The 288,358-nt window shown below is 45.5% G+C and overlaps 1 protein-coding gene across 1 annotated transcript; it reads left to right on the top strand.

Annotated features, from left to right (window-relative positions):
* The first annotated feature begins 54,415 nt into the window (after positions 1-54,415).
* Positions 54,416-258,974, top strand: CTH (cystathionine gamma-lyase). The gene is made up of 12 exons (XM_078668721.1): positions 54,416-54,661; positions 133,190-133,271; positions 145,894-145,989; positions 172,746-172,855; positions 178,909-179,040; positions 201,883-201,940; positions 215,380-215,457; positions 226,238-226,390; positions 226,940-227,061; positions 231,416-231,468; positions 245,836-245,974; positions 258,209-258,974. Exons 1-12 carry the CDS (start codon positions 54,506-54,508, stop codon positions 258,233-258,235), a joined length of 1,206 nt encoding a protein of 401 aa, XP_078524847.1. The 5' UTR covers positions 54,416-54,505; the 3' UTR covers positions 258,236-258,974.
* Positions 258,975-288,358: the final 29,384 nt, after the last annotated feature.

Raw genomic sequence — 288,358 nt, 5'->3', positions numbered from 1 at the left:
CCACAATAGCAGAACATCCGAACCCAGCCAGTAGTCTATGCGCGACCAGCTGCTATGTGCTGCTGATGTGTGTGTCGCTTCTTTGTCTCCCGGGTGACGGGCCCTCCATATGTCTGTGATACGCAGATCTAGCATCATATATAGTAGTTTGGTGCGAGCCTGTGTGTGGTGTTCCGTCGTGTTGCCTGATCTATCCAGCCCATCATTGAGGGCTAGGTTAAGATCACCACCCCAAAGTATTGTTTGATCATCCTCGGAGTGCAGTTTCTGCCAGATCTCATGATAAAAATCGGGTGCATCAGTATTTGGGCCGTATGTGTTAACCAGTGTCGTTGGACGCCCCCGTAGTCTACCCTTGAGGATAATATAGCGGCCATATGTGTCTAATACCGCTGTGTCAATTCTGAAATTTGTACATTTCTTTACTAGGATGGAAACCCCTCTAGAGTATGATGAGTATTTTGAGCAATGAATGGATTCCGCCCACCTTCTTCCCACCTGGGCAGTCGAGTGCGGAGCTTCATGTGTCTCCTGAAACATAACAATGCCAATGTGCCACCTATCCAGACATGCGAATATCTGACGTGTTTTTTTGGGGTTGGTGTAGCCTCTAATATTCCAGGTGAGGAAATTCAAAGTTTGTGCAGCTAACGAAGCCTCAGCCATCTGGACTCACACTGTGAATTGTGAACGTTATCATTTCTATCTAGAAAAGTTCCCCCTATGCCAAATAAGGTAGAGCGTATGTAGGCACCCTCTGATTACCAACAATCATTTATCGGTTGGGCGTAGGCAGTGCATCTCAAGTAGTCAGATTCATGAACTAGAACAATAACCCCAATGTCCCTCCCCACCCACAACAGCAACCCAATCCTGCTGATGCCATACCCCAGTTAAACATTCCAACATCATAAACATTTCGTGGGGATCTCCCATAGGGGGGTCTGCCTGGGCTGCACATCTCCATCCGAAATATCGGATGTGGACGGACTGCGTTATTTATTAACAACCTTCGCATAACATCTTAGTAGGTCAGAGCAGTAAATAACAGTGCAATATATAGAGATCAGGTACAGTCTAGCAGTCAATAGGGCTGATGGTTCTGAACTCCATGGAGGACATAGCATATCAGTACAATGTACTATCAATATTGATCTAAACTGGATTGACAGCTGTGAGGGGCACTGTGGCGTCGGATTGAGTCCCGGCGGCATACAAATAGGGAAAGGAAATAGGGAAATAGGGCAAATAATGTCTGTTGGGGATTACCAGAAAGATGTGTGTAGGGACCTAGAGACAGGCAGTACTCCGGTTAAGTGCGTTTCACCACCTAGTGGTCTTTCACCACATCCCTGCAGACAATGCCATGGAGATCATAGTTTCTACGCAGTTAGGACTCATGTGCAAGTGCAATTACACAAGTGGGCAGTTGTACCTGCGTCATATCGCAGTGGTGGCTTCTGATCCGCAGCACTCCCATCGATTCAGCATTAGAGCATAGATATGTATTTTCGTGTAGTCACTTCTGCAGCAGGTGATAGAGAGGCATCAGGGTTAGTGTTTTACATCAATCAACAGTTGTGCTCAGATCATAGTGTAAGTTAGGGATGGGAGCAAGCAAAAACAGACCTGAGTTCCAGTGCTGTGCCATAATTCAGATCCCAACTACATTATTCAGGAAGTGTAGTAGCAGCCAGTCCAGCCACACTCTCCCATCTCCCTTAGTGTTCTGCCTGAGCCCAGTCCTGCACTTCAGCAAAGTCTTATGATCAGGGGGACCCATCTCCACATATTATAGTGCAGTTATGTGTTGAATCTTCGCTTCCTTCAGACCTGGCAGTACTCCCAGTGTGCCAAGACAGCTCATACCCTGAGGACCGTATAAAGACGTGCGTATCATTGTAGAATAGAAGTACACAGTATGGACTTACCGCCCAGGGGGTGCTCATCATAGCTTAGGTCAGTGTTCACATCATCCAAGGTAGGTCTTACCAGGTCGGCCCGGGACAGCCGCGAGCCTCTGCATCCTCGCCAGAGTTCAAGTCGCAGTAGCTCGTCATTCCTCGCCGTGGTCTTGTCCCTGTCTCTCTCTGGTCTTCCGGGATGCCACAATGGTCTTAAAGAAGTCGTTCGCAGCCTTGGGTGTGGAGAGCACCGTCGACTTGCCATCCCAGGTCACCTTCAGTCGCGCTGGGTACAACATGGCGTAGTCCACTTTCAGGTCATGTAGTTTTGCTTTAGCTGTATTGAATTCTCTGCGGGCCAGGGTGCGATGAGCTCTTTCCACTATAAACACTGGCGACAACGCTTCCTTACCAAAGAGCGCCAGGCAGAGTTCCTCCACGTATGATTCCATCTTGCCTGTGTTTGTGGATTCTGGCACACCTGCGATGCGTACATTATTGAGACGTGATCTAGCTTCCAAATCCTCCGCCTTGGATCTTATGACTTTCAGTACCTTTTCGAAACCAGTGCACTTAGACGTGCTCGTACGCACTTCATCCTCCACCGCCGATATTCTAGTTTCCGCCTCATCCAGCCTTTCGCCATGCTTATCCATCTTCGCCGCCATATTATCCACTCGGGAAGTAAGGTGGTCCAGCTTCCTGGAGACTGGATTGGATGGCTTTCAGGATAGTTTCCATCCCTTGCGACGCGCCAACTTCTGCATCTGTCTCGGTGTCCGAATGCGACGTAGGCGCCCGTGTTGTCCTGCGTTGTTCAAAGTTGAGCTTCGGTTGTTGCCTGTCCGGTTTCCCCGTGCGTTCACTAGTATCGCCACCAGGGTCTTCGGGTGTGCAGTGTGTAGTCTCTCGTTGTTAGGTAGACTTAGTGCTCAGGTTGGGCCGGCGCAGGTCGCAGATGGCAAGGTCACTCCCCACTCGGCCGCTTCACATCCACAGGGCTCCCAACAGCAGTGATTCCCCCTCTACAGTTGGCACAGGGGTACTCTCCGGCTGTGTAAGGTTGGGAGAGTGCAGTTGCAGCACAGCCCTTAGCGCCAAGTGTTCTCTCGCTCGATACGCACAGTCATGCGCAGCACGTTATACAGAAGGGCATGTGAGAGTGCTCACCGCGTCATTCTGTGTCCGAATCGGGCCATGATGCAGTGCCAGTGCTAGATATATCCATCTGAGCGCGATCCAGCTTAGGGTGAAGGGAGCCTCGAGAGGGATGGTAATGGGCGCAGCATCGACCAACCTGCGTCACCGGCGTAGCCTCTACTGCGACTTCGTGGAGTAGCGTGGGTCGTTAGCAATGCTCTGGTGTGTGGCTAGAAGTCATGTAGAGGTCCCCTGCTTGCCATATAGTCCACACTGCACTCCTGATGCGCGCAGTTTCCCAGCACTAGGTCCGCATGATTATCGGCATTTGCGAGGTATTTCATATGGGCGCCGCCATCATGTCTTTCGTTTTCGCGCCGTTTTCGCGTCTCGGGTGGAGACGATCTGTATCGCCTTTTGCGCCCCAACACCTAATCAATCCGCTTGTCATGCATTTTCTATAGTGGGCAGTCAAGTCGATCGCATGGAGTGGCTGCCCGTGCCTTACCATACGCTGGGGCTGCTGAGGTATAGTTCGGTAGCCTCGCCGGGGGTCGCCATCTTGGCCGGTTATTCGTGAGGAAGTCTTCCAAGCTTGCAAGTAAAATTTTGTGCCATGCGGAAGTGCTATCGGCGAGTCTCGCTATAATCGCAGGCACCGATATCAGTGACTGCAAATTACACTTGGGGGCTCCGGCGTTGTGATGCGGGTTGAGCGGTCAAGTGGAGAGTTGCGGGCGCCATTCTACCCGAAGTATGCAGGCTCACGCTCCGGTCCCCCGAGCCGATTTACTCCACTTGTGCCATCATTTTCCTGTCTCAAAGAACATCCTTCAGGTGCTACGCATCTTCAGCTATTAGGTAGTGGTCTGCACCGATGAATTCAGTTGCTATAAACGGGAAAAAGGACATGATGCAGTGTCCGTCCGGCGGAGCTGTCTGTTCAGCCAGCCATCCCGCAGTGCGCCCTCTAGCGCCCTCCCACTTTTTGATAATTAGGCAGTGTGCGCTTAAGCCTTTTTAACTTAATTCCCACAAACGATGCCCAGACCAAATCTGCATCCTTTATTTTCTCAAAATAATAGGAAAAAGTGATGTGTGTGTGTTTTTTTTCTATAAATGCCAACAACATAGGTTTTACTGTGTTGAGATCACCCTCTTTCCAGCTTTCAGCAAAAGGGAAAGTAGTACAGCAACTCCTTTTTTTCATCACAGAGTTTGCAATTTTCTAAGTGGTAGTCAATGTTTGCTATTTTTGTGGTTCCTAACTACTTGCAGTTTGTCGAGGAAACAGGTGTGAAACCCACAAGTGAACACAAACAGCTATATATTTCTGAAAAATAGATACAATTCTGAATTCAGCAAGGGGATATTTGTGTAGATCACTAATGGTTTTCAACAATAAGCCAATTGTTGAAATGTAAACAATAATGAAAGTAAGTTGGAAAAACAGAAATAGGTGACAATGTTTTCATCTGCCATTTTTGTCTCCATTACATAATTACAAAAGCAATATACTGTTATGTCTGTCAGATTATTTCAGTTCTAGAGCTATATAGTTTTTGGTTTCGTCCAAAAACAACCAATACCTAGAGTCATCAACTGAGCTGCAACTTCGAATGATTTTTTATTATAGGCTGACTGTGCATCCATTCATGTGGTATAAACGAATAGTGAACAAGCTTTGGCATAGCAAGTGGGTCTCGACTTTGAGACCTTATACGTTTTTAGCCAAGCAGCACATTATCCTGGGTGCTTAACATTGACACCTTTTACTGGCTATGTGGGCGGTGTTAGGGAGATTGCAAGCAAAACAAATTTACGCCTGTAGGCTACCTTTATTAGCATTGCAGGTTTTCAACTGCTCAGGTATGTTAATTGATGTGGCGACAGGAACCTGCTTCTCTAGATTTAAAGTCGGCAGCAGTAGTTTCGAAACCGCGCCTGCTGTTGCTAACATATATGTTCTTAAATGGCAAAGAACGTGATAAATAATGTTGAAATCGTTAATATGTTTGCATTCTAATATCCACGTTTTAGCACCAAGGCATCATGCTGCTCTAAATCGTTTTTCTAGGTTATATAGGAGCATATTTAATAAGCAGTGAATGTGTTTGGATTGTAACTAAAAGATTGCGCTCGTTTGCTTATAGCCCCAATTTGATATTTTGCCTGAATAGCTGCATAATTGAACATTATATTGTATTACATTTGCACATTTAAATTAGTTTATAGCCATTTTTTTAACCCAAAAAGTTTTAGTGTTTGAAGCTAGCATGTTATTTTTATTGGATTGTTTAGTTTGTACATTTGAAATGTTACCTAAGAAATAGGCCTAATACTGATTGCAGTTCAAAACCGCAATCTGTTAAAAGTAAAATATGGAGAAAACATTTGTTTCCGTGTTTTACAGTCACTGTAGTGTGCCTTTCATCCTTTCAACAACCTTCAGTGCTTTTGAAGAATGTTGCTGCCTCACACTTTTTCTATCAAAGCAGCCCCATGATGGGTTCACACGTGGTGTAGGAAGCAGATAACTTACTGGATTTGTTTTCAAAGGAGCCTACTTGAAACAGGGGAGGCTCCTCCATGTGGGCGGAGGTGCGTCACCCCACTGCTTTCTTGCAGTGTGAGAAACATAAACACAAAATGGTATTATAAATACCATTTTATGTTTCTGTTCTCACACAGCGGGGAAGCAGAAGGATTTGGTTGGGGTGGGCGGGTCTGCTCGAAGGGAGGGGAGGAGTGGCTAGCCCAATGTTGTGGGCCCTGACATTTTGGTCAGCCCTCTGGGGCCGACCAAACCAGTCATGCGCACACTCCCTTTTCTCCATATGCCTACTTGAAGAAAATGGCCTTCCTATAGACGCCTGTGCGGTCGACGTCCCAACCAATCACACCGCTACCATTGCAGCGTTGTGATTGGCTTTGGGGAGGGGAGGGAGGCTGCCTGCTTCCTGTTCCTGCAGAGGCAGGAAAGCAGGAGCAGACCCAGCAATGAAGATGCAGGACCTGGGAAATGTAAGTTTTATTTAACTTTTTTTCATTTTGATTTTTTATTTATTTTCAAAGTATCTTTCACATCATGCAGTAACTTTTAAAAATTATTTAAACCACTCCCCATGTGACCCCCTCCCTTCCCTCATGACCACTCGCCCGTCCCTCCCCATCCCACGCGACCACATGCCTGCCCCCCACCCATGAGTTATGCCGGCGGCGACTGACTTGAAATATATACGGCACTACATTAGCATACCAGTAAAGATTGTTATCGCGGTTAGATGCTGCAATTGTGCTGTTCTTAGGCACAAAGCCACAAAGTAAAGTACCATAACTCACAGGATGATAAACAGCCAACAGATCCAATACCCTGGCTCTCAAGAATGAAGGTCGATCTTAGTAGCAATAAAAGGCTCATCCGCTGTTTCTTGTTGTTATTTTACCTTTCAAATAAGTAAAGGAAAAGTTCCCAAAAGTGAACATTGGTAAGTTAGCATGTTGAGTAATTAAAGAGCTATTTGTTTATATCTTTAAAAGAAATAAGCACAATGCACCTCACTTCCAAAGAACCCAAAAATATTAAAAAAATTATAATTACACCTAAAATCTTAGAGAAGTTTTTAAAAGAACAGACTCCAATACAAGGGAATTTAAATTGAGTCTATGCGCGTTGTAAATATAATTGTAGCTTTGCTTGTAATTATAATTACAACTTGAGCAATGGAATCGGTATAGCAAGAGCACATTAACTGTCAAATTGCAAATAAAAGTAAATAGCAGTGTTTTCTGCAACAACAAAAAAGTAAATGAAACACGTTTTTAACTGAATGTGCATCAACAGAACGATCTGTGTGGCTGTTTTTCGGAGGCATTCAACACTTTCATCTAGTGCAGGTTCTTGACTTTGGAACTGGGAGACTTAGCATATGGTGCCTAAATCCTGTCTGCTTTGCCGCTGCCGTGAAGCGGGTGCCACGCTGCATGGAAAGTGTTCAGAATTTCAGCCAAAAAAGCATTGTTTTAAATTAAGGGCAGCAGCCGGGGAGCGTGTGCCGCGCTTAACGATTCTAATTTTGGAGCGTAAGAGTCGGTATGTCGAGAGAACAGTGGCTGAGTGTAATAATAATCCAAGCTTAAGGTAGGAAAGAACTTCTTTATTTGTAGTAACAATAAACTGTACCCTCAGCTTACCAGTGCCCAAGTCGTCTCATAAAGCCGCAAAGTTCTACAGCAGCCTTCACCTGAAGGTTCTAAGGGTAGACCAAGGGGCCACCTGGCAGCTGGGGGGTAGTGGAGTGTACCAAGTAGGGAGATTATAACACAGAGCTTTATAAAATTCACAGTCCATTTTGAAGGAGTTAAATATTGGTGTTTTCTGCAAAACAAAACAATTGTTTGTTTAAAATAAATATATACAGTGGCGGCTCCCCCATTGGGGCATGGAGGCGTCGCCCCACTGCTTTCTCGCAGTGCGAGAAGGCAGAAACATAAATGGTAAAAATACCATTTTATGTTTCTGCCTTCTCGCAAGACGAGAAAGCAGAAGTGCCTGGTTGGGGGTGGGCGGTCCTGCTCGAGGGGCAGACCAAACAGTCAATATGCACAACAGTGGTTGAGCCACTCCCCCCCTGCCCTCGAGCAGGACCGCCCACTCCCCCTTTTTAGGTCTCGGCTAGCATAGGCTGCGCTTGTGCAGTCTCGCTCGCGAGATCGTATGTCTCTAGTAGTGGGGCTTGAACCCGCCCCTCTTCTCCATTGGCTGGCCTCCTAAACGGCGGCCAGCCATTGGAGAAGAGGTCTCTCTGACATTGTGTTTTCACTGTAAGCCCCGTCCTTTTCGGATTGAGGGGCGTGTTTTTTTCGTTTCTATCTCTCCTCGAAAAACACGCCCCTCAATCCGAAAAGGACAGGGCTTACAGAGCACGGCGAGCGCTTGTATCAGAGCTGACGTGTTGCCCGCACTGAACAATTATTTTAGTGAAAGCTACAAAACATCGGGGCTGGCTGTAATCATGCTGCGTTTTTCAGCTCTTGCGCGCGGTTCAAAATGTGAAGTCTGCGGGGACACGTGGCTTGGTTTGTGTACATTCGTGTACTGAAGAGTTATGGAGCTCTGTGTCTTCTGTCTCCCCCGCTGCCCCCTCCTCAGCCGCTTCCTCTGCAGTCTCAGCCAGACCCGCCTTCCCTAGGCATTGGTATGCCTTCCTGATCAGACCCTGGACTTTCGCCGTCGGAACCATAGTGGGATTGGCGTGCTACGGCAGACACCTAGCGCCCACTCGGCCTGAGAAGCGCTGGTGGCATGCTGCGGCGTGGGCAGGAGCACACTGCTTGTTACAGGCATTCTGAGGTGCGCATTCTAGAGTGCTGGCAGCGGCATAGGGCGAGCTCGCTGCCCGTGGAGAGGGAAGCGACGGCGGGCGGCAGACAATGCTTCCGCGTGGTTTCTCATGACTTTAAATGGCATCTCAGGTATCATTTCTCTCCAAGACTGCAGTGAGGAAAAAGTCCTCCCAATGTTCTGCGTTCACGACTTTCACGGTAAGCCCATTTATGACCGTTCATGATTTTGCCTTCCCCTGCGTTGGTATTGCCCGCAACCCTGAGAGTTCCCTGTCTTTTTTCATGAACACCGTGAAACTGAGTCTATTTGCCACTGCCTTTGCTAGCTTGTGGACATGTAATTGTTTGGGCTTGTGTGTCATTGAAACATAGTAGGGTTTAATGTTTACTTTTGCCTTGTCCGTGCAGTGATATTGTAGCATTAAACGTGAATCTATTTGTCTTTTTATTACTCCCTTATCGTAGTTTCGTAACCTTGTCTTTTGTGCGAACGTTTTTTTTTACTCTTTCACTGGTTCAAAGGTTACTCCTTATTTAGACGTCACACTTCATGGGTTTAATCTCTGTGAAGAGCGGGATATTGCCCCTCCTCCAGTTTGGTTTTTAGAAAGGCAATACCCATGCTGGACATTACCGGGAACCCCTAATGTAAACAAAGGCAAAGCACTAATAAACAGCTGCTCTACCGGACCTACAAGTGATTCCTCCTTTCTCCTTATGCAGCACCACCCTGCCGAGGCAAACGCCAAGCACAACTACAGCAGCCGCGGTGTGCACAGAGGCCTTCCGGTGCCTAACTCAGAGGCGGTACAAAAGGGGGTGGTGATGGACGGAGCATCTGAACCAATCAAACACTCACACCCAGTCAACAGATCTGGATTTAATCCATCACCGTTCTTTAGCCCACTCTGCCACCCCAGTTCAGACATGGCCATATGCAAATCAGTCTGACCCTGTGCCTCATGGGAACAGTCCAGCCTGAACTGCCAAGCCATGCCTTCCCTGGACCGGACTCAAGCTTCCTAGGACCGATTTCTGGCATTCCAGCCGTCTTCAGCCAGGATTGCTTGAATCCAGTGGCAAAGTGAGCAAGGGACTCAATGTCTGAGTATACCCTGCCAACTTATGGCGACAAATATATTTTGGATGTTTGTAGAGTAAGAATCCATACTGGGATCCACACAGGTCCTACCACATGGATTCCCCAGGATCTCTCGTTTTCAGATATTTCTAGTGTTGGGTTGGATCCAGCGGCCGAATTTTGACTTTTGGGCTGGCGGGGAGAGACTAAACCCAGTTCTGCTTTCCCCTGTAGGCAGAAATATTGTCTGGTACCCAGGGGTAGGGCCTGATAACTAAAATGAGGAATTTACCTACTCTATCCCATTTTCAAGGGGTCAGAAAATCTACCAGGCCACCACGAACAAAAATTGAGACACAGAACAGGGTGCAGGACTTGCATATCCTGGCACTTAACTTCATGCCCAGCCCCGGGCTTCAGACAATCTTTTTGCTCTCTTGGGGGAAGATTGAAGGGTCCATCTCCTATCACCCTGCTCACCAGACCCCAGAGATAAGTTTGAAAAAAGAAATGGAGTGGTATATTGGCCGGTGTCTACAACTCAGGGAGGCAAAATGGTGGTTTTACCCCCTCTCTGCCTGGCCATATGTCAAACTTATGATCAAAGGAATCCACATTTCCTCTTTTTTGCCATGGAGTTGACTGCAGTATTGTGGCTCAAGGCACCTGTGGGGCAGAAAGACAGCTCGGGCTGTTTGGGTTGAAACTGTGACTCCATCTTCACTGGCGACCTACCTGTCTCATTTTCAAAAGGGGGATACTCGTGGGTCCCTGGGACCGTCGTGCTCCTCTCAGGCGAGTGCTGGTTCCATCCTAGGCGGGTTATCGTTTGCAATCCTTTACAGACGAAGCTTCACACAACCTTAGCTAATGAATGACTCGTAACCTGCACAAAGGTCATGCTATGCTGTAAAAGAAAGCTGGCTGCTTCTTCGAGTATTGGAGCGTCTCCACGAGTGATCTATTAAACCTGAAAACTACTGCTGTACCTTTAACTTCGACTAAGTAAACCATGACCAGGCAGTGTCCTCCGCATCGGAGGTCTTGGCTTCTCACACCTTTCAGACAAATGCAAGTTTTTTGTCAATCAAGTCCTGCGCCTCTCAGCTATTATTCACCCATGTAAGAGGCAGTACCAGTGCCATCTTAAAGGTGTAGGGGGCTTGGGCTAAAGGATGGCCTTCAATTTAATAAACTGAGTAAATTATAGTTCTCCATTGCACAGCACACCATATGCAGATTCTGGGGCATGGGCTTAGGAGCTTCAGTTGGCAAGAGCCCTTTGACATAAAAGTCTTAAAAGTAGGTGAACAGACATTGAACAAGAAATTCAAGTTTCTTGACAGAAAAACATCAGAATAAAAACTAGAATGGCAAAAATGTAGAAGCTTTTTTAAGCATGTCAGCAACATCGGGAGGAGATGTGGTCTAAAGGCCAGGGTTGCTGACCCTTGGACGGGGGGAACCAGGTTCGTAATCTCTCGTCCTTCAACCAAAAAAAACAAAAAAATCAGGCTTTGTGTAATATAGTCTGATGCTCACGTAAAGCGCTCTCAAGCCCGTGAGCCCACTCTGCGCTACATAAAATAAAAATAAAACAATATGAATGGCGTGCCTTAGGAACGTTTTACGTGAAAAGTATGTATTCCATAAACATACTGGATATTATCAACCCGTTTCAGTTTTCAATCATAACTAAAGTCGTTGCAACACGTCACATGCTTGGATCTTAGTAGAAAATAGAGCTATCTCGTATGTCTCATACATATGAAAACACTAATCGGCATCTCAAACCTTTCAGGTTACACAGATCTTAGCTCAGACTCCATCTTGACTTAGTAAATTTATCCTACTGAGTTTACAGACTCATCCCACAATCACCCAGGTGACAGATCTTTCAGGGTCAGGCCTGGAGAGGTGCCCCAGGTTACAGAGATAGTATATGATTGTACTTCAAAGCAAGCCTTATACGAATTTCTGAACCTTTAGGTTGCACATACATCACTATAGTTACTGGTCTCAGTCTCAGGCTTCAGACAAGAGACCACTGCTGTGTTTTCACAGACCTTATAGTCTGAGGGCTGCAATATCTTAAATTCTGTCCAGGTTACACAGATCTGACAGGTCTCCTTCTGAAAAGGTTTTCATCTGAAATCTTAGAGGCTCAGACAGTGGACAGCAGATCTTTCAGTTCACAGAGCTCCAATAGGCACAACCCTCTGACAGTCGAGCAAACTTCCCAGTGACACATATTTTACAGGCTCAAGCTACTGATAGCAAATCTGCTCAGAAGTATACAGCGATGTAATCGGATGGCTGTCTGACAGAGAGCTGTTATGCAGGTTGTACAGAATTACAGACCCAGACCTCAAGTTACAGACTTCTTACATTCTCGGACAGCAGAGCTAATGCAAAAGTTGCAGAGATCTTCTAGTGCTAAACTTCATAGAAAACAGCTACTCAACAAATTATATATGGGATAAATTACTACCTGCGGTACACTATAAGGATCCTGCAACTCCTCAAGGAGTTCCATAACCATATTGAGGAATGAGGCCGAAGGCCAAGTTCCTTTTTAAGGTTATGGAACTTTGAGATGACTGCAATATCCTTATCATGTACAGCAAGGGGTACTTCATCCCATATAATACATATAATACATGTTCACACCAACACCTTTCCCACAAACCACTTAAAACCTTGGTGCGTAGCTCTTTCCTATGGAGGAGAGAGGATGTTTCCAAACATGAAGAATAAAAAAGACCATGTAGTTCAAAAGCAAACAAATAAAAACCTGTTAGATATTTGCTGCAAAAAGATATTGGAAACAGTTCAATACTAATCAGTTTAAAAAAGCTGCAGTAGCTCGAAATGTATAGAAACATGCAGAAAGGTTCTAGCTTTTCTATAACTATCTAAGGAGTGCAAAAAATAAACATGTTGTTTCTGCTTGTCACTGTAAGCTAGAAAAATAGAGCAGAAGACAGAAAAACAATGTTAAAATATTGTTGCTTTAAACAGCTGCTTCATTACATGACCTTCCTTTCACCTCAGCTGCTGGCTCTGGCACAAGGAAATGCAGCATCAGAACTTGATTGTGATATTATGGCAGTTGACTTCGGATGTCTTTTCTTTATAATCAGTGAGTGGGTATGTCACAGCTCAATAGAGTTATCCCTAAAGAAATGTTATGGCTTTAGGCTTCAAACAAGTTTCTCAAGTCTCAGTCTCAGTCTCAGTCAGCAAATCTATACCCCAGGCTACAGAGATGTTTCATTCTAAGATCTAATGTGACACAAGAACTATCATTTGGTTACAAAGATTATAGAAACTCAGGTTTTGTAAACAAAGCTAGCATATAAACATCTATACAATCTGTATCATTTGACATCCCATCAATCCCTTGAGTGCAGAGAACTCGCAGGCTCATGCACCTGCCAGCAAATTTACACTCAAAGTTAAAGAGAATTGTCAAACAATTGCAATGACTAGTGCAGTATGGTATTAACGCCTTTACAGGCGTTCTAAAGGTTGGGCGGAGCTGCGTCGGCCGTTGGCCGACGGCAGCACTGGGGAGGGAGCATGGGGTTAGAGATAAAACTAAAGGTGGTGATGGACGGAGCGTTGACAATACAAACACTCACCCCCAGTCAACTGATCTGGGTTTAATCCATCACCGTTCTTTAGCTCACTCCGCCACCCCAGTTCAGACATGGCCATATGCAAATCAGTCTGACCCTGTGCCTCACGGATCCAGTTGAGGTCGGAGATGATGTGGGTTCATCTAGGGAGAGTCAGAATGAGTCTGGCTCCAATGTTCGGAATAGTCTATAGTCGTCGGAGGAGGTGGGCTGCGATCCATGCATAGAGAGTATTGCCGTAGTCCAGTTGACTGGAGATGAGGGCCTAGATGAAGGTCCTAGAATGCTTGATTCTGGTCCAGGAAAGACATGGCTTGGCAGATCGGGCTGGACTGTTCCCATGAGGCACAGGGTCAAGGCTGATTTGCATATGGCCATGTCTGAACTGGGGTGGTGTGGAGTGCAAAAAAACGATGGATTTAGGCCCAGATCTCTGTACTGGGGTGAATGTATAACATTGTTCTGCATTCTGTCCATCAACTGTTGTTTTTGTTAGAGATAAAAACTAACATTGCTATTCCAACTTCTTATAAGTTTGTTTGCAACCATACCAGATTAACTTATATATGAACGGGGAGGAACACAGTAAGCAGAAGTACAAGCTGATGGACAGTGCAAATCTCCCTAGCACAGATCATACATTGACAAGACAATAGTAGTGCAAGATGTATGAACTTGTCTCATAGAAAAGGAACAATGCATGCATGCGGCAGATCAAGTTAACCCACACACTAGGCAGACAAAAAAAGACCATGTTCTGCCAAATAACAGATCTGGCAGCTGTGAAGCATTATCTTACACACACACAAATATCTATATAGCTGCAACATTGTAAGCTTATCTTAAATACAGATTTGATAAACAATACAGGCAATAATAATGCACACTTCCCTTCCACACACAGCAAGTTATGATTAGGTACAGCAGTGAAAGCATCTCTCACACACATATGCAGAGACATTCTATAAGCAAACACAGCAGCAGGGCTGTGTAAAGCATAGGTACATAGACTAAGAATTTCTGTACAGGGATCCAGTTGAGGTCGGAGATGATGTGGGTTCATCTAGGGAGAGTCAGAATGAGTCTGGCTCCAATGTTCGGTATAGTCTGTAGTCGTCGGAGGAGGTGGGCTGTGATCCATGCATAGAGAGTATTGCCGTAGTCCAGTTGACTGGAGATGAGGGCCTAGATGATGATGCATCTTGAGCTTTGGAGTAGCCATTCGAATTTCTTACGAGGCATGTGGTGGATGAAGAAGCAGGAGAAGGAGATGGAGTTCACCTGAGTCACCATTGTTAACTTTTGGTTCAGAATTATGCATAGGTTCCTAGCGTGGTCAGTGAGGGTCAGAGTAGGTTCGAGTTCTGAGGGCCACCAGGATGCGCCCCATGGAAAGCTTTTGTTACAGAAGATCAGTACCTCTGTCTTATCCTTATTAAGCTTCAGGCAGTTGTCCTTCATCCAGTTGGGGACGTCTGTCATGCAGTTGTGGAAGTTGGTCTTGATGGTGTCTTCGGAGAGGGAGAGGATGAGTTGTGTGTCGTCAGCGTAGGATATGATGTTAGGTGTCATATAAGTGTTGAAGAGGGTAGGGCTGAGTGAGGAACCTTGGTACTCCACAGATGATTTCCTTGGGTTCGGAGGTGAAGGCGGAAGGCAGACGTTTTACATTCTTCCAGTGAGGAAAGAGGAGATCCATCTGAGAGCGTCTCCTTGGATGAGTATGTTGTGCAGCCTCGTGATGAGTCTGTGGTGGGAGACCGTATCAAGTCGGCCGACAAAGGTGGAGCAATAGTCATTTGGTCAAAGGACTCCTATTTGATGGAAGGAAGGAGGCAGGTGAACAATCAGACTTGGTATCAACAAATTACTAATGATCCAATCAGAGAGTTCCAAGAAGACATAGCCAAGATCCTTATGGAAGGATTGCAATCAGGAATACTTGGCCCAAAGCAATTTGAATACATGACAAAAGAAATCTGAGGATTCCAGTTATCTACTTCCTGCCTAAATCCCATAAAAAAGCACAAAACCACTGGGACGGCCAATTGTGTCAGGATGTGATTCACTCATGAAACCAATTTCTCAGTATGTGGATACTTTTCTGAAACCTTTTCTCAAAGAAGCTGGGTTGTACTTACAGGACACTATGGATTTTATTAACAAAGTAATTCAATTTTTCCCAACATTGGTTAGTAACCATGGATGTGGTCATGCTCTACACACAGATTCCAAAGGATGAAGTAATACAAGCAACTGAATAGTACCTGGAAGCAAGAGTGCACCCACATCGCGTTCCTACTCATTTAATTCTACAACTAGCATCAATACCATTGAGAAATACTTTTTTCAAATTTAACGATACATTCTTCTTCCAAATAAAAGGGACTGCTTTGGGGTGTGCCTGTGCGCCAGAATTGGCGATACTTTTCATGGCCAGATTTGAAGATATATTTATTCACAACGATAACCCATTTGCAGAACACCTAGTTCAGTGGTACTGTTACATCAATAACATCTGGTGCATATGGAACAGGCCTGAAGAAGACTTAGTTACATCTCACAAATGGTTAAACAACAGACACCCCGACATTCAATTCAGCTTAATAGAAAGTAAAACGAACCTCATGTTTCTAGATGTTGAAGTTAGACCCACTGAAAAAGAACTGGCTACCACACTGTACAAAAAGCCCATAGAGAAGAACAATATACTCCACTATAAGAGTTTTCATCCTCGGAATATAAAGGATAATCTGCCCTATCGACAATTTTTAAAAGTGGGGCGCAATTGTTCTAGTAAAGAATACTATGAGCTGCATGCTGGGTCATAGCGAAACAAATCAAAAGAGAGAGGTTACCCCCCCAAAAAATTGAAACATTCTATGAAAATGGCCTGGTATACACCCAGGGAACATCTCAATAACAAAAAAAGAAAAACAACCTATGGTTAAATTGGTGTGTGTTTCCATCTACTGTCCACATACCAACAAGTTCCGGCAAATCATCTGAAAAAACTGGCACCCTATAAACAACTCAGAATGCTCTCTAGAAGCACCGTTATTTGCATTAAAGAAAAATGCCAGCATTGGTCAACAAATAGTAAAGGCAGACATCCTCCAAGAAAACAAACCTATCAATTTAAGGTCACAATGGAATCTTAAAACGATAGGACACTATAAGTGTGGTAACTGTTCCGAATGCATCTCCATGACAGAAGGCTCTGAATGTATTCACAACAATGTTTATGGAAACACAAGGAACTCTCCAATTGCAAAACAAAAAATGTTGTCTATGCTATCATGTGCCTGTGCCAAAAACTATACATCGGAATAAACTAACCAAGAGGTACAACAAAGTATAGCTCAAAAACAAAGATCGCAACTGCACCTATGGTGAGCCACTACATGGAAAGGAACCATAGTGAAAAAGATTTGGAATGGACTGTAATGAGCGTCATTAAATCCAATCCGAGAGCAGGTGACCCTAAGGCAGCCCTCGTACAGAGAGAAGCCTATTTAATCCTCAAATTCAACAGCACTGTAAGCGGGTTGAACGAGATGTCATGCATAGGTAGATTTTAATCATATAGGAATTCTGTAAGCTGTGTGAGTCTGACTAGGTAGGGACTACAATATACAGAATGCAAAGGAAAATTTGACATTCGGCAGACTCACACTATATGAGAAGCGGAAGACGCGCAAATGATTTAGCCGTTGGAGACGAGTACTCGGGTATGCAGTGTTGGCACCAGCAACGCCAGCAAGTAAGTTGCATGATCATCCGAGACCCATGATTGAATGTTATTACCATCTTGACTGCAGTAAGGATGTAAGCAGCAAACAAGACAAAGAGGCTTGTGATACATATTTTAGGAGAGATAAAAATGCCGCTTAAGGTCCCAATGGTTAACATTAGCCTGAAGTTAAAGAGTTACATAGTGTTCCAGTACGGAACAGTCTGCAACAAAGTATCAAGTATAATTTCATAAAACAAACCTCCGCTGATTTATTGTTACAGACCATTTGAAAAATGAAGAATCAGTGACTCTTAGTGATTAAATATCTAACCGAACTCTGCATAAACCGCATCATACCATCTATTGGAAGAGTTCAAGCATAAAGAAGGTATCGTTATTTACCCAGCAGTAACACATTTAAGTGGAGTTAGAGGGTTAGTGAAAGAAACTAATCACAATCCCTTTGTCATTATTTGCAGAATAAATCCAGTCATTGTCCTGAAGAGAACCCCAAGAATGACAATAGGGACCGAAAGCGTCGGCACATTTAGATCTCTTCGGGAACACAACCATACGATTAGGATCATCTAGGGGAATGGTTAAGAACCCTCAACCCTAAGAACCGAGACATTCGTTCCCAAGAGCTAGAAGAAGCATAATAGAGTCATCTTTGATAAAATGAATTATGGCAACTGCTGCTTGATTACGCAAACAGATGACTGTTTCATACCTGTGACAAATTTTATACATGTTTTGTTGTTTTTCATGTCTTGTTCATTGTCCCATGTTTGTTTATTATTACTGTTTAGAAAGTCTGTTATACCATTGGTTGATTTGAAACACCACAAATGAGTATGTTTATATTGAAAGAAAGATTGTGGCCACTCTTTTTCTCTGACAAAAAAGAGAATGTGAATTTATCGAAAGTGTAAACTAACTAGGGTTAATAAATAGAAGAGCCAGGAAAATGACTAATTGGTCAGAGTATGGTTAAGCGGATAATAGTGTAAAAAGACAGCTAGAACAACCACCTCATTTTCTAAAAGTGGCATTTCTAATATAGTAATGTAAACTCCAACTATACCAGTAAGCAAGATTTCTCACTACCATTCTAAACATACCAAACATGGCACAGCCACTCATCCTAGATCAGGAATTACCACTTTCGCATTTATAAGAGAATTCCCAATGCTAGCCTATGAGAGGAGTAGGCCTCATATCAGTGAGAAACAAAAATAGGCTGTTTATTACTACCAGCACATGCCACACATAAAGGCATGAGTCATACCTTTTACTTACACAGTATCCTGCCCATAGGGTTATCGAGGACGTACACTACGGGTGAACTGTGTGTAATAAAAGGGGAGATTAAGGCTTGGCAAGTAGTTTTAATTGGCAAGTATAAACGGCAGTAAACTGTGCCCACGGGCCCTGCAGAGGCAGGCCTGAGACAGGTTTTACGGGCTGTGTCTGTGTACGGCACAAGCAGTGCTAGAGTCCAACTAGTAGCATTGAATTTACAGGCCCTGGGTAAATGGGATATGACTTTACAAGAGACTAGCAAGTAAATTAAATATCGCAAACAGGTGTAAAGCAATCATACCATGTTTAGCAGAGAAAGTACATGCACTTCAGAACTGGTTAGCAGTAGTAAGGTACCGAGTCCTAAAGCAAACAAAAAAGTTAGACAAATAGGCAGAGGCAGGCAAAATGTTTGGTGATAACCTTCCAGAAAGTGCCAAGTCCACTTGGCATGGATCAGAATATGCAGGAAATCACATAATTTCCTAAATCTGCTGATGTTAGACGACATCTTTTGTAGTGTAGTTCCTATTATCCCAATAGGCTCTGCGCATTGGAATAATACCTCCAATAGTATAGACCTAGACCAGACATTAACTAGGTCTTCTACTGTCGATATTAGACTTAAAGTTTTGGGTTTGCCAGCTAGCTCAGAGTTCACTAGAAACTTTCTCGAATAGACAAGGAGGAGCTGAACCTCCCTGGATAGACAAGAAGGGATTTAGTTTCTGACAACCATAGAACATGACAACTTTGCTCTCCCCTAATCAAGAGTGTATCTCTAGAGTCGTGTGAAAAAAAAAGACAACTTATTTTACTCAGTCAGTACGTGCATTCTTAGTTTCACCAGATTGTAGATAAAAGGAAGAGACGGGCGTGTTCAATAAAAGATGTTATTTATTGATCAGTCTCTTTTCTCGTACATGAGAAATGAATCGATATTATTGCAATACTTATGGTTAAGTAAAGTGCATACAATAAAAGCAGAATTATAAAATAATACTGTAAAAACATTGATATGGTTTCTAAGCCATATGTTATTTAAAATGGATAAAATAGATACATACATATAAACATTTGACTAATCGTACTCAACTGGTGCTTCTAACCACGCCTACCCCGATGTACCTGACCTAAGCCTAATACGTGGGTGGGGATAGAAAGTAGCAGTTTAAGTTAAGTTTGTTTTGCCAAGTGACTGACTCAAGAATTCTCTGCAAGGGGTTATTCAGCTCTGTACCTGTTATCTAGGATGGTTGAGGGATAGTATCTCTCATCTGAGGTCTCGATATTCCAAGCTGCCTGCGAGGGCTGCTCGGAAGCGCCGGAGCTGGATTTCTCGGCAGGAGAAAGCAGCGTCTCGTTCTCAGCGCGTCAGGAAGGCGGGGCAGCGCCAGTGGGCTTCGCTCTCTGCTGGGCTTCGGCAAGTCTCGCTGCTCCGATCTCGTCACCACCGCGTGTGTTTGCTTAAGGCAATATCGGTAATATTTATACCTGTAAGGTGCCGAGATTGACGTAAGGATGGACATAGATACGTCAATAAGGATGTCATACGAGCTGGTCGTTAGCACATTCTTTTACTGAAGTTCTCGGGGAAATCAAAACAATGGCCGCAGGGTTTTTGCCAGGTTGTCATAGGTTTGATTTGTTTTGAGAACTCCGTATGCCTTATCAGGGGCTGGAGGAATATTTGCTTTGCCTAATTAGATGGCAAGCGTTATGACCTAATCAGATAACGCGCTCCTGAGCCGTGGTCTGGCGTAATCAGATAACGGTTTCTGCATCATGGGATGGCTGCTAGTTAGCTTGTTAACCAGAATAGGGTCAGGAATAGGGGGATCGATACAGAACCTATAGGAATACATCACACCCACTCCACGCTAACTATGGCCATATTTACGAATCTAGGCATAGTAAAACATACTGTAGAGTATCGTGTATACCTAACCACCCCAAAATACATATAATGCATTTCGAAATTATGTAATATACGGGAAAAAAAAATAGTCACATGTACTATATGCACTCAAGCAGTAGAATAATGCTAAATTAATCACGCATATGTATACATTATTAGTAATCGAATATGAGAATTACACATGAAATGGCTCTTAATACAGAAGAAAAGTTCGAGACCATTTCATCACAGTTCAAGAAAAAAATATATATTTATGAACATACCAGCGGGCAGCTAATGTCTATGAAGTTTCTAAAAACTGAAATTAGTTCTCTAAGAATAGTTTTTACTTTAAGCAGAAGATAAGTGTTCCGAAAAAAAAATTCTTTTTGGGGCTTTTAAAAAAATTGCTGTCCGTGGACTGGAGGAAAAGTCGATCTTGCTACTTTATTTTTAAAGTTGAAGGCCAAATTCAAGGTGTCGGGAACGCAGTGTGCTAGCCTGTTCAAGAGTCATTAGTTCTGCTCTGGTGAGAACATCATATCGTTGAGACTGCTGAAAAAGCTGTCAACAGCTTCCTGTGAGAGTTCTACTAACTCGGAAAAAGATGTAACCATGCATTCATGTGCATGATTGTCTCCATTGACGTTTTGTGTAGTATTGCTGACAGAAGGTTGTACCTGATCGATGCTGCTTTCATCTTGATCTTCACTACCCCTTAATCGTAGTGGTGAAGTTTCCACGAATGCCGTCATCAGGATTGGCAGCCGTTGAGGGCAGCACAATGCATGAGCCTTTACCGGACCCAACAATGTTTCTGCATCCATTGGCGCATCCGATTGTAGCGTCAGACAGGTGTCCAACACGCATTCTTCTCCGCACAGCAAGCACCTTAATACTGGTAAAACACATCTTTGCCATATCGGTCGAAATGAAAGAAACCAAGTCATGTTCAGGTCTCTAAGCCGGGTTAGTCCCAGGATTTTTGATATCCGGTCCCGGTATCCAATGGCTCGGATTGTTTCTTCCCTTGTCGCGGGTGTTTTGTCTGTGACATGGCTTGCCATAACGAAATATAAGGACTAAGAATAGGATTCCTGCAATTAGTCCCAAAATGAGGGGAACTCCTCCAAAAATGGAATGGACGAAATCTGGAAAAATACCCAGTATGGCTTTGAATGGTGTTAATGCCATCGAAAATACAGTCTTAAATATATTTGAGACTCCACTGGTATCAGAAATATTTAAGATTTCATTCAGGATTTCTGCGAAATGTATGGGGGAATTAGTTGATAACAATGAGTGAATCTCTGCAGTCGTCCTTGCGACTAGGAGATCATACGTTTCTTTTGATGACGTGAGCCTGGTCGGCGTCTGAAGAAGCACTGTTTTCATTCTGCTTAAAGTATCAACTCGAATAGAAGTAATTTTCAAGTTAGGCCATGCCCTTGCCTCCCTGTCTGGAAAGGAGCTGGGGAACAATAAGCGTCCACAGCACATGACCTTCGCAGTCGTACTAACGAGATAAGGAACCCCGGGCAGTAGACTACAACATGTGCGATCCACAATTAGAATGTAACTCCCGTTATAGAGTCTTTTAAAGAATTGTTCTATCTCTGTTGCAGGTGTGCCTAGCTGGTGACATGAAAGGTTATTTGAGTTCCCTTCACAGGCTCCATGCAAACTAATTCCATTACACAGAAGTGTACCGCTTAGTGACATTGCACAATTATTGCCACTAAGAAACACTTTCTGTCCTTTATTACTGACACATGCATGTGAATAGGGCAAGTTCCATGTTGTCTTAATGTACCCTTTTCCCAATTTTTCATACATGCCAGCCTGTATATATTTTTGGCAGTATTGAAACCTGAAAGTAGATATCGGAATATTAATTATCCCATGTATTATCCATTCAATGACAGGTCGTTCTGACATTGTCAATGGTAATCTCTCGAGTTTCTCAATGCTCAGGATTGTATAATCAGCACCCTTTTGTGCCATACTGATTTGTTTATCAGTAAGGTTAAAGATATGGAATAGTGACGTTGTGTTGATTAAACGCCAAGGCACATAGCCAGAACGCAGATTTTGTAACGTCCAGCCAAGCTGTACAATAGAACGCAATTGAGACTGACCGTGTTGTAACAACAGTAAGTCTTGCGATATAATGTCGATTGCTGATGACACAATGCTGTCCAATGAAAAGATTCTGGAGGACAGAGTCATTAACCCATTGTCCACTACAGAAAGCGATTTTTCCAAATTAATACGGTCAATTTCCCGTATACTTTCTGCTGTCTCAATTTGAGTTATCTTCCAGGCCTCGTTGTAAGCTGCATATATAGAGGCTGCTATGAAGCGTTTTTGACGCTGTTTGCGCGGTCCCATAATGAAATCACGCAAGTCAGCACCATCAGTAAGTAAAGTTAGGTGTTGCTTAATTTCTGTCAGTGTGGAAGTTTTTAGCCATTGAAGGCAGAGTTTGCCCACACTGTAGGTGGTGATTATCCCTGGGTGTTGTCTTTGGGAATATCTAGGGTCTGGCCTGGTCAATGTGAACCCCTGTGTTTTGTTCAGGAATCTGTCTTGACAGTTATTAGTATCTGTGGGCCAGATTAACCATTGTTTCCAATCAGGATTTGTTCTGTTTTGGTTTAATACATAGTTTACGTCTATCTCTTCATCCGCAGAGTTATTGCTGTTCATTGTTGGTTTTGGGATAGACGGTTTATTTAAGTCTTTGATTTTGGCTAGGCCAAGACAGGTAGTTTGTTGAATAGTTTCATTCAAGAATATAATTTGTTCTGGGATCATACAGGCTCTAAACAATGATTCTATACCTTGTACTTGCCATTCTTTTGTACCCCAAACACTTTTTACTTCCACATTTTTATCCCAATAATCAAAACCAAATGTATTCATTTGTTCAAAAAATGAGACCGAATATATCAATTTCGTGTTTGTAAGCATGGTTTTTGTTCCTGTCTTATTTGACAATTTGAAATAAAATGTTTCAGCATTACTTGTGTTGAACCCTGAAAAGTATGAATATTTGTCATAAAAGGTTCTTGAGCTTCCTTTGGGAGGGGTTGCACAATGTTCCCATTGATTATAATTTAAAACATTTCTAGGTTGTGCTCATTTATGTAAAAAATGGTTACCATAGTGGTTGTAGCAGTACATACTATCATAATTAGATGAACCCTGCAAATAATCATGTTTGGTAAATTTGGCAGACATCACTAGATCAGACATCATGTCATTAATACTTTCAAAGTCCCAATCATCAGCAAATGAGTTTGGTTTTACAAAGTCACTCAACGAGATCTTAATTTGGTGTGGATATTTGAGGATCTCCACCGGACCATAAATTTCATAGTCAGTATTGTCCCATGCTACCCCACCCGGTATAGGATTGGCTGTGAAGTTGACTGAGGAAAGTTCTCTTCTCTTGATGTGTGAAGACGTGTGTGGCTTGAGGATCAAGTTGATTTTCTGGCTTGCTGTGTCCATTTTTGCATATTTTCCCTCAATGAAGCGTCCCAAGCATAGTATCATGATGAGCCAAAGTATGAGGATAAATACACCAAAGGACACCCAAAATTCAATCCATGGAGAAATCAGATAGGTTTCTTTCAGCGCTTTCAAGAGTTCCTTAGCTTTATCTTTAAAAGTTTTTGTTGATGGCTGTGTCTTTGATTCACTTAGATCTTCAGAAGAATCATCAAAGTTGATGAAGTAGCCGGATGCCGTTCTGTCTATTGTTCCAATAGCTTCAGGATTACTGTTTCAGCAGCTTCAGCATATTCATTTGTTACTTCATTGTAGGTTGGTGTGTCTCTACTAAATGTTTTTATTTGGGTTTTCAGAGGTGTGAGTTCCATTGCAGTGTTGCATAGTCCTTGTTGTTCTGTAGGTGTTTCGAATGCAATTAGCCTTTTAGTTAGCACCTCTGTACTTGTAGCAAACCTTGGTGTTCTACTACTTATCGGGAGTCCACTTGGCCTACTGTTTGTTATCGGCCACATGATTGTGGTTTTACCAGGTCGATGGACACAACTCGGTTCTCCTTTTTACCAGCAAGTGGCGGTAGTACAACTGATCTTGTCCCGTTGATGGACAAGACAGGAACTGCTTTTCTGTAAGAAGGCCCAAATTCCTTCTTTACCGCGATCTTTTCTCTGACTAGATCCCCGACTTTTGGAATCCAGACAGGTCTTGCTGGGACAGGTGGTGGTTCTTCAGTGGTTGTTGGCTGCTGTTTCAACTTTATGTTGCTCAGGTCTTTTCTTGTTTCGTTTAAGTCCTGTAAAATAGCCAAACGATCTTTGATATCAAAGCTTTTCTCTTTTACCACTGAAGTCTGACTGTCGAGATCTAAGACTAGCATCCTAGTCCCAAACAGTAATTCGTACGGACTGAATCCCCTCAGAGAATTTCTTGGCAAGTTGTTTAGACTACGTTGGACACTTATTAGATGTTTGACCCACCCAGCTCCCGAACCTAATACCTTTGCTGTTATAGATTGCTTTATGCCTTGGTTTTTTCTTTACACCATCCCGTATCCCTCAGGAAGGAAGTGAGAAGAATCCCGCTTCGCTATGCTCATTTGGCCATGCTTTCCCACAAGCTTGAGGGCTAAAGTGAAAACATTGGTCAAACGTAGCATGCTCCTAGCGTATATGCCATTTAGACTTGCAAATCTTTGTATAACAGTCCCGACGTCAGCCGAGTGCTGGGGTCTACATTTATAAGTGGAAACTTAGTCTTTATTTGTTAATGGGACGCATTATTTACACTTGTTTCACTGATTATTGTTTAACCCTTATTGAGTGAAACGCCATGGTATTACCCCGTTCCTCTCGCCGCTGCGATCTCTGTTGCAGCCTGGGCATTTTTTTACAAAAATGTGATGATGCAGGCTCATGCCTGGCCACCAGTACACTGATTGTAGTTCTTCCAGAGAATCTTTTAGTTTGAGGTATCTGAGACCCTCGCCCATATGTGCGTCTGCTATTAACAAATTTCTCCTGTCCTTGTTTGGAATTACTCTATCCCCCACTCCAGGGATTCGAGCAAAAGGAACAGAGTTCGCATCGATTATGTATGTATATTTGAGTGGGTAACTGATCGGTAACGCTTAGCAGTCGCCTTTTGATGACGTTTTCACCGCAAGCATTGTTTCACCGTCAATGTATTTTACTGCACGCTTTTTTCTAGCTACGGAAGCCGATTCAGTTGCTACCGCTGTGGCTTTCTCAGCCAATGAATTCCCTGCAACGTGAACGCCATCACGCTGATGACTCAGTGAGTGTATCACGTGAGTCTTTGGTAGTTCCTTTTGTAAAAGAACTATTTGTTCCCAAAGCAGTTTTTGCTTTATTGTTGCACCTGTGTCATCTTTGTAACCGTTTTGAATCAATTTCTGTAAATCGCTGTTATATGATTTGACGCAGTAATACGAATCGGACACTATGAATGTCGGGAATTCGCGATCTGCATTATCTAGCGCCATTTTCAATGCTATTATTTCAGTCTGTTGTTCTGAATTAGTTTCTACTGAGTGTGTTTTTGTTAATAGAGGTCTTAGTATACCTCCGCGCCACACTTCTTTTGTAATCCCACATGTGGGGTTGTACGCTTGTTCTCCCCAAACGGATGGTTGAGCATGTCCGTCTGTATAGATTACACAAGCGTACTGTCGCAATGGCAGAATGTCGATCGGCAGAGGGAATATTCTTTCATATTCTAGATATTTTAGTTCCTCTAGTTCTGGATCAAAGTAGTATTTTACTTTGTCCATTGTAATGGAATTTACCCATTGTATCCATTCCGGATTCAATGCTGTTGTTGGTAAATTACACGGGGTTGTTAATGCCTCAAAGGCTGATTCTGCTGTTCTGACTGTGATGTGTCTACCGTCAGCTTTATCTTTTTCTCTAGCTATTGCGGTTTGAACTGCATGAACAATGTTTTCTTTAATGCTGAATTTCTTTTCAGCTTCTGTGTACAAGTGTGATTTGAATGCAATTGGTACCTTTTCTCCCTCGTTAGAGGTCAGGTATGTGAATCCGCATTTTCCTGGGATGACTCGAATCACAAGGTTGCGTGTGTTATCACGTGTTTCTAATTTTGTTTTAATTAACATATCTGTTTGTAAGGATCTCAGAATTTCTGTGTGTTTTTGAGTCCAATTGGTTTTTTTAAAATCTGGTTTTATTAGATCATAAAGGGGTTTGACCCTTTCTGCGTAGTTTGCAATGTATGTTCTTCCTAAATTTAGGAAGCCTAGAATTGACTGTAGGTTTTTTAGTGTTCTAGGTGCTTGGAGTACGGCACGTTTCTCTAGGAAATTGTCAGCCAGGCTTTTACCTTCACTTGATAATTCATATCCTAAGAACAGGACTGTTAGATGGGCAATTCTAGATTTTTTAAAGTTGAATTTGTAACCCTCTGCTGCGAACCCAAGTATTATGGTGTTCACTCTCTTCAAGTGAGTATCCAAGTCATCATCTGTTAGGTATATGTCATCGACATAAGATAATGCTTCGTCATCATATGTTTGTAGTAACTCTGTTACTCTCGCTGAGAATACTCCTGGGCTGTTTTTGTACCCCTGGGGTAACCGACAGAATTCTTTTTGAGCGCCATTTATTGAGAACGCAGACAAGTATCTGCTCTCTGGTGCTATATTTTGACAAAAGAATCCATTAGAGATGTCTAATGTTGTTTTATATTTTTTGCGCACTATGTTATTCATTAGTGCAGCACTATGCGAGTTTTGTACTGCAAAGGTTTTGCAACATGAGTTAAGGTGTCTGTAATCCAAAACTAGACGATATGAATTGTCTGGTTTGGAGACAGGAAACAAAGGGTTGTTCATTTGTGAGGTGCAAGTTTCAATCACCCCCTGGTATTCTAGTTGATCTAGAATTTCTTTTACCTGTTTTTTAGCTTCTTGCTTGATTGGATACTGCCTTTGTGCAGTAGGTTGTGATTTTAACTGGATTTTGTGAGGAGCAGAGTCCTCATCCCATCCTACATGATTTTTATATAAAGCAGGAGCTTGAGCTACTGCCCACTTTCTTGCAAGTGTATATTTTTTATGAATTGGAATATGATTTGAGAAGGCAGGCATAATTATTTCTTCGCCATGTGGGCACTCCCTGACGAACTCTGGTGGCCAATCTTTTTCAGCTAGAAGGATGTCATAGCCCTTGGAGAGATTATCCCAAAAAAGGCCCCTTATTTTCCTAGTCTTATCCCCTTCTATACGTAATGTTATTTCATATATTTTGTGAGGTTTGCTAACTCTGGTGTCTGCAGTTTCCACCTGAATGTATTCATTCGTGTCCACTGTCTCCAGATGATTCATAAGGACTTTGCGTGCTATGCTCACTTCTGCTGCGCTGTCTAGCATTGTCTGAGCCCACTCTCCGTTTTTCAGCTGTGTCCTCAGTATTCTCGGCATTGTTGAATACTTTAATACTGGCTACCTTCTTCTTTGGAAACTGTAATTTTTTATTTGGACGAGCAGGTTCCTTGTCTTTGGACTTGACGTGCCCTTCCCTGGGTTCCGATCGTCCTCTTCTTTCCGATTTCTGCGAGGAAGTCTGAAAAGATTGAGAGGGACGTGTATCAAAATCTTGATATCTATCCGGTTTCTTTATGTTATCCCTATTTCTAAGGTTGTATTTTTTCACAGAGGGCTCCCTTTGGGGAGACTTGGGTCCTTGGTCTGGAGATCTTTCTCTCCTCCGAGGAGACCTTCCTCTGGACTGGAATCTCTTTTCTTTTGGATTGGATTGTTTGTTTCCATCCCAGTTCTTCTTTTGACTGGTTAGATTATTTTTAATAAATATTTTTTCAGGACTTTCAATTAGTTGGGGCTTCACTGGTATTCCACCCAAACTATCTCTACCTAGTTCTTCATAGGATTTTTCTATAATTCTGGCAATTTCAGCTGGTTGGTCTGCTATATCTGTCTCTTTTAACCTCTGGCGGATCGCCACATTCGCTGCTTCCCCTTTTATGTTGGCTAGTAATATTGCCGAGACCTGCTTGAAGTCTTTTAGTAATTTCATACCGAGAGTTAAAGCGGGTTCTGGACTGTATTCGTCTTGAATTTGTTTTAGCACATCTGGTATTACTGACATGGATGGAACTCCATGTGTTTTTGTGTAAATGGAAGCAAAGACTGTACCCCAAGTGTCACAGTCCTCCACGTGTGGTGCGATTCCCATTGGAAGACAGATAGTCAGAATCCTGTGTTTTTCTACCGGGGTGGTATCTGGAAATACCGCCTCTATTTGGGTGATTTTTTGTGCTAACCAGAATGGTATTTGTTCCCGTTTAGCTGGTACTTTACCTAGGCAGGATTGTATGTTCTGTGGTGTAATTTTATTTGTGTTCCCATGATGTGGGGTCAGCTGTGGAATTTTAACTACAGGTTGGATGGTTGAAGTCCGCATTACATATTGGACTAATTGTCTATATATTTTAATTAATTGTTTTAGTTGTACTAAAACATCTGCTGCAGACATCCTTTCGATGTCTGGATGTGGTGTGTATCCGGCTAGGACCGGCCACGTTGCTCCTGGTCTACCTAGTGGACCGAGCCTGGTGATGTGATTATTATGTTTTAGGGCGCCATTAAACAAGAGCAGGTGCTCTTGGAATTTGAGTGGTACTTCCACTTCCTCGAAAGGAGTGTAGGTATCAGGAGGTTCCTCTATTTTATAAAAGTGGAACTCCTTTGTTACAGCATTTGCTGCTGGAAAGTTTATCCATGAATAGAATACCTCTGTCTGCCGATATTCGTGTGCCTCAATTACGAATATGACTGTACCACCTCTTGGTGTCAGTCCATTGTTTATAAGTTTTAACGTTATAGATCTTCTTATGTTGACCGGGATGAGTATTATATCCGGGTCTGCTTCTTGCATAGTATTATCAGCTTCTATTATTTCAGCTGCTAATCTAGCTCTCTCTCTTTCATCATCACTGTCTGGCATTTTACTGTCAGGATGGTTATTCTGTTTGTTTGCAGATCAGGTTTCTTGTGGAAACAAAGATGAGATGCACAATATTTTGGAACAGTGTATCCTTCAACGTTGATTGAACCAAGAACCATACATAGGAGTTCCCTCCTGCGAGGTTTGGCGGATTTTACCTCTCACCCACTCCAGACGTCTTTGGAGTATTATGGGAAAAAGGGGTCTGAGTGAAAGAGCACGACTGAGTTACTCTAAAGTCTTGCGTTAGTTTTATCGCCTATCCAAACACGTTGGGCGCCATGTAGTGTAGTTCCTATTATCCCAATAGGCTCTGCGCATTGGAATAATACCTCCAATAGTATAGACCTAGACCAGACGTTAACTAGGTCTTCTACTGTCGATATTAGACTTAAAGTTTTGGGTTTGCCAGCTAGCTCAGAGTTCACTAGAAACTTTCTCGAATAGACAAGGAGGAGCTGAACCTCCCTGGATAGACAAGAAGGGATTTAGTTTCTGACAACCATAGAACATGACAACTTTGCTCTCCCCTAATCAAGAGTGTATCTCTAGAGTCGTGTGAAAACAAAAGACAACTTATTTTACTCAGTCAGTACGTGCAGTCTAAGTTTCACCAGATTGTAGAGAAAAGGAAGAGACAGGCGTGTTCAATAAAAGATGTTATTTATTGATCAGTCTCTTTTCTCGTACAAGAGAAATGAATCGATATTATTGCAATACTTATGGTTAAGTAAAGTGCATACAATAAAAGCAGAATTATAAAATAATACTGTAAAAACATTGATATGGTTTCTAAGCCATATGTTATTTAAAATGGATAAAATAGATACATACATATAAACATTTGACTAATCGTACTCAACTGGTGCTTCTAACCACACCTACCTGACCTAAGCCTAATACGTGGGTGGGGATAGAAAGTAGCAGTTTAAGTTAAGTTTGTTTTGCCAAGTGACTGACTCAAGAATTCTCTGCAAGGGGTTATTCAGCTCTGTACCTGTTATCTAGGATGGTTGAGGGATAGTATCTCTCATCTGAGGTCTCGATATTCCAAGCTGCCTGCGAGGGCTGCTCGGAAGCGCCGGAGCTGGATTTCTCGGCAGGAGAAAGCAGCGTCTCGTTCTCAGCGCGTCAGGAAGGCGGGGCAGCGCCAGTGGGCTTCGCTCTCTGCTGGGCTTCGGCAAGTCTCGCTGCTCCGATGTCGTCACCACCGCGTGTGTTTGCTTAAGGCAATATCGGTAATATTTATACCTGTAAGGTGCCGAGATTGACGTAAGGATGGACATAGATACGTCAATAAGGATGTCATACGAGCTGGTCGTTAGCACATTCTTTTACTGAAGTTCTCGGGGAAATCAAAACAATGGCCGCAGGGTTTTTCCCAGGTTGTCATAGGTTTGATTTGTTTTGAGAACTCCGTATGCCTTATCAGGGGCTGGAGGAATATTTGCTTTGCCTAATTAGATGGCAAGCGTTATGACCTAATCAGATAACGCGCTCCTGAGCCGTGGTCTGGCGTAATCAGATAACGGTTTCTGCATCATGGGATGGCTGCTAGTTAGCTTGTTAACCAGAATAGGGTCAGGAATAGGGGGATCGATACAGAACCTATAGGAATACATCACACTTTAGGCATGATGTATTTTTGCTTTCTGACCTCCTGGTTTTAACTTTGTTTTTTACTGGTTTAGTGTCTCTGTGCACTTTCTCACTGCTGTTCAGTGGAAAAGTGCAAGTGCTCCTGTTCTAAATTGTGTTATGGATTGGTATTTCCATGATTGGCATATTGGATTTACTGGTAGGTCCGTAGTAAAGTGCACTGAGAGTGCCAGGGCCTGTAAATCCAATGCTACTGTGGGCTTGCAGGTCGGGTTGTAGCTGGTAAAAAGGTAACTTAGATCTGCCACCGCAGAGTCTGCGCACACTTTGTCACTGGCATGTCGACCTGGCAAGTGCACCCACTTCATCTATGGTGGTTCAAGACACAGTATCTTGAAACAACCGTGCCCACAGCTGTGAATGTTTATTCTGACTACTAACAAATTAAATCCAAGCTCTATCTAATGTCCTGCAGTGTCACACAAATTACCTATGGTCTCAATGATGTCTCAATTGATTATCGTTTACTTCAAATGCGATGCATTTTGACACATCGTTAAATGCGATAATATTCAGTTTGCCATTGTTTCATGATGATCAATACATTGAAATCAATTCATAAACAAAACGTAACAATGTCAACAAGAAAAGTATGGCGATTGATGACCTTCGGCCCAATGCATTTCGGGAACTCTGGTCCCTTCCTCAGGGGCCACTGTAAATAAAGGTAAAACCAGATGTCATAATCATTGAACAAACGTACAGAACATTCTTCATAGGATACAAAGCCATCCATTCCCAGAGAATTGATCAGGTGCTATCTGACCACAGAGAGAACATAAAGAAATTTCTAGCTTTGTGAACCAGTGTCGAAATACACTTAAAAGTGAACAGATGTGATCACAGTGATGACAATTAAAATAAAAAGGAGACCTCTCCCAATAGTTACGTAAGGTGCACATAGCAATAGAAACTGTGAGTACATGCGGGTGCTACAAACTGAAACTGAACCTTATAGCTGGAGATAGTAGATACAGCTGGACTACTAAATGCCAATGGTGTCGAAGACAATACTGGGGCTGCTGCTAAAAACAACGGTGCAAATAAACACTAGTTCGAGGAAAGTGCAGAGGTAGAAGTAAAGAGAAGAAGTGAGCGAGTACCTGCCACTGCAACGTCTTGAGGCGATACCATAGTGCAATGCGTGCCATCTGTAATACAAGGGTGACACTGTGGATATAGAGCGTGTAAAGATACTAGAACAACAGGTGGGCATACCCCTGAGCTGTAAACTGACTTTGTGATACACCAACGTTTCAAAATACACTGTCATGGAGACTGCTCAAAGCTGATGCGCGAGCATTAGGTGAAGGAAACTGTTAGAATTGGGGGTTTCTAGTTGGCACAGGTAGGTATTTGTGACAAATAGGGACCCCCTCCTCTAGTCAGGATAAGGGAATTACACTCCTAAAATAAATGTAAATGTAAATGTATGTGTCTTGTAAAGCGCACTGCTGCCCTGAGGCGTCGTGGCGCTGTAGACTGCTGGGGAACCCGTCCTGGCTATCCTTGTGAGATGGTCCCTACTGGGTATCTCCAAGGTGAAACCAGGCATCCCCGGCGAATGTGGGGGGGCCGTTGTAGAGATGAAGCAAGCTAATGCCCAGAGTTGCCGAGTGTGATCCCTGGTTAGAGTAGGCACCGAGGCGAGAATTATCAAGTCCGCTGACCCTGGTCCACGACCCTGCCGCGTCGGGAATTGAACCCTGGTCACGGGCCGTTCTCTGCTTCCGGGTCTGCCGCCTCTAACCAGTGAGCCACACCACTCCACTAACCCTTGCTCATCCCCTTGGTAGCTTGGCACGAGCAGCAATGCTTTATCTCAGAGGCGTTGTAAGTTAAGCATTTGTAACCACATACAGTAACCCAGTGACAACACTACAAATGGACACCACAAAAGGTGTTATATAAAAAATAAGTATATTTTATATAGAGTTACCACAAGACCAATAAACGACAAAAAGAATCCACAGTACTATCAGATTTCAAGAGTCCTTTTTTTTTTTTTTATAGGTCCTCATTCGCCAATAGATAGAACAGAGCTGCTGGAATCACTCCTGTTGCCTCCCTCACAATAGCACCAACAGGAGCGCTCTATAGCTAATTGGAGATGCTTTACACAAAACCTCCCTGTGAAAAAGTTCTGAAACCTAGGCACCTTACTGAACCAGGGAGGTAAAGTATAATAAGTGTAAAGGCTTAATCATTGGACCAAGTTGTTAATTAATCACGAGAGGTAAACCAAGCCTCACACGGACACCAGAACTCTAATCTATTTTCCCTGCTATCTTTAAAAAATATTCACCAATTTCACTCTATCTAATTTCATTTTGTATTTAATGGAAATATTCCACTCTGAAAAAGGAGGGGGGAATTTCCTGCATCCACTTTTTACAGATTTCTCTTATTGCCAATAGGACCAAATATAAGCATAACTTGTTTTTTCATCTGGGGAGCATCTCATATTCTGGTGACAGGTCAAAAAACACTAAAAGTTGACTTACCTGGATGTTCAGACCCAACATACCTTCAATACCTTTTATTACCTCCGCCCAGAAAAGTTGGAGCATGGGACAATTTATGAACATGTGAATATCATCTGCTCCGGCAACATGGCACTTCGGGCATTTTGGTATGGGACCTTTTGAGAACTTCGCGAGTTTATGAGGAGACCATTACACCCTGTGAGCGCAGAATATATGGTTCCTTTTCAGATACGCAGGCTGAACCGTAGTATACAAGATGTCAAGAGATACTTGCCATATATCTTTAAGTTGGACGCCAGGCAAGCTCTCTCCCAAAACACCTCCATCGGTAGATTAAATTCTCCTTCCTCCAGGTCCAGCATTAACCAATAAATGGTCGATAGCTCCATCTTCTTCCTGGGTTTTTTCCAGAGAGCATTTTCTAATATATTTACTATGCCCACCTCTGTCCCAGTGTTCTGATGCCAGCTTCTTAATTGCCAGTATTTAAATTTTGAAAGCCTATTATCGGTAAGGAAAGTCAGCTCTTCCCATGATAACAAAGACTCATGAAACTGATTGTAACCAGCACCGAAAACCAGCATCTATCAGCGGAGTAGACATGGAATCTCTAGTCCATCCAGGGCCGGGGTCTCCAATCGGTCGATCGAGAGCTACCGGTAGCTCGCGGAGACCCCGGGAGTAGCTCGTGTAGCCCTTCAGCCTTTCCGGCTCCATTTGCCCGCCCTCACCCAAACCTGCCGCTTGGATTGGAGCTAAGCTGGGGTGGGGGTGGGCGTAGAGGATGACGCTCCTGCAGACTCCTCGCGTGTGAGTCTGACTCTTGTGACGTCATTGTCTACTGAAAACGCGCTGGCATCGCACTGTCTGCCATTGTGCGACGGGTGCGAGCGCGGAGCAGTAGGAGACGTGACTTCCACCACCAGAAGCAGCCAGGAGACGTGCCTTCCACTGCAGGTAAGCAGATAGATAGTTTAGTGACGTTGGATTCTGTTTTTTTTATGAATGTGCACAAAAAGCGAGTGGAACTGAGGGCAGAAAGGCACATAAAATGAGTGGAACAGAGGGCAGAAGGACACAAAAAATGAAGCAAAAATGTGTGGAACAGAGGGCAGAAAGGCACAAAAAATGAAGCAAAAATGAGTGGAACAGAGGGCAGAAAGGCACAAAAAGCGAGTGGAACAGAGGGCAGAAAGGCACAAAAAACGAGTGGAACAGAGGGCAGAAGGGCACAAAAAACTAAGCAAAAACGAGTGGAACAGGGCAGAAAGGCACAAAAAATGAGTGGAACAGAGGGCAGAAAGGCACAAAAAACTAGTGGAACAGAGGGCAGGAGGGCACAAAAAACGAAGCAAAAACGAGTGGAACAGAGGGCAGAAGGGCACAAAAAACAAGGGGAAAACTAGTGTAACAGAGGACAGAAGGGCACAAAAAACGAAGCAAAAACGAGTGGAACAGAGGGCAGAAAGGCACAAAAAACGAGTCGAACAGAGGGCAGAAAGGCACAAAAAACGAAGCAAAAATGAGTGGAACAGAGGGCAGAAAGGCACAAAAAACAAGGGAAAAACGAGTGGAACAGAGGGCAGAAAGGCACAAAAAACGAGTGGAACAGAAGGCAGAAAGGCACAAAAAACAAGTGGAACAGAGGGCAGAAGGGCACAAAAAATGAGTGGAACAGAGGGCAGAATGGCACAAAAACAAGTGGAACAGAGGGAAGAAGGGCACAAAAAACAAAGCAAAAACGAGTGGAACAGAGGGCAGAAGGGCACAAAAAACAAGGGGAAAACAAGTGGAACAGAGGGCAGAAAGGCACAAAAAACGAAGCAAAAATGAGTGGAACAGAGGGCAGAAAGGCACAAAAAACAAGGGAAAAACGAGTGGAACAGAGGGCAGAAAGGCACAAAAAACGAGTCGAACAGAAGGCAGAAAGGCACAAAAAACAAGTGGAACAGAGGGCAGAAGGGCACAAAAAATGAGTGGAACAGAGGGCAGAAAGGCACAAAAACGAGTGGAACAGAGGGAAGAAGGGCACAAAAAACAAAGCAAAAACGAGTGGAACAGAGGGCATAAGGGCACAAAAAACAAGGGGAAAACAAGTGGAACAGAGGGCAGAAAGGCACAAAAAACGAAGCAAAAACGAGTGGAACAGAGGGCAGAAAGGCACAAAAAACGAGGGAAAAACGAGTGGAACAGAGGACAGAAAGGCACAAAAAATGAGGGAAAAACGAGTGGAACAGAAGGCAAAAGGGGCACAAAAACAAGGGAAAACCGAGTGGCACAGAGGGCAGACGGGCACAAAAAACGAATGGCACAGAGGCAAAATACAGAATACAGAAATATGGGGGCAGCGAGGGGAACAGAAGGGAAAATGGGGCAGAGACACAGGGCAGCGAGGGGTACAGAAGGAAAGACGGGGCAGAGAGAGCACGGGGACAGCGAGGGGAACAGAGGGGAAAAAAGGGGCACGGGCCATGTACAGGCAGCGGGGGAAGACAGACAACAGCAGTCACAGACACAACAATGATTATACAGGCAATACAATAAAACGTTGAAAGGCACATGTGTATAGGTTACCGTTACTTGGCAGGCAGGTAAAAATAGATGCAGCCAGGATCAGCAGTAGGATTTTCGTGCTGCTGTCTGATTGCTCACTTTCCACAAGCCCTTGGGTACCACTGCCTCTTACAACTCTGCAGTTGTCTGTGTCCAGTAGTCAAGGCCAAGCTCATGAAGCGGCAGGGGGGAGTAGAGGGGTATAGGGGGCATGGGATTGAGGGGGCATGACTGGTAAGTCATTGTTCAGGGCCACTGGTATTATGTGGCACTGTTGAACCAAATTATGCAGCTGCATTACAATGATTATTTCAATGACAACTATTACTGAAAGGTCTTAATTTTGGACCTTAATTTTGGACCTATTAATTAAAATGTCTTGAAGCGTCCAAATCCAAAGTCATTGCTTTTGGTGTTCTAGGGAACTCTTAAGTCAGGCATGTCTTGGGTATTTTGTTCAAACCACAGTATGGACTCTGATGAAATTAGGCTTAAAGTCAATGAAACTGGGCGTGGGGGGTTTCTCGGAAAAACACGCGAGTTGCTTCGGGTTCAGTAGCTCACGACGATTTTCAATGGCCAGAAGTAGCTCTGACTACACAAAAGGATGGAGACCCCTGATCCAGGTGATACTGGAGCATTCAAGATGGGAGCAAGAGCACTGAAATAACTGATCTTCAAAGCTTTTCTGACCTTTGCCCAGGTACCGGCAAGTTCGCATAGTATTTTTAATTACACTTTTTTTAAAAATCTCGGATCCCCGTATTTATATAAAAAACCTTGATTTCCATTTTCAACATCTACAAGCATGGCCTTAAACATTACTCCTACATTCGAATCATCGGGGATACCAAGAAGAAGTTTCCCTACCCTCAAAGAGAAAGCTCTAGCATATAGAACTAAGTCTGGTAGGCACCGCCCCCCTTGTTCTTCTTCCTACGTAATTTCTTCCACGATATTCTAATCGCTTTAGAGGCCCAGATAAAGGTGTTAAATTTGACTGAGGAACCTTAAACTTTTTTCGTTAAATGCCAGGGGGATAATCTGTAATACAAAACTTAACTTAGGCAAAAGCATAATTTTTATTAGATTAACTCTGCCAACCAGAGTTAAAGGCAAGTAAGCCCAAGCCGTCAGGGAAGATTGTATTTCCTTAGCAATCCTTTGGAAATGTAATTCTGGAATCTCAACGATATTTTGGGTAATCTGTATACCTAGATATCTAATCACCCTCTTTATTGGATGGGCACAAGTACTCAGGTTCCATACCATACATTCAGTTTTTGTGGCGTTAATTTCATATCCTGAAATGTTAACAAACCCGTTTGCTTCATCATATATCAGTGGGATTGAGACATCAGGGTCTGGGGTAAAAACCATTAAACCATCAGCATATAACGCCACCATTTTGTCCCAATCCTTGAATCTGAAAGATTGTATACCTGAGTTTGATCTAATTTTTTCAGCAAGAGACTCGATATATAAATTAAAAAGCATCGGGGATAGAGGACACCCCTGTCTAGTGCCTCTCTGGATTTTGACCGGAGCGGAAAGATTCCCATTCACTAAAATTCTTGCCGTAGGTGATTGGTATAACAACGAAACTGACCTACAAAAGTTTTTTCCTAAGTTGTACTCTTTTAATATATATTCTAGATAGACCCAATTGACTCTATCAAAAGCTTTTGTAGTGTCTAACGTTATTATGGCTAATGGGAGTTTGTATACAGTAGCTATATCTATTGCCCCTATCAAATTATTTATAAGTTCAGCTATACCTCTACCCTTAATAAATCCCTTTTGGTCTCTATGCAAAAGATTCTCCGCAACCCCATTTAACCTCTCTGCCAATATGTATGCGTAGATCTTATAATCAATATTAAGCAGAGAGATGGATCGGTATGAGTCACAAGATCTTGGTGATTTAGAGGGTTTAAGGATTAGGGAGACCGTGGCTTCATTCCATGATGGAGGAATATCTCCTCCTTTTTCAAAAATATGGGCAAATAGTGTAGTCAAAACTGCAGTAAGAACATCCCTTAAAGCTTTATAAAGTTCCGCAGGTAGCTCATCCGGACCTGCGGCCTTCCCAGTTTTGCCCAAATCAATGGCTTTCACTACCTCTGATCTAGAAATCGGGAGATCCATATTCTGTGCCTTATCATCGGGGATCCTTTTAATGGGGGTATAGCCCAGCCATTCTTTTATCTCACCTGATTGAACATTCAGGTCCTCACGGTATACTCCCTCAAAATGAAGCTGGAAGGCCTTATTGAGTTTGTCTGGGGTCTCAAGTGTGACTCCTGGAACGGAAGAATTTAGCTCACTGATAATACCTCTGGCCAGATCTTGCTTAGTCCTTCATGCCAGGAGCTTCCCACAACTCTCTCCATATTCAACATGAACTAGTTAGCTAGCTTGCCATTTTCTTTTCAGCCTTAGATCCAGGACTACTGCTAAGTCTGATCTTAGAGATTGTAACCTTTCTAACCTACTAGTGTCTGAGTGAACACTCTGTTGTGTATGAATAATGTTCTCAATTGTTTGAATTTCTTTTTCTATTACCTCAACTTCCATTTTATATTTTTATTATCTAGCAAACTGAATGGCAGTAATTAGACCCCTTAAGAAACACTTATATGCATCCCAAACCATATGTATTGGGGCACTACCCAAATTGATTTCTGTTGTTAGCTTTTCAATTATGTCTTCCTCCAAAAAGATGGCACGCTCCACCATCCACCTTCTGGAGATTGGCCCAACTGGTATGATAATAGTTAGAGAAACAGCTGAATGATCAGAAAGATGTTCCCCTACATGACTAACGTACTGAACCCATTCCTTTAGCATAGTACTCAAGAGAAAATAATATATTCTTGACTTATGATTATATTTCTTATTATGAAATGTATATACTCTTTTCTTGCCCATTTTGTTTCTCCACACATCATACCAGGCAAGTTGTTTCATTGTGTTCAAAACCGTCATTTTATGATTACAGATAGCCCTACTTCTCTGTGATTTATCAAGAGACTGATCCAGGACCACATTAAAATCTCCAGCCAATATTAATGGATCAGTGTAATTTACAAGCTCAGATAACAAACCGCAGAAGGGTCCTGAGTCATCTATATTCGGGCCATAATACCCCGCCACTGTAAACTTGAGTGTATGGCATTTGATCCTGGCAATAACCCATCTCCCCATTTTATCCACTGAGGTAGATTCAAGAGAAATGGCTGAGTTTTTCTTTAAAATTATAGCAACTCCCTTAGTTGAGTGTTGATGTGAAGTACAAACAACACTTTGAATCCATCTTCTGGATTTGCTAATGGACTTTAACTCACTCTCCAACAAGTGCGTCTCCTGCAGGATAAGGATCTGCTCTGGTATATCTCTTAAATATTGGAATATTTTTTCCATCCTATATTTTGTCCTTAAACCGTTGAGATTCCAGGAGAGCACCTTTAGCCTGAAACTCTGATCAACCATAGGGCAGGCTATTCCTTTAAAAAACTTCTATTACGATGAATTGGCGATTTGGACCTAACCTTTTTATTTTTTATTTTCTCCCAATGCTCCACTACTCAGTGCTCCCCCCCTCCACCCCTCTGGTGAAACCCCCCCCACCCCCCGAAGAACCCCCCTTTACCTCCTCCATGGCCACTACCTAGGCCTTTGGGGCACCTCTTCTTAGGTCAGGAGCTTATTTATTTAAACTTTTACAAACACCTTTTTCCATTCCTTGCTCTCCTCCTGAAATGGACTGCAAAAAAGACTCAGCCTCTTCGACTCTCCTAAAAACCCTCATGCTGTTATTATGCATTACTTTCAAAGAGGCTGGGAATTTTAGTTGTACGGTAGCCCCCAATTTTTTTCACGGTTCCAATAATTTGCCCAGTTCCCATTGCCTTGAAGCCGTAATAGCAGAAACATCTGATCTGATACGTTATTTTTTCTACTGTCAGAGAGTTTAATTCAGCGCTTTATTAAGTATTTCCTCTTTCAGGGTATACGTCAAAAAATGCACAAAATTTTTCCTTGGCCTTGTTTTGTTGGGGTTAAGCCTAAATGGATCCCTATGTACTCTCTGCATGTCTGCTATTAGAGCCTCCTTCGAGCACTCGACTTGAGTGGCCTGCTTTATTAGTTTCGCTACGTACTCTTTTATTTTAGTCCCTTCTACTCCTTCTGCTACTTTCAGCAAACGTATATTATTCCTCCTCTGAGAATTTTCTAATGACTCCAGCTTATCTTTTGTTTCTAGATCTCTCACTTTCAATGCCGCTATGTTTTTTTTATTTTCTTCCATCTGGCTAGTTAGTTCAGTTACAGAGAGTTCTAACGCCATTGTCCTCGTAGCAAGCAAATCAATTTTAGTTTCTAATTTTTCACATGATTTTTTAATGTCCACTTGATTGCTTTCTGAAGTAGAGAATCTCTCTTTCATTTCCTTAACAAGAGTTTGTAGCATATCACACATGGAGCTTTGCTGGTCTCCATTCCCAAGATTGTCTATTGAAGAAGCCTGTATACAAGCACTGTCCTGTATTTCCATATTGAATTGGGACTGCTCTTTATCCGCAAAAGCCTTTTCGGCTACATTGCCAGACCCCCCTCTGTTTCAACCACAGTATTGTTGGGCTCGTCTACCATCTCTAATATTGAGAGGTCGACCTCATCCATAAGGGGGAGAAATCTATTACACATAGGAAATTTAGACAGCAGGCCACTATGATCCAATCTATCAGACCGGTCAGGTGGTTTTAAAACCAGCGTACTGGGGGTTATTTTGAAGTAACTCCTTAATGAGGGGGTTAACTTGTGGGGGTTTTTAACCGCAGAGGCACTCTTTTTTTTATTGGTAGATCTAACTTTCACTACATTTAGATCTTTTGCATTTTTATTCTTCAATACTGTTTTTTGACTGAGTTTGGAATGCTGCTTGCCCGATTTTTCTGTGTCCTCACCTCCTTGAGAATCAACCATCAGTGGATTTAACTTAGTGCTCCTAAGAGAGTACCTGGTTTGCCCCCAACCTGAGATGCTGACATGCAGCCTCTCTGCTGCTCAGTCTTACCCCTAATACCAATCCGAGGCACTTGAGGCACTCCAGAAACTCTACACTGCTTCTCAACCTCCCACACCCCCTCAGTGTCTCTCCTTACTTGCCCCCCCGCTCTGCTGGGGGGCTGTATCTGCATCAGCTTTTCGGCGAATGTACTGCCCCTTCCTCTCCCACCAAGGAAGGGAAGTACTGCTACGACCTTCCTCTCCAGATCCAATTCCTGGGAGGCGCACGCCCAGAGCGGCTTCCACACCGCACACGGGCTCGGCAGACCCCCCGCAACTCCGTCCGCGGGAACCCCACCAGCCCGATATCTTGGAACAGCCGGAGCCGCCACAGTCTCAGCCGCCACCTCTAACTCCACCTGAGCACTCCGGGACCCCCCCCCCACCGCGGCTCCCACTCTCCGTACCGCACCATGGAAAACAAAGGCAAAAGGCAGACCCGAGACCGTGAACCACAGAGCTGCTCAGCCGAACTCGGCAGGACCCGCGGTGAAACACGTCTTCTCAGCCCAGCCCGGGAATGAACCCCCACAGCTTTGTCGGAGTCTCAAATCAATATCAGTGAGTAAGCTTTACAAAATGCATATTTAGTTCCAAGCTTAGGTCTCCGGTAAAATCGGCATTTAGGTGCTCAGTCTCATTAGGTTTCGCTCCTGACCTTCAGACGCCTCCCCAAATTGCCAGGTGCCAGCTGCCATATTCTTCCCCATTCAGATTTCAAGGCTTCTTGTTAAAAAGGCTTAAATCAAGGTTCTGTGCGAGTCAGTAGCCCAGACGGGCTACACCGTTGTTGAAAATAACAAAGAGTCTAGCAAATCCAGCAGACCGAGTCGGTAAGGGCCCACTCAAATGTCGACAGACTCAGTCACAGTACCTTTTACTTGGGGCGGCCGGCACGGATGGGCAAGCCGGTTCCGGTGATCGTCACGGTGCAGAAAGGAAGCGTTGCAGGATGCGCGGTCCCTCAATGCGGTGCAGGCAGCGGCCCATGACAGAGTCGTTGGATCCAAGGCTTGCATTGCAGGGCGAGACAGTGCTTCGATGCGGTGCTTGCAGCTTGCGGTGCAGTGACAGAGCCAGAGTTCAGGAGCTGGCGTCGATCAGTCCGGACAGCGGTGCCAGTCAGGCGGTGCGTTGCAAAGCGTGCGAGGCGGTGCCCATCTCCGGTGCGTTCACAGGACTCGAAGTCAGCAGCAGTGACCGCGTCGGTCAGACCAGTAAGATTCGGTGTAGCGAGGCGTTGCACGTCGCGGTGCAGGCTACGGCTCGCTGACGGCGTCAGGATGGAGTCGGTGAGCGCAGAGCTTGCTTTGTTCGAGGCAAACGTTGCTTGATGTGGTGCCTACACGACACCGGGCCAGTCGTGAGAGTCGGTCACAGCTCCCTGCTTCTGTAGCCACTTGTTTCCAGCAGCAATTCACAAAGGCTGGTGAAGTCCACTGGTCCTGGGACTTCGGCCAGGGGGCAAGCTCTCGTCCAAGCCCTTGGAGATCTTTTCACAAGTTGAAAGAAAAGTCCACACATTTCTTTCTCCTCTCTTTGGCAGTCAGGCAACCACTGCAGGCCAATCCCCCAAGCAGCACTTCAGCTTGGGAATAGTCTCTCCTCAGTTTCTTCAGGTTCCTTCGCCTCAGCAGAGGTTTCGTCTTGTAAGACCATAAGTGATCTAATTTCTTGGGATCAGGGTCCCAATACTTATACACCAAAATCCTTTGTTCACTGAGGGGGGAGGGGCCTGGGCCCAGTTCAAGCCAGTTCTGAAGCACTCTGTTTACCAGACTTCTCCTTTCCTTTCACAGCGCAGGGCAGGCACATCAGAAGCCCCACAGGAGGTGGAGCCAGCATTGTGGAAGGCAAGTACAGTCCTGGAGCACTTTGTTGACAGTCTTCCTTCTCTTCTTTAAGTGTGCAGGGCAGTGACATCAGACGCATCACAGGAGGTGGAGCCAGCATTGTAGAGGGAAAGCCCAGCCCTATTCAGGTCCCAGGTGCAACTTCTCCCTCCCATCTAGATGCAGATCTCTCCATTAACCACTGGGCTGCCCCAGCCTGTCCCTTGGAATCCCCCAGCCCTGTCACTCACAAAACCAGACAAAGGAATACACAACCTCGCAGAGGTGGGCTCAAATGGTTAGGTAAGCAAAAACCTACTTTCTAAAAGTGGTATTTGCAAACACAGAATATTAAAATAAACTTCACTAAAACATGTATTTTCTTATTCTGAGTCCAGGCATAATAAACTCGAATTTCTACCATGCTTTCTGAGTCTGCTAGGATTATAAACATGTAACAATCCAGCAGCCCATTCTGGCCTGCAGGGAACAGGTAGCCTTGCATTAGTGAAAAACGAAAATGGCTGTAATTCACTATTAGGACATGCCACAGACATCAGGCTTGTCCTACCTTGTACTTACAATGCACCCTGCCCGTGGGCCTACCATAGGGGTGACTAATATGAAGTCAAGGAAAGGTTTAGGGACTGGCAAGTGGGTGCACTTGCCCAGTCAGCATGATAGTACCAGACTGCACGCAGGCTCTGCAATGGCAGACCGTAGACACATTTTACAAGGCTGCTTCTGTGGGTGGCAGAACCAGTGCTGCAAGCCCACTAGCATTAAACAATACAACTGCCAATACTGGACAACACTTTCCTCTTTTTATCTACAACCTTTATGAAGAAAACATACCTGTCCGTTTTATAGATTACGTCACTAATTGGTTTATTTGTTTTACCAATAGTTAATACTTTTTTTCAAAGACTTACAAATTTTTTGTGCATCAAGAAAACATTTAGATACAAAACATTACAATTTTTCTACAAAACATATAATTATTTACAATTTTACCACACACCCATTCATAATTTTGGCCAATGCACACATTTCTCACTCATACTCATACACACAACACAATAAGTGGCCTTCTTGTCAAAAAGTCATTAACTAAACCAAGGTTGTCAGTAATTTGTCTTAGTGGACTCCTTCTTTTTTAGAATTATATGAATCTCCCATACAATTACGAGTTCATCACCCTAAACTTTATATACATTCTGTTTGACAATAGGCCAGGTCGACGCGTTTCGAACCCGATGGTTTGAGGGTTCTCCTCAGGACCAATAATTTCTTATAAATCAGGAATTGAAGTATTCTTTGATGTATGGAGTGTGTTGCAACACTTAACCCTCTTTAGTAAAAACATCGATGGACTCCCGTTTTGTGCTGCAGGGCAGAGGCAAGCATCTTTACAGAGCCCTGTATGGTTCAACGATTGCTAAAGGGTAAAACAGATGCTGCACATCAGTGTAAAGTGTGCTGTGCCAAAGTCCTGTGGGGTTCCACGATTAGTAGATGGTTCAACTTGCTCTGCAGATGTATGTGAAATATCCACAGAGTCTGCTGTTGGCAGCGCATAAAGCAGGGGCTGAAGATCCAGGCTAAAGTGCTTGCCTAAGGTAAGATGAGTGCGGTCAGCAGGGTACAATATGCTGTAGGTCACCATGAAGTGTTTGACAGAGCTCTGTCTGGCTGAGTTTTGAGACTGCAGGGTCAGTGCTATAAATTGGCAGATATTCTCCGGTACTGAGTACCTGCAGTTCTTGGCACTGCTGCAATACATTTAATGGGAGAGAACAGACACTGTAACTCACAGTTAAGTACGTGTTGAGACTCCATAGAGACTCCATCGAGAAAGCAAGCACCGCATCGCGGTGGGGGACCCTTGAACATACCCAGTGGCTTGAGGGTGGATATTACTTACTCTTTGAGAAGAACAACAGTAAACCTACCACACACGCAACCATTGAGAGGGGTATATTTGGTTTACAAACCCGTTCCTCTTTTTAAATCCACCCCGGTGAACCTACAGAATAAAGTAATTTTGGCCCCCTGGAAGTAGTTGTAATAACACACTACACACTATATTTTCACTAGCACTCTGTCCCTCACTGATCTCATTTCCATTGCTCATCAAAACACCTCTGCTCCTCCCAACTAGTAGAGTTGTAGCCCACACCATGGACCTCACAGTCCAGGTGTGAGGAGGGGACCCAGTGATGAAGCATATCACCTTCGGGTGAGTGAGGGTTCTTGCCCTAAGAAGCATCTCTTCCAGCAGAGCAATTTGATCACAATCACATTTATTTTTATAGGTAATAGTTCCAGGCTATGAACTAGTCTCTAGTCCTCTATGGCTGACAACACCAAACATACTTAAGTGTGAGTTACATGTAATAGTGGGATTAGTACACATCTGGTGGGGCCAATTCCTAAATCACCAGCGTGAATATTACAGAGTACAGACACTTCTCAGGAACAAATGAATACTCTAAAGAGTACGTTCCGCGGGCGTGGCCAGGGTGGTGGAGTGAGCAGATGTGTTGCTCTGGTGCTTCCGCCAACGGCCCGTTTTAGCACCGGCCTTCGGCCATTTTCAAGATTGCTGACCTGAGCACTGGGGCTGTCCTTGCTGCCAGACTTGCTGGGCACTCTCCTGGTGCGGTGGCGGAGCTTCTGAGAGTGTAATCTGATGGCGCAGGGTGAGCTGCTCCGAGACGCGCTCTTCCAGCGAGGCCGTGTGGCCCTATGATCCTCGGAGGTGCGGGGAGCTGACCGGATGGCAGAGAGGTGCATCCAGGGTGCCCGATTGGAACGGCGTCTGGCGTGGGTGGCTCCATGCCACCGGGAAAGAGATATCGGGCAACCGAGGCCAGGTGAGGCATTGACGGGAGCCCCGCTGCAGTGGAGGGAGGAGGCGGGCTGCATCCCGCCCGCCATTTTGAAGGTGTCTCTGCCGGGCCCAGCAGCTCGCAGGGAAGGTAGAGGGCCCAGCGGCGTATCCGGTGCCCTCCCGCAACGCACTCACCGAGGGGGGTTGCCCGTCCCATCACTTGCAGCCCACAGTTGCACGCCGGCAGGACGTGTGGCCGGGAGGCCATTCATTGCCAGAGTGGAGGAGTCGGGGGGCCCCAGGACGTAAGGGAGACACCAATCGGAGCTTGCTCCTCGGGGACCAGCCTGCGGTAAGCCTGCATTTGGATAACCCATGTATCGGCGGGAGCGTAGAGGCTGATTATTTTCGCCAGCACTGCTTGATTAGACGCGGCCGCCATTTAAGCCAGCTGGAGGCGATGATACGGCCTACTGGAAACCCTGTGGCCTGACCCAGACATCACGGCTGGGCGAGTCCTGAGGGCGAGCAGAGGCCAGCCCGTTTTGGCGGGCCTACCGGAACATTTGGTTTCTGGGACCCCGGTGGTGGCGTGAGGAGCACCATACACCGGCCGCAGAGAAGCAAGCCAGGAAAAAGCGAACAGGCCCGGTGTTGGTGGAGAGTCCTGTAGGCCCAGTAGAACTCTCCCACGCTGAAATCGGCTGTCGCTAGGCCCAGCTGCGGGAAGACCGGCCTCATAGATCTTCATAGGGAATAACGACAAAAAGGGACTGGTTAAGCCAAGTGCCTCTTTTCAAACGCGTCGTTGTGGTGGGGAGGAGCAGCAAGGAAGATAGCCATTGGGAGCCACGGGCCGGCCACGGTCCAGGAGGCTTGATAGCGTGGGGCCGCGGCGTTGACCCTCCTGGAAGCTGCTTGGGGGATGGACGCCGAGCCCCCCGCTGGTGTCGATACAGCTCGTGCATCACCCCGACCCGCTTGCCTATGTATTAGGACATTCGTAAGCGCCAAGTGTGGAGGAGAAATCGGACATTGCAGCACCCGGTGTCCCCAAATGTAGTAGGGTTGGTGTGGGGACTGGAGCATGGTGAGCTCAGGGGCTCTTTGAACTTGGTTGTGGCACGATATGTCCTCCCCCCAGGGACGCAAGGACAAGATCCTGAAGGACTTATTTGCGAAAGCGCAGGCTGGTCAATAAAATACCGACATGGCGGCGGGCGCTGCCTGACCAGCACTGGAGCGGGAAGATGGCATGGAACCAATCACCAAGGCATTTCTGAAGTCTATGTTTGTTGCACTGAGGGAGGATATCCAAACACTCAAACGGGAGTTCACGGCGGAAAATTTAGGAGGTTAGCAGAGACATGGATGGCATCGGCGAACGAGTCGCCGAGCTGGAAGACAAGAGTGACGGTAGGGACCCGGAGCTAGCGACACAGCAGCAGGAGGTCCTCAGGAATCATGATCTGCAGGTTGATCTCCAGACTCACCTTGCCTTGAAGATCTGGAAAACCGCTCCCGGCGCCACAATATCCGAATCCGAGGAGTGAAGATGGACGACGACTCGAAGGACCCCTTCAGGTGTACGAGGGAGCTCTTCAATCTCATCCTGGGCAGACCTCTCAAGGCGGAACTGCGTTCAGACCGAGGGCACAGTGTGGGCCCTCCGGGAGCCCCGTCGGCTCCACCGTCGGACATCCGGTCTGTGTGCAGGACTACCGCACCAAAGAAGATATCCTCCAAAAAGCGCGCCAGGTGCACCCCCTAATGTTTTGCGACCAGACGCAGGTTCTCAGCAGTCAGCTCTTGAGACTGTTTCCGCGGAACTGACCAAATCCCAACCTGGCTGACTTTTTTGGCTACAATTGGCCGGCTAACTGATTTGTTTGTGCTCGGGCTGCTGGTGGGAGGAGGGCTTTCTAATTGTTGATGGATTACCCCAACTTGCCTTATTTCCAATCGTCGAGGGATGATGGACAATATGTTCCTGTCTACTTTCTTCAATTGTTATTATTTCTTTTTGGGGATTTTTTTGGAAGGGATCCAGTATTCCATGTCCACTTTCCTTTCCAGGTTAGCATTGCCCTACATAACCATGGTACCCTGAGTCAACTGACCACTTTGCGTTTCTGTAGCACCAGATTCTGCACTTTACCTATGCCTTTGGTCTTCTCAGCTACCGTGAATGCCTGCCAATACGCTTAAGATACTAACCTTAAATGTGCGGCTCTTAACAACTCGGTGAAGCGCAGAGCTCTTCTGTCATGCCTGGAAATGCCCAAGCAGATCTCTGTCTACTGCAGGAAACACACCTTTTACCAGGGATTGCCACCACCACTGGTATCGGAAATTTCCAACCCAATTTTTTTCCTCAGGCCCTACTAAATCAGCGGGGGTGGCTCAGCAGTTTAAGGGGGAGGTCCTACATAAGGAAGCCAAAATTAGGGGCATGCTACTGGCCTATAGATTTGCCCTAGGTAACTTCACATTCATTATTGGCTCCCTATACGCCCCGAATGATGGGCAAGAACAATTTCTGCACTCCGCCCTCACCGAAGCTACAGCCACGACAGACCGCAACATCCTTCTGGGGGGAGACTTGAATCTAGTTTTTGATAACAATATGGATAGATCTTGTCTACGCACAGATCAATCGGGCGCCCCTTCCGCAGAAGAGCTGGCCCGTCTGTGCAATCGGGGTTTAAGCAACTTGTGGGGCAACTTCTACCCTCAAAGCCGAGAATACTCTTATTACTCCAATGCACATAAGACCTACGGTAGGCTAGATTACCTCTTGGCATCAACACCAGTACATGCGCTCACGGCAGGGGTTGAAATAGGAGTTGCACACTCTCAGACCACGCACCGCCACTCTCACCCTCCCACCCCTATCACGGCCCTCCAGGGTATGGCATCTTAGAGACACTCTCCTGCACCGCGAGGAAGTGGTTAAGCTTATACAGCGATCCATCACGGATTACCTCTCACATAATTCCAACACCGATACAGCCTTTGCAACACAGTGGGAAGCACTAAAGGTGGTTGTTCGGGGGGAGTTCATAGCCATTTCAGCCGCAGATAATGTTGAGTGCAGGCGTAAGCTGGAAGAACTCACCCAACAAACTAGAGAGCTGGAGCAGATGCACCAAAGTACGGGAACCCCTCGGGTGTGGCGTCAGCTTAAAGCCGTGCGCCAGCAACTCGCGGCACTCGACAAGGATAGAGCGGAATTTTCAGCCTTGCGTTTGAGGCAAGCCTACTATACAGGGGAAGACAGGTGCGGGTGCCTTCTCACCCACGAGTTATGCGAGACCCGACAAAAACAGGGAGTCCAGGAGATTTGCCGAGGGGATGGTCAGCGCGTCTCGGAGGATGGAGACATCGCCGAGGCATTTCGCATTTTTTATGCCAACCTCTACGTTTGCTCCCCGCTGGAAAGCTCCGATGGGGCCACCTTCCTTGATTCCGTTACCCTGTCAGCCCTGACTAAAGCCCACGCCAACTAGCTTGACAGAGACATTCAAACGGAAGAGATCATCCCCGCCATTGCTCGCCTCAAGCCGGCAAAAGCCCCCGGACCAGATGGCTTTTCTGCTATTTTTTATAAAACGTTTTGTGCCCTGATGGCCCCTCTCCTCACTCAGCTTTTTAATTCCTTTGCTGAACCCGGGGCGATCCCAATAGATCTCCTAGAGACCTCCGTTGCGGTGATCCCCAAACCAGGGAAAGACAAGACCAAGTGTAGCACATATCGCTCTATCTCCCTTCTTAATATAGATCTTAAATTGTATACAGGGATCCTAGCTGCCTGCCTCGCACCACACAAGCATGGTCTTATTGACCCGGATCAGGCAGGCTTCATCCCGGAACGCAAAACTTCAGACAACACGAAACATGCCCTGCATCTCATCGAGAAAGCCACGTGTACGCAAGAAGAATATATGTTGCTCGCTATTGACGCCGAAAAGGCTTTCGATAGAGTCCACTGGCCTTATTTAGAGCAGGCTTTGGAGCAAATGGGGATAGGAGAGAAATTTTGCATGTGCATCTTGAATTGTTATAAGTTTCCGACAGCTACAGTCCGCGTGAATGGACACGCATCCTCCCCATTGAGAGAGGCACAAGACAGGGTGCCCTCTGTTGCCCCTTCTCTTTGCCGTCTATATGGAACCTCTAGCCCAGAGGATACGGCGCAACTCAGCAATTACCCGTATTAAATTTGGCGGCTATATACATACGATCAGCCTATACCCGATGATGTTTTGATATCATTATCTAACCCAAGGGGTGCGCCACCGACATGACTAGCGGACTTGGACATCTTTGCACGGGATGCAGGGTTTAAGGGAATACGGATAAGTCGGTAGCCCTAGATCTCTCCCTGACGCAATGCACCTGGGAATATCTTCAAGGTTTACTTCCCATTCAATGGGCGACAGACACGATCCTGTATTCGGGGATTTAGCTGGCTTCCTCTCTTTCGACAGTAGTTGCTACTAACTACGCGCATCTGCAACGGAAGATTCATTGAGAACTGGGCAAATGGAAAGATTACCCTCTCTCATGGCTAGGCAAAATAGCGGCGGTCAAAATGTCCAGTTTACCCCAGATCCTTTTTCTCTTTTGTACTATCCCTCTCCGACCGTCTCCAGGTTGAATACAGCAGACGCAATCAGATCTTGCCCAGTTCCTTGGAACGGTCGGAAGCCACGATTAAAGCAGACACTAGCGACACTCCCTCCGGAAGGGGGTGGGCTCGGGATCCCTGATCTCCAGCTTTACTTCCAGGCGGCCCAACTGCGGCATCTGGTTGAGTGGAGTCGCTGGGAGTCGGAGAAACACTGGTTGTTTAAGACCAGGCAGTAGCCGCCAGACCCTTGCAGGAAATACCCTTTCTATGCAAGCGCCATAGACCCCGCAATTTATACGCCTCATATATTACGCGAGTCCCCCTAGAAGTGTGGGACCACACTAATATCAAACACGACCTCACCACCTTCCCGCCTCCGCTCACCCCTCTGATGGACAACCCCGACTTCACCCCGGGTACGGACACGGTTGCCTTTGCAAGATGGAGGCCCGCTAGAAGGCGATTTCTGTACCATATGTATGATGCCGAAGGAGTTATTCCGTTCCATCAATTTAAGCAGGAATATTGGCTACCTGAAACGGAGAGACTTCGGTATTTGCAAGCATGGAATTGGACGCTCCATGACCAAGTCTGCGCCGAGGCTGATAGACGTCTTTCCCCTTATGAGCGGTGGCTTATTACACGCATGTCAGATAAAAAACGAATCTACGATTTTTACAAGATGCTGCAGGCCAGACATGCTCCCACTTACAATTCCAGCCGAGTGCATTGGGAGAGGGAACTGTGCAGAACGCTCAGTCACAAAGAGTGAGAGGGGATATACTATCGGGCCCGACATTCAGCATTTCACATGGGGCTCACTGAAACCCTCACAAAGGTAGTAACATACTCGTATTATAGCCCGGAGCGTCTTCACTCAATGGACCATATTTCGGAAGCGACATGTTGGCGAGGCTGTAACCAGATAGGAACTTTGGTACACCTATTATGGGAGTGTGAACGTATCCAGCCTTATTGGTGATAGACGAGGTGGACAAACACTTCAATACGGAGATTCCACGTTTCCCAGCATATATCCTTTTGGGTCTTCCAAATCCTCTGACTTATCCACTGCGATCCCGTAGATGCCGGCAGATGGCAATTGCGCTGGGTTCGGTGCTGCAAAATATACTCACTCACTGGTGTACCCCCAATATCCCAACCTTCATAGGATGGTTGTATCGCCTGTGGCATGTTCTCGGAATGGAGAAGCTGACATTGACAGTGGCACGGGAGGGGTCCAGGTATGTTGAATTGTGGCAACTCTTTCTGTCCCTCTTAGCCTCTGAATCCCGGGAGGTCACCTGTCCCCGGTACCTTCGCTTACTGCGCGTCGATGATCCACAGCGGGCGAAGCAATGATTGAGGTCATGTACGGTTTAAGATAGCTTAGGTAGTGGAACACGGGCAGGGGGTGGAGGAAGAAGGGTGGAGGGTTTTCAATATCCCTTTTTCCCCTTTTATTTTTATTTTATGTAAGGTTTTCCTGCTTTGATACGCGCCCTCTGTTATGCTTGCGCTCCTGGCCTGACCTATTAACTCATATGCTATGCAATGTCAGTGGTTTGACAGCTAAACCTGCATGGCAATGTTTGTGTGTGTTGAAATTTCAATAAAAGATATTTAAACCATAAAGAGTAAGTACCTACACTAATATATTTCCAGTTAAAGCACTGGGCAGGGTACCATATTCTTTGCTGGTCATCGTGAAGAACTCGCTAGAGTTCTGTGGGGGTGGATTTTATTTATTTATGCGGTTCTTTAACACATACTTTACAAGAAGGTGTCAGAGCGCTTTACAATAGATCCAGTTAGACTACATAATGATTTCAGTGTAAATGCAGTGCTTTAAATGGGCCGGTACTCACCGGTACTGAGTACCGGCACTTCTCAGTTTAACCCCCCTGAGTACCGGAACTTATTTTTCGGGAAAGGAGAGTACCGGTACGCCCTGAAGTACGGGTACATGCAACAGATCGTGCTTGTTGAGGTGCCGCTCTGGCTGGCAACAGCCTGTGTATTTCTGCGCTGGGGGGCTCCTGCAGGGTTAGGTTGTCATCAGGCGCGCACGCCATTGGGATCAAAGGGCCTCAGACACTCCCTCCCCTGTCGTGTGGCAGCCCGGCTGAGACAGCTTCCAGGGAGCAATCACAGCCGCACCCGAGCATTTCACAGGTCTTTAAAAGACCAATTGCTTTTTAAGGAGGCTTTGTTGTTTCTCGCCCCTTCTTAGATTCCCTGCAGCTCCACTCTGCATACTGCTGGAAGAATCAGCCCAGTACACCGTTGCATTGTAGACAGAAGGCGTCCTCGATACACTTAGGCGGGCCACATGTTGGTATATTTTGGTACCACCCGAGGGGCTGCTCTTTGTGTTATTTTTCTGGTTTAACCCCTTTCATGCTCATGACGAGCTTAGCTCGTCATGAGTTGCGCCGCTCGCATGCTCATGATGAGTTCAGCTCGTCATGTAACGCGTTTTTTAAAAAAAATGCCGCACAGCGTGAAAAAAGCCGCCGCACGCATGCGGTTAAAGAGCAATGACGACTTCTGATGTGGGATGCTGGAGTGGGTGGGTGGGGGGAGAGGTGAGGGAATTGGGCAGGGCCCAAACCTGCTGGCACTTCACATGGGCCATGTCCATGACTATGGTTAATGTGCTAACATCCCGGAATGTATGTGGTCTCAAAGGATACTCAAAAAGATACAGAGTGTTATCCTATCTTAAACGGTATCAGGCCTGCATACTTATGTTGCTGGAAACGCACCTTTTGTAGAAGGAGATAGAAAATCTAGGTCATTTGTAAGGTGCTACATACTCTAACCATAGGAGAGGGGTAGGGACATGGTTGGCGCCAGGCGTACTCCTTGATAGGTGAATGGTACATGCAGACCCCATATGGTAGCAACAATTAGATGTTTGGAGACAGGAGACATCATCACCAGAGAGACAAGGTGTTCTCATACTATCCTCCTGTACACAGGGGATATAATCGTATAGATTATGTGTTGGGGAAGACAAAAGATTTGGACTGGTATGCTTCCTCAGCCAACCTAAATAGATATTTGCCAGACCACTCACCTATAATCCCGACTCTCTACGCTGGGTGGATTAGACTGAAAATCCTGTTGTGGAAATTGTGAATGAATGTGCCTGACGGGTGGTGCTTTTCACACATACATTAAGGGGTACACTCTGCATTTTTTCTGTGCAAACGGGTGTACCTCAGTGACTAGAGCAGTGGAATATGAGGCTTATAAGGTTGCGCTGCAAAGAGAGGGCATGGCACGAGTGGCTGGAGTACGAAGACAACTAGAACGAGAATTAACGGACCTAGAGAAGGAACAAGTGAGTCTGGGGAATCGCCCTACGGCGAGCCGGATGGGCATAGGCAATTATTGAACACCGCCAGACGGGTGGGCGATGTAAAGGCAAGGCTGGACAAATACGCGCACACACACAGTACTGACAGAGGGTGACAGATCCGGATAACTGCTGGCATGGTTGGTGAACAGGGAGAAGCCCCATATGTGTAAACTATCCCTACAGGCATGGCTTTAAGTCCGAGCACCGGCAGTATTTAGGAATGGAAAGTTTTAAACCACTATCCAGGACAATGCAAGGACAACAGGAATACTCAATAGAAGTGTTTTTGCATCATCATGTCTCGCCCCACCTCTAACTCCGCCCACTAGCCACGCCCCTAGCTCAATTTGATGAGTACCTGCACTTATTTTTCCCCATTTAAAGCACTGTGTAAATGGATTACATACAAGATACGAAACAGATAAATGCTTCTAAACACAAAAAGAAAACAGTACACTGTTGTGTACGAGAGGTGTGCAGTTTAGACTAATGCGAAAAGAACAATTGATAGGCAGAATACTTAACAATGCCAAACATTCACCCCAGTTCAGAGATCTCGGCCCACGGTACTATTAGTGAGGGGCATTTTATCGAGAATGGCTGGGTCAGAGCCCTGTGGGGTTTCTCATTTGGTTGAGGGTAAAGCAGATGTGGAAGGAAGTGTGTGTGCTCTGGAGGGAAGTAATGACAGATCAGATTAAAATCCTAGTACAGCCCAGCCAGGGTGTTCTGTCTCAAACCCTGGGACTACGTGCAGCGGAGGCTGCTGAGAAAGAGAAGAACGCCCCACGCAAACATGCTACGAGCTCCAATCTGGCAGAGCACCGACGTTGCAAATATTGTCAATCCTGTCATCTGAGCACTACGCCCCCACCAGCAGCCAATGAGAGGCTCCGGGGCGGGGACAGCGGAAATACAGCTTTACACAACGTGCCTGTGCAGCCTCAGTCTGCTATAGACCGGCTTCTGGGGCACCGTCGGCATTTCCGTGACCTGACAAGCACGATGGCTGCAGAGGGGGGATTTCTGCCCGGGTTCAAGAACTTCGCCACGCAGGCCATCCACACAGGGCAAGAGCCCGAGCAGTGGACGTCCATGGCGGTCGTGCCACCCATCTCCCTCTCCACCACCTTCAAGCAGCATGCGCCCGGGGATCATGCGGTATGTGGCTTTCGAGACAGGGCTGCCAGGGGGCTTAGACGGCGTGCCAGGAGGGATAATGCCTCCTATCACTCCCGGCATTTTGTGCATAGCCAATGTATCTGCTTACAGCGTAACATGAGAGAGACATCACACATCCCCAGTTCATTAAGTCGACATTTTATTTTAATGTTAGTAAACACGTCAGGAATCCTTCTTCGTTTGCTCAGCTGTAGTCTTGGCTGGCCCGGCCGCTGGCAGAACCTCTGGGATTGCTCAGCACTGGTCTGCGCGGGGTGGCTGGCTTCACTGGAGCGTCCCATGCCCGGAACCCTTCCACACACACACCACAGTGAGGCAGCTCTGGCACTGCAGTCTGTCTAATGTTGGACACATCCCAATAGCTGGCTTTGTATTTCTGCGACTGGGCAGATTTATTTTGCACCTCTCGTTAGCTGTAGGCGCTACTTACCTGAGAGTGGCCAGTTTTATTCTGTATCCATCCTTTCTACACGCCCCATCGGTTCCCACCCTCGCGAATGGCTTTCTGTGCTGCACTTTCCATTCAGCTTTATTCTGTACAGATGAACACACGCGTGCTGCTCACCAGTGTAAGCATGCGTGGTCAGGCTCCCACGCTTACCTCATCCTGTAGTCTGTGGCTGCTCAGTGGCCTCGGTGGACTGCGGTTTGAAGCAGCTGTCAGTCACCACTGAATGATGCAAGAAGCGCCTCCGGTGGCAGCGATGTTGTGACGTCGCAGTGCTTGCGATCTATTCTGCCACTGTCATGGTTTAGTCCTGGAAATACAGGAAACGTGTCTTTAGAAAACCTGTCACGGGTTGTGCGTTTTACGACATGCCCGGGAGTGAGGTGTTCTAGCACAAGTGGGACAAAGGGAAGCCTCTAAAACACCATGTGCTTTTACACAAGTGGAAATGTATGCAGAGGCACAGGCAAGCTATGCCCTGCCCACGTGCTGAAACAGATCTGCCTGAAGGCACTGCTACGGGTGGGGCTGGGTTGTGGGACAAAGGCAGTGATGATATATTTTTTTAACCAACATCCCTAAAGTTCGGAATGTGTTTTTTACACATTGGTACTTTCGGCAAGCCATCTGATTTAGAGTGCTTCTAAGCGGTATTGGTAAAGGTGGAGGTCTTTAAAGATGTTGTTGCTTAAATGCGTTAATCATGATCCTTCTGTAAGAGATGCGGTCTGTGCCTTTGGGGGCGATGCCTAATACATTTGGACTTGCAAGCACACCTTGCTTGACTGATTCATAAATTGAGCCCCCCCCCCGCCTTTACAAAGAGAGTACCTTAGACCACCGAGCAATAAGGCATCTTAACACTCTTGTTGTGAGTCATTAGCTGTAAATACATTTGTAATACATTTGCCAAGGTACATGCAAAACCTAAGCAGTGCCTGTAATTTAAATTACTAACTTTTACTCTGTGGTTCTCTGGTTACAGGCTTTCAGGCATCACTTAGTAGCTGTAATGTCTAAAGCATTTTCTGGGTGGTCCTATTGTAATATTTATATAGCTCTTCATTCTCCCGCCACAATCCTGAAGTGCTTCGACTTGTATCGGATGCCTGACCCCTCTCGCCCCTTCTGAGTGCAGGATGGAAATGGTGTTGTTTGTACGTTGGTCTCCAGGACATTGTGGCTGAGATTTGATTAACATGGTGATGGCAAGGCGCACTTTGTGTCGCTGTGCAGAAGCATAGGATGTAGCAGACGATGTGTGAGTAGACACTGCTGTCGAATAGGCAGGTGCTTAGAAGCTACAGAATCAGATGTAGATTTTGCTGTTGACCTGCATCATCTGGGCCCACTATGGCATATGGAGGACGCTCATCCACCGAGGGAGTATTGTATGGAGTCCCCGTGATGCAACTCTGTACCTTCTCATTGGAGGCATCGATAAGCTACCAAAGGACTACCATATAGAGCCCACCAAGCAGCGATAAAGGTACAACCCATTTGATGCTCATGGTAATGGGGTGGATGGGGGTGAAGGAAAAGGCAGTTATTCAAACCCGCTGTTAGTTCCAGGCCCTATTATCCCAAACTGGGGAAATGCCACTGGAAATAGTGCTTAACCTTGCCAATCTTAACTTGAATACCTGGACTTGAGTTCTTGAGAGTAGGGGTAAAATAGCGTTGGAGATATTGGTTACTTAACTTGTTTGGAGGGACTTGGATAGATAGCTCTGGTCAAATGGCATAGGAGCCAAACAGGCTCACCACAGTCACCGTGACACTGTTTGGCCCGGATCACAAAAGGAAGAATTGACTAGAAACTGTCTGAATACCGAAACAGAAAAAAATGCAGATTGGGTGTAAGGAAGGATCATATTTTATATGGGTATACTGTTAATCCGATCCGTGCTTTGACTGTCCTGTGGACTCCCCTTACTGTGTGTGGTCTGGGAGAAACACACACAACATGAGATTGTTCCTGGCTCTCTGTCAACAAAGAAGTCTATCTTAGTGTTCAACAAGACAACACAGGCAACTCAAGCTTTGATCTTATTGTCACAAATGTCACTTAGAATTCCTTGGTGAAAATGGCCCCTTTGTCAATAACTTACCCATGTACAATTCTGTACATTACAGTTGGGGTTGCCATCCTGCACCATCTTCAAAACCAGCTGCATCATTTACAAAGCTATCACGAACAGCACCCCTGCTTACCTTGCCGAAAAGTTCACCATCTATGGAGGGTCTCGGCACACTTGCAGCCAGGACACCATCAGAATGCATACAAAGTGTAAAAAAGAAAAAAAAACATTGGGCCTTTTCCATCTATGCACCCATGAGCATCCATGAATTAATCAGGACCGTCCCAACGCTGCTCTCATTTAGGAAAGTTGAAGACTCACCTCTTTAAAGAACACTTTATTACAATACATTAACCATCCACAACCAAGCTTCCTCTCCTTTTTACTCATTGAATTTATGTTTGTCTTTGACCACGTACAATGCTCCACTACTTCTTGGCTAGGTTCATTCTATTGAAATGCCATATACATACATACATAGATTACGATCAATGTCTTTGACTCAAGCTGGGTCAGTGCTGCAAACATTTTTGACAAAAATTGCTCCCACTTAAAACTCATGGATGGGGCTTATTCGCTAATCTATTTTCACATCTGGGTAATATCCCATTCCTGAATAACCTAATCAGACATGGACTTTGCCCGTGGAAATGTGATTTGCTTCTGCAGACATTTCTGCCAAAATGTTGGATTTTACATTTGAGCATATTTGCTCTCATAGTTGATTTAAGCGCCTACCTGGGGGTGTCCATTCTGTGTCAACCAGCATATACTTGTTTACACCCACAGACTTGCATGTTTATGTGCATTTATGTAACATTTCCAGGTGGTTTCCCAACCTGGGTATTCTTGTAGATTTACTGATAGGAATAGGAAAGAACAAAGGAAACTAGGACATGGGATACAGTACATTCTGACTGGTATTTGGAGGTTAAAGCCTCAGATTAGAAGACGTCAGGCATGGAAATTGTCGAAGACCGCAACAAAGAAACTAACATAAGAGGTAGTGTAGTTACACTTCTTGTTAATGGCAGAATGTGCGGGACATTTAGGGCAGTGTTAGTATATAAGATCTTCAGAGGCACTGGGTAGATGCCGGACAACATCCCATTTTAGTCTGGCTTTCATTTTTGGACAAGTTCTCCACACAGTTTGCTATTTTTCGGCTCTGGGCCTGTATCCTTTTAGAAACAGAACTAGTTGCAGTTCTCCTGAGCTGCTAGCTCTTTTGATCCATTTGTTTTTGTCTAGATTACTAAGTGGTGGAGGATCTGGCATGATCTTTAGTGCAGATTTTGAGAAAAGCTGGAATAGGTTTATGGAGCAGTACAGATGGAAGGAAAGTGCAGGTCACAGTAAAATTAGCTTGCTCAGGGTACTGAGGCTTTGGTGCTTTTCAATGTGGAGGAAATACTTTAGATGCTGAACTACCTTTTTATCAATGCATTAATTAGATCACGGTAGAGCTCATGCCAAGGCAAAATGAAACATATGGTACAGAAGAACTGGCAGATGCTTGAACAGTACCAAAAAACAGTGGGCTGCTCTAGGTCTTAGTAATTCTGGGCTATCAGATTGTTTTTGTGGGTGTGAAAGCCCAATTAAAGTATGTGAGGCTGCTGGCCGTCTTGGAGAGTTTTCAGTGGGATTTGAGATTATAGTAATTTTGGGTGTAGAGCAAGAGTTTTAACGTTTTCCAGGTAAGAGTGGAATGTAGGTAATCTTAGGCAAAGATTGGCCTCAGTGTCAGCTGCCTAGGTGAGTAGGAAGTTAAGGTTTGCTATTGCGTCCCATGATAGAATGCACCTAAAGTCTTTGAGGATGTGTTTGGCTTGATAGGTTCAATTTCAGTGTAAAGCAATTTAGGGGGGGGGGTTGACTTTGAGAGAGGGTGGGGAAGGCACAATCCTTCATGCAGAAGTGTTGGGTGAACTGATTTGTCCAGACTGGGACAGCTCCTCCACAATGGCGGAGGAGCGTCGTCCCACTGGCTCAGAGCCAGCAGGTGAAATATAAAATGATGTTCTATCATCGTTTTATGTTTCACCTGCTGGCAGACCCAGTGTGCATAGGGAGGGGTAGGGTCGGAGCCATGGGACGGCAGAGGAGGACTGATTTGTGCACTTCCAAGAGCATTCATGTGTTTGTGTTTGGCCAGCCATCTTTGGCGGCTAAACACACATGCACATTTGGTTTCTGCAACCCGGCTATTTTGAACAGCCATGTTGGAGAAACAGCACAGACTTCCTGTTCTGTGCAGAGTGTCAAACAAGCGCACCCAGGCCAATCTCTGCGCTGCTTGTATAGCATGAGAGCAGCCCGGGGATTGCACAGGTTGTCTGTGATGCTGCCCTAGTGCCTGCTAGGAGAAAGAAGCATCAGAACACCGAGGAGCGATGTGGTTGGCAGCTTCATGTGTTTTAAAAAAATTATTAAACCCCTCCCGCACTCTTCCTCCACCCGCCTCACCAACTCCTCATTGTATCAGCCACCACTGTGTGCAGAATGTGCTGAAGGTAGCCCAATGGGAATGTCCCATATCAAGACCATATGGAGGCAGTGACATTTGATATAAAGAGGCGAGAAGAGCCGGGAGTTCAGTATTTGACATGGTGCAGTTGGAGGTTAAAAGGTGGAAATAGAAGCTTGAGGTCATCAGTAATCATGGTCTGTTAATATGCAGTGGCTCAAAATCCAGAAAGTCAGCAAATGTGTTTATTAAAGCTTTGTGGGTGCTGAGGCAATAGTAGAAAGAGCTAGCTTTGACATTTGGAGCTAAGAAGGGAAGATGTTTAAGATGGGGAGTGTGGGGGCTGCATTGATACTGAAAAATGAGTGGTGGATGATGGTGAAGAAGATAGCAACGCTAATATGATCAAACATAACTAGTAGTGTATTTTAATAATCCAGTGATCAAGAAGGGCAAGGAAGGGGTAAAAGCCACTGAGAGCCTTGCCACTTCCATAGGTCAGCAGACCTCATGGCCCGTAACACAATCCTAATAAGATAAACTTGCAAAGTTTGAGCTAACATGGAGGTGGACCCATTTGAGAAGTTTGAAAGGCTGAGCAAGAGTGGAGAGCGTGAAGAAGTAGTTGCCTGGATGACACTGCTAGGTTTCTGGGAGGGAGTGGCAGAGTCTGATTGCTAGCTTAGATTTGTTCAGTTACAGAATGACGTTTATAATGTAAGATCTGAACTGGAGACTCTTGATGAGAAACCCAGTGGAGACGAGGGGCCAGCAGAAGGAGGACATGACGAATCAAGAAACTGTGTGGAACTTTAGCAAGTGGGGTAGTCCCTAAAGGGAGGAGGTGAGCCCACTGGGCATAGTAATTGTGTCTGACCTGTTTCCTTTTGGGCTTCTACTGCAGATGCAGAGGGAAATGAAGATGACGCCTGTTGTTAGAACCTCTTGCATGTGCCTACAGTCTGGGAAAGAAGTTATCAGATAGTGTATTAAAATACTTATGTGATGCCCACTTGAAGAATAAGCAATCTACAGGCCCCTGCAAGGTGCAGCATGCATGATGAAAACAGTCCCATGGAGAGGTGAAAATACATGCTCTCTCCTCCACACAAAGATTATCCAGTGCTCCACGAGTTATACTTTAGGCAGTAAGATAACTCATTGAGATAAGCTCATGCTGCCAGATGTCTGTTGAACGTGCAGGTGACCGTCAAAACCCAGGCAGCCAGGCAAAGGCTTTCTTTTCTCTGTGGGAGTACTGTTGTTTGGTAATAACACCTATTATTTATAGTGCATAAAACGACAAAAGGCTCCGTATCGAATGTCATATATAAATATTCCTTATTCAATTCCACTTTTTCTTCCTAATTTTGCACCTCCTTTCCCAGGACAGGATCCAACCTTTAAAGTCAAAGACAGGTTTTCAGTAGATTTTCAGATATTTTCTAGAAATGCTGCTCAAAGTGGTAGTTTATTTAACTGAAGGTGTTCTGTATCTTGGTGCAGCTTATGACCTTAATTATAGCTCCACTGGCAAGTGGCAACGCCCTGGCTTATCTAACAATTTTGTAATCACAGTTTAGGCCTCACCCAGTTTTAATGTCTGAAATTGTTCTAACATGCATTGTAAGGCTCAGGGGAGAATCCTACATTCCTGCACGTTTGAATGAGCTTGTGTTCGTTGATTTTCATTTCAAATGTTCATTTGGTTTTCTTACTTTCTTAAATTCATTCACTGTTATTTTCACAATAATCATTCAGAAGGTCAGAAGTACCACTAGTACAGACACTTTCACAGTATAGTTCTCCTTGATTTAATTGAATTACTTACATTCCTTTGCGTAAGTGACCATAAAAGAATGGAAACCATTTCCTACCTCCATACCTTATTGTCTGCCTGCCACAGAGCTGGAGAATATATCAACCTGCAGTTGCTGAACTCAGGACTTCAAAAACTTTCAAGCGCTACAATCAGTTGTGTAGTCAGAGCTGGCCTTTGGTCAGAAAGTGCTATGGGTGACACCAAATTTGGCACCCCCTCCCACTCCTTCGATTTTGTCTATGTATTGACAATTTGGGAGGCGTAGGAGGAAGGTTAAGGTACAACATAAAAAAAAATAAGAAAAAAGCAGAGAAGGGCACCCACAACCTTCTGAAAAAGTCTTTAAACACATTTTTCTGTGGATCTAAGTTGTAGGGAGACTGCTGCCGGGAGCTCCAGGGCCCCTCTGGTGGTCAGCGCTCTGGGCATGGGCCCAGCGAGCTCATGCTAAATGCTGGCCATGAGTGTAGTATAAAATGATGCCCCTACAAATTATTTTGAGGGGCCCTGAGATTCTTACTGGACACTCATTATTGCTCAGCCAGGAATGGGCACACCAAAAAGCAATTCGTTTTACTGACAGTACCCAAGAATCACCTGACTGGGTTGGACTCTCTGCACCCTAGGAATTTGTTACCCTTCTGCTTCCAGTATTCTTGTCCCTCACCTTTTAGGCTTTAGCTGCACAAAACTTAAGCTGTATGTCAGCTATTGTTTCCAAAACGTTGCACATACATAGTGGGCTTTTGGTCTGCCCCTTGCTCAGGGTTGGATAGCTTTATTGTTTGTTTCGCTCATTGCTCTTTATTTGATGGCTTTCATCCCTGTTTGTGTTTGTTCCAACCAGGAGCCTTTCAATCCCACATTGTATTGATCGCCGGATGTGTCCTACCTCTGCAGATGTCGGACCTTGCATTGCAGTGCACACAAGGGTCTCCCTTTCTCTCTATCCCTTCCCCTTCTTTTATTGAACCCCCCGGTTTTCACATCCACCACACAGCATTCCATTGCCCCATCTCCCTTGTTAATATTTGTCTAACTGCTGCACTATTGGTAGGCAAATGTTTTTTCAACCATTTAAAGATGGCTGTCTGTGTGTGCATGTGCGCTGAAGGCATTTTTCAATAATCTTTTTTCTATATTCACAAATCCTATTCAAAGATGGTTGAAACAGTTGTGTGCGCATCCACGATGGGCATCTTTTTTCTTGCCTATCATTATTTTCCTATCATTCTTTCGCGCCTTTTTACAAGCGGTTTTGCGTTTTTTATGTCTGGCTTGGCAGTAGAACTGTTTTCCAGGTTTATTGTTACTAAAGCTTTTAATTATACATAGCGTGAACGTTGGCTTCCCCAAAGAACATTTTCTCTCGCACTTCATGCTCTTGGCTTGCTGATGTAACATTCCATCTTCCAAAAAGTGCCTCAATTGGCATGCATGAGGGACTACTTTACATTCAAAACTTACCCTCAATCTTCATGCTGTTAATGCCACTCAGTTCTTTATGTCTTAAATGTATGCTATGCAGAGAGCATCATGTTTGCTCTTGCAAAGGCAATAGGACAGGTGTTAATGTGATTAACAGCAGTTGAATATGCATTTCATGTAAACAGCATTTCCGACTGCCTGTAATTACATGCTTTGGCTCAATAAAGCCAGACCTATCGGCTTTGCCAATACTTGTTTACCTTTCTTTCCTATTTTTTGTCCTCCTGAATTCCTCTGGTGTGCTCCCTCCTTCTCTACTCTGTCATTTCATCCGTTTATCTTTCCCTTCTTCGAAATCTCATTACTTAATCACTCCTTTTCTCTTCAACCCCTTCACTTGCAAAGTCCTGTTTTTAATGTCTCACCTTCCTTCTAACCAGTTGTTCTAAACGTTCACCCTCTCATCTAATCTTAACTCTCTCCAACCATTTGCTTATTGTGTGCACCTTGATCAGAGCCACTGAGATTATGCAAATTTGTTGCTGCAGAGTTTTCCTACATAATTGTGGGTTTGCCCCATGTGCCACATAATCCATCTCCTGCTGCATAGTCTACACATTTTTATAAAAAACAAATTGTTTCTAGCTCAAACTGATCAAAAGTTACTAAAACCAGGGTGACGTGTTGCTACACAGTGGAGTCCCTATGCAAAGTTTGACTAATCACCTTTTGCTTGCTCATTACTTCATTTGGATATTAAATTAGCTCATAAAAGCTGACACTTATGCCCAGACAGTATTAATATTTTTAAAAGATACAAAATTCTGAAATAATACTTCCACAAAATGTACCATAATAGGTCTCATAATTTACTTTTTCTTACAGCATAATTTAGTCAACCCTGCTGCATAAATTGGTCCTCCATTGCTGCATAATTCCAGTGACCCTGACTATGATACACTGTTGCCCTGCACAGATGCCATGAGACACTGAAGTGGTGCACGTGCAGTTGGGTTAATGGGGGTTATGGAGGGAGGGGTGGTGAGGAACTGTGGGCCGCAACTCTGTAATTGGTTGTAGATGGTTGCCGTGGCCTATGTTTATGTGTATGAAGCTTCTAGTGGTCCTCTGCAGACTCCTTACAAGTATTACATATTCTAGTGGGTATGACTGGGTGTAATTAATAAAGTTGGTGACTTAGTGCGTTCAGTTAAAGGTTGTATGGTGAAGAATAAAGAAGTGCAAACCAGAGTGTGTGGCATGGTCTGGTAGATGCTACTGGGCTGGGGAGGACGCTACAACTGGCAACAAGATACGTGCTCCCAAATATAAAGGACTGTTCTCCCTGTAGGTTTATTGTGGAGTCAAATCACAACTTCAACTTTTGAGAGGCCCTCGAAGAAGGTGAAGGCACTATAGAGCAGCATAGTCAATAGGCCTGCCAAAAATCTACTGGTAAGGACAAAAGAAGAGACACTGCACCACAGCATAACACAGAGCCAGCACCAATACAAGGCAGAAACACTAAAGACAGGGATAACCAGGTACAAAGGAGCATTAAAAGCAGTGATAGCCAGGTGCATGTAAGTGCTAGAGGTGGAACAACTTGGTGCAAAGAAACGCTAAAGGAAGCGATAACCAGGTATAAGGGAGCGATAAAGGCAGTGACAACCGAGTATAGAGAGCAGAAATGTTATTACCAGTACGAGCGAAGAAAGCACCACACGACCTTCAATCAGGTGTGATGGCCCAGCCTGGTTGAGCCGCTGATGCGTGCAAAGTGGCAAGCAGCATCCAATACACTGAAAGGCCTCCGGAATTTCTCCTGAAACTACCACCTCCTTTCGATACTGCCAAAAAGGAGAATACTGGCGCCCAATGGAAGCAGACGACTAAAAGGTCATCAAATATTCAAAGAACTTTGCAGGTGATTGAGTGAAAGAAGTGAAAAGACGATATCACAAGCTGATAAAGTATCATGTCAAATCAAGAAGACGTTGGAGGCCAAGTTCAATTTATATTCATATTATTTATTTCAGCCATGCGGCTATAAAAGTACAGTACATCAACATTAAGCATGCAAATAGATAGCAGTTAAAACAATTCAATAAATATGGCTTCTTGTAAAAACAGATAAATATACAAGGTACAAAGTCAGCACCTGAGATCTCAGGTGTAAAAGAGGTGGTTTAAAAGTATATTCAGCTGCAATATAGTTATACAAGCGAAAGTACATAATGCATGACATAAAACACTTCATTACCCGGACATAGCTGCTAAATAATTGTAGACGTTCGCCCATGAGCCGTAGGCAGGCTGCTTAAGATAAAAGGAGAGTTTTTCTCCTCTGAAACCACATGTCGCAGAGAAACTTGGCATTTGAGATGACTAGGCCTGGTCGGGTGTCCGTCCTAAGAATGCGAAGAGCAACTAATTGTCAGCAGACACCTAAGAGTCTGTATGAGGAGGCTAGCCACTTTCTACGAGGAAATGTATAAGCTGGACATACAGATAAAACATGTGGGTGGCACTCTTTATGGGAATTACAATCTGGACATGCAATTGATCCCATTCTTTACCATTTGGATGTGAACGGTCTCAGTGGCACGGCATCCACTCAAAACTGGAAATAAAGTTTCCTGTCCAAAATGACCAAAGTCTGGTCCCAAAATGCCTCCTATTCACTTTCACATTTAAAATCAATGAAATCACAAGATAATTTGGAGCAGGCTGCCCTTTGTAATACATTAAGGGCAGCAACCATCCAGTAATGCTTTTTCAGATCATTCTTTAATGGAAAATTTGAAGCCTCTTGGAAAATTAGAAGTCTCTGGGTGATCCCACAGCTCAGACAGGCTAAGAGAATACAACTTATCTTTGATGCTCCTGAGCCAGGGAACTTTATTAAAGTGTTCGGCTTTCAGCACATCCTGAAGGGCTCCTACATAATGAGCTAACTCAGGAGTAGTCCATAGCCGCCTCCAGCACAAGAGAGGCTACAATCTTGCTTTGCGCAATACATCCTTTAAGGCCCATGTCCATAAAAAGTCGGTACTCAATGGGGAAAAAAACTACATTTCTCACAAATTTATTTTCAACTTTGGATATCTCCTCAACATAAGAGAACCCCCATAATTCCGCATCGTAAAGGGGGATCCCGAGGGCTTAGTCTAGTAAATTTGGAGGGCAGGGCAAAGTATGGTCCGCGAATAAAGGGATAGATACTTTAGTTTTTGCCAAGAGTGTAGCACCTGCGTCTACATGGGTCAGAAAGTGGACTATGTTGGTAATAAATAACTAAAATAAGGTGGGCGCCAGTACGCAACCCTGGTGCAAACCTCTGAATACAGGTATCCTATCTGTCACCTGGCCTTGGTCGCCCTTCCTAACATGTGGAGAGTCCGAGAGAGCCTTCCATAGACCAATCAGAGGAACTAAATCAAAAGCTGACTTTCAATCTACAAAGGCAGCATGAAGGTCGCCCTTGTCAACTGTGCCATTCTCCAGTATAACAACAAAAACCAAAAAACGTGGTCTATGGTGGAAATGTTCCTGCGAAATCCAGCTTGAATGGCCTAAGAATGTCATGATAAGACATCCTGTCCTGGATTTTCCCTAGAACACATTGGCAAAAAACTTTCTGTAGGCAATCTATTAGGCTGATTGGCCTATAGTTTCTCAGTATGAACGTGTCTCCCTTTTTTATATATTTGGTACGACAATAGCACCCTTCCAGGTCTCGGGGATTGGGGCCCAAGCTGCACTAACATTAGTAAATTAAGAGGATGTAACTAGACCAGGCTTCCCGATCAGTTAGAAACAAGTCAGATGTGACGACGTATAGGCCAGGGGCCCTGCCACGTGTCGCATCATAGAGTGATTGGACAACATCAGAGAGTGCAAACATTTGGGTATAAGGGGCACTGGGCCAGATAGATGGAACAGGGTGCTGTTCCTGTGCTAGGCTAGTAGAATCAACAGAGAAGAGCCCCTTTATTTGTCTGGCTGAGTTCCTTTCAAGCGTGTAAGGGTCTTCCCATATGCTCATTGTTAGACCTGGCATCCTTGGCGTGGTTTCCCCTGACTTTTTGCCTCTACCTCCTGTATTTTTTACTCTGGGCTGGATTTTTTTTTTGCTGGTTTAGATGTTTTGGGCACTTTGCCACTGCTGATCAGTGCCCAAGTGCAAGTGCTCCCTGGTTAAATTGTAATTGTGATTGGTTATCCAAGATTGGCGTATTTGTTTCATCAGAAGGTCTCTAGTCAAGTGCACTGAGTGTGCCAGGGCTGGTTATTCAAATGCTACTAGTGGGCCTGCAGCACTGATTGTGTCACCCAGAGGAGTAGCCCTAAGATGGTGTCTCAGGCCTGCCACCGCAGTGCCTGTGTGCGGTTTATTAACTGCCATGTTGACCTGGCCAGTATCCACACTTTCCAGGCCTGACCCTTCCCTTTTTCTTACACATAGGACACCCCTATGGTGGGCCCAAGGTACCATCCTAGGCAGGATGCAGTGCATTAAAATGTAGGACATGTACTAGTGTGGGTAACATGTCCTGATAGTAAAATACTGCTAGTTTCGTTTTTCACTATTGAAAGGCTATCTAGCCCAATTGGACAGAATGGGGAATGCTGTGAAACATGTTTTCCTACATATCTTCCCATAGAAGCAAGATAGAAATTTGGAATCTGGTATCCCTGAACTCAGAATTTAATAACACATCTTTTAGGGAGGATGGTTTTTAAATTCAGTGTTTGGAAATAGCACTTTCAGAAAGTATCTATTTTCTTGTTCAACCTTTCTTTGTTCCTCTGTCTGTTTGTGAATTGACTGTCTGGTTTATGAGTGACAGGGGCTGTGGTGGCTCCAGGAGGCTGGGCGAGTCAGCACTAGACTGAATAGACCTATCTGCATTTGGAGTGGTGGGAGGAGTCGCACCTGGTTCTAAAAAGGGCTGTGCCTGCCTTTCACAATGCTAGCTCCACCTCCTGCAGTGCTTCTGATAGCCCTGGCCCACACCCACAAAGGAAGAAGATGTGCACTAGCAGAGTGCACCCAGAACTGGTTTGGACTGGGTGCAGGACCCCTCACACATGAAGAACAAATACCTTTTGGGCCCGATTCACAGAACTAACTTAAGACAAAATCCTAAACTTACTACTTTTGGTATTCACAGAAGTTAGGATTTTATCTTTTGTCTTAAGACAGACTTAAGACAGACTTAAGACAAAATCCTAACTTAAGTCTGTCTTAAGACAAACTTAAGACAAAATCCTAACTTCTGTGAATACCAAAAGTAGTAAGTTTAGGATTTTGTCTTAAGTTAGTTCTGTGAATCGGCCCCTCAGAGTATAAATATCAGAGCTGAAACTCCTAAACTTTAGACTAGGAAACTTTGTGATCAAGAAGGAACCCCTGCCTAAGAGAACAGCTGAACAAGACTGAGGAAAAGTGCTGCCATTGTTGTATGTCTGGGGGCTGACCTGCAGTTGCTGTTTTTGCTGAGGAAGACGACTAAAGGACTTTCTGCTGTGTGCTGTGTCCCCCTACTTGAAGAGGAACTGTGCTGTGTGCTTTGTCCCTCTGAGGTGAAAATGTCTCCAAGGACCTGAGAAGAGCTGGCCTCCTTTTGTCAGAAACTTATGGGCACAAAATTTTCTCAAGATCGTGCCGTTCGCACTTCCTGGGCAGTGCTCCACTCTCTATTCTGCCTCTGGGTGTAACTGGGTGCCCCCAGGACGTCGCTGGTGCCCACCGTAAAGCCAGCCCTGCCTGCACGTCTATCTGCTCTCCAGCAATTCCCAAGTGTGCCGCGTGCTTCACCGCCGGCGGCCCATGACCGGAGAGAAATGCTGAGGGCTGGTATTTGATCACCAGCAGCCTCCGATCTCCCAACGTGCTGGTTCGCCTGTTTTCAGCACCGCTACTCAAGCCGACTGCTCGAGGCCGGGTTTGCTGAGGAAAGGAGCAGCGTTAGAGCTGGAGCAAAGACGAAGGGTCGCCTAGCAACTGGGACTCCTGCACCCACGTCGCCACTATGCAGAGCAGAGAGCCACCCAGAAGGAAGTCTCGTCCTTGCCGAAGCATCACTGCTGGAGGAGAAGAGCTCCCGTTGGGGGATCGCCTAGAGTGGATGCCAGCACGAGATTAGCCCCAGATAATACGCTCCCAGCCGCACTGTTGTCTGTGCGAGGCTGAGAGCGGGTTGGGAGCCGTCGGGGCTGCAGGGACTGTGCGGGCGCGCTGTTGTCTGTGCGAGGCAGCGGCTGATCATGGGGCCCTGGGTCTAGTGCCGGGGCCTGGCGGGGACTGCACCAACGTTTTTAGCCAGTGCTAAGAGTTCGCTTGTCTGTTCCCTTTAAATGTGCAAATATGGCCCGAACCGGCACAGCATGCGAGCTGCGGTAAGGGACCCACAATCCACAAGGGAGAGGTCCGTGACTCACAAACCGGATGGTGCAGGCGCTTGCAAGGATCAGCGCTATTGTTGCTTAATGGACATAATCAAGAAGGATATCATCTCTGCACCTGTTTTCCTTTAAAAACTGAACAGTTGAGTCCATGATATTGATCTAAGAGAAATACAAAGACTACACGTTTGTTTATTTTTACAAAAGGATTCCAAAGAACATTTCTAAAGGAAGGATTAATTATGTATGTTGGCTTAATGTCGTTTTTGGTCTTGCCTAAAGTTATATAAAGAATTCATTTTTTTATAAATATCTGTGTTGTGTCCATTTGTGGTGTTTCACTGTGTTGCTGTGGGTGTTGGGGAAAATACTTTACACATTGCCTTGGGTATAAGCCTGTTGGCTCGTGCCAAGCTATAAAGGGGGTGAGCAGGGGTTATCAACAGTGTGTTTCCCCCTTACCCTGATTAGAAGCAAGGGTCCCTATTTGGTCAAAGGTACCTACCTCTGCCAACTAGAGACCCCCATTTCTAACACTCATTGAACACGGATCTTACAGTACTCAACCAGGGTGTAATGCAGTTCTTGTCTAAGGTAATGAGTTCCTACAGGGCTGCTCTATATGGCATAAGTTCTTTGGTTGTTCAGATTCTAGCCCAATAGTTTAATATTTTAAGACGGGCAACATGATCAATTTCTTTCAGGATTAAATCCCATCTTTTTGGTCCAACGAGAGCACTCAATGGGACATTAACAGGGACCTTTTTAACCTATTTTCCATGGTGCTAATGTCAGCAGCGCCCCATATTTCTGCCCCATAGAGGGCTCTGCCCACCGCCACTGCATGGTACACTCAACAACATGGGAGTCTGCTCTATTAGATGTTATTTTGTGTTTCCTAGCAATCACCACTGCTCTGTGGGACAAGATAGTATTGCTTTTCCGTAATTGAAGGTCCCATGTGAGTTTCTCCAAGATCCTGACTCCCAAGAAGTCAAAGCTCTTTACTTAGGGGTTGCCAGAGAGTAGGCTCACAAGATGGCCACACTGACGTAAGGCTCCTGCAGTTCAGGGAAAAACATCAACATTATCCTCACTTATATGGCCCCATCGCGGCTCTATACCATGCAGATGGTATTCAATGCAACAACAGAAACCTACTAATGTATTTGCAGAGAAGGGCGATGAGACGTTAAACAAATTAGCTGCATGTGCTGCCCTTGGCTGCAGCGGTGAAATAGCCTGAAAATAAAAGGGAGTGCGAGATTGCACTTACTGCCACTAACCAATCCGCAGTGAGTGCCAGAGGGTGCCCCTTACTTCATTGCGCTACTGGGTGGTGTACACCTCACCCCGCTGAGACTCCTCTGGACCACAGGCACCTGAAAATAAAAGGGAATGAGGGATCCCGCTGACTGCTGCCAACAGAACAGCAGTGAGTGCAGGCTGAGGTGATCAGGACACTCTAGCCTCTCCCATAAGGTTAAACAGCTACATAGGCTAAGGCAAGTGGAAACAAAAATTAAACCGTTATCAGATTAATCTTCCAATAGTTTGTTGATGTCCTCATTGAGTGACAGTGAGGAAACTGAATGTGCGATGGTGATGTCAGTAACAGACCAACATGCCCATACTGTATTGGCTGCTTGCAAGAGAAACCACAAATCTGAAAAAAATCCCCACATTAAGCAACAACGTTCATTTGGACATTGCCCTAAAATCATGTTCAAGGTCAATGGTTGCCCTTCAATTTTTATTATAGACAGTGGTGCTTCGATAAACATCATGCTAACAGAAAAGTACAAAGAACACTCTCTCATACCACTTCTTACAACCTTAAGAACAAAGATGTACACCTGGGTAGCTTCTCCACACTTGCACTGCAAAGGGTCCTTTGTTGTGACTATGTGACACAAGTAAATATCAGTGTAAGCTCCAATTCATGTCCTCCCAGGTACTTCGTCAAGTGCATGCTTATAAAATTTTGATATTGCTGCTAACATGGGAGTGACCTCTATTAATTACAACTTGAATACTCATTCTGAAGTAGTGAGTCAATTTCTGACTTTGTTTCATGGACTTGGAAAACTTGAGACAATAAAGTTACAGCTTTACGTTGATGAATATTTGCCCCGTTGCACAGAAACACCGTTAAATTGCTTTTCGCTTACAGGAAGCCGTTGAAAAGGAACTAGAAACACTGTTAAAGCATGACATCATTGAGCGCTCAAATGGTCCAACACTTTGGGTTTCACCCATTTTGATGGTCCCAAAAAAGTATAGTGGAGGTTCAGTGTGCATGTGTTGGTATGCGACAGGCCAACAGAGCAATCGAAAGACAAAGACATACATGTCCACATATTGTGGACATGATCACTCAGCTGAATAGGACCAAAGTTTTCTCCTGTCTTGATCTGAACTCGGGTTACCACCAACTTGAACTGGAAGAAAACTGTAGGTACATTACAACTTTTTCAACACTTGTAGGTTTGTTTAGATATAAAAGACTCCGTTTTGGTGTGTCGTCATCTGCAGAAATCTTTCAAGACGTTATTCTTTGATTAATCCAGCCTGTCACACCTGCTACAGTCATGATATACTGGTGTTTGAAGCTACGCAAAAGGAACATGAAAAGCACACATGTTTAGTGTCTGTTTGCTGTTGCAGGCCTCACGCTAAATGCTGAGAAGTGTGAATTTCACAGAAACAGACCTAAATTCTTCGGCTATATTTTCTCTCAAAAGAGTAACTCCTCACCTGGAAAAAAGTACAAGCATTGTCATCCACTTGCCTTCCAGAAGATGTTTATTTATTTATTTCAGGAGTTCTATATAGCGCTGGCACGACCCAGGGGGTATCAGAGCGCTTTACAGCGAAAACATATACAACAGAATCTTGAGCAGATTAGAAGTACAATAGTAATAAGAGATACTAGAAAAAATCCAAATCAGTATCACGAGATGAAGGCTTCCGTTCGGTCAGAGTGTAGGAGTTTGGTTGAGATGATGGTTGAGGAGAAATTATTTTAGTAGTCTCTTGAAACTAGTGAAGGAGGGATTGGTTCTGATATGTACAGGGAGAGAGTTCCAGATTCTAGGGCCATTGCCTGAGAGAGCATGAGAGCGTTTTTTGTTTGTGTCTTTTGGAGGGATGAGAAGGAGCGTATTGGAGCTTCTTAGGTTTCTTGATTGTCCTGCTTTAGTGAGTTTGGCTGTGAGGTAGTCTGGTTTGCCAGCATGTAGAGCTTTGTGGGTAAGATAGGCCATTTTGAAACAACATCGTGCTTCGATTGGCAGCCACTTTAAGTTTTGTAGCGTGGAGTGATGTAGTCAAGTATTTTAGCTCCTGTGACCATTTGTGCTGCAGCATTGAGGGTGGCTCTCTTGGGGGCTACATGTACTTTGGGTGCTCCAGTGAGTGTGGCATTACCATAGTCTAGTCTGGATAAAACCAGAGCTTGTGTTGCTGTTTTAGGTCATTGGGTGGAAGGAAGGGCTTGATTTTGTTGAGAAGTTTTAGGCTGTAGAAGGCGCTCTTTGCAGTGGAGCTTATGTGGGCTCTCATGCGTAGCTTAGAGTCCAGAGAGATCCCCACAGATTTAGCTGTGACTATGCTGTGATCCTTCTTAGACATGACCAGCTACTGCTCCAGGCGCATGTTCCATTTGAATAGTCATCTGAATGCGACCGAAGTTTCAAGAAATAAAACATGCAATTGAAAATGCAACTGACATGGCTTACTTTGATCCCAAATTGCATTCAGAGATTGTGGTGGATGCAAGCAAGGTGGGTTTGGGAGCGACCCTTGCCCTACACAGTGGACAGCCCGATGCTCAGAGACACATTGTGGCCTATGCTTGCCGAAATCTGTCACTGAACGTGCTTATTCTCAACCTGAGAAAGAAAGCTTAGCTGCAGTGTAGGTGCGTGAACGCATCCATGTGTTTCTGTACAGAAAGCATTTCACCCTTGTCATGGATCGTCCGGCATTGCTGATCATCTTCGAAAATCCGAAGGCCAAGATGCCGCTACGCATCGAGAGGTGGGGTTTGCATCTGCAGGAGAATGATTGCACTATTTTGTTAAAAAACAGGGCAAGATCAAAACCCGCAGACTACTTTTCACAAATGCTTCTGCAGCGTCATAGTGCAATATCCAAAGTGGCTGAGACCTACATCAATTTCAAAGTAAAGACAAGTGTGCCTGCAGCTACTAATACTGACAAAGACCTGCTTATATTCAAGGAAATCATTACAACATAATCATGGAGAAAGCATACTCGACCTCTTACAGATGATGTTGAGTACTAGAAGTTCAATGAATGTTTGGGAATAACTTTCTATTACACATGATGGTGTCATACTAAGAGGGGCATGAATACTTATCCTTGAAAGCCTTAGGCAACAAATTATTGAACTGCCACACAAAGGGCATCATGGCATTGCCACAACTAAATGAGCCCTCTGGGATTGAGTGTGGTTCCCACGTCTTGACAAATGAATTGAAAGGGAACTTAAAGCTTGTCATCTGTGCAACTGCTTATCTCCTAAAATGACTTAGCATCCATCGAACATGTCTGATCTACCTAACCAAATTTGGGAGAGGATTGCGATTGACTTCTTCACACCCCTCAATAATGGACATCATCTCATGGTAGTTCTGGATAAGTACTCACCTTTTGCTTTGATGGAAGACCTATCATCAACCACACATGACAGAGCCATCTAGAGGCTAGATGATATTTTCCCAACAACGGGTCTTCCCTCCATTCTGAAATCTGACAACGGTCCACCCTTCAATATCAGAGAGCTGAAAGACTTTCTTAATCGTTTGAACATCAAACATCAGAAAAGCACACCTCTCTGGCCACAGGCAAGTGGCGTTGTTGAACGAATTATGAGTACTTTGAAAAGGATAGTTCAGCGTGCTGTGCTGGAAGACCTTAACCTTAAGTCTGCTATACTCCCCACCCATTATGCCTACCATCCCATGACAGGAGAAAGTCATTCCATCTTGCTGTTTGGGAGAGCTCTTGGAAAGAAAATACCACAATGGGCCACCAGTCGGTTATTAGACCATGATGAGTTTAGTTTCACTGACACCTCTCGCAAATGCAAAATGAAGGCTCACACCGATAAGTACTGACGAGCTCAAGACACGTTTTTTGAGAAAGAAGACTGAGTTCTTGTCAAATAAAAGTGGACATGCAAGACAGACACTCCGTTTAATGCTGAACTGCTAAGAGTTGTGGTGAGCAAAGGACATAGAGTAACTGCCCAACGATTTGGAAGATCCATAACCAGAGACTTGTCACACTGTAAGTCTTTGCCTCATTGTTCGCCAGACCCACTGAGTGAGGCAAGCCCACCTGAGTGCCCAAGTCAAGCATCCAGCTATTCTCCTTGAGATGCCAGATAATGGCGCTTCTCCTCTATCTCGTATAACTAGATCTGAAAGACTGGTGCGTCGACTCATCGAGGAATTATAATGTGTATATGTATTTGTTCGTCAGTTCTATTTGACAAAGGGGTAGATGTGTCCTTTGTTTGTGTATGAGGTCTGTACTAGTCCTTGCCAGACTCCTTTGCAAGTATTACATGATCTGGTGGGTGTGACTGGATGTAGTTAATAAAAGTTTGTGATGCAGTGCATTCAGTTAACGGCTATGTGCGGAAGAATAAAGACGTGCTAACCAGAGCTCCATATGTGGCATGATCTCAGTCTGGTGAGGACACCACAGATTGGTAGATGCACCCTGTTCCATGTTCCCGTAGAAATCTGTGTATGCATGTCAGGACAGAGCGATAATTTGTGGGTCTGCTCAGGATCTGTAGAGGGTCTGAAGCAGTTAAGAGAGTAGCTGGAAATGGGGCATGAAGATCCAGGGTGATTGTGTTGGTTGCTTCCTTAGTGTCTTCTGTGAACAGGAAATTAGGAGCCTTAGCAAGGTCCTAGCCTGACCCTACTTTGTATAGGAGGCATGGATGGAGGCGAGGGGGAGGAGTGAAGGAGCAGCACTAGGGATATTGCATTTGTGCACATGCAAGCAGGGTTTTCGTTGAGGTGTATGGTCCAGACAGCTCTGTGTTTTCTGTGAGTGGCAGGAGTTTGGGGTCCCAGGATTCTGTTTGTGACCTGTATTTGGTCTTTTCTTGGGGTGCTTGATTGCTGTGGCGGGTCCATGGCATATGATTGGTGGGTGTCCTCCTGGAAGTGTACATGGGTTCTTTGAAGTTTCAGCTGGTGCTCTTTGTGGTGTCTCAAGCTAATTAGGTTAGCTCACTCTTTATACTCCGGGTGTCGGTGTGGATGCTCTTATTTCAAGGATAGAGGACAGTTGACCCTCTCGTTCTGCCATCTCCCTTTAGGATGTCTGCCTCTCTCAGTACATTATGGACATTTTTTCCCAGCCCTGTACTTTTGTGTGATTGCCTAATTCATTCTGTGTGTTGTAGGTGAACAGTTCATGACTAGAGACATTGTCAGTAATGACCTAGACTTAGGTGGTTATCTTATCTCCCTTTGACCTCCTTGCCCCCCACTTCCCTCCAAGAAGGCAAGGGGTTCATCTCTAACCACTTAGTGCCTCTTATGGCGCTTGTTAGATACTTGGTTATATATTGCATGTGGTATAAGGTATATTTGTAGATTTGTGTCTCCAGGTACAAGTATGCTGTAAAACAAGAACCTGAAACTGAACAATATGCTTGCAGTTCATCCCTGACACTAGCTTCTCAGCTGCTCTGGGGGAAAATTCCACCTGTAATTTTCATACCTGCCCAAAACGTATGCATCCCCTCGGGCACACCATGTGAAGCACTCCAATAAATGAAATGTGTGTTACGTATATAGTGCCAAAATTGGGCATTATCGAAGGCCAGTGGACCTTGTAAAGCATTGAAGGGCAGTCCCGAAGCAACATCGCAGGCAAATGTTCAAAAGTGGTGAAGATGCCTTGCGGAGACCACATTTTATTTCAGCATTTGTAAGAATGGAATTTATTCTGGGCACTTCAGACATTCAGTTGTGGATTTGCTGCTGACATTGTATTTCACTCGGACTGGATGTTTAAACAAGCATTTGCAATGCAATAGGTCTCGCATTAGGAAAGTTTGAGCTATCGGTATTGTAAATGACAATTTTTTTATTTATGTGTTGGTTTTGAAAATAGCGAAATTAATAGCTGTCATTTACAATGCCAATAGTTTTAACTTTCGCAAATGTGACACCTATTGCATTTGTAATGCAATGTGTGTTGTATTTACGTGACTTAACCCCTTCGACGCTCATGACGAGCTGGGCTCGTCATGCAGTAGCCTCCTGCTACGCTGATGACGAGCCCAGCTCGTCATGTAAAGTGGTATCTGTAGAATCCCAGCACAGGAGAAAAATCCCCATAGCATTCAAGGTGTTAAATGTATTGATATTACAAATAACAATGGCTTTTAATTTTTGTAATAATTAATACTTAAATAAAAGTTATTGTAATTTATAATGGCAATAGCTTAAACTTTTGTAAATAACTTTTGTGAAGATTATGTTCAGTGTATTTTATTGTGACGAAAATCCAAGAACAGAAGTGAAATATTAACATCTTTTTGTGACATTTGTAATAAAGCTTGAAACATTGAGAGGCCATATTTGAACTAGGTATTGTTGAATGGTTGCACAGATTGATGCTGTGGTGGCCCTGAGTGATGCTGTGGTGAGGGCGAAAGATAGAGTGAGGGCGATAGATAGAGTGAGGGCGATAGAGTGAGGGCGATAGATAGGACATGAATCGGGATGCAACACAGAAGGAGGGAGGAAATGAGGGAGGCAACACAGAGGGAGGGTGGATGGTAGGCAACACAGAGTGAGGGAGGGCGGTCAGTAGGCAACTGAGAAGGAGGGCGGAGGCAGCACGGAGGGAGGGTAGACAGGATGCAATACAGAGGGAGGGCAGTCAACGGCAACACAGATGTAGGAAGGGCGGTTGGATCGAAACACGTTTCGGCAACAGGGAAGGAGCAAGGGTGGATGGGAGGCAACAGGGAGGGATGGTTGGTGGGAGCCAACAGTGAGAGATAGGCATCAGTGATGGAGGGTGGGTGGTTAGACAACAGGGAGGCAACACAGAAGGTTGGTGGGCGGGATGCAACATGGATACACGGAGGGTGGGCTGCAACACAGAGGGTGGGTGGGTGTAATGCTACACAGAGCGTGGGTATGGCAACGCGGCGGTTAGGCAACAGAGGGGGTTAGGCAACAGAGGGGGTTAGGCAACAGAGGGGGTTAGGCAACAGAGGGGGTTAGGCAACAGAGGGGGTTAGGCAACAGAGGGGGGTTAGGCAACAGAGGGGGGTTAGGCAACAGAGGGGGGTTAGGCAACAGAGGGGGGTTAGGCAACAGAGGGGGGTTAGGCAACACAGAGGGGGGTTAGGCAACACAGAGGGGGGTTAGGCAACACAGAGGGGGGTTAGGCAACACAGAGGGGGGGTTAGGCAACACAGAGGGGGGTTAGGCAACACAGAGGGGGGTTAGGCAACACAGAGGGGGGTTAGGCAACACAGAGGGGGGTTAGGCAACACAGAGGGGGGTTAGGCAACACAGAGGGGGTTAGGCAACACAGAGGGTTAGGCAACACAGAGGGTTAGGCAACACAGAGGGTTAGGCAACACAGAGGGTTAGGCAACACAGAGGGTTAGGCAACATGTAGGATGGTTGGGCCAGCGGTGAGCCCCATGGAGGGCGGGTGGGCAGTCGGCAGTACTAAGGGTGGGAGGTAACACGGAGAATGGGTGGGCGGGCGGCGGGCAACACAGACGGTGGTTGGGGGTTCGGCAGGCAACACGGAGGGTGGGTGGGTGGTAGGCAACACAGAGGGTGGGTGGTAGGTAACACAGAGGGTGTGTGGGCGAGAGGCAACACAGAGTGGGTGGGTGGGCAATAGGCAACACATTGAGCGAGAGGCAACACATTGGGCAAGAGGCAACACGGAGGGTGGGTGTACAAGAGGCAACACAGTGGGTGGCTGGGTGAGAGGCAGCACGGAGCATCAGTGAGAGGCAGCAGCTGCCCCTGGGGTACTCGTGGCCAACTTGGCTGTTCAGGTCAGTCACATTGGTCTGTGTGCTCACTTGACGAAGTTGTTTCCTGTAGTTGCACCGCCCATCCCCTCTCAGAGTGCTACCAACTACAGAGAGACTCGGTGCCCTGTTATCGCAGCCAACGCATGCACGTTGGCTAAAACGAGACCTAAAAAGGACTTTAATGCCTTGCTAAAACAATGTGCGAGTTGACGGTAATGCCGAAAGATATCGTACCCATCTGACAGTAATATACGTCTGCTTCTAATTATGTATGTCTGTCCCAAAGCAGTACTCAGTGTCCTGGAAACGCAAATTAGATACAACATAAATCCAATCTTATTCAAAACGCCGAGCGGCAAAGCCAACTGCAATAATGAATCATCGATAGTAAACGCCATGATTCTCACCGTGTCTGTACGATGTCTGAAACTCAGCCTATGGCGCATGCCGATCCCCTTCCAAAGATAAGTAGTCCGTATTCTACAAAATTTAAGTGAGGTACAACATGAGCCTAACCTTATGAGAAAGCGGTGTAACACGAGCAACAGCAATGTTGTTACATGCACGGTAAACCTCGTAATTCTCACCGTTTCAGAAAATTCAAAAGCCTCTTTCTCCTCCCGTGTGTGTCACACAAATGCCGAAGTGCATGCAGACTACCCGTCATGCTCAATATATTTAAAGGAACCGCATGTGTATGAAAAGACGCCGCCTGAATACGCAGCCCTGCGTAAGGAAAAAGTTCACATCAAACTTTATTATGCAAGAGTCCGTGAGACCAAATGCAAGTTACTCGAACTGAAAAGCGATCTGTATATATTGAATAAAATATTGATAGTATGAACCTTTAATTGGCGTGCAGTGTTTACCACTCCGTGAAACCAACGAAGTCGACCTCAAACATAACAAATATTAAAAAATGAACAAGCATCGGCGGCGCACGGACAGCGGGTGGGAACGAGGACACGGACAGCGGGCGGAAGGGGGGCGGGAACAAAGACACGGACAGCGGGCGGGAGGGGGGTTGGGAACGAGGACACGGACTGCGGGCGGGAGGTGGACGGGAACGAGGACACAGACAGCGGGCGGGAGGGCGGGGGGTAGGAGGACACGGACAGCGGGCGGGAGGGGGGGCGGAACAGGAAACAAAAAAGCCAACACTTCCAAACTCGGCAGCTAGTGGTGAAGGGCGGTAGAAAATAAACAAGAAAGTAGTCCCTAAATGAGTAGATAACCAGGAGCAGAGGAACTATACTGTAGTTAGTCGGTGCTGCTTCCTGCAAAACGGAAGCAAAAGGGAAATGACGTTTCGGACCACCAGCCAATGAATGAGCTACATACAAATAGCAATGCCAGATTTAACCAATGGCAAGCTAAAACACAAATATAAACTCAATGGGTGGAGTTTCACCACTTATACTGACTACTTGATGCCTCGTAGAGGCAGCGCATGTGCTGCCTATGCGAGACCTAAAAAGTATAACCATGCTAGATGAAAAAAGTCTGCTGAGCTTTGCCCACAGCTTTCATATTCTGTGGAGTCCCGTAACCCATACCTGCACATCCGTTCTGCAGTGTAGTATACCCTGTTCGACGATTTTAAATGAATTAGCCTGTGGCGCCCACTCTCGCAGCAATACCTCCACGTTTTGTCGTCTATAACTCAGCCCAATCTGCCTGCCAAGCCAGTCTAGCTTTAGTGTAGTAGTTTTCCAGGTACCCCTGAGCCATTTTATAAATGTTAGATACAATCTGCACTGGCGAGTCCGTTTTAATCATGTATGTAAGAGCAGCCACACCCAGCGGCTCTGCTAAGTCACCTCCTAAAATCTCCTTCAACGAGTGCCTCATCCTGTGAAACTGGAATCTTGTGAGCGGTGTGCCCTGCCGTCCCGTCGCTTCTACCTCATTCCACTTTTTAACTTTTCCCTCGGAAAACATACACCCTATTGTCATAATATTTATGGAGTTCAGGGCCCGAGTCACCCCCCTCTCCTTGCATGGTGGTAGCCAGAGGCACCACTCCAGTGGTGTCAGTGGAGAATATAAAATAGCCTCTTCTTGCAATTACAGAAGATGTTGCCAAGCGTGCACTGTCACATTAATGGAATCCAGGATTTCAGTCCGATGGTCAGGAGGGTTAAACAGGAGACTTGGCAATGGGAGGGGTGCCGCCATCACCTTCTCAATCTGAATGTGAGGGGTTCAAGAGGTGCCAAGCATCCAGTAGTGAGCGTGTGCCCTTTGCGCGGCCCTATAATACAGATCTAGGTCCGGAGCACCCAGCCTGCTCATGTGATATGGTAGCGTGAGTACATCCCAATTGACCGTTGGGTGTTTCCCAGTCCAAGCCAATCTGACTAGTAATGATGTAATCGTTCGAAAGAAGGAACATGGGAGAACCACTGGAATATTAACGAATAAAAATAAAAACTGGGGTAGGACCACCATCTTCATAATCAAGACCCTTCCCACAAGTGTTATAAACAACACCAGGCCTCACCTAAAATACACTTAGCCCTAAGATAAATGACAAACCCAGGGTTTTCAATTATCTTCTCAGTTCTCTCGTGTGATCCATTCAACTACTCTGATTTGTCACAGTGTTTCACTAAAAACAGCAAATGCTACCATCCAGACTCCCCACCTTCCACCAATGGAAAAATGTGAGTGAAGAGAGAGAGTACCTCCCGGTAGAACCGCCAACAGGGTTGCTGACTAACATTCGCCAGTTTACCCACTTCTCATCATCGGTATCTCTCTCTCTGTATGTGAAAGAAAAAAAGAGAGAAGAAAGCAGTGTTTGTTCTCCTTTTCGAGAACCTCAAAAAACGTGGTGACACAAGTGATATTAAAGCTAAATAACCATGCTTACTATTGTGTATATGTGCCCAGTAAACCCCTGTGAGAAATAATGAGCGTAATTATCACCCTTAAAAACTGGTAAGGCTTGCTGGGCAACCAATTTTTATTCCAAGCTGCAAGCCCTCTAAATTAAAAAGTGGTTCCCATCAAACCATGTTTAATTCCATACTACCAACATGTTTCGTTGCTGTACTCTCTCGCAACTTCATCAGAGCTAATGGGGGTTCACCTTCTCAGTCTTTTACTTAATGTATGCATAAAACTTGTGATGGTAGACAACAGCACACAACATAGAGCCAGTTATAAAAATCCATATGCCTTCTGCAATTACATAGTGAATATCAAAATTGTAGAGGCACACAGTTCCTTTGGAACAGTGTCACTGTTCTTTACCTGCAGGTTGCGAAATTACAGCATACCTACAACCCTCCTCACCGGGACCAACGTGTCGATCGATCACGTGTCCCCTGGAAGACCGTCCACAGTCTGGCCCTCTGTAATAGTGTACGAACACAGTTTACACAGGAGGACATCAATAATCCATTATTTATATATCTTTATTTCAAACCATTCAATCTCATTATGTACTCATAACCCAGTCCTTTGGTTCGCCATTACTTATATTGCTCTCAAGCCAATGCCCATAGTCTCTGGTTCCAATACAACTCGTTGGCTTTAGCAATAGAGCAGCACTGCCAGCACGCTGCTTTCGACAGTAATGCACATGCCCATCTGGTAGCGCAATCTCCTAGCGCTCTCATTAAAACCTCATGCTCGCCTCCACTTTGTTCACAGGCTCACTCACACGGCCATCTTATAGCCCGGCTCGGTCCATCGTACCCGTACCGCGTCCCACCGGTGTGTTAGGAGCTCCAACTACGAGCTCACACTGCCGTTTGTTTTTACAATTGCGGTGGTCCCGCCCTGACGTCACGTATTCTTTCCAGCGTGGCGCAAGCTAGTTACAATCATGGTGGCCATCTTACAAGGGAAATTGTACTGAATAAAGTCTATTGCGGTCCCCATGGCCCATATTCCATGCTGTGAGTATGGTATACATAAAGTGAACCTCTTTCCTCATAAAGCCAACCTCATTCTCGAAACATTTTCAAATGCACAATATACCGGATTTTCTCTCGTGTCCTAACATTGTATCCTATTTTGTTCAACCACAGAATCAAATACTACAATTCAAACCACGTAATGCAGCGCTACAATCTGCAGAAATCTCTTCTTTTCACTTGTATAAATCAATCATCTGCAGGAGTTCTCATTAGTGCCTTGGCCCCACTCTGCTGAAGCCACTATGGCGGCCATCTTTGAATTGGATAAGCCCTGCATGAAGTTTGAATGTTCAAAAACAACACCTCATGCGTTCCATGCTAACCATCCCCGAATACAACAATGACAATAGATTGAGCAGTATGTCACAGTATTGTACTGCTATATTTCGAGACGATGTTCCATTGATCCCAGTAAAAACCGGCCAGACCCCTAGTGTGCCTACATGTAAACGGGTCCTGCACTAGAACTGATTAATCATGGCCATTCTGGTCACTTTAACATCCGTTATTGGACCACTCGCATATGCGGCCATAATTCGGTCATTTCTCCATCAGATGTTCTGCTACCAACACGTTACCCGAATAACAGATGCCTATATCCATTGCATCAGGGGGAATTGTATAAACCAGCCAGAATGAATCACGACCTAGTGGTATTCATATAAACTTGAACCTCCATTCTAGTGATATCTAAATTCAATATTCTGTCATGACTCCCATCCCACATAGGAAGTGTACTTATCTACCTAACATGGTCAGTATTTACTGATCTTATTCCATTCAATGGAATCGTTCAAACCCTCCCGGTCTGCTCGTTCAGAAAAAATCCATTTGGCCTTTTTCCTTGCAAGTATGTTCTCAATGTTGTGTGTTTCTCCCAACACCCTCTTTAAGACAGTCCACCTTAGATCCTTAGGCTCATGTCCTTTCTCGATAAAGTGTTGCACCAAGCGTGTAGACAGTTTTTTGGCTCAGCTGCATGTCAGTCTATAAATCACGTTAGATGTGTTGCAACGTTAGATGTGTTGGACCAGTGTTTCCTCACAATCTGTCTCATCTTGGTAGAGAGGGGGTCAAAGGTTGTGACTACTGGTATACACTCTTATCTCTCCTTAGTGTTCCTTTCCAAGAGAGCTTCTCGTAGTGTATTCAAGGCTCGTTTCCGAGCTTGCTTGATTATCTTGATGGGGAATTCCCTCACCTGGAGTTTCTTCACCAACTCCTCTGACTGTTCCACAAATGTCCCAGTCGTGGAGCAATTGCGCCGATAGCGCAAAAACTGACCCACAGGGAGATTATCCCTAAGAGCTCTGGGGTGAAGCGACTGATAATGAAGCAAGGAGTTCCTGTCCGTTATCTTACGGTGGACATTAGTGGCCAGTCTCTGTTCCACCGCCGTGATGTCCACATCTAGGTATACGGCAGATGCATTGCTAATAGACCACGTGAATTGGAGGCAATCATGAGCCTGATTCAACCACGTCAAACTCTGGAGGTGGTCCTCTGTACCTGTCCAGATACAGAGGACATCGTCAATATACCTCCGCCACAGGGAGATGTTCTCTTTAAAGGGATTCCCGGGGTGGTGGACCACATTCTCCTCAAACCGGCCCACATAAATGCAGGCCAGATTTGGGGCGAATGTGGCCCCCATTGAAGTCCCGATACCTGTAGGTACAACTGATTTTTGTATTCAAAATTTTTTTTGTCAATGCCAGTTCAATGCATTGCATGACGAAGGACTGCGCTGTGTCATAAAACCATTCTAATTCCCCCAGTGCCCGCGCTGCTGCCACCAGCGTGGCATCCTGGGGGATGCTGGTGTAAAGTGATTCAATATCAATAGTCACCAGCAATTGGGATTCGGGATAAAACTCAAAATCCTTCAAGATGTTCAGAATGTCAGTCGTATCCTGTACATACAAATCTTGTGTGATGACTGCCTCCCTCAAGAAAAAATCTGCAAATTGAGACAGCAGCTCTAACACAGATTGAATGCCCGAAACAATCGGGCGTCCTGGCGGCGGACGCTGAGGCCTATGGATTTTGGGCAAGATGTAAAATGCCGGCACATGCGGTTTCTTATTTACAATGAAATCTGCCTCCTTAGATGTTATCCACTTTTTTTCCACAGCGTCCGCCACCATGCTTTTAATCATCTCGAGGAGTTCCGGCATGGGGTCCCACATCAGCGGATGGTAATTGGTGCGCACCCCCAATTGTCTCAACACTTCAGCTTCATAGTCACATGTGTTGAGCTCAACTACCGCGCCCCCTTTGTCGGCCTGCTTTATCGTCACCAATTTGTTATCTTGCAATGATTTCACAGCCGACCAATCTTCCTTGCTCATGTTGCTAGTGTGTTTCTGCTCCTGGGTTTGTTCTAAAATTTCAATATCGTGCAACACTCTCTGTTCAAATACAGCCACCTAAGGGCCTAGTGAGGAAGTAGGCGGACAAAAACTGGAAGGGCGATGTAAATTGGTGGCAAAAACAGACGGAGCAACCCTTTCTTTATCTGCAAAAAACTTACGTAGTTTAATCTTCCTCATCATTTCAAATATTTCTGTCCTACAAGTGAAAGTGTCATGCCTGGGGGTCGGGACAAAGCCGAGTCCCTTGTTTAGAACTCTTAACTCAGCGGCTGTCTATTCATGGCAGGATAGATTAACCACAATATTATTCATGCCCTCATCTTGACGGTTGTTGCCATAGTCTAGGACTGGTAGGTTCTGCCTCTGCTGCGTGTTATGCGAGGAGAGTATGTCTGCCATGTTGGTTGAAAATGGGCCCTGGGTTTGCCCTAAAAAAGCTCTCAGCGGAACCCCTAAGTCCTCATCAGTCCTTGTGTGAGGCGTGAAATTAACCCTGCTTTGATAAGATGTGGAAGGGTGATCGGAGGATTCGTCCTCCTCGCTACTGGTATTATCAAACGCCCAGTTATTTGGTGTGCGTCTCTGCTGCCTTTGACCACTCCGATGAAAATTTTGACCCCTTCTTTGACAGCTCTGTTGACGTGGCTTTTCTACAGGTGTTTCATAATACTGGTCCTCAACATAGGGGAACGCAAATTCGTGTGAAAAGCAATCTAAATTTTTCTTGAGACCCTTGATCTTTTGGTTGACCATATACGTTTTGTAATCCAGTAACTCACCCGGGATCCTTGCCAATTGATCTTTGGCATCTGTAAGTGCAGTGTCACTTTTTAAAGTTTCTTCAAGCTCAAGGATCTCCTTCAGTAATTCCTTGCTCAATCTCTTCGCAGTGTTTATGATTAAAATTAACCAATCCCGGGTGCACTTATTGGCTATAAAGCTCCAGTCCACCCGGAATTGTTTGTCCTCCAAGAACATTTTTGGCTCTAATCTCACTAATAAACTTGGAGGTGCGGCTCTTGCATGTAGATATTCTGTCATAAGCGCCCCATGTAGGGCTACACGTATCTGGCATTTCTTAAGATTTTATAGTTCATTCCATTCCTCCCTAGCAGTGGAGATATTCGTTAATGGGGCATCTGGCAACAGTGAGGCACCAGAAAGTATTAGAGCTATCTGCTCATCTGAGAATGCCAGGCAATTCATTACAACCCGACACTCACCAACTCCTAAATAAAACTATTGAGACACCGGTTCGTGGGTTCACATTTAAATGTACTCAAAATCACTGTGGCCGCTTCAATCACAACCAGCTCTCATAATAAAAAACGTGCTAAAAAGTAGTCTGACTCTCACGGCTGAGCCGCCGTACTTAACACCTCCATCTACTCGGGGTAGAAAAAAGGAGAGGCCATAAAGTGACAAAGGCAAGTGAATCCATCGATCTACATCCTCTTCCAATTTACTGACTGTTTTCCCATAGTGCTCCTTGAACACCACTTCCGAGTCCGAGTGAACCTTAACTCCCAGGTAATGCACAGGTTCGGTCATCCATCTCAGTGTGTAGTCAAGGTTAAAGGGGGTTGTCGACGGGGTGAGCGGGAAGATGATTGATTTAGTCCAATTGACCTTAAGGCCTGACATTGCTCCGAACTTACTATTTCACGCAGTGTTGGTGTCAAATTATGGTCAGGGTCTCTTAAATATAGCAACGTATCCTCAGCATATGTGGAAATAATCAAGTTATAGCCTGGGCAATGAATCCCCCTATAACTGAGGTACTCTCGGAGAGCGCAGGCTAAGGGCTCTGCCACCATAGCATATAGCATCTGGGACAGCGGGCACCCTTGACGCGAGCCTCTAGTTATTCTAATTGAGTCAGTGACCATGTTGCCAATTCTAAATCTGGCTGTGGGGGAATTGCCTAAAACTCCTACCATTTGCAAAAAGATACCACCCAGCCCTAGTCTCGCCAATACATGTTTCATGAACGACCATTCTACAGAGTCAAATGCTTTGTCCATGTCGAGGAACACTGCAACTGCCTGAATGTCTTGTCTAGTTTGTTGTCTCGCCCCAAAATACCGCTCTTAAGTTATATGTCAGATTCTGACAAGGGACAAACCCAGCCTGCTCTGGCGCGACCAATAGCGGTACCAGTGGAGCGAGCCGATTTGCTAAGATTTTGGAATATATTTTCGTGTTAACATTCAGGAGCGACTTAGCCAGAGGTTTTCCTGGTTTTAATATTGGTACTATTAAAGCTTCCCTCATCGAGGGTGGCACCATTCCACTCTCACTCTTCTCCTCAAACTGCTTTATTAGATCTGGTATGAGTAGATCTCTAAACTCTTTGTAGAAGGAGACCGTCAGGCTATCTACGCCTGCTGCGCTGCCAGAATTCATCCCAGTGAATGCAGTTGCTATTTCCTCTGCCTTTAGAGGTCGCATGAGATATTCCTTGTGCTCATTCGTCAACCAGGGCAGTTTGATATGCGTCAGATAATTTAGGATTTTGGCATCGTTCCCCACACTCTCCGAGCAATATAGTGACATGTAGTGCTGCTGAAATCTGCCAGCTATCGCCGCCGAATCTACTAGAGATTCCACTTCCTCATTGTTGATTTCCAGCACACCAGTCATCTCTCTGCATTTCTTTAGTGGAGAGGCCAGAATCGAGCTTGGTCGCTCCCCCTCCACATAATTGTGGGCCGTCGCATATTTGCCTAACTGCTTGATTTCTGAATCGGCCGTGTCATGGTAATCTTTTAGCACTGCTTGAAATTCGTATTTTACACTTTCATCTGTGCTTGAGAGAAACCTTTGTTTTAGGGATTTTAATCTGCTCTCCAAATCCGAAAGCCTTCTTCGGAGCGCTCGATGGACTCCTGAGTGTTTGGCCATAGCAATCCCCCGGATATAAACTTTGAAAGTATCCCATACCACGGAGAATGTGTCAACTGACCCTATATTAATTTCAAAGAAAGTTTCTATAGCTTCTGCCAGTTCAGATTTAAAGACAGTATTGAGGAGCGAATATGATGGGAACCGCCAAGCAAAAGGGGGATACATTTATATGGACTTTCCACTACCAGCAGCACCGGCAAGTGGTCTGAGAAAGTACGAGAGGACCACACAATCCCGGATCTGGGTGTTTAGAGCCCTTGAGGTAAGCCAATAATCAATTCTCGTATGTAAATCGTGAAATGTAGAGTAGTGGGTGAACCCCCCTACCGGGTGATCGCGCTCTCCATACATGACACAATGCTAGTTGTGTCGCTGTGTCCAGAATAGACTGAGCAGCAGCAGTGGGGCGACGAACCGGACCTCCCGAATGATCAAGCCGCTGGTTTAACACACAATTAAAGTCGCCCCCCCCAGAGTTGAGGGCTATTCCCATATTTATGCATCCTCTCCAATAAGTCTGCATAGAATTTGGGATTGTCATGGTTCGAACCATAAATAATTTCTAAAACCAAGTCCAGCCCCTTCCCACTGCATCTCCAGATGACAAATCTCCCCTCCGAGTCTGTCTCAAGTGCCTTCAATTTTAATTTCGATTTTAGGTTAACCCAAGTGATCACTCCTCTGACTTGAGACGTGAACCCGGCTACATATGTGCAACCCTACAGCCCTCTATTGTTAAGCATACTGCTATTAAGGGGTAAGTGCGACTCCTGCAGTAGCGTGATATCTATGCCATGTCTAGTGAGATAAGCAAGTACCTTCTACAGCTTCCTATAATTGTTAAGACTGCGTACATTCCAAGTTAAAATGTTTATCCTACTGGTTTGCGTCTGCATCATGGTCATCATTGGGCAACCCCACTACAGCGTAAACATTTGCCTGGGTGTCACATTGTTCTACTGCACTGCATAATACACTATGCATGTTCAGGTCAGGGTACATAACATAAGTAACAACAAGTGAATTAGGTCTCTGTATCCCCCCACCCACGCCATGCATACCCCAACTCTGCATTGGCAAGAACCCCCCCTTCAACCCCACTTCATTGTAACAAAAATCCCATATGTTGGTTTCAAACAGCAAACAAAATCGGCAAGTCACCAGGTTGTGGTTCACACACGTGGGCGGATGTTGCCTGCTCACTCTTTCCACTCACCCTCTATCGGTCATTCACCCAGTCCGTCTGCCATCAAGCAAGTTCAGTACATCTGACCAACATTTTCAAGGCCCCACAACTAGTATGGATTACTCACAGCATGGTACTGCTATCTAATATGGCAACCAAGCCAGAGACTATAGCAAATGACGAGTCATTATACATCCTTGTGCCTGTATAATTCTGTATACCCTCTCTGCACCCACTCTCACAATATCCTTAGCAATACAATTCCTGCCCAGTTTACGTCTCCCCCACCCCAGAAAGCCAAAATCTTATCCGCCAATATGAACGCCTAGTCAATTAGTTCTGTTCCTCCAGGCTGCCTCCGGTCGCTCCCTCATATTCAGATACTTCTTTGCTGTGCACTCTGTCCTTCGACCATTCCTTCAAGGCTTTCTGTAAGACCTTAGGATCCATAGCAGTCGCGCCGTATACATCATAGCATAGCCCAAGTTCTGTTCCCGCAGTTGTCTCTTCAGGGGCGCAAATTGTCTCCCTCCACCTCCGTAACTCTTCGTTCCTTCATATGTAGCTGCTCCGCTTGCTTATCCATGTGTTCAGTCATACGATCCATACGATTTGCCAAAGAGTCAATCTTACTATCAATGGTGGACAAGCTCTTTTGCATTGCAGCCAATATATGTCGAATGTCTCCCTCCACCGGTTCTGGCCCATCAGTCTGTGCACTCAAACCCTCTTCCGGTGTTAGCTCTCTAAGACTAGATTTCCTTTGGTCGAAGTTAGCTGAGGTTGCGTTTTATCCACCTTCCCGATAGTCACTGTACAGGACGACGCCAAGCTGAATTCACCGCGAATGTAGTGGAACTCTAGCTCCGCACACTTGTGCTGTCAGAGTGTGCACCTCCTCTTTCGCTCCAAGTTTCTGCTGCTACTCGCATACAGCCAGGGCAGCGCCCCGCTAAGTTGCACTTCTAGGGATAGCCTCTTTTGGTTACCGACTTGCTTAAGAAGCTGCCACAGCCCATCACAGCACTGGACAGGTCTGCTGCCCGTGTTCAGTTAGTTGCTGGGGCAGGAGGTGCTGCATGCGTATGCAGGGACCTAAAAGCTCTCCGCAGCGCAAGTAAGAAAGTAACGTGCCCATGACAGTCTCACATATAGTTCCTCCTACCCAATAACCTCTCACGGGCGATTACGTGTTGTGAAACACCGCAGGTCTCCAAAATGGCCACTCTGGGACTATCGCGGGTCCAATGATCTGCACAATTGCCGTCAGCAAGATGGGGGAGGGCGCTCAGCGCAAACGCAATCTGCCAAGCGTATCATCGCTCCCTACCCGCCATTGCCTGAATGGCCCTCCGCGCTCGGGCACTAACCGCCGTCGAGGAATCAGCAGTCCGTGCGCCCGCTAATACACCGTGCCAAGCAGGAGACACTTTAGGCCGGCAATCGCTGCAGTCGTCAGCACTGCTGTGTCGCCGCAGCAGCCTCCCGCACAGTTCAGTACATGAAGGTAGACCGGCAGGCAGTGCGACTCCCCAGCAACAGGTACAGGTCAGACCTTGCCGCGGCTCGCCAAGCGATCTCCCAATGTGGCGGTACTGTCTACTCACTTCCAGCGATCTCGTTCTCCACGCAACAGCGCGACCTCTGCAGCACGGCGCCGGGCCTCTGCGCTGACATCCGATACTGGTTCTTGCAGTCAATTTCAGAGCACCTCAGACGGCTCAATCTGCAGGTTTCACGTACCAGGACCGAAATCTTCTTAAATTTGGGCAGACAAGTCAGCTTAGATGTAGGATAATTGATGGATAGTTAGATGGCTAGATGGAGCTCACTGACTTCCCAGCCATCTTGAGCTCAGGCAAGCTCCGCCCCCTGGGACTGGATGGTTAAGGTAAATGATACATAGTGTTGTTAAGGGATGTACTGAGGATCATACCATTTGCTCAAGTGGGGAAGCTGGGATATAAATCCAGTATTGCATATTATTCAGTTCTGAGACAGTAGGGTTACATCCTTCTCTCGTCTGTTTAACCCCAAAGATCTGAGCTTAATGTTCAGCTATTCAATTAGTGTTATTCAGTTAGCTTTAGCATACAAAGTTTAATAAATACACTTATCACACCTCAAACTAAAGTGACACTATGCAAGCATGAGATATACATGTGCGTAGTTATAAGATTTAAAAGTGTGCTTTTCTGCGTGAAATGTTCCGACAGAGTGAAGCTCAAACAGTGACAGAAGGTGCGTGTCAGCAATCATGCTGCAGTAATCAAGTGTCTCCTTGAGGAGCTGTTGCCCAAGGAGCACACTTCACCGAGGCTTGATGGCCTCTTCCCTGGTTGTTCATTATTTAAATATGGTAGTGGAAGTTTTGAGCCTCTCCTAAAATGGTTCTTTTACTCTAACCAACTGAGCCAGCAGTAACATTAACCTAAAATAGCATCTCCTGGTTTTCCAACTGTGCTGGCTCACCAGGCGTAGCAAACACAACTATTAAAGAGAAGTCCATCACCTTCTTGACTGCAGTTAAATAATAATTAACCAAATACTTGGATCACGTAGTCTCCACAGAGTATGGTCCTCAAGTTAGAGTGCATTCTGTCACATTTTAATCTGTACTTTCCACTTTAAAATCTGGTGGGGTTTTCTCCTTCGTATCGCCTCAGCACCAACCCAATCTTGGGGGGGGGGGGTGGGGTGGGGTGTAGGAAGAAAGAAATGCCACTTCTCCCCACTGTTCCCACGCCCGTGTCTGTGGACATGTAAATCATGTGGGCACTTGGGATAGTGAGACCCTGTGTTATAAGGCATTAATGTCTTAGCGAAAAAAGTTTGAATTGTTGCTCGGAAACTTTTGTATATGCACTTTTAGCAACACATCTCACCGCTGCTGGAAAGATATCTTTACTTTAAATTTGATTTTTTTTTATAGAAACATGAAACGCTTATGCTGAAAACTGCGAGTGCATTTAACATCAAATGCTTCTGTTGTCCACTTCGGAGACAGTAACTCTCTGCAGACAGGTAGGTTTCTGATATCACAGTCAAATGGAAAGAACTCTGATTCACTCCGCACTTCCGTATGGCCAGCGACTGCCTAAACCCCCCCCTTCCTTTATCAAACATTATTAAACATGGCATGAGAGGGATTTCTTTGGAAGCGGGAGTCGTACAACCCCCGGCCGTATTTATTAAACATAAAAATAAAACACAAATTGAAATAAACAATATTTACATGATTACGCAGAAAACTTTCCATGACATTGATTACAATTGATAAATACAGATATCAGATGGCTAACATAATTCTAGTACAAGGTATTTCCTATCCAAATCTAACATATTAACCATAATCATACAGTAATTACTTTTCTGCGTATCCTATTTGGGCCTACGGCAAGGTCACTAACTGGTGTCAGATCCTTATCAATTAACCATGCCCTCCAGTCGGAGTGCGCATGGGCAGAGGGCCCGTTTACTGTGAGGGTACTTCCCCCCCCAGTTACCCCGTACGCTCTATTAACTCCATTAAAGGGGGCCCTTGCATCTCTGCGCCGTTTACTAGCGTCATTGTGCACGTGCGGGGTGGCCAACCAGCCTAGAGAAAGCGTGACTACCCCCTCCCCCGTACCCATCTAGCCAACAGGCTATAATTGCCCTTTGAGTTCTAGGAGAGACCACTTTTCCCTCCCATTGGGCCCCTTGGGCGACCCCATTCAAGAAGGACCTTAAATTTACTGCTCACCAATCATGACCTTACTGCCACAGGCCAGCATAGTTGACCGACTATCTGGCACCCCTTACCCTCCTACACTGAAAGGTCATACCCTGTCCTTAAAACTCACTAGCCAAGCTATTATATATTCAAACAGGATTTCATTCCCTACCCTAGTCAGGTGGACCCCATCTTTTAAGAAACACAGCTCACCCCTGATACACCCGTGTTCGATCGTCTGTAGCTGAGGAGACCTGAACATTTCCCCTATTTTATTTTATTGTTGATCCTCCTTACCGAGTGATTCAAAGCTTTTACAGAATCTCCCCACCTCCATTTAAATCTAGGTACCATCTGAGACCATACTATGGTGCAGCCCTGGAATGTCTTAGCTAACCACCCCACTTCTGAGGTTGTCTTCCATCAAGCCTCTTCTACTCAGATTTACCAGATCATTCCCACCCAAGTGTAGGATAACTATGCTGGGTGGAGCCACATGTTTACCCAAAAGATCTGTAACAAAACCCCTGAACTGACTAAGGCAGAGACCCTCTTTTCCATGGAATGATACCCTGAAACCGGCCTGCTCAACTCTGTGTTTGTAATTTCCTGAAAGAAAAACTGCATTCAAACGTCTTAAATATGAGTGGTCAATGACCCAAACAACATGTGCTCCTGCTTCCTGTGGATGTGCCTGTCCTTGTATTGTATCTTGCTGCTGGTGCGCCAACGCCAGTTTCCCCCCTGGGTGACAGGTTTGAGAAACTGAAATGCAAACAGAGATGGAACATGCATCAGTACAATTGAGAAATGCCACACTCACAGCATGAGTAGCCGCACGTAGCGCTTATAACAATTGGAGGACCACCTCCCAATCCTTTTCACACTATTGCTATGCAAACCTCTAGCTGTTGCTTCTGTGTCAGCCCCTATTCTGAACGAGTGTGTTCCAAAGCACCTAGGATCCAAACCTGCCCTGTTTATTGCCATATCCATGACCCTACCTGCACCTCTATACCAGTTTCCTACTTTATCAAAGTTGAATCCGCGCTACAGACCCAGACACCAACCGCTTTATGGTGCCACTGTTATCCAGATTATAGAATAGTCCTTGAATGGTGTACGCAGGAAAAAGTAATGTCCAGAGATTTGCTAAGGAACTTTTAAAAAGTTCTTTATTGAAGATATTAAAAAACGGTTCACAGAAAGACAGGGATTTTCAGCCAACACGGTTCGTTCTCGTGGAGAACTTCATCAGGGTATCTCAGGGAAATACCCCTCTAAGCGACAAAATATCCGAGTTCGAGTTGGTTTATTTTTGGAGAAACCAAACTGAAATTGACTTGGACAGCGACGTAATCTCCAACCCAAATAACAATGGGACTCCAAATGTAATCAGGATCACAGACTTTCTGCAAAAATCCAAAGAAAAGTCTTCTTGCGGTAATGTTCAATTACTCTAATTTGACGCAGTAAATTAATAATATTGAAGGTAATTTGTATCCAAGTCGCTTCTCAAAGACGAGGCACAATCACGCTAATTATTTCAGAATGATGAACCCAGTATTCATCTCCATGGATATCCGAGACGGGCGCCCAGCAAATATGTGGCATCTAGTGAATATCTCTTTATTCAAAGTCCGTCGATCTCTTTATTAATCACGAAATTACAACAAATCCTGAGGACTGCAGTCCAATTCCTCAAGCCAAGTGGGGGAATTAACCCGCTAACCATACTACGGCCTTACGAATTTCAGCAACGCGCCCGAAATGCCGAACTTCATCTATGAGTAGCGCTCCCCCCATTGCACTATTCCTCTGATTTAGGAATGTTTCTAGCTAAGTCACCGGGGAGCAAGGATTATCATGTGCGCGGTGGAGTACTATCCCTTCACCACAGGCTTCCTGGTCTGTTTTGGATTTTCTAACGGATATTAGTAAAGTGTCGCCCTATATATTGCATTTTCAAGTTGCAGCCCTCCTTGCACATCTTGTTTATTCTGCGCCACCAACTCCCAAAGAGAGATTCAAAGATTCAAAGATAGCTTTATTCGGTATTTGACGGACACCATATAAGCAAACAGTACACAAATGCGATTAAAACAACATTAATTAAACATTTACATGCTAAAAAGGAGATTTTTACAAACAAAATACATACTCATTACCCTAGTCATTCAGTTAATCTAATATTAAAAACCTTGTAAAAAAATGTTCTGGAAAGCGATTTATATATATATCGTTGCAATTTCATGATAGGAGGGTTGAGGTAAATATGACATATTTATGTATTATATGGTGTTATTAGGCACAGAATAATACTTCTACAAACCCTCAACCTACTAATCGTTACTCATAGATCCTCTACATTTTATAACGAACGACAGGAATTTTATCATCACTCCAATAGTACATTCGTCTTGAAGCAGATACAATCTGTGGAGGGCTGCTTTACAACTTCTCAGGCCCCACAGTTTTAACAAAGGCAATAGGTATTTTTTCCTACCCCATTGATAGTACTTGCAGAAGAGTATACAATGTATGTTAGACTGAGTAGCTACTCCGTCACACGGGCAATTAATCATTTTCATTGACCAATCGTTCGGGGCAGGGAACGTTATTAACCTGAAAAGACAGTCTGTCCTCAGACGAGCTAGCAGCATTCTATGGTAAGGGGAGATATTTGGCTCCAGATAGGGATGTAAACCATGTTCATGCAAAATCTGGCGGTGGGCTATAATGGTGGACTTATTCCCATCAAGATAATATCTCCTCTCCTCCAATAGGCCAAGACATGTCTCTTTTAATACTTTTTTGGGGATTTGAGCGCATGATAGTGGGTCCGAAAAGAATTCTGGGTTACCGATGGAGTTCAGGAATTTTTTAACGTAGGCTAGCCAAGGTTGTTTAGCGCCATTTCCTTGCTGCAGACAATCCTGAATTACCTCCCTATTAAAGGTCGTGTCCTCGCATGTCCAGATCTTATGCCACAACATAACTGGAGCTATCTTTATGATGTCACTAATGTGAGATCTATCCAGTTCGTTGTGGCAGATGGTAGTGGATGTGGAACGTGGGACTCCTAAGAGGTACCTCAGGAAGGCATTCTCCACCCTTTGGATTTCGGAGCTATCTGCAAAACCCCAAATCCCCGCCCCATACACAGCTGTGGACACACATTTAGCTGCGTAGATCTTAAGTAGTGTGTCTACCGGTTTCCCGCCCAATTTTTTAGCAAATTGCTTAACCGCCCCTATTGCGCGGGCAAAGGCCAAGTTTCGGGAGGTAATCGCTGCAGACCATGTCCCCCTGTTATTAAAAATGATGCCCAGGTAAGAAAAAGTTTTCGACATCGCTACCTTTGAATTATTAACAAAGGTTTTGCAGTCTGGTACTTTTTTTCTCATTGTACATGACATCGTGAAAGTTTTCCCCACATTTATTATGAGACCTCTAGAGCTCATAAAGGTTGCAAAGCCCGTTAGTGCCTTTTGGAGTCCCCGCTGAGTGCGGGCCATAATCACCGCATCGTCAGCGTATAACAATAACGGGACTGCAAGTCCGTTTATCTTGGGGTAATCCACCTCCAGGACATTCATCGAGTCTGCTACCTCGTTTATGTACAGGTTAAATAAAAACGGTGCGAGGATGCAGCCCTGGCGAACGCCCTTTGCAATTGGGAATTTTCTGGTTTGCTCACCGTTTTTCCCATATCTCACCGTGGCACCTGCATCTCTGTAAAGTTCCTGGATAAAAGTTAAGATGTTTTTATCTATCCCCATTTTAGTCAGGGTTTTCCACAGGGTTCCATGATCCAGACAGTCGAAAGCCGAAGTTAGGTCGACAAATGTCAGGAACAAGTTCCCTTTTTTTGATCCAATATATTTGTTTATTATAAGGGACAGGTTTAAGCCCTGCTCTATGGTTCCCACCCCCGACTTAAAACCATACTGAAATTTTGAGAGTATCCCGTTAGTCTTGGCCCAAGCTTGCAGTTTAGTTAGTAGTACCCTGCCAGCGACCTTCATTAAATTATCTAACAGAGAAATGGGGCGATAACATTTTGGATTTTGTCTGTCTCCTTTTTTAAATATTGGAATGACTATCGCTTCCTTCCATGTGTTGGGGAAACCTATTTTAGTATAAGCATTTAGGACATTTGCCAGTAAGGGTGCCCAGAGGTCTACGTTCCCTTTAAATAGATCAATGGGTATACCGTCAGGCCCTGGGGCCTTTAGGCTTGCACTCTGAGAAATCGCTTGTTCCAGGTCTGCGGGGGTGAACATTACTTTTAATGGAAAGTTTCCATGTGGTTGTAGAAGGATCTCACTCCCCTCGGCCAACTCCTCTTGTGAGGTCAACACAAATGCGTCTTTCTTGTAAAGGGCAGTAAAATGCTTGACCCAGACATCTTCAGCTATGCCAATTTCCATGGTGTCTACCTTCCTATCTAGAAAAAAGGGGGCATTTACCTCTTTCCAGAAGGACGTGTTATCCCTTAGTGCGCTTGCCTTTATCAAGGCTTCCCAAGCTGCATTTTTAAGTTCTTTCTTCCTTGTCAGGAGAGTCAGCTTATAAGCTTGTCTAGCCTCCTTGACTTGGCTGCTATCCCTAGGTATAGTCTTTAATGCCTGTAGAAGTGCTTTATGGGCACTTGTGCAGGCTCGGTTAAACCAGCCATATATTCTCGATTCCTCTCTTGCCTTTAATTTTTTAGTTAGCTTAGAGTTTATTTCGATTTTAATCTCATCGAATGCCTGTAGTATTTGTTCTGGGTTAGTGCTTAGTTCCAGGCAGGTATTAAATTGTCTAATTTCTTTCTGTAATAGATCTTTCAAAAAGTTCGTGGGTTCAATTTTTGCCCATTTAATGGCATAGCCATTTTTCTTGGCCAGTGCCACTGAACGGCCATGCAATATATCCGTGGTGCTTATTTTTTGAGTGCCAGGTTTCCCTAGTTTAAGGGAAATACTAATGGGAAAATGGTCACCTATTGCTAGGGCCTCCGTTTCAAACCCGCCCACCCAACCTTGGTTCCTATTTGAAACTAGGATAAAGTCTATTACAGTACCTGCCCCATGACCAAAAAAGGTTGTTTGAAACACTACGGGTGGCTGGCAAAGTTCATTTGCGAAAGCCAAATCCCATTCATGCATAAAATGGTTTAGCAGATTTCCCCCTACGGAGTGTTCAAAATGTGTAGTGGGATCCCCTTGTGAGTCAAAAATGCCACAATTTTTTGTTTGGCTATATGGACATAGGTGGCAATTGAAGTCCCCTGCTATAAGTAAGCAGTCTGCCGCCTGGCCGCCTCTCTTTAGCAGTGAATCCAGTTCCGCTATTAGAATTTTTACCTCTACTTTTGGCATATTATTGTAAAGGTTTATCAAAAAGAAGGAGCGCCCATTTATTTTAAAAAACAATCCTTGTAGTGAGCTCCCTACACCTGCTTTTGGCCCATTTGCCTGATACATGTTCTGTTCTATATTACAGAGGTTAGAGGTAAAGATACAGAGTCCCCCCGAGCCCCTGCCTCGATTACCCTGGATCGAGGGCACGTAGAAAGTGCTGAAACCCTCTACTGATGTCTCATATGGGTCCCAACACTCCTGTAGGCAGACTATATCCTGTTTTTCCATGAAGGTTAGGAATAGCTGGTCACGCGCTTTTTTCGCAAGCCCGGCAATATTCCAGGAAGATATCTTTAGCAGACAAAACCCCTCAGTGATAGGGCAGGGTTCTTCCTGCCTAAGTTGTGAGACCATGCCCTCTTGCAAGGCTTCAATCTCGTTATCGAGTTGGGTCTTAGTCCTATCTACTATACTCAGATATGATTTTGTGTTGGTAATTTCAATTGTGGACCCAGTACCGTTCTCGGTCCATGACCTGCTGGATCTTTCTGTTAATTGCTGGCTTAGCCGGTTACCTCCACGCGTGTCTTGTACTAATGGAATCTCTGCCATCGCGGGGTTATTATTTTCTACTAGGGAAGGGACATCATGGATCTTATGTAGGGGAGCAGTGACTTCTAAGACCCCTGTGGTAACCTTTATTGGTCAATCGACCATGTCTAAACAGTCGAATCTGTTCCTCATGGGAACCCCCTCCCAGTAATCGAAATTTGGGTTGCCTCTGCTATGGTACCAGGGGCGGGAATTCCAGCCTCTGTTCCATCCATTATTATTATTATTCCTATTTGTTTTTCTGTTAGTATACCCCACCTGTGTCCAGGGCCAATCCTGAACATCTTCCCATCCAGTTCTGTTTTCATAATTCGGGGTATTTAACGGAGGATAAAAGAAGGAAAGGCGCTGTACATCCACCCCTCCCCTTTTTTCAAGTGCTGGCCAGGAAGAAATATAGTCAACCATGGCGGGATCGTCACAGTTGACTATGACACAGTCACCCTGTAAGCTTTTTTTAGTATCCCCAATCCAAAACACTCTTCTAACTGAATTAATTCTGCTATGATGCGATGGCTGTATAGGTCTATTTTGGCTAAGCCATTGCAGAACTTTGTTTCTCAGTGACCACTGGGGCTCATCCGAGCCCTCTGGTAATTCTGAGACCCCTGTTAGGACAACAGTGAACGGGGTGGCCTCAGGTGGCAGATGGAACGGCCGTCTAGGTCTAGATCCCGTCCTCTGTTTCCCCTGAGCTTGAGAGGGCTGAGAGGGGTGAGATTTTTGGAGTTTTTGTGTATTCTCCTTTAGGTTTGCTAGCTGAGTATTTAGGGCTACTAGGGCTGGGGAGGGTTGTGCATTATCACTAATGGCTGGGGTGGGTTGTGCATTATCACTAATGGTGACGAGTTGGCCCTTTCCCTCTACAGTTTGGGGTTTATGAGTATTTTGTGGATTCTGTTTGACATTTTTAGTAGTCTGGATATTCCCTTCTTTATCTGGTCCACCGGGCTTTGGGCAGACAACTGATGTTGTGGAAGGTTGAGTTGGTTTTGCCAATATGGCCGGTTTAGTTGGTTGTGTCGTCTTCCCCGCCCCCGTGTCTAGGGTGCTAAGTGACTTTTGCATGAATGCAGGGGTATTTAGTTTGGCGAGTTGTTTTTCAATTACCCTTATGCTTTTCTCCAGGGGTTTCAGATGGTATTTTAACAGTTCCCCCATGCTGTTTGTGAGAAAATCATGTAGTGTCACACATGAGGTACAGGGTTTTTGTAAGCCCCCTAATGCGCCTAGTGAATCTAGGTTCCCCAGTGGCGTGATGTTCCGTGGAGGCGTGTTTAGAATCACACTATTAGTTGGTGATGGTGTTTGCAACACTACGGTGTTGTTAGTGTTTATGTTCAGGTTGCTGGGAATCCCACCATTTGGTGGAGCTAATGAATGCACGTGTGGGTTCGACCCCTTGTTTAACCTCTTTGGTATGGCACCCTCCCTGGCCCCCGTGATGTTAGATTCTGTGGCTATTTCATGATTTTGTAGGAGTTGTAAATCTGGTGTTTTTTCCAGATCCTCCCTAGAATCAGAATCGGAACCTAGTGACAGCTGTGTTGCTGACAAATCCACAGTATTTGAAACTGTGTGAACTAATGCACTTGTTGTATTCAGCAGGGGTATGATAGCCCCCTTTTGTATAGGGGTTTGTGCTGAGGCCAGCGGGCCCATAGACGATCTTTTTCTGGCCATCTCCAGTTCATGAGACACCCGTCGATCTAACAATTGGATAGTATTGTCAATGGCTGCATTGGCCTTGTGTAGAAATAGGTCAAGTGGACCCGTTATGTCGGTGGTTTTGTCTGTTTTTTTGCTTCTAGTGACTCTGGACATAATTGGGCACTCTGCGTTACTGGGGTGATAACTTGTAGGTCGCGAGCAAAACTAGTATCGCTGTTACAACTAGAATATGAAGCCCCACTAATATTGACCACACAAAGCAGCAGGTGGGCGGAGAGAAATATAAACACAAAGACAAAAATAGAAATACCGTGGCCCAGTCCAGTCCTGCACAGTCTGGAACGGGCTGAAACGGGCCCGCCCTTGGCCCGGGCTTCGCCTCGCGCTTCTCCACGCGCGCGTCCCGCGTTGCGTGGAGTATGGTTTAATTTAAAGGGAGGGTGAAAGGGCGTTACCGCCGGGGGAAGAGGCACCAGGTGGTGGAAGCAAAGGCTTCTGGTCCTCGCAGTCCCCCGGTGCAGGCAGCCAACCAGAGTGGGGTCTAGCGCACGCTGGGAGCTGTTGGACACTCCGTCGATCAAGGAGGAGCTCCCACCAGCAGCGCGACCTCAGAGGGTTTCTCCAGGCAATTTGGCGCTAGTTCGCTTCCAAACGTCCTTCAAAGCAGCAGTAGCACGGATTCTGTGAGTGGCACCCGCGAAGCGGGTGTCACGAAAGGTAAATAGGGAACGGCAGGTGATGGGCGTTACCGCCGGGGGAAGAGGCACCAGGTGGTGGAAGCAAAGGCTTCTGGTCCTCGCAGTCCCCCGGTGCAGGCAGCCAACCAGAGTGGGGTCTAGCGCACGCTGGGAGCTGTTGGACACTCCGTCGATCAAGGAGGAGCTCCCACCAGCAGCGCGACCTCAGAGGGTTTCTCCAGGCAATTTGGCGCTAGTTCGCTTCCAAACGTCCTTCAAAGCAGCAGTAGCACGGATTCTGTGAGTGGCACCCGCGAAGCGGGTGTCACGAAAGGTAAATAGGGAACGGCAGGTGATGGGCGTTACCGCCGGGGGAAGAGGCACCAGGTGGTGGAAGCAAAGGCTTCTGGTCCTCGCAGTCCCCCGGTGCAGGCAGCCAACCAGAGTGGGGTCTAGCGCACGCTGGGAGCTGTTGGACACTCCGTCGATCAAGGAGGAGCTCCCACCAGCAGCGCGACCTCAGAGGGTTTCTCCAGGCAATTTGGCGCTAGTTCGCTTCCAAACGTCCTTCAAAGCAGCAGTAGCACGGATTCTGTGAGTGCCACCAACTCCCCTATCCAAAAGGCTCCATAAAAGGCCAATGAGAAGGCGGCTCTGAATAGCAACGCCTCCCCTGTCGAGCTGCAAATGCCATCAAGAGCTGCTAGTTGAGATGTCAGTAGTTCTATCTCAATTGGGCGTCTTGTGTCTGGTGCTGACCCCTGGAAGCGTTGCCACTCCTTCAGTGTCTTTCTAACAATGAAACTATTGGTAGGATCCCTGCTGCCCTTGATTTGTGCGAAGAAAGAAATTGCTGCACATGTTGCTGGCTGCCGCCGCAGAGCACCCTCCCTTATTCAAAGTATCTAAATACCGCAGGAATGGCCGCCTCATGCCAGCTTTCTACCCAATCCTTTCCCAAAAAAGCGCAGTAAGCTCAAATCGCCCCTTCATAAGCTTTCCTGGTCTTGGGAGCTAGGCTAGCTTCCCCGAGGTTCTGTAGCTGGGGGGACAAATCTGCCAAAGTACTTCCGGGAAGAGTGTTGGTGTTGCCTCCGCAGAGGGTAGGTGTTCCCTGAAAACCTGCATCTTGAAGCGAGAAAGTGCGTCAGCAGCATTATTCAAGACCCCCGGGACATGTTTAGCCTTAAACTGTATGTTCAGTTTCATACATAACACTATCTCCTTCAACAGGCGGAGTATCATTTTACACCGTACAGCCTGTTGGTTGATCCATTCTACCACAGTCATGTTGTCCCACCAAAAAAACACAGATTGATTACGCAGATGTTCAGGCCAAACAGTGAGTGCCACCCAGATAGGAAAGAGTTCCAGGAAACCAATGTTGGCTGTTACCCCATTCTCTACCCACCATGCTGGCCAATGTTGCGCCACCTACTCATTACCGAGTATAGCACCGAAACCCACTCTACCTGCAGCGTCCGTCCATAAACCTAACTCCGCAGAAGTAGTGGGAGGACCGGGCCACACTACTCTGCCGTTGAAATCCCCCACGAATGCCCTTCAAATACGCATGTCCTGGCGGACCTCAGACGACAGTCTTGTGTGGTGGTGCTTTTCTTGGAGACCCGCCATGGCCTGTGAAATGGAGCGGGAGAATGGTTGTGCCATAGGTATGACTATCAGAGCAAAGTTCAACTGACCCACTGTCTGTTGCAGAAGATGTAAGGTTACCTTATACTTTGCCTGACATTGTTGTAATGCTGCCCTAAATTTCTTAACTTTTTCTATGGGTAACCGGAAACACCCCTGTACTGAGTCTAATTTGTTGCTCAGGAATTCAATTGTAGTCGTTGGACCCACTGACTGCCCAGATGCCAGAGGAACCCCGAAAGCCCGCATGATCGCTCAAAATTCTTGCAACGCCCAAGCACACTGCCGGGAGCTCGCCGACCCCAGAAAAAGAAAATTATTCAGATAATGAATGACATAGTGATGCCCCGTTGTCTAAAAACCCATTCCAAAAAGCATTTACAATGCAATGGTTTCGCCTTTGGAAAAGTTTGAGCTATTGGCATTGTAAATGTTAAAATGTGTATTTATGATTTGGTTTTGAATACAGATAAATAAATGTCATTGTCATTTACATTGTCATAAGCTTAATCTTTCGCAACTGTGAGACCTATTGTACCCCACGGACGAGCTTAGCAGACAGCAATTACTACTACACACACACCCCCAGAGCCACACACACACACACACACACACACACACAGGGACGTCCTGGATCTTTTGTATCCCCATGATAGTGAGACATCTTGGAAGTTTATGAGAAGCTGAGAGTTGAGGGGGGCACACATCTGCGCTTGCTACTGGTATTACTTGTGGTAATATTTCTGAAATGCAAATTCCGTATCTGCCCTCCTTACAGGGGGGCAATGAAATATTACTATTCCGGCTCTTCTACCCAGAATGTGGTATTATTCTTTAGATACTGCCTACAAGGATTCCTAGAATCAGCAAGGAGCCTTCCGCAATCCCTCAACCATACCACCTCGGAGGCTTTGCCTGCTGCACTGCCTGAGAACACTCAGCGAGCTGAAGCACAAACAGAGGTTTCCAAGTGTAGATGCGCGTGCACATACCAGATCTGCCCTGTGTCAACACAAACGTAGCACAAAACCAGCACACACTGCGAGGCTGAAGTGCCCAGACAGGCGAGACAGAATGACGTGCACTAGTGCAGTGGAAGGACACGCACTGGTGAAGTAGCACACACAGGTGATGTGTTAAGAGAGGCATCAGTGAGACATTAAAGCGAGCACCAGGGAAGTAGAAAGGTGAACACCGGCAGGGAGTAAGGCATACACTTGTGGTGCACATGGACGTGCTTTGAGGAGTTACTAAGGCAAACACTAGTGGCTGAACAGACCTTTCACTATAAAGAGGGACGCACAATGATGAGATAGGTCTCGAGCGTAAGAAGGGCATGCACTAGTGAGGTTGAAGGGTGCACCGGGGAAGTACCTGGTGTGCACTCACGTGAAGATAAGGTGCACTGGTACAGCACTTGGCGCGTACTGGTGAGGAAAAGCACACGCACCTGTGGCACAAGTGCACCTGCACGTGTCAATCTACAGGAGTTACTCACAGGATCTCGGACTCGGGTGACGACAGCTGCCCTCATTCCGTCCTCTCCCCCGGCACAGACGGAACCCCCTCCGGCCTGTGAGAGGCCGTGCACTGATTATAAGAGGACACTCTAGCAGCGGCCTGTCTTCCAGGCCCCCCCTCTCCCCTTGTGCTCGCTGAAGAGCAAAACATCTGCCAGCGAGCCGGGCCAAGGACAGCTGTTCACATCTCACTGGTTGCGAGGGTGTTTACAAGGGGCTTTACAAGGGGCTTCTTAAATGACACGGCTGGAAGGATCCTGCACACAAAGGCGGGCGGGGGGGGGGGGGGGCCGGACCGGGCTATGTCCTTCTGCCAACACGGACATAAAACTAAGGTCTTTGACGTTTGGGAAATCAGCCAGGCCCAGTGTTATATGTATGACCAGTGCCGACAGCCAGCTACCTTAAAGCACTACCACCAATGACGGCGTGAGGGCGCTATTCTGCAACACATGGATTCAACAAGCACCTACGAGGACACGGACAGCGGGAGGGGGGGCGGGAAAGGAACGGACAGCGGGAGAGGGGGCGGGAAAGGAACGGACAGCGGGAGGGGGGGCGGGAAAGGAACGGACAGCGGGAGGGGGAAAGGAAGGCACTCACCTGGACTTCCTCGGGCGGCGATCGGCCGCGGAATGAGAACACAAACATGGACGCCAAAAAAAAATAAACCCCGCCCACGGCCGCGATGACGACATCGCAGAGGCTGAGAGGTGAAAAATCGCGGGAACACCCACGTATCTGGTCCGGCCATGACGGACAGATCTCTGTTCCAATGACTAGCCTCCATTAATGGAGCTAGCCAATGGAACAGAGGGCGGGACTAAGCCCTACACTGTAGGGACATAAGATTTCTCCTGGGCGGAGCTAGGAGCTCCGACGCCAGGCAAAACCTAAAAATTAACCGAAATGTTCAAAGTAAGCGCAGGAGACGGAGCACCCCATGGGCATGCACAAATCCATGTAGAATTTTGTAGGAGAGTAGGGTCTGCTATCCTATGGTCACCCCAAATTTTTGCTTTTTGCTTCACTGGTTTATGGCTTAATGTGGCTGTGGGCCTGCTAATCAGACCCACAGCCTGCTGTTCTCTCTCTAAATTGTTACCCATGCACTTTAGGTGCATAACGAAATTTGAACTGGTTCACCTTATTGGCCCCTGTAACAGTGTACCCAGGTACCCAGGGCATAGGTGCTTCCAAGGCCTACCAGGGGCTGCAGCACGTATTGTGCCACCCCTGGCCTCCATATTTGACACAACTGGCTGATCACTCAGCTTGGGTAAGTCGGTGTAACCACCCCTTACTTAGGTGTAGTATGCCTATACCTAACCTAAAATGGACACATATGTTCCTATCAGCCACTCCTATGGAAGGCCTCATCAATCCTGGAGGCAGAGTGCTTGGAAATATGTGAGATAGTGCTCTGGCATGAGCTGAGCCTGTCTGCAGCTTTCGGAACCATGTCCTTTAGCTGTTTCATGATACTGCCATACCATATACTCTTAAGTGCATTATGAACCTTGCGGTTAAATGCTATCTTTGGTTTGGCTTTATCAAAACATGTCGAGTAAGGTGTCATACGAATTGGAATACTACCCCCTCGCCAGTTCTGGCGACGGGGGTAGCATTCCACCCTTCTAGAGGGACACGACATGTACCCAACCTGAACCCCGGTTAAAGTTAAACAGAGCCTCAGCATCACAAAATGGATGCTGCCACCACAGACACAAGTCTGACCTCCTGTTGCTGGGAGTCCTTCCAGCGAGGGCAGCTTGGACAAAGGGTTTCCTTCCTTGGGAGGTGCTAGCACCACCCCAGACAGGATTTTGTGTATTGGGTAGGACAGGGCTGAATAGAATCAGACATGCCTGGGGCACACAAGGTGTCCCTGTGCATAGGCCAGTTCAAACCGGTGCTGGGGCCTTCCAGCCCCAGTCCTGGCGCGAAACTGGACAAAGGAAAGGGGGTGTATCCACCCCCCTTCCTGGTTCCACCCAGAGGAGGGACCTAGTAGGTGATCCGGCCCCCCAGATTCGAATAAGAGTGGGAGCTGTGTCCTGAGACTTCAGATCGTCCTGAATCAACTTGAAACTAAGAAGACGACTGGACTTCGACATTCTGCTGCACAGAAGACTGAAGAGCATCTCCCTTGTGGCCTAGGAGTGGCCACCCTGTGAACACAGGCACCATCCAGCAACTCGACGTCTGCTTTGCCGCCGCCTCCCGCCGGAGCCCGAGCCTGACAAGACCCAGACTTCTCACAGCCCGATCCACAGTCCCTGCAAAGAAGGGACCCGTGGAGGCACCGAGAGACGTGGGACCGGACCTCTTGAAAGACCCCCGAGAAGCTGACTGCGCAGTATCCGAGGCACCCTCGACACTGTGCTTTGGGGTTTGAGAACCCCCAACCTCGAGCAGCCCTTGCACCGAAGATCAGCCCCCCAGCATCTCCACGATCTGCGTGGGGCCCTTTTGCACCGTGCCACTCGACGCGCCATCCCGGCCACTTGCCACGTGGCTAGCGGCCATCTTGGCGACGAAAACGACAAACTACACCGCTGGTCTGGTTGCTCCAGATTGGCCCTTGCTCCCCTAAAAAGGAGCGCCCGCTCTGACCTTGCTGGTCTGAGTGAGAAACTTGAATCACTTCCTGCGTGGCTTGCTTTAGCCAAGGCCTGTTTGCTCCAATCAAGTTGCCGACACCGCCATCAGCTAGAGCCTTCGTGGGACAGCTTGTGACCGACGCCTGGACGTCCTGGACCTCTTCGTGTCCACGTGGCTGCAGAGACAATCTTCACGACATCACCTGTTTGCACCCGACATCGCCTGGTTCCTGCCTGGTTCCACGGTAGTCACTGGCTAGTGACTTTGAACATTGTCCCCTCTGCTTTCAGGTCTTCACCTCTTCAGATCCACCGAAACTCTTCACATCGAGCCGCCTGCAGCATCTTCAGCTCCAAGCACCATCGACCTGCGTGACGAAACCCGACACTACTTCGACCCTGTGCACCCGCTTCCTGTGGGTGAGGTAACTCAGCAACGCCGGTGTTCCCACACTGGTATACACCTCTAGTGTCTGTGTCTAAAGTTTCATCCTTCTAGGTCACTCGGAAGGTTCCTTAATAACTAACTTTGTAACTTTTACGCACCATTGACATTGCATTGGTAATGCGTGCACTTTCCGCACTGCACCCGAGTCCCGCGGGCCTTTCCCGACTTCTTCACTACTAGTCCCGAACAGCTCCAGCGATTCCCCAGGCCCTAAGCCTCTTCACTTTCCCCATAGTGGTTCTTATACCACTATTTTAGTATATGGTTTAGGTGGCCCCTAGGGCTCATCCATAATTGTGCAACTTTTGTATATTTAAACTGTGTTTTGTTTTAACGCATTTGCTTCTGTGCTCATAAAGAGTATCAGGGTTATTTGTAGAAATAAATCTATATATATTTTCAATATATATCTGTGTGGTGTCCTTTCATTTGGTATTCAAGGGGATTGTGTATGGTAAAACAGCTTGCTTCACATGCCTTTACAGAGTTTAGCCTAAGACTGCTTAGTCCATGCTACCCCTAGGATAGCTTGTCTATAAGGTTGACTTTACAACCTGCACCAAGGGGGTTGCTTGGCATGGTACAAGGTGATCACTAGAACTAGTGAGCATCATATACCAGGCCAACTTCTCACAAATTTGTCCTGAAATTTAAAACCCAGAAGGTCGTAATCTAGAGGATGGACCGGCAGCAAACGGAAGGCAGACTCAATATCTGATTTGGCTAGCAAGGCCCCGGGGCCCAGACCACTTAGCATATCAACTGCCTGGTCAAAGGAAGCATATTTAACACTACAGATTTCCTCATTGATGGCGTCATTCAATGAATTGCCTCTAAGGGCTGACAGATTGTGAATCAACCTGAACTCCCCCTCCTGTATCTTGGGGACCACTCCAAGGGGTGAGCAAACAAAATTATGTGCAGGGATGTGATCAAATGGACCAGATATTCTGCCCAAGCGTAACTCTTTTGCAATCTTTGTTGCTGCCACCACAGGATTGGTCCTTACAGAACGCTGATTTTTGCAATCTGGTGCCCCTATGTAGTCAAATGCAGGAATCCTAAAGCCATACAGAAAACCTTCTTGTAAGGTCCTAGCCGTGGCATGATCTGGGTATTTGTTTAACCAAGGTGTCATAGCCATAATGTCAATGGGTGAGTGTGTTACAAGTTGCGTCCTCTCCTCACTCCTGTTTCTTCTTTCCCCTATATCCTGACTTTTTGAGGCATTTTGATTCTGGGTGAGATGGGTTAGCGCAGATAGAGCATGCATGCCTGAACTTACAAGTGCCTTGGGCCCTGGTGCATGTCTGCCTATTAAAATCCCAACATGTCCCTTTCCGCCCCCCTCGCTCCCTGGACTAGGGGCCGTGCCGGTGGTTTGAGGTGGCCGAAAGGGCTGAGAAGCTTGGAATGTGTGACCCCTGTTGAAGTTTTGCACTGGGTTACCAGGCTGCCCTGGGCCAAACTGTCCCTACCATGCGATCGTGTCGACTCGGTCCCAGGATAGTGATGGGTCAGTTGTCCTAACCTTCCTGAAATTCCTGTCATATTCCTTCCACCCTATGCCCCCATATTTGTCATGAGACATAGTAATCCTACTCTGGTAACAAGCCTGCTTGTATGTTAGGAGAACGCTCAGCTGTTATTGCCATAAATACTGAAAAAGCCCTAATCCAGTTGCTCAAATTCTCCTCTACCCTGAATTTTAACAGTTCACTGCGCCATTCACTAGGAAGCATCCAATCCTTTAGTTTCCTTGAATACTCCATTTCCCTTTCGTCCACTAGCAGAGAGAACATATTAACGTAAGCACCAGACCATACCAATTCTTTCACTTCCCATGTTACATGCCTGGCCAAATGTTCCCTTCCGGTGCGTGACTCCCCCACGCCCAGTAATGGTAATGTCACTTCCTTACCTATTGAAACAACTCCAGCTGACTCCGTCAGCTTGTCCTTCTCATGGCTGCTCACTGGCACATCTTTGTTGTTTCCTGCTAAAGGAACCCCCCCCGTTGGTTGCGGAAGAGATGGAGTCCCTGGCCCCTCACCTGGCGTCTTCCCTGGTGTTGCCATAATCTTTTTTGCCTCAGCCAAAGGGTCCTCCCCTACCTCCTTTACCCCACTGAAGTTGGCAACATACCCCCTCCCTAACCAAGGGAGAACTGCTGCTATCTGTCCCACTAATTCCTGTGGAACCTAATTGATGCCTGTTGGGGCTCCTGATGTGACACCACCCTGCGGGGGCACCCCCACAGGGACTGTTGGGACAGGTGTAGGGACCACTGAATCAGGTGCAGGGACCACTGAATCAGGTGTAGGGACCACTGGGGCCGGTGTGGGGACCACTGGAATATGCGTGGGGACTACTGGAATAGGTGTGGGAGTCACTGGGATAGGTGCGGGGACCAGTGGGATAAGTGTGGGGACCACTGGGATAACTGTGGAGACCACCGGGACTGGTGTGAAAGGGACACCAGTGGGTCCCCAGCCCGGAGGAATCTCACCCGATGTACCGGGCCTATCCCCGCCCCCCCTCCCCCACAGATGAGGGACTGGTACGGGGGCTCTTTCTTGGGTCTTCCCCTTCTTGTGCCTAGCCCGCCTGGGGAGTGGATCCAATTTACACCTGGGTTTTGGTGGCATTATGGTGCGCTTAGGCCTCCCAACTGTCTCACTCTGCCCTTCAACTTTTTCTCTGAGTTCCGCCAGGCTCTGCCCTAGTTTTTCCACCTTTCCCCATCTCCTATCCATAGTCAACATTCTGCGCATCATGGACTCCATCATGTGTTCCATGCGGGAACGCTTCGCACCACGCTTACTGGCCATAGCACCTGAGCCCCAATTGCAGGGCCACTTATAAACTGATGAATAGTAACACCACGAACACAATGTTATCTGCACCTAAGAGTTCTCTCTCTCCCTGAGAGCCTCCCCACAATATTTGCAAGGCCTGGAAACCTGTCCAGGTCCTTACCTGCGCACTGTTGAAGGTACACAAACTGGCCGTAAGCACAACGCAACTGGAGCCGCGCCACACCAGCTAACCTGGGTGTTGGGCGAGTAATCTCAAGCCATTGCGGCCCACAGAAGCAGTGAAATACAGGCCTGTCTATGACCTCTGTGAGTGATGTCTTTGTGCCACCGCCGATACACCACTGTGGAGAGTCTTTTGAACTTGGATTCTGTAAAGGTGACAAGGAGAATGTTATCTTACTGATATCAGCTCAATCTGCAGCTGTATTCCTATGTAATGCACCTTTTTTTTGCAAACCTGCCAGCCCCCAGTACGGTAGTTATCTATAAAATGTAAATTATACTTGTATAGCGCACTACTCACCCGCAAGGGTCTCAAGGCGCTTGTACGAATACTGCTGTGGAACCCATCCTGGCTTTCCCTGTGGGGTGTCCACTCCTGGGCACCCCCAAGGTGGATGCCAGACACCCTTAGCGTTGTGGGGGCCGTTGTGGAGATTAAGCAAGGTATTGCCCAGAGTTGCAGAGTGGGACTCCATGATTGGAATATGCACCGAGGCGAGAATGATCAGGTCTGTGTAATTTTGAGCCCAAGACCCGCCGAGGCGGGGAATTGAACCCTGGTCCCGGGCTAGACCTCTGCATCAGGGTCTGCCTCTCTAACCATTGAGCCACACTTGTCCACTATCTATACATCTATACATACACACTACACAATACGCAGCTTAACAAACTACCTGTGATTCAGAACACAGGACAACGCTATGCGCGCTGGCGCCACCACAATTGCTGCCTTCAAAAAGTGGGGAAATTCTTATGGGTATGCCCCCGGAAATGTGTCTTTAGTTCAATATCAGTGATTTGAACCGACCAAAATTACACAATTTCTTGCCAAAAAAGGAGGGTGGGTGGCGGCGGGAAAAGCCACTCACCCTCAACCCAAAGCCCCTGCACCTATTTGTGCTTCTCCTTTAATTACGCTACCCGTGTTGCTTTACATGCAGGTACAAAACTATTGCCTAAACTCGGCAGCGGAGGCAAGCGCAAATCAGCCCTGTGCACTTAAAGTATGTCTAAACAGTGTCTTCTCTTTTGGAATGTGGGCACTCACCACATCTAGGCTCAGCAGCAGATCAGCCCCGTGCCTCCCCCTTTCATATGGCATCAGGCTGTCGCCTCTGCCGCCCGCTTAAATACTCAAACACCCGTCCCCTTGGGAGGGAGGGCGAGGGGTGAGAGAAACTTAGACCAGAATTGTTTTGAGTGTGGAAAAGGCCGCTTTATTAGGAAACAGGTGCACATTACAATTATAAAACCTTGGCAACGCCTTACAAAACTAACTCTCACTAAATAAATAATTAACTACAAACCCCGCCCCCCACCCCCTCCCCTAAAATTCTTTGACCCCTCCCCCACCCAACAATACAGCATAACAACATTACAATAACATTATAACATAACATCATCAATAAACATTACGTCATTAATTCAATCATTACGTCATCATTTAACCCCTTCTTCATCAAAACCCCAATCACATATTGAAAGCCAGGCCCTCTTTAACCATAAACCCTGCCTGACCCTTCACTCCTGCCAATACCCCCCAAAACCTGAACGATCAAACAATGACCAGCTTCCCCTGAACCTGTCAATCAAATAATCAATCCAATACTCATCAAACAATCTACCATAAACAGCACCGGGGCAACCAAAAACCCCGCCACCCAGAAAGGTAGGAGGGGGAGAGAAACTACACCACCTCCCTTTCTGCCCCCCCCACCGGAAAACGAAAAACAGAAACCGAACCAACCTTAACGGTGCATAGCTAGCGAACGCGCCAAAACCTCGCGTAATTCCAACAAGTATAGGTCCATACCCACTCTGGACAGGTGAACACCATCATCTCTGAAGAATTCCACAGTCTCAAACTTAATTTCCCTATGCGAAATCCTGCTAAAACCAAGACCACGGCAGCAGCGCGAAACCTCTGAGTTCACTTTCTTCCGAGCCCTGTCAACCGCCTTGGGGTTGACCGCTCCTCTCCAAATCCTACGTGGTATTAATTCAGTCCAATAGACATGGCACCCAGCCCAAAGTTCTTTGATAAGGCCCAAATCCTTCTTAATAGCTCGAAGTAACACCACACCTTTGGTAGCACAAAGATCATTTTCCCCCAGATGGATGACCAGAATATCAGGACACAGCCCACCCACCATATTGTTGTTAAGACAAGGGATTAATTCTCTCCAGAGCATCCCACCTTTCCCCTTCCAAACCACATTGAACATACTAGCGTTAAAACCTAGAAGTTCTCCAAAATAACTCTGTGCTGCCTGGACTCGGGCCCACTTCACGAAGGAATGCCCAACTATCCAGACCGTCACCACCGGAGAACGAGGCCCAGCAACAGAACCTATAAAAGAAAACAGAGTTAGAGCTCATGGGAAGGAAGATGATGCATGCGCCTCCTCCGCCTGACTTCTCACGTAGCGCTGAAAGCAGTTTGAAGACCAACGCCCCAGCCTCATGATATCCCTTTGAGTCCAACCTCTGTTAAAAGCCTCAGTTGCAGCCCCAATCCGGAAGGAATGTGTCCCATATAAGCTCCCATCTAAACCCAGGTGTTACAAAGCTTTGCGCAGAACCATGCGTAATTGGTATGCTGTAACCAGGGTGCCATCAATATGTTGAAAGACTAGAGCATCATCACCACCCCCGCACAAAGAACGCCAGCGCCGCGCCAGCAGCAAAGGGCAAGTAATCCTGGGAGTACGCGCTTGCAACCACACACCCTTTCCCTTCTTAGTCTGATCAGTTTTAGAGCTGGCTAACCAGATGTGCACCCCCTCATCAGAACAGAAAACATCCCGCCAAAATAGGCCACACTTGCATTTCGAACCCAACAACTCTGAAACCCTAAAAGCTCCAAAAAACATGAAGGCCATTAACATGGAAAATACGCATGACTCAAAGTCATCTGAACAAACCTCAGGGAGAACAGTTATTAATCGAGCCAGGATCTGCCAAGATAAAGGAGCCCTAAGTCTACTGGTGTGCCCCTGTTCTCTGGCCCAACCCTCGAGCATTCTCCTGCCAATCTCCCCTGCCGACGGAGGATAACCCCATAACAACTTGCCCATAAATGCTATCCCCGCTAATTTACCGGCAATAGTCACCTTAGTAAGCCCTTTGTCCATGAGGTCCAAAATGAAATTCACTACATCCTCTGAACGACGCCAAACCTCCTCACGCCTACAGGCGCCAGACTCCAGAAATTCCCTCCAGGCCAGAGAATAAGCAGAACGCGTAGACACAGACAAAGAACCTACCACCAGTTGTAAGACCCGACGTTGCCTACGTGCCACAGATGAATCGGCATCGGTGTCGGTGCTGGGTCGGCCTCCCTCGCCAGTCCACGGAATCTGCCCCACTGTGAACGAGACAGAGCATCCGCAATGTCATTGTCCACCCCAGGAATGTGCAAAGCACGAAAGTGAATGTCGTATTTCAAACAACCCAGCACAAACACTCATGAGCTTCAAGACCTGTTCGTCCTTGGCAGACTGTCGGTTAACAATTTCCACCACAGCCATGTTGTCCACACGAAAAAGCACTTTCTTATGTGCCAAGACCTCTCCCCACAGTGTCAAAGCCACCAGCAAAGGAAAAAGCTCTAAAAAGGTAATGCTGCGACCACCATTCAACCACTCATCCGGCCAACGTTCCGCACACCATCTTCCATTCCAGTACAGACCAAAACCATCACTGCCAGCTGCATCCGAAAACATTTGCACATCCCATTGAAAGTCAACGTCCCTGAGCAAAGGAACACCATTAAAGGAAGAAAGAAAAAATCTCCACATTCTCAAATCCTCCTTAACTCCAGCAGACAATCGAACCCTATGGTGAGGCAAATGTTGACCAGCAAGAGCCCTGCCTAATCTACGACAAAAAGTCCTTCCTGCTCTCACGACCCTACAAGCAAAGTTGAGATGGCCTAGTAACACCTGAACATCTTTCACCAACACTTTCCGTTTTGCTAACATATCGTCCAGCAAATCCAGCATCTTCACTTTCTTGTCCTCAGGCAAGCGATCCCGCATTGCCACCGAATCAAGTTCAATCCCCAAAAAGGACAAGACTGTGTCAGGACCCATAGTTTTCTCGGGAGCCAAAGGAACTCCCAGATCCTCCATGAGCCCTTGGAAAGTGTCCAGAGCAGACTGGCACTCCGCGGAGCCCGGGGACCCGACAAAGAAAAAGTCATCGAGGTAGTGCGTTACCAGTGAGTGACCAGACTGATGAATAAAGTACCATTGTAGAAAAGTACTGAAGCACTCGAAAAGAGAACAAGATATGGAGCAGCCCATCGGCAAAGCCTTGTCCACATACCATTTTCCTGAAAAATGGATACCCAGGAGACACCAGTCTTCCGGAAGGACAGGCAGCAGCCGGAAAGCAGACTTTATATCACACTTGGCCATCTCAGCAGCTGCGCCCGCGGTCACAACAAGTGACATGGCGACGTCAACTGAAGAGTAAGAGACCGAAACAGCATCTGGATCAATAAAATCATTGACCGACGACCCTTCCGGCCACGATAAGTGTTGTATAAGCCTGAACTGTCCCGGATCTTTCTTCGGGACCACTCCAATAGGTGATATTATTAAATTAAGGATCGGCCAATCGTGAAAAGGGCCAGCCATCCTCCCTTCCTGCACTTCCTTATTCAACTTGTCTTGTACCACTGTGCCATGCTCAGATGCAGATTTCAGATTAGCAGACCATCTTCTATGTCTAGGACCCGTGTAACCTAACTTGAAACCAAATTCAAAACCATCCAACAATGTTTGTTTCGCAGCTGCATTAACATAGTCATGAAGGGCAAGGCGCAACTTCTCCAACCTAACCGTTGTATGAGCCCTTGGACCCAGAACCCCGATTACCTCTGAATCCCCTACCTCCTGCAGAATGTTGGGACGTCCCCGAACCCCCTGCACCTGACTGAGTCCCCTGATGATCCCCCGCTGGCTTGTTCTCCCAGCATTTAGACAAGGGGTGTCGCTTACCACAACCTGAGCACTCGTGCCTGAATTTACAGTATTCCCTAGTACAGAAACCCTTATTAAACTCCCAGCACGTGCCGACTGCAGGCTGTGTGGTTGAGCCACTGCCCACCCCTCCCCTGGTGGGCTTGCCCTGAAAGGGCCGGTATATTATGGGGAGACCACTTGCAGTAAAAATCGTCTTACCTCCCGAAGCCGACCCCATAGTATGTTGCCATAAATCAGTGTCCAGTTCCCCCCACTTAGCCTCTGGATCCCAAGCCATTCTAGCCCTGAACTCCTCATCATATTGAGACCAAGCAAACCCCCCCCCAGTAAGCTGCGCCTTGCGAATTACATCCATGTATTTAAAAAGGGACACGCTGCGCTCTGGGAATTTCTCACAATATACACTTGCATATATTAGGAAGGCAGCTGTCCAATTCTCAATGGTTAGGGGAACTCTAGGTCGTTTTGCCAACTCAAATTCTTCTTCCTTGGACCCTTCTTTGGACCGTACTTCTCTGTGTAGTAACTTAAGTATTTCCACATATTCACCCTTCCAAATTCTTTCCTTTGTACTCAACATCAAATGTGCCCCCAAAGGCTTTGTGACTCCCATATAGGGCAATTTTTTGATTTTCAACTCTTTACTTGCCACTGGCTCTTTAGCAATACCTGAGGCCTCTGTAGCAGTACTATTGTCAACTTTACCTGCAGTGTCCAGCACTTCATCCGTGCCCACAGCGGTGTCTTTCACATAACGTCCCTTTACCAACCGCCCCTCACCCACCCCCACAGTCTCAGTCCCACCTGTGCCCACAAACACCATACGTGGTTTGGCCTGTGTAGCTATCTTCTCACCTGGCAACAAAGAGACCACTCTCTCCGGCTCCGCCTGTGATGCTGAAACCACTGTGTCATGTCTTGGAGGCGCCCTATCTGACGGGCCGCGTTCTCGTCTCTCCTTGACTTGCTTTCGCACCACTGGAGCCTGAAAAATACTTTGAACAACATGAGAGGGCACCCCCCTTTCCACGTCCCTCAATTCTCCCTCTTCGGGACTATCGTCATCGTAATCCAGAACCACTGAATCAGGTTCATCTGGAAACATTACACCACGGGTCTTACCGAACCCAGCATCAGCAATATTACATGTTAAACTTTTTGTAGCAATTCCATGAGGGGGAGCAGACTGTACACGCCCGTACCTCCCCTGGCGCTGACTCTGCGGCTCCATAGCCGCCGGTAAGGTCGGACACCTATACCTGCTACTCGGTGGGGCCAGCGGGGTCACGCCGGACCCTCGTGTGCTGGCCGCGGCGGGCTCCCCCGGTGGAACAGAGAGGGCCGCGCTAGGCATTCTCCTCGCTTCCCCTTGGCGAAAGTGGACTGGACCGCGCCCTGCCAAGTCTGGACCTCCGCACCTATCCCTGTCCTGAAAAGAAAAGGTTTGGACTGGTGTGCTAGTGTTCCTACAAACTACATTCAAACCAGGCTCTGTCCCCCTCCAAGTACTATCCACACTCAACATCTGACCCCTCTCCAAAGAACGTCCTCGAACACTAGATCTCAAGGGCACCTCCCTAACCGGAGAGCCACCTACCACCTCTTCATCCTCACTGTAATCTAACTTATCCATCGCTACTGCAGAAGAAGAAGGCTGAATAGGAGCTCTAGAACGCCACTCGTGTCCCGCACCATCCTTCCGACAAATCCGCTGCGCGAGACCTGCCGCACCAAAATGCTCCCACCCTGGGGAACCACACATAAAATATGGGCCTCTGGTATCACCAGTCAATAGTGGAACTGCACCCCTGGGCCCTTGTACCACCCCACCACTCACAGGGCCAAAACCCCTACCATGTTCCAACATCGTGCCCTGAGAGCCCACACCCCCCACGTTCAGTGCACCAGGTGTGCAAGGCCCTCCAGTGTTAAATACCACAGAAGAACTAAGAACTGTTGACCCTGTACCAACAGCATATCGTGGGACACTATGGTCAGGATGAAAGGATACGCGGCCCCCCATTGCTACACTCCTGCCTTCCCTCTGAAGACTGTCATCCGCTCCCAGAAAAGCAGAAGACCCAAAATCCCCTGAACGTGGAGCCTCCTGCCCCAAAGCCACTCCAGAAAGCGAACCTCCTTCGCCCATTTGGGCCCATTCCCCCTCACCCTTAGAACCCCCCCCAACAGACAGAACATCACCCACTGAAGAACCAGGCGTGGAAAATAATAAGGGGCTACCAACATTACCCCCAACATCCACCATACCAATATCTGCACCCTGCCCAGAAACCACCTGCCCAGAAGAAGTTGCCAGACCCACTGAGCCCCTCCCAACATGAGGTAACACCATGCTCGACTCCCCCTGCTCTCCAGCCTGTCTCACAGAAACCAACTGCCTAGAAGGGGTTAAAAACATTCCAGGTGCCGCCTCATTCAAAAACTGTGACTCCTCGACAACCCACTGAGCGTCACGTGCACCAATTTGAACTCGCTCCTGATCCGCACCTTGCAATATAAACTGAACGGAGCCTCTGCGCGCACCACGCGCAGAAACTACCTCTGCAGACTGAAAGCGCCGCTCGACCAGAGGGTCCGAAGCGGAGCGCTTCTTGCTCCGTCCCCGGCCCCCTCTTCCCCGCCTTCCAGACGATGAAGGGACAGAACCCAACGGTTCATTGAAAGACAGTGCTCCCGCCCGCACCACTGAGGAGGGAAGCAGCGCGCCTCCCGACACCTGCGTCTGCCCCACCATAACGCCAGACATGCCCGGGACTCCCCCCGCCTCCACCGCCACACACACATGAGGAGCCGGAGCAAAAGACGCCGCCCTCCACAGAAGCGCCGCGCGACGCCGGAGCTCCCACCTCCCCCGCAGACACACGCGTCAGCTGCTGAGGGGCCGGCTTCCTAGTACGGGACCGGCCCCTATCGCTTACCTGGCTCGGGCGTCTCTTCTTCGGCGACGAGCACGCCAATACCGCAGCGACCACGCCAGCCGAAGCCTGGCGCTGGGGACGCGCCGGCCCACCTCCTGTCACCAAATCCATGCGACCTGCTTCAGCAAGCAGGCGCATCGCCTCGATTACACGGGCATCCTCCATTGCCAAAGATAATAAGATAATAAACCGAACAAAAGGCCTAAGGAAATACCTCACAACAACCAAACCCTGACAAAAAGCTACAGCCCTCCTAGCCACCAGGTCACCAAACCTAAAATGGTGGCTAGGGGGCGGGAACAGGGAGGTTTATAATTGGGCTGGCCAGTCCTACTAGGCCAGCCCAAATCCAGAACCTTCTGGTGCTTTACTACGTAGTAACCCCTCGTGACCCTCCCAAACAGCCCGGGGGAGGAGACCTCCCTGCGGTCAGCTCCCTCCCCCAAGCCCCCCTTCGCGATACCTGTGAGACACGTTAGGGTGCGCCTCTCATAACCTCCAGCCACCTCGGGTGCACCTCGGCTCCTGCCTGCTGACCCGCCTGACCATGGGCCTTTGTACCACAACTGGCCCCGGTCGCCTCGATGTGCGAATCGGGTTTCGCCTCCGATCTCTTGACCCCGCCTGAATTAAAAAAAAGCAGCCTGGTCCGTCCACCGATATCCGCCGCACCTGCAGGACAAAAGGAAAGAAAAACACCACCGCCTAGTTGCGACGCTGTTCTCCACCACAGTCTATGCCTTCTGCTGTGCTGAAAAACAAAGAAGAAAAAGAATGGGGCAGGCCGTGAAGTGCGGAGTCAAAGAGGCAGACTTCCACGCTCCCCGGCTTTTTAACCCTTACTTGCAAGGCCGGTTCTAACTGGGAGACCCGGGGTCCAATCAGCATCAAGGCGCTCCTGTCACGTCATTGTAGTGCAACAGGCTTGGCTTTAACACCGAGAGAGGTTGGGGGCCGGTGCGCCCGCCATACTTCTGGCGGGGCTGATGCCGGCCCCGCCTTTCTCTTCTGAAAGTTCTGGGGGCTAGTTTCCTACATTTCAACACACAACTGGGTGGTAAGCAGCACTGGAGTGAAATTGAGTGGAACCCTGAACTTTTTTTCAATCGTCCAGAGTGAAAAGCCTGCCAGAGAGGAAGGCAAGTTCACAGACTCTGCGTTTAGAGTGGGACATGTATGTGCCTTTGATGTTTTCAGTGCCATTACCCAAACTGGTGTTCCATATGCAGTCTTCCACCTTCTGCCATCTGCTTCTAACCTAGTGCATATGGACTTGTAAGGGTAAATATTGGAATGCATCTACTTCTCTTTAATGAGAGCTACTTTACAATTGTGAAACTGATGGCAGATTTAATGTTTCAGTTTCCCAGCTATTAATTGATGCTACATCGAAATTAAGGAACTATTCCATCAAAAAGAGTTTTGAAACACTGGCAACGTGAAATCGGCTTTTGTGGAATGAGCAATCTCCGGGGTCGCACTTTCATATAGGACAGTCGGGCAGTGCCTGATGGGCTGGTGTGACAGGTCAGTGTGTTGGCTTATTTTCTAGCAGTTTGTTTGCCTGTTTTATGACCAGGTGAGACGGTTATTAGGGCGGGCCTAGGCATCTCATGCGATGTCTCTTCGAGACATGCTGTATCCACTCTGTGATCTTACAGACCGGCCATAACCTTTTTATTTGTCCCTTCGATTGCCCTTTAAAAATGCTTTCTTGCTTGTGGTTAATCCTTCCACTTTGCCCCTCCTTCTTGTGTCTTGTTTCCTCCCATGGAGCACTGCCCATTTACTGGTATGTGTACGCTTCTGTGTTTGTGTTCATTTTGGGGGACTATTTTTTTTTGTTTCCTTCTTGTGTTTCACCAACCCTCACCAGGAGCGCTTGTGTTTTCTCATTTGCTCCGAGAGTGCCATCAAACAGGCCTGTAAATCTTGTTCTTATTTAGTTACTTTGTCTGACTTCAAAGTGAGATGAATTCACGGTGTTGCTTGCCCGTCCCCCCAACCCATCCGTTCATGGTATGAGCCATTCCCCTACCCTCATTGCTGCTAGTTATAATTACTGGTGCTCACCAGCCTCTGATGCACCCTTCGCTCTTCCGTGTCTGCCATAAAGAGACACAAGCTGGCAAGCACTTCTGTTGCAAAAGCCCCAGACTGCCTCTGTGTGCTAGACACCATAGTCTGCTTGCATCACCCTGCCTCTGAGTGTGTAAATTACAGGACTGTGGCTGTCCTCCCTCCAAACCAATGATTGGGGTAGGCCATACCAGGCTTCTCTCAACTCTCACACCATCCGGCTCCCGATCACTCTTGTACCGTGCCCAATGTTGTCTTGCCTGTGTGACTGTCCCTCGCTCGCATTGCTGTCTCTTCAGTGACCAAATACACACACACACAGACACACACACACACACACACACACACACACACACATACACTCTCTCTCTCTCTCTCCCCCCTCGCATCACTGTGGTTGAACACAACACATGCACACTCAGATACAAATGTACAAGCACACACATCATGTACCTACATATCACTGCGGAGGAACTGTACAGGTACACACACAAATTACTACATGAGGTGCACAGTCCTCTGCAGGATGCACTGGTATCACTTCCTGAGGACGCTCAGGGGACAGCATTGACTCTGTGGGGCAGCCCGTAACATCGACTCGGGGGTGTTGGATGTAATGGCGTGGCAGCACTGATTTCAGCTTTGTGGGTTACGTCACCGAACCTGAGAGTGATTGTAAAAAGTTAGGAATGCTACCACCTACTACGAGGTGAACCAACCACACTGCTCTCTGTGCTGCTGCACACTTTGTTGCTGCCCATATCATTTGTTTTCTATCAGTACGTGTCTTGGCCATTCAGATACTGGAACGCATAGACCTTAGCTGTGCAGCTGTCGGTTTGTTCCCTACTGTTTTTAAAGTCAGAAGGTCTTGTAGAGCGCAGCATGTCACCGTTAGGTCTCAGGGAACTTGCAGAACAAGATCGACTCGCTAGATTCTTACATCTCATTAATCAGGGAACAGCCAGGTTTTAAGTTCCTTACGAAAATGCAAATGATCTGGAATGGAGGAAATGTGTGGTGGAAGCTTATTCCAGAAATGGGGGGCGAGATAGGAAAACGATTGACCACCATATCTCACAGTGCGTGTCCGTAACAGGGTTAGAAGAAATTTAGAGCTGGATCTTAAAGTTCTAAATGGCTGGTATTTTCGCAATTTTTTACCTAGGTACCCTGGGCCTGTGTGATAGATACTTTTATGTGTGAGGCAAATAATCTTATATTGGCCTCTCAGCCTGATTGGGAGCCAATGAAGAGTTTTCAGGTTAGTTCTGTCTGTAGTTGCGTTGTTCTATGTATGTGTCCTGTTGCTGTCAGTACTTGTACAGCTCTCTCAATGTGTCTTATTGCTGTCGATATGTGCCTTGCTACTATCTCTATTTGTTGTGTTGTCCTGTGTGTGTGTCCTGTGGCAGCCTGTATGTGCTCTGCTTTTTTATTTAATTCTTGTGCTGCAATCATTATGTGTCCTGCAGTGGCCGTGGTGTGCACTTCTGGTGTCTGTATTCTCCCTGCAGCTCTCTTTATGTGCCCTGTATCTTTCTGCATGTGCCCTCCTGCTGTCTGTACATTTTGTGTTGCTCTCTCTGTGTGCCTGGCAGCTGTCTGTAATCATCTTGCTGCTGTCTGTATTTGCTGTGTTGCTTTCTGCGTGTGACGCGCTGATATCTGTATTTGTTGTGTTGCTCTCTGTGTGTGACCTTCTGCTATATGAATTTGTTATGATGCTATCTGGATATGCACTGCTGTCGAATGTAGGTGCCCTGCTGTGGTCTGCATTTATTGTGTTGCAATTTATATGCTTAGGCAGCGGCCTCTGTGTGCTCTCCTGTTATATGTATGTGCCCTGATGTTTTATGTATTTGTTATCTTGCTCTCTGTGTGTGTGCTGTCTGCATCTGTTGTGTTGCTCTCTGTATGTGACCTGATTCTATTTGCCTTGCCACCTAATATTTGTGTTGTGTTAATCTTTGTTTGTACCCTGCAGTTGTCTATATTTGCTGTGTCGTTGTGTGTATGTGCCCTTCTGCTGACTGTATGTGTCCCGCTGACTATTGGTTGTGTTGCTGTCTGTGTGTGTGTGTGTCCTTCTGTTATCTTTTTTTGTTGTGTTACTGTATGTGCTCTGCTGGTGTCTGTGTGTACCCTGCTGCTGCCTGTATGTGTCCTGCTGCTAACTGTATTTGTTGTTTTCCTGTATGTATGTGCCCTTTTGTTGACTATGTGACCTGCAGACTGTATTTGTTCTGTTGTGTCCAGGTGTTATCTGGTTTTAGGTCTCGCCTGACCAGCGCATGCGAGACATTTAGTGAGGGGGCTTTAAAAAGCCGACCACAGCTTTTTGTCTGGCCTTTTGAGTGTGTGGTTACGTGCACAGTTACAAGCAAAGGCGCCATCTGGCTTTCCTCTCTTGTCATCGCTCATTAAGTCCATCGCTCGTGGGCACCCTTACAGCCCGTGATCGCGATCACTTTCACTTTGAAGGCCATGCAGCCGCGTCACTTTCACGGCCGCGCGGCCTTTTTTTAAACTCCTTTCTCTCTCCCTTTTTACTCCTTTCTCTCTTCCTCTCTCCTTTTTTTACTCCTTCTTCTCTCCTTGTTTGCGCCTTCCTCTCTCCTTGTTTGATCTGCTGTTCAGCTTCATCAGAACAAATGCTGAAGTTTCTGTCTGTAACAACCGCTGTCCGCGGTTCTGCGCAAACCTGCATCTTATAATATATGTGTGAGTGTGTATATGTGTGAGTGTGTGGTGTGTGGGTATACATTGTACACAAGAAAACTTCAGCTGTAAAAAATGTCATTGAGCAAGATATCTGCGGGAACTTTTATTTTCATAAAAGGTGAAAACTTTCAATTAAGTCTTAAAATTTAAGCTCTGGCTTGGCCTCTTTGCTTTGAAACCGAAATTGGTCTTGTAGTATCTGCCAATTTAATGGTGCAAGGCGTGCGTCACCAAACATACATGTTAAAGGACAGCGGGGCTCTGATTAAATGAACCCAGAGGGTTTACCGTCTCTCACTGTTGTTCAATATGCTGAATATTTTCACAGGGATTTGGACATTTTCCACAAACTGAGATGTCATTTTAAGAGTGACAGTCCCTCTGAAGCGGGCTCGCTTATATTGCATTCACCCCAGTTTAGAGTGAGTTAAGCCTGAGCTACTCTGCGAGGTAACCTTGGGTCAGCGGTACCTTTGGGTGGCTGAGTTTCGATAAACACATGGATTTAAGTTTGAGATATTCTGATTTTTAAGCCATCAGGTTGTACTTCTGTTTTAGCTAAACGCTAAAGGCATTGTCTGTTTTTCACCCTCTTTGTAGTCAAATCTATATTTATGACATAATTACAGTAAAAATGTGTGAGTTCTTAATGAAAGCTGCCAGCGGTGAATCCCGGTAAAAACAAAAGTCCATGCACCGAACATTGTAAGTATTTTAAATTAATGTGAAGAAATGCACATTTTACTTTTTAAAGATTTACAAATGCAGATATTTCTAAGAATTTATTTTACAAAGGGTTGCTTAACATTTTACAAAAAGCTTGTTCATACAGGAGCATTTGAAGTATAAATACATATTTTTATTCGGCTCCCACTGAGAAGGAGATGTAACAATCATTGGCATAGCCAATAGGTCTCGCCTTTGGGACCTTATAAGTGTTTAGCCATGCAACAGTTGATGTTGTTGCACCAAGGAAATTGTGCTGCATAACTAAATACTTATAAGGTCTCAAAAGCGAGACCTATTGGCTATGCCAATGCTTGTTTTATGTCGAGCCTAGGCAGAACATGTGCTGCCTTGAAACATGTTGTAATCACTCTACGAGATTACAGCCCACCTACTGCTTTGTATTTGTTCCTTTGATTCTCCATGAAAAAGGCTTTCTTGCTTCTGGGTAATGGTTCCTTTTAGTTCCGCCTTATGAACATTTGTTTCCTCCCACTTCACAGCGCCTAACTTCTGCTATTGGCCCACTTTGGTGCTAATCGCTTTTGCGTCTTGGACAATTTTTCTTTCTTTCCTGTTTTGGCAGCTTAAAGGCATCGCAAGCATGAGCACGCGTTTCCACAGCGTGTCAAGTTTCACTGCTTTCCCACCATAGCCGGCCTCAGCTCCGGGTGGCAACAGACCCTAATGATGCCCAGAATAAAACAGCAAGTAAAATGTGCTCTTCCTCTCCTCTTACAGAACGCATCGAGGTGCGAATCACTTTTATTGGTACCCACTCCAGCTCTCTGCCAAGAGCAACAGCTCTATTACAGGGAAAGGCTGCTCCTCGCTCACAGAGCGCTATGCTGTGCAGGGACGTCACAGCATGGCGGTCAGATGCAACATTTGGGTCTAGTTATGTTTTTATGAACCATAGTCGGGTATTCTTCATAACTCCCTGGTAATTTCTCTACCATTTAAAGAGGCTTCTCTTTCCAGCTTATTGGGCTGTACAGTGTGTTCTAGCACCTCAAGTCCAAGCCATCCAATCCGAAGAGAGGATGAAGCCTGGGGATATTGAAGGAGTCTCATTTCTACCAGATGCATTTGCTGTAGTTATGGAGGCGGAATCTAGCAAAGGCCCGTATCCACTGGCAATTGAGCGTGCGCAAATTAATGCGCGCTGCATTGTAGTGTTTGCTTCCATTGTCTTCAGTTTTCGTGGTTGCTGCACATGACGAAATGGGACCCGTTGCTGTGCTGCAAAAGTTGTAAAGGTCACATGACAAGGGGAGGAAGGGGTTGCAAGTTGGTTGTCTAGGGTTGCTTTCCGTTTGTTGCCTTTCCGATACATTCTTTCATAAAGGGGCATGACTGAAATGGTCAAACTGAAGTGTACCCTTGTGGGCAGGAGGCTTAGAACTGACATGTGTTCAAAGCGACTAAGCAAAGTCGGAATTTTAAGCCATGCATAGGTTTTAGAGGTGCAGTTTCCATTACAGCAGTCCATGTGCGGGACGTTCCATTGTGGTTCAGATTTCCCCATACAACCGTTGCCAGCATTATGGATGATTGTACTCTGCTACGAAACACAATTGACTCACATTTTTTTGCTAAGACATGTATGTGTCTTTGTTAGATCTCATCTTATGTTTTTGAACATCTGTATTAAGTTTGATTCATTCGATGCTTAGATGGACCTCCCCGTGCGACACCATCTAAGGTGATTCCCATGGGATGCAGAGACCTGCTCTTTCTGTCCACTACTAGTTTCCTTTCTATAGGCCTCCTCTCACCCCTCACTTCAGGGAGAACACATGATTCCACCACACCCCCAGGCACTAATGACGAGGGTTGGCTTCTTGCACAGCGGTATCCGCCTCATATACCCAAGCAGCAACAGCCACCACCTCCTTCAAGCATTGCAAATTTGCAAGAGTGGCACAGCAAACGCTATATCAGACCTGTTAATATACTTATTAGAGGGGAAACATTTAGGCAATTCCAGTATGTTTGAAGAAACTACTCAATCGGTGCCTGCTACCTTGTGTGGTTTTTGTATAATTAAAACACTTCCTGAGATAGCCAGGGCCGGACTGCTACAGGGCTGCATGCGCCATGGTAAGGGCATTAAATCTCACTCTTTCCGCAACTGGCAGCCAATGGAGATCACGCAGATGTTGTTGTATGCTTGATCTTCGAGGGATATTCAGTAAAACTCTGGCTGCTGCATTCTGGATAGACTGGAGTTTTTTCAACTGGTACCCAGGAACGCCAACATAAAGTGCATTTGTGTAGTCAATACGCGACAGTATTAGGGCGCAGGTGACCATCTCTTTGGCAGGCTGTGGTAAAAGTGGCAGAAACTTCCTAAGTGATCTTACGGTACCAAGACATTGTCCTGCAATTTTTTTTATCTGAGTGGTAAACCTAAGATCCTCATTAAACCAAATCCCCAGATATTTTACAGGTTGGCCATCTGAATTGGGTAGAGGATATTCGGCCGGCCAGAGGGATTCTTTGAACGGAGAGGGAAAGGTACCGTACAAGAGGATTTCAGACTTGTCCTCGTTGCACTTAAGCTCAGCAGCATGAAGCCATTTAAAAACGGCTGACAGGCAAGCTCTGGCTTGAACAGGAGAAGAGTCATCTTTACTCCAAGTAAAGAGGAGCTGGGTATCATCAGTGTAGGCGATGATCTTGGCACCCAGCTCCTCTGTCAAATAAATCATAGGGGTCATATATATATTAAAAAGGAGAGGGCTCAGATTGGAGCCCTGATGGACTCCGGTGGACAGAGCTCATGATGTAGAGAAGAATGGGGCATCCATACTTGCTGAGAGCGTTGGTCCAAAAATGAGCCAACCCAGCTCAATGCGGAACCTGTCACCCCAATGTCAGACAGGCGGGCCAGAAGCAATGAGTGAGGGACGGTATCAAATGCCGCAGAGTGGTATAATAGAATCAGAGCTGCTCTGCCGCCAGCGTCCAAACACTCTCTGATGGCCTCTTTCATTTCAACCAAGGCAGACTCAGTACTATAACTGGCCCTAAATCCTGATTGGGCTGGATGAAACAAGCCTTCGTCTTCCACAAAGGAGGTAAGTTGTTTATTAACCGCCTTCTCACAGACTTTGGCCATGGCTGGGAGTAGCGAAATTGGCCTGTAGCTTGTAGGGATCTGAGGATCAAGAGAAGGCTTTTTTAGCAAAGGCAAGAGTTTGGTGATGCGTCGGTTCCTTACTGCAGCACAGGGGAGGTGATGCGTCGGTTCCTTAACGAAGAGGAGGGGATGCATCTGTTTCTTGCTGCGTTCCGGTTCCGATGCGACAAGATGGCGCCTTGATGCGTGGTGACGATGCGGTGCGATGCGACAAAATGGCGGCTTGATGCGATGCGACGGTCCGGTAAGATGCATGAACTTTTGCAACCGCACGGCAGGTGCTGCAACGGTCTTCTCGGCGATGCGTCAGGACCCGGTGTGGATGCGGCGCGCTTCTTCCTGGTTGCTTAGCGAGGCGCTGGAACCAAGTGCGGATGCGGCGAGCTTCTTCCTTGCGGCTCGGCAATGCGTCGAGAATCAGTGCAGAAGCTACACGCTTCTTATCGTTGCGTCGATCTTCCTGCTCCCAGCGACAAACAGTCTCTAGAGGTCCTAAAGAGCAGTAGGCACCTCTTTGCAGGTTAGAATTCCCAGCAAGGAAATTCAGGGGAGCTGGTGGTGAAGTCTTTGTGTCCCTGAGACTTCAGACAGGAGACAAGCAAAGTTTCAAGCCCTTTGAGATCTTTTTCTTCAAGCAGGTGACAAAGCAAACAGCAAAGTCCTTCTTCTCCTTTCCTTGGCAGCAAGCAGCCACTGAAGGCCAACCCCAGACTGCAAGCAGCACAGGGGCAGTTTTCCTCCTCAGCTTCTCCGGTTTTTCTCCTTGGCAAAGGTTCCTCTGATTTCCAGAAGTTATCCAAAGTTCTGGGGGCCCCCTTTTTAGACACACACATTATTTGTCTTCTGAAAACAGAGAGTGTCTGTACCTGGCCAAAACCAGTTATGCCCACACTGGTGCAGCTGCCTGGCAGGAGGTGGAGACAGCATTGTTGGAAGCAGGCCCATCCCAGACAGGGGAAAGGAAATCTCCTCCCCCTACTCTAAATTCAACCCAGGTCCCATTCAGCCCTGCCCTGACTCATCAGACTGCCGGAGCCGCAGCCCTCTCCCAGCTCCGGTCACTCATAAGCCAGACATGCAATACACAAACCTAGCAGAGGCATACTGGATGGTTAGGCAAGAAAATACCTCCTTTTTAAAAGTGGTATTTTCAAACACAGAATGTAAAAATCACCACACTAAAAGATGCACTTTAACATTCTGAGTTTAGGCATTCTAAACTTTATTTTCCTATCTTGTTCCTAGGGCCAGTTATGTTTATAAGATGTTATAAACTCACTGCCCATTCTGGCCTATGGGCCTTGCAATAGTGAAAAACGAAATTGGCAGTATTTCACTATCAGGCCATGCCACACACACACCTGGGCATGTCCTATCTTTTACATACAATGCACCCTTCCCACGGTGGTACCTTTAGAGACTGACTTGCCAAGTCGACATAACAGTCCCAGACTTCACAGAGACTCTGAAATGGCAGGCCTGAGTCACATTTTACAGGATGCTTTTGTGGGTCACACAATCAGTGCTGCAAGCCCACCAGCAGCATTTGATTTACAGGCCTTGGGCACATATGGTGCACGGTACTAGGGTCTGATAAGTAAATCAAATAGCCATACATGAAATTCACTAATCCATAACATCAATTTCCAAAAGAGAGCATATGCACTTTTTGCACTGATCACCACTGGTAAAGGGACAAGAATCGGAAAACCACCAAAAGCAAGTCAGAAAAAAATACAGGAGGAAGGCAAAAAGTTCTGGGATGACCCTGCAAAAAAGGGGCAAGTCAAACACTATCATTTTGCATCAGGATTGTGTCATTTTTCTTTGGATGCAGCCCAACACAAAATGGAATTTGGGATTTACTAAACTGTGCAAAACTTAATTTGCAGGGCTTAGTGAAAAAAAGGAACACAATGCGTAGCTGTGCCTTGAATTACCTTGTATCAGAGAGGCATTTCATTGGTGGAGCATGGGCGCTCTGTCAGGGGAGCTAGTGTTTACGTAGTATCATTACTCCGTTTAAGAAGTCTAAAAATTAATAAATAACCGAAATAACTGTTGACCCCTTCACCCTTAGTAACTTATTATGCTCATACTTACCTTGGGTTCATCTATTTAATAAATGATTCAAAACAGGCAGGTATCATGCGTGCTTTCATGACCACGTCTTTTCTCACTTTTCTAATTCACTGATGTGCAAGAATGTTCTTGCTGCATTTCGCTCATTGTCCTTACTGCACTCACTCAGTTTTCTACCCATTCATGAGTAGAAAATGGAGTGACCACACCAGCATCTAATGCTTTTTGTGGTCCAACTTCTCAATCCTTCATTGCCTCAATTTCACAAGTAGGCGCAGTGACAAAAAAGACAGCGATAGCATAATTCTTGTCTTGTCTTCACATATGCTTAATGGCCAAAATTTGGGAACAGGAAAGAGAACATTTTTTAAATAGAATCTGGAGAATGTATTTCCCCCCTTTGATTCACATTGCAGTGGAGGCAATTTTAAACTGGACACAACTATACTAAATCCATTCCTGGCCTTAAAATCGTGAGTGTCCTGCATAAATCGGGTATGTTAGCATATATACATATAACATCAGAACCCTACCCCTTTGTAGATCACATTGGTCAGGGTTCCATTGGGATTAAAATGCTGGGCGTCTGCTCCGGATTGGATCACTGTCACCCTTGCAGAACCCTAGTGGTGAATGCAGGCACGGTTTCTAACCATTGGAGCAATCACTGATGTTCTTTTACAAGTATTTACCACTGAAGATTGGGCTGTTTCTGTGTGCCATACCATGCTACCCAAACCCCCTCAGGGGTAGGCCAGCCACTTCTCATGCTGCCAAAACCTCTTGGACTGTGTTTGAAACTCTGGTATCTCTGCAAGCCACAGAGGTGCATATAAATCTGAGCCGGAAGGGACAACGCCGTCAACACACATTTTTTTCCTAATAAAATGCAACAGTAAGGAAACATCCATTCAGCATTCTTTTCAAAGACTGTGTATGAAATAACTTTTTTAACCATCAAAAAATACAAAATTGGCTTCCCGTCAAAAATAAGTTAATAACTTTTGAAGTAAGCTTACATAATCGGATCTGAATGTTTACCATCGGAGGTTTAAAACATTTGTAATACACCATTCACAAGTTTAGCTCTAATTCAGTTTGAATCGGCCCCTCTGGTAACATAGCATCTGAATGGCAACATTGTAACAGGGGAAGACACTGAGTTCTCAAATGTTTTTCACTCTTCAGATAAGAACGAAAAATAGATGAGCCACAAATGTCCAATTTTACATTTCCACTCAATTGCATTAACTTCTGTTTTAATCTCGAGTCTTGTTAACCCTTCGAAGGAACGCGCGGTAGTGAAACGGGTCTGCAGAATCCTCGGTCTTTACCACCTTGATTGCGAGGCTTAGTGGTTAAGGTGTTCATTCATACACTGGTTTGTACCTAAACCTTAGGCGTGTTTTTTTTTCTTGCCTTCGAACTCTATTCTTTTCCCTCTAAAAAGCACGGACTCATTTGTGATTATTTTGTTTCATTCATGTAACTAAAAAGTGTTGTTTTTTCTTTTGGCAAGATTAGAAGGTGGGTGAGTGGATATACAGAGGGAGTAAGCAAGAAGACGAGGTCAAATTTGTGGCTACTGATGAGGGTGTGAGGATGGTGGGCTGAGCTTGTAGATGAGGTGCAGAGAGTGGATGGGATGAGTGTTGATTGGCGGCGCGGGGGAGGCAAGGATGGGAGGAGATGCTATGAAAAAGTTATGAGGCCACCTTTGAAACTCGTTCCAGCTGATGGCAAACAAAAGTTAAAGTAAGCACAGATCTGCCTATGCTTTGTCACAAATAAAAAAAAATTGCTTCTACATCTGCAATTAGTTTTTGAATTGTCATTCATATGAAAATAAACTGTTGGCTCCAAAAAATTACTTATTGTTGCTTAGAACATTGGACCTCTGGGACAGAGCTAGAGTAGAGCCCAGAATTGCCTACCCCACCTGATCTTTAAGCTTGCATCATTTTGCATAACTCTCAAAACACCATCAACAAGACTATATTCCCATTTCGTGTTTACATTGAGCCTTGTGATATGTCTTCAAAACTGCTGATAACCTTTTTTGTCATTACTGAATACTCTGGTCTTCAAGGATCTTTTATAATTGATCACTTAACACAGAAAATCTGATCTCAGTCTTCTTCAGGCCCGGTTTACTTTTGAGCCCTCATCCCTGTGATGTACCTCTTTAGATCCAAAGGAGTTTTATGGGCAGAGTGGATTTATAGCAAGGTACATCTTTTTCATCTGCTTTTTGTCAGACTTCTGTTTTCTATATCATTGGAGGTTTACTGCCTGTGTTTTAAGTTGCATGGTTTGAAGTGCTTCTTCCCACTAACAAAAGTATTCTAAGTACATCATAGTAGATTTAATCTTTAAAATGCTGTGGTTTCATGGTAGTTGTAATTCCAGCCTGTAAATATGTGAAATAATGATGATTTACTAATCTGAAATAAATTTAGTAGTGTTGCTCAATTTCTTTTTTGCAAACTCCAAATGTTACTATTACTCTCGATTGGTCTGCTGCATCTGGAGATTGATTAACCACCACCCATGCCCAAAAACCTATTTCAACGTGTGAAAATACTTAGACCCAAGATCTATTACTTTATATTTGTGCCATGTGTGTAGCAATGATACCCCAGAGAGGCAACCAGACGCTTTGCTTGATGCCATATGGAGGTTTAAACTTCATGACTGTGGAACAGTAGAATGTCTAGATTTGCCACATCATCACATGTAAAATGGAACTGGATCTGAAGTTGAGGTTGACATCACCCTACCCTCAATCCCGCCCCCCTCAATGCTGGTACTACACCATATTTCCACTCCACTTTCCACATTATTTGGATTAATGTTTTCTGGAACTTACATTGTTGCTTTATATACCTGAATTGGACTAGCACGTTATGACTTTGATTTGTGGCAGAGTCCACTTGTGGACTTTCCCTCATCACTGGAATTTGTGAGTGGAGGAGACTACACTGGTAAATTCTCCTACAGATTTGACACTTCCACCAGATGTGGAAGGACCTTCAATTAGAACACAGTTTTAAATCAGGACAGTGGTTTTCTGATGACATGGAGTGAGGTGTCCTCAACAGTTAGATTGTTTGCATGGCTTTTTAGGTAGATGATTCTCTGCTTGCTGGGGTAGATGATTGAATGAGAAGCCACCTTTATAAAATGTGTAGAAGTGTCTGATCGTTGGTGCTCAGTCTCAGTCCCTTTGCAGAGAAATGGCCTGAGTGCCATAGAATTGTGCCTCACCCCATCCCTCTGAGTGTGTCTGGTGGTTTGGAGCAGGATATTTAATGCTTGGCCCTATCTATTGATACTGGTACAATCAAAAGGGGAGGAATAAGCTCAAGATGTGTTACCTTGTCTCTAGGTGTCCAGACTTGATCCCAGTCCAAATGAGGTTCTTCAAAAGCTGGATGTGTCAAAGTACCGGCACCTATTGAACTGAGCATTCAGTTTTTGAAAGATCTAAAGGTTGAGACAGCAATGAGTCAACACTACTAGATGCAAACTGACGGTAGGCCAAGTTTTGAACATGTTAAGCATACCTCATTGTATCTGGAAGTTGTTGAGGTTGCTATCAAATTTCACAGACCTGGAAGTGTCTCCTGCAAACCTGTTGGCTTGTTCAATAAAATGTGTGTGTCTTCCGTCAAGGTGTTACCATCTTGCCCCCTTCTGTTCGTTGCTCTCATGGAAGACGTTTTCAGGATACTCTTCCTAATTAAGCACCTTTCCTGCAGTGGTCGTCTCGGATTCACAACCGTTTCGCCTCTGTCGCTGTCGCAGCTTCCAGCTGTGCAGTGCTTTGAAAAAATGAACTATCGTTTCAGTACAAATATTTGTCATTTTAACCTCACTGAATTAGGATTTTTTTCTGTGGAGTTTCACACGCAAACCATTTTTAATGAATATTAGTAATAGGTGTGCTTTGAGCTGGCCTTTTAATAGTTATGATTTGTTGTCTTTGTTGTATATGTGGCTAAAGTCAAACATGCTTAGTTAACCAGAAATGTGTAGATTTAACTACGAATCTGATGTTGCTGAGTGATCTAATTGAAATGAACTATTTTTTCTGAATGTCCTTTATCTTTTTCTAAACTTTGTTCTCTAGTGATGTGTTTATTAAGCAATGCTGGTGTTGATATTTTGCATTGGATTAGGAGATGTCTGCTCTGTTCATTAATATATTTCAAACCGATTTCATTTTAGATGCTTCCAATAATCCAGTAGACAATTCCATCAGTGCACTGATCTCAAAATGTCCTTATTTATTGTCCCATTCTGTGTTTTGAAAGTATGTTCTTTCCCATAACGGTATTCTACCATTAGTGATGTAAATTAAATTACCATACGAATACTCAAGACATTTATTTTCCCTCTAGGGTTTCGACTATAGTCGTAGTGGTAATCCTACCCGGAATTGTTTGGAGAAAGCTGTTGCAGCGCTGGATGGAGCCAAATATTGTAAGCGCACATTATATTCCTATTTCTTTAATAAACCAGTTTACCTGTTACTGTAGTCTGAATTTAAGATGGTTGAAACCACTATTTATTATGGAGTTAGAACCTGTTTAAAGGTGGACCCTTTGGGAAGATGTTGTAAAGGGGAAGTACGAGCAGGTATGTTTTTTCAACGTTTATTATCAGAGCACACACACTGACAGACACTCCCTAGCTGGTCAGAAGGCAACTGACCAACCTTGGAATGCTCCCCTTTGAACAACTACATGGAATCTGACACATGTCAGATTCCATGTCAGATGATAGATTCAATCTAGAACGAGGCACTGGCTAATTACTACTTGAGACAAGAGGATAACTACCTGTGGACAAATTGCACTAATAACTGAACGAGGAGGTTAGCGTTTGTAGAATTAGCATGTGGTATGACACACCATGTAAATCATGTATTGTTTAATTTTTGTTCACCTTATCAGCGACTTCAGGTCAAACTTTTCATTAGATTTTTGGTTACAGTTTCTATACACCTTCAAGTGCTGACTGAATTAGTTGGCCTGGTCTTTAGTACTTTCATTTTATATCGCAAGTAACATATGGGACTCTCCTAAACAATATTGGCACAGAAAGAACAACACACTCATTTCTCAGTTTTCTGATATTCTGTTTTATAGATGTTCCATAGGAATGACATTCATTTACATAATAAATCTTATTGAAAGTGTTTTCAAAGTGTTCCTTTTTTGGGTTTTCCGTAGGGGTGGGTGCAACTCAGGGAGTTCAACTCTAAGGAATTCTGCAAAGTTATCTAAAAAAGTGAAATTCTGCAGAGTTCCGTGTGCAGCATAGTGCTCGGCCGCCACCGGTCCTCCTAATCTGCGGTATTCTGCAGGTCTCCAAGTCTGCATTTGCATCTGGTCGCAAGGATTTCCAGATAAAATCCTGCTTTGTGACAAGTGATGACACAGGACAGTTGTGAGTTTTTAAAATCTGAATCTGTGTCCTGCTGGATTGATTCATCCTGCACAAATAACTTGCCAGGTTGTGTTGTAGAGGCTACGTAGCGAGACCTCACCATAAATGCCCCGGGTCAATATTTGTTACTCTTTAAGGACAAAAACACATTTCAATATGGTCACTAGATAGGCCTATTTGAACAATAATTTAGATGCTTTTTTGTTTAATTGTTCAGTTGTCTTCCATTTGCGCACATAACTTGAGCTGAGATGTGCACTGTGCATGTGTCCTAGCCATGTTGCTAGCGTGCTGTACACAATGGCCATGGCATCATACCAGAGGCGCCTGAACTGCAACAAGAAAAATTTAAAAAGCACACAGACACTCTCATTCCCTGAAGCCTTTTAGATAAAACCTCTCACGTTAAGGTCACAGTGTACAGCAGCTCACTGTTGAGTGGTTATATTCTGGCACATATTAGCTTCGGGCAGAGCTCCTTACCTCCCACCCTCAGTGTGCATCAGGTTCTTGTAATCTCATCCCAGGTCCAGCCTCACCCCTGGACTCCAGCAACAAGGACCCCTCAGAAGCCCTTACCCTCTGGCTGTCTCTAGAGACTTCGTTACTCCTTATAAACCGGCTTCTTCAGTTTTCTCGCCTCGATCCAAGACTGTATGTGCTGAAATTCCCTATCCAGCGCTAACATTAGGGGTGCCCACCTCACTTCCGGACTCAGCTTCAAGGTCTGGGATTGGCAGGGAAGGGCGCAGTATGATAGGCTGCCAGGGGTCTGTCCTATCATGCACAAGCATGCCTTGTGGGATGTGTAGTTCTTCAGTGCTGCTGTGGAGGCAAACTATCTAGTAAGTCACTGAATAAAAGAACGGAAATGTCTGAAGGCTTCACATGGTGATGTGAAGCCACTTCGCTGCACTGTATGTCTACTCTGTTATAATTACAGCATGAGGGTCAGTAAACCGCCTCTTCCAACGTACCTGCCTCCTCAACAGCTGAAGAACCGGGTCAGAACCCAGCGGTGCCAGGGACACACCTGAAATCTTCGAGTTCCACAGAGACACGGAATACTTCTGGGTGGCGTCAGAGACCAAGTTTATTAGCTGCAGGTAGTAACAGAAGTCCCAACAATACATCACAATGTATATTCCTAGGAGACTGTTCAAATTACTAAGGCAAGACATCTCCTTTTATACACCATATTCTCATTATAAATGTACACCCACTGCGCAAAATTCTAACCAATAGGGCACATTTTCTAACTGAGTATCACATTAACAAAAACCCAATTTACAGTAACCCAACCCAAAAGTTAATTATTAGGAATGTCCCAAATTCAATCTTTGCAAGCCGAACAAATTTATAATTGAAAAGCACAACCCATGTAATGTCAGAACATAAAGGAAACCGTAATAGATGCTGAACAAGATAAAACATGTGCAAGGAAACTAAAGGTTAACGAGGTCCTGAACATTAAGTGGCAATCTTAGACAAGGGTCAAACCAAGAGAAATTGGCTTTGCGAGGTCAGTTTCAGGTGAAGAGGTCAGTTTCTCTGCAGTTCTTTTAGAGTCGAAAGAACCTAGTTAATGTACACGTGAACTCAGAAGGCCGGGCCACTTGTTCGCCGGGCCTCTTTCACAGGCCTACGTGAGGGCAACACAAAATGGAGTCAGGCTCGAGAATTACAGAACCTCAGCCCCTCCTTTTGCCATTACGTAGGCAATAACCTAAACTCATGTTAATCTGAATCTAGGTCCATATCAATCTTCATTAGGACATCTAAGTGTTGCTGTAGCATCATCCTATTATTCTCTACTTCTGTCGGGACAGGTCTCCTAACGCACATAGTAGCACAAAGACTACAAATGGCGGGACCACACTGGATGCAAAGACAACAAGAGAAAAGGATGGCCAAAACCATACCAAGGAATGTCAAAATCTTCCATCCCCATTTAGACAGCAATTCCCAAAACCATCCCGTCAATGACCAGTCTCCTTTGTCTACATGGATAGACTCAGAGATCTTATGTAACCTAGAGATGGCTTGGTACACTGTAGGAGCATTATCTGGTACGTAAATGCAACAACTAGATCCAATCAATTTGCATACTCCACCTCGATCTGCAAGTATGACGTCTAAAACCATACGATTCTGCAACGTCATAAGGCGGTCCGTTTGAAGCTCAGCTGTAACATTACTAAGAGCACCTGCTGTCTCGTTAATAGTAGCTTCAACAACGCGGACAAGCTGTCGAATATGCCTACTATTGATCATAGGACCCCAAAAGGGCAGGAAACCCTTGAAGAAATCTCCTGCTTCTTGTCCTGCAGTATCTTCCTTATCGAAGACCCCTCTACCATATCTCGTTCTATGATAGTCCGGAGCCGTAGTATATGTAGGGGGAAGCAAAAACGCCACATAACATGTACCTGAAAAATCAGGTGGCAACCATGTATAAGCTCTGTCGTGACAAACAAAATATGTGCCTTTAGCTGGTACGAACGGTGGAGAAGTCTGGGACGAATAGACATAGGTGTGAACACACACACTCTTACCTAGCTGAGCTTTCGGATTTTGACCAGTGCCTTGCAAACAAAAATAACCTTGATGGGGCACAATCCAAATCTGGGGAGACCTTTTTTGTCTCTCCTTCTCAGTCAAGTTGGTACTTTATCCGGTCAAATTCCAACCAACATAAGCCTGCATCTCATCCTTGGGGATTGCATTATATGCATCAATATCTCGGATCATATCTACTATTCCCTTTATCAAGGCACTATTGCTGGAGTTATCCTTAAGGGAACGTGAAGGGCGTATCTCATTTGCATAGATAAACATAGTCTGTAAAGCCCACACAGACCCATTAAAAGAAAAAGGCAAAACCAAATAGGGCATACCCTTATTGGTCGTATGCGGCATAAGACCACAAACCCAACAGTTAGTGGTATTCACTACTAACTGATGCTGATGCAACAACTGTATGAACGAGTTGTTGACAAATTCTGACCTCCTTGTCTGTTCATGTTCAGGCAACGTATAGAACTGATGCAAAGAAACAGTAGTGTAAGAAAGCATAGGTTGGGAAGCGGGTGCAAACGTCTGTTGTGTAGCATAGACAATCCATCCCACATAAGCTATCGTAATACTTAAAAACATTAAAAAACATGATATTATAAAACATTTGCTACGCATCAATGTACAGAATTTCATTTTAAGGTCTATTTTCTCAACATCTCTCTCAGGTACAAAAGACTCCATCCTCTAACGTGCTGCTCGCGGCAATTTTCCTTCTTCATTCAAGTGTGCGTCCAGGCGTCCTAGACAACCTAGAACCACAGACCTTTCATCAATTCGCGGTTCACCCCTTAAGTCTTATACCACGACCCTGCAGCTGAACCCGGATGGTGGTTCGAAAAAGCAAAAATAAAAATAGTCTCTTGTCTGAGAGAGCACAATACACAAAAAAATATTACTTTATTTGTCCTTTTTTAGACCTCTGCCTTAAACTATAATGTTCTTTATTCGGCACAGTTTGATCCTGAAAAAGAATCTCCGGATGCGTAGTGTCCAGTCCCAAATGCGGTGGCACAGCTTCTTGCAAAATGTCATCATCCGCACGTTCCGACTGAGTCCATTTCAAACGAGCATCACTAAAAGGCACAAATCTCGGGACATTTTCAGTCTCAGAATCGGCAACACCTTCCCGGACCCACTGATCATACGGTAAGGGCAGAGGTATCCTTTTCGTGTGGGTGGCATGCACCCAACTCTTTTTCCCGAAGACTTTCACAGCGGTCCTCGTTGCTAGCAGCACTTCATAAGGACCAGTCCACCTCGGCTGTAGGTTCTTGGACCTCTGGAAGTTCCTGATCAGAATCCAGTCGCCGGGTTGGATCGCATGTCCAGCTTCAACAGAAGCTGAAGGTAAGGTATCATGAACCTGTTGGTGAAGAACACGCAATTTAGCAGTCAAATCATGTAAATAGTCAACCAACATAGGGTACTCAATATCGCTGTATTCTCTTGGCCTCAACACACCCCAAACATTCGCCGGGCGTCCAAAAACAATCTTGTATGGGCTAAGTCCCACGCGAGAATGTATTGTCGTTCTTGTGGACAAAAATGCCAATGGTAGAGCATCGGGCCATGTGAGACCAGAGCTCGCTTGCACCTTGGCCAACTTCAGCTTTAACGTGCCGTTATAGAACTCGACCAGGCCTGCTGACTTGGGGTGATTCGCTGCGTGGAACTTCTGTCTAATTCCCAAACCCGCACACACTTTCTGCATAATCTGACCCACGAATTCACTTCCGTTATCACTCCAGACCATCCTCGGCAATCCATACCTCGGGAAAAACTCTTTGAGCAAAACCTTGGCTGTAGACAAGGCAGTATTATCCTTCAGGGGGTAGGCCTCTATCCATCTGGAAAAGGCACAAACAACCACAAGGACATACTTCAAATTATTGCATCTTTCCATATGAATATAGTCTATCTGCAACACCTTGAACGGATAAGTTGGAGGAGCAAAATGACCAGCTGGAGTTGGGGTTCCCTTGCCAGGATTATGCATCAAGCAAATCATGCAGTGTTTAACCAAATTCTCAGCACATTTGGGAATTCCACTATTCTGCCATACCGGAGCCAACAACTTGCATATCCCTTTTGAGCTGATGTGAGCCATCCCATGAGCCATAGTAACCACTCGAAGCACATACGCATCTGGCAACAACCATCGCCGATGCTCTGACAACTCAACCCAACAGCCTGTCGAATCCAACATTCCCGTACTCTCTCTCCACGTACTCAATTCTTTCTCAGTAGCTTCTGCCTGAATCATCTTCACACTTTCTATTGTATCTTCACACATTCCTCTTTCCACAACCCATCTTGCAGGACCTGCAACATACATTCGACTCGTCAAATCTCTCGCTGTTTCTCTCGCTACTTCATCCGCAAACGCATTCCCTCGACCCACATCATCTATAACCTTTTTATGCGCACTACACTTTACATTGGCGATTTGTGTTGGAAAAGTAAGCGATTCAAGAAGCTCACTCACTAATTGGCCATGCTGGATTTTCGTACCATGAGAAGTAAGAAATCCTCTTTCTTTCCACAATCGTCCAAATCGTCCAAAGCTATGAGCAACGCCAAATGCATACTGGCTATCAGTAAAAACATTCACTCTCTTTCCTTTTGACAACACACACGCTCTAGTCAAGGCTATCAATTCAGCTGCCTGAGCTGAATTCGGTGCCATACGCGCTGTTTCAACAATCGTGTGCAAAGTTGTGACAGCATATGCTGCAGTTGTCTCTCCATTCGGAAGCTTAAAGCATGAACCATCTACCCATAGGGTACCATCAGGGTTTGAAAGAGGAGTATCTTTCAAATCAATTCTACCCTTTGTTTCCTCCTCTGTCCTAAGAACACAATCATGCTATTCTTGATCATCTGTCTCTACACAAATCGGCAACAATGTAGCTGGATTCAATGTGTTGTATCTCTTAATGTGCACATGACTAGCAAAAAGCGTCAACTCGTAACCTGACAGACGTGCACTAGTAAGGTGCTGAGTCTTCGTCCTGTTTAATAAGGTATCCACTGCATGTGGGACCATCACAATCAATGTATTATCCAATACCAAACCAGCAGACTGTCGTAGAGAAACAGCTGCTGCTGCCATAGCTCTTAGGCAACCTGGCAACGCCCTAGCTACCGGATCTAAAGTAGCCGAAAAATACGCACATGGGCGCTGCTTGTCTCCAAACTGTTGTGTCAACACTGACAACGCACAACCTTCTCTCTCGTGCACATAAAGTGTAAAAGGTTTACTATAGTCAGGGGTACCCAACACCGGAGCAGAACACAATGCATCACGCAATTCAGAAAAACTCTTCTGACATTCATCAGACCAAGGAAGAGGGTGTGGTGTATCCTTGAGAGTAAGTGCCAACAAAGGTTTCGCTAGCAAAGAAAAGTTCGGGATCCACTGCCGACAATACGAGGTGATACCCAAGAAAGCACGCACTTATCTCTGTGTGGATGGTACAGTCATTTGGGCAATCGCTTCAATACGCTCTGGGGTCAATCGTCTTCCCTCCTTCGATAAGAGACGACCCAAGTAGGTCACTTCTTGTTGACAATACTGCAACTTGGAAGGGGAAACTTTATGATGAAGGTCAGACAAATGTCATAGCAAAGAAAGGTAACCTCTTTACAAATCTCCTCATTATCAGCAGCCACTAGCAGATCATCAACATACTGGATAAGAGTAACACCAGAAGGCAACACAAGAGTATCGAGTTGAGTTTTCAAAGCCTGACTATAAATGGAGGGACTCTCACAATAACCTTGAGGAGCTCGCTTAAACCGGAAGCTGCGGCCTCCTAAAGAGAAGCCGAAAATATCCCTACTTTCCTCAGCGATCGGAATACTGAAGAAAGCATTCTTCAGATCAATCACAGAAAACCAAGCAGCTGAGGCAGGGACCATAGTCAATAAAGCAGTAATGTCCGGAACAACAGGAAACTGTGGCACAACAATCTTATTGACCTCTCGAAGGTCGATCACAAATCGATACACAGGTGGCTGAGAAGAGTCAGTACGCTTAAGAATAGGCAGAACAGGACTGTTACACACATTACCTCTCGTTTCTTCAACCACACCTTTCTCAACCAAATCATAAATAATCGCTAAAAGAGCTCTCTCACCATCACTGGAAATTTTGTACTGAGGAATGCGTGGCAATTTAGCATTTGATTTAAGCGTAACAACGTAGGGTGGAATCTGCAAAAGACCAACATCATTAGGACCCGTAGCCCAAAGTGTATCAGGGAGAGAAAGCAATTCCAGCGGCAGGCAATCCTTAGACAAATACATCGGGGAGATCACTTTTTTACCCAAGGTAAGATGTACTCCCAACGGAGAACAATATAATGTCGCATGCAATCTTTTCAGCAAGTCCAAACCCAACAAATTCTCACCACAACCAGTCGTTAGAATAAGGGGAGCCTCCAATTCAGAAGGACCAATAGAAAGGGGCAAAGGACTCGAAACCGGGTTGCTAACTGGGGCGCCAGAAAATCCTACCGACACATTCGTCAAGCCAGACAAAGGTGCGCCAGGGAGTTTAGAGTGCATGATAGAACTCTTTGTTGCACCAGTATCCAAAAGAAAAGGTTCTGCCACACCTGATGTAATCACTTCAACATAAGGCCCACTCTGGTCTACTGGAACGGACACTACTCCCTCTCTTTGTTCATGGCTGTCCTAGCTATCATTAAAACCAGCACTCTCGCTTTCAACATAATAATCATCAACGTAGTACTGAGCAGACTGGACGTTCGGAACATTCTGTCGGTCAAAATAATTTGCAGAATTCTGGGGGTGAAAGGAACGTTCATTCTGAGGAAACGTACCACGCCCCCTACCCCTAGGTACTTGTTGGTAACCACCACGACCTCTCAGACCAGACATACCATTCACACGTTGTAGCAAGACCTGACAACTACTCTTGAAATGACCTTCCTCTTTACAATAAGCGCACTGATTAGGGCCTAGCGGAAATCACGGAACAAAAGACTCAGGCGTCTGCAATGGTTTCTGAAACTGTGGGGGTTGCTGAAACTGACGCTGATTAGGGCGAGGCGGATAAGCCTGTTGCAAAAGAACTTTCGTTTTTAATTCTCTAGTCTTCTTCTCTACTTTATCCTTCTCATCTATGTCTCTATTCTCATAGTATTGTGCAGTAGCCAATATCTGGGCCGAAGAAGAAACTGCCCATGAACTCTCAGAGTCCTTTAACTTATTACAAAGTTCGGGGAGTAAATTAAAAACAAATGTATCTACGAACAACCTCTGACTATCTTCTGTACTCATGTCCTGACCACTATGATCAATGAATGTTTCTTCAAACCTAGTGAAGAAATCGAACACATTCTCATCTTTCTTTTGTTTGCATGCTGCTAACTTGTCCCAATTCACTCACAAAGGAGGCATCAAAGTTTTCATTAAATTAACAATCCTACCAGGTAGTTCTGCAACTAAAGGCTCAGGTTTAGCACCTCCTACCTGTCTACCATCTGCAGCAGTGATATTAACCCATGTTTCTCCTAACTTTTGCACATGATCCTCGTGACGGATCTTCGCCCCCAAAGGTTGAGGAACTACATTACCCATCAACATATCGATGTCCGCTAAATTCATAACACACGCATCAACTGTCTGAGACAACTCCTTGTATTAACCAGCAGGATTTTTACGGGGGTCAGGCAATGTCTGCTTAAGTGCCAAAACCTCTGCTCTCTTCCAAGGGACATGTACCCACACTCGCTGAAAATGTGCTGGTGCAGCCGCAATACCATGAGCGGCATCAGCCAAAACTTCTTTTCTCCATACAGGGGGAACCTCTCTCATAGGATACTGCTTCACTTTTCTCCTAACAGAAGGGTCAGGTTCAAACAATGACTGAGGTGGAAGTCTAGACCTGAAAGTAAGTATTGTCTCTACCGCTACCTCAACATATGAACCCACTATCGTTCCCTTAGCAAATTTGGACTGAAAATTAATCAAGTCCAACGGAATTGGACCCAACTCATTATCTTCCCACTCCTGACGAAGAAAGGTACATATGACATCAAAAACATACCTTTGACTTGGTGCTTCCCACTGTAGAAAAACATCCATAACCACTTGTAAACCGTACCTAGAAGCATTCGAAACCCATCTACGAGCAAGGAGATCTAACACTGCCCGCTCTTCGGGACCAGGAAGCTGACTACGTCTCTGCTTACGTTCAGAAACAGGGGTCAGTGACCCAAAGAGAGGAGACAAAAGACTAGTGACAGTTTCAGTCATTCTTTGTCGAGCAGAAGGAGAAGAAGCTGACATAAGGACAGGAGACAAAGTAGTCTGAGGATTAGGAGTCATAGGGACAGAAGTAAGGGAAGATGAAGATAAGGCAGTGTAAGTCAAAGGAGTTTGAGGCAAGGCTGGTAACAAAGCTGGCGGCCCTAGAGGGGGCTGCACCGCAGGAGGAAGAACCACTTGTGGAGCAACAAATGGCTGAACAACAGCAGGGGGTGCAACAACTGGAGGTAACGGAGGTGCTGTAGCACTCTGCACATAAGGGGGTGGTAATCTCAGTAGATGCGACATCAAAGGATCCTTTTCAGAGTCTTCAGTCACAGTTGAAAGGGGAGGTGGCAAAGCCGGATAACATTTGTCAATGGCCATGCAATGCTGTCTATCTGACACTTCAATCGCACGATCTTCTTCATCGTCCTTAAACTGCATAGCGGCTTGCATTACTGACATATTCCTTTCTTTCCTATCTGTTTTAGCTTGCTTAATTTCTCGCTGTTTGGCTTCCTCACGCCAAAGGCGGAAAGAGTCAAACATCGCCGGCCGGGCTTTCTTCCTAAATAGCGCAACTTCTAAGTTATCTAAAATCTCTGTTTCAAAACTACCATGTGGGGGCCATCGTAAAACACCGTCCTTCCTAGTGTAGCGGACCCAAACCTCATTATAGGTAATGGGACCCATGCCATGTTTCGAATAAAGCTCATAAGTTGGAGTTCCAACCGGAGGTATGGGACACGAATCCTCCAATCGAGAATCCCTATTAAGACCACAAACAAACCATTTACCAAGTTTACCAAGACCAGGCATCTTGCTCACTAGTCTGGTTTCAAACTTCAAAGGGTATCAAAAAATGATACACTCGTAAATATACGAACCCCTCTGCTTCGACTATTGCAATATTCGAATCAAGACCCAAGAAACAAAACAAAGTCGTGGGAGCGACCCACTTATACTTAACCAAAATATCTGTCACGCCACCAGAAGACCGTCTAACGTCTCTCCTTACAAATCGTCACACGAGGGTCCAAGACAGGGTGACAGTCAGGGCAGCAGTCCTTCGTAGCCGTCGGAAAGGGGAAGCCTCGCAGAAAAGACCTTCGGTCCACTTTTCGACATGCAGGGGTCGATGGAGTGGGGGCCCTCCTCCAGAGTTTCCTCACGGGGCTCCTCACAATCTTCGTGCTTGGACCGGTACCGCTGAAGTTGCCCCACGTTGGCCGCGCCAGTTGAAGAACCGGGTCAGAACCCAGCGGTGCCAGGGACACACCTGAAATCTTCGAGTTCCACCTGTCTTGGTGTACAGAGACACGGAATACTTCTGGGTGGCGTCAGAGACCAAGTTTATTAGCTGCAGCTAGGAACAGAAATCCCAACAGTACATCACAATGTATATTCATAGGAGACTGTTCAAATTACTAAGGCAAGACATCTCCTTTTATACACCATATTCTCATTATAAATGTACACCCACTGCGCAAAATTCTAACCAATAGGGCACATTTTCTAACTGAGTATCGCATTAACAAAAACCAATTTACAGTAACCCAACCCAAAAGTTAATTATTAGGAATGTCCCAAATTCAATCTTTGCAAGCCGGACAAATTTATAATTGAAAATCACAACCCATGTAATGTCAGAACATAAAGGAAACAGTAATAGATGCTGAACAAGATAAAACATGTGCAAGGAAACTAAAGGTTAACGAGGTCCTGAACATTAAGTGGCAATCTTATACAAGGATCAAACCAAGGGAAATTGGCTTTGCGAGGTCAGTTTCAGGTGAAGAGGTCAGTTTCTCTGCAGTTCTTTCAGAGTCGAAAGAAACCTAGTTAATGTACACATGAACTCAGAAGGCCAGGCCACTTGTTCGCCGGGCCTCTTTCACAGGCCTACGTGAGGGCAACACAAAATGGAGTCAGGCTCGAGAATTACAGAACCTCGCAGCCCACAGGGCCAAAAAACCTGCCTTTACAAACTGTCTCCAGTAACCGCCATTGGATCCCACCCTCATAACAGGTCTGTCGGCTAATAAACACCTGACTACTTTGAGTCACAGATAGTCTGTCTAATCTACAGGTAGAAGGTCTTGGAGTGATGCCACAGGCACTAATTACTGGAAAACGTGCCCCAGGCCTGTCGTGCAGTTTTCAAAGCGAAGAGTGATATTGTTTTCTAACTCTTTCATTATATTGATGCCATACCAGGTCGTCTCTTGTTAGGGAATAATAATTTAGCAATAATGTTCATAACCCATTAATGCATACAAGACATTTGTTAGACCCAATGAAAATCGGTTACTTCAAATTAATCAACATATACTTGACAATTGTTTTTCTGTGAGTGGTGTATACATGAGAAAACGGTTCAGGATTTGAAATGGAGCTAACAGAAATTAGAGTCCAGTGATCTTCAAACAATCTGGCCAGAGTCGCCTAATAATAAACAGTTTATATATTTTTATGCAGTTTTCTATAACACTAACGCGACCTGAAGATATTGAAGCGCTTTACATGAGCACCGCTTACAATATACAAGGACACATTCATTTTTTTAGTCGCGCGGGCAGTGATTTGCGAAGATTCACATGATGTTGCAAAGACTTGAACCTGGTTCCCCAGTTTCAAAGTCAGCAGTTCTGGCTGTTAGGACATAAAACAGGTGTTATGTGTTATTGATTGTAAATGAAACCATGGTTTTCTGGTTTAGAAGTCCAAAACTCCCGAAAGTATTTTTTCATTTATCATTGACTAGTTTCTAATCTGTTCTTTTTTTCTTTCTTTCTAGGTTTAGCGTATGCGTCGGGTCTAGCTGCAACGCTGAATATTGCTCATTTGTTAAAGGCAGGTGATGAGATCATATGCACAACCGATGTGTATGGTGGTAAGTGGAATGCTCCTTTAAGAATAATTTGCATAATTTAATTGTCTGCTCTATTGGTCAAACCTAGAATCCATATGGTAGTTTCACTAAAAGATGTAAGTGTACAGTCATGTTGTTAAGATGCTTGCCATGATCTAACAGTGATTTAATGCCAAGTGCTTGCATCAGAGTCACATGTTTACAAGAATGTTCCAGTGTTTGATAATGAATGTATTAATTGTGTGTGCTTGCCTTGGGCAAGGTATCTTTTTTCGGTTGTATTTTTGATGCAAATTTGAAGAGCTTTGCTGTATGAATGACACCCTATTCATGTCTACTGCTTTACCTGGGTCTCATTGTAATAACCTCTTGCTGAGCGTTAAAAATGCATTTCTTGTTGCCATGTAGGTCTGTTCATCAGATACCTTCCATTTGATCCGAAGTAATTGGCTGAATGGAAGATTTTCAGTTAGAGGTTTTGGGCAGGTACTTTGAAGTGGATAAGTCTGAATATGTGGTAAACTTAGCTATGGCTACCGTAATTCTATATCCGGTAACTCATTGCTGTAAGGTAGCAACGGCTTATAAAAAAAACCTGGTTACTCACTATTGCTAAGTCATAATGGCCTTCCGGGTGAGGTTAACTCTGCTCTCTGAAAGCCTGTCAGTGCAGCTTTGTTTGTCTGCTTTAAATCAAAGCATAAAGCACTGATGCAGGAGGGGTAAGGAAAGCAAGGAAGGTGATGGGGGGCTGGTTGAGTATGGAAGGTAAGGTATTTATTTTTCACATTTGTTTCAGGGGGAGAGGCCATGTTACATATGGTTCTTCTTGTACTCCTCTGGTTTTGCATAGCGGTTGAAAGCAGGGGCATATGATTTTGAAGGCCATAGGCAGCATACAGTTATAGATGAGTAAAATGTGAATTACAAGGATGTTTTCACCTCTGAGTGACATCCTAGACAAACCGAGCTTCACTATATCTACAGATTGACATCAGATGAATGAGAGACTGGGTGGATTTACCAGGATCTCAACTTTAAACCTGCAGGTTGTACACTCCTCTGCAGAGGAAGCACTGGTCCAATGAGTACCTTATCAGCCCACAATCTATTGTCTTTATAACATGAAGTTATGCACACATCCCACCTCTCAAATCAATCTCTTTGTACATGACCATCTTTATTCACAACAACAAAAGCACTGTTTTGAGAGAGATTTAAAAGAAGGCAATATGAAACCCTAAGAAAATTCATATTTTATATACAACAGCTTTTTCTGAAGAAATAGTGGGGGTCCTGAATATTTAGTGATAATATTGTTATACCTTAATATCACAGGCAAAATATCAAGGACAAAAATATCCACAGGTAGGTATATATTTTGTATACCGAACACATTTATGTTCCTTGATGATATATAATTTCATCAGAATAAGTGCATACAGGGAAATATAGCTTTGCTTTACTATCCATAACCCCACATATACGTCTCGTGATGATATATATCATTAAGGAACGTAGATGAGAGGTTATGGGCAGTAAAGCTATATTTCCCTGTATTCACTTATTGTTCAATATTTTGGTTGTGCATATTTTGTCTATGATATTAAGGTACCAGGGTATTCCCTACTTGATTGTCCAGACTACAACCTGAAGAAATGTGTTAAAGTTGCCTGGGAAATCCATGCCCTAGTCCAAGAATTCTTCAATTGATATTTGATTTGGAAGTGGAATGGGGTTATCTAATCTTAAAAAAGAAGTGTTGAGTATATAGAAACTTAACATGAATAATTTTTAACACTATTCCTAGGTTTTATTGAACCTCACGAACTAATAGTCAGAATCAATAATGTGACAACTGTAATCCGGAATATATTTGGTTGAAATGATTTGGTCTGTATTTGCATCGTAAAAGGAAGCTCTATAATCAAGTACTGATTTCTGGCAAGAGAGATCTTGATTTGGTGGTTACTCTTTCGACCAGGTACTTGAATGCACCTTTAAGGGTAGGCAGGTTGACTGGCCTCCTTGTAAAAGGCATTTTAGATCTTAACTCCTTCGGAGCTTATAACGAGCTGAGCTCGTCATAACTGCCGCGGAACGCCCACGTGGGGCTAATTACCCTCCTGTGCGGACGTTCCACTGGAGTGGGTGGAGTCATGATCAGCTCAGTTCGTCATGAGCTCGGCTCAGCTGTGCAGCATGATGAGCTGGGCTCCCCCCGCACCGCAAGGGAATTAGCCCCGCAGCGAAGGAGCTAAACTAGTTTTTATGAGAATATTATAAGGTAAATGATCTGTTTCTGCATTATTTAGAAGCTGATATTGTTATGTTTCTGCCCCACTCCAGGCTCAACTCTATTCCTATCTATTCATCCTTCCCATGGATTAAAACTAAACCTCCCTGTCTTACCTCAGCATTACAAAGACCTCTTTTATTGCTTTTTTTTTTAAATATTGCAAAGATTACCAATATGTTTCTGAAAACTTAAAAATAAGCAGTTCTTAATTTTCTCTGTGGTGTTTTCAGTGCTGCAAGTATTGTAGTTGTCTTAACGTCACTATTCTTACATGGTATGTGTTCCACATCTGAAAGTTGCAGGTGTTAATAAGACCCCAATTCAAGTCACCTTCTGACCACAGCCCAGTCAAACACTTTGGGGCCGATTCCGATCTGGGTCTGAAAGCTCTCCGACCAAGCAGGAATCAGAGTGTTTTCCAACCGAGCCGGACTCCTGCAGTCCTACCAAGCGAGTATGATGTGGCCGCATACTGCCAGACTCGATTCGGTCGGACTCCCATAAAAGTCAATGGGAGCTGGTCCTACGAAGCGTACATGGGCTCCCATTGACTGAATGAGTATGTCGTGCACAAGGGAGCCCCCTACAGTGGGTACGTGTCGGGCCCATCCGCACCATACATGCTTGTGTTGAGGAGACCCTTGGGTCTACCCCTGTGTCTGAGTTGTAAGGCTGCGGGTGATGGGGGGGAGGGGGTCCAACGCGGACCCCTAAAGGCAGCTACCCAGACATTTTGCGATCCGGAAATTCAGCTCGATCCGGCTGTACGAGGTATGCATCTGACTGGCTCGGTCAGAAATCACCTCCATTGCACGGCACAGTTTTATTACGGACGAGGTGAACGGAGCGGTTCGGACCCGGAAACAATGCAGTCGGTGACTTTGCGTTTTCCACATCGTAATTGCTTACTCATACAGCTGTACGAGTCGGGCAGAGAACGCGCGCACGGCTCGTACTTTTTCCAGCCAGATCGTGTTCGGAGCCCTTCCGAGCGAGATCAGGATCGGCTCCTTAGTAGTGACAGAGCTTACTGCTCCATCCACTCATTTACAAGTGCCACTTCAGACCTGGAGTTGTCCTATTAGCCATCAAACACATTCATGTGACCCGCTTGTTTTTTAAAACTTCCCTCACACTATGTCTTCTCTCCCTATCCTTTTGAAAATTATTGCAGTGACATCACAGCTATCCGCTTTCTTTGGAGCTATGCTGGTTCTTTAATGAAGCTTGTGTTTTCCTCATGTTTGCAGTAAGGGATCCCTCCTTGTGGATCTTACTGTATTCCCACTGTGAGGTTTGGATGTTGTAGTATCACTGCTTAGATTACTTCGGATATGTGGATATGTGGAAGTTTTTGCTGTCACTAGGGTGTAAGGACACGTTGAAAAAGCTGGAACCGGCAGGGCAGATGCCCACAGCAGCTCCTTTGTTCTCTCCTGGACGCTTTGGGAGGGAGGACTCGAGTCTTAAAGAAATTGTAAGTAAAGTTGCCCCAGTATTGGAACTTTCATAGATTTCCATGCTTTGTATCATTCCCCGTCGTCAGAATGGGAGCCTCGGTAGTATAAAAAACCATAGAAACAAAAGAGACAAATAGGCCTAGGCCTCATCTCATTTTGTATCCTATCACCCTCTTTTTGTAAAAGAGACCAAACTTTTGCCAGGACCAATCAGAGCAGCCTCACCCCATAGAACCATCCTGAGAGAGCTCGGAGCCTCAGATTTTTCTACCGCACTTTGTGCTAGGGAGTCTCCACTGAGCTCTGCTCAGTTTTCTCAACTTTTCTGATTATTTCTTCTAGTTTCCTGCTAAAATTCGACATGTCTGACAAGGAGAAGAAGGCCTTATTCAAGGCCTGTGCCTCTTGTGGGAAAAAACGACTTTTTGTGGAAGATAAGCATGACAATTGTATTTATTGCTTATATCCTGACCACAAGGCCACAGATTGCAAGATTTGTAGAACCTTCTCTAACAAGACTCTTCGTGACAGAGAAGGCCGGCTGTTGACCTGGCTTCAGAAGATGAAGACTCGGAAAGAGGTGCTCTCATCGGATTAGGAGGATTCCATATCTTTTGCTTCCTCTCACAGATCAAGGAAGAGGGGTAGGTCTCCCCCTGGTTCTTCTACATCTGAGCCCCCTCTACAGGCCCCTCATAAGATCTCTGACAGGTCTGAGAGGGCTGGTCCCCATCAATCTCCTCACGGAAGTGAAAAGGAGAGGCAGGGACAGGCTGCTGGAGTGGTTACAGCCTTAAAGGACAAAAAGGAGGTTGTTCTCCCTTCTCCTCTGTCCAAAAAGAGCAAAAACAGTGACAAACACTCTTCTGTCACTCCAGGATCTGTGCCGGAGAAAAAAACAGCGTCCGTCGATGACGAAAACACCAGGTACGTTGACGACGGTTACATCTGCTAAAGTTCCCGCTGTTTCTTCGGCTCTGTCGACGGGCTCGTCGGCGGTAGCGATATCCACGTCGACGACTTCATCAACATTCAAGGTTCCGAGTTCGTCGACGCTGACGTCTTCCACGTCGACGACGGCAAGCAAGGTGCTGTCGACGGCCTCGTCGACGACGAAAACTATGTCGACGACGACGACAACTTCAACGTCGACGATGATGTTGATGACGACGAGTTCGTCTACGAAACCGTCGACGATTGTTCCGTCGACGACCAAAATTGTGTCAAAAACAGCGGTACCGTCGACGATTCCATCGGCAACACCGTCAACGACTGCTGCACCGTCGACGACGGCACCGTCGACGAGACCGTCGACGGGTCAGAAAATACATTTTCCAATTCAGAAGATGAAAATTACTCCGGAGATGACGTCTCCGCGATGAGTTTCTTCACATCCACCAACAATGCTTCTGGATGATGAATCTGAGGAGGATGAAGATGAGGATGATGACAATTATGGTGCTGCCTATAGTCCCTCTGACTTAAATGTAAAGATGCAAGAGACGGACACGAAGGAGTATTACGAACATGCAGGTGGCCAACAGTTGCATCCATATGTTCCGGAAGAGCGGTGCCCTCCTGGTTTGGGACAGGGCATGGTGGCCATGCCCTCCTCGCTCATTTCTGATCTACAAATGATGCTACAGGATTATCGAAAAAGGTTTCCTTCTAAACCTTCAGTACAGTCTGCACCACCTCCACCTCAGATGCAGTCGCAAGTGCAGCCGGCTATTGTTCTCCCTCCGTTACCAGTGGTGCCCCTCTCGCCACCACCAGTGATACCGATGGTCCGGGTCCGGACTCCGGATCCCGAACCTGTTCATGCTGTCCAGCAGGATACCTCTTCGGATGAGGAGGTTGTACAGGTGGATCCCTTGATTGATCCACTGCAAGACCCAGACCTGGATCAAGGTGACAGTGGGCTACAAGATCCGGACGCCGCTGGTCGTGATGCGTCTATCTCCCCTCCAGTGGATATAGGGGGTTTTCATAACCTGATGTTATGTTATGTTATGTTATGTTATTTGTGATTTTTATAGCGCACGGCTACTCAGTGAGTGTCCCGGCGCTTTATTGACATCCTAAAAGCAAACATAACACATAAAGAATAAAGAGGGAAGCACAAAAAGAATTTTAATTGCTGGAAAGGGCAGCGAAGAGGTTTGGACTGCCGATTACGAGGGAGGAATCGGAATGTTTCCTTTATGACTTCAAGGAACAATACAGGAGATCTGTCAAATCCATTCCTATCATTGAGCATGTATGGGAGGAAGGTATGAAAATTATGCAAAATCCGGCCACAGTTATTCCGGCTCTCCCCAGACTGGAAAAGAAGTATAAGGCTCCAGAAGGCAGTCCAGCTTGTCTTCTTGGCCAGCCAAAGCCGGATTCAGTGATTTCTCAGGCTGCCCAAAGCAAGTCCAAGAACCAGCCCACACCTTTGACCACGCCTCCGGACAAGGACGGTAGACGTCTGGATAATGTTGGAAAGAGGTTTTCATCCATGGCCAGCTTACTTGTTAGAGCGGCAAATGCTCTTGCCATCCTTGGCAGATGCGACCGCCAGATGTGGTGCGACATGGAACCCTTCGTGGAACAACTACCAGACTCCGCAAAGGAGGAGGCCAAGAGAGTGCTGATGGAAGGGGAGAAGTCTTCCGCAGAGGTTATCGACTGTGCGATGGACATTGCTTCCACGGCGTTTCGAGCCTTAGCAGGTTCAGCAGTGCTACGTCGCCAGGGCTGGTTAAGAGCCACCTGGTTTCGTCAGGAGGTCCAAAATAGGATCCTGGATCTCCCATTTGATGGAGACATGCTGTTTGGTAAGCATGTGGATGATGCCCTGCAGAATATAAAGAAGGACACGGACACAGCGAAGTCCTTGGGGTCACTCAACTACCGTAAAGTCCCCTTTAAGGGCGCACGTGGTAGAGGATTTTCATTGTATAGAGGAAACCAGCAGAGATATTCCTCTCAGCCTTCACAGTCTTATAAATCCAGTACTCAAATCAGCGCCAGGGGCAATCGGTGTCTTTCTCTCGCCATCCTCCGCGAGGCCGTCAGAACCGTCAAGGACGTGACAACACCAAGCGACAATAGCGGCCTCCTGGCTCTTCCTACTGTTCCCCCCCTCCCAGCATCAGTGGGGGGCAGGATATCCCTTTGTCTGCACAGCTGGAAATCCATAACATCGGACCAGTGGGTCCTCAATATTGTAGAGAGTGGCCATACGTTGGAATTCCAAGATCTTCCTCCAACAAGAGCTCCGGGCGCCATCCGCACAGGACATCTGGGACTACTCCATCTCGAAGCCCATCAATTGTTCCTCAAAGGAGCGATAGAACCGGTACCTCTCTCTCAGAGGGGCAGAGGTTTTTATTCCAGGTTCTTCCTCGTGCGGAAGACGGCAGAGACTTGGCGTCCCATTCTGGACCTCCGGGAGCTCAACACCTATCTCGTCAAGCTCTCTTTCAGGATGGTCACTCTCCAGGAAATTCTTCCTCTCTTGAATCCAGGCGACCATTTGGCGTCCCTGGATTTGGAAGATGCGTATTTCCATATTCCTATACACCCAGCTCACAGACAATATCTGCGCTTCACAGTGGGCAAGAGCCATTTCCAATTCAAGGTTCTTCCGTTTGGCCTTCGGTCGGCTCCAAGAGTGTTCACCAAGGTGTTGGCACCAGTAGCGGCTTTTCTTCTAAAACAAAGCCTGGAAGTCTTCCCTTACTTGGACGACTGGCTCGTCAAGGCTCCATCGTTCGAGGAAACTTCTCAAGCTGTTTCAACTTGCAACCACTTGTTCCGTCACCTGGGCCTTCAGCTAAAGGAACGCAAGTCAGTCCTACAACCCTCCAAATCCACAAGATTTCTGGGGGCCATTTTGGACACCACGCAATGTACTGCTCGCCCTTCGGGGAACGGCAGCAGAAGTTGATGGTATTCGCTCGACAACTGTGCCACAAGAAATGCCTTACAGTCCGCCAATACAAATCCCTTCTCGGGTTGATGTCATCCTGCATACCATTGATACCGCATTGCAGGCTGCGAATGCGTCCTCTGCAGGAAGAACTAGACAAGCAATGGCGCCAGACAGAGGGGTCATTCAACGACAAGGTGTTGGTAACGTCGGCGATGAGAAAGGCGAGCGAATGCTGGCTTCTAAAAGACAATATCGCACAAGGTCTGACGTTCAGGATTTCACCTTCACCCATGATCATGACCACGGACACCTCGTTGGAAGGCTGGGGTGCAGTGCTCTGAGAGCTTCAAGTCAGTGGACACTGGAGTCCAGAGCAGCGCCAGTGCCATATCAATTTCCTGGAGCTGACGGCCATTCGGTTGGCGTTGCAGGCTTTCCTTCCCAGAATTCACAACCATACAGTGCTGGTCCGGACGGACAATACGACGGCCATGCACTACGTCAACAAACAAGGGGGTACCAGATCGCAAACCCTGTCCACAGAGGCTCAACGGATCTGGGATTTTGCGATTCTACACAACATCACTCTGAGAGCCGAACACCTGGCGGGCTCGCTCAACGTCAAGGCGGATGCCTTGAGTCGACAGACAGAAGTGACTCACGAGTGGGAATTGAATCAGTCCATTCTGGAGGAGGTGTTCTTGGTTTGGGGGACGCCATCCATCGACCTGTTTGCTTCTCCGGTGAATGCCAAATGCCGGTTTTACGCAAGCAAAGTTCACCATCAGGGGTCCCTGGGGAACGCTCTTTCGATGGCCTGGTACAGCGCATTCTTTTACGCTTTTCCTCCAATTCCCCTCATTCCTCGAGTTCTCAGGAAAATGAAGGCAGAGCCCTGCAAAATGATTCTAATTGCTCCAGCATGGCCCAGACAATTCTGGTACACAGAACTTCTGAGACTTTCCCAAGCTCCTCCAATTCGCTTACAACCCATTCCGTCTCTGTTGTCAAGGAGTCAGGGGCAGGTTTACCATCCGGATCCGAAATCGCTCCACTTGACAGTGTGGCTCCTGAGCACAGAGAGGTCCGTCATCTAACACTCTCCCAGGAATGTAGAGAGGTTTTGTCTCAGGCCCGAGCACAAAGTACCAATAAAACTTACAAAGCAAAATGGAAGAGATTCTGTTTGTGGTGTCAACGTCAAGGTCTCCATCCTTACAAGTCCCTACCTCATCAATTGTTGCCATATTTACTATCTTTGGCTAAGTCTGGCTTGGCACATTCATCTGTGAAGGTACATCTTGCAGCCATATCAAGGTTTCGACGCAGTCCTTCAGGTCCTTCTTTATGGTCCTCTAGGATTGTTAAACAATTCTTAAAGGGCTTGTTCCGGATGTATCCTCCAGTTCGTCGTCCTCCACCAGTTTGGCAGTTCAACCTTGTTTTGGCTCAACTCATGAAAGCGCCATTTGAGCCTGTGCACAAGGCGGATTTGAAGTTCCTGTCTTGGAAACTTGCCCTCCTCTTAGCTCTAACATCAGCGAGAAGAGTGAGTGAGCTTCAAGCACTCTCCATAGTGCATCCATTCCTGCAATTTAAAAAGGATGTTCTTATTCTTCGCACCAATCCGAAGTTTATTCCTAAGGTGCCATCTGAGTTCCACTTGAATGAACCTTTGATTTTGAAATCTTTCTTTCCGCACCCTTCTACGGCTGCGGAACGCACGCTACATTCTTTGGACGTTCAGAGATGCTTAAAGTTTTACTTAGAGTGCCCACGTCCCTTTCGGAAATCAACCCAATTGTTTGTGGCCTACAGCGCACCACGGAAGGGGTTTCCTTTGGCAAAGAGTGGCATTTCCCGCTGGATCTCCAGTGCGATTCAATTCTGTCATCAGGAAGCGGGCAAGCCACTGGACAGAAAAGTCCGTGCACATTCCACAAGGTCTGTGGCATCGTCTGTGGCTCTCTTCTCGGGAGTCCCCATTAAGGACATATGCAGGGCAGCAACGTGGAGCAGTACTCATACCTTCACAAAACACTACTGCCTGGAGTCTGCAGGACGAGACGACGCGGCTGTTGGTCAGGCAGTCCTGCGGAATCTTTTTCATTGAGAGGTGAGCTTTCCCTACGATCCCTCCATCCTGGTGAGCACATTTTGTTTGTTTTTACTATGATATATGTATTGCTGATATGGTTATGTGATGCCATGTATTGACAAAATGTGTTCTTGGTGATTTACTGCTCGCTACTCTGATACAAAGCATGGGAATCTATGAAAGTTCCAATACTGGGGCAAGAAAACAAGTTACTTACCTGTAACTTTGGTTCCCCAGTATTGGTAACTTTCATAGATTCCCATGCGCCCACCCTCCTCCCCTGGGAAAGCTCGGTCTTTTGATAGAGATAGTGGCGGTTTGCACAACGGCTACGAAAATCTGAGGCTCTGAGCTCTCTCAGGAAGGTTCTATGGGGTGAGGCTGCTCTGATTGGTCCTGGCAAAAGTTTGGTCTCTTTTACAAAAAGAGGGTGATAGGATACAAAATGAGATGAGGCCTAGGACTATTTGTCTCTTTTGTTTCTATGGTTTTTTATACTACCGAGGCTCCCATTCCGACGACTGGGAATGATACAAAGCATGGGAATCTATGAAAGTTACCAATACTGGGGAACCAAAGTTACAGGTAAGTAACTTGTTTTCTTGGCAGTAGGGTGGGTGATTGAGTTAGTGAGTGGAAACCAAGTCGTGTACTGCGCGCCTACTGGCTGGGTTTCCTTTTATAGAGTTTAGTGAAGGGACATGTTGCATTGACCCCCTGATGTCACTGGGCAGCGGGGCCTTTCTATGACAGCCATGCTCTTCGTTAGGTGGCACGGTGCCCTGTGCCTCGACTGATAGCGAGCTCCGATGCCACTGAGGCGACTCGGACCTCCGTGACGTTCCTCGCGTTGCCAGGGCACGTCCTACCATGGACCTCCTCCTCTGTCCCTCATGCCGAGACGTCCTCTTGGACCCAGTGTGACGCTGTCTTGCGGACACTCCTTCTGTAAAATGTGCCAGGGGGTCTCCGAAGGGCTCTCTCACTGCCCGTGCTGCCAGAAGCGGCTGCGCCATCGGGGCAGCGTGAGGTGCAATGTGCTGCTGGGCGGCCTGCTCAACAAGAGCCTAGATGCCGGCTTCAAGGTAGCGTGGCTGAAGGCCGACCTGCGCGAGCTGCTCAAGACCCGGGGCTACACGGAGGCGCTGAGAGCTGCACAGAGAGCCGTGGAGATGGGTAAGGCACTGGACGGATCACTGACTAAATATCGAGGGACAAAATATAGACTTCACAAAATATAGATTCCAGAATATCGACAGACAAAATATTGAATTCCTATCTACAAACAGGTAAGTACCAAAATATCGACCCCAAAATATCGTTTATATATATATACATTATAAAAATATCGAATTTCTTAAAATTAATGTAAAATTAAAAAAATATTAAAAATAAATAGCTAAAATATACTTAAAAATACTTAAATTACCTTAAAATTATTAAATAACTAATTTAACTTATATAAAAAAATACAATCATATCTGTTAAAACATATATATATATATATATTAACATAATATTAATAAAAAAATACACAATATTATTACCGTAGGATAGCAGAGGTGTAAAAATTACTATTCCCACTCCTGGAAGTGCAACAGTAGGGAAAGCGTTGGATAGCGTAGGGGTAAAAATTACTATTTCCACTCCAAAGAGTGCAACAGTAGGGAAAGCGTTGGATTGCGTAGGGGTAAAAATTACTATTCCCACTCCAGAGAGTGCAACAGTAGGGAAAGCGTTGGATAGCGTAGGAGTAAAAATTACTATTCCCACTCCAGAGTGTGCAACAGTAGGGAAAGCGCTGGATAGCATAGGGGTAAAAATTACTATTCCCAGAACAGAGAGAGAGTGCAACAGTAGGAAAAGCGATGGATAGCGTAGGGGTAACAATTACTGTTCCCACTCCAGAGAGTGAAACAGTAGGGAAAGCGTTGGATAGCGTAGGGGTAAAAATTATTATTCCCACTCCAGAGAGTGCAACAGTAGAGAAAGCGTTGGATAGCGTAGGGGTAAAATATACTATTTTCACTCCAGAGAGTGCAACAGTAGGGAAAGCGTTGGATAGCGTAGGGGTAAAAATTACTATTCCTACTCCAGAGAGTGCAACAGTAGGGAAAGCGTAGTATAGCATGGGGTAAATGTTACTATTCCCACTCTAGTGAAAATAAATTAATATAATTCACATAATTATCAATTAATCAATTAATACAAAGTAATTATCAATTAAGAATTAATTATCAATTAAAAATTAACAATTTAATCAAAATAAATACCAATTAATTAATTAACATATTTAAATACTTATAATTAAATTACTTCCCACCCTATTCCCCTATAAACCCACAACCCGCTACAGAAAGTAAATTAATTTAATCCACATAATTATCAATTAATCAATTGATAAAAAATAATTATCAATTAAGAATTAATTAATTACCAATTAAAAATTAATTCACAATTTATTCTAAATAAATACCAATTAATTAACATATTTAATTAATTATAATTAAATTACTTTCCACCCTATTCCCCTATAAACCCACAACCTGCTACAGAATTAAATTACACAATAATTAAATACCATAAAATTAATTACTTAAAATAAATTACAAAAATATATACACTTTTCACACATATACTAACATAAAAAACACTTAAAATTCGATATTATAAAAAATTCGATATTTTTAATAAACTATATTATGTACTTCGATATTTTGACTGTCTATATTTTTAGAATCGATATTACATTACTTACCTTCAAAACGATTTTTGATGTCTATATTCTGTACATTCGATATTTTGGCCATTCTATATTTTGGACTCGATATTTTGGTTTGTCTATATTTTGGAATCGATATTTTGACCATTTACCGCACTGGACAAGTGTAAAATGCACTTTACCCTTCAATTAAGCATTGAAGGGTAAAGATGACTGCTCACAGACCTATGCGCAACCATTGTTTGATTCGTATGTTACTTGTCATTCATTCATGTATTCATGGGAATAATTAAATATGCATTCATTCAGATAGAATGCATGGACACATTGGGTCTGCCTTCAACCTTCTTTTACACTCTCACTGTTGGTGCATGCGTTCTTTGATCAGTATTTTATCGGGTGCACACAGGTACACCCCATTAATGAAGTATGCCATTTATTCATTAATTGGCTTAGTAGTGCTGTGCTGAGCGGGAGCCTGAAAGCAGTAGAGTAGGTGGACCTGGGAGGGGCCAGCAAAGCTTCAATGTTCCCCCTCAAGTGCGTGCCAAAGAGATGAGAGGTCCCCAGCGCGAGGCCGCGAGCGTGGGTAGGAATCAGGGTGGGACCCAGATAGCTGAGTGCTGGTGCTGTGATCAGTGGTGGGCGGGGGCCGGAGCCCATAAATCAGATTCCAAAGGATTGGGTGTACTTCTTGCAGATCCACCAGTATTACAATAAGGACATATGCCTCCATCAACCATTTCTTCTTGCACTTTATCAAATAGCTGGTTACTAATTCAGCACATGTCACCTGTCTCTGATAAGACATGGTACCCCATGACCCAACGAGGACCGAGATTAATGCTCGAGATTAATGCTCTCATGATACCTCAAAGGGCCCACAGGGATGTCATTTATATTCTTTGCTTGATCATTTGTTTAATTAGAAGCTAGACTGAACTACATAACTGAGGCTATGAACAAGTCCACTGGACTTATGAGGCATGACTCTGTTATGCAGTAGAAAAGACTAATAATGCAACATAATGTGGCACATTTTGTGGCGGTAGTACTTTACTGTTTTGCCATTTTCATACTTAAATACTGCTTGGGAAAAGGATGCACCTCTTTGGCATCAGTTTAACACCTAAATACACGTGAAAGATGACACTTGGAGATATCTTTTGGATATGGAAAGTTTTTATTGGAGACGGAGACACGGAGACGTGTCTTGACTAAATGGGGCCAGACTCGCAGTGGCGGTGCGTCCATTAGGGGCGTTGGGGCGTTGCCCCACTAGCCTGGACGACCGCCGACCGCACTGCCAACATGTGAATAAATAAGTATTTATTTTATGTAAAATTAAAAATTGAATGGGAGCCGGGCGCACTAAGGCCCTGGGAGAAGCCCGACAGGATCGGGCATCCATAAGGAAGTGGGCCGCGGTGGGAGGCGGGGCTGCGGCAGAGATTGACAGCCAGGCAGGCAGAGGGGTGACAGAGTTATACCGCGCATGTAAAATGTCGGAGTAGTCCAGATTTTGACTGGCTCGCGCACGCGCACATTTGAGACCTCCCCCCCCCACCACTACTGGACATAGGCATGGACCGGGGCCCCGGGTCTGAAAATGGGCAGATAGCACTCTGCTCGTAAGCCAATCCTGGCGCAGTGGCGCTGCTAACGCTGCGCCAGGATTGGTTGCTGGCCTGCTGCAACAGGATGGTGCCGCGCGTGGGTGTTGGCTGCTGTGAGCCATTGTCGTCGGTGATTGGCCATTCCACGACGTCACTGCGTGTGCTGGAATCATGCCAAGACATCAACAACAGTAAGTGGAAGTAGTCGACTCGAGGATCATGATGAGTCATAGTGAGAGAGACTACTCATTGTTGTTGTCGGACTCGTCGTGACCAATACTGCATGTGTGTATGTCACTGTGCTGCCTGCTGCCTGCCTGGACCGACCTAGTCGTGTGACATCGAGTAGCACGACCGGACCGCGACCCCCCACCCACGTAAGTTATGTGACCAATCCATCATTACGTTACAGTTATTATGGTCTTGGTCATTACTAGTAGCTGTAATCAAAGAGAAAGACCTCATAATTTATGCATGCAGGCCAGGGTGTGTGCAGGCCAGGCGTCGTGCTGTAATTGGTGGTGGCGGTGCATCGTGGATGGGATGCTGGGAGCACGGAGCAATCTTAGGCCGCTGTGCCAGCACGCAACTACACTACAGCATTGCTGCTGAGGCCTTTTCACTTCAGCGAGGCCCCGGGTGTGCCGTGGCACGGTGCACCCATCTACAAGCAAAAAAATACACTTTTGATCCCCTGAGTTCTTCTCTGTCTCTAGTAGTGCTGCGCAACAGCTCTCTAGCTATGAAAGTAAGGGTGCGCTCTCAACAGACAGCTCTACTTTCTTTACTTTCAGTCTGGCAGTGCTCTCCACCCCGGACTTAGCTTGAAAAGGAAAGCCAGAAACAGGGGACGACGACACTGTCGGTGGGTCTGCAGGGACTGCGCCCCCTCACTGTTCCAAGCACAGCGGGCATAAATGTATAGGTTTGATATCGGAAAATTCAAATTACCTTAAGCGGCCATCATGGGGAAACATACAGGGATACTCCCCCTTCGCCGTGCCACTACAAGTGTAGACATCATGGTGGAAACGGCTGTTAACATAGTTGCTAATAAAATTTACCGAACCGAGAGGCGTTTATCTCTTGGAGTTGAGACACCCCAGGCTGGTTCCATGACGGGGGCGGACCCGGTAGACCCTGCTCTCCCCCCTTCACTCAGTAATGCGTGGGCCACCAATCTGACTACCTCACTGTCCATAGAACACTAACGTCTTACTTATTTATGCGATTTTATATAGCGCGAACTTTACCCGAAGGTGTCAGAGCGCTTTACATAAGAACCAGTTGAAAGGCGCAGCAACTGGGCTTTCTGTAGTCTGTGGCTAGCAATCAGGCAGGAGGCTGGCGTGCAGGCGTATATATTCCAAGCAGAAAAGAAGGTTAAAATGTGTGCGGAAAAATCTGCACGTGGCCGTTTAGTGGACACAATCTGCACGTGGCCGTTCAGTGGACAATCGTCTGATCCAAGGCCCAGCCCCAGGCGCACAGCAGCCTCGATCCAGTTATGTGTGCAGTCCATGGAGCCACATTGAGTGGTGGGGAGATCCCTTGGAGCTTCCGGCTGCAGGTGTTAGCAGCACGTGACAGTGTAACTCTTCAAGTGCACCCCTCCTTTTCACCCGATGCCACATGCGCCCCCGGGTCACGTCTGGTCCACACCCCTGCTCACACCTGGTCCACTGCTCTCTCGGGCCGGCCCACTCACTCACTCTCCTCTGGCCGGGGACCACAGCTTGTGCGCTTGCCTCCTGGCAAGAGACGTCGGCCACGGCAGTGCTTTAAATGGGAAAAAATAAGTGCAGGTACTCATTAATATGAGCTAGAGGTGTGACAAGTGGGCGGGGCTAGGGGCGGGGCTAAGAGCAACATATGATGATACATAATGAATTCTGTACCAATTGCAGGCACTATAAAAACACATGAAAAATATGTGTATGTAAACGAAACCGGTTAACTCGTTACACAAAATGAAATCCAAACAGGATGATATGTGAACAGTTCCTCGTTTTGTAATATTTGCTGCTTTTTAATGCCATACTGCTTTTTTGTTGTTGTTTGGCACAATACTATCAACTCTCAGGCATACACACACACACACACGCGCACCCACACACGCACACACTCACATACACACTCACATACACACGCACACTCACTCACACTCACTCACATTCACTCACACTCACTCACACACACTCACACACACTCACATTCACTCACACACACTCACACACACTCCCTCTAAAATCTCCTGAGTGTCTTGATTCTCTCCCTCTTTCCCTCACTTTTCTCTCACAGAAAAACAGGCACACACAAGTCGGCAAGCACACAGACATAAGCAAACACTCACAAAAAGTCTCAGGTGGGATTAAACAATGTAAAAAGAGGCACACAATGTAATATCATCAGGGAGAGAACGATAAGTGAAAAGCACAACAATCAATTAAAAAGTACAAAATTTTGTTTATTATTAAGTATATATACTCAGGTGGGATTAAAGCCATTTTAAACTCCTTACCTCCCATGACTTTCTAAATTGCTGCTGTCCATGTTCTGCCTCCATACCTCTGTTTGCCCAAATGCACACAATAGTGGGAATGTGATTAACAGCACACGGCCTAAATGGGCCCTCCACTGTCAATACTGTGTGATGGTGAACACAGTGACATCATGCAAATGATCCCACGCTGAATAGTTAAACAGCGGTTTTGTGCAGGACTATAGAAGCGCCGTGGCTGTCAAATAGGTTCCAACCATGGCAGCCTAGTGCTCACCAGCACTAGCAGCCAGTGAGCCTACCTTTCATGAGTATTGGTACTCTCCTCAGCTGTAGAGACGTGCTACTACACATTTAAAACAATGCCACTGCCCTTTTCCCTACGACCAGGCTCTTCCTGGTTCCATGCCTTTACATAGGCATGTCCTCTCCATTCGCCTCTCATCTTTACCCAGCCTCTAAGCTTATCTCCCTAGTTCTGCTTCTCTTCTTCCCACCTTTTGCTCACTCTCTCCACAAGTCTTCAATTTCCTCACTGTTTATTTCCCTACTTGTCTCCTTTTCTCCCCTCCATTCTCTACTCATCCCCTAAGTTTGCCATCTGGCCAGTATTTTGTTCTGCAGTGTGTGTGTGTCTGTGTGCAATTGTCTGTGTGCGTCTGGGTGTGTGTGTGGGTGTGCGTGTGTCTGGGTGTGCGTATGTCTGGGTGTGTGTGTGCGTGTGTGTGTCTGCGTGTGTGTGTCTGCGTCTGTGTGTCTGTGTGTGTGGGTGTGTCTGTCCGTCTGTATCTATGTATGGGTGGATGACAGCACGACATGATGACGTCACTGAATTATACCAATTACTTTATAACCGGGATCACATTTAAAACTATTAGCCATGGGAGATGGGATGCGCAAACATGGAAGATGACAGCACGACATGATGACGTCACGGAATTATTCAAATTACTTTATTAACAAGACGTATCCACGGGACGGGCCAAACGGGATAAACATTTCAACTGTAAATAATTATCATGGGAGGGCACGAACACGGAAGAAGGCACTTGGATTATGCAAATAGAATGCACATTGGAAATATTAGCCATGGGAGATGGGATGCTCAAACACGGAAGATGACAGCACGACATGATGACGTCACGGAATCATGCCAATTACTTTATAACCGGGATCACATTTAAAACTATTAGCCATGGGAGATGGGATGCACATTTTAAAATATTAGCCATGGGAGATGGGATGCACAAACGCGGAAGATGACAGCACGACATGATGATGTCACTGAATTATTCAAATTACATATTAACAAGATGTATCCACGGGACGGGGCCAAACGGGATAAAAATTTCAACTGTAGATAATTATCATGGGGGGGGCACGAACACGGAAGAAGGCACTTGGATTATGCTAATTACTTTATTAACAAGACATATCCACGGGACGTGCCAGACATCATATGCATATGCAAACGGGATAAAAAATTTAAACTATAGATGATTATCATGGGGGTGGCACGGACACGGAAGAAGGCACTTGCATTATGCAAATTACTTTATTAACACAGTGATTAATGTTGGGGGGGCTCACAAAGAGAAGCAGCTCCTGTCCTGAACAAGAAAATGCAAAGAAAACCGGCTTTGGCTGTCTTTCTGAACCCATTTACACACCTGATTGAGAGGGGCGGGGGTGAGGCTAAAGCACTTTCAGCTGTACTGTCGTTGCGCATGTGATCAACAGGGAAGGGTCTGTCTAGACCCTGCACTGTTAATCACAGCGTGACGCAAGACAAGCCCTATCTGACCCCTGCTGTCTCAGGCCATTCACATGGGCGCTGCTGGAATCACCAGCAGGGACTCTGTAAGAGGCTTGCTTGGCGCCCTTACAACTCCGGAGAAGCATGGCGTCATCTATCCTGTGCAATAGGAGAGACATAACCGGAGCCTGCAGTCCCGTTTAACAGCGTACCGGTACTCTCTCTGGCTAATGAAAAAGTGCCGGTACTGAGGGCCTGAAAATTCAGAAGTGCCGGTACTCAGTACCGGTGAGTACCGGCCCATTTAAAGCACTGGGCCACGGGCCACCTCCTGCTGCGCACTTGGGCCCAGAGCCTCCTGACTCCCCTACTCCTCTCTGCAAAATGACCATAATCTAAATCCCAACCCTCCGCCGTCCTCGCGCTCTCTTAAAGATGTGGCCCTCTTGCAAGTAAAGTGGACACAGTCTCCAGTGCCACCATATTCACATCGGAGCGCTTAGTGGACGTGTCAAGAGTATGGGGCGCTACATTACGCACGATACAACCTTCCACGGTTTGCACTGTATGAGGGCAGGTGTGCTTAGAGGAGCCGACCCCCCAGCTCAGCAGAAGCATCATAGGACAAGAGTCAGAAGTTCTGCCCTGTTGTGCACTTCCTGCTTCTGCAAGTGCATCTGGGCAGTTCTGGGAACATGTCATGGCCTTCAAGTCAGTGTTAGGCTTGCTGATCAGACCAGATGACCGTGATGTTGCGTCATAGGGAGGACCTCTGCTAAAGACCTTTGCGACAGTGCATGTTTTAACAGTTTTTTATATATGACGCTCCCGGTGAGTTCTCCCACTTCAGGCAGGTAGTTTGGACATCTATTTCAGCTTTCGCAGCTCCTCTTTTATCCTACAAGGACTTTGCGTGATTTTCCATTGCCATCATATTGCCGTCATACTTATCATACTGTGTTATACTCTGAAATTTGATGGATATATTCTTTGGAGCAGGTGCCTTAACCCTGTAAGCTAACCCTCTCTAGCCACCTTATATTGGAGAGCACATCAGTAACCGAGTTTGACCATGGCTCTATATATAAATAGAACATGATTTCATTTAAAGTATTATATATAATAGTAAAAAAAAGAACACAAAGAGAGGGAAGCATGAAGTCTGTCGTACGTGCTCTGAGATGACAGTGGTGATATTCTGTTGCCTGCATTAAAAGATCTCTGCGTCTCCCTTAGCGCTGCGTTATCCCCTCAGCACTCTGATCAGAGAGGCTGGGGCCTGCATCTGAAGCATAAGCTGCACGCGATCACACACTATAACCCTGGCTCGAAATTCCTGTGCAGGATATTGTTTGAATGGCATGAAGTCTCTTAAAACAATGTTTGGAATAACTGAAGAATAATTTCTTCTCATTGATCTGGAATGATGGGTTTTTTATGACACATGTCCATTTGATTATTGTGCTGTAACATTTGACTGGTTTATGCATACTGTCCAAACTCTTACGTATCTTAGGACTGAATGACTGCTCTAGCACTGAGGAAGGGCTTGGGCTAGAGTCACCTGCTACAACTCTAAATAAAGTGAAACTGCATATTTGAATTATGTCATTGTGGACCAAAACTTCAAAGCTTTGTATGTGTTTTTGTGTGGTCTGGAATCAGGGTAAAACATGCCACACCGCGTTTTGCTCTGCGGCTCTAATTCATACTATGCTATGTAAAGGAATAATATTTCTAGAGAACCTAATCTCTTTCTTGGTTTAATTAAGTTTTGTCAGGCTTAACCCAGTCAAAGAGGGGATATGTAGTTTGCTGTAAATTCAATGCCTGTTTCATGCATAGATGTGGGTTTGGATATTGAAACAGTTACACAGATCTTCTAGTGGGGTGCACTCTGCTCCTCAATTGCAGCTGTGATTTTTATAAAAAGAAAAAGAAAGAAGACTCTACGGTCACTTGTATGGTCCCCTGTTGTCCGGGGTGTGGTATATCCTCCCAATGCAAACTCTCCTCTACAAACCCCCTGCAGCGGTGGGTAGGTGGCAAAACCATGAGTGCCCCAGCCTCAGGGACTCCAGTCACAGGTACGCACACACTCATACAACACTCACACAAACACCAAAATAAACACACAGGCAGACAGTCACAGTGGGACCCCAATGGGACGCTCACAGCCCCATTAAAGAAAGGGCAGCGCCATTAAAAATTATCCACCGTTAACGCCTTAATCCTGGCATTGTGAGATTGAGAACAGATTACTATAGGAATAAGTTGCAATGTCGTGAGTCTTCCTTTTGCACTGGAATGCCAGTGTAAACAACAGGACAAGCATTGGCATAGCCTACAGTTCGCGCCTTTGGGGCCTTATAAATGTTTAGCCATGCAACACTTGCTGTTGCACCAAGGATATTGTTAATGTTTTTCCGAGAGAGAGATCAGAGTTTTGTCTAATGGAAGTCTTGACTCATGGAAAGGTAGCACAGAAGGTTAATGTGCCTGCTGCAAAGAACATGTACCTGATGCAGAGCACAAAATGCTGCAAAACTGGCTTACGCTGTGCTGCCTGGCTATCGTAGCACTGCTCTGCTGCCCTGAAATTGATAGCGCTTCACTGTGCCTGCTCGCATTGAATGTGTAGAGTGCCTTTATTGCCTGGAAATCGTAGCGCTCGCATTACCTGATTGTCTTAATTACTTGTGCCCCATTTCGTTAGTGCCTCTCTGCCCACAGCGTAATTTATTTATTTAATTCCCCCAACCGGTTTTGTTTCTGCCGCCATTCTTGTTGTTGTTGTGCACGGAGCCCGCCCTCTCCACCACGCACCCTTCTCCCAGCTGCTCCTCCCTCGCCCCTCCCCTTCCACTATCCACATATGACAGATGCATTCGCGCGCAGCGTTCACGGGCAGCGGTCGCGCCCCATGCACGCCGAAGGTGCGCCAAAGGTAAGCCCGTCTACGCCCGTCCGCGCCTGGACCGCGCCCAGCGCCAGACCCCCTGGTCCCCGCAAACTGCACTCCTCCCGCATAACATATGACGCCGCCACCCTCTTAGCCCTTAACCCCGGACGCTCACCACAATGCCACAAAGCTGCCCCAGGACGTACCCACGGTCCCTTCGCCTGCCACTCCTGCAAGTTCGCCTGCATCAAGACCCACACCAAATCCATGACCTCCAAACACAGCTCCGACTCTAACCACCTGAAGTGCATCCTGCTGAACACCCGCTCGGTTCACAGACACGCCACTGAACTCTGGGACCTACTCGACACTGCGTCACCGGACATCGCCTTCCTTACAGAAACCTGGATGAACGCATCATCAGCACCCGACATCGCCATAGCCATCCCGGACGCTTACAAGATCATCCGAAAAGACCGCACCAACCAAACAGGAGGAGGCATCGCCATCGTCCATAAGAACACCATCAGAATCACGACCAGCACCGACGATAACCTTGCAACCGCCGAACACCTCCACTTCCAGATCCACACCGACCCCAGGACCACACTTAGAGGCACCCTCATCTACAGACCACCAGGAACCCGTAAACAATTCAGCGAAGACATCACTGATTTCATCAGCCCACATGCCCTCCCCTCCGAGAACTACATTCTACTGGGTGACCTCAACTTCCACCTGGAAAAGAAAAATGACTGCAACACCACCACCCTTCTGGAAAACCTGGCCAATCTCGGACTCAAACAACTCGTTGACACCCCCACCCATGTAGCCGGACATACGCTCGACTCTATCTTCACCTCCTGCAAACACATCTCCTTCGATCACACCACAGCTCTCCATTGGACGGACCACAGCTGTGTTCACTTCAGCTTCAAAATTACCACATTCCACAACCCCCCACAACCTATTCCTCGAAGAAACTGGAACAAAATCACCACCGACCAACTCCTCACATCGCTCAACCAAAACCCTCCCACCCTCTCATCGGACCCAAACGAAGCTGCCACCAAACTCAAACAATGGATCACTCACAGCATTGACGAACTAGCACCCTTGAAAAACCACCAAACCAAACAGGGTAGCAAAAAGGCCCCCTGGTTCAACGATGACCTTAAGAAATCCAAGAAACTATGCCGTACTCTCGAGAAAACATGGAGAAAAAACCCAACCACTGACAACCTGACCACCTTCAAGACAGCCACCCGCAAACACCACCAATTGATCCGATCCACCAAGAAATCAGCATTTAAGGATCGACTCGACAACAACGCCCATAACAGCAAGGAACTTTTCAACATTGTCAAAGAATTTACCAACCCCACCGCAGCCTCAAACGACATTACTCCCTCCCAAGACCTCTACGATTCATTATCCTCTTTCTTCTACAACAAAATCGCCGACATACATAACAGCTTTAAGAACATTTCCAAAGAACAGTCCACTCCACCCACCTCCGAACCTAAACCGCTCTATAGCAACCTTAGCGCCTGGAACCCAACCTCCACTGAAGACACCATCCGCCTAATGAACTCCATCCATTCAGGTTCGCCAACAGACCCCTGTCCCCACCACATCTTCAACAAAGCAGACTCCATCATAGCACCCCATCTCCGTGATGTCATCAACGGCTCCTTCAACTCCGCTACCTTCCCAGAAAGCTGGAAACACGCCAAACTCAGAGCTCTCCTGAAGAAACCCACAGCAGACCCCTCGGAACTTAAGAACTACCGCCCCATCTCACTCCTCCCATTTCCTGCCAAAGTCATCGAGAAAGCCGTCAATAGCCAGCTCGCCGCTTTCCTTGAATCCAACAACTCCCTCGACTCCTCACAGTCCGGCTTTCGAGCCAAACACAGCACCGAAACCGCCCTCATTGCAGCGACAGACGACATCCGATCGCTACTGGACAACGGAGAAACAGTGGCCCTCATCCTACTCGACCTCTCCGCCGCCTTCGACACAGTCTGTCATAGCACCCTCATACAACGCCTCAGCAACGTCGGAATACAAGTAAAAGCCTTGGACTGGATCATCTCATTCCTCGCCGGGAGAACCCAGAGAGTCCGACTCCCCCCCATTCAAATCAGAGGCCACCGAAGTCATCTGCGGAGTACCACAAAGATCATCACTCAGTCCCACCCTCTTCAACGTTTACATGAGCCCCCTCGCATCCATCGCGCAAGAACACAACCTCAACATCATCTCCTACGCTGACGAAACCCAGCTGATCCTCTCCCTCACCAAAGACCCAAACACCGCCAAAACCAATCTTCATGAAGGCAAGAAAGAAGTAGCCGAATGGATGAAAAACAGCCGCCTAAAACTTAACTCAGACAAAACGGAAGTCCTCATCCTAGGGTCATCCCCCTCTGCCTGGGACGACTCATGGTGGCCATCGGCCCTGGGCACAGCACCCATACCCACAGACCACGCACGTAACCTAGGCTTCATCCTAGACTCCTCCCTCTCGATGACCAGACAAGTGAACGCCGTCTCATCCTCTTGCTTCAATGTACTCCGTATGCTCAAAAAAATCTTCCGTTGGATCCCCACAGAAACGAGAAAGACTGTCACCCATGCACTGGTCACTAGCCGACTGGACTATGGTAACACCCTCTACGCCGGAACCACAGCCAAATTACAGAAAAACTCCAACGCATCCAAAATGCATCAGCCAGACTCATATTGGACATCCCTCGCCAATCTCACATCACCGGCCACCTAAAAGACCTCCACTGGCTTCCCGTCAACAAGAGAATAACGTTCCGTCTCCTCACTCACGCACACAAGGCCCTCTACAAACTAGGACCCGATTGCCTCAACACACGACTGTCCTTCTACACACCCACCCACCAACTAAGATCCTCCAATCAAGCCCTCGCCGCAGTTCCGCGCATCCACAGATCCACCATGGGAGGAAGATCTTTCTCCTACCTGGCGGCCAAGACCTGGAATTCTCTCCCCACTCATCTCCGCCTCACACAGAACCACATTTCCTTCAGAAAGGAACGTAAAACCTGGCTATTCGATAAATAATGCACCCCATCCCACAAGCGCCTTGAGACCCTCTGGGTGAGTAGTGCGCTATACAAATTCCTGAACTTGAACTTGAAATAGGTCCGTGGGTCACTGCATTTGTCAGAGAAATCATTTTGTCACTTGCCGTTCGCAAGTAAAAATCCTAACATACAACAGTGAGCTATTGAAAACTGCAAGGTAAAAATTGTACCGTTATCTTTCCCTGCCCCCCAGTCTTTGTTTGATTACCCCAATGGCTTCAACTTTTTCAAACCACAGGAAAAACATCATCACTCTGGTCCGAAGTGCAAAAGAGATATGTGACATTGTAATTGTGCATGCACAAGAGCGTTTTGCTTTCACAAAACAGTTGGAGAGTGCCGCATTATTGGAAAGTAAATACTTTGAAAAATATAAGGAATCCTTCCCTGAGCATGCTCTGCATGAGGCTGTGGAAGCTTATCCGATGCTCAACCAAGAGGACCTGAAAAGTGAGTTGACAGTAATGTACTCAATGCCTGTGTACCGGAAGGCCAAAGATGCCAGGCCTTTGCTGTCTTTAATTCATGAACTTAATATGGAAAAGACATTTAGAGAGACAGTAGCTTTACTAAAAATAGTCATTACCACTCCTATGACAACCTCAGAGGCAGAACAATCTTTTTCTGCCTTAAAGAGGATTAAGACATTCCTGAGGAACACCATGCTTCAGGACAGACTCAATGCGTTGGCAATGCTCTCTATAGAGAGCAAGCTTGTTCAAAATATTGCTGACTTTAACGTTCAAGTAATTGAAAAATTTGCTGCGCTTAAAGACAGACGTGCTGATTTTAGATACAAAAAGTAAATATGTTGAATGGTGATAGTTTGTGACCTGTTTAGTTGGTCCTTTTGTTGTTAGCAGTTTAAATAAAAAAAGTTGTTTGTTTTGTTGTTTGCAGTTTAAATAAAAAGAATCTGTGAGGTTCTCAGCATTGTATCTTGAAGTCTGTTATGAAGCTCTGTGGTTATACTGAATAAGCAGCTACCTATGTTATATGACAGCTCTTTAATAATGTAATACCTGCACTTTCACAATTGCTTTATTAACCTTCCTGCTTTCTCAAATTTGCTTGAAAATGCACCATTTTTCCACTATTTTTTCAAAAAATTTCTCGGGGGGAAATCCCCCCGAACCCTCCTTAGGGGGTTCGGGCTCGCTCGCTACGCTCGCTCGCTACGGTGCACTTACATTATCAGTTTCCGCCCCACCACTTTCAAATGTCACCAGCCGCCACTGGGCCAGAGAGCAACTGCCTACCACGGAATCTGGCTCGATTCCATGACATAGCAGCACTCTCAAGGATGCGTCACCACAATACAGCAATCAGCAACTGAAAGGTGACCAGTTGACCTTTGGAAAGGTGCTGCCAATTCTTGGCTACGCGTGTGGCAGCTTTTTCAGTAACTTTGATGCGTTTGAGCTAGAAGCAATCTTTTCTTGTTCACACCGGGCATTATGCAGCTGAATATGGATTATGCGGTAAGTAGGACAAATACATAAATATGCGGAAAAGCTTCAGCCACCGATTCACACGCTTCCTATCTATAGGTGAGAGGTTAAATTCTAGGGAGACAGTGCGGAGAGGGAGGAGAGAAGAAGAGATAATGGCAGAAGGAGAGGGGAGATTTCATAATGAAACATAACTAGCTGCCACTGTCCACTTCCGTTAGTACCGCAATGCTGATGGTTTCAGGTGTGAGTGTATTGTTTTATGTTATTTCGGCACTTAGCGCACTGACACCCAGCGGGCGCCGCTGTACAATTGTGCTTACCGGGTTTGGAAATGTGGAGATATGCAAGTTGCAGTTTTTTTTACAGATCAAAAAATAAAGATGGATAAATGTCAGTAAGATGAGAAACATGTGAAAATGTACAGATCTAAGTGTCAAAATAACAAATACCATAACATTGGAAGGCCTGAGAAGCAAAACAAGCATTTGAAGCAGACATCTCGTAATTCGAGTGACTGCATGGTTTCTTGTTAAATGTTTGTATCCATTATATTTTAATGTTATTTGTTGTGTGTACAGTGAGACCTCGTCTGGAACATAGCACGTGCAAAATAAACACATTTAATGAAACATAATCTGAACTTTAGAGGGTTGCGTGGACGCCAGGCCCTGTCCGGCCGATAATGGAGTCCGCTGGGGGGGAGAGAACGAGTAGTGTTTCAAATCAAAATATGCTACATTTCTGGGTGCTAGGGCAAAGTGGTACATGGTGGGCCGCGCCGCCGGGGGGAGGTCCCCTCCATGTGCTTTTCAGGGAGGCCCTTCAAGTTTCAGTATACTCCTGCTGTAGATAGCTATAGTCTTTGTACTATAGATACTTTAATTAATCTTTTCTGGGGGAAATACATTTTGTGCTATTTCTTTCAGGAACAAATCGTTATTTCAGAAAGGTCGTTGCTGAATTGGGTCTGAAAATTTCATTTGTGGACTGCACGAAACCCAAGTGCCTGGAAGCTTCAATCACCCCCAATACCAAGGTAACTGAGGTTTATCTTTGAATAGTTAATATTGCGTAGGCAATGCTTACACTTTCTTCATTATATTTCTAAATAAAAATGGACATCGGAATGTGAAAAGATCTGGAATTCCTAACGTGTTACTTGGCTAGATGCCACCTTATGTATAATCTTATTTGTTTTTGTTTGTATGTTTGAATGGTTGAGACAGTTTTTTGTAATGTAGATGATGCTTGGTCTGCTTATGCTAGTGTTATCATAATGTAGAGTACATGGCTTGGGCACAACTATTTTATTTTAAGACCCCACCTGTTCCTCCTCCTGACCTCCAATCCACTGAGGACCACACTCCACAGCCAAAATTGTGTCTTCAGCGAGAAATGTTGCCTCCACCAGTCCTATGCAGCTTACATGGCTCCCCATCGTAGCAAGAATCAAAATCTTATTTGGCAACCTGCTCTATAAAGCTATGGATGTACCTGTGATTAATTTGAGCCCCTGGTTTGTGGTACTCAGCACTGGCACTTAATTGTCAGTACCGGCACTCGGACAGTCTGCCACACAGTGGCACTGTTCTTCTAACATAGAGTAGAGCACAACAACACTGGTTTGTTAATTTAATATATATCACAAATGACTAGTTCCTGCCGCCCAAGCCAAACATATGGTTTTGGGGACCTGGAATAATATGAATTGTCACACTTGGAGGAGTGTTATGGTTAGTAGTTGGTTGAATACTGTCATTGGCAGCGTTGGCATGGGCAATGGATGGTGCAAGCTGCAATGGCCTCCTGAGAAGGCACCTGTCACTGTTCTTTTTTATACAATTTAAGCACTGATGTGAACCTATCTTTTAGACTAATCTACTCACTATTTCGGGTAGACAAAGAAGATTCGAAGTAAGAAGTACCAAGATTTAGAACTTCTCCAGATCAATATTAGACAGGAGCCGTGGCTACTTTTGGGAACTCTCTTCCTGTTGACCTGAGGACCAAAGTGCCTTATTTCTCTTTCAGATCGTATTTAAAGCCCTCCTTTTCCGACCTCATGTAAAATAGAACTTTCCTCCTTATGATTGTGATTTAGCCTTCCTGCCCCCTGAGTTCAAGATTACTGCCAAGGTGTATCAATGTATATTTCTGTTGTAAGACCTACCCACATAATTCTTTCTCAATTATTGTTAAGGTGTATTAATGTATCTACTTTTTCCAAAGTGAAGGATTCTAATACAGATATTGGTGCACAAGCGCAATATAAAATATTGAATAATCGAGTACCCAAAGACATTTAGTCTCATATGTAGAAGAAAATGCAGTGTTAATGGGTAAAATACGAGGATAAAGTGCAGTGGTGCTTCACACGTTTACTCATATTTAAATAATGACTGCATTGACTTAGAAAGGGCGATTCAATGTATCTATTAATTGCATCCCTAGAGTGGAAGAAAAAGCAGAAAAAGTTCATAGAAATAACAGTTGCTTGGACCATAGCTTATCTGCACTTTTCCTGCTCCCCACCAATTTATACCTCCTGCAAGCACTGAGTTTCTCACTGAGATCATATTTATCTTCGAGGAGGCAATAGCGTAATTAAAAATAGACTTTTGACACATTCAATACTATCTGGGAACTTCATTTCTACATCAGTATCACCATCATCATATTCAAACTCTCTCCCTCATGTTTGTCTAATAGGTTGCCAACCTAGTGAGCCACTTTGCCAGCTTAGGGAAGCGTGCTTTTTCTTACTCCGCAACCTGCTTAGCTAATATGGGCAAGAAAAACTTAAAGATCCTCTATTTGCAGCTGGTGTATACACCAAATGCACCCTCCACGGGTCCAGCATACAGGAGCGAGCAGGGCTTTAAGTGGGATGAACAACGTGGGGTACCCCTGGAAGGGGTGAGGTCTATATAATTAAGAGCGTGGCTCAAACCTAGAACCTAAAATTCCCATATATTGCTACCCCACACTTTTGCATAGAATCACAACCGCAACTACTGGCATACATGCCCATTATTGCTCCGTGCACTTTACAGAGAGGCCAAGGATTGGATGACTACGTATTCTGAACACCTTTTTTCCCCACTGAGAGAAACTCGCACTACCTTCAGTCACATCTCATTGTGCCTTTTTTAAACACCTGGATGTGACTCAATTCAAATTATGCTCGAGGCAAGAGTAATACGTTGCTTGAAAAAAGCTTAACACAACATCCTGGAAAAGGAAAACACTCCTAGAGAATACACGATTGTGTAAAGTATGTGAAATATAAGCAGGAACTACATGGGTTACTGTCATGTTTTTTACACTCCTTGTTCAACAAGCATTGGCATAGCCAACAGGTCTCGCCTTTGGGACCTTATAAGTGTTTAGCCATGCAACAGTTGATGTTGTTGCACCAAGGATATTGTGCTGCATAACTAAATACTCATAAGGTCCCAAAGGCGAGACTTATTTGCTATGCCAATGCTTGTTAGCTTACTTTTTAAGCCGCGCCCTAATGAAATAGGTCACGCCTCTTTGAGAGGACCAGTTTTTTCATCCTACTGAAAGCCCTGGTCTTGAGGGTCTTGAAAAGATCTTGTGGTCGCTAAAAGGAGAAATAGACTCTTTTGGAATAACTGTCAGGATCAAGATCATCTTTTTGCGCTCTATTCTTTGCAAACAGCTAAGTAAGGACTTTTGTCACTCTTGCCTGTTTCATGTCAAACGTGCCTCTTACGTACAACTATCCCTATGTTTTCGTTTCAACAAAATACTATTCATGTTTCTGATCACCTGGAAAAAAAAACATGCATAGCACATCAGACACTGCCCTGCCTGCCATCTGTAGTTGGCCTTAGGCACGGGAGAGGCACTTCGCCCCTTTAAGCACAAACTCAGAGTGCTGGACCTGGACTTATGTGGAAACCCTTATCTAAGATGGCCGATAGCGCCACAGCGCGTACAAATGGCAGCTGTGTACTACACGAACGCTGATAACCTAATATAACCAGGTCACACCAAGGGGTCAGGCAAACCTTTCAGTCAGCATGGCTTACGCCGATGAATTGCCTGTTGAAAATAAACTCGTTCTCTTGATTCCCCTGTTCTCACCTTGCATTTCAAAGCGCTTTGAAGCAGGAAATTGGCTTCCCATATCTTTCAAAGCTAATCAATTGCTTTAGAGTACACCAAGTTGTTGCCCTAAATGCATTCCTTGACTAGAAAACATATAAGGGGAGAGCAGAATAAAAGAGGTGAAGCTTGCGAAGATAAAGCGGGAGATGGGTGGTGAAGGAGAATCAGGGGTGCGAATGAAATGAGACCTCAGAGCTGGAGTATACAGAAAAAAAGTGATGTTGGAGTGAAAGTCGTTAAAAGTAAACCAAAGTAACTAAACAAGCAGTAACCGGAGGGAGTCGGGGGGAGGGGGGGAGGCAGGGTTGGCACTTACTGAAGACCTGTGCAGCTGGGAAAAGCAACTTGCGAAGCAGAACAAATGCCATGCAGCATACTCTTGCAGAGTCTGATTAGCTGGCTTTCTGTTTCTGTCCTCGGCTGCCCCACGGCGGGCCCGGCGCTGCTGATTTACCCGTAGCAGAGGGAAGATGGTGGGCATGCGTAAACTGTAAGTGTTGTGGCTGCCAGGGAAATGCAGGCTTCTGAGTTGATGGCCTGACGTGGGCTGAAATGTGCTGAAACAACCACTGACGCCTGTGCAAGACATATTGTTAAGCCAGGGCCGACACAGCTCCGGGTCCTTGGGGAAGGTGTAGAAATGCAACTCCCTGTCGTGGTGCGAGTTGCTATAGCATCCAGGCACACATCACGTGAAACCAGGCATCGCAGAAACGCAGGAGGGGCCTTGGCCCTCAGAGCTGCTATTGCAGGGCCCAAAAGCTGAAAGCAACAAGCAAACCGGAACTACAGGTCCCACAATGCTAACTGGCTCCGGGGACAGAGCGAGCTCGACGGCCGTTTTTTTTCATTTAAAGAACTAGATATCCCAGAATGCAAATGGCTTTCAGCGTTAAAACAAAATAATGCAGTGATAAAGTAGACGTCACCTAAAACAAAATGCTTTTAAAGACCGTACACCCGTGTACTGTGTGTTTTTTACTTAAAGCCCGCGAGTGGTGCGCACGCTGTATGAAACCCACACAAGAGAAGCCTGTGAGTGGTGCACGCACGCTGTGAAACCCACAGAAGAGAAACCCGTGAGTGGTGCACACGCGCTGTGAAACCCACAGAAGAGAATCTCAAGAGTGGTGCGCGAGCGCTCTGTGAAATTCACACAAGAGCCCTTGTAAACGCAGGTCCTCGGAGGCTCAATAGGCTATGCGCGTGGCGGCTTCAGGAAGCGTTGGGCGCCATTATAAACAAGCTTTGGCCGCTGATTGACCCGGCCGGGAGTTGTGTGGCACGCGCAAAAATTAAATTAAAAAAAAAACGTGAGTGGTGCGCAACGACGTGAAAAAGTGCTGTGCGCGTTGTGCGCCCCTGTGCGCGTTCTAGCAAGCTGGTGGCCGGCCTGGGTAGCACTTTTCAAACCAGCTGCTAAATTTCTCGCAAGAGCAGCACATGCGTGCTGACTCTAGCGAGACCTAAAATACAATCACTGTTGTTGCCTGAAAAGTTAAAAGCATGAATAAAGGGCCCAAAAGGGACCCATTTCACTGTATGTTTGTAATTACTGCAGAGTCTGAGACCCAGAGCGACCCAGCCCACTTAAAGCTCTGGGAGGATGTGTTGTTAGGGAGTCAGCAGGGAACACTGGCTTTTGTACATCACAAGTATCATTCTTGACTGTCTGAACCATGAGCATGCACTGTTTATTTCCACCATCCTGCCCATGTTGCTAAAATAATCCTCATATTCTTTGGGCCTGATTAAAAGTTTAGGTGTTATTTAACACACCTGATAAATAATGATGACAAAAGGTTCGCTATTTATCGGGTGCAATAATTTGCACCTATTTCAAGTTAGTGGGGAATAACATGCAGATTTTGGTGTTTAAAGCACCACAAACCGCAGGGTACTGTAAACACTGTATGCTTTTCCTCAGTTAAATTTCGGCGGGTTTGACCTACCAAAATGTAAAGAAGGCAAAGAGCCCAAGCTACCCATTACTTGCTCATCTTACAGAGTTGGGTTTCAGAAAGTAATTTACCATACATCAAAGTGCTTCTAGTTGGAGACAGACAAGTTGCTTTTGTTGAAAATGAAGTGGTGTCACAATCAGGTGAATTACGTCCCTTTTCGCCAAATGTGATGTGCTTCTTATTAGACCTGTTTCTCCATCAGCGATTGTCTGCTAGAAAAATTATGGTTGGTTACGCTTTGTTTTTCCTGAAAAATAGGAGAGGGCATCATCCCTTATAGATTACAGTGACTGCATTTCTTTAGCAGTTCAATGGCTTGGTTCCCTAACATTCACATGTGATGGCCGACGGTGCAGCAAAAAGCATAACAGAGGGGAGGATGTGGCCTAACGGCTAGAGTGGTCGACCTCGAAGCTGGGGAACCGGGGTACTCAACATCCTGTGATTCTGGGCAAATCACTTAATCTCCCTGTGCCCATCAAAATAGATGCATTACAACTGGTGCTCATGTAAAGTGCTCTGATACCTTCGGGTCGAGTTCACACTTTATAAAACTCCCCCAAAAAACAGTGCCTTCATCTTAATCTGTGAGAGTTTTGGAGCACGGAACATTCAGCTTTCCTTCGTCTAAACTCATTTGTTTCAATCCTCCTGTGCCCCAAGTAGTCAAATAAGGAGTGAGTGAATGTGTGTGTTTTGGGGATCGGTGGGAAGTGGTGGTGGGGGGTGTGGTGAGGATGTGGGAATAACACTGAATGAGAATGAAGCCACTGAAGCCCCAAACCGGGGAAACCATTCAGAATGTTCTATTTTATTTAAGTTTGTGGTAATTTCATGTCAGTGTAAAATAAATGTGTCCGCTCATTTAAATGGAGTACATGGCCTCTATCAGTGCAGAATATGTTGCTCATCTCCTTTATAACCTGAATCTGAGTAGTGTTGTAACTTGGACTATTTCTCTTGTATTTGACATTGTGCATTTTGACAGCTTGTTTGGATAGAAACTCCTACAAATCCCACCTTGACCGTCATTGACATTCAGCAATGTGCAGACATTGTGCACAAACGAGGGGACATTTTACTTGCAGTCGACAACACGTTCATGTCTGCATATTTCCAGGTAAGAAGCCGAAAGGGTCATTAATACACAAGAATGAAAACTGCATTAAATGTGGTTAATTTTGTTTCTAAGCTTATGGCTATTTCTTGTTCTTGCGTCCACCCTGAGCCACTTATAGCTAACCATGTAAGGGTGGCAATAAAAAAGTAGTCCAAAATTAAATTGTACTATAACAGGCCCTCTTTAGTGCCTTAACTGGGGTCTGTTCACAACCATAGTGTTGGAAAACCGGATCGCAGATGTTTCAAACATATATTGAATACACTTGCAAAGGTACATATATACCATTTTACATTGCCTATGAACAAATGGTGCTTTTGAATGTCAATTTCTTCCATAAAAAAATCATAGCTATCAAGCCACGTTACACAACTCCAAAGGTGTTCCTAATTAAATAGCTAGGTCATTGTTGCTTCATTTGGAACCAAAGATGTGTAGAAAATGATTTGCTGCAGCTATGGTGAACGTGGGTCACTTAGTAGTTTTAGGTTTGGCCTAAAGGCCGCTTTAGCTGTGTCACTAGTCTCAAGTAAGCAAAAAACGAATGCTGTATATATATTCACCTAAAAAGATTTGTGGTTCAGTTCCAGGGCTGCTGAGCTACCTACCCGTTTACTTTGATGACGATTTTCCTTTACGTTCGTCATCATTATTTATGTGTTTTAGTTATCCATTTATGTTTAAACTAAGTCTTCATGTTCCCGTAATTCAAAGCCAATGGTCCAGATTCATTACACCAGTAAGAAACCTATTAGCCTACGATGTTAATTAGTGCCAAAAGGAATTCAACACCGGTTCTAACTACACCTGTCTGTTAGGAAGCACTCGCACCGCTCTTTAAAAAATACATTCAAGCATATAGCTGCCGTTTTTTGATAGTGGCAATTTTATGGCATTTGCTTGCAATCAAAAATGAAAAAAAAGAACTATTGCACCAGCTTCCTAAGGCCAGACCTATTGGTTCTGCCAATGCTTGTTGTTCAGTTTCTGACATACTTCTTTGCTAGTGTTTTTGTGATGTTACAGACCTTATCTAATCTGTCTCCATGAGGAGACTTGCAGTCTTCTTCCTGTGCTTGATACTGTGGGTTAACAATTAATTACGTGATTTGCTACTGAATTCAAAAGAACATCGGGTTATCTCCCAACCCATGGTGTGTTCTGAAGCTTATGTACTGATAAAGGTACAAACTGTGGTGTATTGCTTGTAGAGAACGTTATAGATATCCTGAATGTAGGCTTCTCCATACAAGTGTTACTTAATCAAACCTGCAGCGTCACCCTCTCAAGACGAGCTCTTAAACAAATGACTGCCAGAAACATTTGATATTCTGTAGGTCAATAGGAAAGCGAAGAGCATCCAGATGTACATGCATTATTAAAAGTCTAGTGAATTTTGCTGTTGTACACCAGCATCTATTTTCTTTACATATAGTCCTACCTCTCAAACTCACTTTCTGTTGGATTGTGTGTCTTGTTGTCCATAGACAGAGATGGTAGATTTCTCTTAAACTGTCCGTCTTCCTCAGTATAGTTTGTCACTCCCCTCCTGTCCCAAATAGTTTCAAAGACAAACTCTGGGCCAAAAATTATTTATTCAGCCTCTGCGAATTAAATGGCAGAACTACTGGCACAGTGAATAAGTCCTAAAAGCAGTTGTTTGTAGTTTTTTTCCTACTACCCATGCTACAAACCTCATAGCTGAAGAGCACAGTAGTACTCTGCTGAAAATTACAGATGGTCTGTCCTCTGGACTGAGATCATGTATTTAATAGCAATCATCATCATTTTCCTTGCAAATCTAAAATGTAAACGTTTTTATTTGTTGGCCAAAGTCATACTTAACCTGGGGAGCCCTTCCTGTTTGCGAGTGGCTTACCATCTTTTTGAAGTAGGTGGTAAACTGCGATCACAAAGCAATTGTACAAAGAAGTGCGACTCAGTACAAGGAAGGGACGCCTTTTTCTAATAGCGAAGCACAAACCCTATTTTGCGAGTCGGTAATAGGTTGCAGAGACATATTTTGCAGTCGTAAGCAGGCCGATTACCCATTTGCGACCGGAAAAAACTGTAGTATATCTGGCTCTTAATTTACGCACAGTCAATTTTCCTATATGTAGCCCCAACAAATTAAAATTGCCTTGTCACTGGGCCAATCAGAGTGTGGTTTAGATTGGTTCCTGTCCACGCTATCCCGTGTTATTTCTCTCTCATCAGTACTTCTGTATTTGACGCAGTAAACCCTGCTTCTTACCTTAAAAACAAATGTACAAGTTTTAAAAGGTATGTATATAAAAGTCAGCTAGGCTGGCCTTGGTAAATCAGATTCAGTAATTTTGTCATTCAGGCCAGGTGTTGGGGCAGGCTTTCCGCCCATAGTTTTAATTGCCTTGTGTCGTCCTTCGTAAACGCTGGCTTCTGAGTCGTTATTGGGCTTGTTAGTCCCTCCTTGATACCGCCTTGCCTGCATTTGTTACCTCCCATAACAACTGGACCTTTTACTTGTTGTGGTACACGGTCTGCCTTATCATGGCTGTGAGCACTATTTTGTTTAATGATTTGCCCCTACTCCGCCCAGTACGTCGCAGCACGCCACCCGCTTTTATTTTATTTACTAATGGTGGTCCGCTATAACTATAGTGGCAGCGTTTCTTTCTTTCTTAATTTTAGAAGCGACCTCACTTACTTACTAATTATTTTTTTTGTTTTTTTTTTGTTTACTAGAGCCCATGCAGCGCTTTCACATTCAGGGAAGTCGCGCCCCGTTCTTTAGACAAGCCAAAAAATCGGTTTGTCGACTTGACAAACAGAGGCTTTTTTTTTTCAAACAGCCACATGCCGCGTTTTCACTTTAACGTCGGCCACGCGCCTTTCTTTAGACGCAACTTGTCTAAAGAAAGGGGTGCAGCCTCCATGAATGTCGAAGTGCTGCATGGGTGCTAGTAAACAAAAAAATATTTGCAATGCAATAGATCTCTCATTTGCGAGAGTTTAGGCTATTGCATTGCCAATAGCTCAAACTCTCCTAAATGCAAGACCTATTGCATTGCAAATGCGTGTTTAGGTTCAGCCTCCTGGCTGTCCTCGAGTAACACTAAAAGCATGCAATCCCACTGGAGGCGTTCTAGGTCCTTTGTGGTTTTTGTAGACATCAGAACTGCATCCCGAGGTCTGATGAACTTCCAAATTGTACACCCTCTCTGAATGAGGGTGATTACTTGCCCCCTCCACTCAGGCCATGCAGTGACTCATTGACTGAGGAGCTGGCAGGAATATTTTAGTGCACACTTACAGGCTTTTGTAGCTTTACCGCATGGGAGACTGCCTGCCGGCTCTCCCCAGTAAAGATCCGCTCATGTCCTTAACTGGTGTCCCATGTTTTTATCATGTCTGGGACATATATAAAGGCACTCTGTATGTATGTTGGTTGTGTGTTACTCACAAGGACTAGCAAATGGTGTGGACTACGTCACTGCATTAGCATGGTGCTTTCGGTAAGAGGGGTGGGTTGTTCATCAATCTAATTCAGGAGTTTGAGCAGAACAGTTTAAGGTATCCACTGAAGCAGAGTAGGTTAGCAGATATCCTATTGTGGCTGGACAGTGAGTTCCATAATTTTGGACCACAGAAGGACTCTTGAAAGAAAATTCTGTATTCAACTGCCGATATGTGTAGACCTATGAAAGATCCATTCTGCATAAGGAAATGTTTATTGATCCCTAACCAGAAAAATATATGCGTTGGCTGACAATAATCATAACCTTGGCATTTATTCATCTTCGTTTTAATTGTACATGTAGCGCCTTTCAAAAGACAGGATGATGCAAGAACAATAAGAGTGAAAGACTGCTCCGTAGATTAATGAATGCATTGTAGATATCTGTGTAAGTCTGAAGGCCGCATGATTTAATCCCAACAGGTGCACTCAGCATTCCATCCGTAGGAGACCGATAAAATAATTGTAACCAATGTGGGTCATTCGTTATCAGTATCTAGAGATGAGATATCAGAATGTACCCTATATCAGTCTCAGCTCAGCTATCACCTAGTGAACATTTTTGCTTCAGTAGTTGTTTATTATTTAAAAGTAATTCTTGTTAAGTTTAGTTTTGTGAATTGGACTTGCAAGATCATCAATACATAAAACTAGGGCATACCAAGACCCTTCTGCAACAAAATATTTGGTATAGAAGCCTGACTCCTCCAGGATGCTGTAAATATATACCACATACTCAGTTTTATTTCTAAAGACATATTATAATTTCTAATTTGTCAAAAACAATGTCTTTTTTTTATTGAATTCAATATTGTATTAAAGATTTGGAACTCCTAAGAGGTCCACATAAAAGTACATGCATATTATTACCAATAATAAAACATAACAGAACTCATTCCACAAACCATCATAAAATTATCAGAAGCCTGCATTAGCAAGGCTGGAATTCCTTTTGATAACATCAGTCAATATTGTCAATTATCCCAATACGCAAAATACTTAAGATTTTCAACAATAAAACCATTTAGCTCACGACAGAAACAGAGGCCCAAAACCTTTACTGTAGAAGATAGCGTTTGTTTAGGACTGTATTAAACAATAGCAGGTACCGTTAAGTAAAATAATATTCAGAACCGCAGTACTTAGAGAATATTTTTCAATGATTTGAGCAGCAGCACATGGCCATTTCGACAGAAAATGTATTTGAAATTAGCAGCATAAGGGTTGAGTAACAGAGCATATCTTAGAATATGCAAAGGACATTAAGTAGCTGCCAGTTCGGATGCAAAATAAAGTCCAAAATTCAGCTTCGGCTAAAAGTTCAATTTAGAATTAGCAGCAAGAAGAAAGGAATAGAGCACATCCTAGAATGTACAAGGGACAAAAAGTAGCAAAAAGCAATTCAGTAGCAGCCAGTTCATGTGCAAAATACATCCAAAATCCCACTTCAATTAAGTTTTAAAGTTAACAACAAGAACGTAGTGGGACACGAACGCAACATATCCCTATTGTGCAAAATAGCAGTTAAAAGCAGCCAATCAATGTGCAAAATACAATTTGACAAAGGAGAAAATACTAATACTTGTTAAGAAGATGACAAACAAGGGGGTAACCGCCCAATTAAAAGAATATGTAAAAGATTTAAAATATATACATAAACTCTTTAAAATAATGAAAAAGTTTTACACACACTGCTTTGTTTTTTTTAACAAAAAAGATAATCTCGGGCTGAAGCTACATTTTTAACACAATTTTGTAAAAACATCGGCCGAAGCCAAGTATGACAACTCAAAGCCAATGCTGGGCAGGCAAACAAGTCATGGTCCAGGGTCTGAATCCTCAGCTTACACAAATTACAAGTTTTTCAATTTTTCAAGTTCTGGGACCAGTTTGCTGTTAGGTCGTTGAGAGGTAAGAGATTACTACGACATAAAGTGAGCAAACGTTGAGTTCCGTGTTCTAAATTCCAAAATAAGTATTTTTGTGGGATTCTCAGTAAGTTTGTACTGTCTATTAGCTTTAGTCTCTCTTTAGAGTTACAACATTTAGTATCTCTATTAAAGCTGATTTTGCCACTTAAGGTTTTTAAGAGAGATTTAAATTCTAATGGTGGAAGGGTGATCACTGATTCTTCTTGTATACCAAAGACTTTTAGTGCCAATGAGAAATTACAATAAAAAGAGTAATTACCTGCCTTAACACCGAAGATTTCAGGACACATGAAACCTCTTAATGAATCTGGATCGCTATTTTTTAGCTGATAATCCCCAGTGTAAAACCCTGGATAAACCTTGGATATGAAATCTTATCGAGCCGAATTCCAGATTAATTGCTGCCGTTGGAAGGAACGTGTTAAAATTACATATTTTACGTAGTATCTGACCTTCAATCCTATCTAAAAAACTCCAGTCCTTAACAGGGATTCATTCAATCGCATGGAACAGTGTTGGGGGAATTTGTGCCTTAAAAAAACCATCAGTAGATGTGAAAAATGTCTTCGGCCCATAGCACTGTAGAAAATACGCAAACCATTAGGGTGGGATGTAGCTTTACAAGTGTTATGTTCAATATAAGGTTTGTTCTCCGTACTACCTGTTAAAAGTTTCCCTAAATAAAGGTATCAATCTACCACCTCCACCTTTTCAGGACCAATGTGCCACTTACAGTGACATGATTTTCTACTTTTGTTACTTTTCATAATTAAGATTTTACTTTTAGAAACATTTATTTCCCAAAAATGGCCAACTGTATAATTCTGTAGTGATATCAGCTTTCTATTCATCCCAATAGGGGTTAGGCCTATTACTACCATATCATCTGCAGACAAAAAACATGCAAAAGGCCGGTACTTATCTTTGGTGCATCTCCATCTGCTTGAGCAAAGAACTCGGGTAAATCTGCTATATATAGAGAAAATAGCAGCGATGCTAACAAGCAACCTTGTTTCAAACCATTTTCTGTAGGGATTGCATCTGATAAACCTTAATTTCCACCCATTAGTATATGGATCAAAGAGTGTGAATGTAGTGCAATAATTAAGGATAGCAGAGGTGAGGGCAATCCCATTTTTTGCAATTTTCTCCACAGTAGAGGTCAATCTACCTTATCGAAGGCTGTTGAAAAATCTATGAAAGCTATGTATACATTTGAGTTACGATAAATTGTGTATTTCTCCTCAATTAGTTTTAACATGGAGATATTATCTAGAGTGGAATGATTTTTCATAAAACATGCTTGTTCTATTGGGAGGACTTTCTTCTCCGTCATCCATTTGGTAAGATGATCGAGGATACTACATGCAAATATTTTTCCCGCCGCATCCAATAAGGCTATTTACCGATCGTTACCTGGGTCTGTTCTAGGGCCCTTTTTGTACAGAGGGATTAAAATACTTCCAGACCAAGATAGTGGTGTCTTCCCTGGGAGTAGCAAAGATTAAACAGTGGAGCTAGATAAGTGGCCCACAAAAGTGGCTCCTTTTTAATTACCGTCATGGGAATTTCATCAGGACCCATTGCTCCGGAGGATCTAATTTTTTTAATAGCTCCAGCACTTCATTGATTGAATGTACATAATTGGGTACATGAGTTTTAAACTGATCAGGTGCCACAATGGTTGATCTGAAGGAATTAAAATTTGCGTAATAGAGTTCTAACAAATGACCTTTCCATTCCCTCTTTTATGGGTATAGGGAGAGATTTCACTCTAGTGCCACAGCAGTCGGTGATTATTTGTCAATACGTTTTGGAATTACTTTTTAATGCTGCCTCTTTTAGCTGCATCCATGCACCATCTTCCTTTACTTGTCTTAGGGTTTTTTTTTCCTCTCTTTTCCTCTTTAGTAGGTTTATTAAATTACTTCGCTCGTATGAAAAATTCAGGAACTGAGCCCTTACTAATTTATTTATTTCCCTATTTATAGTAAGCAATGGCTTGAAATATGATCTCCGTTTAACTGGAGCATGTGTTAATTTACAGGATTTAACCAGGAAACCTATATTATGGGAAAAGGCTTCAAGTAAATCTGGTTTGGTAGATTCACACTCGACCGATATTAAGTGCTGCTGATTTCTTATTAGCGCCATTAAGTACACTTTTAATTTAGCAGTCGCTTGAGTATTCCAGTGAATTCTACCATTTGTTGCATTGAGCACTACTGTGCCACCTTTGAAGTTCCAGGAGCCTACCTTAGTACACGTGAATTCAAATTTAAAACAAATCAGCATATGGTCACTGAAAACATTTCCCAGGACTTCCATATTTGTACGTTTGCAGAAAAAAACTCTACAGGAACAAATAAATAATCTATAATAGATCTCCTAGTTGGTAGCTCGATGACCCCCTGCCCTCCTTGCCTCCCCCCCGTCTCCCCCTCCTCCCCCCCTTCCCCCTCCCGCCCGGCTGTACCTATGTCGAACATTATATTCCACTCCCCACTGCCATTGGTGCGGGGCGCATGCCCGCATCCGTTCGCCTAGCCTACACACTTCACATAGACGCACACACGCAATGACATGCAATCACCCGATTTCTGGTTCTACCACCCCCCCTTTTCAGATTGTTCCTTATGTTTACCTGTTTAGTACTAAAGAATTGAATGTCTATTGCATACCAGGCGGTCTTGTCCCACCTTGAGCTATTTTCCCTGTACATCCTATGATCCGGACTGAATAACGATCTGAGAGGATGCCGGGAAGTGACACTTGCTCCACTACTACCCCTGTTACTTCATGCCTACTGTTACTATGCCGATAATTTGTGGGATTGACATGCTACTTTGCTACCTTGATTATATGCAGGCCTGCACGGCCCTACTGAATACTGTACGTGATTGACCATGGTGGCTACTGCTCTGTTGTTTATAATCGAGCATTACTAATTATTTATCATTACTTCGTTTTGTAACACTGTGATGGGATGTATGACCTGACAAAACAAAAATGCAATAAACATATTCAAACAAAAAAAAATAGATCTCCTAGTTGGCGCTTATGAGTGTGATTTGCTGGAATATCCTTTTCTAGCCTCCCATTAGCAATTATGAGATCTAAACTTCTCAAACCTTCGACTAATAAGACTCCTCTTTTGTCTGTCCTGTTTTGTTCAGAAATTGGGCAATGGGGATATTTAGGGCTTCATTTTTTTCGGTGTTAGAAAATACCCTTATACTATGAGATGAGACTTTAGAGTTCAAATCTCCAACTAATAATAGGGACCTCCAGTCTTCAATTTCCAGGGTAGAAGAGATAAAAAAGACTAGATCTTTTAATAGATATGAATATGATGCGTCATGAGGTAAATATGTGTTGAACTTGGCCCTTTTTGTAGGGTCATCCCTGAACTTTTTGTATTCCTGCTGTATTTTGTCTGACCTGTTTTTGTTGGTTTTATGACTCTGGGCACTTTACCACTACTGATCAGTGCTAAAGTGCATATGCTCTCCCTATTATAAATTGATGTATGGATTAGTGACGCCATGGTTTGCTGGTTTGGTTTACTTGTCAGACCCTAGTATAGTGCACTGAGTGTGCCCAGGGCTTGTAAACCAAATGCTGCTGCTGGGCTTGCAGCACTGGTTGTGCCACCCACAGAAGCAGCCTGTAAAAATGTGTCTCAGGTTTGCCATTGCAGAGCCTGTGCGCAGTCTGGTACGGATGTATGACGGTACAACACGTGCTTTCACAACGCGTACCGTTACCACGCAGGTTTTACAACGCAAGTCGTTACAACGACTTGCGTTGGGGGGCGCTGGATAGTGAATAGTTTAATTTACTATTCAAACTCCAGTCCCCGTGGATAGTAGGGAAGGTGTTGGACAGTAAATTAAACTATTCCCTATCCTACAGCGCCCTCCAGCGCAAGTCGTTGTAACGACTTGTGTTGTAAAATCTGCGTGGTAATGGTACAGCGTTGTGAAAGTTTCGTTATAAAGGATGTTTCCCGTCTGGTACTGCCATGCTGACTGGGCAAGTGCACCCACTTGCCAGTCCCTAAACCTTCCCTTTTCTGCATATTAGTCACCCCTACGGTAGGCCCAAGGGCAGGGTGCATTGTAGGTAAAAGGTAGGACATACCCTGATGTGGGTGGCATGTCCTAATAGTGAATAACAGCCATTATTGTTTTCCACTATTGCAAGGCTTCCTGTTCCCCATGGGCCAGAATGGGCAGCTTGATTATTACATCTTATAATCCTAACTGACTCAGGGAACCAGGTAGAAATTCGAGTTTAGTATGCCTAAACTTAGAATGATAAAATACATATTTTAGTGAAGTTGGTTTTAACATTCTGTGTTTGAAAATACCAATTTTAGAAAGTAGGTTTTTCTTGTCTAACCATCCAAGCCTGCCTCTGCTAGGTTGTGTATTCCTTGTCTGGAGTTTGAGTGACGGTTGCTGGTGATTCCAGGAGACAGGGTGAGTCAGCACAGGGCTGAATAGAGAGATCTACATGTAGGTGGGCGGGAGGAGTTGCACCTGGGACCTGAATAGGACTGTGCCGTCCCTCCACAATGCTGGCTCCACCTCCTGTGGTGCGTCTGATGTCTTCCCTGCACTGTGAAAGGAAAGAAGGAGTCATGTAAACAGAGTGCTCCAGGACTGACCAGAACTGGTTTGGACAATGCAAAGGCCTCTCTGCCTTCAGGGAACAAAGAGAAACTGTTGATCACTTTTGAAAAACAAGAAGAAACCTTTGCTGAGGAGAGGAACCAGAGAGACTGAGGAGAGACTGTCCCTAAGCTGAAGAGCTACTTGGGGGGATTGGCCTGCAGTGGGTGCCTGACTGCCAAAGAGAGGAGAGAGGAACGTTGTGTGTACTTTCATCAACTTGTGAAGGATCTCTAAGGGCTTGAGAAAGAGCTTGCCTCCTGCTGAAGTCTCAGGGACAACAGACTTAAACCCTCAGCTCCCCAAGAGTTCTTTGAAAGTGCCTGCAGTTGTGTTGGGCTTTCTGAGGGACTGCGTGTCTCAAGGAGCTGGAAGCGCGACTCACGAAGAAGAAGCGTGTTGCCGCTGCAGCCGCTGTCATCGCATCACTGAAGAAGGGTGTCGCCGCTGTCGCATCGCATCTCAGAAGCATCTCGCAGCACCAGAGAAGCTCTGTCGTCGCAGCACTGAAGAAGGGTGTTGCCGCTGTAGCTGTCGCATCGCATCGCATCGCATCGCAGAAGCGTCTCGCTTTACTGGAGAAGAGTGTCGCCACCGCGCAGCCGCTGTCCTCGCATCACTGAACAAGGGTGTCGCCTCAGCGTCTCGCATCACTGGAGAAACGTGTCGCAGGGCCTGTTGCGGCTCTGAAGAATCATTGAGTCGCCGCACGGCCGTCGGGGGTGTACACATTGTGTCTCATCAAGGAGAAGACGACATCTTTGTTTTCATCGCACCGGACCTTCATCGCATCACGGTGCTGCGAGCCGCACTGCCACGGAAGCACAGTAAGAAACCAACGCATCACCGTTCCTGCATGTAAGGAACTGACGCATCACGTTGCCTGCAACACTTTTGTTGTATATCGTTACGCATCCAAAGGTACATTGAACTCAAAGTGTCGCATTTACCATCTTAAGAGAACTAAGCTATTTCTACCATTTTTAAATTACAGTATTGTGGTTTTTTGTTGTTAATGGTCTTGTGTTAAATCTATATAAAGAATACTTATTTTTAATATACAACTGGTGTGGTGTCCATCTGTAGTGTTGTCACTGGGTTACTGTATGTGTTCACAAATGCTTTACACACTGCCTCTGAGATAAGCCTGTCTGCTCGTGCCAAGCTACCAAGGGGGTGAGCAGGGGTTATTTTGGGAGTGTACCCCCTTACCCTGACTATACTCAGGGGTCCCTATTTGTCAAAGGTACCTACCTCTGCCAACTAGAGACTCCCAAATCTAACAGTATGCATTTATGATCAACAAGGAGTCGAAGTGATCCTGGCCATCCTTATGATCTAACTTAATCTCCTGAATTAGGTCAGAGTAGTATTGAAATATGCCATTGTTTATAAATAGACTAAGGAACCCTAGAAATGTTTCACTATGCGAAAGTACATAAGGCAGAGTTAATACACCATCATTTACACAGATAATCAAATTGGACAGTCAAAAGTTACTGGGCAGTGTCCTGTGTTAGTGATGTTGAAGCTATCACGGCATACTCCAGAAGATAGGGTGTGTTAAAACCTTACATGCTCTATGACAATAACAAGCAATAACATCAATGTCCCTTCTTTACATCACTTTAGAAAAAGAAAAGAGCTTTATTAAAACTCAAGTAAATAAGAACACTTACAGCCTAAATGCTGGCAAAAAATACAGAATGTGCCAGTGCGTTGTAAAACACGCATACACCACAAAACCTTATTAGAGCTTCTTTGTGCTATATATCTCTAAATATAGGTGCTTTGGCAGTGTCATACAGGTTTTAGTTCAGCATGACTCAGGGAACTTGGGGAGCGCTTAGCTCTCGGGTACTTTGTGGTAGCTGACATCTTGCTTATGGATCTAAAAGGAGGGCAAGTGATGAAGATGTGAAACCCATCTCAGGACATTTGCTATCACTCTAGTACCAAACAAGTGGAGTAACATGGTCACATCTACAAATAGTCATGGCCAGAATAAAAGGTGTCATCCCTAAAAACGTAGAACCCAAAAAGCAACCTCACACACAGACAGCAATGTTTTAATGTCATGATGCTACTTGGTTGGTTTGCAGGGGCAGGGGGTAAAGGGCTGGCGTCTAGGTGGCCGGTGTTAATTCACTAGAATCCAGTTAGGGGCCCTTGCCCAGTCAACTGGAGTTCAGAAATCATCTTCGGATACAAAAATCTTAATAGGACTTTAAGGAATTAGTTTGCCAGCTCCGGGTATTGAGTCACAAGAGTGCCTATTCCAGTAGGGGTTTGTATCTTGAAATCAGTTTACAGACAACATTTCCATGTGACAGGGGCAAACCTACGGTCAGGTCACCCACTGCCGTCAATGGTGACATTACAACGCACTGGGGACTGGCACTTTAGTATCAAATACCTACTAAATTTAGCTGGGTAGATGTCCGGAATCATCACAGTTAGAAAGATGTTCCAAAGGTTGATTGAATGGATGGATGTGATATACTTCCGTCAACAAAATATGAACCCACAACAAATGATGAGAAGGCGAAGTACTGCGTGGTTACTATGGTGGTACAGGCATCCGAAAGGAATCTGGATGGATCAGGGACACTGTAGACTCGTTTTGTGAAGTATGAAGCTAATGGAGCAGTTCCTCAACCCTAATGATCTTCTTTCCCTTGGGAGCTTGCTTGGGAGACCTCTTGTCCTTCGTTGTGGCCCATCCACTGAGTGGTCCAGAAACTGTTCCTTGCAACCACCTGGGCTTTGTACAGCTCTTCTCAGTGATCATCTCATACTTTATGGCATTGAAAGTCCGTTCTTATGCAGGAAGAAGGGTCTTCTCTCCCTTAATCACAACAACAACGCAACTTTGAAGGTCTTCCAAGACGTAGGCCCAGACTGTAGGAGGGTAGGAATACAGCAGATGTCTACTTTTGGTCCTGTTGCCATGTACTGCTCTATTGGTGTGCAGGATTTTCCTGCTTCCAGACGATGGCGAGAAACCAGTTGAGATAAGGGCTCCAGTACTTATACCCGGTGTTGGCCATGGCAGGATGGCAGAGGACACCACATACAAATGATTTTGAGTTTTTTTCTTTTAGCCCATATTCTGCAAACGTGTCAGCCCAAAGACTACTTTCAGCTTTTTCTGGCTGATCCGATATTTTGTGTTTTGGCCTAAAATGGAGGCATGCTTCTGCTCCAGCTGTCAATGAAGATGGATCAAACACTATAAAAAGAAGAGGGATGAATTTCACCCAAGTAGGAGATTCCTATTTTGTGACTCCTTGCCTTTCCCACCCAGCTGCTCTTCAGGTTTCGTGGAGAGGGATTGGAAGTGAGTACAAGCAAATTGCAATATCTGAGATGGAAATCAACACCTTGACACAAAGGAATGAACCATAGAAGTAGACCCCAACCAGTTAATCTAGACCTCTGACCAAGTTATAACACTGGCAGAGAATAGCTGTTTCATGTGTAGAAAACTGTAATACAACAAAAGTAATGTTTACTTGGAAGATAATCTTTGTTGTGTTCAGATGCCTTTAATTTAGCACTATCAACTTCTTTGTACTGCCACATATTAAATACACAGGATTGTCATATTCTCTGGAGCTACTAGGGAAAATAAATGCTGGCTAAAATACTCTAACGGTTAGTCTAGATGCGTCAGATGCGTCAGATGCGTCAGATTGTCTGATCTGTGCAGCTCAACAAGATTTGTTCAGCATGTGGGGTTATATGCAAACAATAGTCTAGTTATAGTGTGAAGATCCTAGATTAGTCTCATGTATCAGGATTCTGATTTGACTGCCAATGTCCAGGGCGAGCTAGTCTATTTTTTTTTTGTAAAAACAGTTTTTATTGGCATTTCAGATTAGAACAATACAGTATGATGAATATTCTGTGCATTAATAACTGCTATCATAGGATGACAGTCCTTTTCTGATCATATGCCTTTTACGATAACAATCCCGCAACTTATCCCACCCTGCATCCCACCCCCCCTAGTCAGTGCGCCGTTGTCTCCTCTCATAACATCCTATAATCTACAATCCATCATCTCCTCGATCTAGTCGAAAGGAGGAGGTAGGTAACGCGGTCCATTGGGGCCCTGAACTTTCGGGATCACCATCGTTACTCGTGACAGTTGTGTATCGCACCGGGAATGGGGAACCTCACAGCTGAGCTACCCTATGGTGTTGCTGATTCGCCATCCTCGCTTTGGTCACTCTCAGGCGTTTGCAGCGCGGTCACTAGGGCCTCCCACGCCCTGGCCGTCTCTAGCGCTCTGTCATTATCTAGCCGCCTGGCCTGTTGCAGCCGCAACGCGCTCTCTGCCTTTGCCCACCGCTCCAGGGTGGACCTCCAACGCGAGTAGCTGGGGCCCCGGTTGGATTTCCAATGCATGGTGATTTCCCGTTTGGCCAGTATCAGGCCCAAGTCATAGAATTTGCTGGTGATGCGAGTGCGAGGGGTGTGTGGGAACCACAATAATAAACAAACGCCCATATCCGCTTCAAGTTGCCGATCCGTGACAGCATTCAGGCAGGCCATCACCGCCTCCCAATAATCAGTCAGCTTCACACAAGACCACAACATGTGGGCAAAATCCGCGCCCTCCACTCCACATCTAGGGCAGAGTGAAGATGCACCCACAAAATACTGCGAGATCTTAGCCGGCGTCAAGTAAGCTCGGTGGAGGGAGAAGAATTGGACCAGCTGGAACCTGGCATTCCTAGTGCCTTTCCATGCTCGCCGTAAAAGCTGCGGCCAAGTCGATTCAGGGATCGGTCGCCCGATATCCCCTTCCCACTTGGCTTTCAGCCCGTCCAGGGGCTGCAGCGTTCCCGTCGACAGCCTCCGGTAGAGACAGGTGACGGCCTTGTAAGTACCAGCCGCCATGACCACATATTGACAGCTCTCAAATGTCGGTGGTTCAGAAAGGCCCCTCTTCCAATGGTTTCGGATACTAGCCACCAGTGAGGCGTGTAACAGGTAGTCCCCCCTCGGTAGGCCGTAAGCGTCGCGCAGCTCCTGAAACGAGAGCAGCGATCCCTCCTTGTACAAATCACCGACCATTTGCAGGCCAAGTTCCACCCAAGTTGCCAGCGCAGACCAGTCCCCTCCATGTGGAAAGGCGGTGCACATCCCTAGTGGGATCTCGGGGGCATATGGGCGAGTGACGCCGGATCTCCTATGGCACCGCAGCCAGCAGTTTCGAATCGTCCGTTCCTCCCCTGTGAGTTGGGAAAGGTCCAATTTCTGGGCCAGAATTATAAAGGATATGATGTATCTCGGGAGGATTCCGCCTGCAGTCCCCTCCGGGCCTCTGAATTCTAAAGCCACTGCTTGGGTAAGCCACTGCAGCTGGGCCGCCAAATAGTACCATTCGAAATCCGGGGCTGCTAGTCCCCCGTCCGATCTGGGGCGCATCAGTGTGGCCAGCGCCACTCGCTTCCTACCCGTTCCCCATATGAACTCGGTAATCAAGGAGCGTAGTTTGGTGAACACCGAAGTCGGAATCCAGATCGGTAGCGTGCGAAACAAATACAGTAGCCGAGGTAACGCCACCATTTTAAGTAACGCCACTCGCCCCGCAACCGACAGCGGGAGCGTCCGCCAGAACCCCATGCAGCCACGTAGGCTCCGGATCGCTCTCTCAATGTTACCCTCCAGGAGGTCCAACGGTGTCCGGTATATGTGCGTGCCCAGATAAGGGAGACAATGATATTCCCATCTCAGCTCATCCTCCGGCTGGGAGTCGTCCGTACCCGACACCAACGGGAAGAGGCAGGACTTCCCCCAGTTGACCCTCAGTCCCGACAAGCAGCCAAAATCTAACAGCAGGCGTCTAGCCCCGCGCAAGGCAACATCCGTGTCAGCCAAGAACAGTAGGCAATCGTCGGCATAAAGGGATATGAATTGGGCGTCGCCTCTCAGTTGAAGGCCCTCATATGCTTGGCCCAGGCGGGCGTGAGGAGCCAGGGGCTCTATAGCTAGCGCGAATAGGAGGGGGGACAAGGAACATCCTTGCCGGGTCCCTCGCCCTACCCTGTATGGGGCAGAGATAGTAGCCCCAGTCTTGACTCGGGCTGTGGCCGCCGCATAAAGCAGGGCGGTCCACTTCACAAACCGCTCTCCCAGGCCGAAGGTCTCCAGTACGCGAAGCAGGTAAGGCCACTCAACGCTGTCAAACGCTTTCTCAATATCGGTTGACAGGACAGCGGCACCTGGTCGGCCATCAACGTAGCCTCCCATAACCCGAAGCAGCCTACGCACACAGGTGGCAGTGGTGCGTTGGGGGATAAACCCTGCTTGGTCCGAATGCACCAAGGCGCGCATGTGTGCCAGTAGCCGCGTCGCAAGGACCTTGCTCAGGATCTTATAGTCCGTCGTAAGCATGGACAGTGGACGGTAGGCTGAGCGTGAGGTAGCGTCGCCGCCCCGCTTCAGTAAGGGGATTACCAAGGCCTCTCGGGTAGTCGCAGGCAGGGTCCCAGTTTCCCAGGCCTCTCGGTACACCGTAAGCAATCGCGGTACCAATATATCTGCATAGGCTGCGTAAAATTCGATCGGCAGCCCATCAGTGCCAGGAGTCTTGCGGCGAGCCATTTGTTTAATGGCCACTCGAATCTCACCCTCAGAGATGTTCCCGCCCAAACGATCCACGTGTTCAGGGTCAAGCCGGGGGAGCCGTGCCGCCTGTAGAAACTCATCCAGTTCCTCTGGCACACACGGCATCGCGCTCCTATAGAGGTGCGCGTAATACGTGAAAAATTGGTCATTGATCTCCGACTGAGTGTAAACCTCGTTCCCTTCCGGGGTGGTCAGAGCCACAATCGGAGTGCCGCGGGCCCCCGGAGCAGCCAGCCAGGCTAGGAGTGAGCCCACCTTGTCGCGTTCGGCGTGAGCCCGAACTAGGAACTCCTTATAATCGAAGCAGCGCAGCTTCTCAGTCGCCGCCGCCACCTCCTCCCGCGCCGTTGAAACCGCCTCGCGAGCTTCAGGTGTCGCATGGTGACGTCTCTCCTCCGCGCGTAAGCGATCCTCACGCCGCGTAAGGTCCTGCAGGAGAGTCCTGCCGACTCCCGCGGTAGCCGAAATACAAACTCCCCGAACCACTGCTTTGAAGGCGTCCTATTCCAGTGCTCTACTGGAAGCTGTGTCCGCATTATCAGCAAAGTAGCCTTCCACCCCATTGCCTACCTCGGCCTTAAACGCCGCGTCCTCCAGTGCCAACGGGTTCAATCGCCACGTCGGTATAGCTTGGCGTTGCCGCATCCATTGGACCACCACCAGACAAGGGTTATGGTCAGAGATTGTCTTAGCCAAGTATTCACTGTGGCGGACCAAGCTTTGAACGTCCGGCGAGCACAGAATGCTGTCAAGGCGAACATGAAGCTCATGCGGGGGGGAATAGAACGAGAAATCTTTCTCCGTCGGTTGTTGGGTACGCCATGCATCGACCAGGCCCCAGCTACTCTGCCACTCTCGCCTACTCTTCGCTAGCCTGTGCACTGCCGCTTCCGCCAATGGAGGGTGAAACCTATCTAATTCCACATCAAGTACAGAATTAAAGTCCCCCACCAGTAAGACCGTGTTGGCTAGCACCGACGCCAGTTTCCCCGACAGTCGTGCAAAAAAGGCAGGTTGGTCCACATTGGGGGCATAGATGCTGCAAAGTGTCACGTCCCTCCCATCTAGGCGGCACTGTACAGCTACAAACCTCCCTTCAGGGTCGAGCATCGTCTGCAATGGCTGGAAAGGGACCCCCGCCCGCACCCAGATCAAAACCCCCCTCGCAAAGGCCGAATAGCTCGTGTAGAATAGCTGACCCCGCCATCTGCGCTGTAAAGCCCGCCCCTCAGTCTGATCCACATGCGTCTCCTGCAGAAAGGCTATTTGTATCCCCCTACGAACAAGGTAGGCATGCACCTTGTGGCGTTTCATTATAGAGTTCAGTCCCCGCACATTCCAGGTCACACATTTTAGTTCAGGTATGGTCCCCATTCACATTAACAATTGCAGTCCTTACGGATGAGAAAAGTCTAGGCACACTGACAACACCCCAGAACCAGCTCTTGAACACCACCCAACAACCCCACGACCCACCCATCCCCAGAATAGGCCCCAAACAGCAGAGACCCATCCAAAAGTCAATAACCCTAGTACAACAATCTCCGGTAACTACCAGAGTCCCACAATAGGTGTGAGATAGGGGGAGCGGCCTGTCGCCGCACTCAGCAGGTCGCGAGCCACCCATGCCACCAGGTCGGCCCTCCCCAGTGTGCTCCAGTTGCCCCACATCCCCACCCCCCTAAAGGCATAGACCATCAGCAGCGGAAGGGAACTCCTCCGCAACCACACATCGCTCCGCTCATCCCAGGCCCACGCCTCCGCCCCAGGCCCAAACAGGGGTCCGGCTGCAAATACAATACCAGCACGACGGGTCCTGAGGGTCATTCGTCCAATAAGCCATCAGCAGTTCCAGGCGTGACATGAGGAGGTCCAGCACCGCCAGCGCCCGACTCCTCCGACAACGCTTCCTCCGAGCCCTCCCGGGAGCCCGTCTCCGCGCCGGATGTTGCTGCTACCGCCTTGGAAATAGTAGAGACCGCCCGAAGGGCCTACTTGCGTTCCAGCTCGGACTGCGAGACAGAGGGTGTCCCAGCCTTCGGTGGTCGCCTCCTGGGTCTCCTGGTCCGCCTGGGCCGCTGCGCCATCCTCCGTTGCTCCTCTGTTGCAGGACGATTGTCCGTTCCAGCCTTGTAGAGCTCCAGCCAGTCCCAAACTTCGTCCGGGGAGTTGTAGAAGGAGGATTTACCATCCAGCATGATCCGCAGGCGTGCAGGAAATAGAAGAGAGTAGCGAATCCCCTCCTCTCGTAGTGCTCCCTTGACTGCTAGAAAGGTGGAACGCTGCCTCTGCACCTCAAAAGAGTAATCCGGGTATATGGAGACCTGAGCATTGTCCACCCGGTAGGGCCCTAGTGCCCTCGCCCTCTGTAGGATAAAGTCCCGGTCTTTGTAGTGCAGCAAGCGTGCCACCACTGGTCGTGGAGGCCGGCCCTCAGCCGGGGGCCGAGCCGGCACCCGGTGAGCGCGCTCCAAAGTGTAAAACGGGGTCAGGCCCTCCGGAGCCACCACATCACGCAGCCAAGGCTCCAAGTAGCCCAGCATGTCTGCCCCCTCAATTTTCTCGGGCAGGCCAACCACGCGGATGTTGTTGCGGCGGTTGCGCCCTTCCGCATCTTCCGCTCTCTGCTCCAATAGGTGCACCCTGTGCAGCAGCTCCCCCATCGCAGCCTCATTCGCCTTGGTCGTCGGTTCCAGTGCGTCTACTCGAATCTCCGCTTGCTTGACCCGGTCTGCCAGCTTGCCGTGGTCCGCCCGCAGGAGTCCCAGGCCCGTGGACACCTGACCGATGTCCTGTCGTAGTGCTTCACTGGTGTCGGCGATGGCCTGCAAAATCTGTTCCAGTTGGCCTTGCGGGAGTCCCGGTGTCGAGCTCTTGTCCACTGTGGAACCCTGGCTGCTCGCTGCCCCCTCCTCAGCATCTGTTGAGGGCTTTAGGCGTCGCCCCATAGTGGTAGCCGGCCCCAGGCGTAGGACGTCTCCTCAAACACCGCGTCCTGGAGAGTGCCAGATGGGTCCCCAGTCCCAGGGTCACCTCCCACAAGTCTCTCACTGCAGCGCTGGGGGCTCCAGGCCCAACACCCCACAGCCGGGAGTTCAGTAGCCGGCAGTGTGTATACCCCTCAAAAGTGGCGGGGCCCTATCGCAGGCGAAGGGGGCCAGCGCCCCTGTGTGCCAGTCCAGCACCAGTCTGTAGGGTTGGATCCCACTACTCAGAGGTCCTTCCAGCGCTGCGTCACCCCGGCCTGCAGTGTTCAGCAAAGTGTCCCAGGCCTGAAGCACCTCGGGGGTCCCCCATGCGCCGCCTCCCCGAGGCTCCCTCTGCCAGGGAGCTGCGTGCGACAGTCAGGAGGAGGGGGGGGGACACCTACCGCCAGACGTCGCAAATCGCGCTGTGTTTCAGACCCCGTTGGTGCCTATGTCGGCCTGGCCCCCTCGCCGGGGGGCTCCGCCAGCCGTTCCTGTCCCAGCGCTTCCACGGGGCAGCCCGTCCTCCTTCACCGAGGCTCCGGCTCCAAAATCGTCGGTCCGACTTGCGTGGTGGCCGGCGGCCGGTCAGGTCGCACCGCAGGTCGGCCACTCTTTTACGCGAGGCCGGGGATCTCGCCGAAAGCCCAGGCCGCTCAATATGGCCTGTGCCGCACCAGAGACCTTAGGCCCAGCGCGTCTCCCTGCTGCCTCTGGGACCGCTCCTCCGCCCCAATGTGGACCTGGTGGTGCGCGGGTGGGGATGTGGTCAAGCCCCCGCCAGCGGAGTCCGTGGGGGGAAAGCAACTCAGGATAATCGGGACGGCCGTGGTAGAGCGCAGAGCTCAAGCGTCCATTCCTAGCAGCGGCCAAGCCACGCCCCTCCAGGGCGAGCTAGTCTAGAGGGCACTTCAGTCCCCTGATGGAAAATATCTGGTGTGGTCCTATTGCTCTCCTTTTAGATCCTTTACACCAGCTAACAAATGTGATAATGCAAGTGAGGAACGGTAAATACAGTTGGGTCTAGAGCCTGGAAGCTATTGCGTATTGAAACAAAGCGTGAATGACAGTTTTGCGGACCTGTGGATGAAGAGGGCTAACCGAAACCCATTTATGTTTGTTTATCTGTATGTATATTTATCATGACTTCTTTGAAACCATGAGGGTGACAAGACATCTTATTGACCTAACAGTGTAGGGGGCTCTGGGAATGATGCTGGGTTTCATGTCTACAGCCTCATGATATCACACTCACTCCACATCTTGTAGACTTCCAAAAGACTTTATTCATACACACAAGTTGTTTCTCTCAGCCAAATCATTAGATAGTCGACTGAGGCACAGCATATTATGGTCTTCAGTTGTTTAAATATTACTAAAGGTAAGTACATTTTTTATTTCCTCCCAAACACTCAAAGAGGTCCCTAGTTGCCACACAGCCCAAAGCTCAAAACTGATTTTGGGTTTGTCCTCAGTACTTTACACTGAACAAAGGCCGTTCTTCAGCATTTTCCCCATCAAGGAGAAAACAAAAGTTCCAACTTGTTGTCTTCAGTACAGCGCTGCCTGCAAGAGAATTATGAAATTAAGGCTGCTCCACTTATTAGCTGGAGGTTAGGTGGGGAGAGGGGACCTGATTCAATGCAGATTTAGTGATACTACTGCAAACTGGAAAAGAGTTGGGGAACTCTGGTGCTATTTCTGGGAATTGAGCCAAGAACACTCTGGGAGATAGTGCCCTTAGGTGCAGCAGTGGCCAAACATGTAGATAGTTAATGCCCTTACATGCAGTAGAGGCAAAACATGTACGGTAAAAATATCTGATGTATTTTTACCGTACATGTTTTGCCTCGTATCATTATGGACGACATTGTCCGGACACTTGTTACCATTTCTCTGAAACTCCTCAATGAATATGCACTCCCTCATTAAGCTGCAATTCTTAGAATTTCGGCAAAATCAAATAATTGGTTGAGGATGCCAGGTATTCCCATTCTCAGCCCCATCAACAGTATTGCTCCTAAATGGATGTTATTTAATGTTAACAGTTTAGGCATGTTATGCCGCTCTTTACGTTGCAAAGAGGTGCGACTCATTGATTCATGCACTCTTCTTGCTATATTCCAGAGAATCCAGTTTGATTATTCCTTCTTGAAAACAAGTCTCACACCTTTCCGCTTGCATGCACATTTATATACATCTGTCTGTGTATAAACATGTAGGCACCGCCTTATCTCGTAGCCTGATGCAGAACCTTGACCTTGTAGCAGGAGACGAGGGGGATCCACTGTCTGACGTCTTGCTAAGTTACATGCTTTGATACGTTGTTTGAGTGCAGTATAGATGGTTTCCCACTGTATTGTGAATATGAAAGATAATTTGGAATATTTGAATCTGATGCAAATTCTTGATCAACTTCTAGATCATGGGCATTCACTGATGTATTTAAGAGGAATCCATGTGGTGGTTCAGCCTTGCCACATTTAATGTTAGAGATAAATTTACCTCCAGAAAGTCTGAATTGGGTTTGCAAATTATTTATTTTACTGAAGTACTTTCCATGTGTTCCACACTCAACTCAGATCAATGGTCTGTCTTGATTATAAAGTTAAAAAATAGTTTAGTTTGATTTGTTCGAAGTTGCTGATACTGCATTACTTATTTACATAAGAACACCAATTTGAAGGTCTATCCCTCCTGGTCCTTAATGTACCGGACATTGTCATATGCATTACAGCGTTAACTGAATATGGGATTACAAACAAAGAATTACTGGTGTGCTTTTGGTTAATCGGGAATTGCTTAATGACTCCGAATGTCTTATAGACAGACCATCACTAGACACCCCTTAATGCCGATGTAAGAAAAGTAATCAGTCCAGCAGAGGGTCATGAGTTTAGAGTGAAGAAACTAATAATTAATGGGAAGAATCTTAATTTTCCTGTAGATTAACTACTATTCTGTTCATATAAAATGAACACAGTAAATAATTAGTTCAACAAAAGCAACTTACGATTTGTGAATAAATATGGGAAACTCAAACTTCTTACACCGTGCTAAATTTGATTTGGTGAAAAAATCTTCAACGTGTCTTAGATGCTTCAAAGTAATATTTGTCTTTTTTCTGTTAGCGTCCTTTAGATCTGGGTGCAGACATCTGCATGTGTTCAGCAACCAAATACATGAATGGTAAGCAGTGAAACAATACAAAAGGACCCTGTTTATTTGTTGTTTTTGCTCATGGTATTTTAAAGTGGTATTGTTAAAGTGAACGAAGCATGCAGAAACTGGCACTGTTCACAACTCAACTTGTGTGGCCTAGTAAGGTGGCCATATTGCATGCGCAAACCGTGAGTGAAAGCTTTTGATTTGGTAATAGTAGCAATAAAATAAACGTATCAACAGGTGTACCGTGCACATCTTCAATTGCGAGGAACTAATTATTTGTGTAACACACCACATTTGTTTAATTAATATCATTCATTTTTCAACTTGCACATCAGCATGGACTGTACAGCTCATATCATCCACCCTGTATACCTCACATATGAATTCCTCCTATTTGGCAATATAGGCAGCTATTGAATTTTTTTTGTCATTGCCCTTTCAAATTAGTGATAGGAGTGTGTCATCTGTAATAAATCCATCTAGCATCCCGTGTGGTTCAATGTTCTTCTAAAACTTCAATTAGTCAGATGTCTTTTGGAGGGACACAGTAACTTAAAAAAAAAATAATTTACGATACAAAACACTTAAACATTAGTGAGTACAAAATTGATATGTTATCACATACACAACCCCAAAGTATGCTTTTTCCTGTAACGATAAATCAAGGCAAACGTTTGCAGGTTGACAGTTAATGAACATTATTGTATAAAATGTTGTATAAATTATGCTGTCCGCAGTAGATGTATTAGCACTTACTATGCTGCTGCTGAAGTCGAGGAACAGTCCTTTCAGTTGTGTCTTAACAAAAAATTACTAGCCACAGTTCTGGTATTGTCCTAATGGGAACGTTTCTTGTCTACCGCAGGCATTTTATTACTGCTAACAATATGCTAATCCTAGTGGGTTTCTCTATGAGGTGGTATTGTAAAGCCTGTGAGGATTGAACTGTACCCTATCCATCAACTTTCTGAATTAAGAGTGAGCAGAGTTAGTGTTCAGGGAGGACTGTTATCAGTTTTTCTTTTTTTTCTTTTTTTATTATTTATTTGTCAAACTAATGTTACAGAGGTAAGACAGTGTCAAGCCCCCCAGAATCCCCCCCCACCCCCATTTTCCACAAACCGAGCAGAGGACACAAGAGAACATCAAAAAACAAATAATACATTGGATAGACAAATATGTTTCCCTAAGAGTCAAGAAAGAAAAATATGGCATAATCCTAAACCATCATGAAGGAATAAACGAGAACTAGGGAAAAGAGACCCTTTAGTTAGAAAAAAGAATAGAAAAAAGACAAAAAAAAAGAAAAAGAAAAATCAAGTAAAAAAAAAAAGAGCTTACATTATTTAATTAGCGCAATGGCACTATGGCTCGGTCTGGTCCAGCCAAATAGTTCAATGTTCCCAGATAGCCAGTCCCTTCCTTTGCCCCTTGCGACCTTTTTTGGCATAGATAGCCTTCTCAAGATGACAAGTCGTAACTAATCCAGCAAGCCATTGGGAAAACAAAGGGGGGGGTTCTGCATCTATCCAGGCCGAGGCAACACAGATCCTCCAAATCGTCATTGCCACAAAAATAAGTGCCACACCCTTCCTTCTGCTAACCTTGTCCTGCGTCCCTAACACGATAGTCGTAAGGGTCAGTTAAAAATTCTGAGAGATAACCCTCCCCAGAAAGTCCTGTATTTTAACAAGGAGTGAGGTGAGTTTTGGGCAGGTGGCAAACATGTGTACTGAATCTACACAGAACTCCCAACACCTTGGACATAACGTCCCCTTGCCTGCTCCCCATTTAGCGATTCTTCTAGGAGTAATATATAAACAGAAAACAGTTTTTAAAAATTGCGCCTGTAATTTAGCAGACAATAAATCGCTCTGGGCAATTTTCCAAGCATTATAGAACATACTGTGTGGGACATCCAGCTTTGTTTTCCATTTGTCTGCTGTTTTGGGCAGGTCGTCAGTTCATTGACTGTTCAATGCAGCATAGATAAAGCCAATCCGAGATGGAGCTGGGGCCCTTAGTTTCTCAATGAGATCTATTTTTGCAAACCCTACGGGCCCACCTGCCTTACTTAACAAAAAATCACTAATGGCTACGTGTTTAAAGGTGTCTTGGTCTCGTAGTCCATATTGGGTTTTAAGGTCAACGAATGACCTAATTCCTTCAGTAGTAATTAAATCGCCCAGTTTTGTTATGCCACCTTCATACCAATTTTGAAGGTAAGACCTCCCAAAAATAGCAGGCAAATCGGAGTTCTTGCTAATAGGTGAGTAAAAGTTTAATCTCCCTAGCCCATATATCCTACGCACGTTGGAAAAGACTTTGAAAGCGCTCATGAGAATCTTAAATCTGACTCGTTTGTAATACCCAAAGGCTGTTTGTCTCTGGAAACAGCCATAAGCCTCCTCTCCTAGTAATAGCTGAAAGGGCGAGGGCAGTCCAAATGCTGAAAAAGTGGGATGTTCCCCCACTAATTCTGAATTCTGTGCTGTAGTGCAGAACCGAAGCCCAGTAATAAAGAACTATATTAGGGAAAGCCTAGCCGCCCCTCTCCCTGGGAAGAGATTGTTGTTTGAGCGCCCTTCTGGGTTGAGAGTAGGCCCAGTCGAATTGTGTAAAGAGTTGCTGGAACTTCTGTAGCATGGTTTTATTAAACTCTAAAGGGATAGACCGGAAGAAGTAAAGTAGTTTTGGAAAATAAGTCATCTTGATGACATTACATCTGCCCACTATAGTCAGATGCTGATTGTTGATCCGATTAAGTGCTTACTTTGTTTCAACAGCCAGAGGGATTAGGTTTCCTGCCACTAATTTGTCTATGTTTGCTGTCACGGTCACCCCCAGATATTTTGTCTTAGTAACAACCCGACTATCTACCCAGTTTATTTCTTTATTGAGAATAATTTGTGTTTTGGTTTTATTCAGTGCATACCCTGAAATTTTCCCGAATTCTTGAGCCTCCTGCTCCAAAGCCAAAATAGCACTCTCAGGCTCCGGAGTGATTACAGCCAGGTCGTCGGCATGAGCCTTGATTTTAGTGTCGGGTCCAAGTCTGCTTACTGCCTGAATAGCTAGATTGTTCTCTATTTTCTTACTCAGAGGATCTATGTATAGGGCAAAAAGCAAGGGGGAGCAGGGACACCCTTGCCTGGTGCCCCGAGAAATGCCAAATTGTTTAGTTAGCCTCCCGTTTATTGAAACACTGGCTCTCGGGTTCAGATGGAGAGATTGAATAGCTAGGGTTAGCTTTGATCCCAAGCCCATTCTTCTCATAACGCCCCGGAGAAACTGCCAGGAGACCCGGTCAAATGCTTTTTCAGCATCCAGTAAAATTAGCGTTATCGGGTCTCCTGTTACCTGGGCTGCGTCAAATAAGGTGATAGCCCGCCAAATATGCTCCGTGGTACCTTTCTTGGGAATAAACCTGTGTTGCCATTCTGACACTAGAGGTTTTTTGAAAATATTTTCGAATCACAGTGAATGAGCGTGATTGGCCTGTAGGATCCCATTTCTAGTGGTGACTTATCTTTTTTTGGGAATATGGAAATTTTAGCGCTAGACCAGGAAGTAGGCGGGGAGGCCCCATAAAGATGGATATTACCAAAGAGGTAAAGATAGGCTTTATTTGGGGGGGGCAAAGATTTTTATAAAATTCAGTAGGGATACAGTCGACCCCAGCAACCTTTCCATCCGGTAGGCTGGCTAAGGCTTCGACGATTTTTTCCCAGGTCAGGGGATCCTCAAGTTGGTCACGGTTTTCCGGACTAAGTTGTGATAGGGTGACTTCTAAATATTTAGTGATCTCCGACTCTCTTAAGTCTGTTGGGCTCCTATTCTCTTCTGAGTATAGAGTAGAATAGAATTCTCGGAATCCCTCTTGGATTTTACTCGGATCGTTAGTTTCTTCACCAGTTGCAAGTTGGATCGATAGTATCTCACTAGCTGTAACCTGCTGTCTGGTTTTAAGAGCCAACTGACGGGCCAATGAGTTCACTACACTCATAGTTCTTTTCCCGTGTTGAAGTCCAATTAGCTGCAGACTTCTCTGCAAATACAGAACCAATTTCAGCTTTGACGATTATCACTTCAGTTTGAATAGCCTCAGTCTCCCCCCCTGCTTGAACTGTTCAAATTAGTTTTTCTTCTGCTTTTTTCAGCTTCTCCTGGAGTTCACAAATCAGTGCTTTTTCTTTCTTATTTTTCCTAATTGGGAACCTAAGGGTCTCTCCCCGGATGCCCTCCTTTAGTGTGTAACAGACAATCGTGATGGAAGCTGTCCCCACGTTTACCTCAAGAAATTCTTGTACCCAATTTTGCATGTGTGTTCTATATCCTGCATCTTGCAAGAGAGCTTTCTCGAAGCTCCATTTCGGGACTTTCCTCCAATTCCCAAGTCCACTAATGTTTAAAATAAGTGGATTGTGGTCCGACATAAAGCACTTAGCGATGTCTATGGAGCAGTCACGAAGTAGAGAAGATGAAATCAAAAAGTAATCTAACCTAGCTAGTGACCGATTTGGGGCAGAGAAGTAGGTGTACCCTGGCATAGTAGGATTAAGGCTGACCCAGACATTGCTGAGCCAATGAGTTTGACCTAGATTAATTATTGCTTGCTATACACGGGGATTCCTGCCATTATAGGTCCATTTATTATCCGCTTTCCAGTTACAAGGCAGATTAATGTTAAAATCACCACAGATAATGATTGGAGTGGGTCAGGGGGCAAGTTCCCCAGAAATCCAGGTGATAATCCCGGAGTCGTCTGTGTTACTCCCGTAAATGGAACACAAGGTAAAAGAAAAGTTAAGGGACAGATGGCACTCTGCGATTACCCATCTGCCCAGAGAGTCAGATTTTACTCGGGCAGGTCTTAAAGGTAATCTGCTATCAGAAAAGACCCCAACACCTTTTATTTTTGCGCCTTGTGTAGTCCCCTCTATAATTTTATACCCCAGTGAATTCAGTAAATGTTTCTGTGAGCCCTCTATGTGTGTTTCTTGGAGGCCAACTATATCGGCCCCCAAAGAGCATAAGCCCTGTGCTACTTTTTGTCTCTTTGCAGGTTCATTCAGCCCACAAATGTTGACTGAGACGATTCTAAGATTGTTTATCTTAATCATTTAGTGTTTCTAAGTATGAAGAAAAACAGCCCTTAAAAAAAAATTGTCTTTATTTTAGCACTCTTTTTTTGTACAATTTTCCCCCTTTTTTGTAGTTTTTGAAGCCTTTCAAGATGTTCAACTTTATACATTCTATCCTTTTAGCAAGTGTCTCAGCAACCAGCTGTGTAAAAAAAAGTGTCCTCAATTCAAACATCTCAAAACAATTTCCCGCCCTCCCCACCCCTCTCCCCCTATCATAGAGCAATCAGGAATAACCTGAGTGATGGTAGTCAAGAGTGAGTCTCCGCCACTTAGCCAAGCCTAAAAACGGTGTGACGAGTTTCGGCTCTGGCTGTTCATACCTTGCAAAAAGAAAGAAATTGGTAAATATGCTGAAGGACTTGAGACATCCAAGGACTACAAAAAGAAGAAAGGAGAAAAACCCAGGGAAAGGGAAAGCAATGTAAATGTGCAAAAGATTTGTTTAAACATTTTTTTCCCTTTTTTCCCCTTTCCCCACTTTCCTCCCCTCCTACCCTTCTTTTCTCCTCTGCTATTTTCAAACACATGGTCAACACCTCTTAGCTAGAATTTATTAAACACAAGGACTAAGGAATTGAGCAATTGTCCAAGCAAGCCCCTTCTTTATGGTAATCTGACTCAATAAACGCACAAGGTGCATAAATGTGTTCAAAATTTTATAGCATCTCAAATTACCTCCATTCCTTTCTTCTAGGAATTCAAGGCAGTTGAGCATTCCCGTACATAGTGAAAATAGTATCTCTCTCAAAATACACATTAGCAAAATATTAACAAAAAACTGATTTTGCAATTGGATGAAACAATACTGGTGATCTATTTTAATATCCTGTATTTAAACAAGATCAATATGAGATTAGAATTTCTATTCTAAGTTTAACACCATTTTGAATCTGAAAACTTTGTGCCACCAAATCCATACTCCTTTTATGACTGCTTAAGAATGTGAGCTGGCTAAAATCATACAAGTCTCGTACTGAATTGTGACATATTTTCTCCTCCGCTCCTACTCCCTAATATATTCAGTATTACCAATTTCTTTCTTTGGGTATTACATTGTCATAGTAATCCAAGCATCATATCCTATTTCACACTGATCTTGCTACTCCCTTTGCCTGCAAGAATAATGAAGCTATTTTCCTCTCTTAACTGGATGTTTTGCAAGGCTAGCAAGCTTTAAGGTCCTCAGTATGGGGTCAGATCGTCGTTTGTGTTTGTGACTTTTTTCGTCTCAAGAACCAATGACCTTTACATGCTGCTCAAATTTGGTGAAGCTGTTGTGATCTCACTGAATCTCTCCCCAGTGTTCACATTGTCTCACATCCAGTCTGTTCAGAGTGGGCTGAGAGACTGTGTCTTGTACTGGAATACTTCCTTTTAAGGAAATCAATATCAGGCAATCAAGTGCCTCCTTATCAATTCTCTTTTAAATCTGTTATCTGTGGTGTTCCTCTGTTCTTTGCATTGAGGTTGGTGTTGGATAATATCTGTCCCTCTACTAGCTGCATTGTTTTGTGCTTTTGGCTTTAATGTGTCAATGTTATAATACCTGAGTTTTCAAGCCCAGTATATTTCATAAATTAGACGTTCTAATTTATTGCCAAGTAAACTTAACTTATTTGGCTTTGTATTTATTTTCCAGACTTCTGTTATCCTTTATCTGATTATCATGGTTGTTGTGCTTAATTCCTTGGTTGTGATAATTCTGGACAATCTGCTGTATTTTGAGGCTCTTGAGATTTTGTTTCTCTAGCCGATTCTCATTATTATGTCTCTTAATGGGTTTGAGTAACTTGATTTCTTGTTACTATTTTTGACTGAGAAGCCTCTTTAGTGAAAAGACAGTTTCTACACTGATTAAGTATAGACCTGGTGGGGTCTCTGGTGTAAATCATCTTGCTCTAATTTTGACAAAATTGAGTTATTGGCTATTTTGAATGGACATCTCTTGCTAATGTCAGCCAAATAAATTCCTAAGCTCTTGGTCATGTTCATTATCAGTATGCTCATGATTGATGTAATTTTTTGTGGATGACGCATGGAGATTGTTTGATTTTGTGAGATGAAATCTTGACGGTTCTCTGCTCTTTATGTCTCGGAGCATTAGGGCTTTCTTGTCCTTGCCACATCAATGATATCACTCTCTCCTTTCTTCCAACCACTGGAGTATTGATGAAGTTTCATATATGAAACTTGTGGTTGAGGGCCCAAATATGTTTTTGCTGGCCTAGGGGAGGGATCTAAAACATTAAAGGAGAAGCATGGTCGCCTGGGTTCACTGTAGTGGTAAACAAATAAAGTCACCCAAAGTAGCAGTGTTTTTGGCAGCTTTATGGAAAATGCCTCTGCCAGGTACAACATCATGGAATATTAATATTTCAAGAAATTACTTGGTAGAAGGTTACTTGTATTGCAATTATTAAGGGCAGCTAAATAAGCTCTTAATTTAAAGTTGAGTCTGGCATATGTAGGAATTATACATCAATAAGATTTGATTGCAGTTGTACCATCCAGGCATAAAAGCAAGTCCAGTAGAATAAAACGTTCTTACAAGAAAAGCATGTTGGATCCTACAGATTGAGAAAGTTCAGTTATAGGCAAATTATATTTGGACTGTGTCAATTGGGAGGAACTGTGGAAAGGGAACTATATAAAGTTACTACTTAATGAAGTGCCAGTGTAAGACACTATATAGCATATGCTTAGTTATTATTTTCTGAAACGTCCTGTTCGTACATAAATTACATCCATTTTGCCAGTTAAAAGTGTATAAGACATTATTGTTCCTAACTTGGAATTCAGTGGATGCATTTCTTCCTTCAGCAAACCCAGCTGAATCGCATCCGGAGAAGGAGTTAAAATGACATGAAACCTTTCTTTAGATCCTAAAATGTAATTTCCCTGAACTCTTCAGTGCGGGGTAGGACTAGGGACGACTTTAGCAGGGGTGGTGCCCTGTGCAACAGTGTTTGTTGGTGCCCCCCAATAACCACCTCTGCCATAGATTCCCTCACCACCGCCCTTAAACAGTGCCCCTTTAGTCTTCGGAACCACTGCCTCTCTGATTAATTTAGTTTTATAGGACCACTCATACCAGTGTAAGGTGTCAGAGTACTTTGCATCACACACACATTGCACAGAGACAATCATAGGTTTGTAAATCGGTGTTTAGAAAATGTTACATCAGACGGGACTACAAGGTGTAGTGTAGGAGTAACGTCGTCCATACTGGTAGGCAATTTAGTTTGAGTACTTATTCTGGAAAAGCACAAATTCAGAATTTAAAATGTAACACCATTGTTCGGGGTTCTCTTAAATAAAAAAATTTGTTTTCCACCCAAATGAACCCTTTTGGCAAAATTAGGATAATGAAAGACTGGGCAAAAAAAAATATAGCTCTAACATATACCTTGATGTTTACACACAGCTCTTTGATGACAGTTCATAGCTCAATGAACTATATTACGATTTTGACTTACAAACGACAAGTAACAAAAGGAGCTCTCTTACAGACGCAGTAACTCGCGGACCTATTTACATTACATGCACATTGTTATCCACATGGTTCACGTTCTTAGCAGCAGGCAGTTGAACCCTCTGCCCTACCTCTGGATGAATCAAAACGTCCACTAGACAAACCTCCATTCTCTTTCTAGGAACATGATAAATCACCGGAGTTATCTTGATGTTTTAAATGATGCCTACAAAAATTGCTGGAGGCCTTCAACGCACTAGCAGGTTGATGCTTTTTTAAATGATATTAATTATAAAAATGACGCCCCACTCCAAGTCAGCCCTCGGTGCGGTGGCACCGATCGCACTGCCCTAGAGCCGGCCAGCCCTGGGTAGGACAGAAGGATAGGTAACGATCAGTTATCCCTGTAAAGGACTGTGTTGGGCCCTAGGCCCTCATGCTGGCAATCACTCATGCACTGACGCAGGACACACTGGAGGTCTGGTGCAACTGGCCCAGAGCACGTGGGCTCAGCCTCTTTTATTACTGCTGTGTCACCTGACCAGTGACATCAGTGGTGGGTGGGTGTTCAGTGTGAATACAGGCTTCAGCACTAGACTGCTGACTTATGCTGGGCATTACATCCCTTCCCAAATTGGTTAAAAAATAAACCAAAAAGAAAAAGTCCAAGAACCTGTGTAGGAAAGAAAACACAGAAAATAACATTGGACTTGCACTTTCAAAATGAGTCTCTTTGGCTGCTTGCAAACCGCAGGCAGTATAGTTCTTGTATCCTGGACTAACAGTTCTCAGTGGCACGGTTCACAGTTGTTCGTCGGGTTCTCTCTTTGTCTCTGCTGTCTGTCCGCTGTTCTCAGCCCTGCCTTTGCTTCGCTCCGTTGGTGATGAGAGATAACTAGATGACACAGGTGTCGACAGTCTTCTGGTTTTGTTCTCTCTTCTGGCTTCGTGATATTTTTTTCCCGGGCAGGCTTTAGTGTTGACTCTTGGCAAGTGAATAGAGTAGGTGCACACATCCCTCTCACTAGGATGTCCCTCTCTCCGGTATTCCTCACTCACCAGATATCCGGGAGGACCTCTTTGCCAGGCTTCCACTGGACTGGTGTTTTCGGTCGTGTTGCTCCACCATAGCCTTCGGGCCGTGAGCGGGGCGCTCCACGAGCCTCACCGTCGTGTCCTAATTCCACCTGAAGGTTGAGTTGTCGACTCTCTTCATTGCTCGCGAGGCTTTCATCCCCTTGGGTCCTGCAGACGCGCTTCTGTAGACCTGTCTCCCGTGCGGGACTTGCTGCCACCAGAGTCCCTCGAGGCCTCTGATTCTGGTTTGCCACGGGCTGGTGCGAGGTGGTCAGGTCCTCAACTTCTGGAGTCCTGAGTAGTCTCGTCATCCAATCTTCCGCTCAAACCCCAGAGGTAGATGTCGCCAACCGTCTAACTTGCTCTCTTCTGCGATCGCCATGTGGATGGATGGCTCGTAGGTGGTTGTCTTTGGTCTGCGCTGCCGGTGCTCTTGCCAGGCTTGTCTTCCGTTGCACTCAGGCGTTCCAGTGCTTGTCACCTTGCTTCTTTCCGCAGGGGCGGCTTCTTCTTGCAGTGGCAGCGTGCCATTCCGATTTCTCCTTTCTTCCTTTCCTGGGTGGCGGTGTGCCACTCCGATCTTCCTTCTTCTCTTCTCCTCTTCTCACGACGTACCCTGGTCCCCTTTTCTTCATCTTCTCTGGCCAGGCTTCTCCATGCAGTGCCCGCACTCTGCACGTGTCATCCTGGTCTTGTCCTAGTCCTAGGACACTGTCTTCTTGTCACTCACTTCCAGAGTTAGCGTCGCGACCTTTTCTACTGTTCCTTCTTCCTTTTCTTTATGGCGTCACTCCCTTCTTCTCCCTGTTCCTTCTTGCGACGTGATCTGGTCACTGTACTGCCTTGGTCTTTCCAGCCAGTCTTCTCCAGGTAGCGTGCACTCCACCTGGTTCTCTCTGGTCTGGGCATGGCTCTCAGACATTGATCTTATCTTCTAGTGACTGGACCGGTTGTCGCTATCTTCTCCGTTGCTTCTTTTCTTTCCTTGGTAACCATACTGGGTGGTCGGCTTTCACCTTTGGCATGAGTCGTCATGCTGTGCTATCTTTTCCTGGTCGCTATTCACCGTCACGGTGTTTTGGCGTTGGCGCGTCGCTGTGTAGCGTCACTTTGGCGCTCCTGATTCCTGGCACGTTCCGGTGCAGTGCTGCACGGTCCTGTCGTGCGGGTGTGGAATTCTTGCACTCCTGTCGCGTTCGTGCGCTGTCTCCTAGCGTCTTCCTTGCGCTTTCTGGAGAGTTCCTGTCGCGTTCCTGCGCTTTCTCATGGCGTCTTCCTTGCGCTTTCTGGAGAGTTCCTGTCGCGTTCCTGTGCTGTCTCCTGGCGTCTTCCTTGCGCTTTCTGGAGAGTTCCTGTGTTTTCCTGCGCTGTCTCCTGGCGTCTTCCTTGCGCTTTCTGGAGAGTTCCTGCGCTTCTGGCGTCGCAATGCTGACCTTCGTTCCTCGCTCTCTTCTTTGAGCACTTGGGGCACTCCTGGTGCTTTCTTGCGCTTGACTACTGTCCCTGTCTTTTCACTTGCGCAGCTCCTGGCCGTGTCGCACTCTAGATCCTCCTCTCACTCCTTTGGTGCCGTGTGTCGTTGCTGTGGTCTGTCCTCTAGCTTCCTCCTTGTGACTGGGAGACGTCCCTGTCTCACTCTGGCACACCTGCGTGCTGTCATTTGCTTCCCGCTGCGTGATCAGTTGCAGCCTTCCTTTAACGTGGCTGCAGGCAGGTTGTTGCACTTTGTAGTCTTTTGCTGCAAACCTTCCTTGTGCTTTGTGGCGCGTTCCGTGCTTCCTTCTTTGCTTCTGGCACAGCCTCCTTGCGCGTTTCTGGTCGCTGCAGGTTTTCTTGTCTAGAAGACTTTCTGTTGGTTCGTCCAAGGCTTGTTCCTATTCCTTGGGATCCTTCCTTTGCCTGCAATTGCTCCCTCCGGCCACTAGATGGCAGTGCTGCTCTGCTTGGATTTCAGTTCCTTCTGGAACCTCGTGGGGTTCCGTAGTGATCCAGGCCTAGTAAATGCCTCTGGGACCTTTCCTGTTCCGTGGATGGGGCTCCTTTCCCAGTAGCTGCTGCTTGGGATGCAGCTCCACTCATCGGGCCCACGCGAGAGTGCAGACACCACCGGAGGACTCCTCTCTACTGCCGGTGAGTGTCACTTCTTTACTGTCTTGGCGGGTACAGTCCACAATCATGCCGGGCAGGGCACCACTTGGTGTTCTCGTGTCCAGCAGCACTTTGCAGAAACTCCTTCACCTTTCGCCGCAGGCCTTTACTCCTCCTGGTGCGGGGGGGGGGGGGGGTTCTGCTGTAAATGGCACACAGCACAGTCTTCTCTCTGTCCCCCTCTCAACCCCGGCAGCTTCACTCGATCACATGCTGCGTGGGGTTTTGCCGGTGCCTCCTCATATCGCTGGGCCCTCGCTCACTCCAGCCGCTACCATCGGCCACACGTTGGTTCCCTCCTTGCTCCCCTCCCCTCCTGCAGCAGGCCTTCACTTTCCACGGCCGCGCAAGGGGCGGGGGCTTGCATTGACGCTGTTGTCGGCTGCGGGCAGCACCTGGCTCTTTCCTTTCCCCCCACCGCCGCAGCCACACGCTGCGTGGGGCGGGGGTGACTCCGCTGCTCCTTGCGATCGCGGGTGGGCTCCGCTTGATTTACTTTCACTTTTCCCCCCTCCCGCGGCAGCTCCTCGCCTCACACGCTGCGCTGGGCGGGGGACAGGGGACACCTCAGGCAGGCCGCGGGTGGGCTCCGCTGGCGCTGCTTTACTTAAATGTCTTTTACCCTCGCCGCGGCCGCCTCTCGTCACACGCGGCGCGGCGAGGGACAGCAGACGCTGCAGGCAGGCCGCGGGTGGGCTCCGCGAGCCTTGCTTAATTAAAATCGATAGCTGGCGCCGCTCTCATTTCAGGGGGCACAGTAAATGTTCGTGGTTCATAGCGGGTGGGCTCCGCTTTTGGTTTGCACATATGTCCAGGCTCACCTTCGGCCGACGGGCCTGTTCTTCCACGCGGGTGGGCTCCGCGTTGGTCTCTTTTCACTCCAGGCAGGGGGGCACACACGCTGGGCACGGGAGGTGCGGGGTGAGCTCCCGATCACCTCTTCCTTTTCCTCTAGGCCCGGGGCTCTTCACACGCCTCGTGGGCCTCGCGGGGGCCGGCTGCTTTCTCAGGGGGTGTGCCTTTGCAGCAGGCAGCTCTCTCTTCCCCTTTTCCTCGACGTTTGATGTTAGCTGTGGCACGCTGGGCACAGCTCCGCTCTCGTCGCCAATGTAAAGGACTGTGTTGGACCCTAGGCCCTCATGCTGGCAATCACTCATGCACTGACGCAGGACACACTGGAGGTCTGGTGCAACTGGCCCAGAGCACGTGGGCTCGACCTCTTTTATTACTGCTGTGTCACCTGACCAGTGACATCAGTGGTGGGTGGGTGTTCAGTGTGAATACAGGCTTCAGCACTAGACTGCTGACTTATGCTGGGCATTACAATCCCCACGCACAATTTTGCCAAAAAACATCTCGATTTAAAATGAGGTTTTCATTACCTTAACTTTATTGTTAAGTGCAAGTTATGTGTTGATGATGTACTTGTTTGTTAGATTCATCATAACAAACCATTCAGCAAGCAACATTGCTCTAAATAAGTAACTATTAGTATAAAGTGTTCAACTGGGGCACATATGAAACATCTATTGTATTTCTTTCTCAGAACTGGCTGAATTACTGTTTACCTCACTTGGCCACAACTTAAGGTGCTAAATAATCCTTTTTAATCGTAGGACACACTGATGTTTTAATGGGATTGGTTTCGGTTAATCGAGAAGATCTCCATGAAAGGCTAAGGTTCCTACAAAACGGTAAGTATTAATTAAAGAAAATCTGCAATTAGATTGCCTTCTTGTTGAATTTGGTATAAGATAGGCTTGTTTTTTAATATTGTTACAGATTCAGCCAGTGGTTAATCTGTAAAAAAATTAATGCTGGGGCTCTGGCGTAATGAACAGAGCTGCCGACTTAGGACCCGGGGAGCCAGGTTCGAGTCTTGGGTTGGCTCAACACCCTGTGATTATGGGCAAATCACTTAATTGCGCCACATGTGCCTACCATAAATGAACGTGTCCTTTACTGGTGCTCATGAAAAGCGCCGGGTTTGGTGATTGAGTGCCAGTGTTGAGCACTGGAAGCCACCGGCTCAAATAAAGTATTGGATTTAGCTTTAAAGAACATACAACACATGTTGTAGTGTAAAGGTATCCTTTATTTCAAAGTACGTTTGTATACTATGGATAATGTCTAGTGAAAGTGCAAGAAGCAGTAATTTAGCTCAGCACAGTTTTGTAAAGCGATTCTCATCTATAATGTTTCAATCAATCAGGAGTTTGTATAGCGTGACTACTTACCCGTGAGGATCTCAAGGCACTGAGGAGGGATGTGGGGGGGATGCTACTGATACTTCTGGGCAGTAGCGGTCGGCAGTAGGAGTTACTGCAGGGCGGTGACGTGGGCAGGGGGAGGGGCATGGTCTGCTTCTGAGTGTGGCGGTTCAGTCGAAGAGCCAGGTCTTGAGGATGTTTACATCTGCAGGAACCATAAGACAGATCGTAAAATTTATCCTACGGGTTTTACTTGCTGCCTTGTGTCTACCAGTGCTACAACTACAGATTACGCTATTTGTTTGTTGTGCTCACTTCACTGTATTCTCTTGTTTTGGGCATGAACGTTCTTGTTTCTAAATTTAACTTGGCAGCTTCATCACAGTTACTTGGATCCCTCTGAGGCGGAAGCCGGAGGCTATTGTCACTGTTTTGATTTTAAAAAAACTGTCACAAATAACTTGTTGCACTCGCCTATTTTTAAAGCACTAAATACGCTCTTGCTCACCTGGGGAAGCGCTGCTGTTACGCGCTAATCCAGCCCCCCGCCCTCTGGGAACGACATCACGAGAGCGCGCCAAAGGCGGAGCCACGCCCCCTGCGAGGCCACGCCCACCGACCGACGTCATAAAAACGCTCGACTAGCGCATCAACCCCATTTACTTGGATCCCTCTGAGGCGGAAGCCGGAGGCTATTGTCACTGTTTTGATTTTAAAAAAACTGTCACAAATAACTTGTTGCACTCGCCTATTTTTAAAGCACTAAATACGCTCTTGCTCACCTGGGGAAGCGCTGCTGTTACGCGCTAATCCAGCCCCCCGCCCTCTGGGAACGACATCACGAGAGCGCGCCAAAGGCGGAGCCACGCCCCCTGCGAGGCCACGCCCACCGACCGACGTCATAAAAACGCTCGACTAGCGCATCAACCCCATTTACTTGGATCCCTCTGAGGCGGAAGCCGGAGGCTATTGTCACTGTTTTGATTTTAAAAAAACTGTCACAAATAACTTGTTGCACTCGCCTATTTTTAAAGCACTAAATACGCTCTTGCTCACCTGGGGAAGCGCTGCTGTTACGCGCTAATCCAGCCCCCCGCCCTCTGGGAACGACATCACGAGAGCGCGCCAAAGGCGGAGCCACGCCCCCTGCGAGGCCACGCCCACCGACCGACGTCATAAAAACGCTCGACTAGCGCATCAACCCCATTTACTTGGATCCCTCTGAGGCGGAAGCCGGAGGCTATTGTCACTGTTTTGATTTTAAAAAAACTGTCACAAATAACTTGTTGCACTCGCCTATTTTTAAAGCACTAAATACGCTCTTGCTCACCTGGGGAAGCGCTGCTGTTACGCGCTAATCCAGCCCCCCGCCCTCTGGGAACGACATCACGAGAGCGCGCCAAAGGCGGAGCCACGCCCCCTGCGAGGCCACGCCCACCGACCGACGTCATAAAAACGCTCGACTAGCGCATCAACCCCATTTACTTGGATCCCTCTGAGGCGGAAGCCGGAGGCTATTGTCACTGTTTTGATTTTAAAAAAACTGTCACAAATAACTTGTTGCACTCGCCTATTTTTAAAGCACTAAATACGCTCTTGCTCACCTGGGGAAGCGCTGCTGTTACGCGCTAATCCAGCCCCCCGCCCTCTGGGAACGACATCACGAGAGCGCGCCAAAGGCGGAGCCACGACCCCTGCGAGGCCACGCCCACCGACCGACGTCATAAAAACGCTCGACTAGCGCATCAACCCCATTTACTTGGATCCCTCTGAGGCGGAAGCCGGAGGCTATTGTCACTGTTTTGATTTTAAAAAAACTGTCACAAATAACTTGTTGCACTCGCCTATTTTTAAAGCACTAAATACGCTCTTGCTCACCTGGGGAAGCGCTGCTGTTACGCGCTAATCCAGCCCCCCGCCCTCTGGGAACGACATCACGAGAGCGCGCCAAAGGCGGAGCCACGACCCCTGCGAGGCCACGCCCACTACATCTAGCATAAATGTGCCGCCCTCACCAGCGCAGCGGACGAGCGCAGCGGGAGCGCCGTTTGCGCGCCGAAGGCGCGCCTAAGGCAAGCCCGTCTGCGCCCGTCCGCGCACGACCGGGCCTCGGGCCAGACTCTACGCCTGTTCCAGCCGTTTCCAAGGTAAGCTACTCTCGTAGAGAGCTTCTCAGCCTTAGACCCTCTAAAAACAGCGCCTGTCTGGTACTACTTGACCCTATTGTCCCCTTTCCATGCTGTGACAAATGTAAACCAGGCAATCTCTCCCTCCCGAAACCACAGGTCCCCCCCCCTGCCCTTAAAATTGCGACTCTTAACTGCAGATCACTCCCTAAACACGCCCTGCATATCAACCATCTGATCGTCGACCTTAATTTGGACATACTATTACTCACAGAAACCTGGATTACAGAGCACTCCAACGCCGACATTGTCATGGCCCTCCCCCCGGGTTTCTTCATCATGTCCCAACCTCGCCCCTTAGGTAGAGGAGGTGGACTGGCCATTATCTACAGGGACCACTTTACCTGTCGAACTAAAGACTGCGCGATCCAAGACTCAGAGAGCTGTCTCTTTACGATTCAGCTGTCCTCAACCAACTCCCTGTCAGGCCTCCTGGTGTATCGGCCGCCCGGGTACTCGGCCCCCTTCATAGCCGCCCTGCTGGAAACCGTCACCTCCGCAGCTCACCTGACACCCAACTTCATCATAACTGGTGACCTAAACATCCATTTTGAGGATCCCCTTGACACTGGGGCAACCGACCTTATCGACGACTTAGCGGCCTTGGGTCTGTCTCTCGCCAACTCTGATCCCACACACACGAAAGGGCACCTTCTCGACCCGGTGTTCTCCAACATCCCCTCCCTCCTTTACATCAAGTCCCAACCCCTCCCGTGGTCGGACCACTTTTTGGTCACGACCCATCTCCCTGGAGCCTTTAAAAGGCCTCAAAATCCCCCCACCTTTACCAGAGATAGAGCGTGGGCCAGACTCTCTGTGGAGGACTGGTCCACAGCCCTGGACGCTTCAACTCCCTGCCTCTCTGAAGACCCCGCCACCGCCGACTCCCAAGTCAGAGACTGGATATCGTCCACCCTTGACAAACTCATCCCCATAAAAAATCGGGAGATCAAAAACAGGATTAAGGGCCAAGCCCCCTGGTATAACGATGACCTCAGGGTCCTACGCAAAGAGTGTAAAAAGGCCGAGAGGCAATGGAGAAAGAACTGGCAACATAGTAACAAAGACCTCTACAATAGCGCAGTAAGACGCTATAAGTCAGCTCTCAAACTTGCCAAAGCAGGATTCTATGACAACAGAATACAAAACGCCACCAATTCCTCAAAAGAAGCATACTTGATTGTCAAAGAACTCCTCAACATTCCGATGGCCCCCACCGCCCCCCATGCCCCTCCAGACAGAAGTAATGACCTTGCCTCGTTCTTCGACTCTAAAATCTCGCGTATACTGGACTCTCTTCCCATGACTACCCCCCTCAATCCCACTGATACTGAGGTCTGCACGAACAGCCCGCGGCTGTCCTCCTTCAGAGCAACCTCTCTCATTGAGGTCACCTCCACGTTAGCCAAAATGAAAAGCGGCTCTCCTCTTGACCCGGCCCCGGCTAGAATATTAAAAACTGCCGCTCCCAGCATAGTCACCACCATTAGGGATCTTATTAACATCTCCTTGCGACAAGGCACAGTGCCGCCCAGCTGGAAAAACGCGGTTGTCAAAGCCCTGTTAAAAAAACCCCACCTGAATCCTGACGATATGTCTAATTATAGACCTATATCACTCCTTCCCTGCATCAGCAAGATGGCAGAGAAACTAGTTAATTCCCAACTTTCTCAATTCCTTGAGACTAACAAAATCCTGCGCCCCTCTCAAACCGGCTTTCGGCCCGGTCAGGGCACGGACACAGCCCTCCTCTCCGTCATTGAGGAATCAAGGCGCATTCTTGATTCAGGAGGATCAGTGGCGGTGATCCTCCTGGACCTCAGTGCCGCCTTTGATACGGTGGATCACCGTGTCCTTCTACATCGCCTGGCCAGAGCAGGAATTGTGGGCTCAGCACACGCCTGGATTAACTCCTTCCTTTCAGGCCGTTCTTTTCAGGTGTGGGACGGCAACTCTCGCTCAGACCCCCGTCCACTCACATGCGGAGTCCCGCAGGGGTCCTCGCTTAGTCCCACCCTGTTTAATGTTTATATGGCCCCTCTGGAAGATGTTGTGACCCCCTATGGGATCAAGGTTGTCAACTATGCTGATGACACCCAACTTGTCGTCTCCCTCTCCCAGCTAGACAAACATCCAGACAGCCTGAGGAACTGTCTCCAGGACATCTTTTCCTGGATGTGCGAATCCTCCCTTAAATTGAACGGTGCCAAAACCGAAATTATGCTCCTGGGTAACAAATGGTCCTCAATCCCCGCCGCGGTGTGGCCAGACACCTTTGGCGAGATTCCCACTCCTAAGACCCAAGTCAAAACGCTAGGCGTCTGGCTTGAACCAAGCCTCACCATGAAGACCCAGGCGACCAAGACCTCTGGAACATGCTTTGGCCTCTTGCGGTCTACCCGCAAGATCCTCCCCCTCCTCCCCCCGCTCTCCAGGAAGCTGCTGGTTCAAGGGCTCATCCTAGCCAGACTTGATTATAGCAATGCCGTCTACCTTGGTGCACCGGAGTTCACCCTCGCCAAACTCCAACGGGCACAAAACGCTGCGGCTAGGCTCATAATGGATCTCCCCCCTAGAGCCTCTGCCAAACCGGCCCTCAAGGCCCTTCACTGGCTCCCTGTCCGCCAGCGAATTGAGTTTAAAGCAATGTGCACCAGTCATAAACTCATTAATGGTGCCGGCCCGGCCGCCCTGAAAGACCTTGTCGCCCCTTACAAAGCCTCAAGGTCTTTGCGCTCGGACGATGAGCATCTGGCCATCGTCCCTAAATTTAAGAAGGCTCGTACCGGCGGCCGCCGCTTCTCGGTCAAAGCCTCTTCAGGGTGGAACGCACTGCCTCGCCACCTGCGTCTAGAACCCTCCCACGCCCTATTCCGAAAAAAACTAAAGACTTTCCTATTCCCTAAATAGTCATCCGGTCCCCTCCTCCTCTTGGATGTTGTAACTTTATAGCGCGGGGATGCCTCCGGGTCACCAGGCGCTTTATAAATTTATAAATAAATAAATAAATAAATAATCACAGTCTAGAGTACCAACCGCGCCTGTTTTGGGCACGGTCACAACATCTGGACAGATTTCATTTCTCTCTGTCACTGCTGGACATGGTTTATGTCTATTTGCAGCTTTAGAACAATTGTTTCTGCTGTGATTGAAGTTGGAACTTTGTCTCAAAGGATTACAATCCAGCTTCCAAATTTTAGCAAAACAAGAATCCTATGATAACAACCACAAAGTAATAAGGACTTCCTTCATTGACTCTTTATGTTGGCCTAAAGGCTTACTGGGCAAAACTAAACTCTGTGGTACTTTTGAAGGGAGCTGGCGTTCTAGAAATGTTTTAGAGTAAAAAATGGTATTAAGCTGTGTGCGCTTCTTAGCTGGTGGACTGCATGCTGTGCTCCTTAAGTGGAATGCTCTGTCAACGGCTGCACAACATGCCTAATCAGCATCAGTGCGACTGATGGCTTCACAGCCATTTGCTTAATCACATACTTGGAATATGTGCTTTGCTGTGCACAGTAAAAAGGAGTTGGTATGGGGTTGGCTGTTCTGGGCTGGTATCATTTGATGTTGGTCCAATGAGAGGCTCTGCTTGTACTTAGTTCCCACCAATTACACAATCTGCAATTTGTTAACATGTGCATCACTGGATTCACCCCTGGTAAAGTTGGATATAGTGGTCCTGAAAATGTTCACGCACCTAAGTCTGGAGACAATAAGCAGAAGAGGATAGTGAATGTGCAGCTGTCTCAGGGACTACCACCTGCAGGCTGTGCAGGCCGCCACATAGCTTGATTCTCCTTCATGCTCCATGGAGAGAATGATGGAGGAGCCTGTTGGCCCTTGGTTTTCACTAGTACTGAATTAGGGTGCAGGCGTAATAGAAATGAATGTTTTTGCAGACGGGCACTGTTGTATTTAAAGCGACTTATCGCAGTGAAGTATCTCCTATAGAGTTGGCAGTTTTGAAGGCAGAATATGCTCTCTGGAAGCCTCTGAATACTTGGAAAGAAAGACACCATGAGCACTCTTAAATGGATTTAAAGTCTTCTATAGGTCAAATGGATGATAAAGATGGAAAACAGCATGTAGACTGTTTATCAGGGCCTGACAATTCTGAAAATGGCCGTAAGGAACTCTCAAAAAGTTCCTTGGTGAGTGTGCAGCTGATAAGTGGAAGTGAACAATACAACTATTTGATATTACATTACCATATAGACCCCATGCGCTGATGCAGAGTTGTGCTATGGATTTCTCTTCTGCAATTGGGCAGCATACGATGTCCATTTCGAGAGTGGGTGGTATCAAACCCTTATAATATCTGTTTGATAGTGGTAGCTTTATCACTAAGAAAAGAGGAAGGAAAGGTTACTACCTTCATGTTGATGACCATGTGTCTTGGACAGATATAGAGAGCACTCGAAGAGAGGATCTTGCTCGCCTGTGTCACTGGCCTACTTACATCCCGGTACTTCACTTTTTTTTTTTTTTACAAAGTTCTGTTGCAGTTTTATTGCTAGTACTTATAGCCTTCTGCACAATCTGCTGCTTCTGCTGTTTCATATTCCCTATCTAAAAAGAACAATTGGTTGACAGAATGATGAACAATGGCAAACCTTCACCCCAGTACAAAGATCTGAGCCTAAATCCATAGTTGTTTTTGCTTCCCATGCTATTCCCGTTTAAACCCAGCCATATGCAAATCAGTCTTGACCCAGCTCCCCATGGGAACAACCCAGCCGGAACTGCCAGGCCTGGTCCTCCCTTTACCAGAAACAAGCACTTTGGGACTGGTTTCAGGGTTTCACCCCACATCAGCTAGGCTAGATTGACACATATGGCCAAGCATAATTGGAGGCTAGTATTGAGGGAAGGGTAACAGAAGAATAATTGAGGGTCTGCTATCACACAGCAACTTCAGGTTTCGACAAGTACATTACAGGTTGTAAAGAAAAGTTAACAGGTTGTCCAATTATTTACACAATTATTAAAATAGATCATGAGCCTGGGTGCCTCGATCACTCTGGGGAGGATTTCACTAGCGGGTGCCCTATTGCACAGCAGTTTTGGGTAAAAGTGGTGAAGGGAATAAGCACAATCTTGGCAGACTTTATGCATGCTTTCAAGGATGTGTTACTGAACCAGGTCGATGGCCTCTTGTCAATTCCGTTAGCGTGTCAACTTGGTCTTGAGTCTGTCGAAAAAGGGAAATATCATTGATGTTTTAGACAGTCCCCCACTCAATTTCCTGGGTGAATGAGCTGGTCTTCGGTAGGGATGGTGGGGAATGCTTACAAGGGCTGGTGCACCCATGACAGACACCAGTAAATCTGACGGTAGATGTACACCCAAACAGCCAAACAGTGGGTATGCCAGATGATCAGGAAGGGCCAAATGTGGATTCAGTGAGTGAATAGGTCTCCTCCTCTACTTGCTTTTTACATGTGGAAGAGTAATGGGGCTACTAGAAGGATGTTACACCACTCTGTTGGAGACACAGGCTTGCTGATTATGGCTCCTGTTGCAAGCTTTTAACTGTGCGATTGCATGCTGGTTACACTGTGTGATAGCACTGTAAATTTATTTGTGTGATATATTCTGTATATTTGTGCAACATGATAAAGAAACTGTTTAGTTAAAAAATAAACAATGTTGCAGGTGCACTTACTGAGTGAACTTGGAAAACCACTACATTTGTGTTACAGAAACAATGTTAAACATCTAGGATGAGATGAACTTTAGCGATAGAAAGACATATCAGCTCTATCGTTTTTTCTAGAAACTGCCGATTTGGAGTGGTTGTATGATGAGCCCTAAGGCTTTGTGACCAATGGCTGGTAAAGTGATTGATTGAGCGCCTGGCCACAATGATATCTGTGTTGAAGGCTTTATGTCTTGAATATTCCTATTTACTCATATGGAGTTAAAGTTATAACTGTATAATGCGTAACTGCTGCTTAGGTGGCCCTGTAGCACTTTTGGTTTATCTGAGATCTTGATTGTTCCGTCTTCAAGGAGCTTGTTTTGTAATGCTCCCTTCTTCAACTATCATTTCTAGGAACACTTGTGACTAGAGCGAGCACGCTTAGTTGTTAACTGTGTTGTGAATGTGTTCCTTGATTGGGAGCTTGGTTGACTTGCGAACAGCCCTTGGAACACGTCACTGCATGTGGGAATAGGCTAAGTGCACATGTGTGGGGAGATTGTAGTGTCAACCCTTCTTTCACTGCAAGCTAAATTCCTTGGCAGCAAGCTTCTTTTGTGGCAAGCCATTTTCCTGGATTTAGGTTTGTGACTACTGCTTCTCTGGCTGGGTTTTTTAGAGCATCCCTTTGTTATGTTGTGGGCATTGTTAAAGTGCACTATCACCCATGAGGGTACCCTGGCACTGAACAGGTATGTGTGCATCTTGCCCTTAGGTGGTGTGGGATGTTCTTCCATGCTTTAGGAGCAGTGTAACAGAACATCCTCCTGATCTGGTTCTGTGTATGTATGGGATGTGTGCAAATAGCAATCCTGTTGAGTGGTGGTGTCTGGGTGGTTAGTGGAAGGAGAAGCAACTGTTCAGGTAGTTTAAGCCCAAGTTGTGTAGCTTCTTGAATGTGTGTGTGAAGAGTTTGCAATGAATGTATTTGTGAATCGAGAGCCAGTGGAGCTCCCTGAGGTGCTAGTTCTGTGTGGGAGGTTGAGTCTGGCTGCCAGGTTCTGGATGGTTTGCGGTCTTCTAGTGAGTTGCTTGGTGATCCCGGTATAGAGGTGTTCCCGTAATCCAAGTTGCTGGTGACTAGGGCGTAAGTTCGTTTTTTTTTCTGGTTTTGCTTGTGAGCCATTTGAAAGTCTTCCTCAGTATCTTCAGGGTGTGGAAGAAAGATGCAGGAATTTGTGCAGTCATGCTCAGTTTGTTGTTGGTGATTCCAAAGTTCCTGACACGGGTGCTGGGTGTGTATGTGGGTTCGAGTACTGACAGGTATCAGTTGCAGTCACATGGCGAGGTGTTCTTTATGAAGATACTACTTATATCCTGTTGGTGTTGAGTTTGAGACAGTTGGCTTTCATCCAGTTTGGGACTTAGTTCATGCAATTGATGAACTTGTTTCTTACTTTAGGGGTCTTGTACGGTAGAGAGAGTATGAGTTGTCCAAATGCTCATCGGTAATTTTTGCTAGCTGAGTTGATGGAAAGTCAGAGTACCTGGCTATAGTACCCCCTGGTTTTTAACCTATTTTACTAGAATGGGTGCAGATACCTTAGTCTTTTGTGATGCTGAGTGTTAGCCACAAAGAGTACACCCATACCTCAACACCTGTAACATAACTACCAAAAGTCAGGTGGCACCGTTCGTAACAAGAAACACGAAAGTGGCTGATCACTCTACATCTCAAGAGGAAAACAAGTGGATGTACTTAAGAGGAGAGTGCAGGGGTATTTTACATTTTTTTCCTGGAGCAAATGCACAGCAAAGTTTAGACCAGTGCAAGAGGTGCATAATCTGATTGATTAGATGAACCTTACAGAAAACTTGATTGACCGCAAATACAACATCATTGAATGATCTCGGTTGTATGAAACCCCAGTGTGGCTTGCATAGTGGTGGCATGGAAAGCATGGCCTAAGTAGATAATTTGGTAGGTGTGATACACCTGGCACCCTCTGGTATCTAAAGTGGGCTAGTTGGTTCTATAGTGTATTGGGCATTTCTCAGTAATTTATTCCTCTGGTGGGAATCCGGTGACGCCATTCAAAATGCACTCAACCCATTTAAAAGGTGCAAATATTACCTGGGGCATACTAATAGCTGGTGTATCATGTTCTTACATAGGACCTCAATGATTTGTGTGAATTTATACACAGATTTACTGGTGTTCTTAGAAAAGTATATATATTTACAAATATTTATAAATGACACGCCTCCTGGACTGAATGCCAAAGTGGCACACAATCTATTTGATGTATGGATGTATGAATGTATTTTTAATGTATCCACACCTTGTAAATTGCTTATTTAATTTCAGTTTTTTGGTAAGAAATAATTTTATTTTGTGCCAGAAATGACCTGTCTTGGGATTTGTTTTATGCAGCTCTCGGAGCAGTCCCCTCTCCTTTTGATTGCTTTTTGTGCAATCGGGGGTTGAAGACATTGCATCTTCGAATGAAGCAGCATTTTACCAATGCCATGGCTGCTGCAAATTTTCTTGCAGCAGATCCTCGTGTGGAAAAAGTTATTTTTCCTGGTAAGTGGTTTATGATTTCACAAGACTGGTATAGTTTTGTCATGGGCAGTAATTGGGCACAAGCCCATTTAGTTATGTACTTAATAGGAGTACATCTGTCGAGTCTTCACCCAGAGACCTCCGATCATAGATTTGATGTGTGTCGGGAGGGCTCTGTCGTACCTTTCACCAGACTACATGGAAAAGTGGGTTCAAGCAATGTGCCATTCTTTTCTAATTTTGTTTTCAAGATCTATGCTTCCTTAGACTTTTTAGTCTGCTTATGACACCATTGTATTTTAATGACTTTGCGTCTGCTTCAAAAATGGGATTCATTCTACTATTTTTCTACACCTCACATCTTTGTCACTTGTTATTGCTTGCAAGCACCTTCTCATATATTGTCTTCCTGAGCCCCCATTTCATAAAATAGCCATTAGATTTCAATGTTGGAATACGCACCTAAACTTTGATTGTAGTAGAGACGGGAGAATTTGTGGGTGTATATGCTTCATATTATCATTTGGCTTAACTTCTTGATTAGTTTTAAATATGGTTGATTCATTTCAGGTCTAAAATCACACCCTCAGTATGAGATAATGAAGCGTCAATGCACTGGTTGCCCAGGGATGATCACTTTCTACATCAAGGGCAATCTTGAACATGCAAAGATCTTTCTGAAGAGCTTAAAGGTAAGGTTGGATGTGTTACTGTGAAGAAACCCACAGACATTTAAATGCTGTTTCACGTGTGTATTGTACGCAGAACGTGATTTGCTGTACAGGTCTGCACTTGTGGCAGTTGTTCCAGCTCTATGTCATTAATGTACGTGGTTCTTCCTTGAATATGTCATGCTTCAACAGCACAGTTAAGAAGTTGGGCCTTGCATTTATGAATGCACTGTGTAATAAATTCCATCTGCTTATTATGTTTTTCTTCTGTTATTTCGGACTTCTGGATTTCTTTATCTTTTAGCCCATTTTTAAATATTAATCAATAAACAAAACAGCGCTTTAACGGCGGACTGTGGTTCTGCACCTCACACCAGTTTCCTCTATTCAAAAAGTCCTGCGCACTGATACCCCGGCACCAGCCGTTACGTGATGCCTCTGTGTCCCAGATCCTGAAAATGCGGGTGTGCGCCAGGCAATGAAGTCCAAAACACGCCTGTTGTATGAAACGTCTTTATTTCCAATTAGTATTTCCCATACGTTAACACCACAATAAGCTCCGCCAATGCTTTTCGTTCTCTCATGGAAAACTTAATCAGGGCTTCAGTAAAAGCGATGCAAAAACTTCACAACAACAAGTAGAAAAAGTAGAAGAATCCAATGTAAAAGCTCCAGTGTATTGCTTTGGATGCACAAGGGAATTCCCAGGGATTCGTACTGCCTGAAAGTGAAGATCTGTCTCGTTGGTTCAAGTGTAATCGTTAGTGTAAAATATTACCTATTACAGGTTTCTCCTCTCTTTATTCTTAAGCTTGTTGTTGATCTTTGTTGGAAATTTGCTCTTTTTGCAAGGTCACCCCAGATTTTTTGCCTTCTGTTAGTAAATCCCTTTTTGTTGGCCATAAATGTCTGTGTACTTTACCTATACTAACCAGTAGTAAAGTGCTTCGTACCTGTTGAAATTGGTATACATCCGATTAGCATAGTTAATTTGCTTGAAAGTCCATAGCATGTGGTGTCACAGGGTTTGCAAATTAAATGCTCTTAGTGGGCTGCAGCACTCACTGTTCCACCTACTACAGTAGCCCTGCAAAGAAATGTCTGCAGGCCTGCCACAGACATAAACCTTTTGCCAGAGCTAAACCTTCCTTTTTAATCCTTAGAAGTCACTGCTAAGGTGGGCCCAAACTCCCATAGAGCTGTGTGCATAGTATTTAAAAAGTAGGACATATATTTAATATTTACATGTCCTGGCAGTAAAAAAAAGATGCCAAATCTAATTTTGACTGTAGAAAGGCTGGTTCTCCCATAGATTAACCGTGGTTTACACTATTACTTTTAATACATGCTAGAGTGACCTATTAAATACGTTTAGGAGTAGCTAGAAAAGTTTTTGAAGGATTCATTTTAATAGTAATTTAAAATCCAGCGTTGTGGTCTAGTCGGACTTTATATGACTGTTTTGGAAATTACACTTTTAGAAAGTTGTCATTTTTCAGCCAAAAAGAAAAAAGGCTTTCCTGTCAGTGTCCAGCTGTCACCTGGCCCCTGATGGCTCCCCTGTGATGTTATGTGTTTTGTTCCTAGATAGTGGACAACGGGCTATGAGTGTAGAGAGGGGACTCCTATCTTGAAAGAATGGCATGGGGCCTGTGCCCACCCAAATCCTGTGCTTCAAAGGATGCCTGGCTTGTCACTAACAAATGAAACTCACACCTAGGCACATCTCCCGTTTGTCTCTCTAGTCAGGCTGGCACTAAACCCAGAGGTCCGGGGAGGAACTGATTTAGGGAATGTGTAGAGGCTTGCCTCCCACACACAGGCTGGTACTGGGCATTAAAGTGGACCCCACAGACCTCTCCTCAAAAACACTCCAATACATGTGAAGAATCTGAAAATAGACTGCTCTGCTTTCTAAAGAACCTGAAGGACAACTGGGCTTGCTTGCCTTGAACCCAGTACCCCAGAAGTTACTCCAAGGGCAAATCACGTAATCTCCCCGTGCCTAACAAAAATTGAATGTGTCCCCATGTAACAAAACTGATGCTCATGTAAAGCTCTCTAATACCCGATATCTCGGGGCTAGTTCGCGCTATATAAAACTCTAAAAAAAAACAAGGGTCAATTGCTGACCTCTTCTTTTGAACTTCCAGGACAGAACAAGCTTTCAGAGACCTTTCCCTGGAACTGCCCAGTTCACAAGTACCAACTGGACCTGCTCTGGACTCTGTTACTGGCTTCTTTTTTTGGAGTGAGTCCTAACACCAAGTGGTGCCTCCCAGGTCTTGGACTCTTTGCTGGTGTTAAAGTGTACTCCTACTGTCCTCTAACTGCAAGATATGGATTTTGAAACTTTTTGCCAATATTCTGTCTGGAGAATTGTTGGAGATCAAGACTGCAGTCAAAGCTGCATCAATCAACGTCGAACTGCCAGTTGGCATCCTCAGGATGGATGCCAAGCAGCAACCTGTCAAGGCCTTCATGGGCACAGACTGTGACCACTCTGAGCTTTCCTGCCTCTGTCGATGACTGCACCAGGACCCCGCTCTTCAGCAATCCTCTATTGTCGAGCCCTGCATTGGATCTAGCTTGCAGTTTTCCCTGTCGATAACTCGTTGATGACCACTTTTTCTCTATTAAAGTTTCTAAGTCAGAAGGTAAAATGTCCTCTTGGATGAACCTGGTCCCTGTATGCATCCCACCATCCATCGTAGTCGGCCTTAACTTTTGACTTTTGTCTGCTTTATATGGACCTGATAACTGCAGTGGATGCTTTCTACTTTTTGGTGCTATTTTAAATTTTGAATTAATATCTCCTATCCTGCTTATTGGATTTTTTTGTTGTTGTGGTGTCATTTCATGTATTAAAATATTCTCTTGTTTTCTAAATTGATTTGGGATTTTTCTTGTGCTGTGTTTTCACTTTCTTACTGTTTGTGTGCTGCGTAAATACTTCATACATTGCCTCTAATTTAAGTCTGACTCCTTTGTGAAAGCTAACAGAAGGTTAAGAACATGCTTATTTAGTGGCTCTACTGGTTTATCTTAACAAGGATTATGAGTATTATTTGAGATAGCTTCTCAATCACCTGAACTAGTAATCCAATTTCTTACTATCTTTAAGTTCATTTATTTAACTGTATTTCTTAGTTTACTTGCATACAACAGTTTCTTTATTTATATCTGAACATTGATGCTCAGGTCAACCTCCCCAACTTTCCTCCTTTCAAAATGCGTTGAATCTTCTGCTTTGTCGATTTAAGCTATCCAGTAAAACTGTGGCTTCCTTAGTTGTTCTCACCCAGTAGGGATAAACCTGGGAGAGATTTGTATCCCTTTACCTTTGTGGGGTGGAAGCGTGCAACAAGGGTACCCCAATCAACCATGTATCTCTTGGTGAGAGAAGTTATTTGCTTCACAATGCTTTTTGTTCTACAGTGTTGCATGATGGGTTTCTTCATCTGAATTCCGCCCGCACGCATACTTTGCTAAAAATGTCAAGCTACTATTTGCCTCTGAAAGCAGATTACCCAGTTGGCTTTCTGCCGTATTGACAGAATTGTACATGTGCGTAACGCAGTGCAAAATCTCACCATTCTGTTCTGTAACTCAGGTACATAAATGTTTTTGTTGCACACATACTTTAGAATAAAGCACACAGCGAAATTTGTGAACTGGGACCATTGAGTCAGCCCCCACTGACTGAAAAATGGTATTGGACTTGTTTTGCAAGGGGGCAGGCGCACAATTACTGTATCCCTCTTTGTTTTCTGCTTTTTTGTTACCTCCAGTCTCAAAAAGAGTTAACCATTCGGCGTGCACTCTGAAAAAAGACAGTACAATGCTGCAGCGGATCTATTGCTAAAAAAGAGAAATAGTAAGTTAGTCTTGTCCACATTCCATGAATTGCTGATCACCAACTGATTAGTTCAACTCTGTGCTTCGCAGACTAAGTTTTTTTCATGGCATTCCTTGTTGTTGGATAAATAAATATCCACAGTCTGCCAACATGAGCTGTGTCTTTAGTTAAGGAGTTATGTAGATTGCTTGTTTGGGAGTTCTTGTATAAGCTATCACCATTACATGTACTGTACTATCGAAATGGATACAACATACATATACCATAGCATTTGTTTATTGTTTGCTACTTTGATCGACTATCGACTATCTTTCCAGTTAAAATAAACTGCTATTTTTTTGTGTGCTTTGACACTAAATCCGGTACTTTGAAAGTATTTAGGTCAAAATATTGTTGGCCTTTTCATGTACTAAAGTTGCGAAATTTTATTAAGCTTTGTAAATTACGTCTGCACATTTGTCTTTGTCATTTTTTCACCATTCAAAGTGTTGCTTTTTTTTTATTTACATACTGCAGGTTTTTGCGCTGGCTGAGAGCCTTGGGGGATATGAAAGCCTTGCAGAACATCCGTAAGCAATTTTTATAGTTATCAATCCATTGAATATGAATTTCCCAGTGAAATAATTTGTTTACTGCCATCTAATTTGTAACAAAACTTATAAATGCTTTAACGATTCTAGAGACCTTGTAATAAAAGCTTTAGTTTAGGTTGTTAATGTCTGACTTTAGATGTTTTTAAATATCTATGTGTGTTATAGCAATACCATTTGGTACAAAGACATGTTTTATGCTTGGTATTATGGGACCAGTGGTCCACCTATGCGAGCCATGCCATTGTAGGGACACCTTGTGATGAGTTGCTTTGACTGTGAGTGCTAGCAGCATCTCAGAATGTTATGTTATGTTAAATGAATTTGTATAGCGCACGTACACCAAACTGTTTCATGGCGAGCAAGAGAGGAGCTGCGACAGTGATGCCTGAGTGAACAGAAAGGTTTTAAGTAGTTTCCGGAACTGATGGTAACAGGCTGTGCGACTAATTTCCACAGGAAGTGAATTCCAAAGCTGTGGAGCCAATACCGCGAATCCGAGCCCACCATGTGTCTTACGTTTAAATACGGGGGTGGTCAGCAAATTCAGATTCGAGAGGGGATATAGCGCTGAATCCTGGAAGAGAGGAAGGCAGGGCCATTCCCCATTAGGGCTTTGAATGTGGTGCATCCCAGTTTAAAGGCACATTGTTTAGCCATCGAGAGCCTGTGAAGGCTCCTCAGTAGGGGTTTAATGTGATGTCGTAGAGGCTGGTGGGCATTGAGTCTGGCTGCGTGATTTTGCACCTGCTGCAAACGTTGTGATTGACATGCGCGGATGCCAACGTAAAAGAAGTTGGCGTAATCAATATGCGACGTTACCAAGGCAAAGACAGTCAAGGTTAGGGCCTCAGTGGTTAAGAATCTACTAATCTTCCTAATTCTGCGAAGATGGAAGAAGCATGCTAAAACCACTGCGCTTATCTGAGCCTTCATGGAAAGATCGTTGCTAATCATGATCCCTAAACTCTTAACGGACGTTGCAGGAAGTGGGGGACTACCTAGAGTAGGGGGTAAAAAATTGGAGTTCCAAGGGTTAGCTGATCCACCTGTGAGGATGAGCTCAGTTTTGTCTGGGTTTAATTTCAGTTTGTGTCGTTCATCCAGGCGCTAATAAATCGTAATGTGGATTGGATGGAGAGCGCTGAAGAAATGGTAGGACTGATATCAAATACCAACTGAAGGTCGTCAGCGTAATTAAAAGTGACAACCTTTCTCTTGCGCAGAGGCCAGATCAGGGGGGAATAAGTATAGATTGAACAGCAGGGGCGAGAGGGAGGACCCCTGAGGGACCCCACATGTCAGTTTCATTTTCTGGGATGAAAAATTCACCAGGCGAACCGCCTGGAACGATTTGTGAGGAAGGAAGAAATTCACCTCTAAGCCATGCCTGTACTCCGGCATTGCTGACACGGTCGATCAGAATATTGTGGTCGACCGTGTCAAAAGCAGCTGACAGATCAAGGAGTACCAGGGCCTGGGTAAGCCCTCTATCCATCCCCCCTCTGAGTTCATCCATGACTGCGAGGATGACAGACTCTCCTGAATGTGCCGGCCTAAATCCCGCCTGATGAGAGTCCAAGAAGTGAGATTGTTCAATGAAAGAGCTCAGTCAATTTGCCATATTAGCTTCTAGGATTTTCCCGAGATAGGGCAGCAGAGAGATGGGCTGGTAATTACTGAGCACCGATGGATCCGAGTTTTTTCAGGATCAGGATGATCTCAGCACTTTTAAAAGTGTCAGGGACAATACCAGATTTTAGCGAGTTGTTGAGTAGTGATAAGAGGGGTTTGGGACAAGTAAGGAAAGTCTCGAGAAGGATATGCGGTGGGCAGCAATCAGTGGGAGAGCCAGAGCTAACTTTTTTTAGAAGACCAAAGAAGATTTACTTTGAAGTAGGGGGGAATATGGTTAAATACAAATGTATTTTCACCGGGAGGTAAAGGGGCTATAACAGAGGAGGCTGGCGGAATGCTAGTTTTAATCAGGATAATTGTGTTTAATGAAATAAGAACTGAGCGAGTCACATAGAGATTGTATGGGGGCAGGTTTAGCTATAACCCTGTCTGGATTGGTAAATTCATTAACTATGGAGAACATATCTTTAGACTTGTTTGCTGAGTTAACGATCTTTGCAGAGAAGTAATCTGCCTTAGTCTGGAGAATTGCTTTTTTATAATGTTTGAGCAAGGTGAAGTAAAAGGCTCTTTTATCCAAGGAGTAATCATGTCTTCAATTACGTTCGGCTTTCTTAAACTTTTGCTCATTGAAAAACCAACGTTGGGCATCATGGGGTCACGTAGTCTTTATTTCCGTGACTGGGGCAATATGATTGCTAGCAGATTCAAGCCAGATTGTAATATCTGCTGCCTGGGTATGCAGGGAATCTTCAGGGGTAGGAGCTGTGGCTGTGAGTATAGAACAAAATGCGCCCATATTAGCGTGATTTCAATTTCTCGCCAGATTATTTTTTATCTGAGCATTTTTCCTAGGTGGGGTAATGGGTATAACAAAAGTGATAAGATGGTGATCTGACCAAGTACGAGGTACGATAGTAAATTCAGATAGACCCAAGTTGGAAGTCCATACTTGGTATGAGGAGTGCCCCTTTATATGAGATACAGAAAAGGGGGTGGTGATGAACAGAGTGTCTGAATTGAGCAGACCACTCTTACCCAGTCCAAAGATCAGGGCTTGATCCATCACCGTTATTTATCTCACTACCCCATCCCAGCTCAGAACCTGGCTATATGCAAATTAGTCTGTCCCTGGCCCAGTGCATCATGGGAACAGGGCAGACCAAACTACCAAGCCAATTCTTCACCAGAAAGGAGACAAGCTACCGGGGACCGGTTTCTGGCATTTCAGCCTCTTCGGCCCGGCTTGCTTGAATCCTGATGGAGCAGTGAGAAAGGGACTCATGTCTGAGTATACCCTGCCACACCTATAGTGGCCAAAAACGATACAGAAAAGGGGGTGGTGAGCTAAAAAACGGTGATGGATCAAGCCTGATCTGTTGACTGGGTAGGAGTGTTCTGCATTAATTCGGAATACTCTGTCCATCACCACCCCCTTTACTGTACCTTTATATGAGAGGCAGTCTTCACATGCTGGGTGCAATTCATTCCAGTGAGGAGATCGGTGAATTCAGTGGAGTTCACGCTCTCTCTTGCATCATTAGGCCAGTAATTGAAATCCCCAATTATTAGGAGTCTGGCGTGATTTATAGCTAAATGGGAGATCATATCGCCTAATAGTTGAAAAAGTCGGCATGTGATTAGGGGGGTCTATAAAATAAGGCACAAATGAAAGAGGATTGTGGGGATTCAAGTTTAAGTATAAGACCACAGAAGGGATACCTGCGATCCCTAATGTAGTAAACTGGAGGTTCTGATGGATGATGGCAGCCACCCCACCTCCGGCTTTTCCCGGAGGTCTGTTAGCCTGAAGGATGTAGTAATTCTCAGGAATTGCTGCCAAAACATCAGGGACAGTTTCGGTGGAGAGTCTTGTTTCAGTTAAAAGTAGGCTATCGGGTCTATCTGAATCAATAAACTGAAAAATTTCCAGCTGTTGTTTTACTAATGAGCGTGTATTAAGGTAACTAATTTTTAATGCCGTTATATTAAGTTCCATTGGAGAAACTATGGATGGAAGGGGCTCATTGATAATTGGAGTTTCTACACTGCTAGTTATGTAAGGTGATACTAGATTGGTCTCCCTGAGTGTTAGGATCTCTCCCGTATCAAGACTAGCACGGATACCACAGAGCTTAACCGGAACCTCAAATGTGAAGTGCTTTGCTTTGTTTTCAGCATGAAACATTTTAGGAACTGCATCAAATACATTTTTCTGTGTCTCAGATGGTATTTTCTTAGAGTTGAGGTTATTGACCTCACTGTTCATATGTTATAACAAAACAGGGTTATTCATTGGATCTTAAGTGACCTACAGGGTCTAATATTGTATTCCAATGACATTAGTGTAATGTAGCCTCCAGTCTGTTGCTTTGAAAAAGTACCTGTTTGGCCAAAATTGCTATAATGACTGTCACATCTTAGCATAACACATGTAAAATTGCAATGGAAGGTAGTGATGCCTCTGCTAAATAGCCTTACGATTGCAATATTTTTTTCAAAAAACATATGTATTTTATTGCATATCAAAGAACACAGTTGTAAAATAATGTAATGCTAATACCATCAACCTGGAACCAAAACAAGAGCACAAATGCAATAAAGCTCTAACCTGAATACATGGACAGCCAAGCTGTCTTAGGAGTGAAGTAGCAGTAAGTTTGTGAGGTTTAGGAGGATTGTGACATGTTAGGATTGCCTTCCCTCTCCAAGACCATGTCTGTTCTCACTCACCATTCCTATAGATCATCTTGAAGCTTTTCATCTGTTCGCACCATCTTCATCCAGAATTCTTCCACTAGGGACCACTCAGAAACGTCCTAATAGACAGTTGCATGAAGGGGCCCTGCGATTGTATCAAGTGGATCATGATCCTATGTTTGGCGAGCACTAATAATAAAGATAGAAACTTAACATAAATGTTACCCTTTTCATATAGGGGATGTAGTCTCAGTATGCAGTGTGCTAAAGAACAGTCTTTCATACCCTCTGAACAATGGGCAAGTCTTCCATCCACATCGCACAATATTGGGAAACCACTGGGTATACCCAAATCATATGTAGAAAATGGGCCCCATTTCGGTGACGTTCATGATGTTCATCCAGTTGAGTCGGGTATAATTTGCTAAGAGTTTGTGGAGTGAGGCAAGCCTGATGCAAGTTGTTAAACTGAATAAGGCCAAAAAGGGTGTTATTAAAAAACAGTCTTGTGGTGCTGTAAACACTCGAGTCCACTCAGGATCTGTAAATGGAGCAGTTCAGTCCCTCTCCCACCTGGCATAACCGTCAAAGGCCTGGCATTCAGGCTTGTAGCATCACCCTACATAGGGATAAGATCCATCCACCCCATCTGTAAGTTCTATGATCATCTGCAGCTTGATTGATTCCGGGGGATGTCCTGTAAATCTGCCCCAGTAGCGCTGAGCTGCAGAAGTCATTTTAGCAACTGTTAAAAACTGATCTGAGCCTGCAAAGAACTTCTGTCTAGCCTCCCTCAAATCTCACTCATAGAGATCACCTAGTTCCTTGCAACCTCCATTAAGCTTGTGGATGAATGGGTTTCCCATATTTGAAAGGAAATGGTGACCCCACCAACCACGTTTAAAATACATATCCCAGATCTGAGACATCAATAACACAAGGTAGGTGACTTCCTGGCCTACCTTCAGCACCAGATACATAATTCCCAGAACACCCAAAGGATAGCACTCTGCCAGAAGGCTACACTCTCTGTTCGTGTACTCGTCTCTCCACAGCAGCAAATATTGCGTCAGAGCTGCCATATAGTAATATTCAAAGTCTGGGAGGGCCAAGTCCCACTTTTCATAAGAAAGCTTCGGAGTGCTGAGCCTCATCCTGGGTCGCGATCTACGGCACAGAATGGCAGTCAGTATTTTGTCAGTTCTGTGGAACACAAACCTGGGCAATAAACATGTCACAACCTGAAAAGGTTAGAGGCACAGTGGTAGAAATAAGCAATATCATTTTACTGAGACACCCTTCCCATGAGTGACTATGGCAGCTTTCTCTGGAAAGGGAGGGACAGCTTGAGCTCTGTATGATCTTTTAATTTCTAAGTTCTGTGTCTTCCTCAGTGGTAGGTGACCGCTTTAAGGCTGGTGTCAGGGCTTGGTTTACGGAAAGATAGAGATAGGGTAAGTGTTACCATTATATTAGGCTAACATAGTGTTTGGGTTATAAAAAGAGCAACTTTAAAGAAAATAGAACACTTAGGATTAGAAATAGAATTAGGAAGAGATATCGCCCTTTAAAAAAACAAAGCATATCCGAGATAAAAACCTGCATTTCAAGACATTAAAGATCCGTGAAAAAGGTTATGTATAGAACCCCAAGATTTATTACTTTGGAATTCATCTCCTCAGATTGAACTCAGAAACAGAATCATATTAAACCCTCTGAATGAGCTGCATTAGTTAGAAAGGAGAATTGCTTCGTGGCCATTTTCAGATCTACAGGTAAGGCCATTATTTTCCAGTTACCATTAAGGAAATGTCAAATAAATATAGGTCATGCTATTCTTAGAAGAACAGGGTGCACTTGTGAGCACATTCAGTCCTTTCGTTAGCCCTGCTCACCGATAAACTTTATAGTTTTACTAAGAATAAGTCCAGGGTTACTTTGCCACGTACTGATTTAAATTGAATTATTGTTGGAGACCAATGAAGGGGGCGGATGTAACTGCCATACCTGTGTGTTTTGGAGGTAATGTTATTAAAGTTGTACCATACATGGCATCACCGTGTGAGAGGTCATAACACCAAAGTACTTATTTAAAGTAAAGACATTGATGTGGCAAAGAAAGTCCTCATTCTTAATGTAATTAGATTCACACCAAACTTCGTCATAAAAAGCCATAGTAGTAGTACTTCCTGTTATTTTAAGTGATTTTATGAATCACAGCCAAGGGCCCTATTATGTACAGTGCGCACTTTCCCTGTTTGCGCTGTGGCGCACCTTAAAACAGGTACACTGGGCACAAACAGAGAAAGTGCGTCCTATTACATAGAATGCGCTGCCCCCAGGGCAGCTGCAAACTTTTCCTGCATTTGGGGCTGCTCATTCAAGAGAAATACAGAGCAGCTTTGAAGCTGCTGCTCCGTGTTTCACAGTGCAGGCGGCAACTCGCCTGCATTTTTAAAGGGGATAAGAGATCACCTTGCAGGTGGGTGCAGTGAGTGACTGCGCCTACCTGCGAGGGGATGTCTGGTGGGTCCAGAGGGCTGCTATCGGGGGATACACTCATAGTGCGCCTCCTGAGAGCTTCTTTGACTCTGAACCTGCATCTGTAATAGGGCGTGGGCGCAGAGACAAAGGAATGTGTGCCCCATTCAAATGAGGCGCTGTATGTAGGCCAGCGCTTTCAATATTACAGAAGGAGCCACACAAGCATCTGCGGCCCCTTTTGTAATACCAAAGTGCCCCAGGGATGCACAAAGCGGACGCAAAAGCCCGTTACTTCCCTGGAGCACTGTATAATACCGCCCCAAGTCTTTACATATATTGTATATCTAGGTTGTCTAATGCCTCAATGAACACCTAGCCACCTGAAAGTGACAAGACGTCTGGAACTAGAGTACTGCATGCACTTAGCTTCTAAGTAATGTGGCAATATCCCGGGGCTTTCCACATTGTTTACTGCTGATCTTCTCGGGAAAAAGAAATGAACGTTTTAGCAAATAAGAGGGGTAATGTATTATGCAAGGGCAGAGTTGCTGTGTTTACTTTCGTTTGTATTTGTATACAGACTTTTAACCCCTTCCCTGCTCATAACGGAACCACGCCGTCATGAGCCACGGGCGGCATGTGCTCATGACGGCGTGGTGCCATCATGCTGCGCCCACTCCGCCCACACGGCACTGATTCCCCGCCTGTGTGGGCGAATTAGTGAGTGGGCGGGGTTGTGACGGAACCACACCATCATGAGCACAGATCGCCCGTGACTCATGATGGCGTGATTCCGTCACAAGCATGGCGGCACCGCACTCACCTCCCACCCCCCCAGCGGCCAAGGGGTTAAAGTGTCTCTAGTTTTCAACTTAGATTCTGAAAAAAATAGCCCATATGTTATAATAATAGGAGTCAAAATACAATTTCTTGTCGGTTTCTTCACTTTCTGCTTTAAAAGTGGACTCTATGCCAGCTTTGTTTCATTTACTATCATAAGTGTACATAAGAATTGCTTGTTAATATTAGTAACGCGATGTCCTGAATGTAGCTTACAAAGTACTGTTCGTCAGAGAGCACAGGCCGTGGTAAACAAAGCCAACTCACCGAGTTTTCATCACTACTTTGGTTAGTTTAAGAAAACTTGGAAAGTCAGAGTGTAGAATTTATCATAAATGCATTTTGAGTTTTATGGTAGACCCTTTCCAGATTTACAAGGGCTGAAAAGGAGCCACTACTGAGGCCATTGATATCTGAAGCTGCGTAAAATGCTAATAAGATTCCATGAGGTTACTGCTGCCTTGCATAATTATTCATTACAAACCTAGTGTTATAAAACTAGTTACATTCACGTGGCCAGATCGAACTGTCCTCTGGTCAGAGCGATGAAAACATGCAGTGCAAATGTGATCCGGTTCTGTAGTGACAGCCAGCCTTCCACCTAGTACATTTAGTCCTCACAGTGGAATATTGCCACAGGGCATTGGTAATGGTACAGGTAAATAATCATGTTGTTGATAGCCAGAACCTCAGTAGTCAATGGACCCTGCAACTAGACCTCGAGTGAACTAGAGTGAATGTTTTTCTTGAGCTCCCCAACCATCATTGTCTATATTAAAGTGGTGCCAAAGGGCCATGGGTTGAGATGGCAATAGGGGAATCTACAAAAACAGCTAGATAATTCCTCTGTGGGAATTGCCTACTCATCGGAACAGGCGAAGACCTCTCTAGTTTTGGGGGTTTATGTAGCATGAACTGAACAGGGCTCAAGGGAGTTCCTAACTGTTATAAACCGAATTATTGGTGCACAGTAAAACAATGATACGTATAAAACAGCGGTACGTTGCATATCCAGATACAGACCTACAAATGCACAGCTTAAAGCAGAATGAAAGGTCGGCAATGCAAGTGATAGGATGGAAGAATGTGATGCTGAAGGAATACACTTAGGCAATATATGAGTGACTACTTAAGTACGACTAAATAGAATAGAATATTGAGAAAATCAGGAAGTTCTTAAGGACCGTGTTGCAGAAGAATAGTCTAGAGGCAACCAGATCCATAGAAGGGAAAAGTGCAAGAGCCTGGAAATTGGGTAAGCAAAATACTGGGTAGTTTAGAAGAGAAGCGTCCTAGTTGTGCCTGGTATGATGCAGTGAGGCAGGAGTAAGTGTGGGTTAGTGAGGGGCAGAAGAGAGCCTAAACTAGCAAGGAGTCCCAAGATGTGCTTCTTAATTGAGTAATTCACAGGGAACGGCACTAGCATGTTTCAATAAATGGTAGGGGCTTAATCAGCAGGGGGTACCATGCAAGTGGGTACAAGCAGGCCAACACCACCGCAAAAAAGGCATGCTTCCAGCTAATGCAGCAAACTCCTCCACAGTCATGTTGTGGAATTACAAAGATTTGGTGGCAGCTTAGCCCTGTGGCCCTCTAACAACTCAGCAACTATCATTGGCCATGGGTCTCGCCTATGCGAGAGCTATTGACTTTGGCAATGTGTTTTAGCAGTTATGTACACCAGGGTGGCTGCTGTTAAGCATGGATAAAAGCTAGTGGGATGGGGTAGATTGCAGTGGGGTAGATTGGGGTAAAGTGGAATGGGGTAGATTGGGGTGGAGTGAGGTAGATTGGTGTAGAGTGGAGTCTGGGTAGAGTGGAGTAGAATAAAGTGGGTTGAATGGGGCAGATTGGGGTTGGGTGGAGTAGATTGGATTGGGGTGGAGTGCTGTAGAATGGAGTGGGTGGATTGGGGTGGATTGGAGGGGAGTGGGGTAGATTGGGGAAGAGTGGGGTGATTGTGGTTGAATGGATTCGGGTAGAGTCGTGTGGGAGGTAGATTGGAGTGTTGAGGGGTAGATTGGAGTGGTGTGGGTAGATTGGAGTGGAGTGTATTAGGGTGGTGTGTGGTAGATTGTTGTAGAGTGGAGTAGAATGGAGTGAGATGTATTGGGGTAGATTGGAGTGGAGTGGGTAGATTGGAGTGAAGTAGATTGGGAGAGGGTGGGGTAGATTTGGAGTGGTCTGGGGTAAATTTGGGTGGTGTGGATTAGGTTGGAGTGGACAGAGTAGGGTAGATTTTTGTAGAATAGAGTGGAGTGGAGTGGATTGGGGTGGATTGAAGTGTAGTAGATTGAAATGGGGTAGATTCAAATAGAGGAGTGGGGTAGGTTGACTTGGGGTAGATGGGGTGAAGTGGGGTATATTGGATTAGACTGGGATGGATTGGATTGGAGTGGAGTGGTTAGATTGGCGTGGGCTAGATCATTGTCGAGTGGAATGGGATATATTGGGGGTAAAGTGGAGTGGGGCAGATTGCGGAAGAGTGCAGTGGACTGGGGAAGAGTGGAGTACAGTCGAGTAGGGCTAGAGTGGAGTAAGATAGAATAGGGTTGAGTGAGATAGAGTAGATTGGGGTGGGGTAGAGCTACTGATGATACTAAATTAAATATAAAATAATTTTGGTAGGAGTGTAAATAACAAAATAAAAATCACCGTGGTGGGCATGCACATAAACCCACTGTTCACTAAAGATATTGTTTAAGAAAAGGCAGATATATCATGGGGAGGAGGCAGCATGGAGGCAGCACAAGATAATTAATAACTAAAACGGTTGTATAAGGTATAGACCTGGGTCTACTCTTATTCTCAAGATCCCCAACTTATTTTGAGAAGCTGCATTTTTTGCAATAGTCTGGAAGAAGAACAGCTAGTTGAAAGGTGTGGTTAATTAATCGTGATCTCTTGTACCTTTTATTATTTGGGTAGTCAAAGATGGGAAACAGGGCTGCAGACGTTCTGCAGAGGAAACCAGAAAGTGGCTTGTATTTTCTTTCTGTTAGACAAAACAATTTTACAGCATCTTAAAAAAGGCAGGTACTGATGTGGCCCATTTCCCAAGGTCTATCACAGAGTTCAGATTTTCTTCTCCTGCAATATATGGGCGCTGCCTCACCACCACAAAAAATAAGCATTTCATTTTCAAATATTGACTTGTCACTCGAGGGGACCTTATCTGGGACAGGAAGGCAGTCCAGTTGGTCTCCATGGCGCGTTGATGTAGTTATAATAAGAATAAAAACAATGTGCCTCCCGTCAGTGTGTACTGGAGCTCACAACAAAGCGCCCACATGGCAGCTCCACAACTTACGGTAACCTCTGTGGGCCAAGCTGCTGTAGCAAAGGGTTGCGCGGCCTGCGAGGGCACAATGGGTCCTCCCTCAAGAGCCAAGAAAAAATACAGTTGCGACTCAGGATTACACAATGGCCGAAAGACAACAGGAGCAAGCACTTCTTTGCAGAGAAACAAATCACAACTGGTCATTCTGGAGCAGGAAATGGAAGGGAACACCCCGCGATGGTCCAGCTCACAAAGGAGGGGAATTAAGAGAGATGGCCACTGTTCGTCCAGTTATAATTACCTCACGAGCCAAATTAATTTTGCAACCGTTGAGACAAAGGCAACTGCTTTCTTTTTATTATAACAATTTTCCCTCATTTTTAATCAGCAGGTAGGGGATTAAACAAAGCGACAAAATTAATGCATTGTGGTGTTTAAACACATTGCACTAAGCCAGGTTTTTACCAACCTGAATAATGGCATTACTTTACTAAAGCACCGCAATACATTTCACTCTCATCAGTCCATATTCACAACGATATGTGTTTTGGGGACAAGGTAAGCACTCTCGATAATAACAGATGCGCAAGTTTATACTCACTCTGTATAGATGAAAAAAGAACACTTCCAAGCTCCATTGTGCCCTTTGGCAGTGAGGGATTAACAACCTCAAAGAGGTCTGATGTGTGGCGAGGTGGGGATGGGTGCAGGTACAGACAAACACGAGCAGGAAACAAAGACAAATATATTTCCCCCAAACGAGCACATAAACACCAAAGCATAAAGATACCAGTGATTGGGCAGTGCTCTGTGAGAAGAAACAAAACATAAAAAGGATAAACAAAGAGGAAAGATTAACCACTAATAAGCAAGCCTTCTTAAATCACAATCAAAGTAACAAATAAAAGGGCAATGGGCAGGCTGTCAGCCCACAAAGTGTATACAACATGTCTCAAATAGACAGCACAAGCTCTGCCTAGGCTCGACCCAAAATACTAACATCCTTCTTCTGCGGTATGTTTGGCATTATTAGAACACATATATCCTATGGCTTCTGCCCACAGCAAAACATAGTGTTGACAGGCAACTCCTTAGGAACAGACAGTGGCTTTGAATGATGGTGACCAAATTCCATCATCCTTCAAAAATTCTTCCCCCACCGACAGATATTTACAAATCCAAGAAAATAAACTACAAACACTGGTACCCTTCACTTCTAAGCTCAGTTACATATCTGACTCTTTCTTAGTGGGTTGAACACTGAGATTTTGCTCGTAAGTCATGTGAATACTTCATAACTTCTACTCACTTGGCCTGGCTCCTTAGGCCTTACACTTGCAAGAGTCAATAAGATGTACACGTTGGACAGAGTATTTGAGTGACCTGCCCTTCATTGTCCAAATCATTGCTTCCGCCTTCTCCAGATGTTTACTATCCTGCAGTTGTGATTTAGTATGGTTTACTTGCTAATTGACTGACAGCTACTTTGTATGGACATTCCGATTTTGTTTGTTGATCAGTGATAACAATGTGTACTACTGCCCTCCTTCACCAAGTTGTGCTCGAAAAAATGGGTGTATTAAAATATTTACCCATTTTTAAAGGTGGTTACTTCTTACAGTGCTCATAAGGGTTTGCTGTGCACAGGGCCTGTTGAATCTTAAACCAGTGTATAATAAAACCTATCCAGTACCAGTATTATGCTGCTTCTCTATGCCTTCTCCATCTTACATAGATGCCTACTAGCAGTGTGAATTAGTTCTGGGGCAGGATTATAAGTGTTTATTGACATGATGTCAGGCATTATTTTTGCTGACACCTGTCCTCAACTCACAATACTACATCAGCTGAGCTGAGCTAACTGTGCAGCACTGCATACCTAACAATGGGGTGAAAGGTGAAGGGAAGGTGTCGGAGAAAGATAGGAAGGGAGTAGAAGCGAATGCTTGCACACGTTGCATCCTTTTTTTGTCAATAGTGGTGCAAAGAAACATATTGGGATGGCAAATGTCACACCCAAATGCCTGTCTTTTGTTTTCTGCAAAGTGCAGTCCTCCTCTGTGGCCAGTAATTTCAGCAGGGAGGGGGCGGGCAGCATGCACATAGGCGCACTGACTCACAACCATGCAGTAACACACTCACTTATTCACAGTCAGCCCAAGGCACTTAAGTAGTTAAACCTGAAGCACTCAGGTCTGAGGCTGTCAGTGACGCCCCCCCCCCTTGTCACAAGGGGGAGGGCCTCAAGGCACTTTTGCCAGGCTGAGGAGATCATGACTAAAGGGCTGTGCATCCTTTGCCTGGCAAAGGTCAGCCCAGGCTACCTGGCGCCTGTGCATTTACCGCAAATCTAGCTCCTGGCTGCTTGAGCTGACCAAATAGGGTTCCTGTCAGGATAACCTTTGTTCAGCCTGACAGACACTCTTCTTGTGGGGGAACAAGGTGGGGTCATGGCCCCTCCGCCTGTATGAATGGGCAGTGGCTGTCTGAGGCCCCATAGGGTTGTTTATCTCGTGGATTTTTTGTGAGGTGGAACTAAAGTTCCAGTTGTGATGTGATTACATTCAGCTCTGGGTTTGTTGTGAATGATCCATTGGCCTGTATTAAATAGATGTGACAGTAATGCACTGTGGCATAGCACCACAACGGACATGTTTTATGCATTTGATAATGCAATACTTGGGGCAAATCATGCACATACAAAGGTAACTTTTAAACTTAACAAGATTTGTAGTGATGACAGACACTGGTAGCATTTAAATGCATATCTATTACATCCTTCCAAATTGCGGTTTTTCATGATTGTATTCGTGTGGCATCAGAATTTTGCTGGTGGCATCTTACCAGTTAGCTGTGGCATTTCTTTGTTATTTTCCGATTCTGAAAATCAATATTTTCTCAAATTCTGACTAGAAATACCACGTTTGCATTATTTCTGTATTTAAGTATGTGGATTCCCACAAAATGTGCATCAGTTCTGTTGTCGCACATTTCACTGTTTACTACATCTTAAAGTGAAGTTTCCTTTCCATTTAGTTGAGAGAAATGGTGGGTTGTAGTACAATGTGCTATTCTTGCTTAGGTTGTACTGATGTTTACAGTGGTTTCAAACCTAGGCCGTGTTACTTTATTTAATGGGCCTTTGGTAAAGGAGGTACACTGCAGAGATCTGACCCCAGTTAATGAAAGATGTAAACATATTTCAGTTAGCAGCTTGTTGAATGGATAAGTAGGCGAAATACCTAAAGTCCCACGAGTTGTGGCAATAGTTAAGAGACTCCATTTATCTTCCATGTTAAGTTGTGATCTAGGTTTGTTTGTAGAAGCAGCACCCCAGTGTGCCTCAGTCTTTATTCTTCCTGTAATATTTTGCTTGAGGTACACTGTAACTTTATTTCCCCTAGGGCTATTATGACACATGCATCAGTGCCCGCAGAGGACCGGGAACTTCTGGGGATCAGCGACACCCTCATTCGCCTGTCTGTGGGTCTGGAAGATGCAGAAGATATCATTGAGGACCTCCATCAAGCTTTAAAAGCAGCTGTAAGTTTTTGCAATTAAGATTACAGCACATAGTTTCTCATGGAAATGAAGATATTGTGCAATGTAAGTGCTTTTGTACTATTAATAAACATTCATGTGCGTTGTCTTGTATAAAGGGTATTTTATATACTTCCTGTATATAAATTGAAATACATTTCCTAGGGGGTGTCCAAAACTGCTAAACGAAGAACACTATACACCAGAAAAAAACTGTAAGAGGGACGAGTTGCAGCAATGCATTGTGTTAGAGTTGGTTTTTTAGGTCTGGGTTTTCACAGCACAGCAGTCAACAAACATATTGCTGACTGTATTGATGAAGTGAGCTGTGGTTCCACCACTTTCCTCCGTAGCAGAGTTTTTTTCTTTCAGCCATTGTCTGGAGACTTTGTCAATCACATGTTGGCTCTGCCCAGTGGAGTATTGAGCTCTCAAATAACACTATTTGCTGTTTGGGCATATGCTTCCGCCTCCACCCCACTTCACTGCCTTACAACAAATGCCCTTTCTGTTCACTCCTTCTGGTTCCCTCACTCTGTGCCTTGCTCAAATGTGGTAACACTGCCTGCATTACCATATTAAAGTCAGACCTATAGGCTTTGCCAGTGGCTGTTACATAGACTGATAATGACATGTATTTCTACATAGAAGTGAAAGGTTTAGATGTACGAAAAATCTTAGTTGAAAAGAAGTGCCCTCTAGTGCAATGTTTAATGCTACCACTGTACATAGGTTTTTTTCCCTCCAAAAATGCCATATAATTGTTCAAAGGGTTGCATTTTTCCTAATACTTGAGTGGTTGAGGTTTGTAAAGTTAGCATGTATTCATATGGCCAATACTACCCCAAGATAACCACCATAACAACAAGAGTCTTCTACTATCAGAGACATTGAATTACGAAATCAATCCCCGAATAAGCATAAATAATCACTTAAATATCAAAGAGAAATAATTAGAAATGAAACAGCTTTGCCATATAATCTTCTTTATGTACTCCAATTGTTTGTCCTCACGTAATAAATGTTAATTTGCAGTAAATTAATTTCCGAAAATCTGTCATTTTGCCCTGAAAAATTCACTCATCTTTTTTAAAAAACAATGTCTCAGGTCATGAAAGAAGATTTTCAATTTTAGTTGAATTCTTTCCGTCATTATCAATTGTAATTTTAACCAAAAAAATTTGTGATTTACTACAGTTTCATGTAGCTACATTCTGCTTCACATGTCCATGTGACCCCTTCATAAGCTTGGGATTTACCATCCTATGTGCGCCCACCAATACACAATAGACTACGTTTATTCCTCATCATCTTATGTTAAAGGCTCACATTTGACTGGCCCAAATGTCAGACAGAAGGCACACAAGTGAACTGTTTTAGCAATGGCACATAGGTCCTCATTCAGTGTTTTCTTGGGGGTGGAGCCCCATCACAAATCAGAAGTCTTCACACTCTCTGAAATCTATAGTTACCACCTCATTTAGAGGTGAGATTCTGATGACCGAGCTTAGCTGGTAGTCTGTGTGCCTCAGAGCCCCCGGCTAACGAAGAAGGAACGGGACGACCTATTTAGGGCAGGCTTTCTTAGATGGGGACCTTTATTTTTTTTATTCATAGAAAACAAACCTCCACTTTGGGACTTTCTTTCTGTAAAACAAAAAATACAGTGCTCACCACCAAAACATAGTCACTCCCAGCATTACAATTGTGACAACAGCGTACTATTGGTGGAAGCATTTGTGTCATAAACGCTACATGATAGCATTGGTGAACTAAAAATATGGCAGTGGGCTGACATGGGGTGAATAAAACAGAACAACCTCTTCTCTTCCAGCTGAGTGGTGAATTGCCCACAGGGTTAGAATTTACCCTCATAGTCTTAAATTCCTACTAATATCGGCCAACAATATAACCTGTGTTCCTAGTAGACGTGTTGGTGTTAAGAAGGCCCACTAAGTTTAGCATATTTGAGTATACAGCTCATTGAGCACTGCGAAGAAATGCTTGTTTTCACCAGACAATAACGTGTATCCTTCTGAGGATTACCTATACTTCCCTAGCATTAGGAACCTAGGTGCGACAAGCTGGTACTACAGATAAGAGAGTCAGTGCATTAACTTCACATGTATCTATGCTTCTTCCCTCCCTCCGCTGGCCCTTACCAGCCCTTTCTCATTGACTGTGTAATGTCCCTCACTTCAAGCCTTGCCTCTTCCAACTCTCAATTCCTATTCTTTAAATTCCTTCGGAGCTGGGCTAAACCAATCAGTATAGTCCTGCTCCCTTGTTAAAAGCCCACTCCTTCGGCTCGGGCCTTTAACGCTGGAACGGTCCTTTATTTGCCGGTATAGTCCGCTACTGTGGGCTATAATATGAAATCCTAAATATTGGTTGGATTTGGAATGGGCATTAAATAAATTTTTGGCAACCATCATTACTCAATGTTCGTGTATAGGAAACAGAACTATAAAAGGCAGTAATCCTGCATTCAATCAAATGTTTGTAATTGTATTTTTGTAGGGTTTACTACCCCTGATGAGGCGTTGAAGTGCTTTTTGGTGCTACTCCAGAACCCAAAAGATTAGTGATGGAATAGTTCAGTGAAATATAAGGTGTTAATTTGAGTGGTGGACAAGGAAGTATGTTAGTTTGATTAAATAGGATGAAGGAGGGATAGAGGAGGGAAGAGTCTAGCTAGTGTTATTTGAGCGTTCATATTAGTCAGATGACGTTTGGGATGAGTCCAACCAGGGATAGAAGAGTCTAGAAAGTGTTATTTTGGACATCATAGTAGTAAAATGAGGTTTGGGTGATTCAAGGAGGGATAGAGGAGGAACAAGTCTAGAAATGGTTATATAGTAGATGATAGTGGAAGAATGAGATTTGAGATGAGTCAGGGAGTGGAGGTAGAGGGTATACAGTGAGAGTTACAGGATGAGACGGAGTAGTACATTGGAGTGAGTTGAAAACTTTTTTTGGTTCTTTATTTCTACAGGAGTAAACTAATACATATATAGATACATAGCTACACAGAAAGGGTATACATGTATAAGGAAATAATAAAGAGGTATAGAATTGTATTGCATAAAGTTCCATATATGCATGTATGGATAGATAGTTAGAAATCCAAACTTTCAGTTGTTGCTGTATGTGAAAGGTAATTTATTTGTGTATTATTATAAGCTTCTTTTGTTTTTTTTATTTTTATATGATTTTATTTGTATGTTTCCCTCAATTTTTTAATAGTGAAGCACTTATAGATGCAATTGTTTTGAACATATTTACATATTGTGATAGATAAATAAACAGAGACCCACGAGCATCTAATCAAATAACTTATATGAAAACTGTGCGGTGACCTATATACACTTTAAGCATAAAAGTAATATATAGATTTGTTAAGCACACCTAAAAAATATCTATATATTTGTAAATCATAAGTAGTATATATTTTGTACAAACCAAAGCACATATCTATATACATACATATAATCCATTATACATATTTACTTGCACAGGTAAATGCTGTATAGTATGAGTGTGGTGGTCATATAAGAAGGAGCCAACTATTGAGTTGTCTTCTGAAGAGAAGGCATTATTCTCTAGCTCGTGTGCTTAGGGGTAATACATTCCATAGTTTGGCTGCTTGAACAGAGAAAGATGTACCACCCATGGTTTCTTTTCTTATCTGCTGAAGATTTGAGGTGAGATGCCAGGCTTGAGCAGAGGTTCCTTTGTTGGACATATTTGGTGATTTTATTTCTGATGAAAAGTGGTCCTGTTCCATCTATTGCTTTGTGGGTGATACAAAGCAGCTTGAAGGTGGATCTTCTCGCAACTGGAAACCAATGTAGGGCCCTCTAGGCAGGGGAGATATAGGCTTGTGGTTTTATACGTAGAAATAGTCTGACTGCTGAGTTCTGAATTTGATGTCGTTTTTTTCATACTTGATAAAGATGATTCGTGGTAGAGGCCATTGGTGTAATCATGTTTAAAAGTGCAAGAGCGATAGTAGCTTGGACCTAGTGTGGAAACCCTAGGTGGGGGAAGATGGGTTGCATAGTTTTCAATGTAGTGAAGCTTGCTCTTGCTGACTTGTCTGCTTAGGCATTCATTAATAATTTGGGGTCCGTGGTAATTCCAAGGTTTCTTCCTTCTCTAGATACTTTAGGAGGTGGTCCCAGATTTTCAGATGCAGAGTGGATCATATTTTTTACAGTCGTCCCATGTCAATATTTCCATTTTGGAAGCATTCAATTTGAAGTGGCTCCATGTCATTCACTGATCAATGGCTCTGAGGAATCTGTAGATTTTTGAGTTTCCAATGTCTTTGGGGATTTCAAGTTTAAGAAGTATTTGTATGTCATAAGCATAGTTATAACTTTGAGTTGGAAGGGTGCACAGCTATTATATTTCCTTTTTAGTATTTTTTAATTGATATTTTTTAGGTTCTCCGCAGGTGACGTCATAACCCCTCAGACGCCCTCTCTAACATACAAGTGATTCCAGTGGTTCACTGGAACCATCCCTGAGGGAACTCAAGATTCTCCTCTCTGGTCACAAGAGGATTCCAACACAATTTTGTCATTCTTAAATGAATTTCAAGTATTTATTTTTTAGTATTTTCCAAGTTCATCTTATTACTTCAATGCATTTTCAACATATCAGGCATTATCACTATTACTTCATATCCAATGCATTTCGGGCATTCATATTGCCCTTCATCAGGGGATGATACTGTTGACAAAAGAACATAAAAACATAAATATAATTCACTATTATACATCACTATGTCACATTGAGAATCTATCTAGTACAGTGAATGATGTATACATCAGTGGTTATCAATAGTGAATAGAAAACGAAAGTAGGGTTTGATTTGAGACTCACATGCCTGCTTTTGATCCTAATCGATGTGCGTTGTAAAAGATAATGTGAGAGGTCGAAGAGTTTACATGCATGGATTCGCGTATGCATCAACATTGCTGTAACTGTCTACTATGCTGTTCGCCTATCGTTTACTAACCTTGTATATGTAGGTCAGCGGCCTGGCAGCCTCTTTACGTGTGACTCCGGTTTAAAGACGCCACTCCGAAAGTGTTCGCCATTGTGTTTGTTAGTTTAAGGGTGTATCCCGGTCACGTGGTAAGCTGTAACTGAAAAAAGACTATCTCTGTGTCGTAAGCTTATTGGGAAAGACTACCGGTGTTAACTTTCAGGAAATTAGACTAATGTATACTGCAGAGAATAAAGATAAAAAAATAAAAAATTAGAAATTAAAAAATTAATAGAATGGAAAGGTGCCCATATATTGAAAAACGGAAAAGCTGGAATCGAACCCTGGTGTGTGTGGGTTATGTGGTTGGTGCTCTAAAATGGTGTGCTATATACAAATGATAATGGTTTGGGTAAAAAATGCACCCATATTACCAGTGATCACAGTTATTCCAATTTGCACCTCGGAGACATCATTAGAGATAACAAGAAAATTCAATTCTGTCATTTAGTCCATGTGGTTTTTGAGTGGATAATTTGTATATCCAAAAGTTTCCCCTCTGCAAGAGGTATTTCGTATTGTCTCTTCCTTCAATTTTTGTAACACATTCCAAAATCATGAATTTAAGTTGTGAAACATTATGCTTGTCTTCCATGAAATGCATAGCCACTGAGGATTTAGTGTTTCTTAATCGAATATTGGATTTGTGTTCTGTGAGTCTGATCTTGATGCGACGTTCTGTCTTTCCAACGTAAAGTTTCCCACATGGGCATTTTAACGCATATATAACATTTGGCGTGTCGCATGTTGCATTCACTCTGAGTTTAACTTCCTGGCCCCTCATGGGGTGATTGATTTTGTTTCCCTTTATAATGCTGTTGCAATCGCCACAATTTAAACATGCTTTGGTACCCTTGAAAGTTTCTGTTGTTTCTATTTGGGGTTGAATCATTTCACCCATGTTCCTTGCTCTGGTGAAAGCAAACATTGGAGGCTGTTCAAAAATGTTGTTAAAGTCTGGTTCCAAGGTTAACATGCGCCAGTGTTTTAGTATTATCTTTTTGAATTTGTTACTTGACGTAGAAAATTTCGATACTGCTACTATTCTGGTTTGCTCTTTTTTGTTGCTTGGTTGTAAGAGTTTTTTTCTATCAACTTGTGTTATCTTGATTCTTGATTCCTCTATGGTTTGTTCAGGGTAGCCTCTTTGTCTAAATTTCATGCCAATTTCTTGGATCCTCTGTTCACTCTTAGTCTGATCTGATGTGATCCTTTTGACTCTTGCCATTTGTGAAAACGGAAAGTATCTCTTGAGGTTCTGTTCGTGAAAGCTAGTATAGTGCAACATGTTGTTCCTGTCGGTACTTTTAACAAAAATATCCGTTTCAAATCCTTCATTCGTGAGATTGACTCTGACATCCAAGAATGTCACTGTTGTGTTTGATATTTCCCATGTTAGTTGTATTCTTTCATCCACGTTGTTGAATTCAGTCAGAGCTGTTTGTAAATCTTCCTTTGAACTTTTCCAAATAATGAATATGTCGTCAATGTACCTTATAAATAGTTTAAGGTTATCTCGCCATTTGGTTTTGGATAGTATGTGTGTCTCTTCATATTCCTTCATGAATAAATTTGCGTATACCGGCGCTGCCGAATTGCCCATGGCAGTGCCCACGAGTTGCTGGTACCATGTGTCCTTATACCTGAAGTAGCTTTGATATAAAGAGAAGATCATTCGTTCCATCAGAAATGTCTGAAAAGCAACATCCAAATCTGTGTTCATTAGGGCTTTTTCAATGGCCTCAATGCCTAGAGAGTGTGGTATGACTGTGTATAGGGAATGTACATCTGCTGTGCATAGAACCAATTGTTCATCCGGTTCTATGTTGGTTGCTTCCAATTTCAGAAGAAAGTCGGTTGTGTCCTTTATGTATGTCTTCATGCCTTTAACTGATGGCTGTAAATATTTGTCCAGCAGTTGTCCTATTGGTTCATGCAGGCTACCCCGAGTAGATACAATCGGTCGTAATGGGGGGTTGGTTACGTTTTTGTGTATCTTGGGTATCATTCGTAACGTTGGACTTTTTGGATTTTCTTTGATAAGGAATTTTTTTGTTTGGTCATTGATGGTACCCATTTCGTATGCCTTTTCAATGATCGTTTTGAGGTTTTGCATGTTATCCATAGTCGGATTATTGTCTAGTCTCATGTAAGTGTTGGTGTCCATGATGTGTTCATATACTTTTTCTTTGTAGATCGTGCGGTACATTATAACTATGGCACCTCCTTTTTCAGCTTTAGTGCAGATAATCTCTTTTTCGATTGACAATTTCCTCAGGGTACCTAAATCCTTTTGTGTAATGTTCCGTTTGCCACGTTGATGGTGTTTTATACTTGAAAGATCCTGCTTAACCATTTTCTCAAAAATATCTAAAGTTTTATGACTGATGGGTGCCTGGAAGGAACTTGGTGGTCTTAGACCCTGTAGTTGATCTGTTTCCTGTATTATGGGCTTCGGTAAAACATTGTCAAAGAAATGACGTAGACTTACTTTTCTCATTAGTTTAAAAAAACTAACTTCCAGCTCTAGATTGTCTGTGTTGGAGGTTGGCACAAAAGATGTTCCCTTTTGTAGCAGATGTTTCTCATAAGTATTCAGTGGATAGTTGCTGATGTTTATGACTAGTTGTTCTGTGGTTTCTTCTTCTTGTCTTTGTTCACTCCTGCTGTACTCCTCGTGGTTGGTGGTTCTTTTTCCTTCTATTTTTCTTTTGGTCTGTCCTCGCCTGGGTCGCCTTTTTGTGATTGACCTTGTTCTAAAAAAGGATTTGGCTCAGCTTGTGTATTGACAGTCCTGAAAGTTAACACCGGTAGTCTTTCCCAATAAGCTTACGACACAGAGATAGTCTTTTTTCAGTTACAGCTTACCACGTGACCGGGATACACCCTTAAACTAACAAACACAATGGCGAACACTTTCGGAGTGGCGTCTTTAAACCGGAGTCACACGTAAAGAGGCTGCCGCGAGGCCGCTGACCTACATATACAAGGTTAGTAAACGATAGGCGAACAGCATAGTAGACAGTTACAGCAATGTTGATGCATACGCGAATCCATGCGTGTAAACTCTTCGACCTCTCACATTATCTTTTACAGCGCACATCGATTAGGATCAAAATCAGGCATGTGAGTCTCAAATCAAACCCTACTTTCGTTTTCTATTCACTATTGATAACCACTGATGTATACATCATTCACTGTACTAGATAGATTCTCAATGTGACATAGTGATGTATAATAGTGAATTATATTTATGTTTTTATGTTCTTTTGTCAACAGTATCATCCCCTGATGAAGGGCAATATGAATGCCCGAAATGCATTGGATATGAAGTAATATTGATAATGCCTGATATGTTGAAAATGCATTGAAGTAATAAGATGAACTTTGAAAATACTAAAAAATAAATACTTGAAATTCATTTAAGATTGACAAAACTGTGTTGGAATCCTCTTGTGACCAGAGAGGAGAATCTTGAGTTCCCTCAGGGATGGTTCCAGTGAACCACTGGAATCACTTATATATAAGCATAGTTATAGCATGTCTGCTTAAACTCATTGATTATTACCGGTAATGACTACATGTAGATGTAGTGTTTCGAAGTATGCAAATTTCAGTTTGTACCATGGTTGGTAAGTGAATGCATGTATGGTGGCCTTAGGTATGTTGATTTGTGCTGTTTTGATTTGTAAAGCTACCAGATGGTAGTCTGATCATGTGATTGAAGTAATCCTTTGAAAGTTAACTACTTCTGGATTTATGAAAAATTACATCTAGGATATGTCCAGCGATGTGTGTGGGTTTGTGGATGATCTGATGTAGGTTCAGTGTCTAGGTCAGGGATGATAGTTCTTGGATGGGCCATATTGGGTTTGTCAAACAATATGTTTACGTCACCAAAGATGCATAGGTTGGAGTACTGCGTCATAAGGGTTGAAACTGTGCCTGGAACGTGTCTGGGAATGTTGCATTGCTAGGTGGTGGTTTGTAAAGAAGGAGGAACTTACAGGAGGTAGTTAGTATAGTATTACATCAGGTCATGAGGGCGTTACAACACTGCATAGAAATGTAGTAGCCTTGTTGAGATTTATTGTTTCCTGGAATGTAACAGCTAGTCCACCTCTTTTGCCTATGCGATTTTGCGTGATAGTTTGATAGCCTGGAAGAATGGCTTCATGCAACACTTAAGTCATCTCCCAACCATGATTCAGTCATGAAGAGAAAGTCAGGTTGTGTGTCAGTGAGAAGGTTGTAGATGTGGTGCTTATTTTTAGAGAGTGATTGAACATTTATTATTAGGCAGCCTAGAGTTTGTGTTTAGGTGGTGGTGTGACTTTATTTGCTAAAGGAGTGAGCAGTACTCTTTGAACTTGTAGCAGGTGTATTATTAGTGTTGGAATTAACTGCATGAAGACAACCATCATGTTGTTTTTATCTATCTTAATCCTCGCCCTGTAGGTTTATTAGGCATTTTTTTGGTCTGCATGTGTAGGTGGTGGAGAAGGGGGTTGAGAGTCAGTTGGTGAGCTGTGTTTTTGTAGAGTAACCTTGTTGTGTAATAGCCATGGAGATGTGAAGATGCGAAGAGTGGCATGATGTTTATTTTGTTTGTGTCTGTTTATGGTTGAGGGTGTATGGGTTAGGGGTAGTGGTGGAGCATGTGGGTCATGTTTTAAGGCTCTGTGCAATGGAGGACAGTTGGGTGAAGAAGTGTTGGGGTGTTTGTGATAGGTGTTAGTGAAGATGGAATTGGCAGTAAAGAGGATTTAGGATATGTTTTATTTATGTAGTCCTGAGGGGGGGGAGTGGATGTTTGTTTCTTTTTTTCATGACAGAATATAGTATGAAACTGTGTGTGTGTCTGTGAGATTTTGATGTGCTGGTGTGTGCTATGTTTTAGTTTTGTGGAGCAGTGAGATGAGATATTGATGTAGTGAATTCTCGTGGATGATTTGAATGTAAACTACTGTTAGTGAGTGGAAGTTGAGTTGTAAAGGGGGTGGTGATGTGCACTGGAGAAAAGCGTGTGTAGTGTGTGAGAGGTGAACAGCAGATGTTATGATTGTTTGTGCTAGATTTGGTAGCAGGAAGAGGAGTGGAGTGTAAGGATTGTTTTTTTGTCTGTTTTTGATAGGAAGCAGAGCGGTGTTGGTGGATGATATGAGGTAGGGTTGAGTATAGGGTTGTGGTGATGGAGAGGGGTCTGTTAGGAGTAAGTAAAGGGTAGAGCTGGTGTTTTGTAAGAACAGGAAGTGTGTATTTGAAGGGATTAAGGTTATATATAATGTCGGTGTTGTGTTGTGTTGATGATGTGTAGATTTGATAGAAGTATAGGATAGAACGGGGTTCTGTGTGAGTGAAGTTGACATTGTGTGGCAGTTGGGCTAGAAGCGTGTACAGGTGTGACTTTTGAGGTTTTTTAATGGTTGTTGAGACAATGAAGTGTGGCTAGGCTTTGTTTGTTGTAATTGAGTATTGTGCATTCACTCAGTGTGTTAATATGTTTGTGTATGTGGATGGGTTAACATGATGGCTGATGAATGAAAAATAGGGCAGCATCTCTGGCCCTAGTCCCAAACCAGCCTGAACAATCCCAGACAGGCAACTGTCCTTGTCCTCTCCCCCCCTTAGCCTTAACACCCTAAGGTAAAATAGCCCTAGGTCATGTGACCTTTGGTCAATGGGGGTCCTAGCCCTAACTGTAACCAATCAGAACCCTAGCCCTAAATCCTAGAGCCAGTGGGAGACCTGGCCCTATAAACCAGTCACAGCCCTATAAGTCAATCAAAATCCAAACCCTAAGCCCAAAAGAAACTCTAGCCCTTGGAACCACTCAGAACCCTAGCCCTATAAGCCAATCAGATCTCAAACTCCAAGCCCTAAGTCCAATTGAAACCCTAGCACTAGGAACCAATCCGAACCCTAGCAGCATCAGCCAATCAGAACTCAAACCCTATGCTCTGGGTTCAATAGAAACTCGAGTCCTAGCTGTTTATAACCCTTGTACTTCATTTTAAGACAGAAGTATAGTTTTTTTTTCTTCAAAACTGCATTCTTAATTTAACCTATGTCAAGGGGCTTTGTATGTAGAAGTCTAAGTCAATATCATTTCTCCTAAGTCCCTGTAGAAGGAGACATTTAAATAATTGATTAACTGATAACACTTATTTCTCTGCCTCATTTCTTCAGTCCTCCCCTCCTCCATTCACTTGTGTTAAACTCTTACATTTTTCTGTCTGAAACTACTTTCCCGCTTGTCACTTTTTTTATCCTCCAGTGTTTCTTCATCCCCATCAACCCAGTCATTCATCCCTTAATCCCTTTTCTACTACCTATATGTGCTTCATCTTTCTCTCCATGGTCATTCTCAATTTAATATTAGACATTCCGTCCGAGTAACAACTTTCTTAGAAATTCTTTCCCTATACTCTTCTCCTTTTATAGCTCAAGTTTATTTTTGCCCTAATTCCTCTTAGTATTTTCTTTTTCTTTTCTTCTTGTGTCTTTTCGTCAAATTAATTTCTCTTAGGTTTTATTTTCTCTGACTTATATTTCAATCAATCAATCAACCAACCAGGTAATTGTAAGTGCGCTACTCACCCATGAGGGTCTCAAGGTGCTGAGGAAGGGGGGGAGGCGCAGACCTGTTTAGCCGAAGAGCCTGGTCTTGAGGGTCTTCCTGAAGATGTCTGCAGTGGCTAGTTCTAGGTCTTGGCTGCAATGTGAGAAAAGGATCTTCCTCCTGCTCTGGCTCTGTGGATGCGTGGGGTTTCAGCCTGCGCGAGGTTAGAAGATCGGAGGTTTCTTTTGGGTACGTTGAAGTTGATTCTGTTGTTCAGGTATTTGGGTCCGTTGTTGTGTAGGCATTTGTAGGTGGGAGTGAGGATTTCCTTCATCACCTTCTGATTTTTGCTTACCTTTTTTTTTTAAATCTGATTCCTTGTTTTCATTTTCCTCCTAACATTTCAACTTTTCTCAATTTTTGCCTTTCCTCTTGACAGTATTCACACTTTGAAATTTTAAACTATATGTCCATATTCACATTTGAACTGGAGGATTGATGCAGCTCTTTCTTATAAGATGTTGTGTAGTTGAATTGTTTTAGACTTAGTACCTAGGTAAATGTAGGCATAGCAAACATGCAATACAGTTTATAATGGTACTTTTCTTTCTCATTACAGCACCCAAACATGGAAGTTCGTAACTAGACTTCCAGGATATGAAGTGAATTATCATGCTCCCAACAGTAGCTCATTCGAGGGGAATAAAGAGGAACCAATGGGGATTTAATTTGCATAAAAACTTGACCATACTTTGATCTTGGCTTGGACAAACAAAAGTATACATTTTTAAAGAATCAGTTTTTTGTAATTTCTTGCCTTTCATACTTTTCTTGCTGCTGTAGTATTTCGTTTTTTAGACCTAAACATTACTTGTATTTTATTTTGTATCTCAAAAAAGGACTGCTTTATGTTTGCCAGAATAAATGTCAAATAATACGGGTACTAAGAAGTAAGCCAGTGCTAATGTTAATTTCAGTATTTGTTAATTCACATTTCAATCTGTTTACCACACTGTCAAGTGCAGAAAATGAGAAATTCATTTTTGTTTGCTGGAATCGTTTTGCTGCTGTACATATAAAATATTTTGAACTTTAGTTTGATTTGGGACATTATGAAATAACTAGGCGGTTCCAAATCATGAATGAATAATCATGAACTTATCTAAAATTATTTAAATTTGTATATGCTGGATAATCCTGATTTTAGATTACTTATCCAATGTGACACATAATATATTTCTGTATAATTTTAAACTGAAAGTTCTTCAATTGCGACTGAAGATGCTAAAGTAAAAACTACTTCTAATGATCATGAAAAGTCTGGTAATTAAATGTCATAGAAAGACTGCATATTTAAAATAAAGTAACATAAGTGTTGCATTTCATCAGTTGGTTACAAAGATACTCACTCGTGTATATAATGGGACAGTTTCCTGTATAAGCATCTTTACAGCATGTTCGGGAAATATTGTTTTTATTCTGCAAGGATGTCATATTTTCACTCTGAGTGGCAATGGGTGGTAGAGCTGGAGGAGGTGGTTAGAAAACATTTGATTTTTAAAGAAGCCCTAAAACCATTCAACAACAAGGTGGTAGGAGAACGACTTCCCCAGCCTATTTATAATGGTATTACACTATTTTTGTCAGAAGGCTGGTAAAGAGTGTTATTCTACCAGTGGGCAAAGGAGGAAGTGAAAAGGGAAAATTCACTATGAAAAACTCAGGGAGGTTAAAGGGGAAGATGAAAGTCTAAGTTAGACTTTGCATTCAAACCATATGTCATGGTCTGCCTCTTCATGACGCTACCCTGTGGTATAGTGTAAACCATGGATGCAGATTTCTGATTGGAGAAAGTTTGAAAGTGTATTGGCTTTTCTTTCGGTTAGGAGTGCCAGGCTGACTGCTACCTACAGATTTAGTAGCTTATAAAACCTTAGTTAGTTCGATTATTTTACAGTGAGACATTACCTGTGCCCTTTTTTTCTTTTTAAAGCATCCTGGTTATATATTCACCCATTCAAATAGTATGTAAGCTATAAAAGGCACACAATTGTATGCATAACAAATCATGCAAATATTTTGCAGAATCTTTGTTACATATCTATGTTTTCTATTGGTGTGGATTAAATGGTGACATCGCTGGATTTTACAAACAGTTCCCAAATTTAAATGTGTGGTTTAGTTTGAAATACTGGAACCCGGATTATGGCACTGTTAGACCTGTCATCCTTAAGGTTGTCTTCCCTTAACTTTTTGCCTGCTTACCTCCACTTTTTGTTCGCCTTATGACTTTAAGTGCTTAACCACTTCTAACCAGTGGTAAGGTGCATGCACTTCTTCCCTAAACATAGTGACATTATTGTATAGATGATAGGCATATTCAGTTTACCTGTTTGTCCCTTGTAAAGTGATATATCATATACTCAGGGCCTGTAATCTAAATGCTACCAGTATGCCTGCAGCACGGATTGTGCCATCCACATAAGTAACCTTTCAAACCTGTCTCAGGGTTGCCATTGCAAGGCCTGTGTGTGCAGTTTACTTCTACTTCGACTTGTTATTTAAAACCACTTGGCAATCCATAAACTCCCCTTTTATTACACATAGGGCACCCCATCGGCCCTAGGTAGCCCTATGAGCAGGGTGCTGTGTAATTAAAAGATAGGACATGTACTGTTAAGTTTTACATGCCCTGATAGTGACAAACAGCTAAATAAATGTTTCACTAATGTGTGGCCTACTCCTCTCATTAGCTAGTATTGGGAATTCCTTAAAACAAGCTGTAATTCCTGGTTAGAAAGGAGTAGCTACATCATGTTTCAGATCTTTGGAATAGAGAGAGATATCCTCTCTAGTGGTAAAGTTTGATTCAACATTACTATTTTAGAAATGCCACTTTTATAAAGTATTTTGGTAATGCAAGGGATGGGCCCTACAACACTCAGATAGATAGGGCCAGTAAATACAAAATAATCAAAACATCTAGCTGACCATTTGATAGGCTGCCAACTTTTTATTCAGACTCAGACTAAATTCTCAAATAAATTGGTCTATTTAATTTAATTATTCATTTTCATGAATTTAATTGTTTAGAATTCACAAAGACAGATATCAGATACACCTAACAATTCAAATGACCTCACAAATCAATTTGCATACCATCAAGACAAATAAGGATTGAAACAGAGTCCAAATGACAAATAACAATGATTTGATATAGTTTGTGAATTCAAAAAATGAAATTTATGAAAATTAATAATTAAATGAAATTAACCAACTCATTTGAGAATTTGGTCTGCTTCTGCATAAAAAGTTGGCAGCCTATCAAATGGTCAGCTAGATGTTTTGATTATTTTGTACTTTTATAAAGTGGACATTTCTCTGCTCTTAACTTAGGCCTGTGTGCCTGCAGCTGGTGTCCAATACACATTTTGGCTGGGTGCCCGCTACACCTTGTGCATTCCCTCTAGACAGCCACAAATACAGGAAGGGTGGGTGTGACAGAGGACTCCTCTGCATCTGATAGCCTTCCTGGACAAAGTGTCCCTCCACTCCTGGGCTCTGAAGTGGGTTTTTGCAGCTTTTCCTACATTGGCGATGAAGCAGCAGCGGCTTTGCACTAATCGGAACTGACACAGCGCAGCAGCGGCTGCTCAACGACCCCGACTCTACAGCCAGTTTGACTCGACAGTGATGGACAGCACAGCTCAATGACGACACAGTGTCTGCATCATACAGGGGTTCGTAGTGACTAACCTTCCATCGACAGTGCGGATCGGTGCTGACACTGTCCTCCATCCAAGAGATCGACGATGACGCGGGCCCTTCTCACCTCAACTCGGCTTGAGTCCTCGACGTCGATGCTGTGCTCCATCCAAGGTACTTTCTCAGCGGGACCTGTCTGAGTCCTGTAGCCGGCCTGCCCATCATCTCGGTCTGCCTGAACTAGCGCGACCTCAAGTAACCTTTTAGCACTACTGACTTCTAAGCACTATTTTTTTTTTATTCTTTAAAAATGTATAACTCCGGCTCTACTTATTGGATTTCTGTCGTTTTGATCTTGATTTTCTCATAAAAGTATTCTCCATTTTTCTAAACCTTGGAGTTTTTGTGTGGTGTTTTCATTGTGTTACTGTGTGTGTTGCATAAATACATAACACATTGCCTCTTTAGATAAACCTGCCTGCTCTGTGCCAAGCTGCTAGAGGGTGAATACAGGTTATGTTTTAGTTTATATCTAGCTTACCATGACTAGAGTGGTGGTTCCTGCCTGGGCAGGGTGCATACTGGTGTTCAGCTGTGAGGTTAGGACTTGTTTTTGTGCTTTACCATATAGTAATTCAGTGTTCACTGCAAATCTATACTTAAGACAAAGTCAAATCTTTTTCAATTCTCCCTGATTGACATCTTTGATTTTTCCAAAAGTCTTGTTGCCCCATACTGATTTTCTCTACAATGTCTGTGGTCCTACCTGGCAATATGGAATTCGAGCTGGCCAACCTGGAGACATACCCAGCTGAGGGGGTACTGCCAGAAAAGAAGAGTGTTCCATAAGGGAAGTGCCAAGAAGGCAGAGGTTCAGAAAGCCTTGAGAGCATGGGCAGCAGCCCACCTAGAAAAAGTGGATGAGGTGGAGGGGGTCAAAGTCTGAGAAGGAGGTATTGGAGCAGGATTAAGATGGAGGTCTTGACATGCAGCCTATTGATGTGGGGGGTAGCATCCTCCCAGGACTGGAGCAGACCAGGCAGCAGTGTGTCTTCAAGGAACCGATCCCCAAAGGAGCTGGAGGACAGGAGGGAGGAGAGAAAACTGAAGCTAGAGCTTGCCAAATTGAAATTGGAGCAGGCCCGTGTTAAGCTAGAGAAGGAGCAGGCCTTGCTAAAATTGAGAGAGAGCAAGCTCTAGAGTAGAAAATGCTGGCCATAGAGGAGAGGAAATGGCCTATGAGCTCAACATGAGAGAGCTCGACATCAGAGCCCTGGGAGATGGGTCCAGCAACTTCAATGGTGACACCAAATCTGCTGTGTCCACTGGTGAGTCCAGAGTCAGGATCCCAAAAGATTTGGTGCCCAGTTGCATGGCTAGGGATGACATAGACAAACGGTTAGCAGTCAATGAAGTGGCTCTGAAAGTGCACTGGATTTCAAAGGAGTTTTCGGATGGTAGTTTGTGGAGGTATATGCCTACGATGGGGAAGGATACACTCCTTACACCTGAGGTAGAGGACCAGACATACTACACTGCAATGAAAGCCATCCTAGTCAGCATGTTTGGACTGACCCCTGAGAGGTATAGGCTCCTCCGATTCAGGGGCAGCCACAAGATCTCTTCACAAACATGGGTGTAGGTCTTGAATTATGCCAGCAAGGCACCGAAGGGCTAGGTGAGGGGCAGCAAGGTTGATGAATATTCAGGGCTGTACAACTTGATTTTGAAGGTGCACATGCTTGATATTTTGTTTCCACAGCTGCACCAACATCTGGGGGATAGCAAGTTAACTGACCCTAGGAAACATGCTGAGTAGGCGGTCATCTGGGTCAGCACTAGAGTGCCCATGAAGGCATCTGGTGGGGCTCCCAAAAGGGTGGTCAGGGTTCCCACCAGAATAAGGAGGGGGAGATAAAGCTAGTTCTCTAAAGGCCCCCAAAACTAACCTGACGAAGGTCAGTAGCCAAATCCATTAAGTGCTATGAGTATGGACACTACAAGGGGGATCCCAAGTGTACAAAAAGAGCACCGCCTCCCACTGGGGAAAGGAATTCAGGGGTGGTTAGTTTAGTGCTGTGGAAGAGTTTGTCCCAGTTAATGGGGGAGGGTTTAGTGGGGTTACCCTAGTGTGCCTTGGTGACAGTGAGATGGTTCCTAAGAGCCATTTGATCTTAAATACCACTAAGTATAGGCAATGGGTCATCAGCAATGGGAATGTGTTGAGGCTCTGAGGGATACAGGAGCCAGCATGACTATGGTAAGGAGTCAGCTGGTATCCCCAGAGCAGGTAGTTCCAAAAACAGAGAGGGTCACTATTGAGTGGCCCTTGTTCCCTTTGAGTGGGGGGGGGCGGGGGGGTTTACAGAGCTCCTGAAAGTTTCTGTGAACCCTGCCATGCCTGTGGACTGTTTGTTGGGTAATAACCTTGAGCAGACTATCTGGAAAGAAGTGGAGCTCAAGTCTCACGTGGAGATGTTGGGATTAGCTTAATGGATCTGTGCAACATCAAGGTCCATAGGTGCCCAAGATGGGAGTTGAAAAGGGCTAGAGCCTGGAACAATGGCCCAGCCAGCTGCTAAAAAGAGGAAAGGCAGAGGGTGTGGTAAACCAGCCCCTGAATGTATTCCCATTGAGGTGGGTGTGGCTCCTGCAGTGTCCACCCCAGAGCCCACGGAGGAGGGCACTGCTTCCCTTGGTGTCCTGACTACACTTGCTGGATGGCATGTAAAAGGCCCAGAGGGAGTGTCCAACCCTTGAGTTACAGGCTAAAGCCCAAGCAGCAGATGATGTCTCTGGAAGTTACCACATTTACTGGGAGGACATCCTCCTTTACAGTGAGCCTAAGGCGCCTGCGTGGGACGGCAAGGGCTCTGGTGGTCCTCCGATGCTACAGGGCCTTCCTACTGGAGATGGCTCACGAGATTCCCCTGGCAGGACTTCCTTAGATGACTTTTGCAGGACCTGTGTAACCTGTCGGAAGACAAGACAGAGGCTGAAAGCTCCTTAATCCCTTGTCAGTCATTGGCATACCCTTTGAGCGGGTAGGCATCCACATTGTTGGTCCTATGGATCCCCAGACTGCATAAGGCAACAGGTTTATCCTGGTTCTGATGAATCATGCCACTTGGTACCCAGAGACAATCCCACTGAGGACCATGACTGCACCTTCAGTGGCAAAGGTCCTGATAGGGATTTTTCCCCAAGTGTGTGTCCCCAAGGAAGATGTATTTGACAGGGATACAAGCTTCATGCCTGAATACATGCAGTCAAAGTAATCTACAATTTCTCCAGTCTTTACCATCCACAAGCCAATGGGCCTGTTGAGAGATTCAACAAGGCCCTGAAAAGCATGAATAAAGGCCTACTTGAGGTACTGAGGAATAGGATGGCATGTAAAAGGCCCAGAGGGAGTGTCCAACCCTTGAGTTACAGGCTGAAGCCCAAGCAGCAGATGATGTCTCTGGAAGTTACCACATTTACTGGGAGGACATCCTCCTTTACAGTGAGCCTAAGGTGCCTGCGTGGGACGGCAAGGGCTCTGGTGGTCCTCCGATGCTACAGGGCCTTCCTACTGGAGATGGCTCACGAGATTCCCCTGGCAGGACTTCCTTAGATGCCTTTTGCAGGACCTGTGTAACCTGTCGGAAGACAAGACAGAGGCTGAAAGCTCCTTAATCCCTTGTCAGTCATTGGCATACCCTTTGAGCGGGTAGGCATCCACATTGTTGGCCTATGGATCCCCAGACTGCATAAGGCAACAGGTTTATCCTGGTTCTGATGGATCATGCCACTTGGTACCCAGAGACAATCCCACTGAGGACCATGACTGCATCTTCAGTGGCAAAGGTCCTGATAGGGATTTTTCCCAAGTGTGTGTCCCCAAGGAAGATGTATTTGACAGGGATACAAGCTTCATGCCTGAATACATGCAGTCAAAGTAATCTACAATTTCTCCAGTCTTTACCATCCACAAGCCAATGGCCCTGTTGAGAGATTCAACAAGGCCCTGAAAAGCATGAATAAAGGCCTACTTGAGGTACTGAGGAACAGGTGGGACATTACCCTACCATGACTGTTGTTTATCTACAGGAGGATACCACAGAAGAGTGTGGGATTCAATCCCATGATCTTCTGTACGGGTACCTTGTTAGAGGACCTCTGAGTCTGAGGAAGGAGTGGTTGGAGAAAACTCCCAGGAAGGCTCCCCCGGATGTAGTGAGCTACATTCTAGCCTTCAGAAGCAAGATGGCTAATTTGTGGAACCAAGCTTCTGACAACTTGGAAGCCAGCCAGGCTGTAATGAAAAAGTAGTATGACCAAAATTCTATCACTGTGGAATTACAGCCTTGGTAATGGAATCTGTGGAACCCAGGGCTCTCCAGGACCGCTGGACTTGGCCATATGAGGTGATTGAGAAGGGTTAGGCCACATACCTGGTGGACCTTAAGAACCCCATTAACCCCTCAGGGTGCTACACATCAATCACCTCAAACCCCACTTTGAGAGGTATGAGCTCACCATGCTGTTGTCCCAGACTGAGAAGAGAAAGAGGAAAGTGAACCTCTCCCTGACCTCTTGGACTCCAAGAAGAAGGAGGGGTCTGTGGAAGGAGTAACACTTTTCCCTGCTCTAAGTTCTGAACAGGAGAGAGACTGTCACAACATGTTGGAGCAGTACTCCTCTCTTTTCTCCCTTACTCCTGGGACCACCCCCTTGTGTACCCATGATGTGGACACAGGGGGCAACCTTCCTCTTAATAATAACTCTTAAAGTTCCTTGGATAAGGTGAGAGCCAGCATCAAGAGTGAAGTCTCTAAGATGCTGGAACTGGGCTTGATGGAACCCTCCAGAAGCCCCTTGTCCAGTCCTGTGGTTCTCTAGCACCGATAGCTGCCCCCGTGGGCATCACACCTGAACTGAGGTTCTATCTGGATTATAGAGGGCTACATGATTGGACAAAGACTGATGCTCATCCCATCCCCCAGGCTGATGAGCTCCTTGACTGGTTAGGGCCTGCCCAGTACTTAAGCACCTTTGATCTTACATCAGGGTACTGACAGATCACCCTAACAGAAGATGCCAAGGAGAGGTCTGCCTTTTCCACTCCAGAGTATCACTTCTAATTTTGTGTGATGCTCCTTGGACTCAATAATGCACCTGCCATCTTCCAGAGGTTGGTGAACCAGTGACTTGCTGGTATGGAGGCCATCCTCAGCTGCCTATCTGAATGACATAGCTGTCTTCAGTAGAAGTTGGAAGGACCACCCTTTTCACCTCCAGGGGGTGATTGAGGCTTTGCAACAGGCAGGCTTGACTATCAAAGCCAGTAAGTGCCAGATAGGGCAGGGGTCTAATCTCAGGACACCTGGTCGGCAGGAGTAGGGTATAGTCCCTCCAAGCCAAGATAGAGACTATCCCAGACTGAGGTCTGAGGTCAGAGCATTCTTGGGCCTGACTAAGTATTACAGAAGGTGAGTCAAGGGATATGGCACCAGTATTGCCCCCTTGACAGAGCTGACTTCTAGGAAGCAGCCCAGAAATGTGATTTGGACAGAGGCATGCCAAACTGCATTTGACTCCCTGAAGCATTCGATGCACACAGCCTCTGTGCTCAAGGCCCCTGGCTTCTCCAAGAAGTTCATCAGTGTTATCACAGCTAAATGAAGAGGGCATTGACCAACCTGTAGCCTTCATCGCCTGGAGGCTACTCCCCATAGAACGATGGTGGAGTTTTATAGATAGAGAGGTTTCTGCTGTTGTCTGGGCACTGAAGAAGTTGAGGCCATACCTGTTTGACCCTCACTTCCTGATTCAGACTGACCAAAGGCCCGTCAGGTGACTCATGCAAATGAGGGGTGAGAATACAAAACTGTTGAGGTGGTCCATCTCTCTACAGGGAATGGACTTTATGGTGGAACACCGCTCTGGTACAGAACACGCCAATGCTGGTGGTCTGTTTAGATTCTTTCGCCTTAGTTATGAGAACTCCCAAGAGGGTGGGTAGTTCTCCCCACCTTCAGCTGGAGGGAGTCCATTTCCCTTCAGGGTATGGACTTCAGTTTGGAGCAAAGACCAGTGGTAGGCTACAGCAATGTTGACGGTCTATCCAGGTTTTTCCACCTTAGTGACGAGAACTCCCTAGAGGTTGGGTAGATCTCCCCACTTTTAGGTGGGGGGACACGTGCTAGACCTGTCATCCTTAGGGTAGTCTTCCCCCAACTTTTTGCCTGTTTACCTCCACTTTTTGCTTCATCTTTTTGTTCGCCTTAGGACTCTGAGCGCTTTACCACTTCTAACCAATGCTAAAGTGCATTTGCTTCTTCCATAACCATGGTGACATTGGTGTATACCTGATCAGCATATTTAGTTTACTTGTAAGTTCCTTGTAAAGTGGTATATCATACAACCAGGGACTGTAATCTAAATTTTACTTGTGGGCCTGCAATACTGGTTGTGCCACCCACACAAGTAGCCATTCAAACCTGCCTCAGGCCTGCCATTGCAAAACCTGTGTATTTGAATAGGTCACACCTATAGTAGGCCCTAGGTAGATCTATGGGCAGGGTGCTATGTAACTAAACGTTAGGACATGTATTGTTAAGTTTTACATGTCCTGGTGATCCATCGGGCGCGCCAGGGATAAACACTCACAATTCAACATTGCCAATACACATTTACCCAATTTCTTTTTATCACTTTTCTCCGGTACCCACTGGGGGTCAAGTTTTATAATTCATTTGGATGTCAATTAGTTTGTTTCCAGTAATCTTAACATTTTCTAAACAAAATATATAGCCTAACTAATCTTTCACAGATCAAAACTCTTTCCTGGTCGAAGAACCATTAGTTGAGTTAGTTGATATTAACAGTTGATATTAACAGTTTTCTAACTAATTCATATATCTTAATGAAATAACCACAGATTCTGGGTAAGATTCATAAGTTTTATCTAAATTTCAGACATAAAGATGATCGCTCTTTCAATACAAATTCACAGTGCAAATGCCATCATTTTCATATGCAAGAGATAAATCATTTAGCAGATACAGCAAATGTCACAAACTCATTCAATAAATCAATGCAAAAGGAGTAGATAGATTAAGAGACAAAAAGAGTTCAGAGGCAAAAATACATTTGCAAAGAAATATGTAAATTATGAGTCCGAATAATATTTACTTATTTGAAATACTGAAGACCACCCCTCTGGCCAAAGGAATGGTGGGGGTCCCCTGAGTTAGAATCAGGAGACAAAGACTATAGGACAGGATCAGAACAGAACAGTTACTTACTAGACTTCTCTACAAACCTGACGTACCACGGCGTATCCCTTTCTTACACTCTCTCCCTCCTCGATGTTCTTCCGGAATATTCTAATCTAATCAGACTGCATTCGAATCTGAATCATCCCAGACTGCTCTCTCCTCTCTTTTCTTGATCTTTCTCAACCCAGCTTCCCTCTCTCCCACCCAGCAGCAGCAAGCTTCTCTTGGCTTGGCAATCGCATCACCAACCTCCTTAATATTCTAAAGTCACTCTAGATATAGTCTTCATTTCTGCATGTCCCACCCTGAATAGTTGCAAATATTAATGAAATATGGCATACGATTGGACAGAGCTAGGGGAGTTTTCATCACAGTATGCTGACATTTGTTTTTTTTATTAAAGTACCTTTGTTTTGCAAACCCTTCCCCTTTAGCTCATTCATGTTTCCTTTCGCATTCATATATTGTTGCAACTTTTTATAACAATTTCTATGCAGTCTCCATAGACGAGGCATACACGTCTTGACTTTCCCAAGTCTTCTGTCCTTGGTATTTGGCAGCAGTTCATTTCTTTGGTCATTGGGTCATATTCCGAGTCTACTGAGCATGCGTAACTCATTGTCATTCGATTCCACTTTCTCTCCATGTCATGTGCGAAACAGGCCCAAATGTACACTATTGATAAAAGAATCATAAAGAGATGTTATTTTGTCAAATATATAATTCTCACTGTTCACCACCCACTTCTACTCTATTCCATGTTATTATTATTCTGGGCAAGAGCTTTAACGTAGGAGGCTTTCTTTTTACTTCAGGCAAACAGATGCCAGGCATGCGGTTTTGCAGGACCACATGTTAGTCCTTCTTGCGCATGCGCAAAGATTTCCCTCCAAAAGCGAGTTAGTCATGTTATCTCTACGTAATTCTAGTTTGCACATGCGCAAAGCAGTTTGACAAATTAAAGCGATTTTAGCCTCGTTGCACGTTCTTCCACATTAATTAAGCATGCGTAAAGCTTTCTTCCCACATGTCGGTAATTGGTGTATATTAGTTTTGTCTCATCTACAACTTTTAGCGGTTAATAAAAGTTAATGAAGGTTTTGTTTCGAGCAAGTTTAGTTTTCTTGAATCATTTCTCCATCACTGGCATGGACGTCATTTGGGAGTAGTCAGGGCTATAGCTGTGACTTCAAGCTTGTTCCCTGATACTCCTGGCACTTCCTTTGCGACCCCTGGCCTCAATGGGATGAAAGCTTTGCCTCCTCTGAGGCCAGGGGTTGCAAAGAAAGTGCCAAGAGTAACGGAGAGCAAGCTAGAGGTCACAGCTGTGACACCTGACTACTCCCAAATAACATCCATGTGCGATGGTAGTGACAAACAGCTACATTCGTTTTTCACTACTGTGAGGCCTACTCCTCTCATAGGCTAGCATTTGGAATTACTTAAAACACTCTTAAGCTGTAATGCCTGATTAGAAAAGAGTAGCTACATCATGTTTCATATCTTTGCAATAGTAATGAGAAATCCTCTTTAGTGGTAAAGTTGGATTTAACATTTCTACTTTAGAAATGCCACATTTAGAAAGTGGACATTTCTCTGCTCTTCACTTAGCTTTATGTGCCTGCAGCCTGTCTCCAATACACGTCTGGGCTGGGTGACAGCTACGCTGTGTGCATTCCCTCCAGACAGCCACAAACTCAGGAAAGGTGGGTGCGACTCCTCTGCATTCTGATAGCTTTTCCAGGCAGAAAGGGGAGAGGGAGCTGGCACGTCTGAATAGGCTGTGTCCTGTCCCCACACAAAGGACTAATTACCCTCCACAGATAGCCTGGCAGACAGGACTGGGATGAAGGGGACCTGTGCACTTTAAGGAGTTCCTTTGAAGTAACCCCCTCATTTTGAAGGCACTTTTTGGTATAAGTCTTCTGACCTTACCAAATCAGTACACTACTGGACCTGTGAAAAAAAACTAACAGGAGTAAGGGCTGCTATGCTACCACGATTGCCACTCCCCTTGACTGACTGTTCTAAGGATCTGGTTCACTGCTGTGCTGAACTGCTTCCTGCTGATTTCTGCCCTGCTGAGGAATAGGACTGGACCCATCTCACTTGAACCCAGAGTGGAGTGACTCCAAGAGCTTGCTGGCTTGTCTCCTATTTTCTGAAGTCTAAGGGCCATAAATGACTTCTTTCAATTCTGTTGGTGCTGCTGGACTCTGCCATGTATGAATCCTACCCTTGCATGAACTGCCCTCTCTAGCCCTCGGCCACTGAACTGGGTTTTTGCAAGTTTTCCTACATTGACATTGACATTGACGCAGCAGCAGCTTTCTGTCCAATGAAACTGATGCATCGCCTTTCATTGCTGACGCAGCGACTGCTTAATGGCTGCACTCTATAGCTGTTGCGGCTGGGCAACGACGGACAGTGCGGCTTGACCACGAAATGGTGCCTGCATCATACAGGTGTTTCTCTACAAAGATTCCATCACGGAATGGATGATGACGTGACGACTCCTCGCTCAAGTCCTCGACGTCGCCGCTTTTCTCCATCCAAGGTACTTTGTCAACGGGATTTGTCTGATTCCTGAAACTGTATCAACAACAAAAGACCTGTCCCTATATTATGTAGAAACAGCTGTTTCCCTTATATCTCAACAGACCCTTATCATAAGGTGTCAAGAAACGCAGTGAGTAATCATTACCCTCCTGCTTAATTATGCCACTATAGTCATGAGCTCAAATCTAAAAATGTGTCTATAAATGTGTGTGGTACAGCAGACAACTACGCGCCCTCACCACTCCTAAGAAACCAACTTTCAAAAAAAGGGGGAGGGGGATATGGCCGTGCCTCACGGGAGCAGCACCCGCGGAGGAATAAACAGACTGGTACTCGTCTGTATCCTCACATTTTCATCATCAGCATCTGCCAACTATAACAAAAAGAGGGGAAAACAAACAGTGCAGACAACATAAACCAAATATGTGCTCTGTGTAAGTGACCCAATTCGGTGTGACCACTCTCATCTCAAAGTGTGACACCACCACCGTTTAAAAAGGGCAGAGCTCCACTAGCTAAATTACTTTTATTCCATGCTGTGTGCCCGCTCTATTAAAACCAAAGCAACATGTTTCATTTCCGTGATAGATTTACTGGCAATTTCATCAGGGTTTTGGGTCTGCGCGATCTCTGCACGTCAAATCTCCATTTATTGTACCAGGTAGCTGCTGTTTGCCGGGGGTTGAGCGGAGGCCATTTACTTGCACAAATACCGCACTGACTGAGTTCAGTTGTCCGGTACCTGCAACAAAGCTACAGGCACCAGTTTGTGCTGATTCTTCTACGGGGGCGCTGGTATATAAGCAAACAGCAGCTAACTGGTACAATAAATGGAGATTTGGCGTGCAGAGATCGCGCAGACCCAAAACCCTGATGAAATTGCCAGTAAATCTATCACGGCAATGAAACATGTTGGTTTGGTTTTAATAGAGCGGGCACACAGCACGGAATAAAAGTAATTTAGCTAGTGGAGCTCTGCCCTTTTTAAACGGTGGTGGTGTCACACTTTGAGATCAGAGTGGTCGAACCGAATTGGGTCACTTACACAGAGCACATATTTGGTTTATGTTGTCTGCACTGTTTGTTATCCCCTCTTTTTGTTATAGTTGGCAGATGCTGATGATGAAAACGTGAGGATACAGACGAGTACCAGTCTGTTTATTCCTCCGCGGGTGTTGCTCCCGTGAGGCACTGCCAACTCCCCCTCCCCCTTTTTTGAAAGTTGGTTTCTTAGAAGGGGTGGTGAGGGCGCGGAGTTGTCTGCTGTACCACACACATTTATAGACACATTTTTAGATTTGAGCTCATGACTATAGTGGCATAATTAAGCAGGAGGGTAATGATTACTCACTGTGTTTCTTGACACCTTATGATAAGGGTCTGTTGAGATATATGGGAACCGCTGTTTCTACATAATATAGGGACAGGTCTTTTGTTGTTGATATGATATAGAGTGGGGGCGACCTGTACATATCCCTTTTCTCCCCCTTGGGCTCCTAATTGTTTAAGAGTGATTCCTGAAACTGACCTGCCCTCAATCGCGGTCAGTCTGAAATTTGGATTTACCTTGGTCTAGCATGATCTCAAGTAACCTTTTAGTGCTATTGACTTCTAAGCACTATTTCTGGTTTATTCTTTAAAAATTCATAACTCTGGTTCTACTTAGTGGATTTTTTGTCATTGTGTTATTGTGTATGTGTGGATTGCACACGTACTTTACACATTGCCTCTTTAGATGAGCCTGCCTGCTCTGTCCAAACTACCAGAGAGTGAGCACAGGTTATCTTTTAGTGTGTATCTAGCTTACCCTCGCTAGAGTGGTGTTTCCTGATTGGACAGTATGCATATCTCTGCCAGCCAGGTTTGATCTGCTAAAATGTACCTTGGGGAAAATTGCAGAGGTGCATTATTTGCTGCAAAAATCATAATTTCGGTATGTGCAGTATCTGGCGTTACGGCACATGTCGGAATATAAAAAGGCTTTCCTAATGAGGGGTTGTTTGTTTTGAGTACAAATATTTGTACTACAACATTCATGGTGATTACAGTTGCTTTGCTGCCGTCCACCACCTGTTTATATGCATTTTCATATTCCAAAGAGTGGGTTTTCTCCTCATATACTCTGTCACGCCATCAAAGGTGGATTACCATCTGTCAGATGAGCCCTGCAAGATTTTGTCTAATATCCCAGCTTGCTTTTTGCCTTTGGAAGCAACACTAAACCCTAGACTTAGCATGGCATACCAGACATACCATCTAACATCTTTGATCTTATGCTGTCTGAAACACTTACAGCTCTGCCGGTAAATCAGGTGGCATCGCTAGCAGGTGCTACCAGCTGCCACTTTGTTTCTCTACTTGGAGATTCATAGCTGGAAGAAGCGAGATTTTTTTAAAGAACAGTAATATGGTCCTGACATTTTCTGCTCCTTTGCCTTACAAAGCATTATGAAGTTTTGCAGTCATACCTGCTTTTTTCTTCACAATGTGATCAATGGACGTATTGCACAGCTATTTTCCTTGACTTGCTCGCCACAGATTGAGTCCACATTAGGAACTTGATTGACCAAATTATGACAAAATATCAAGTTTGCTCCTAGTTAGAAAAACGTTCTGCATAGTAGAAAAAAATCAGTGGGAATTGTTGCAACCAGGCCTCATGACAAGTATGCCTGTTTGCTCTATGATAAAGGTGAATGAACTTAGATGTTGAATATTTGTGATGCTACTGATGTTAACATATTTGAACCTTTTTATGAGTGTGACCTATATGGTTCGAAGGAGGTTGGCGCATGCCACATAATGTTACGTTGACATGTAAAGAAAAATAACTAGAGTGGCTGCCGGATCCCCAGACGCGTCCCAATCACCTCATCACATTAGCATTCATTAAGAGTTCCCTGGTGGTGGCAGAAAAATGTAGCAACAGAATAACAACACGTGTGTGCTTTAAATGCAGATCATAAGTAGTACCGCTAAAATGTATTGCAAAAATATGAATGCAATGTTGGATGACTGCCAACAGATGAATGCAGAAGAAACTAAAATACAGTTATTATCACGTTTTTCCTCATTTAGTGGGCTAAAAAACCCCAGAGGTAATATCACTCCTCCCAGTTGGAGTCATGCTCTGAGTGCTTTGGAGTGTAATGTCCTGGATTAGCAAGCAACTCTAACTGAAGGCCCAATAGAGTAGACTTTTATACCAGTTTCATAAGTACAGAATATGTAGATTCCAGTAAAAAGGTATGTTTTGATATTAAATGTCCATGTTTGCTTATAAATTTCACAAAATTATGAGAGGGACCCCTAGTTTAACCAAGGGAATAGAGGTACTACACCAAACACAAACAAAATGTTCCCTTGATTCTGACGATCAATGTATTACATAAGTAATACATTGATCGTCAGAATCAAGGGAACATTTTCTTTGTGTTTCATGTTTGCTTATAAACAACGCTTTCTCACCGTTTAACCCATTTCTAAAGTCCCTTTACTTCCTTCTGTGCCCCATGTGTTGAATTAGTAAGAGTCATTAACTGCATCAGCCTCAGATGATATGATATTATTGAACGCACATAAAATAAGCTAGAATAATTCATGTGTACTAACCACAGATGGAATTCATCCTGTTTGCTGTGGTGGTGGTTTATTCAGGCACCTGGGTCCGAACTCCATTGTAAGAAATTCAATTATTATTTGAGGTGAGAAATTACCCACCTGAAGGAGTATTTGCAACTCTTGTCAGGGTGAACTCTCAAAGTCACTAAATTAACCTGGGTTTAACAACCTGGCATAGAGTGGACAGGCTTAACGTGGGGTAACAAGCAAAGTATGAATTACAAACCCAAACAGAATTAGAAACATAGAGTAACATTTAATAACTAAGAGGACACTAAAATGACTCAAATTCAATAAGGAGAGTAACAGGTATGAATTTGTAGGTTTTAGTACACATGGCACCAAAAACCGCTAGGTGTAAATGGTAGCCAGTGATCATGGTAGAATCAAACCTATGCATGATTTGAGGCCAACAGCCGTGGAGTGGATACACACCCAGGTTTGGCCTGGTCAAAATGTTTTATGTTGGGACTTAGCCTTTCTTCTCGAAGTCAAAATCCTTCAGGAAGCAGGCTGTATTTGAGAAGGTCTTCACAAAGTCTTCACAAAGTCACAGAAGAATTGTTTGAGGGTCCAATGAAGCTGTTGGTTTTGGTGGGAAAAGCTCTGATTAGGAGAAATTCAAAATTCACACTCAGGGAGTTCCTTTGGACTTAGTCTCTTTTTGGAAGCTCAGAATCCTTCAGTGTGGCAAGACTGCTGTGTGTATCTGACATTGAGTTTCAGATACCTCCTTGCAGAGGATCCGCCAAATGGAATTTGCTGCTATTGCACAGCTCTGAATGAGAGAAGGCTGATTTGTTAGCCCAGCGAGGGTATGCCTTGGTAGGAAAGGCTGGGGGGGGGTTGTCTTGGACCTAAGGTGGTCTGGAAGTCCAAATAATCTTTAAATCTCTGGCGTTCAAGTGTAGGAGAGGCCCAGTTAGACTAAGCTTAGTGCCCCAAGACATGAGGAACAGCACTTTGGGGTCAACACTCTAGCAGAGGCCCCCAGCAGGGTTCAGGCTTTATCCCAATGATACTAATCAGCTGCAAACTACAGGAAAAGGCCTCTTGTAGCTCTTTGTAGAACTGTAGTCACATAGGAGTCCACTTCTTTGTCCCGGGTTAAGGAGCAGGTCCAGCCTTTTAGGGCTCCTCCCAGGTCACAGGTCACAGATTGCAGATTCATTCTTCTTCTGTTCCCCGCAGTTCCAGAAAGGGTTCTGAAGAGGGTTCCTGGGGATGCAACATTTATGTCTGACACTAGCTAGTGGGGGGCACTAGCTAGCATCTTTCTAACCAATGTGGTAAATGTTCCCTGGGGTTGCCCTTCCCACTTTTGAAGCAGTTCTTGTTTGCCCTACTACAAATATTTCCGCAGTGCCCCTCACTCTCAAAATCTAAGATGGGATAACCCTTCTCCCCTTATGCAGAGCCTTTGTGCCCAAACAGAGGTGTGACCAGGGTAATGAGCCGTCTGCTCTTTGGTCAATTCCAACCAGTTCTAGAGGCAGCTTTACCCCCAATGTGTTTGGTGTCTGCATGACTGGGAGGACTAAATGGGGCCTTTACAGGTGTCACCTCTCATTTGCTTGTGACACGCTAGGTCCTTTGAAGTAAATTAAGTCCCTGAGTACATCCCAAATGATCTTCCTGGCAGAGGAAAGGAAAAGACTTCTCCATTCCCAATCCATTGTCTCTACTTTGGGAGCAGTTTTCACATCTCATCGGGGCTATCACCCAATGGGCTACTGCTTGAGAGCTTCAGCACAGAACAGTAAACTTTCTAAAAGTTAGTTTTCATGAATATTTATGAGATCTGACTTTGCATTAAGTTAAATATTAAAATGATTACATATTAAAAAAGAGTAGTTTAATCACATTTCTAGCTGGTCCAAATCCAAGGATAGCAGAATTACTTTGGGTACTAGTCACAGTACAGGCACATCAACTTTAAAGTTCTACATGTCCTACCTATAAATACCAACCCTCCTGCTATGTGGGCTGCGAGGCATACATAGGGTTGACATTAATATTTGAAAGGAAGGTTTTCTGCTGTCAAAAAGGTTATTCTGACTGAACTCATTCCAGGTTTTACACTGCAGCGGTCAGGGTCACAGGGTAGGCCTGAAGTCATGTTTGCCCTGCCATTTTAGTGAATGGGACCTACAGGCAATGTAAATATGCCAATTAGTAATGATTCAATTGAACCACAGTTAAAGGGGGAGCAGATGCAACAGGGGTTTTGTGCACAGAGTCTTTAAAACCATTCAAAATAGGTCCTGCGAAAAAAGGCAAAACATTAGCTGATTGCGTAGATTTCCTGCATTGGTGTACAGAGGGCTGGGAGTTCATAGACCTCAAAATGGGTGTTTGATGGGGCTTCAATGTAGAAGTGTTGTGGATGGCTAAGTCTGCAGGAAGCAGGAATGTCAGGCTCCATGAAGCAATTATCAGTATTATGAGTATTAAGTTATTTATTAGGGGCAATGTTCACCTCTCTGGGCCCAATCAACTTTTGCAGGGTACAGCTGCTAACCTACGCAAACACCATGAGCTAATTAAGATTAACACAAGTAGAAAAAGTCCTAGGTCATAGCTTTTGGAAGAATTTAAATTGCCCAATTTATTGCTATATCTTCACATTGAAAGTTCACCAAAACTGTACTGTAAGCAGGAGTTTAGAAGCAGAACTTAATGCTGCATTTGGGTGATAAAAACGCAAACTTGCTGATCAGAACCTTGTGGTTCGTTCCTTATCATAATAAACCCACTGGGTCTTACACACTGAAATAAGAAGCTTGTGAATGGGCAGCCCTAGTGAGTGCAATTGCACCCCTGATACGTGAGAAGATTTTCTTAGTGTCTTAGTGCGAGGCAATGTCCTAGCCATTACATTTTAAATATTCATTAGCCTTACAAAGCTCTCTTTCAGCAAACGTCAGTAGACTGAATTTTCAGAATTAATAAACAGTGAATAAATGCACTGATCATCCGTGTGGGGTAGAAAAGAAAAACGTTGTCTGAGAATTAATAAGTAATGGAAACAAGATTTAGAGACTGATGACTCCTCGTTATATAGTAAGCTGCAGTTGCGGGTGGGGAGGCAATAGACCTACAAATGGCAAGTTAGTGACTTTCGGGGCCCCTGTCAAGGCCCTTGGTCCCCCGCGGCCTACCGTTTGTGGCCGAGTGGGTACCTAGGTACCCACCTGTAACAACCTGCACTGTGTGGCATGCACCTTGGGGTTACACACCATTTCCCCATGGGAGCCTGTGTTACGGCTGGTTCTCAGGCGTAACACAAGCTCCCATAGGGAACAATGGAAATGCGACAGTTGGAACCGCTGACCGCAAGTCAGTCGCATGCACGGCCCGTGCAGGGCATTATACCGGGGCGGTGACGTCAGGCGGGGGAGGGTCAGGGTGGGGGGTTGTAAAATGCGGGATATGGACCATTACAGGTAAGTACCGGAAAAAAAAATGTGTTGCCCGCGCTGCATCACATTTGGCGATGCAGCGCAGGTAACAAAATTAGTTTTTTTTTTTTGGTACTTACCTGTAATGGTCCATATCCCGCATTTTGCAACCCCTCACCCTGACCCTCCCCCGCCTGATGTCACCACCCCGGTATAACGCCCTGCACGGGCCGTGCCTGGTCAGTCGGTCCCAAGTCAGAGACGGTGTTGGGCAGAGGCATTCCTCCCAAGATTGTAATAAGCCCTATAATGTACTTGAATGTGCACTACTGTGGTGCCTGTTGTCAATTCTAAAGCCAGCCCTGCTTGCAAGCTGCTTTTAAACTTAAATGGTATGCAAATTCGACTTTGGAATAAAAGATACTTCCAAAGTTCCAAATTACCTTATTTTTACGTATGTCACCCCTGAGGTCTCCCTCGGTGCCCCAGGTGTAGGGTGCTTTGTAACTATAAGCTGAGACATTATAAAAGTGAGGAAAAAACTGTCAATTTCGTTTTCTCCACTGTAGCACAATGGAGCCAAGGCTAAAATGGGAACTATTGAAAGAAAGGAGCTAAAAATATACTTCAAAGTATCGCAATGATAGATTAAATGCTATTAGATGTAATATAACTATCACAGAAAATAAATTATAGAACTTTCTTTTTTGTAAGCAAAAATCCAGCAGCTCTGCTATGATTGGTCAGCCTCTGCCAGACTCTGCTGAGCCAAGTTGTCTTAACGAGGTGTAAAATGGCCTGACTAGAGACAAAGGATTTCCTGTGTGAGGAAAACTGCAAGCTACAGAGCAAAATGCAGGATGGGGGTGGAGTAGCCAAAAGTGGTCTTCAAAGAGGGAATGACAGTTTAGGGCAGCAGAGGCTCATCCCCAGCCAGACAGGCGCCCAGTAATTAGATTAATTAAGGGAATAGAAGGGGAGTATTAGGGAAACTTAGCAAAACATGTGGGTTGGCTTAGTCGGATTTAGCCATCCATGAGAGAGCTTCTCCATTTTGGATTTTGAAAGAATAGTGCTTTCTGGGTCAGGAATGTGTCATACTTTGGAGGAAGTGGCCATACACCTTGGTGGCACCCTGCATCCCATTGGTCAGGGGTGCCCCCTTGTTTGACGCCCAGGAACTATGAATAAATATGGTAGATTTGCCCAGCAACTCAGATCCCTGCCTTGAATAATCAAGAGAAGGAGGACTGCCTTGCTGGAACCCCTGGTCTGCACCCAAGAGGGCTACACACATAAGGACTACACTTGCTGCTCACTTTGGAACCATTCCCAGAGGACTTTGCATTGTTTAAAAAGTATGAAGGAGGGACTCCTTGAAAGCAATAAATACAAAAGAGCTACAAGAGATCCCTGCCTGAAACTACAAGGAGCAGAAGGACGGCGCTGCCGGAACCCTGACCTGTACTCCAGAGGATTGCTCTCTGAATGACCAACTGCTGCACACTTGGAAATACGGCCTTCAAGAAGTGAAGAAGTGAAGGAGTGGACTCCCTGGCTCCCAGGTTAAAAAAGATCCACCTGCACCATCTCCACCAAGAAGGTCCCAGTTAGAAGGCATCCAGAGGACTTTTAAGGAGCTGGTCAGGTGCATTCTCGGAAACGTAGTCCCAACATCCCAAGGACCAACTCAGATCTTCTAGACCCTTAGATTTGTGTTGTGGACATTTTGGAATCTAAGAGGAACTTCAGGAAGAAGTTTCAGAAGTTTGGAGCAACTATTGTAAAATGCTCCGTATATTGACAAGGTGCATTGTGGGATCTAAACCTTTGGCTCGTGCTGTGGACCCTTTTCCTGCATCAAGAAACACTTCTGGAAGTAAGGGTAAACATGTTATATTGTGCGTGGCCTGAACTCTGGACTTTCTCCCGGTCCAGCACAACCTTTTCTTAACCCTTTGAGTGCTATTTTCTTCTAAGCGTTAGTTTCACTTTTAATCTTTAAACATTCGTCTCTATAGCTCCCTACATTGGATTTTTGTAATTTTAATCAACAATAGTTCTCATTTTTTTATATTTGTGTTGGGTTTTTATTGTGTGTTGTGTCTAACTTATTTAATGTATTGATGTTTTTAAATGTTTTACACATGTCTCCTAAGTTAAGCCTGCCTGCTTACAGCCGACTACCAAGGGTTGGGCAAGGGAATAATTTATTGAGACCTTGACTAGTCCTTTTATTCTGATTGTGGCTGTATTACTAGTGGTGAATCCCCACTTATCCCTACTAATAATCCACTTTTCAACATCTACAAGAAAACAGACCGATGCAGTACTAGCAGTGTTTGAAGAATAACAGAAGTCATATCAATAGTTACTTTGTGTGCATGTGGGGTGTGGGGCACAGGAGTGGGAATAGTACAGAATGTTTGGAGTAAGAGGCAAAACAGGTACGTCTTTGCCAGAGCCTTAGACAAAGCCTTGTTTGGAGCTAGATTGGTCAAGTCACACAAACTGAATTTGTAAATGCTTGTTTTCCTCAGCTTCTGTACAAAATCTGATGGCACATACTTAATTGGTCTTCCCAAGACAAATCATGTATTACATTTAGTGGTGTATGTGCAGCTCTATATTAGTTGTTAATTCCGATAATGCTGTTAATGCATGCATTTATGTTTTGTTGCTTACCCGTAACCTTCATTTACTTTCCTTAAGGTTTGGAGGGTGCCTGTCTCGGGGGCGGGGCCTCCTCACGTAGGTAGAACTGGTACAGGGAACATTGGTGAAGGGGTAATGTATCCATCTATATTTGGGCATATTAGACATTAACTTTTATAAATGCTCTAGCATTTCAATCTTGTTAATATCTCACAACCATCATCTATTTACTGATAATATAGGCCAAAAGTATTCGCAATACAGCCTAGACATTTGCGGAAGTTTACAAGGCTTTCAACATAATTCTTAGCTTGAATGTGACATATTCATTTTTTCCTTTTGTAGATTTTAGTCCAGTTTAGCCTTGGGTTTATCCCCAATATTAGTGTGCACCCACAATTAAAGACCAACATGTAATGAGCCTGTATGACCTTGCCAATATTTTGTTCTTTGTATGCCATTACCTTATTTACACAGCAACTATAGACATCGACTTAAGCACGACCTCCCTTTATAAATATTTAAACGGGAAAGAAGGTGATAGGGCAAAGACAGCACCTGCCTTTCTTGAGCGCCTGCTCGCGCTTATTTTTAACTGCACTTACCTGGCTTCAGGGACTCTCCCTTCCTCTGTGACCGCCGCGCAGCCCAAGCTGACGCTGCAGCGGCCATTGTAATTCTCGATCGCCGCCTCCAGCGGCCGCTCCCCCGGCCACGCCCACTCTAACTGGCCACGCCCTCAAGCAGCCACATAAAGCATGTGCCTTTTCAGTACGCGCAGCGGACGGGCGCAGCGGGCGCGCCTAAGGCAAGCCCGTCTGCGCCCGTCCGCGCCCAGACGGGCCTAGGGCCACGAAATGCTGTTCAATTATTGGCATATTCTTCCGCCGCACTCAGAAATCTCCAGCAGCCTTCCGGTGCCCTTCTCTCTACAATCTGGGACCGTTTGACATCCCTCGGCATAGCGGCCGACACAGCTCCCCCCAGACTCATTTGTGCATCTGAGTCACTCCTTGCGCCGCCGGAAACTCGTATCCGTATACTATACCTTAACACCCGGTCTCTTCCCCAACATCACACTGACATTTTCCTCCTATTGACTGCGGAAAACCCAGATATCCTGTTACTCACCGAGACCTGGCTGTCCGACCTATCCCTCCCTGACATCTTGGCTGCCTTACCCCCCAATTACTACCTGTTGAACGCCAACCGGCCGCATGGTCGTCGTGGCGGTGGGGTGGCAGCAATCGTTCGCAAAGACTTACCTTTCATTAAGTCGTCATCCCTATGTCTCCCTGACACTGAAAATCTGGTAATCAGCCTGCCAACCGTAGCTGGGGCCCTGACCCTTATTGTTCTTTATCGTCCCCCTACCTCGATGCCGTTGTTTCCTATTACGCTCTGCGAACAGCTTTCTGCCCTTTTAACCTCTTCAGCCCATGTTGCCATATACGGCGACTTTAACTATTGGTTTAACCATGCTGATGCTGGTCCACATGCCTCCGAACTGTTTGAGGCACTTTCTAGCCTCAATCTGACGCAGCATGTCACCTCTCCCACCCACATCGGGGGTAACATCCTAGACCACATTTGGACTCAGGGCATATCACTCTCTGACCTGACTATCTCCCCTTGTGTCTGGTCGGACCACTCATTGATTGAGTCGTCCATCCTTATAACAGGTTTAGTCAGGCCTCCATCCCGGCTCGGAGGGTCTTCTCGGAATTGGAAGTCTCTTGACTCACCTGCCTTCCTTTCCCTACTTGCCAATACCCAGCCCCCCCTCTCTGAGTCCCCAGATACTGACATCAACACTATGGATGCCAATATCTCTCACTGGTTAACGGCAGCCAGTGATACCTGTGCACCTATTATCTGCTATTCTCGTACCCATCTCAATAAATCCCATAAATGGTATAATCCCACCCTAAAGCAACAACATTTGGAGCTGCGCCGACTCGAACGTAGATGGCGGCGTCACTATCTTGCTATTGACAGAGAAGCTTATGTGTCCGCACGCAGAGCCTATAAGGCCGCAATTATCACTACCAAAACTACTTTTATTTCCAACAGGATCCTAACAGCCCCTAACAGATCCAAGGAGATCTTTAAAGTCCTCGGCGAATTGACATCGGACGCCAGGACACTCCCGATCCCCCCCCCCCTCCTTGGAATCTTGCACTGCCTTAAACCTTTTCTTTACTGATAAAATCATCTCCATCAAGAACTCCATTCCTCACCTGCCCCCCTCTGTCACACCAGATTCCCCCCCTGTCAACACATTCACCTTCTCCCAGTTCCCTGTGCTCGACCCAGAATCCCTCGCCAAACTGTCTGTCCGTGTGAAATCTGGATCCCCCAGGGACTGTTGCCCTCCCTTCGTGCTTCGCGACATCTGCCACACCCTTCCCCACTGCATCCTTCCTTTACTCAACTCCTCTCTCAGCTCGGGCACCGTCCCCAGGTCATTCAAAGAGGCCACATTGGTGCCTCTCTTGAAAAAGCCTGGCGCTGATCCAGCAGTCCTAGCTAACTACCGCCCTATTTCCCTCTTACCCTTCCTATCCAAAATCCTTGAGGCCCACGTCACGACTTGCCTCTCAAACTTCATCGAGGAGTCCGGGTACCTGGCACCCAACCAGGCCGGGTTCAGACCTGCTCACTCAACCGAGGCCGTGATTCTCGCTGTGCTGGACAATCTCAGACGCAGCGAGGATAGAGGACAACCCCAGGCATTAGTTTTACTCGATCTTTCGGCGGCCTTCGACACGGTGGACCACAACATCTTAATCCACCGTGTTGAATCCGCCGGAATCTGTGGGGCCGCTCTATCCTGGGTTAAATCCTTCCTCGAGGAAAGGTCCCAGGCAGTCAGCCTGGGTCCTTTCAGCGCTTCTAGCGTCCCCTCTTCTTGTGGAGTCCCCCAAGGATCTTCTTTATCTCCCCTTCTTTTTAATTTGTATCTCCAACCCCTCCTTCACTCCCTGGGTAAATGGGATATCACCGTGTTCAACTACGCGGACGATTTACAGATTATTTTTCCCCTCACTACCCCTGATGCTGCCCTTCATTTCCAGGCCGTTATGACACATATCCAGCTCTGGATGAGCCAAAACCAACTCAAGCTCAACCCGAGCAAGACTGAGCTCCTCCTCCCGGGGAGAAGTGCCCTTCTTTGGGGCCCTCAGTACTGGCCGACAGAGCTTGGAACACCACCTTCCCCAGCTGGATGTGTCAAGAGTCTCGGAGTCTTGATCGACTCCGAGCTCACTCTCAAGGCACAGGTGAGCGCAGTAACATCCTCCTGCATGTTCCAACTTTACAGGATACGGAAAGTCGCTCACCTTCTCTCACCTGAAGCCCTGCTGCAAGTCCTTATAGCCCTGGTGATGTCCAGGTTGGACTTTTCAAATTCCATCTACTACGGTCTCCCTAAAACTTTATTATCGAGGCTGCAGATCGTTCAAAATCAGGCCGCCCGGCTGATTTTTAAGATCCCCAAATGGCAGTCTGCTCAACCTCTCTTATGTCACCTTCACTGGCTACCAGTGAATGAAAGAATCACCTTTAAAGTTCACTGCTTGGCGTGGCCAAGATGGCGGAGTGAACGGACGTGTTCTGCCCGAGCTCCCGCGCCCGCCTAGGCCCTGAGCCCTAAACATCGCTTCTCTCCCCCCTAGCCGTTCCAGGCGACCGGGTGTGGGCGAGAAGGCTTCCAGGCACTGCTGAGCGGAACTCCGGTCCTCCGGTGAGCCACGGAGCGGACGGCAGAAACCTTTGCCGCTGGAGCACGGAGCGAGGGTGACGGTGCGGGCCGCATCGGAGACCCGGCGGTAGCGGTGCCGACCCAGAGAACGGAGAGACGGGCCTGAATTAGTCCGGCCGCATGCCGGCGGCTTTGCTGTACAGACCACCGGGGCTAGAGGAGACCTGGCCCGACGCCCAGCGGCACAAACCGGTCTCGGCCCCGCCCCAGAAGCTACGCGAGGCCGCGGCTGCGGCCTCGCCGGAGGAGAGCAGAGGCACGGACCGCCGCCGGAGCGGAGTAGCGGAAGGCTGGACCCTGGCGAGATACCCTGAGAAAGGCGGAGGTACACAGGGGGTCCGGTGGTCGGTGGGCCCGGGCCGGGGGCGCCCTAGCCGCTGCTCCAGCGAAGAGGAGTGCTCTGGACCTGATTCCGCCCCAAGATCTACCTGAGGCCGCGGCAGCGGCCTAGCTGGCGGAGGCCCAAGGCCGCGAGCGTCCAGCATCGGCACACAGTCCGGGGCGGATTTCCGGAGGGCAGAGGTCCCGGCGCACGGTAGACACCGCAACCGGGCCTGATCAGCGAACTCTGAGGTGTGGCAGCTGGACGGCGACGGAGCGGGGCCTTGGCCCCCGACCCCCCAGTTCTGGCCGGCAGAGGTGAGGGGTGGACCGGGTGAAGGTTGCTCGGTGGAGCGAGGGCCTACGGAGCACTGCACCGGGGAGATCCTACAGTTTTAGCGACACCTGCCTACTTGAACGCGGCTGGGGGGCGAAAGGCATCGCGGACTTACCGCGGGCGACACCGGAGTCTGAGGGGCATGACATCGGTGCGGGGCTGACGCCGCAGCACCACCGGGCCCAAGAGACAGAGGCGGAAGGGAACAGTGGCAAGGCGGGGCAGGCCCCTCTCGCAGGGACGGCTGCCGGTGGTGGAGGATCCTTGGTGCCCGCAGATTGCGACTGAGGCCGGGGTGCGGCAGGTCGAAGCATCGGAGCCGAGGGGCCAAGGGCAGGGCCCAGGTCAGAGCTTGCCACGGCCTCGGAGACGGAGGTGAGGAGTGGGCTGGGAGTGAACTTTGAGACACGGGGCCCCAGTGGAGCCCACATTGCCCTGAGTGTGGCGGCTGTCTGAGACTTCTCACACCGGCGTGGTCGGGGGACCACTACAAAGCCTGTTATTCACTGAGAGGGCGGTGGAGTACCATCGGCGGCCGAATGGCGCGGGGCTTTCCATGAGTGACCGGAAGCCGGGGGCCCGAACCTGTGTCGCAGTTTTCATCTCGGACCGGCCCACAAAGCGGAGGTCCGCGCAGGTGCATGCCGGGAACTCAAGCCTGATTAGAGTACGGATTGGCTGGGGGTAGCTGGGGTTCGCACACGAGCAGCGGCACGGTGAGGAGGATGGCCGGGCAAAAGGGCGGCAAGGGAGGCAGTCGCACGCTCACGGACATGCTCAATAAACCGCCCAGCAAAGGAGACAAGACTTCGACACCGTCGGGAGGCGCATGCGGATCTCAAGGAGGGAGCAACGGGGAGCCTCCGGTCACCAGATCCTTTTTAGAGTCCCTGTTCGGGACTTTGAGGGATGACTTTCAGGAGCTGAAGAAGGAGGTGGCCGGTGAAGTACGGGAACTGCGCAGGGAGGTAGATGGACTTGGAGAGAGGGTTGAAGCAGTTGAGAGCTCCACGCAGCGCCAGGATGATGAGATTACGCACTTGCAGCAGGAGGTACTCCGCCTCAGGGACCAACACATAGACCTTCAATCACACAATGAGGATCTGGAAAACAGAGCGAGACGGAACAACATTAGAGTCCGGGGAGTGCCGTCTACAGAGGAGCCCTCCGGCATAGCGGCCTATTTGCAGGACCTGTTTCGCACTGTCCTTGGTGAACCTGCGGATTTCCCTATCAGGATTGATAGAGCTCACAGAGTGGGCCCGCAGCGGCGGGCGAGTGAACCTCCGCCGGATGTACTGGCTTTCCTTCCTGATTTTCCGCTAAAGGAGCGGATTATGCGCGAGGCGAGGAAGACACAATCAATAGCATTTAGAGGTCACCAAGTGGCGCTATATCAGGATCTCGCTGCGACCACGCTCCAGAAGCGCAGGGCATTCAAGATTGCGACGGACTTCCTAAGGCAACACGACACGCCCTACTCCTGGGGGCACCCATTTCGCCTAATATTCCGATGGAGCGGGGAATCGCACCAGTTGCGGTCTCTTCAAGATGTTTGCGAAGTCTTAGGGATCACAGCAGAGGAAGAGGAGTCGTCCACACCACGAAGGAGGAGGAGTTCATCTGGCGGTGGCTGGCGGAGAGTCTCGAGACGCAGAACACAAGGGGCCTCACGGAGGCCGGATTCACCTGCGGTCAGATCTGGAATGGCGGACGCAATTCGAACGGCACATGAGACCTCAGAGGTCGAGGGAGAAGTGGCGTTGACCGCATAACTGGACTCCGGGGGGAGATTGACAATGCATCACTGATGGAGCTGGCTTGGGGAGGGGGCGGGAGCGGGATTGCGAGGGTGGGGTGCTGGTGGCAAGTCGCCCATGAAGGTAAATCACCGCAGACCTGTCCGTAAGGGGCAGGCCTGGGACTATTTGAACTATGTAAGGTTACGGGGGTTGGGTTGGGAGGTTCATGTTGGGGGACGGGGGAAGGGGAGACAGGGGTCGGGGAGTTGGGGTCCGGGGGTCTTGGGATCCGGGAGGGGGGAGTTCGGGGTAGCTCGGTCCGGTGTCTCCGTTCTGTTCGCTCAGATTAGCCAGACATTAAGGGCGGATCTGCAGAAGAAGTCGGTGTTTGTCGCATTTGCTTGTCTAGTGCTGGGAGGTTCCATTAATCTGATATGGCTGGTTTGAAAGTAGTGACTTTGAATGTGAAAGGCCTAAACAACCCCACTAAACGAAGGGCAGTTCTCTCATTGTTAGAGGCCACGCAGGCTGACATTTGTCTGCTACAGGAAACGCACTTGCTGGTGGGTGACTGTCATAGATTGCGGTCCCGTTCCTTCCCCACGCAGTTCTTTTCTTCCCACACCACTAAAACAGCAGGGGTTGCTATATTGGTATCTAAATCCTTTAGGGGTGAGGTGCTACACAAATTGGCTGACCAAAAAGGGAGATTACTGGCGTACAGGTTTAAGTTGGGGCTCCTGCAATTCACGGTGGGGTCGGTTTACTGCCCAAACGAACGTCAGGAACACTTCCTCCGCACCACATTGATAGACGTCACAGCATCCCCTGACCAACATCTCATCCTGGGAGGGGACCTGAACATGGTGTTTGATTCCTCGTTAGACAGATCAGCACAGCGCTTTCCACAGACGGGGGAACTGTCGAACACCATGAAAACGCATTTAGCTGAACTTGACTTGCACGATCTCTGGAGAGGATTTCACCCTGCAGATAGGGACTACTCTTATTTCTCGCACGCACACAAAACATACGCACGGCTGGACTACTTGCTGGTCTCTGGCCCGGTTCGGGACATGGCCTCTGCCTCTGAGATCGGGGTCATCTCCCTGTCGGATCATGCACCAGTCTCGGGTACCTTTCTGCCCCCATCGACCCCGGTGCAGCGCGGAGTCTGGCGGCTACGGGACGCCCTCTTGCACAAAAAACTTGTGGTGCAGCGTATCACTGAGGCTGTGACTGAATTTCAACTTCACAACGCTAACCCCGAGACCACATTGGCAACTCAATGGGGAGCGCTTAAGTCGGTTTTACGGGGAGAGTTTATATCAGTATCGGCAGCCGAAAATAAGGAACGGAAAGTTAAGCGGGAGGAACTCACGCACAAGGTCAGGGAA

Source organism: Lissotriton helveticus, chromosome 1_2, assembly GCF_964261635.1.
Source record: "Lissotriton helveticus chromosome 1_2, aLisHel1.1, whole genome shotgun sequence".
Taxonomy (NCBI): domain Eukaryota; kingdom Metazoa; phylum Chordata; class Amphibia; order Caudata; family Salamandridae; genus Lissotriton; species Lissotriton helveticus.
Note: the sequence above shows the minus strand (reverse complement) of the source record. Positions and strands in the feature narration are given on the sequence as shown.

Coding starts and splice junctions, on each gene's coding strand:
- CTH (XM_078668721.1), top strand. CDS start 54,506: ATGGCTGCAGAGGGGGGATTTCTGCCCGGGTTCAAGAACTTCGCCACG. Junction 179,041..201,882: donor TCATGTCTGCATATTTCCAG/GTAAGAAGCCGA, acceptor TTTTTCTGTTAG/CGTCCTTTAGATCTGGGTGC. Junction 245,975..258,208: donor ATCAAGCTTTAAAAGCAGCT/GTAAGTTTTTGC, acceptor TTCTCATTACAG/CACCCAAACATGGAAGTTCG.